The sequence below is a fragment of the Opisthocomus hoazin genome, chromosome 2 (genome assembly GCF_030867145.1).
Source record: "Opisthocomus hoazin isolate bOpiHoa1 chromosome 2, bOpiHoa1.hap1, whole genome shotgun sequence".
NCBI classification, from domain to species: Eukaryota; Metazoa; Chordata; class Aves; order Opisthocomiformes; family Opisthocomidae; genus Opisthocomus; species Opisthocomus hoazin.
The window spans coordinates 23,194,393-23,438,806 of NC_134415.1; the positions used below are offsets into that span (position 1 = coordinate 23,194,393).

At 38.8% G+C, this 244,414-nt stretch overlaps 5 protein-coding genes across 12 annotated transcripts; 2 read left to right on the forward strand and 3 right to left on the reverse strand.

Moving 5' to 3' along the window:
- Positions 1 to 13,876: 13,876 nt before the first annotated feature.
- LRPPRC (leucine rich pentatricopeptide repeat containing) lies at positions 13,877 to 115,566 on the forward strand. Its single transcript, XM_075412879.1, has 38 exons — positions 13,877 to 13,998; positions 25,114 to 25,316; positions 27,870 to 27,992; positions 28,679 to 28,800; positions 28,888 to 28,946; positions 29,661 to 29,747; positions 30,237 to 30,363; positions 31,372 to 31,516; positions 32,256 to 32,398; positions 32,680 to 32,785; positions 32,867 to 32,974; positions 38,886 to 39,004; positions 39,635 to 39,728; positions 42,734 to 42,803; positions 45,907 to 45,934; positions 48,219 to 48,276; positions 49,433 to 49,539; positions 49,754 to 49,831; positions 50,176 to 50,229; positions 50,941 to 51,054; positions 52,255 to 52,385; positions 53,806 to 53,891; positions 55,507 to 55,711; positions 63,790 to 63,914; positions 64,557 to 64,663; positions 76,455 to 76,523; positions 76,791 to 76,881; positions 80,268 to 80,410; positions 80,523 to 80,610; positions 95,359 to 95,482; positions 99,154 to 99,242; positions 102,623 to 102,827; positions 104,964 to 105,103; positions 105,266 to 105,381; positions 108,284 to 108,358; positions 109,867 to 109,951; positions 113,613 to 113,755; positions 115,051 to 115,566. Exons 1-38 carry the CDS (start codon positions 13,883 to 13,885, stop codon positions 115,105 to 115,107), a joined length of 4,140 nt encoding a protein of 1,379 aa, XP_075268994.1. The 5' UTR covers positions 13,877 to 13,882; the 3' UTR covers positions 115,108 to 115,566.
- An 11,595-nt stretch (positions 115,567 to 127,161) lies between these two features.
- On the reverse strand, positions 127,162 to 140,845 carry ABCG8 (ATP binding cassette subfamily G member 8). Its single transcript, XM_075412887.1, has 13 exons — positions 140,652 to 140,845; positions 139,257 to 139,361; positions 138,335 to 138,491; positions 136,161 to 136,399; positions 135,605 to 135,737; positions 133,576 to 133,845; positions 131,492 to 131,657; positions 131,311 to 131,403; positions 130,321 to 130,520; positions 130,118 to 130,194; positions 128,468 to 128,735; positions 127,792 to 127,919; positions 127,162 to 127,306 (listed from the first exon to the last, which is right to left on the reverse strand). The coding sequence occupies exons 1-13, from the start codon at positions 140,721 to 140,723 to the stop codon at positions 127,169 to 127,171; spliced, it is 2,046 nt and encodes a 681-aa protein (XP_075269002.1). The 5' UTR covers positions 140,724 to 140,845; the 3' UTR covers positions 127,162 to 127,168.
- A 105-nt stretch (positions 140,846 to 140,950) lies between these two features.
- ABCG5 (ATP binding cassette subfamily G member 5) lies at positions 140,951 to 157,697 on the forward strand. The gene is made up of 13 exons (XM_075412888.1): positions 140,951 to 141,271; positions 141,938 to 142,059; positions 142,512 to 142,648; positions 142,869 to 142,967; positions 143,947 to 144,079; positions 145,628 to 145,767; positions 146,918 to 147,047; positions 149,737 to 149,950; positions 150,200 to 150,405; positions 151,309 to 151,447; positions 154,254 to 154,439; positions 155,840 to 155,952; positions 157,068 to 157,697. Exons 1-13 carry the CDS (start codon positions 141,162 to 141,164, stop codon positions 157,262 to 157,264), a joined length of 1,926 nt encoding a protein of 641 aa, XP_075269003.1. The 5' UTR covers positions 140,951 to 141,161; the 3' UTR covers positions 157,265 to 157,697.
- A 41-nt stretch (positions 157,698 to 157,738) lies between these two features.
- DYNC2LI1 (dynein cytoplasmic 2 light intermediate chain 1) lies at positions 157,739 to 182,164 on the reverse strand. 3 transcript variants are annotated; one of them, XM_075412889.1, is made up of 13 exons: positions 181,814 to 182,160; positions 180,995 to 181,112; positions 179,714 to 179,748; positions 179,251 to 179,320; positions 178,162 to 178,250; positions 175,910 to 176,096; positions 173,384 to 173,452; positions 171,943 to 172,020; positions 170,273 to 170,349; positions 169,839 to 169,909; positions 169,292 to 169,389; positions 167,288 to 167,380; positions 157,739 to 159,542 (listed from the first exon to the last, which is right to left on the reverse strand). In XM_075412889.1, the coding sequence occupies exons 1-13, from the start codon at positions 181,825 to 181,827 to the stop codon at positions 159,477 to 159,479; spliced, it is 1,065 nt and encodes a 354-aa protein (XP_075269004.1). In that variant the 5' UTR covers positions 181,828 to 182,160; the 3' UTR covers positions 157,739 to 159,476. The 3 variants fall into 3 exon arrangements, with proteins under 3 accessions (XP_075269004.1, XP_075269006.1, XP_075269005.1); XM_075412891.1 differs by lacking the exon at positions 181,814 to 182,160 and adding an exon at positions 181,239 to 181,777; XM_075412890.1 differs by lacking the exon at positions 171,943 to 172,020 and having other exon boundaries at positions 181,814 to 182,164.
- A 3,097-nt stretch (positions 182,165 to 185,261) lies between these two features.
- On the reverse strand, positions 185,262 to 241,502 carry PLEKHH2 (pleckstrin homology, MyTH4 and FERM domain containing H2). Of its 6 annotated transcripts, XM_075412882.1 has the most exons (33): positions 241,421 to 241,502; positions 236,867 to 236,996; positions 223,396 to 223,458; positions 222,256 to 222,405; positions 221,722 to 221,805; positions 220,123 to 220,204; positions 218,127 to 218,309; positions 215,380 to 216,368; positions 212,884 to 212,959; positions 212,307 to 212,401; positions 211,517 to 211,661; positions 209,180 to 209,316; positions 208,332 to 208,367; positions 207,993 to 208,103; positions 207,644 to 207,730; positions 206,962 to 207,120; positions 206,224 to 206,304; positions 202,915 to 203,094; positions 202,002 to 202,110; positions 201,786 to 201,898; positions 199,910 to 200,089; positions 199,558 to 199,581; positions 197,985 to 198,082; positions 197,334 to 197,511; positions 195,344 to 195,499; positions 193,854 to 193,951; positions 193,302 to 193,443; positions 192,367 to 192,512; positions 190,670 to 190,799; positions 189,683 to 189,769; positions 187,850 to 187,987; positions 186,576 to 186,775; positions 185,262 to 185,822 (listed from the first exon to the last, which is right to left on the reverse strand). In XM_075412882.1, the coding sequence occupies exons 1-32, from the start codon at positions 241,492 to 241,494 to the stop codon at positions 186,593 to 186,595; spliced, it is 4,644 nt and encodes a 1,547-aa protein (XP_075268997.1). In that variant the 5' UTR covers positions 241,495 to 241,502; the 3' UTR covers positions 185,262 to 185,822; positions 186,576 to 186,592. The 6 variants fall into 6 exon arrangements, with proteins under 6 accessions (XP_075268997.1, XP_075268996.1, XP_075269001.1 ...); XM_075412881.1 differs by having other exon boundaries at positions 185,262 to 186,775; XM_075412886.1 differs by lacking the exon at positions 221,722 to 221,805 and having other exon boundaries at positions 185,262 to 186,775.
- Positions 241,503 to 244,414: the final 2,912 nt, after the last annotated feature.

A 244,414-nucleotide genomic window follows, 5' to 3' on the forward strand; every position in this document is an offset into this window, starting at 1 on the left:
CATTGCCTGGAGTTGCTGTAGGCAGTGTAGTCAGTACAGCTAAATAAAACAGCAGCTGAAAACCTTGAGAGGTTAAACTAGTAATGAAGCATCCTATAATGCAATGTAATCAAACTTAAACAGTTTGAAGACATATCGTGCTGACGCATGTCTTTCTCACTGAAATGTACTTAAGGAAACCATCACCAAACACAAGGATTTCTACAGAGCTTTACAACTTAAATTGACACATGATTAGAAAAATATTTTAATCTTTTGACGAAGTAACAATGTCCTACTTGGACGTTTCTAGATAAGGAATCCTTTTAAGAGCTTACCAGTAATGGCAGATTGGAAACTTTCTGAAACTGTAGATGTTTAAAGAGCTCCACTCGAAGAAACGGAGAGGGAACAGGAAAGGATGAAAAACAGATGCTGGCAATAAAGAGAAGGCTAGGAAAAGGCTTAGAAGCAAATGTTTGGAATAAAAAGTAAAAAAGCACTGGTTTGAGTGGGAAAATAAGTGTAGGACAGGAAAAATACATAGGCCAAATTCATCCTCAGTATAAATCCAATGAGGAACCAAACCCAAGAAACTTTGAGTGGACTGGGAAAAAAGTATATTTTTTTATTTTTTTATTCTTTTTAATATGTAAAAGAAATGTCTAGTTTTATTTGCTTACATTAGAAATGTGAGCCATATGTACTTTTCTTCACAGATTTCATGGATGACTAAACAACGAGCAGGGTAAGATTTGTGTGCTGTATGGATCAGGTTAAACCTAAGTAAACGAGAAAGTAATTTATACCTTGCGTAACTGAAAATATTTTTTCTTCTTCTTGAGGACAAAAACTACTGACTAACTAACATTTCTGAGTTTTCTTAGGGTTCTACGCCTACCTCCAAAAATTAAACAAAACATCCTCTTCTATAACTTTTATGATAAAGCAAAAGAACTAAAGCAAAAGGGCTTTCTTTCATTGCCAAATTACTTTTAAAGTAACAGTAATTCTGATAATAGAACAAGCCTGAAAAAAGAATGCTTTGTCAAAGTCAAGTGAGAAAGTATTGTAAAAGAGGCAAAAATGTAAAAAGATACAGAAGAAAAACTTTCTATGGTCATCCCTGTATCAAATATTCATAACAGAATTTGGTATTGGTAAGGGAAAAATGATTAATGAATTTCTGGGTCTGCGCCCCACAAATGTTTAGGCACGTCTCTATCCTGACATATACCTTAGTAAAGATAGGTACATTTAAACCAGTGCCTGGAGTTGGCAAGTGAGTAGTTAAAAAGGTGAAAGTAAAAGGTGAAATTATGAAGTTTATAGGCAGAAATGAAAACAAAACCAAAACCCAGACAGAAACAATTAACTTCCTCCCAAAAATGAGGAAACAAAAGCGTAGTTCAGGGATAAAAAAAGTAACACGTACACAAGACTAAAAACCAGAAGAAAATTCTGAGGGCTAATATTGGGGGGGGGGGGGAAAGGTAAGAGGTGAACTTGACAAGATCCTCAATACAAGGGACCAGCTCTATTCCTCTTTTGACCTATCTTGCCAACAGGCAAAAACCTTCATACTGGAGTCCTAATGCATTCCAGCTAAGGGACTGTGCACCTTCCACATTCAGATTTAGATTTAAAAGTGTTGAAATTGGTCTTCTAGGTAAAAAGATTACATTTTTTTCTAGTAAAAATCTTCTAGATGATTGAGCTTGTATTTTGTCATGTACAGACAACCTTTACTAAAAACTCGGGGAAGATGGAGAGTCTTGACCAAATAATAAGAGTTCACGGTAAGTGAACTTGCAGGAAAGCGGGCATGCTTAACATGGCTGTAATTCTAGTCTGTCTTTAAGCTAGAAATGAACAAATTATCCAAGATTCAAACACAACCTGGCCATAAAAATGTACAGTAGTACTGAACTGGAGCAAGTGAAATAATTTAAACATATAAATGTTATTGAGCTGATCTTTGCACACCTCAAAGTGCTGTTGATGAAGTCCTTACATTGAAGTTCTACCAGGACCAGAAACACAACTTCAGGCCATGACTGTACAGATTTCTCTCTATGTTTTAACTCTGTTTCCGAACAAAGAATGTAAATTTAAAGCACTGTATGTATTACCAACTAGATCTCTATGGACTCCCCATTAATCTGTATTAAGTACGCTTTTACTCTCAGTTCAAGATTTATATATATTCCTTTATTTCAAGGAATTCTTACTCCAAAATAAAAGTTTTAAAATGTTGTCAAATTATATCAAGCTTATCTCCAAAATTGCATCAGATGCTGAAAGGAGCAAAGTAAGAACTATTAATAAAGATCATGCTCTGCAGCCAGGGTATATCTAACAGAGGAACCCAGGGTATGGACAGCTAACAGTCAGCAGTGAGATCCTTCTCTTCAGCTCTCCTTCCGCTCCCTAGCGAAGAGTCAGGAAAACACTCTACTTGGCCTGAGCATTATAAAGTATTGGAACCTGTCAGTATTAGCATCAATTTTATTATTGTTCTACTAAAATTTGCTCTTCAACAAGGACTAGTATCTCACTAGATCACATTTCAAATACTGAATTTAATATCTAACTTAAGTTTTGTGGGCACTTCAAGACAGGCTAAAATAGCATAACTGCTATAACAAGACATCTAGCCCCCACCAGTCTCTCAGCTTCCCATTTCTGCACAGGCCCAGTCCTTGGTGTCACCTTGTGTTGGCACAAACCTTTGTGTGGCTGGGCAGTGTAAAGGACTGGGGAGACGACCTGGCTTAAAACTAACCCAGACTGATACATCCATCTGGTTCACCAAGCAGCTATGTAAACACTTGTGCCAGCATAAAAGGATCAGGGTCAGGACTCAGAAGCAAAATACAGCTTGAGGGAAATATTTTTAATATATCCTTCTTGCCACCTATCTCAGAAGGTTTCTCAGCTCTTAGTGCAGACTGATTCCCCCACAGATACCAGACTCTGTTCACACAACAGCCGCACACTTTGGTACATAGTCTATTGCCTCAAACAGAACAACCACTTTTCAATGTATAAAGATCAGGCTAAGCTTATTTATTTGATTAATCAAAATTCTTTAAAACTTTTATGATTTCCCTGACTCCTGCTCTGCTCTTTTCTTTCCTCCACAAATGTTTGGGGCTACACAGTAAAATTGGATGCTAGTGTTCATTAAATAAGAAGCATGAGGAAGAAGGATTTAAATGGAGAACTGGCAATGGACATGGCATGGCATTGTCATTACACACTCTCTAAGCAAAGATACAGGAGCTAATATATGCACACATCGAGCTGATCATAGCACATGACGGTGTTCTCAGCACCAGCAACATCTCCCTCCCCATCACCTAGTGCTGCCCTGACCCACACAGAGGACATTCAGAGGCAGGTCCCACAGAGGTAACTCTGCACCTCCAGGGAGGTTCCCTTTCCAAGAAAGTCCTTCTGAGCAGTGACCACTCATTCCAACACACCTGAATTTACATGTGCTGAAATAACTCAGTTATTGTTCATCTGTACCAGCAGACACGGTCCAAATCATCTTAAGCGAACCATTTCCATCACGTACTGCTCCATGATTTTCCTCACTAACTCAGACAGCGACTTTTCCTTTAGGTTTTAAGTGAAGTGCTAAGCCGAGAATGACCTCTATATAACCTCACTAGACTATGATTTATTTTCCTAGCGATTCCTAGCAAATACATTTTGAGTGCTACCAGCTAACCCATTCTGAATTTACTGCTGCTGAAGAGCAACCATTTTTTAATTAGTGTCACTAAGTCAAATGCCTTACAAAAGTGTGCCGACACAGCTGTCACCTTTATTAACCAGCCTGGTAGTCCTTCAGAACAATATCAAATTCATTTGACAAGACCTAATTTCTGTAGAATCATGCTGGTTAACAACTGTATTCTCAGCATTTAATTCTCTGTTGAAGTCCATTATCAGTTGACCTGTTACTTTCTTGAGGCTCTGTGCCTAAACAGCTATCTTATAATTTCCCAAATCACCTGTCTTCTATTTAATTTCCCGAGTCACTTGTCTTATCACTTAAAACAGTGTCAGATCATTCTCCTGCTTCTCTGAAGATTCTCCGATTTTCATTTAAAATCAACATCATTGGTCCAGACCGGTTTGTTAAGAATCTCTTGGGATGACTTGTTTCAATCTGCTTACATAAAAATATTTAATGCTAAAAACTAGTCCTTATATCCTCTTCACTATGGGGCAAAAAAACTTTTATTGTTCATATATATGGAAGCATCCAGGTTTGTTGTAAATTACAACCATGACATCATCAAGCACGTCTGCATTTTCTGCGTTGCAGAAAATTCTGCCTTTTATGCTGAGAAACTGACCTTTTACTAACAGAATTCCTCTTTTTTATGTCACGAAAAAATTCCTTTTACCTACTTTTATGCTTAAGCAGAACAGTGTCTGGAATGAGAGTTTAAATATAACAACTGGGTCCCAGCCATTATGTTGTATAAGCAACCTGAAACCTTTAGGCTAGATAAACCAGGGAAATGTCTTCATTCTGAAGCACAGGTAGATGAACATTTTTTCTGTATTTAAACCTGACAGCTTTGTTGCTAACATTAGATAGCAGTAAACATACTTCTCCACCTTGCTTTTTGTTTGCAAATGTTGACTATAGAGTACCTGCATAACAATAAGGCATTACATCAGGTATTGGGCCACTGAGAAATTCTGAGTAACTGAACATTATAGTGTCTAACCTTCAAACAGGATTCCAGGCAACATCACACGATTTTTACCAAAGCTGCAAACCTAGCACAGTGTGTGTTGGAGACACATCTGGTCTCTTGGACGGAAGAGAAATTTACCAGGGATCAGACGTAGCCAGAAGCTCCTTTGTATGAAGTAGAAGAATGGGAAGAATCCTTTGGTCTCTGTTTTTTCTGTAAGTTAATAAACCTGGCCGTACCATTTAAGAACTGGTTATTTTCTTGTTGGGTTTTTTCCCCCCCCCCTTGCTAACATTTATTCAGCTCAAATGTTACAAATATGTGGGAAGACATTCTCACTGTGAAAGATGCAATAAGCTCTTCCCTCTGAAAAGAAGCAACTTTTACTGGTACTTTCCAAAGAACAGCAACAATCAAGAAAAAAAACAGATGAGGACAAATACATTTTTAAAAAATTTTATGTAAGACCAATATTCAATGAACAAAATCAGATTTAGTGGAGCATGAAATTCTTATCCGTGTCATTGATTTAGTAAAATAAACAAAAAGTGTTTCATGGCTTCATCAGAACATATATTTGCCAATAATAAGCAGAGGATTTTGCAGAATGAATCCATGTTTGTAATATTTCTTTCCACACTGCTAAAAATACCATCTCTCTTGTGTATTTTTGACTAATGCCTTTAAAACATGGGTTTACAGAAATACACAAATACTTTTATGCCACAAAGTCATGTATTTAAAGCAATTTATTAGACAAGTCAGGGAAAACTAAAAGGGATTTTTTCATAGGACATACATTTAAAATGTTAACAATTTTTACTTCCCTTGCAAGGATCACTTGTGCTGCACCTTGGATAGCCCAATACAATCAAGTGGTATTTCATCTTGATTCATCCAGACAGTATCTGCCCTATGAGAAACAGGTGAACTTTCCAGCCTTCACCCATTGCAGTGATGGGAAAGTATCAGCAACACAATCCACGTTGCTGAAACGGGTTACTGTCTCCAGTTAAATGATACCCATTCCAGTCACCTTAATTGAAGTTTATGAAAAAAAATCTGACGGATAGAGTCTGCAGCATTTAATGATAAACATTCATTTTGAGTAGTATAAAAGCTAATAGTTAGGCAAATACAAAGTACTGAGAAACCACAAAGAGAATTCAAGCTGTTTGTTAAGCAAATTTGGAATTCACACTTGGATTTGACTTTAACTGAAAATCTTGTTTCAGTTGAGTTGACATTTTGTCCCTAACTCACTGTGTGCATGCACAGGTCTAGCTAGAAAGATGTTTTACTATAAATGTGCACTTCTTGAGAAAAAACTGATTTTTTTCATGACAACTCAAAAATACAAAACTCATTCACGGGCCTAAAGCAACATGGAAAAGGCTACCACTGAACACTGCTCATGGTAAGTATATCTATTTCTCTTTTAAACTCAGCAGGAAACACTTTCAGAAAATAATTAAAGGCAGAGAAATAATTTCTCCCTAATTTAATCTGCCCAATTTCCTCCTCTTCGAAGAGAATGGCTAGCAAGTTGTTCACTTCGTAGAAATTTTCTACATGACTAATTGACACTTGAGTTCACAACCAGTACTTGTGCTTAAAAAAGAAGTAAAAACCCAATTGTTTCTGCCCTGCCTTCACAACTGGAATTACTACCCCTCAGTTAGAGGACAGCCATACCAACACTTGATTTGGCATTTGACTTAACCAGTGGGGCAGAAACATCCAGCAGGGATGACGGAAAAACAATAAAGAGGAGAAAAATCTCTCAAAGCAGATAGGCTGCCAAAAGAACTAAAAACTTTTTCCATCAGTAGCTGATCTGCTTTAAGAGATTCTTGCTCTCTGCCCTTCCAAATGCTTGTTTACACCTCTCTGGATATTTCCATCTTCTCAGTCACTTAGGTTTGTGGCCTTACTCTGAGGGAAGAGAAATAAACAGAAAAATGGGATTTCTTAATACAATAAAAGCTAATTTGATTATTGTTCATAAAAATAACAATCTAGCTATCATTTTTGACACATACGTGAATAACCTGAACTAAACTAAATTAAGCGCTGTTCAGACAAGTGACCTGCACAAATGTATAGTAGCATGCTGTATGTGCCCCTGGCATGTACACCAATGAGGTAGATGTGTGTCAGGTACACATACACTGTATGTGTACACCAAGGGATTTAACGTTTGTTTTAATGTTAGTGGATTAGGTTTTGCAGACGCTAAGTGGCCTTCGGATTAACCCTTCTAGATCACATATGACTAATTGCCCAACTGCTAAAAAATAATCGGTAACCATTAAGATAAATCACAACATCTGTAAGAAAATCTCAAATATTATGAACCAAAGCAGAAGCCTAGACTTCAGATGCTCTCACTCGATCTGTCTTTATCCAGAATTATAAAATTTTTTCATTGTTTGGGATAAGAGGAGATTTGACAGAAAGAATCAGCCAGCATGCCCACCGATATAAAAACAGCATAAGGACTCTTATCTAAAGTAAATCTTGTAAGCTTATGAATCATGTTTTATTATAATTTCCCAGTCCAGCTAGCAATCTGGACTCTGAATCATTCCATTCTTGTTTCCAACCAAAAGTTAAAGCATGCATCAAAATCTTAAAACGGTTTAGTATGTACTGGAGCTACAGGCAGCTGAAGTACTGTTCCTGAAACTTGTCTTACTATTTTCTCCCACTCATAATAGCCAAACCCTGGGACATGATATTCTTTGCAGTACAGCATGCCCACAATTAAACATGTAAAACAAAGGCAATGACAGAAGAAACACAAGATGTGATGCATAGGCATATATATCCTAATGCTTACTTTGTTATTATTTAAAAACAGTTTTAAGAGACTGAAGATTACAGATTACAGTTTTGCAGTTTTCAGTAACAGTACAATATGCAAATCTCTCAACGATGTGATTCACTACAGCTCTAAGAATATACCTTCTGACAAAAGCAGCTACCTCAACTTCTCATTTTATGCAGCTTATAGAAAAATTTCAGATGTGACCTAGTTATGTCACAATCATTTTCAAATTGTGATCCTCTGAAAAGTAACTATATAAAAAAGCACCTTCTTACTTATCAGATCTACTCCCCACAGATAGCCAGGATAAGATCTGCTGACTTGGTTACAAAAATAAAGGCTCTACTACTTATTAAAATTTCTACTAACCTTGCAAAACTAACATAGCTGAGGAGAACAGGGAGCTAAATTCTTTTGCATCTTCAGTGGAAATAACTATTTAACACTGCAATATAGCTCTAAAAGAGCTCATCAAAGATTTTGAGTGGGATCAAACAATAGCAAAGGCATACTTTTGCCTGCAGAAAAATTTTAACTAACATACAATAAGGAATTAATTTAGCACTTTGTTAGAGATTAAGTCACCACTGGCCTTTGGAAAGGAATTGTTTACATGAAAACCGAGCATGATATATGGAAATCAACAAGACTCGCAAGCAGCAATTTTCTATTCAAATTGTTTATTATCCATCTTTCTCCAGTTCTTGGGTTTCCCTTCTTATTTGTTATTTTAACAAGGCACTTCAATACTATCCTACAAATCCTAAGCCTTGGCTCTTTGATTTTTTCCTTGCTACCACTTGTTCCTGTTCCAGTACCTCAGTTTGATCTTATCACCCTGCCAGACCCAGAACACAGCAAAACCATACACTATACCATCAAAGCTATGCAGTCAGGCTTCCATGAATTCTGAGATTGGCTTAAACTTAAGCAAAGTTACAGCATGGGTAAGTGGAGCATCTTTGGGGGAAAGAGGGGAAACAGTTGACACTTGAGAGACAAACAGCCCCCAAAGGCATCTGCAACAAAATATAACCTTAAAATACCACGAAGAAAAACCCTGGATCTTCCCACTATCTTCCTGAAATGGAGCTGTGCTTTTTTTCATCTCGTTTCTGGAAGATGAACAGCAATCCCTTTTCCGTCTCCATCCACAGTCAGCAGCCTTACCAGTTACTCAGTTACTGCCATCTCACAGATGTATCCTTCCTTTCGGTCAAACTATTCTGTTGTCACCCTTCTCAACACGGTCATTTGTACCACCTCCATCTCACTTCTGTAGCTCTTGAACTTCTGGCTTCATTTTCACCCTCTCAAAATAAAACCTGGTTAGTCCAGAAAACTTGTTGAATTTTATATGCAACTAGAGATTTTTTCGTGGAGAATGTGCTTATGTTAGGCAACACTGGCCAAATTACAAGACCTGAAAGACATTTAAGTATTAAAAGCTGGAGACAATTTGAGATCCTGGAAAATATTCCAGAGAAGGAAATCACATTATTGCCAGCATTAAGCAAGTCATGCTCTAAAAATCACAAATTTGTTCTAAAAAACACCCTTTTAAAGTATTTTTCCTTTAAATTCTTCAGATGTTCTCAGGTTTGGTTTTTTGCAAATGAAGCTGAAATATGCATTTTCACAAGATATGAGAAATATTAAGAGATTCAACAGAAAAATGTGAAGGTTTGCAATAACAATCTTCTGAGTATTTTAAGCTGATCCAAATTTCTCCTCTCAGAACAAAATGGAAATGAGATACTAAGTGTACAAAAGCCTCAGCAAGTGTGAATTCAGACTTAGATTTTCTTTGCTGTCACAGAAGAGTATCTGCATACAGATATATCTAGATATACACGTAAATATACAGAGAACCACATCCATCATTATCCTTCTGTCTTTCACTGCCTGGAGAGTCATCTCTTTCAGAGGCTCTACTGCTTCAGCCTGAATTGCATGCCTCAGGCAAGAGGCTTAAGCCAACACTTTGTCAGGTTTGGAGAACAAGCCACAGGCAGGAAAGGTCACTTCTTGGTTTCTTTGTCATGTTCCCCCAAGATATATTAAGAATGCATATTCTTCATACCAGAATCTCTTAAGTCTGAAATCTAAGGTTATCCTTACTCAGAGAAGAGAAATAAAACCAGTATTGATATTAACAATATAGATACATATGTATCTCACCATCTTCTCGGTTCCAAGGCTGACCTTCCCCCAAAGTCTCAGGTAAATGTCCCAAATCATTCTCTCCATGACAAACCTTCCCAACAGTCCATTTCCCAGGATGAACGCAGCCCCTAAAGGAATGCCAGGAATGATGTTGCCTCTCCCCACTGCATGACACAGACCATGCAGCATACTGGCTTGCGACCTTGGTGGAAGGATGGACAGTCCTGTTCCACTGCACTGGTGCCACCCGCAGAGCTGCCTCTAGATGAGGCCATGGTAATTTAGAGAATGGGAAAGAACATGCAAAACTACCAGGAGGTTGAGAGCAAGGGGTCCCCCCTACACTCACCTTGAAACCTCCAGCAATGAGCCCCAGCTCTCCAACAGGGACCTGATGGCTCCGTCAGACAGCATCCCTGAGACCCCCATGGATCCACGGCATTCACCCAGACCCTGCCGCACAGCCCGTGAGCACAGCCCGCGCTTGGTTTTCCCAAAAGTTAACCTCTCATAAACCTCTTACACGAAGTAAAGGCAAACAGCCACCATCCCTGTTATCATCGTACCCTTGGACGCACAGCAGCCACATTCAAATTGCCTGAAGGCAACAGTCCTAGGCCAACGCTGATTCTCTTCTGCATGCCCTCTTCTGTCTCCTCCACTGTTGCAAAGGCATTTTGACACAACTTGAATCATTCACTCCAAAAGTTTTTACTGCTTAGACTCTGGGGATGCATTTATAGTGTAATTTTAACTTCAGATCTTAAGATCTTCCAAAGCCAAGTGTGGAGTAAGCTACTTTTTTAGCTATTTTGTACATTAGAGTTTTTATTTGAAAGACAGGAGAGTGAGCAACAAGAGCTCTAATTACTTACTGCATGTTATTCTAACTCTTGCTTTGGAAATTTCCATGTCACACTTCAATTAAATTTGAAAAATTGTTGAGAAGTGCTTATGATAAACTCTCTACGAAATCAGCGGAACCCTTATAAGTTCCAGTAGAGGTCCTGTGCATGCAGGCAAAGCCCATCTACAACCTTAAATAACCAGAACCATTCTGTGACCTCCAAGCCAACTGGAAGAGTTTGGCCAGAGTCCCTACTTTTAAATCCTCCCACCCTCCAGCACAGCGTGGCCATCGCCAGACTGCCTACTGGCCACAGCCCCAAGCTGTTTGATGCTCATTCCTCAAACTATACCAGGCAATTGTCTGGCATAGGCTGAGATTGCTGTAGAGAATAGGAATTCAGTAGTAGAGACACAGCTCCAAAGCCCAGGAACATAACCTGGCACTGCTTAATTATTATCCCTAGGCATAGGCTCCTGGGAATTATTAAGAATGGCAATAAATTGCCTGGGTAGAACAAATCCAGCCAAGAATCTTGGAGGATGCGGCCTGTTTAGAGAGAGGAAAAACGAGGAAGTCAGCAGAGGATTTCTTTTGCTTGTCTAGAGCTTACTGTTAATTCTTTCTTTTGGTGGCAAGACCAGCAAACAGTGTTTTCTTTGGCTGCTTCCTTTTCCTGGTCCCTTGTCTGCTGTACGTCTTTCCTTCCCATCTCTCCTAGCCCAGACTCATTCACATCTGATTTTTCACTTGTCCCTTATGCAGCTGACCACAGCTTTTCCTGCTGTGGTGCCCTGGGTTTGGCCAGGACAGGGTTAATTTTCACCAGAATCCAGGAAGGGGCACAGCCGGGTGGGCTGACCCAACCCCAACCTGGCCAAACAGAGCCGGGTATTCCATACCATGTGCCGTCATGCTGGGTTCCGGGGGGGGGCGGCGCGGCGGGAACTCTCTTGCGGCTCGGGAGCGCGTGGCGCCGGTCCTGTCCGGGAGAGCGGCTCTGTGGCTCGTGCGGTTCGTGTTGTGTTTTCTCCTTATCTGTATCGTTATTGTTCCTGTTTCCCTCTGTTTGCTGTTCTGTTAAACTGCCCTTATCCCGACCCACCCGTTTTCTGCCTGTTTCTTTCTATTCTCTTCCGCACCATGGTGGGGGGCGGGGCGGCCGCGTGGCGCTTTTGTTGCCAGCGGCAGCCGAAACCAAAACATGTGGCTTCTATGATTCCTTCCTTTCCCTAGCATGTCTTTTGCAATCCTCCTGCTTTGATGAGTATCTGCACCCACCTCTTCGGGTAAGTTTGTGCCTTTGGCCTTTTCCATATCTCTGGATCTGTACTTTCATCTCTGGATCTCTTCTCTATAAATATAGCACAGTTACTGTGCTGAGGACCCACAGATCTATCTCCAGCTTTTTGTCCATACTGAAATCCTGGTGCCTCATTCACACCTTGTGTATGATTCATCAACCAAGCCTGGCATGGCTAAAATGAAACTTTCACTCTTCACCTAGTAACTCCTCCTGTTCCTCATCTACTACTGGTGACACTACCATACAGTGCTTTCTCTAGGTTTTCACATACAAGTGGTAATGATTTTTCTCCATGAATAATATATCTAATACACTTGTTTTCTTCATCCAGAGAACTAGAACTCTCACCTAGACTCTAAACATTATGTCTCAGTTTACCAATTTAAAATTTTCTTTTTCAGATCTCAGTAAACATGATCTAGACCCCCACATCCACTCAGAGAACTTCAGTAAATACAATGTCCTAAGTCTACTGCTTCAGGTATATCACATTTTGAATTAATTCCTTGGGAACTCCTTTCCTTTTCACATCAAAATATCTGTCTTTACAGAATTGTATCTACGACACCTCACTCAGTAGCAAGAAGACAACTCTTCTCTGAGCAGGCCATCGTTTCAGATGCCGTTAACTCCTTACTAGATTTTCAAACACCTTTGCATTTTCTTCGTCCTTTGGAGGAATTCCTGGTCAGCATCTATCCCATTGTTCTTCTTCAAAACACTTCTCAAAACTGTTCTTTACTGATTCAGTAGCATTGAAGTCCTAGCAACAAGAACTTACTATGATGCCAACCCATGTCATCTCATTATTTTCCTTCACTCTTCCAGTCATATGTTTTATCACCAGTGGTCCTCACTGTAAGCATTGTAGACATTTTCGTATTGTGTTTTTAGGGCGGGCTCCCAGGGACTCTACTTCATAACGCAGTTTGGTAAGCATATACCTAAGCCAGCCTAATAATAAGCATGAACACTACTAGGTTTGGACTTGGGTTAAAAAATTTATCTTGGTCTTCCTTATTAAGACTGAACTCTGTATTCTGCGCAATAACGTAACACTGAGATACAGCAGAAGCCGTGATAAACAGCAACATCACAAATACTATCTTACTGGCTGCAGCTCATGCCTTAAGGCTTGACGATGAGAAGTGTTGAGTATCCAGGTCTTTCTCATAAATAACAAAGATGGGTGTTCCTAACACAGTAAAGTGTAATAGGAAACAACTGATTGTACTTAAATCGACAAAAATCATCTCTTTTGACTAACAGTCCGCCCCCCGGAGCAACCATCTGTAATCCACGGCAAATATTACCCCACGGGTTTTGCAAGGAAACACACTGAACCCGGCAGCACCTATCTAATCCCGTATTTCATCTCATGGGACCCAGCTTTCGCTTGCACGCCGAAACGACACACCACGGCAGGCAGCACCCCGGCAACCACAGCCAAGCTCGGGCAGGGATTCAATGTCAGAAAGTGTTTCGATCACGGCTCTCCCCTCCGCCCCTCGCTCCCACCCTGGGCCCAGGGGGGAGGGAGGCGGGGGACGAGGCCGCGGCCTGAGTCCCCGCGGCGGCCCTCGCCGCCCCAACAGCGCGCACAGACGGCCCGCGGGCAGGCCGAGGCGGACTCTCCCTCACCGCCGACCAGGCCCAGCCGCCCTTCCCGCTGCTCCCTTCCGCCTCCCCCCCCCACCCAGCTAACGGCACCCTGCCCACCACCTTCCGCTCCGGCGACTCCGGGTTGGCTGCCGCTCCGCCCAGCCCGGGGTTGGCGCTGCGCCGCCGACCTTGCGCGGAACGCCGCATCAGCGCCGCGGGGTGGGAATTAGAAGGGCGCCGGTGCCTGAGCGGGCCCATTCCGAGAGCGGCGCCGGCGGCCCCCCCCTGCGGGGAATGGTTCCTCCCGTCACGCAGGCCGGCGGAGGCGGTGACCACCGCAACCCTCGCCCCCTTCTCTCCCGGCGCGCGTGCGCAGTAGCGCGGCGCCTGGCTCACGTGCTCCTCCGCGTCCGGCGCGCGCCGCGGTCATGGCCGCGCTCCTGAGCTCCGCCAGGCGCCTGCGGGCGCTCTGCCCGCGCCTCCTGCCCCTCCTCCGCCCGCGCGCCGCCGCCGCCCCCCCCTCCCGCGCGCCGGCCCCCGCCAGGTGAGAGCCCGCGCCGAGGGGCTGCCCGGCGCGTGCCGGCGGGGGCGGCTGAGGCGGCGGTCCTCGTGGCCAAGGACGCCGCCGGCCGGGCCGCCCGCTGCGGCCCCGCCGCCGTTGGACCCCGCTCCGCCGCCCCCCCATACCCCCCCGGGGCTGCCGGCGGGAGCCCCCCGGCCCGGCGTGTGGGCCGCTGGGGTAGCGCGGGGTCGAAGGCCGCGGGGGAGCCCCGCTTCCCGCCGGCTGAGACGGCGAGGGCGGCCCGCGCCTGCCGCCGCGGCGTCTGGCTGGGCCCAAGCGCTCGCCGTGAGGAGCGGGGGGCCCTCCACTGCGGAGGGAGCTGCGGTGGCCGGGGGGAAGAGGAGGAGGGGAGCGACCGGGCGGAGACGAGCAGTGTCTGGCTGCGGAGAACCGCGCGGTCGGGGCCTGGGCTGCTGCGCCGTGCCCGTTACCGGGAGGAGCATGGCGGTTCCCTCTCTTCCGTGGCGGGGGCACGGTGGGGAACCGTGTGGGTGCCTGCCGCGGGTCCGGCCGCACGAATGCGCGGTCGGTGCCCCACAGGAACCGTCGGTGCAGCTGCAGCCCTTCCTGAACACCAGTGTGTTTTTCGTTGTTTTTTTCTGCTTCTAATAAAGAAAGCGCTAGTGTTGGGGGAGCTAAGCATTCTCTCCGGTGCTGGTGCACCGCAGCTCCGCAGCTGGGATGGTTTTGTGTCCTGAGCACGTTTCTCTTGGATGTAGGCGTGCAGAAGGCTCAGCCCTCAATACACGAACAAGCACGCCAGAGCCCGTGTTGGTAGGAAACACAGGCATTTCAGCTTTGTTTTTTTCATAAACCACAAGGGTGAAGTTAGCATTCTGTTTTATAGCCAAGCTAGTTGCTTCCATGTTTTTTCCCTTCGTTACTTGTCCGAAGAAGGAAGCACCTCGCGCAGGTGATAGCTATGCCCAAGAGCTTGCTATTTTATTTCCATATTTCATATAGCGAGTATGCTGTTAACGGTTACATGAAGGCTTGTGCAAACTTCTTTACCGTTAGGGTTTACTTCATAGTCAACAAGTTCTTAGGCTGCCTGCGAATGAGAGAAAGGTTTGTTTATGACTTCTGAGCCTTGATGGGGTTAGATTTTTGGTTTCCACCATGTCCAGTTTCTAAGTCTTAGAGGGCTGGGAATGAGTTGAGGTGCTTAGCTTTCATTTATGTCAAATGACTTGTTGTGATTATAATCACAGTTAACTAAAAACATGTATAAAATGAAACAATTAAGATAATTGCAAATAATTGTAAATATCCATGCCTGGCTAAGTAGCAGTTTATATCCGTTTCCTCCAAGGCTATGAATGATGGCTGTGTTTCTTCCAGTGTTCACAAAACCTAGTGAGGCTCCAGTGTGGGTGGGTGGGAAGGGGGTATGACGCTTCTGGTGGGTGCAAGTGTCACCTTACAGACTGTTCCATCAGCAGCTAATGTTGCCGTTAGCTCTGAGTATGGGAACACACCATTATTATCTGAAAAAAAGTATCAGCATGTAGCTTTAATTAGTATTAGTGACTGAGCTTGAAAGTAATCTCTTATTAAATGCTCAAATGATGCTATAGACAAATTTTTGCATAAAATTTGAGACTTCAAAAGTATTAAACATGCACACTGAGTTTTATGAGCTGAAATAACAGCTTGGTGCCGCCAAAGGGAGAAAGTTCTTGTGTCCTGTCTTACTTGTGCCTCGTTGTAGCTCTGGTGGTCCCTCTAAGTCAGTGTAACTTGGTTCCTGGTAGAAAACCAGAATGGATTTCTGCCATGCTAGGTAGATATATTTGTTCAGTGGGAGACTTGGTGAGTTCCAGAGCTGCCTCAGGAGAAGGGACAGGAACAGAGAGTCAGCAATAGAGAACTCCTGGAAGGAAATGTCACCACTGAAATAAGGAAGTTGTTACCTGCAGTAGCTTTAGTGCTTATCAAACCTATGGTGGGCTGATTTTATTCGGTAGCCTGACTGAAATCTTGCCTCAAAAAGAATATAGTATTCTGCCGATTTTAGTAGTTGAAGTGTAACATTGTTAAATGCTAAAATTGATGTGAAGGTTGGAGGAAACCTGTGCAGGAAGGACCAGGAACTGGGAAGACATCTGCTGTATGGTTGGCAACAGAACCACATGCTGAGTTAGCTGCAAATCATGAATAAACTTTTCTACTTTGTGGTAATTCAGCTGATTTTTATTTTCCTCAACTGGAAGCTTAATTTCCTAGATTAGTTTGTTGCAAGAAGTAATATTGACTGAAATTCATGTATTACGTGATGAAGGACTAAGCGCTTTTTTTCTAGAACTGCGTTTCTGGAAAGAACTTGGAAAGTACTTTATGCAATGATAATTTGGCTCTAACAGCTGAGTTTTGGTTTTTTGGTTGTCATTCCTCCCTTCCCCTCTCCCCCCCTTCTGCCCCCCAATACTTTTTTCTTGCACCAAATTATACTCTTCTATATTTTCAAGTATAAATGGGGTCATGTGTGGGATACTTTCGTGATCATGCTGAAAAGTCTTTTGTTCTTGGGCTAGATTTTGTTAACTACATGAGAAAGGTGCTTGGTAGATAGAGAACATGTTTACAGGAAACAGCAGTGGTATTTACTTCATAGCTTTCAGGTTTCAGTCTAAAGTGAGTTATATTGGAGTGAGACTGAGCAGCACACCTAAATTTGTGCATTCTTTCTGTCCAGTAATTTAATTCCCAAGACAATTTTTCATCTAAAATCTTTGCCTTACTGTCACTTTACTATGTGTTTAGGTATCCTAGTGCATGAGTGCTGGACAAGTGATGCTCTAGGACCAAAGTGTAGAGCAAAGGTAACATTTATGAACTGAAATTGCACATACAGGCATATAATCTTATTTCATTTTTTTACCTTCAGTAACTATCCATTGTTGTTTTTTTTTCCTACTTAAGCCTTAATTTCTGGAAATGAACCACTTTTGAAGAACTGGAATGGCATTTGGACAACATTTAGACTTGCTTCTACTCGCTGTTCTGGTTTTGAGATGGTATTTCAAGAGTAAGATGCAGAGAATATTGATGAAGTTGTAATTGGAATGGGGGGAAAACCCCCCACAATTTAAAGAGTAAATAAGTAAAGAGGAGTAATCCAGCATTTCGCAAGACAACTGGGTAAATGACTATATGTTTATATGTGTTTGATACAGTTGCTTTAGCATTGAACACTCAGTTCAGAGGCAGGTTTGAGACTTTCACTACAATGGTTACAGAGAAGTTACAAATATTTTCATTTTTTTGGAGATACGAAACAGTAACCATTCACATTCCACCAGAGATTTTATCAAAGCATCATATTGCTTTGATTTTTCTGGGAAAGTCCTACCTACCGTTGCCAAACTGTACAACACACAAATGGTGGTTGAACTATTTGTTATTCCTGTGTAATTTTAGAGACTCTCAGGGTCCCTTCCAACCCCTACCATTCTGTGATATGTTGCTTTTCTGCTCAGAACCAGTATGATATGCACTGGACAGCGAAGCAGCTCTTCATGCAAATAAGGCTTTAAATTGTGTGTCAGTACTCTGACGTGCATCTGCATCTGTGGTGGAGTGATGACTTTGACCACAGTTGGACAGAGTGGGTATTCTAGATTAAGGTGGTCTCCCTGCAATGACCGATGGTTCCTGTTTCTCCGCTGCATGTTGTCACACCATAGTTGAGCCAATGGAATATACAGTGGGAGTGGTTCTCACTAAACTTTCTGAAAATGGTTTAGCACAGTAGATGGAGGTCTGATTGCTTTGGGTGGTTGAGGAACGTTTCATAGCAAAAGCCTCAGATCAGATCTAAGGCAAATTTACTATTTCACTTTTCTACCTTTAGTATGAAATGTGACATATACTGAGCTATATGTCATCACTTTCATGCCGTGCAACTATAACAAGATAAGCCAGCTATGACAGACCAGTACAACCAATTTCAGATCTACAAAGCAAACTTTAGCACTGTGTTGATTTATGTGGTGCAAATTATTTACTGGAGCTTTGTTCATAGAAACTTCGCTAATGGAAGAGATGCTTAAATTTCCTGCTAGTAGCTGACTGTCAAGAATACTGTAACAAAACTCTCAAATGACAAGTGTTCAGAGTAGATTTTGAAGTAGCGTCAGAATATCATTTGGACACCTTATTCTACATACTCTGGGTGATTATATTATGGTTTGATGTTACAGTTTGCTTCTGTGGGAAGGTTAGTGTTGGGAGGAAGGGTATTGGCTCTATTCTTCCCACATGGACCACCCTCCCATTGTGGGCCAGCTTGTCCTGCTCTAAATCAAGGTGCTCCTTGGACCTATTACTTGTTTCATTTCATTTGGTAGACGGCAAGGAAGAAGTTTTCTGACAGATCAACAGGTTTTATTGGATCAGTTAAGGATCTGATGAACTCTGGAAGGGTGGCATCCCTGGCAAAAGGAGAAGAGGGAACTACGCGAGATGCCTGTGTGGTATTAGATCAATGCAGATATGTTGCTGAACTGCACTTGTAGATGTGCAAGTGCTACGATACTCATGTGGAAGTCGATGATCTGTCCTCAGAGAAAAGGAGAACAATTAGGCTCCTAAGACATAGATCATAGAAGTATAGCTGAGGAGGAAAATCAAGTGGAATCTCTACATGCAAGTCTCCCGAGGCATCTTTGGCCTTGCTATCGCTTCTTCAGTTTGAGATTCTCGTCTGTGCATTTAAGTGCTGGTTTTTGGGGCTGCGGAGCAAAGAGCATCTCCCCAGACAGCAAACTGTGCTGTAGTGAAACCTCCTGCTTTTTGCAAGATCTGTGTTCTGTTCAGAGGAGTGATTGCTGGTGAAGTTGGTAAGAGGGTACCACATGCAATGCTTTTCAAGTTGTCTTTGTGAAGACTGTCAACTTTTGGTACGTTGTGCGTTTGTACAAGATTGAATCATGTTGATGAGATGGGAGGGAGAAGACCCTTTTAAAGAATCTTGTTTCAGGTCTGGGTAGATTTTATTTGGGCTTTGGGTAAGCCATAAGTTAAAAACCAAAATGGTTCATGATTTGATGTGTGGTACAGGTTCTGGTTGTGTGTTTTGTTTTTTTTTTTTTTAAATTAGCTGCAAACAAGTTGCTTTTGGCTATTCACTGTCATACTCAGCAATCCATTACCAGTGGACAAAAATATAGAATTCAGTGCTTAATTACTTTACCTTAGCAAAATGATAGAATTAGTGGGCTTTAAATGCAGAGGAGGCATTCAGTAGACTTGCTTTTGGTAGTACTGAAGCAACACTGTGCCGTAGTAAACTTCTACAAGCTGCACTGTTGTAGTTGATATATGTGTTTTATTGATGGACATAAAATGTCTAGAGACTTTCTAAGAAATAGCACAAAGCAAAGTCTTTCTGCTTTGCTTCTTGTGAATCACTTAGGCAAAGTTCTTAGATATTCTCCGTGAAACTTGAGACTTCTGAGTCTACGTGAAAAAACATAAAATTTTGTCTCTTGTAGGATCCTACCATACCTCATTGAAAAAAGAATACAATGGCCTGAACATTATGGTCTTTTTTAGTAGGTGACCGTAGCTAAGTCAGGGGAAATACTTTTTGGCAGTCATGCAAATCATGCTGGGATCTCAGGTGGTATATTTAGTCTTATATTTAGTAATTTTAACTAATGTTACATCTGTAGTGCTTTTGTGTACAGTAATGAATTTTAACTCTTACAAGTTTACCATTATTCTACTTTGAGCATGGCTTGTCTTTTGAAAACTATTTCATCACCTTTCGCTTATTTAATTTAGAAAGAAATAATATTCCGTACTTTCCTTAGAAAAAGCATAATGACTACCTTATTGTGGCTCTGATAAAGGGAGGCAAATATCTGAATGGTGGCTTTGTAATTCGTTTTTTGGATGTTTGGATTTGGTCAGGTTTTATAGAAAGTAAGCTTTTTGCTGCTGCCAGGGAAAGCACTGGAAGCACCTACTTTTTGAGTTTTGGGAAAGGTAGGACTGTTTTTTACTCAGGCTGGTGTATAAGATGTATTCCCTTAGGAAATTGAAGGTGCTGCCTTTAGTCTCCTCTAGAAATATGGAAAATGTGTAAGTACGTTAGGACGGTACTGGTAGTCTCACTAAACCTTTGCAAACATAGAAGAATTTTACTAATTGACTTGGTATATATTTCCCCAAGCACACTTCATCTCTGCGCAAGTGTTTTACAAATTTATCTTCAACTACTTTACAAATGTTGTAAGCTAAATTGGAGGTGAAAAGTTACTGTGAAATAGTGGGTGATTGTGTGTTGGGAGTACGAATGTATACTTGGTTAACCTTTCCTGTGTACTCAGGGTCTACAGTTTTAATCCTCACAGTTGTAGAGACAAAGCTGAAAATGGGGTAAAGGTACAATTATGTCAAGGCTCAAATATTGGAGGTCTGCTTCAAATCTTGTCATTGTGGGAGTAGGAGAGAGTTTGCTTTTTAGGGCTTAGTATATCCTTTTGAGCTTCACTGGGTAGGAACAAAGAAACACAGTTCTGAAGCATAGTAAAGAGAAATTGCATATGTTGGGGAAGAATCAAATTGTTACTTCGAACAGATCTGAAGTTTACTGTGCAGCTTCACGTGCTTGTAAATATAGTGTTTCACTTGGAGAAAATCTTAAAATGCCATTTAAAGGTAATTGATGAAAGTAAATACGTGGCACTGTTTGCAGCCATTGGAGAAGAATCATGCATTTTGCTGTGTAGCATAGCATTTAATTCTGAAAAGAGTTAATTAAAATAATTGAAAAAATATGGTTATATCGTAAGACTATATAACCTAACATGTAGCACTGAGGCAGGATCAGCATTGCCCAGGTCATGTGTGGTAAATATTTCTTTTCCCTTTCCTAATCTTATTTTATAAGCTTCCAAATGAAAAAGTTTAACTATCAAAGTATCCTGTTCTAGTATTTCATTACAATTAATATTACAACAATTAATATTACTAGTGTTATGCCTGATGGATTAGGTACAGTTTCTTCTCTGCTTGGAGAGTGGGATGGGATAGATAAGTCTTTTGAGTCTTTTAAACTCGTTTATTGTAAGTAAACACACTATGACAAGCAGAATAATTCTCTCTGTGTTTTATCTATGTTGCTTTTGTTAGGAGTTGAAGAATTGAAGTTTTCTTTTTTGCTGTGTGATGTTTCATGTTTAGCCGTGGCTCGTTTTCAGTACTTTATTGGTTGTACTGTTGCCTGGCCAGTTGTACACCATCTTACATTTCTGCGTTTGGTTTTTGTCCAAAATGTGCAACTTCCTTTGGTCCATACTGAATTTCCTTTTTGTTGACTTCAGACCAGTACATCAAGTAATCAAGATGACTCTGAAGTCTGAGGTTCTCCTAAGAGTTTTCCACCATTATGGTGTCACCTACAAATTGTATAAGTTTATTAACTCTTCTGTCATCAAAATTGTTAATGACATTGTTGAATAGAGGTGGGTCATTTGGGTCAGGAGATAGCTTAATTTAGAATCCCACAAAATATATTTCCAATTTTGCAACAAACCCTGATCAGCACATTTTAATTTTATATATGTATACATTTACTGCAGTCATATTTTTATAACTAAAACACATTGTATCTCCTTGCTTATGAGATTGTCAGATAACATGGTGCCAAAAGCCTGTACATCAGTCCGTATATTTTATTGATTACGCTTTTGTGTTTCCCAAAACTTTAATGAATTTTTGAAGGTAATTCCAAAGGACTGGAGATTCAGTAAGGTCCATTAATGTGTCTTAAATGTGACATATCTTAATGTTTCTAGAAATTAGTTAGCTCCTTCTTCCCTAGCCTCATCTACACCCCTATCTCCTTGTTAAAGTTTAGTCATGGTAAAATGGTTAAAATTTACCTAGTATGTTTGCAATTAACAGTCTTTGAAAGCTAAACAGTGCATGAGCTGTAATTTTTTTCCTTTTTAAGAGGTATGTGTATTTTGTAAAATCATCTTTCTTATATTTAGAAGCCTGCCTTACTGCCTTTTTATGTGACTTCCTGACTGAAAGGATTAACATGGCTTTCCTGATTTTTTTTATCCTTTTTTTTTTTTATTCCCCTTAATTGTGTGTTCTTTCTCAACTTCTAAAAATTAAAGAAGAATCACATGAGGTTGTTGAAGATTCCTGGTGCATGGATAGCTGCTTCATTTTGTTAGCTTCTTTTTCTGTTTCATGGAGGAATTGTGCCAGTAGTATCAATTTTCAGTATGTCATCTGCATTCTTCTGCCCTTCACTTGATTGCCTGAAATCATACCTGGTACTGTGTCACTTAATTTGTTAAAATTTGCATTTTTTTGGAAACACTCTTTGTGGTCTGCTCAGTCTTTCATCTTTTAAAGTAAAGCTTAGCTTTTTTTTTTTTATTTTCTCCTAAGTTTTGTGATCTTAGTTGATTCGTAGTGCTAAGAGCCACATTCAAGACAGTAGATGCCTGCAGCTTCATCCAGCTTTTGAAGCCACACCGTGGGATTGGTTTAACATTACATAGTGCCTTAAATAATGCTAAAAGTGTAATTTATTCAAATATTGAAAGCCTACAGACGATAAGATGATAAGGTATACTTCAGTCTTATGCTAGATGTTATATTTCAGATTGATAATGGTAATTTAGGTGGATGCCAGTGCAAGCTTAAGAGTTCCTCAGGTTGTACTCTCATACTGTTTTCCCCTGTCTGTCTAAAACTAAAACTCAGACTCCCATGTTGCCATTCTTTAAAATGTCTTTAATCAGTATAAATTAGCAGAACCACCAGTACCATTTTTCGTAATATCGGGGGGGGGGTGGTGGTGGTGGTGGTGGTGTTGGGATGAGTAAATAGAAATGCCCACTTCTGCTGATCTTTCAGAAAGTTAAGTTGGTGCATAATAATACTTCGTATCAGAGTATAATACTTTGCGGTGTGCACATGTAGCAGCTGGTGTAGTGTAATATTCTAAACAGCATCATGCTGAATGCTAAGCAGGGAGAGCTCAGTTACAGGTGAAACTTTAGAGTTGTTTTGTGCTGTTAACCTGTGTATTTTGAACATGCGTATGCTGGTTTTGTCTTCATACTTAGTCTGATGGAGCTGTGCAAGTGCTTTAAAATGTCTGTGACTTTAGACACATGGAGAATCTTACAAAGATGGCGTTCTTAAAACAGTGCAGGACTGAATTACAGATATCAGTTTATGGTTACTAGTGTGCTTTGTGGCATAGGATACAATTCAGTAATTTGCAAAATACTATTAAACAATTGCAGATTTTTATAGAAAAATTAGTTTGTCTAAGTTGTAGACATCTCATTTAGTTGTTACATCCAAGAGGACTTAAGAATTTAGTATTTTCCTGTTATTCTTACCTTGTACTACTAGATTACTCTAAGGGAAGTACCTTGGCTCTGGTTATATGAAGTAGAAGGAGGATAGGAAAAGGAAGGAAGGAAAGAATCAGGGAAAGTGACACCCTTGGAAATACTTCTAGTGAGAGTCGGTATTACTAGGAGCAAAAAAACCCTTTGATAGTGTTAATCGGGCAAGCTGCTTGCCCCCAAAAGTGGTGTTTTTCTTCTTTTTCATCCTAGTTCTTCTGATTTTAACCACCTATTTCTACTCCTTTTTTTTTTTTTTCTGGTTCATTCTGGTGGTTTTTGGACATTGTGAACTGTTTCCACTCTAACCTGATGGAACAGTAATTGGTTTTCTGTAGAAGTAGCTGAATTGGTATTGTGCCAGGTGAGTGAGTTAAATAAGCTCACAGGGGGATCTGAATAAAATGAGAGCTAGCCCAAAGGATTCAGTGGGAACTTCCATCTAGAGGGAGATAGAAGTGAGGCTGAAAGAGGGGATCTTTCCTTTTTGGCAGTCTTTTTTCCCTTCTCCAGTTCTTTCTTCCTTGTCCTTTCCATAGCCAGATAAATTGCAGATAATTTGCTGGCTGATGGAAAGTTCTTCAGTAGGAAACTCAAGGAGATAGGGCGGTGTGAAATTTGCTTGCTTGAAAAAGTGCCAAATGGTAGTGATGTTCCTCATTACTGAAGGATTTTTTTTTTTAGTGCCTTAAAAATCAAACAGATCTTCTACTAAACTGTTTTCACAGCTTCAGAAGAGCTGGCTAGAGAGCCAGAGACAAGGGAGGGCAATTTCAGGGCTGAATCTTATTTTTGCCATCCAGCATGTGTTACTTCCTTTGTGTAGGATTCTGGAGCGGGATGGTCTGGTTTATTTTACGCAGTTGTAAGGACAGTTGAGAACAGACTTCCAAAAGAACTCATGTGTAATGATAATTTGTCCTGCACAGGCTATTCACAGTTCCACTATGGTACAAATACCGTGTTCATATTCTTACGTACATCAGTGTGCTCATTTTTTTAAGTAAATGGGCAAGCTCTTATTGTTTTGCTAGAAATAAGAACACTTTCTCATTTTGTTTATTGTCCTACTTTGAGAAAATTAAATATTTAAATAAATCCAGTGTTGATGTTTGATTTACAGCACAGGATAACCGCTTTGTGTTTATTAATGTAAATTCTGAAGAATGGGGAATGATCCCGTTGTTCTTTAAGCTGTTTGATACACTTGTCTGAAACACTGGCATCTGCATTAGTTTCTGTATTTTAATTGAAAAGAAAGGTGTGATTTGCTGCCTTGATTTGCGGTCTTCTGGAAGAGATGTCTGTGACTGTTCTTGGAATGATTTTTGAAAAGCATGTGAGAGCTTTTCTGAGAATCTATAATGGAACAATAGACTTTTATAGCACTTCGATGACTTCACAATTTTGGGGGGGGGCAGGAACAATATTGAACCATTTAACTCATGAGGTGAATCTAACTGAAAATCCCAGAGAAAAAGTTGTCACTGTGAGAAAATATACATGACTATGTCTTTTTAAGTACAAGGTCACTGAAATGAATTGCCTAGATTTGTTTATATCAATATGGAATGTTTTGAGAAACTGTTCATTAGCAAGAAATAAAATGCATTACCTTTCTGACACTTGTGTGACTAGCGTAGTTGCAAAATGACTCACAGAAGTGTAATCTTTAGGTTTTTTTGTTTGTTTGTTTTTCTTTGAGCAGAAATGTTATGTACCAGATAAGATTCCTTACAGTTGCACCTCAACAGGAGGGAAGTGTTAAAGAAGAACCAGTTTCAGAAATTCAAAACAGACGGACCTGGCAGTTTGACTGGGCATTAAATAAACTGGATAACTCTGTCAGAAAAACTGGCCGCATCCCTAAAAGCCTTCTACTGAAAATCTTCCATGCAATGTGCAAAACAGGTAAGTTGCTTCCAATTAAAACAAAATAAAAGCTGTATTTAAAGCTGCAATATAACAATTCATCAAACCAAGGAAATTAATTGAAAGAGTTCTGATTTATATTTTGTGTTTGGATGTTGTTTCATCTCCTGCATATATTGATGAACAGACTTTAAATGCTTTAGAGTTGTTATTTTGCCTTAAATGTGCATGTTTACTTTTCCAGGTTTTTATGTCTTTGGAAATTTATAAGTCTTGTGAAAATTCAGTGTGCTTCTAAGAAGTCTTACCATATTGTGTTGTGGTTTTTTGTCTGGTAATGTTACACCTTCCTCACGTAACTGTACTGTGAACTCTGAACAGGGATCACGTCTGTGTTTTACACAGTATGTTTTAAATATCTGCAATAAACCATGCTGTCCTTAAGAGCCCATTTGTTTTAAAATGGAACTATACAGGGAAGTGTGGAGGTGATCCCCAGGTTTCACCATTCCCCAGTAGCTGCAGCTCTTCAGGACAAGAAAGCTTTATTTTTTTTGAATAAAACAAAAATCAACAGCTGAGACATTGTTCATTCTGATAGATTCAGTACCCCAGTGGCTAAAAATAGCCAGACTATATTAAATTTTTGCAAACCACAGCTGATGAGGTTTGGTACCAGTTAGGATGAGTTACACAGTTTTTAGGAAGTCACCTTAACAAAAAGATTAATTGCTTATAGTGGTTTCCTTTGGGTGTTAAGTATATTTTGAAAACGAACTTTACAAGGGACTTAACTAGAATGCTATTAAAATAAATGACAAATATTTCCGTATGAAAAATTCAGTCCTTTTTTTAAAGATGATGTTGAAAACTAATTGAGCAAAAGTGGGGGGGGAGGTTAGTTACTCGATTTCTTAAAAAGATTTGCTTATGTTTGTATTGTTTTTCCTTTTCTAATAACACAAAACATGCCTAAAGGTGCTTGCTGTAGATCTCTTGTCCTGCATCTTTCCATACTCATACTGCCAAACATTTTCCTGTTTCTTTTGATTTTCAAGGTACTCAGTCACTAGTATAGCACTGCCACTGTGAAAGTGGAGATGTTTTTTTATTGCATGAACTAATTGTGTGCAGGGATTTAAAGTTAGTCAGGTACGACTTGCCTCACCACTCCATTATGTCTTCAGAAGTTCAAATCCCCATCTGCAATTTGTACCTGCCCCCTCTCAATATTTTAACTTTTTTCTCATTATTCCTTAGTTTTTTCCCACTACTGCCTGTGTTTCTTCCTAGATGAATTTACTTGGTATGAATAACTTTTCTGCTGTAGATTGCACTCTTGAAATGTAGTTTACAATAGTTACGTGGTATCCTAGATTTGCTGGTCCTTGTTGGTACCTGAAGATCTAATTCTAGACGGCATATAGCTTTCTGCTGTTGAGGGTGTTTTGCTTTATTTTGCTGTTATTCTATAGCTATGTAGCTGTTTCTACAGCTCTGTATAATTAAAAATGACACTTAGAGCTATCAGCAGCAGCTGGAGATATCTTTACTGGCAACAGCGCCTGCCTCTATGCTGGGCTGTACACAACTTTGCAGTGTTGGCGTGATGATTTGAAAGTAACTTACAAAGCATTAGTGATGCTTTAGACTTCAAGTCATTTTGGAAGTCTGAGTCTTTCAAGTCTGCATGTATGTCTCTGTTGGAGATAGAAAACCTGACAGGTTTTTTTAATCATTTATGTTCTACGTGAACATTTATCTTGCTCCCTGTTAGATGAAATTACTTCGGAAGTATACCTTTCTCCGTGATAGGAAAGGGATAGACAACGTGGGTTTTTTTTTTTGTTACACTGTGCTGCTTTCTGAAGGAACTCTCCATCTTATTAGAAATTGCTGGGTTTGCATGTAAAGATGTGATTGAAAAAAATATGCTGTCTCCATCTTATTGGGTAATCTGTGATAGATTTTGCAGCTCTGTGTTACTTTGCCTCAGGAGTAGTAGTGAAGTCCAGCAAAGACAGATGAGTTAATAGTTATTTTTTAACATCCTGGGGCTAGCGCAGAAGTCAGAGAAGGTAGACATTCTTACAGTTTCCTTCACTATGCTCTAGATGTAAATCATCTCATTTATATTGAGCATGGGCAGAAGTGGAAATGGAAATTTAGTTACGGAATATCTCTGAATACCAATTTTGGAATAGTGTGAAATTTGTGTGAAGTATTTTGCCATTTTAGAAATCTGCCAGAAAGTTATGTCCTTGTTAGGATGAAATAATTTATGGATCTTGGACTGGGAAATTTGAAGTACTAAATCATCTGAATTTAATATTTTGTGTTGTACTTTTTAAAGTTTCTGCTCGACTGAGCTCATAGTTGTACTAAACAGCAAGTTTTATCATGAATCTTTTTCATGATACTGCATAATAGTGTCATTGTTTAATCATTTGGGTATCCTGTTCAGTAAAAATTGGAGAAGATTCTATTCTATACAAAATCCTTAAATATTTCAGTGTGTCAGTCTCAAAATTTTTTTTTCCCAATATTAAATGCATAGTTATAAAACAAATCGTGGTTGTGTTCCGCTTGCAGGGTGTCCAGGAAGTAACCAGACCTTGCTTTTGTTGCGAAGTTGCGGTAGTCTTTTACCAGAGGTATTGTCACCTGAAAGAACAGAACTAGCCCATATGATATGGGACAAGATGAAAGAACTGGGTAGGTTGGTTTTGTTAGCCCCTTTTGCAAGAAGTGCTTTAGTTACTTTGTAATAGAAGATTGAATGTATTTTAATAGTATTTGAATGTTATAACAGCAAATACTCATAGCAGAATAAACGCTAGGTTTTATTATTCAGGTGAGAGACCTATTTCCCATTCTGGGAGTTATACTGACATCTAGGGGTGTTAATAATATATCTGGAGATTTTTTTTTTTGTAAGATGCTTAAATTGGGCTTTTGCTTGATTTTGATTATTGTAAGAATGTATTTTACTTTTCTCTTAGATGTTACATTGGGGTCTGAGCTGGGTATTCCTGATGCTAGCAGCTATTTTATCAGATGATTTTTTTATTTGAAGTTAGTCATTTTTCTATGGATGTTGCATAGGTGAACTGCTGCTTGATAGTAATATTGCTGAATCTGTAAAATAGATACAGCTGTAGAGACTGTGGAATAGCATGCACACGAGCATTGATGTTACTGTGCTCATGTTATAGCCTGTTATAAACACGTGCTGTTAAAGATCTGATATTTCAAATGTGGATAAAAGGAAGCAGTCTGTTTATACATAAAGTTCATATGGAAGAAAATTGATATGAAATTAATTAACCTGAGAAAGCTATAAAATCATGTTGAATTTAGAGAATCTACATTCACTGACTGTGGTTGAAATATTTCCTTAGGTGCTGTGTATGATACAAGCCATTATAATGCTTTACTTAAAGTCTACCTTCAGAACGAGCACAAATTTTCTCCGATGGAATTCTTGGCCAGAATGGAGGAAGCTAATGTGCAGCCCAATCGAGTAGGTACCCTTTTAGGATATCTTAATTCTTAATAGTATCCATTTATTGGGTGGAAATCATTAACTTCGCCTTTCTGTTTACTGTAGGTTACATACCAAAGGTTGATTGCTGCTTATTGCAACGAGGGTGACATTGAAGGCGCGAGGTATTCTTTTTCATTTATGTTTAAAGGGATTTCCACAAAATCTGGTTCTCATATTCCCTACCATTAATGTTAAAACTCATTACAGTGTAATTCTTACAAACTGAGCAAAGCAAAACCAAGCACTGAAGAGCAGTTTCTTAGAGACAGCTTTTTGGACAAGCAAAATAAAAATAAGTGATAGGCCAGCATGTTCAAAATGCATTCAAGTTGCTCAGAAAATAACTTGTTTTGTCATTTCTACAGGCAGCATGAAAAAGTGTGAGGCTGTGAAAGCTTACTGCCTATGTAAGAAAATGACTAGTGAGAAAGGCATCTGAGAACAAAGTGGGCTAAGGAGCAAATAGTAGTAATTCTGGTTTTTGTTGTTGTCATTATTACGCAGGGCTTGCTGGATATCTGTCAGTTTAATTTTAGGAAGGTAAAGTTGCAACAGTGGGATTCCTGGGCATGAGAAATAACTAAAAGGGACATAAAAAACCTCAGCCCCACTCTCGTCTCTGCATATTTTGGTGACAAATACAATTCATCTGAAAAAATGAAAATGACCAAATTATGAGGATATTATGCAGCATCTCCAAATGTAATTGCTCAGTGACATCAGGATTTGGTTTTGTTTGATGGTACAGTACTTGTCCAGCAGAGCAGCAATAACTTGGAAGTTTATCTTTAAAAAGGAAAAAAATATGTGATCATTCACTGTCTTCTATTTTGCAGTAAGATTCTTGGATTTATGAAGAACAAAGATCTTCCAATCACTGAGGCAGTATTCAGTAGCCTTGTGAAAGGTCATGCAAGATCAGGGTAATGTTTAATACCTTTTTTCTTTTGTTTTCTTTTAGTTTTACTAAAATATAATGTCATACTGTACGGAAGAATTACGTACTGCAGAATAGTGTGATGGTTTTGAATAATAATATATAGAAGATTGTCTTTTTATTAATTTTTGAAGCAAACAAGGGCTATTTAACAAAGGAAGTAGATTTTTCTTGTGTCTGAAAATCTTGAATTTCAAGATAAATTACTGTACTTCTGTGCTGTTTGAAAAAGAAATTTGCTGCACTTAATTTTGAACTTTTTCAACTGTTAAAGTTGAAAGAGTATATTAGGTAATATAATAACTTAAAAATTTGCACTTTCACCTTTCAGGAATTACTTAGTTAAAATGAATTTCTCTATGCTTTTTGCAGCCTTGTTTTCCGATTTTAAGTAATTTAATGAGTAAATATGGAAGTCACAATAAATATTATTATGATTAGATCTACTGAAGGTCTTTCTTTTGCATTCTTTTAGAGATATAAAGAGTGCAGAAAATATCCTTCCAGTGATGAGGATGGCCGGTGTTGAACCAGGTCCAGACACCTATTTATCACTGCTGAATGTTTATGCTGAAAAGGGTGATGCTGATAGCATCAAAAAGGTATTGCAAGTTTGAGTTTAAAAATAACTTGTTTGATCTTTCGTTCAATTTAACTTTGGAATGCTTTCTGTCCATGCAGGAGGAATAATACTGAGTTTTATAATTTGTTTCCTCCTACTCTACAGCAATTAAATTTTTTTTTTTTTTTTTGCATCTGAATAGCTGGTTAACTGAAAGCAGTCTCATACTTTATGAAAAATATTTGTCTTTTGATAGTTGCCTCTCACTCTAAGAAGATACGTTTGCCAGTGAGTGATTTAATAATTCAGGGGCTTTTTTTAGAGGCAAATATATATCTTCATAAAAATAAATAAAGTAATCCTTTATTATCCTGCTCCCATTGAGCCATTCTTTGGCTCCCATTGAATCTCTCCAGTAAAACTATTTGGGGTTTTTTTTGAGAGTTCATAGGAACAATTTAGGTATTCATGAAGTGTGGATAAGATAATGCTGCCTTACAGCCCTTTGTGTAGCTGATTTTTTTGTTCTAAGTATTCCTTCTTACTTGTATTTGGAAATATTCGGAAAGAATTGAGAAAAGAAAATTGGTTTGAATTTAAAAAGTAGTATCAGATGGACAGGACCAAATCAAGGAAGAGGATGTGGGAAACATAATATTGTTCTGTGAATTAGAAATTAAACAGACCTTCATCAACCAACCTTCTTCTAAACACTAACAACAAGTTTGATTAATTATTCTCTCTTCTTCAAAGTAATTTCTTTTGCAAGTCATCTCACCATGGGAATACCTCTGGTGTTTTCATATATGATTAGATATTAGAAAGTATGCATTACCTGTCCCTTTCTTTTTAACAGTCTAAAGGTGTTTGAGTCCCTCTTTTAGATCTTGGGTATTCTGTCTACCACATTCCATGTATCTAAACCCATGGTTTTAGAAAAGTAAAAAAAATCCAGCCTTTTTGTACTTTTTTTTTCTTAATTATTTTAATGTATCTTGTTTTGAGTCACTTTAGAGTTTATTAAAGTTAAATTTATTCTGATTTACAGACTCTAGAAGAGGTTGAGAAGACTGAAGGGTACCATATGGATAGGATTTTGATGCAGGTGATTTTTAGCCTTGCCAAGGCTGGATATCCTCAGTACATTGAAGATATTAAAGAACGCATAAGATTTGAAAAGGAATTAATTCCAGGTATGTCCTTGGTTACTGTAGCAGTGCTTTGCTGATCAGGGTGGCGAGGGAAAGCATTACCCCAAATAGGTAATTTTGTACTTCTCTCTTGAATACTTATGGAGAATAATATTTTTGCCATTAGTTTGTGGATTAATTTGTGCTGCTTTAGATCACATTTTACGAATTTTAAATATAAACCATTTTTAATAATTTACATACAAAAAATAATCAATTTTTTTAACGTCTGAAATTCATTAAGTTTTTATACGAAAGCAGTAAATATGGAGACCCTTCTTCAGACAACACTCTTGTAGTTCCTGTTGTGACAGCTCTTTGTGAATATCATAAAGAGAGACTAAACACTGAGTTTAGTTTTCTTTGTCTACAGTTAAAGTCACTTTTGGATCCCAGTATGCATAATCTGATTGATAACTGTTAGTTATGCTTCATCCATGTTTTCTTTTTTGACATGTCTAGAAATAGTTTCTCTTATTTAGTATCCTTCTGTCATGTGCCAGTGGTCGTGCTTCTGTAGTTTTTGGCATGGTCTTCTAATGGGAAGGGTGAATTCCATTGATAAATATAAATAATTCTGAAAAAGGTAGTTTCAGATTTGATTGGTTAATCATGTTTAAAAGTATGCTAATGACACTTGTAAGCATTTACTTCCTTAGCTCTTACTACTTTTAGTAGTTTAATGTGGAAACAGTTATATGCACTTGTTAAATTTTGTTGTTCTCTGTTTTTCAATTGCTAGATGTGATGAACCTGTGTTTGACTCTGATAACTCATGGCTTCGAAGATACAAGTTTCCATATTTTGAAGTCTTTGAATCATTTATCACGTGATAATATGGACCAGGGTAGCTTCTTCTTGCAGCATTGTGTAAATAGAGATATGGTATGCAGAATAGTGATACTTTTTTCTTAATATATTAATAACAGTGTATTTATTTAGTTTAACGCAACTGTGAAGATGGAAAATGGTAGATTTTTTTGCATGGTCCTTAAAGAATAAAAGAAGGATTTTAATATTTCATGTCAATTTGCACAGTAAAGTGAAATTCACAAAGGAATCATGGTTGGCATGTGTAATATCCATTTCCTAAGCATTAGAAGAATATGACATTCTTAACAGTTTGAGAAATTGAGAAATAGATTATTTTTTTAAATTCTTTGCAGCCTGTTAACAAGCTGAAGCAATTCTGTAGTGAGTTAAAAGAAGCAAAAATGCACTCGGCACCATTACCATTTATTTTGCGTTGTGCTTTGGAGGCAAATAGACCAGGTACTCTGCTTATTTAATTATTTTACATATGCTTTTTTGAAGTATTTGATCACTGTTTAATTATCTTGTGAATGTTTTCAGCTTTGGCCATTGATGTGATGAAGATAATGAAAGAGGAAGGCTTGCCACTCAGACCTCACTATTCCTGGCCGCTGCTAGTTGGGTTCCAGAAAGAGAACAATCTTAAAGGTTAGTTATCTCTTAAATGCTCCTCTACCTTTATTGCAAACCTACTACACAAATCCTTATTAAAACGTCGCTATGAGATTCAGCAGACCCTTGAAAGTAAATAAAGAGCTTTCTGCATGTCTTGCTTTGTTGCAAACAATTTTTCCTTCAGAAAGACTTTTTAAAACCTCCTTTGAAGACCTCCTTTCTTACTTAATCGTGGTACAGTTCTACAAAGGTAGTCAACCTTTGCACAGACAGGCGTGAGAGTGTGTTTCATTATCTTTTGAACTCTTCACATTCTTTCTGCCTTCTGCTGGTTCTTTTTGCTGCTGATTACCTTTTACAGAGTTTACTCTTGAAACTGAAATCTGAGAAGAATTTAAAAGTAAGGTTATGTTGTGATAGCTCTCTGGGACTGCAGACCCAAGCCTTTTTGAAGCCAGCTTCATATTATCTACCTGGTATGCCAAACATGAGTTTTGTTACAATAATAAAAACTGCAGGAGAACTTACATTGCTGAATGTGCAAGCCTGACCTGACAGCATACTGATTGAAGGACAGAAATGCTCAATCTTTGGGATTCTTAAGTAGGTTTAAGCATTTAGCATACTTTCCCCTGTTACACATGGGGATGTCTACAGGATATGAATAAGAATTGAACAAATATTAAATTTTAGAGTACAGTATCTAATTCTTTGGTTAGCGTTATCGGTAATTCAAAAAGAATGGTATTGTAAAAAGATGCTTTTAACAGAAGTACTTCCCCCTTGGGGAAACAAAAAACTGTCTTTTTCATCTTATCTCACAGTATAATGTGCTTTAGAATGAGATGCAGAGTTGTTAGTGTGACACTGGGTGACAAACAAAATGCACAAACAAAAAAAAAGTGCTTTTAGCAGACTCTTCATATCGCAATTTTATCTTAAATATACAGTCACATTCCAGTTTGGAAGAAATGCTGAAACAAGTATTCCCTAATTGTTTCTGGCTATGAAAATGTCTCAAGTCTTTTTCAAAAAGCCTTTGTGAAAACAATATTCAGTTTTTATTAACTCCTTAGGCTCTGTTCCTGCTAGACTACTTCCCAAGTTTATCTTCTCCCAGGTTTTCAAATATTTGAAAGTTCTATGATATTTTAAAAGTCTGGCAATGTTCTTTTAGTTGGGTTTTTTGTGACTTGAAGTACAATGTTGCCAAAAAGAAGTAAATTGAAATCCGTATCATACTTCTCTGTGTGGATGCTGCCTAGTGAAAAAACATGCTTTCTGTTACTACGTGGAAAATTTCACCTCACACAATTACAAGAGACATTGGAAGTATTTTTAGATTTAGATTTAACTCCCAAAACTGAAGCAATATCTGACTGTGAAGAGAAACTTAAGTTTTTATATCTCTTTTGGTCTTTGGCAAGATCGGAGGTTGCCTTAATTTGGGCTCCTAATGTAGAAATCAAGTATACTTTGGCTAGTAGTTCCTGCTGGAAGTCATGTAAGCAAATTGAGAAGAAAACTGATGAAAGAACATTGAATTCTGGCTTGCTTTGCCATTTTCTAGAGAGCCTTTCTTTTTTGATCTGCAAAGGCATTGAATGCATAAACTTTTGTATGGCTGCATGATAATACTGTGGATTTGCAGACATGTTTTTGTAACCTGGTACTTAGTCTGTGACTCTGAGTTGTCAAGTTGGGAGTGTTACTGCTCTGTGTGTACCTACAAAAGTCAGTGATTTTGCAATTCTTAAAATATATAAGAAGATATCGAAGCAATTTCTTCTGCGGTAAGGAATTATTCTTGCTGCAGTGGTACAAGTTGTCTTATTCTTTCCAATATGTAACCTCACATTCATTTTTTTGAAATCTAATAATAAAAAAAATGAATAAATGAGATCCACTATCTAAAAATACAACCAATACACTTGAAGGAAAGCAAATAGGGGGGAAAAAACCCACCCACCCTGAAACTGTTTCATAGAAATAATAGAGCAAATAATAATGCTGCAATGAGAACCTAAAGGTGACAGCAGATAGTAAATAAACAGAATGGTGCTTTCTAGCAGCAAAAAATAATAGAGCTGCATGAACAAAAGTACAGATAGACACAGTATCACCTCTCATACCAAAAAAGAGGTAATAATTCCTTTCCCTAGAAAATAGTAATGCCTGGCCTAATGTGTGTAATTTTGTGTCTCAGTATAGGTAAGGCTGAAAATGGAAAAGAACTTTGAGGGAAAACTTTTGAAAACCTGATAGGATGTAGACAGTGGACTAAATCATTAAAGAACACAGAATAGAAGCAACAACCTGTCTACATCTGCAGGGTACAAATGTCTGAATCAGTCTGTATAATGTGACCCAAACAATTATATAACTAGTAGCAACGTTTAATTAGACATTTATCTGAGGTTTATTATAACGAAGGCTGACACTGAATATCAAAGGAAGTTCCCAAACTTCTTTATTATGGAATTGAGTTTGAAAGAAAAGTAGCAGTGAAGTGGTGGCTAAGAGGAATGAAATTAAGCAAGGTCATTTTAAAATATACCGTAGAGAACTTAACCACTCTGAAACAGCGAACAGCTATTTTCAGTCATTTTACACAGGCAATAATTTCAGGTGGGGCATTCTTGCTTTTATGTGCATCTGTTGTAGAAGTTGATAATTACTTATTTCCATAGTATTTATCTAAGTAGATGCTGTTAGGCTTTGAAGAATGGAAAGTGCTTTCAGGGTTTAAAAGATCGATGTGTGGTGGGTCTGAAACTGTTATTGGCACCGAGATTCATTCTGTGTCAGATTATACACTAAAACCAGGAAGGCCTAGTATAAATAAGTAGAAATGTTTGACTTACACTTCTTACTGAATATTTTATGGCTCATCTTTATATAATCATGTTGTTTTTAAAGACAGTTTTTAGAAGTCAGTTGTGTATTTCACTTCTGTTTTCTAGTAAACTGTTGTATATGCACAAAGCATGGTTAGTGAATGGTAATTCAGTTTTTACTTAGGGAAACAGGAGTCTGAGTCCAGAGAGGAATAAGAGTGGTGACTTCACAAAGTGACTGCTTGAAGTACTGTTTTGTAGACAGACTTTTTTGGCAAAGAACTTTCTGAGTGCATCTGAAATTAACAGCACAGCAAAAATATGTTAAATATTATGTTGTTTTCCTGAATGCGACCTCACTTTCCAAGTATTATTGTTTTGTTTCTCTAGAAAACTGCTTAAAGTCCAATTTTACTGCCCTTGCACGTGTAGAACTGTATGTAACTGCCTTAGAAATCCCTCCTGTTCTGATGGGACTGGTTTAGGAAGAAGGCACATCTTACTGTGAGAAACTCAAGAAATGAAAGGTGGACTGAAATGCAAGTGTAGCTTTTCAATTCTTGAAAAGCAGGAAGTTGCTCTGCTCTACCATAGAAATATTGTGACCATATTGTAATTCACTTCTTTTGTATTTGTTCTTGGATATAGTGATTTGAGACTGGAATCTCTTCTGTTGGAGTGTTCCAGTGCAGTTTCCAGTATTGACAAAAAGGAGAACAGAATTTTGGCTGTGTTTTGTTCCCTATTTCTGTCCACTTTCCACTCATCTATTTGATTTTAGATACTCATCTCATGCAGTCCTTATATATCTCAGCCCAAGATCTCAAAAATCTGTTCTTGATCAAGCAGGGAGGTGACGGAAGACTTTACTGTGGGTTTCAGTCACACCCAGTCTTCTGGATCAGTGATCTCCAGTGGGATGTGCAAGGCAGTCCACTAGAGTGTGAGTGGGCTGTTAATAAATAAGAGAAATAATTTTCATCCTTTTTTATTTTCTATTTTTGTGTATGTTTTATAATGTGCATAATACAGCAGTACAGCAGTACATTTATATAATTTCTAAATAAATGTATATGTATTGGGGGTGTGTTCTCTAAAAAGTTTGGGAAACCAGTGTTCTGGATAAACGTGACTGCACTTTTGTCTCTCTTTAAGTCTGTTCTTTGGTTTAGGGAGAGATGTTAGTGTATTTTCCAATATGAGGAGCAGAGAATTTCTATAAGTCCACACACATAATGCTCAAATCCTATTTCATACATGTATATGACAATTATATAGTATTTTGACTGAAGTATGAATGTTTCATCACTTTGTATTGTGGGAGATATTTATGTAGTAATAAAGTAGTTCTGCTCTTGGTGAGGTAGAAAATGTCTGCAAAATGGTAGGATTCTGTGTTGGTTTTCGTTAATCTTCTGTTCCCCCCCAAAATTGTACATAAGCCATCTTATTATTGAAGGAATGTGTGACAGTGTTTTTTAAGTTTGTGATTAATTTGGCTGTGTGCAGTATTATTACTGGTATTCCTCCTTAATCTGCGTCTCACTGTTGTGCTGGTGTTCGAATCTTCATAGATGCACTTTCCTGCTCAGGAACTGTGCGAGGTCATGTAATATTTTTGTGACAAATGTTTGCTAGGGAATGGGGGTGCTTAACAAGCCTGTCTTCTACTATGTTCTAGATGCAAATATGAACTCAAATCTCCTGAGTTTACCACGCCTTATTCACTGTGATATCTAGTTCTTGATCTTCAAACTACTTTTTGTTGATACAGATACAGTGATTTTTGAAACGGTTTCATCATAAGAGGTCTTAATATATTTTCTGGGAAGTTGAAAACGTGAAATAGAAACTAGCTGTCAAAATTTGAAAGGTACCAAGAAAGACTTACTGTAATTAATTCTTTATTCATATTTTTGCAGGTTCTGGGCCAAAATCAGAGTTTTGTTTAAGGCAAACTCGAACAGATGATGCGACTTTAATCTAGTGTGACTTGCCTGCATGTATTTTCAAGTGCTCAAAGGGAATTCACATTTGATTATTTGCACCATAGTGCACTGCATAAAATATTCATGGAAGTGTCACTTTTCCATAGGTGGCACTCCAGGGCAAAGACAGGGACTTTGGGAAACTTCACATTTTTAAAGTAATAAGTATGAAATACAAGTTGAAAAAAACATATGCTGTTTGGTACTGGTGTCCTGCAGCAACTGACAAATCATTTCTAGACCAGCAAAAAATGGCAATACCTGCATTTGTTTTGACAGGGGTTCAGAGTTTGCTAGCTAGGGTTACTATAAGAAGTTTCTGTGAATCAGAAAAGTGTGAGCAATTAAAAAGCGTGACATACACTCCAAAACTGTACACTAATTGCTGAACAGTTAAGATTTGGTATATGTTGTCTTCAGATGCGTATCTACAGTACTAATATACAATCTAGTTGGGTGAATTAATCTGAATCCTGTAAAAGTCATCATGTAGCTTCAGTGGGGCTTGGAAGACTCCAGGCTTTCTCTGTATTTCCAGTTTGAAGCTGAGCGTTGGTGGAGTAATCAACCTGTTTGCTTACAAAAATGTTGTATGTTTTAAACAAATCTAGAGACAAATTTTGAAAGCTTGCCTTGCTAATCAGGGTCGGATACTGGGAACAAAGCTGAGAGTGTATTACGTTTTGAAGAATGCGTCTGTATCTTGAATTTGGTTACATACTTTACAGCAAATTTCAGATTTGTTTTATATGCCTAATAATCCGGACATTTTGACATCTAGCTCTAAAAGATGTTTTGCAAACATGACTAAGAATAGCTGTCATATATTCACTGGGTTAGAAAAAAACTTTGTAGACTAGCAATTTCCAAACTGGACTATAGTTTCATGTTTTTGATAGTACAGCGCAGAACAGGAAGTTTAGTAAATGTATTTTAAGTCTTACAGTTAAGAACTTTATTAGCACTTAGAATAAAAATGCAGGATTTTGCATGGGAATTTCAAGGAGGGAAATTGAGGAGACAAGTCCTTTTTTTTAAAAGCAATATTTATTTTTAAATGGTGAATCTCAAGTTTTAATTTTTCTGAAATGCTTAGCCTTACCAATTTTGCCTTGATAGGTATCTTTGAGGTCCTCAAAGTGATGCATGACTTGGGGGTGGAACTTGATACAGACACATACACAGACTATGTTTTTAAAAATTTTGCTGATAGTGAAACTGCCCGTGCCCAGCTGAAGGTGAGTTTACATTTAGAATTCATAAAAATGATTATTGCATGGCTTGTTTTTCTGTGGACTCTCTGAAGGCTTTAGATCTCAGTAGCGCTCTAAACATGAACTTGATATGATGAAGTCTGTTCAGAATATTAAGATTAGTTTAGAAACAGTTGTCGCACTGATGGTTTATTTGTGGTGTCTTTCTCCTGCTTTTCCTTCTCCTTTTCAGAGCTAACCGAAATATTTTGCTGAAGACTTACTAGCTTTCTGTTTCCTAAAGTGGAGAACTAAATAAATGAATTATGTCCTTTTTTTTTTTAATTGAGGATTTAGAAGTATTACAATTGTTTCTGGTTATTTTTTTTTCCACTTGCTGAGGAATTCAGAATAGAAGACTAAGTTTAACTGTCCACTCTTTCTGCCTTTGGTATCTTTGTCTCTTGCAATTGATTTCAGTACAAAAGCTGGATAATTTTTGATCAGTAGCAACTTACCTGGTTAGCCATGTAGACTTCTGTAGAGCACTTTCTGTGTTCTTAACAGCTATCAATACAAGAATGCCAATGTTGTTTGGGAAGGAAGCATTTAAAAATACAAAGTATCAGAAGGTCTTTTCTGTGTATTTCCAATGGTTGATTGCTTTATCTGTAGAAAAATGGCTGCCTGTTTGAAACCGTTGGACTCTCTGTAGCAGAAATAAGATATGAAGCAGCACATGGAAGACTGAACAACGTTCTTTCTCTGTGTAAGTATTTTTCATGTTGTAAGTTACTGTGTACTTGGTGGTAGTGTTGATTGGTTGTAGGCTAAGAAATTAAGTGCATTAGTATTTGAGGTTTAAGGATATGTGGGAAACTTGAGCAAAGCTTTTATTATGTGAGGTCCTCCATGGTGAGATGTCACACTGTTTGAAACTACCAATTCTGGACAACGTCATGGTTAAATTCTTTTTTAGTATTGAACTTAGCCGTAAGATTTACATACAAGATACTTATAAATCACAGTTTTGCGGTGATTGTGATAGGATTATGATCATCTCGTACTTAGAGGGCTTAAGGAAACAATTTGCCTTGCACAATGACTGTTAAGTCTTTGGTGCAGGGTTTTTTTTTTGTTTGCAGCACCAGTTACAGCGGGATGCTAGTCGAACAGTATGGCACTGAAGTACTACAGAATTATTAATGAAAGAACCAACTTTAAAGAACTGATTGGCACTGGCATTAACCTGAGGGTGCTCTACTGATCTGTTGGTCATGGAAGTTATGTGTATAAATTTGATGGGTTAATTAGGTGATGAAGTTGTAACAGCATGAATTTATCACTTTTTAAGAGTTTTCTCCAAAGACTGTTCTGATGCTCAGTGCTTGCAAAAGTTAATACACATGCTTAAGCAGTCTTTTGCTGCAGTTGTCGTTAACTGTTTTATTTAACGAGCGTAGAAATATGTAGTCCATACGCCATGACCCTGGGAAGCTGTTGTGTTGAAAATAAGAAAATGAAATGAGTAGTTACTAGTAAGTGATCTAATTTTTGTATTTGAGATTTATCAAGTAGTGAATGTTTAAGATTCACCTTACGTTCTGCCATTTTTTGTTTGTTCTTATTACAGTGAAACACATTAACAATCAGAAATGAAGTACTTTGACTTTTTTTTTTTTTTAGATAATAACTATTTGTTAGGAGCAATGAAATTTCTTCTGGAAAGTGAAGTAGAGTTTTTTTGCTTACATGAAAAAGTAGATCCACCCCTTCGCACTCATTTTGATTAACTGAAATAGGTTTTAATGTGTTATAAGGCACAAATACACGTGTGCCTGGTATATGGTGAATGTGTATGATATTCAAAAGTACGATACAGGCACATATAGTAGGCTGCGTTCTGTCTTACTGACATGAAATTAGTCTCACATAGTGTATTATTTAGCTGTTGTCTGTGTGTTGAATTCAAATCTTGTAGTGGTATTTCTGTTTACAAAGACTAGGGTTAATAATTCCTGGAGACATACAAAATTTCTTTTGAACTTGAGCTTTAAAGGAAGGTACTCCTGTAAATAGTTTACCAAGCTGGAATGAATGCTAGTAAATCTAATTAGCACCTATGTAATAAGGCACAGATACTAAACAGCTGGGTTTTTTGTTTTGTTTGTTTTTGACTTGGCTTCTTTTGCAGCATTACAAAGAGGGAAAAATAAATGCAGTATAGAAAATAGTTCAAAATTGTCTCATCAGTGTAGTCAGGGGAGGCGAAGGTTGGTTATTAATGCTGGTTGCTATCTAGGTATATTGATTCAGCTTCTCATACGTTATAATGTATAGATTTCTGCTGCTGACAAGATGAAAACTACGAAGCATCAGCTGAGGAATCTGGGCACATAAGGCAGCATACATGAGCCGCTTTTTCCCTTTATCATGCCGTTCCATTCCACTTCATTGTCAGCCTCTTGATTTTCTCAGACTTGTTTGTTGCTAAGGAAACCAGGTTGCCGATTGTCAGCAGCAGCTGAGCATACTAAGATGCTTTTCTGCTCAGTTTTTTGTGAGAAAAAAGTTTAATGTACCATGGGAGGAGGATTTGGAATGAGGTTTCTTGAAACCAACTTTACCTGAGATTTTCAAACTAAAATGAACGTTCCAACATTTAAAACTTTTCATTTTCTATAATGCCTAGACTTAGACAAAGGAGTGGTTTTAGCATGTTGTTCCTGCCTTTCATTTCCCAAATTCCTAAAGAGTTGGTGTTTTTATTTCAGTTCTCTACTACCATATACCACATTGCAGCCCTTGCTGAAAGGGCCCAGTGCATTCAGGTTTTCACAGGGGTTAATTCTATAGTGGTAGTGAAGTCAGATGATAATAACTTCATATAGGACTTAAATTCATCTACTGCTCTATTTTTTTCTTTGCTGGACTGTGGTGTTGAAATGAGAGACAGCAATTCTAGAGGAACAATGTAGAAAGACTTGGAACATTTAGCCAAGAAATTATGTAAAGATGAGGACGTAGGGCATAACTGTAAATGACCTCTCAGGGACATCTAATTTTAAGTAATTTTACAGTTTCCTTTGTGTTCAACCAATATTGTAAATATCAACATCTAGCACTGTGTGTCTTTCTCTTTCCCTTATATCTAACTCAATTCAGTGGATAGCACTTTAGATGGAACTTCTTTTTCTTTCTTTTTAGACAGTTTTCGCCAGCAGAAGAGAATGCCTAAGGAAGTGTCATTTTTTTTTTTCTTTTTTTTAAAAAAAAGGCAAAATTGTAAAGCCTATTTTAAAACAGGTGTTCAGTTTGAAACAGTTAACAAACCATTTGCTTCTGGTGGATCTTTTTTTGTTCCAGCACTAATATCTCAAGTTTTCTTGATTAGGATTGTTTGGTGTTTGTTTTGTTATTTGGAACATAATATTTTCTTTGGTCTTGTACTTATTTTAAAGATGCCTACTCCTATTACTAATTTGCATAAAAGACTAATATATTAACTATTGGCATGAAAGGCAATGAAGAGGGGAAAAAGGTCTCTTTTAGAAGATTTGATCACTTTTGAAATGCAGCAGATTTAGAGCTGGTAAAGCGAGGACCGTTTCAAATACCTGGTATTTGAAATTTTGATCTACAAAAGTTTGTCAGCATTTACTAAACTAATGAAATAGTTCTTCTAATGACACCCTATTTACATGATTGACTGAGTTGTTGCAGTTCTGGGATTTTTTTGCAATGATTGTTTAGAAATATTTCTTTCATTTACAGTGTCTTCACCAAGCACACCTCCAATTGATATTCATCAGTTTAGAAACAGCCTCGTTTTGGGTTTTAAAAGGTAAGGTTGCTATATGAATAGCGCTTTTTTTTTTTTTTTCCTTCCTGTAGCAAAGTTCCCTTTCTTTTTTGCCTTGTTGAAATGAAGTGTCTGCAATCATTCCCCCCCACTTCATGTTTGAAAATTTAAAAGTAGGGTTCCAGCTGTAGCAGATCTGAGGAATATCTTTGTTCCTCTCTGCTCTCCCTGGTTTCCTTGCTTCTGCTATATATGAGCATCCCCTTGAAGTATTGTATGTAGTGGATTAGAAAGAACTTTATTTTTCTTGTTTGTTATGTGGTATTTGACAGTATATAAACTTCTCAGGGTAGTAAACATTTGGGGTTTTATCTTTATTCATTTTGGCTGAGAAACTGGTATGCTAATATAAGATTTCCCTAAATAGTGTCCCTATTAACCATTAAAGTAAACGATGCTTAATGAAGACAAAATACCAGTAGGAGCCAGGCGTATTCTACTGTGCCTGGTAGTTTTCTGTGCCCTCTGGGTTAATACAACTCCTGAATGCTCACATTTAACACTTAGTGTTGTTCTAGATTGTCATGACTTTGTATTCACAGCCATATGGTCGCGTTTTGTAAGGAGGGTTCCTTGCTAACTTGCAGGGTTGTCTTAAGCTTATGCAAGTGTATGTGAATTAACAAACATTTCATTCACTGTTTGCTCCAGTAAGACATTTAGGATGGTGAATGAGGTTCTTTTGCAGCATACCTACACCACTGGGAACCAGAGAGGTCACTTCATACTACTCAGAATCAGAGTCTGAAGGCTGGTTTTGTTAACTAAGTTATTTCCTAAAATTTTGTAATGGTTATGAGATGTAACTATGTTTAGGTTGGATATTAGTAGAACATATGAGGTGAATATGACCAAAATAATTTCTTAGTAAATTGCAAGTTCTATCTAGCTGATCTTGCTCTGCCATGGGAAAAGGAGGAGAAAAAGCAAACCAGCGTTCAGATTGGGTTTGTTAGCTAGGCCCTAGCTGACCTTGACTTCCAAGAGATAAGCAAAGTAATGTTTTAGATCCAATAGGGGTGTTTTACTATTCCTTTTAGTAGTCAGCCCCAGAATCATCCGTTTCAGGTGTATTAATTAAAGTAACAGATTTTTGAAACGCATTTTCTCTCTGTGAAGTAGGACTTGCACTAGAAAGGAAGCCATACCAATGTTTACCACACACAACCAATGCTAGCATGAAATATCCTTAGCACTGGAGAGTTAGGCAAATGTTCAGAATGTGATTTAAAGTATCTTTGAAACATTATCAGCTTGTATTGTGAAAATCAGCTGCTGAGGAATCATACTGTCCGCAAGTGAAATAGTTACTCTCCTCAGTGGTGGAACAGTTACTACTGTTGTGAATTCAATAGTTATCAGACATTTGGGCTAAAAACTCAGAATTCTGAGAGAAATTAAGATTGGGGATTAGTGTGGTTTTTATTTGATTTTTTTTCCCCTTTTTCTTCAGCTTATTGTTTCCCTTTGTTCTTGCCACTTCTAAGTTTTATTTATTTATTTAATATTAATCTCTCTTGTTTGCCTTTATTGCTACCTGGCTTCAGAAGCTATGTGTGAGGTTGGCAGTGCCCAAATTTCACCCTTTTATTGCTTCTGGAAGCATGCTAATTCATATTTCCTTCTCTATTTTAAACTTAATGTCTAGAACAGCCTGAAAGTGAAGCTTGAGGGTATACTAGGATAGAAGAAAAGCTTATTTGTACTTTCGTGAAGACTGCAGCAAAATTTTATGACTAAATGCTGGTCTTGAATGTTCAAATGAGCAGAGCTGAGGACTGGCGTACAAAAGTACAGGGTATAGACACCAGGGACACATGAACAATGTCTGTGGCAGACTAGTTTATGGATTTCTGTTGAAAGTGCTCTTCTCTGCTAACTGCTTCGAAGTATTCCCATTCTATCTGCCTGATGTACCATTACTATTTCAGAGTCAAGTACTTTAGGAAATTGATGCATTTGATATCTGCAGTTCATTGTCATGCTGTCAGTGCTGGAGCAAGTTCACCCAGGAAAGCTTAACTAACCTCACAGACAGCATTATTTTTTTCTCCCCTCTATATGGACCTGCATTTGACTCGTTTTCAAATATAAGTGGCAGTAGCACAAAAAGAACGTTTCGTAGGCTTGAACCTCCTAAATAAAATCTTAAACTTCTACGAATGCTTTCAAGTTTCTTTGCAGCTGTTCAGACTGACATCTTATTTCCCCCTTACGAGAATTATAGGACGATAGAATAAGGCCATAAGTTTTTGTTCTCTTAGCCTTGTCTAGGTTAATGCTGTTTTATAGTTGTTGAAAAGTTATAGCTTCTAGTGAAAAATTTGATGTTCTACAAATTATAGGAATATGTCAGCTATATTATGCTTTAGTGAACTGGTTAACATGTTCTCTTTGGTTGTAACCTGATGATGTACAGAGAGGTGCTCTCCATCAAGTTCTGTCCTGTTCTATGAGGGGAGAAATTGGAGTTTTATATTTTGTTTTCTGTTTTTTAAGATACTATCTGTTTATCTCACTATAATAAACATTATACCTGAAGTAAGAGATATGATTACTTTCTTTTTTGCATGGTATAAATGCATTTGTAGCTGCCTGCTGTTGTCTGTCTGTGCTAAAAAACTAATTTTAATGCACAGGAGTCTAGATTTTTGCTCTAGCAAATTCCCCATATCCATTGTTTTCTATGTAAAGTACAACTTGTTTGAGTGAAGCATATTTTCTTGAAATGCTAAATAGAATGAAGTATAAAATAAAAAAGTACAATTAGGACCCATTAAAATATTGAACTAAAGATAAAACTGAAATATATTCTTTGTAGTCTTAGCTATCGGTTTGAATTGCTGCGTTATTTTAAGTTACTTAGCAGAAACTATGAGTATATGCAGTATATTAAAAAGTCCAATATGGACTCCATACAAAGTTGGTTTAAACAGTATGTGGCAATTATTGTATTTTTATTTCATTTGAATAATTTAAGATGATCCTCAGTGTTAATGATTTATGGTTTCTTTTAAAAAAAAATGATACAAGAGTAAAATCATTTCGTTGCCTTTAATTTGTTATCCTTTGCTGCCCTCTTCAGCTCAAATGATGTACATCTTTGGAGCAAGGTAAGTGGAGATGATAATGTTGTTAATGAAAATAAAGTTCTTTACACACTGCATGTTTATGATGCATTACTGTAAATCTTAATTCAGAGCCTGATAATTTTGGACCTTGATTCATTTGAGCAAGACTTTTGTCAGTGGCAGCTTGTACAACTGTATGAAATTGAATTTTCAAATTGGACAGTTAAGTGTCATTATGAAATACCAACTGTGGTATTCCCATGTAGCGTGGCTTATGCTACTCTGATATGTAGATCAGTGTTGTTATAGCTGAAGGTATATAGTTGTAGCTTCTGTAACAAAACCTGCCATGGCTGTGTGATCTGACATTGTTTAATTCCCTTTCCTGCCTTCGCTAAACCTTCTTTCTATCCCCACACATGTACTAATAAAATAATAAGGCACAATGAGAATGTTGAAGTCTCTGTCATATAACTTAAAACACTGAAGGCAAGCCAGGTAAAAGTCAAGGAGAAACGACTGATCATCTTGTCCTCCTCTGCCCCCCCCCACATGGACTACATTAGAAAAGACACTGTGATATAACTTGGTCAGTAAATTTTGTGGAGCACTAGAATAGAGGAGATGTTGGCAGATACTGCCTAGGATGTGGTTACGGAATTTGGGAAGGGATGCACTGTGATTTTTGTCTCTTTTCTTTGGTACTGTACCTACTGACTAATAAACTAGTACATAGCTTGCAGTATATGTTACATTTTGCAAAGAAATTTTGGAATGAAAGGGAAACTGCATTTTGGAAAGTCACTGATTAATGATTTACATGAATCAAGCACAACTTGTGAGGCACAGGTGTTTTTGTATTTTACTGCCATTTTCTGTTGTGTAAAGATCATGGTGAGAGGACGTTTTTGTCCTCTGCCTCCATCCTTCCTTTTTTTGCATTTAAAAAATAAAAAGGGAGGGCGGGAAGACAAAAAAAGGGGATCTCTTGTTACTCACATTATGAAAGTAATTTTGAAGGACAGTCAGAGGACTTAAGTGTAATGGTGGTCTGTACATAAAGTAATATCTAGAGTTACTTCTGCTGTTCTCTGTAATGGAAGAAAGATACATTTTGTTGTCATCGCTAAATTTATGAGTGAATACATTTATGAACCTTCTAAAATAAGAAATGCTAACTTGGGAAATAAATAGATACTTAGAAATAATATCACACATTCATTTCTTTTTTCTGTAATCCATCCTTTTAGATTCAGAAGAACAACTATGTTATCATGGCTTTCTTGCATTTTATTGTAGTTGTAGGTTCTTCTGTGTGTTGATTTGTCATACGAGGATGAGGGCAAAAGGGCAGAAGACAGCTGTAGTTTAACTGTCCACAGTGTCCGTGGTGTTGGTAGAATGAGAAGTGGTAGATACAGTATTCCATTGCACATCTGGTATTTTCTGGCTTTGTTTATCCATTTTCATTAAGAATTGAAGGTGAGGGTTCGTTTTCTTTTGTCGTTAGTTAAAACGCAGCACTTTGACAGTGGGAATACATCTCTCTAACTTGTTTCAGATTGCATTCTACAATCATGGCAGATAAAGCAAAATTCTTTAAATACTTAAAATCTGACTTTTTAGCTAAAGATGATGTAATTTCCTTAAGAACAGTCAAATGTATTTTTAAAGTGATGTAGTTTAGGTTGAAGTATTTGAGGGTAGGATGTGTGGGCTTCCTTTCCTCTGATGAAGTAAAATCTACATATTACTTCAGTTTTTATGACTGATGGAACATGTGCTATATTTAGTCAAATGCAATTAATTTTTATGGATGCATATTTTGTCATTCAAAATTGCACTTATTTACAACAGCTGTACTACTTATCTTAAATTTAGCAGAGCGTGATAAATCATGTTCCTCTTTTTTCTTTAGGTATTCGCTTCTTTCAAAATTAAAAAAAAAAAGCTTTATGGGTCAATTTCAGCTTTTCGGTAAATTGGAACATAATTGTAGCATCTCCAGGAGTGACACTGGTTAATATTTGCTTTAAGTAATGTCTTAAAATAGCTAACTTTCTGTCGAATGATACGTAAACAGAATGCTAGAGTGTCTGTCTTACTGCCATACCTCAGAAAGCATTTCTGTTTGCAATATTATTTAAAGAAAAACCTATTATTTCCAAAAAATACTTCCGTGTATTTCTTAAGGAATTACTATGATGTGGTAAAGAATAATACTTTAACAGAGAAATGCTTTATTATTTTGAGAATTCAATTTCAGATACTATTTGTCCTTGCTTGCTGCTTTTGGCTGCAATGTACGATTATTCTGTCTTACCAGATAACAGAACTGTTGTACAAGGATGAACGTTATTGCCTGACGCCTCCAGGACCAACTGGTAGAGTTTCAATTTCTATGATTGTAACTTATCCACAAATCCGTTCTTCTGTGTAATGATGGGTTTGAGGGATTACAACAGTAAACACTGATTGCTTCTTTTTGAAAGTGAAATTTGAAAACATGTTGGGTAAAATCCTGATTCAAATAATCAGGGTATATTTTGTGAGATCCATGAGATTTTTTTTTTTTTTTACAGCTATAAATAAATCTTGCTGATAATGATTTATTTTTCTAAATGTATTGACCAAAATAGAGATTTAGAATGAACACAGCATCAGTGCTTAAATACTTTAAAAAAAAAAAGGGGGCAAGCAGTCTTTCAACCTAGTTTTACCTTTAGTAGCCCTTCTGATTTTGTGAAGCAAAAAGGTACTTAACATCCCAAGTCTTTAACTTTGAAATACATATACTTTTTTTTTTTTTTTTTTTTTGAAATACGTATACTTTTTTGTGTAATCTTTTTTTTAAAAAAGCCCTGTGGGGGCTGGAGGGACAAGGGGGTGTGGGAACAGCTAACCTTTGAGAAGACAAGAAGCGAGGTTCTTCCTATTCTCATCTATGGGACCCCATATATTTTTACACTTGCATAGATAAGAAACTTAGCACTATTTGCTAAGATCTGTTAATCTTGATTTTCATTGGCTAATAGGCAACTTCTTCGGTATCAGTTGATCTACTGGTTAAAATATTTTTTCTGTTTGTATATTAATATTACAATACCTAATGAAGCTTGGTAATGGAATATAATGAATAAAATGTACAGAATAAATATGCAAAGTGTTATAAATCTGTTTTTTCTTTTGAGCAATGACAAAATATTTGTGGCAACTATTTGGGGTAGTGGTCAGGAAAGGGGGTGAAGGCCTTGGGCAGTACCACTTCTGTCACACAGTGGTGGAAAAAATAGATTGAAGTAAGATTCTGTACTGAAAAGCTGTCACTAGGTCTGAAAATAATTAATATTCCTTTCACTCACCAGTTAGATATGTGCTCCCAAACCACATAATCTCTATGCCTCAGTGATCATTGTTGCCATTTCAGAGCCTCTCATCAGGGTGACATCTCACACCAAAATGATTTCTTATAAATTAATCTTGATAACATGACAGTCTCGGTAATTTTAGTGGAATGCTTTCTCTTGTTTTTTTCTACAGAAGCTGTTGGCTATTTTCTTTATCACTTGATTGACAGCATGAGTGACTCAGAGGTACAGGCCAAGGAGGAGCGTTTGAGACAATACTTCCATCAGCTGAAGAAGATGGTACCATTTCATTTTTTGCTACATAATGCCTGTCCTGCCTGACATGTATCTATTAGATTTGAAATTGCTGCTTTTAAGTACAACCAGACCACTTCTCAATGACATGCAAGAGCTGGAGACTTGAATTACATCTGAGATAATTTCTGTTAGACAAATTTCAGTTTGGTTGTGTTTCAAAACTCTCATAATTTTTTTTCCCCACCTCTTGGTACAGAATATAGTTATCCCTACAGCCTACTACAGTGGCATTTGCAGACTGCTGGACTCCTCACAAGTTCCTGAATTAATTAAGGTCTGTGGTTCTACAGCAATTATTTTGAAGCTAAAAAATGGAGTATGTGTACTCTGTGAATATATTTTCCTTTGCAAAATAAGTATCTTTATGCAGTGATTATATGTAAGCCTTTTAACCTTTCCATGATTTTTCACTGCTGAATCTGTTTTCATGTGTGCAAGTTTTTGAGGGATACATTTAATAAGTGCTTCTTCAAATCGTTGTAATAATGCTGCAGAATACTGCTTTTTTTAAACATGGCAATTATATAATTAACCTGAACATTTTTATCATTATATGCTTATTTAGAGATTTAACTTTTTGGGAGTGATTATTGATATCTTTGTCTTACTGTGTTTTAGGGTGCAAGGTTACTGTCTCATAAGAAATCCCTGCCTACAGACAACATTCCAGAAGTAAGTAAATTCACAGATAGCAATGATTGTTCTTACTGTAATAATAATGTTTGGGTATGGGTTTTATATGAAGTGTAATCACTAGCTTCCATATTATGGAAGTATATTAACATTATTTGAATCTACCATTTGAAGTTCAGGGGTTACTTCCAGAGTAGGAGTAAAGGCTATCCAGATTTTCACAAAGACCTGATACTTGACCTTGGAGTTGGCTGAGGTTTTGTGCCTCAGTTTCCCTGTCTGGTAAATATTTTTTTAAAAGTTCTAGTTAGTTAACAGTGGTGGTGTGAGGCTTAATTCATGCTTGTAAATTACAGTGATCCACTTGAGTGGCAGGAACCGTATAAATCTATACTGCTTCTAATGGTGGAGTGTCAAGTCTTTACATCTCTGATCTCAGCAGCGTGGAGATGGAAGACGAAACAGGCTTCTATTCCCCACTTCCCTGAACACAAAGAACTGAGTACAAGAGAAATAGTAATGTTGACCTGTGTAGATATGCTACTTTATGCTTTTTTTTACTGTATTCTGACTCAAATCTTCAATTAGTACATACTGTTTAAACAGATAAAAGCATCTTAAATGATTAAAAAATTTCTTATGGTGTGAAAGAAGAGGACTGTTTTGTCTGTCTTTAATAAAAGTGATCCGACAAGTTGTTCGGGGAAGGGTGTTTTTGCAACTGACATTCTTTCTGTTACCTCCATTTAGAGTGCAAAATCTGACGTGTCTGCTTTGGAGAAGAAACTAGAAAAGCGAAAAGCTGAAAACCAGCCTATTACAGATGTCTTGAAACAACTCATACATGCTCTTTGTGAAGAAGAGGTATCTTAAGCAATGCAGAGATAATTGGAAACACATAGCTATATTTTTAAAGGGACATAAATGACTGTATTATGGAAAGACATAGTTAAGCAAAGACAAGTGCAGTGCTTGAGGTTTCATGGTTTGATGCTTATAAATCAAACATAAGTGCAAAAAGCAATTAAATCAAAAGGTTAACTAATTTCAGCAACACCTTGAATGGCATGTTTTGGGGTTGCTGAAGTTTGTTTACAATAATCTGCAAAGTGAATGATAGTAACAGCTGTGATAGGTTTATCATACATGCCAAATGTCCTTTCAAGCCATGGCTCCGGTCTCTTATATCTAGATTGTCAAGCAACTGATACATGCACTAGTCATTTGCAATTCAAATATTACTAGGTTGTTAATGCAGGGATTGAAATTCCATTTTCCTGCAGGAGGAAAGCTCTTCTGAGATAAAGGGTCTCTTGCCTTCATTCGGCAGGCGTCCAGCTGTAGTTTATATTCATTTAGTGTGTGTCTGTAATTTGTGGGGTATCACCACACTTTTATTCAGTTTCTTGTTCAGTATGATCCTGCCTATAAAGCTGTATATATAGGAACAGTAACAGTTGTGCAGATGATAGCACAATATTCTCTGTTGCTAAGAATACAATTTATAAAGAATGATTCTCAGCTGTCTGTCTCTCAGTTTTGCATATGAAATAAGACTAGAAGCAAACACCATTGTAAGTTCAAAGTGGTCAAATTTATGAATAGGAATGTATAAAAAAATAAGCTTTCTGTGGGATCGTTAAGTAGTTTCTTATTCTTTAGAAAGTAGTTTTGTTATGTGTTTGGCAGTCTACCAGGTGAAAATTGTTATTAATTCCAAATAAATAAGAACTGTTTTAGAATTTGAGTTAATCATGTTTATGGTGTCTGTCTGGATTTAAAAAAAGTCTTACATTAAAACATACTAGAAATGTAAGCGTAAAGCAAGAAAATTTATTTAGAAATCTACTCTCAAGTTATTCTAAAAGGTGTGTTAGAAAATACTGATTTCTGCAAAATAAATTTCTTGAAATTTGCTAAAGCATTACATCACTGTTTTCAAATGTGATTTTACACTACTAAAAGCCCTACAGCAGTCATGTAACTGTACACTGAACATACAAAAATCATAATGTCATACTGACTTTTCCTCTAGTTCACATCTTTGCTTTGTTCCTTTTTTAGAATATGCAAAAAGCCCTTGAAGTGAAAGCCAAATACGAACCGGACATGGTTGTCGGTGGCTATGCAGCCTTAATAAATTTGTGCTGTCGACATGATAATGTAGAAGAGGCAATGAACCTGAAAGAAAAAGTGTAAGTACACCGGCACTGAAACATGTCACAGAGATTTATGCTGATACACAGACCTTGTTGAATTAAGTAGGTTGAGTATTAACCCCCTCATCCATTTTTAATTAGTTTTCCCCACCAATGTATGTGCATTTAAAACAGTCAAGGGTGTGGTTTTTTGAAACAAAAAAATTGCTTTGTATAATTGAACATTAGAAGCAGCTACTTTGTATGGTCAGTAATTATCTTAAAAGGCAAATTGCTGCGTAGGATCTTTTTGTTTTTATTTTTAAACACACATAGTGTCGAAATGGAAGTTTGGCTTAATTAAAGGGAAAAAAAAGTACCTGTATTGTGTGTTAGAAAGCACCTAGAAAGTGTTTAGAATATGCTACACCTTTATTGTCTTTGGAATAGCACTCTTTGAGTGGCATTATTTTAAGACTGTCAATAAGCATTCTACTTTAAATTTTTATTTTCAGAGCTTTATATCTTGGCTGTGAAAATTAGCTCGTAGCTAAAACATGCTATGCATGAGTTATCCTGGAGCACATTCTTACAGATCATCTTTCTGTTTGCCCCTTCCCTTTCTCCCTTGAAAGTCTCCTTTGAGTCTGATGCTACAGTGAATATAGAACAAGTTATGTGTTACTTTCAGGTTCTCTATCATATGCACTCACAAAGTATTTGCTTTGGTCTTACAGTAGGTTGTCAGGCAGGTGCTCATTACACCTTGCTAGTGTTTGAAATTATGTGAAATGATTGAGCTAGGAGTATCAAGAAATTTGCCACTCCACAAATAATGGTAGTGTATTGGTTTTGTCTGTACTACCACTCTCACACAATCCCCATAGTGAGCTCACATGAAATAAAATTGAGTCTTGTAGTGGAGCTTCACTGCAGTAGCACATTTTTACTCATCTGTCTCAAGTGTAGCATAATATTTCTGTGACTCTTCTCGTCTTGTTGAATTATTGCAAAAAGAAACTAGAAGGAATTAATTTTAAAACTTACAGAAAAAAGAAAACCAATACATAGCAGAAACTTCAAAATAGTAGCTATTAACTTGTTACTATAGGTGAGTAGTTTCATAATCTTTTATCAAAAAGAATTATAGCCCTGCTCCAGCTGTTTGGACTGAGTTTTCTTCCCAGGCCTCTGGGAAATACCCTGTTTTGTGCAATAACTGCCAAATAATTAATTAAACTATTTGGCTCTTTAAAATATAACTTTTGGGTTTTGGGAATGGGAAAGTGTGTGGATAATATTTTTAAATCACATTTTAATGATGCATCTTTTAAAGTCTATCAGATTTTTCTTTTAACACTTACAGCTTTCAGTTCTCAGTGCTGTTGTTTTATGTAATTTTAAAAAATAAATCTTTTAGCTGAATCCATAAAATACGAATTTCTGTTGATACAATCCTTAATGTTTTAATTTCTAGCTTCCCTAAGAATTCACCTGTTGCTCTTGACACTGGAAAGTACGTAGCACTGGTAGAGGTCTTAGGAAAGCATGGCAGAGTCGAAGGTAATCCATTTGCTTTCATTGTGTGTTTCTGCCATATAATAAAGGTATCTTGCCTCAAGAATAAAAATGTGAGTTGATATTAATGGTATATCATGTGCTGAAAAGTGCTTGAACATTTTGCATACAAATTTGCATGTGAATTCAACCAGAGATGCTTGGACAGTGCAGGCCATTAGTTTTAATGGATTGGCAAGCTTGTCATTTACATTTGCACAGCTCAGTGCTTTTTGCATTTCTGCAGCTAGTTTTTATTAGCATTGCTGTTTGGATTGAGTTTGAAGATCATGACTTATGGCACAAATTGCGTATGTGCCTAGACTAATGGCTTTGTTTTTGCTTAAGAAGGTCTGAAGGCTGAACATAAAACCTATAAACATAACCTTCTTATAAGAGCCAAGTACTGCAAAAAATCATTTAACTTTTTATACAGTATATATTTTTCTGTTAGTATTCTTTTATGTGTTTGTTATTGAATTTTGGAGTCAATCTGTCAAACTGCCTGGAGATTTTGGCTTTTAATGAGTGTTCTGCAAACTGTCTATTTTGTATTTCTAGATGTTTGCATTAAGCTGTTAGCTCTTTAATTTCTGTAATTTAGTCTAATATAATTCTGTAATTTACATGATTTGCTTGATCTTTAAAAGAACTCTAGACTGTCATCAACTTTAAAAGGTGATTCTGGATATTGAGTTCTATGATTTTGTAGAAGACTTAACACTGTAAAAGCGTGGTCCAAGCCTAGACACAAAACATTATGGTTTTATATAAAACACTATAGAATAAAATAAAAAGCTAATGTAATTTTTTTGTTGTAAGATCTTTTTTTTAAATTTCTCTTGGCCTCTTATTAAGCTTACTGTTAGAAAAATAATAAACAAAGCTGATGTTTTCCAAATCAGATCATGACCACCTCTACATTAAAGCAGTTTGAAAAGATTAGTTTGCTTTTAAGAGCATAAATGTCCCTCAAAATAAAACAATTCATAAATGTAGCCAAATGTAAAGTGGTCAAAACATTCTGTCTATGCAATAATTAAGAACATAATAAAAATGCATTTTTTCCATATACCAAAATGTTTTTCTGCTTTACTAATGAAGCTTAATGAACCTAATGTTTTAACATGCAGTCTGTTAGAAAGCTTTCATTGGCTCTCCTTGGCTAATTAGTATCGACACAGCAAACAGGCCCTATCGGTATCAGACCATTAGTCTGGCTGTATATACAGTGTAAACATATCTTTATTATCTGGCCTCGTGACAAGCCATCTGCTGAAGAAACAATGGAGTGATTTAGCAGATGTTAGCACTGAACGATAAAAGCATCCATTTAGTAGAATCTTGCAGCTATAGGGCAGACTATACAGGGTTATGTGGTGCAGAGTGGGCACACAGTTCCTATCTATAATTTGTAGTCAAAGTTGCAGCAAAATGATAAAACCATGCTATTGTGGATTTATAATTGTAGTCTCGTTTAGAAATGCAAGTAGTAATTAACTTGAAATCAGCATTATACGCCAGAATTTACATTCCTGCTGGGTTTGAAATGCTGTTTTAATAGCAGTTTGTTTTCCCTACGTGAAATTACCTAAGGGTCTTTTGTGTTGTTTCATTGTAGATGCTATTAACATTCTAACGGAGATGAAAGAGAAGGATGTTCCTATCTCAGACAGAACAGTTGCATCTTTTTTCCGCATTCTTAATGCCGCTGCCATGCGAGGTGAAGTTGAAACAGTGCATCGGTTACACGAGACCATTGTGAACCTGGGGTTGGCGGATACTGCTGTCCTTCATTCCCCTCTGATTACAGTTCACCTTGAAAAGTAAGCTATGTTTGGGCTTCAGGTGAAACAAGTTGTGATATGATATTTCCTTCTGTTGGGTGATGTGTATGCTATACACAGCTGCACGTTCATGTTCAAAAGTGCTCGTGCACGTAAACGTGCATGCAAATGATACTTAAGTGATCTAGGAATAGTAATGAACGAATATGTTTTCTTAAGTTAAATAACTGTTTTCATCACTTACACATCAAGTCATGGTCTCTGGGAAGAACAGCTGTGTTTTATGGACACATCAGAGATGAAGTGCCTGTATATTGGAATATGCTTATGAATTAGTTGATTCTAAAGCTTGTTTGACAAGATAGCTATTCAGAGCATGATAGGTATATTCTCAGCTTTTGTGGTTAAGTAGTATGTGTTTTCCCATCAAAATAGCATTATTTTGCTGTGCCATCCAACGCATCTCAGGTGAGTTGAAGGGCGGTTGTTGAACACTGAAATATTTTTAATTCGCATAATTCAAATAATTTGATGTTATTGCCAATAAACCGCTAAGTTGCTGAATGTGAAATTCAAAGAAAGTACTGCCTGGTTTGTCTATTGTGATTTTTTTTTTTTTTTTTCTGCATTTATACTTTTAATACCGTTTAATAGAGAAAAGGAAGTTCAAACATTCATTCTTGCGGGAGGTATCTGTAATTCCGCGTGTCATCTTCCTTTGCATAAATTTTCATTATGAGGTGTAGGATATTTGAGTTAATGTACATATGAACTATATCACAATTTCTTACTAGAACTGAGTCTCTTCACTTCATTTACCATATGCAGAATCCTTTTATTTTTTAGTTACGTCATTTGTGTAGTTGCTGGATTTTAGTCTCTTGTAGCTAGTGACTGGTCAGTTTCTTGCAGTTTGTTTCATGTATATGAAATGTTCTTGGCTGAAATGTAATACCTATGACATAAGTTAATTTTTTATAGTATCATGTAAGTCAGCCTCAAAGATGCATATTAATGTTTCTGTTAACATGTAGGATTTTAGTTCTTGTAAGTATTATGGCTACACGAGGTCTGAATAACGTTTCCTGTATTCAAAATTCTTGTCAAAAAGATGTAACTCTTGGTAGATGCACGTACATTCTCTTCTAAAAATAGTGTTTTGGTGTAGTGATTAAGAACATAGTGCAGATCTTTTCAGTCAGCAACACTGCCTTGGTTACATCACAAGGCAAGGCAGATGTTTATGAAAGTAATTTAGCTGCAATCATATGTAACTAATGTGTCGGAAAAATATCTGATATGCTTTGCAGTGTGCAGTAAGAGCAGCTGCATTTTACGTAATTGCTTTATGCACGTTGACATGCAGGCTGTACATTGTGCTACTTGGGTTCTTTTCACTTCAGAAGTACTATATGATGGTGCAAATAAAGATGTGTGGATGCAAAGGGGGACAGTAGAGAGTTATTTCAGTTTGATTCCACATTTGTTTCGATTATAAATGTTTAGTAAAATTTTCTAAAAAGTTTGTTTTAATAAGGAGACTCTTGATGAGCCTAGAATTTTGAAGGAGAAAGTAATTCTATACTGTGAAACTGTATAACTACAAGCTATTGGTACTCACCTGTATAACTCTTAATACATTTCATATATATAAATATGATACAAAGTAAGCTCATTTCCTATGTTATTTTTGCTGCCTTATGGGTGGGGAGACTTGCTTCCTCTCCAGTGTTAAACGGAAAGAAGGGGGAAGCTTTTTCCGCATAATGTGCTTGGGAGGAATAACTGAATTTCACTGACTCTGATTTTTTTTTTTTTTTTTTTTTTTTCTTTTTTGTCTTGGAGATAAAGTTTTTGAAAGTTACAGGTGACTGAAATAAGTGTTAGTCATTTCTTGCAGCAGTAGTGCTTACTATTTGCCATCCTGCAGCTCCAGTATCACGCTGAAATGCTGTCATTTAGCTGCAGGTCGTCAGCACGTTTCTGAAATTAGCTCTGGGATGTTTTTTAATGTTCCACAGCAGTGGTTGTGCTAGTATTTTGTATTCTTAATATATTTTGAACTTTTTAATTGTTTGTAAAGGAGTCTATCATTTGCTTTTGAAGATTTCGGCAATTGTAGGCGTAAAATGTTTTCATCTACCCCTTTTCTCTGTACGCAGTCCTGCGTATTCTGAAATTCTTGTTAAGTCCTAGTGCGTGTTAAAAGTGACAATTTGCAGCAGAGCATGGAAAAGAAAAAAAACGTTGATGAACAGTATGACTTGACAAAAGCTAACAAAATCTAATATTCTAATAGAATGGACATTTTGCTTTTAATATTTTGAGAAATATTTAACTGAAGTAACTAGAGAGAGAACTCATACTCTCGTGGGGTTTTTTTGCCTTGAGAAAATATAGGAGGGTCCACCACTCTGCTTTTAATTGTATGATTGTTGTTTATGACTCTGATCGGTTCCTCAAGATGGTAATAATCACGTTGAAAATCAAGACTGTCCACATGTGAAATCTTGGTCTGTCATCTAAGGTGATAAACCTGCCTTGGACAGCATGACAAAAATTCTTTGTTCCTAAAAGCTGCAAGGATTTGAAGAGCTTGTACTTTTTTCTTAAAACATCTTTGAACTGGTTCTTCCAAGTGATAGTAATTGGAAAAAGTTGTGTTACCTACACCATGTAAAATTTCTTACAGTTTTTAAGGACTGTAGTTTTGGCTTTTAGCTTCTCTACCAACTGTCAGGGGAAACCAATTTGAACATGAGCCATTTTATGAAACTGAAGAGATTTGTGAAGCTAACCTGCTCCTGTGCTATCTGATACCTTACTCATACCTATTTACAGGATGGTAAATTAACAGATACAGTTACTATTGATGAGGTTTTTTCTTCTACCAAGAAAGCTGCACAAGCCAACTTTCGTGCATCCAAAAATAGGAATACACATCTTAAAAACTTGACGGGGTTCCTCTCTTTTCACTAAGTTTGTTTCTACTCTGCTTGTTTAATACCACCTCTGAGAAACAAACCAAAACATGTTCAGGTTTGAAATTTACTAATTCTCTGTATCAGAAGTGCTCTTAAGCAGAAGCAAGAAAATTTGCAGGTAAACTATGAAAACTTTGTTACAGACTGTAGGAACAAAATATTTTGTAAATTTAAGTCAGTGAACACAAGCAGTTAATATCTGTATTTTAAATAATCTAAAGGCGATAACTGGATTGTGTCTTTTTAGAAATAGTGTATTTTGATACAGCTTTGTCTAGTAAAGCATTGAGTGCTAGTTTGTGGTTAATCTTATATAAACCCGTTTTGTTTAGTTTCTTATGTAGTAGATACAGCGTGAATCCAGTGCCTTGACGGTTTTTCTTTTGTTTTCACAGAGTTAAATTCACATGTGATTTTGTTTGAGATCATTCTGTAGCACATAGAAGTTAATTGACTTTTAAATTTACTTTTAAAAATAGTCATCTTTTTAAATTAGGTGATATTTTTAGTGGGGGGGGGGAAATATCTAGTAGGGAGAGGTTTTTCTAATTTGTAGTGGCTTTATTTTGAATATTTATATTGGAACTCTTTACATGTTGCAGTGAAATTAGGGATGTTTGGCTCTCTTACTCCATTATTGCAATTAGGAATTCAGCATCATCAGTGCCAAAGGACAAAAGTGTCTCATTTGCCCTATGGGGACAGGACAGTGATAACATGATTTTTCGTCAAGGATCATTGGGTCGTAATTAAGTTACATTCATGGCTATTGCTTTTTGAAGGATGATTGGTAAATGACAGGCTTCATGTGCTTAGTACGGACAGTGTTCACTAGGGTTTTTTCCTCCCTCTGTCAGAAAATCCTGTTGAGTCTGATAATGTAAATGTGGCATTTTATTCTGAACAAAAGAGCAGGGAAATGAGCTATCTTGTCTAATCATTCAGTTGTTTAACACCGACTTCCAGTTTAGACTCAATTGGCTGGAAAGCACTTGACATGTGAAGTTAGTGCTGTTCGGAACGCATGTTTGAGTAAATTTTAAAGTAAGTGACAGCTAAATTGTACCTAGGGAAATTACAAAGCCTTCAACACAGTTAATTTTTTGGGGAGGATTAGTTGTAATTGCAACACCAGTCTCCTTGAAGATTCCTTAGTATAGCAAATGAGCAGAAAAACATTTAGCTCTTTCAAGAGCCCGTTAACAGAATAATTTTTGTAAAGCTGATTGTACCTCACTGAATTGGCTTCCCTATACACTAACATCTGCTTTAGATTTGTAGAGAGGGATTTGTTTTACCAGTCTACCCTCCACCCCCACCCCAGAGAGTCCCTTTTTTCTTTCTACCTCTCTAGTGATTTCAGGTTTGAGAGCTTTTCAATCAGTAAACCCCTTAGGTAAATTGCCACTTCACTAAAGCTTTATGCATAATGTTGCAGCACTTCATTCCAATTAAAATCAATATTTGGAGTCTTATTTTTATCAGGCAGACTCTCTGGTTGGGAAAGTTGTTTATTACAAGTAAAAGGGTTAGATTTAGTGCTACATTCTTGGAGCAAGAGGGGAGTGGCTTGTTGAAATTGAAGGGGGGTGTTATATTCATGCACGCTGCACCGTGTGTTCTGCAGACACTAAGACATCTGAGTAATTTTGTCTCTTCAAGTAGCTTTGTGTGAGTAAAATTGCCCATGCAGATAGTTGGAAGATTGTGCCCATAGTATCTTGGACTTCGTAGGCATCCTAAACAGAAACCAAAGGAATCAAAAAAACCTTATGACATCTTAACTCTGGCATCAATTTAGTTGAAAAATAACGCCGAAGTAGGACTCATCTGGGATTACGTAAGGGCCAAGCATAATACAGTGGTGACTGAGGCTCCTTCTGTCATTCAAAAATAATAGCGTATCTTCTTTTTTAAAAGAACAAGTTTCAATAAGAAGGAAAAATACACCTAATCTTTAAGTGGAACAGGTATTAGCCCTGAACAGATAATATTTGTGAGTGTCTTAGAGCTGCAGTATCTGTCCAACTCAAAATGAAGCATGGATCATCTGTGTTCACATTTTAAATATTTTTTTGTCCAGACTGACACTGGAAATCAGATTTTTTGAACATGGCTGTGAGTATATGGGCTTGCTTACTTTTTTTGACTTGATCCATATTAACTAAATAGTAATTTTGGACCCAGCTTTAATGTAGTAGTAGTATAGTAAGTATCCTTTGGGAAGATGAGAGCGTGTTCAACATGCAAAAGTTCGTACAGAAAAATTGCCAAATAGTTTCAAATATACAGCTGTTCTTTAGCTTAAAATGCTAATATCTAAATAGCATTTTCTTAAAATGTGGAAAATCTTTTTATTGTGCAGTTCTTTTTTTAAGATAGTGAGTTGAAACAACAAACACATTAAAATGTTACCTATACTTAAAATTTGAAGCCTACATTAAGTTCCCGATTTGCATTGGTTTTTTTCTAACAGGATTGTAAAAACCGCTTACAAAAGTAGTTGCTGGTTCTTTGAATTAACTGCAGCTTGTGACGATTAAGAAATACTGCAGGTTGTTGAATAAATCGTGTTAACTTGAGTACAAGCATAAATTTGATGTTTTTTTCTTTGCAGTAGTAGTACAAACAATTTCTTTGTAGAAGCTGAACTTCTGTACTTTTTATTATTTTATGGCTGATGGTTACCAGTTTTATCGTTTATCTGTTTTATTAAACACCATTCTCTAGTAAACTATGGATGACTGGTTGGTTGCTTGAATGCAAGAGAACAAATATATCAGATTTCGATATATTTTAAACAAATGTCTAGTAAATTAGTGTGTAAGATACTAACCTCCTTAAATGCAGACTTGTTCAGGCACCTTTGAGAGGTAAGTACCAGTAACAAGTACAGTATTTTCATTTTCCTTATCTCAGTTCTTTGTTGAGTTTTTTCTCTGTGTATATAGTATTAATGCCTTCAGAGGTATACATTTAGAGACTACAAAACTCTTAATGTTCCGGTTTGAATGACATTCCAATTGTTCATTCATTTGTTGATAGCTTTGACCTAAAAACAGTCACTTTAATCCTTTAGGAATATAGCCCAGACCATACTATGGCTGTTTGAGCATCAATCTGAAAAGCTAGATTTATCACGGAAAACTTTCATTTGGATGTATGAATGTTGTTGTGCCTTCTTAGAAATTGAGTAGTTTTCTGTAAAACTGTTCTTTTAGATGTTAACTGAACTTGCATCTAAAGCAAGAGAAAAATACTGATTAGATAAAGCTTTATATCTGTCTATGGTAACTACCATAGTATTTCTCTTTTATGACAGTAATCTAGCCTGCAACATCTACTTGCAGTTTTGAAATTAACCTGTAATTTAGTCTTCACCCCAAATGACAAAAATTCAAATGACTCCATGGGGTGCCAGAAGATGCACTGTAAACAGGGCTCTGTAAGGGGGATAAGGTGGAAATCTATCATCTTGGGTTGATTATCAGAATGCCAGTATTACTGAACAAAATTAATTCTTCTTCTGTGTGTGACTATTTTTTTTTATTTTTTAAAAACTAGCCTAGATGAAGATAGTATATAGTAGTCTAGATAGTTCATTCTTTGAAAAAGCAGAATTTGTGCTGCACAAGAAATGCAGTGTGAGAAGAGGACATCTGAATTTGGCTTATTTTAACAGTAATATATTCATTTCTTAAGGTTCAGTTGATCAATAATAAAGTTGCTTCAGGAATGGAAAATCATTACTTCAAGTCAGTTTTGTTATGGCCTTCAGCAGCTGCTGTTATGTGATATTTTTATTTTTATTTTTTAATTTATTTTTTCCCCTTTCCTACTTCCACCACCCTTTATTTGATAAGCCTGCTGAAATCTGAAATGCAATTATATTGACGGTTTGGCTACTTACTACATTTTGTGTGTGTCATCTTGGTTTGTTTCAGTTTCAGTTTAAATCTTCCACTTCAAAGAATAACTTCACATACTGTTTTACCAATGTTTCCGTGGTTGTCCTCTGTTGGTTTTGGTTTGCTATTTTTAGACTGGGTTGTAATCCTTTGGAAAGGGGTTTGCAGGAGGTGATTTAGTTCTGTTAGTTGCACAGTGTAGAATGTTAATTTATATTTGTTATTTTAAGTTCCAGATCTGATTGTTTTTATGGCTTTTCAGTTTTGCATTTTAACTATGTGTAACTTCTGAAGATGTTAATACTGTATATGCAGGGAAAAAAAATCAGCAAAGGACTGAGATAACAACAATGGAAATATTGTACTTGTTATTGGTACTTACTGCTTAAAGGCTCCCGAGTAAGTACATGTAAGGAAGTCAGCATCTTACGCACTCATTTACTAGTATCATGGATATATACTAGTGCTGGAGCTCTATGTGACATGGATAGGCCAGCAGAAAATACATTTTGGTACTTTAATATATTGTTGAATGAATTGCAAAAACCCGCATTTTTAACACTAGCCCTGCACTTGTGACAAAATGGAAATCAACAGATGATTTATAGCTAGTTTGTTAAGGTGTAAAATAAATATAAAGCTATCTAAAGAGCTGTGGTTAACTTAGTTAACTCTGGAGATCCATACTGAAATAAAAATGCTGTGGAAAAATTTTGAAGAGCTTAAAAATTTAAAATATCTAATCAGAGACATTCAGAGGTAATACAATGTGCACAATATTACTTATTAACAAGAAAAATAGAACTCTCAAATACAAACTGGAATTTTGGTTAAATTGGGGTTTTGCCACAAACAGTGCATAGCAGAACTTAAGAATTTTTACTTCAAAAATTAATTGCATCTAATGATGAAGAGTATTCATGCCCCTGGTTAATTTGTAGTGAACAGTGTCACACAATCAAAATTTACACAGCCAAGAGGTTTAAGCATAAATCTGTACTTTTTTCATTTATGTGGCTGTCAAGCATACATAACGTTTGTAGGAAAACTTTACCTGTTACTTAAAAATAACTGTAGCGTATTGCGGGGGAAAAAAATACACTCTTAGATTATAGACTGCTGATGAATTATCCTTTAAATTTTCAAGACTAAAGTGGGTTTAGCATGCACTGCTCCTGCTTGGAAGGTTTGATGTTTTTATTCTTGTTTTATTTCATTCCACAAGGGATGACATGCCTGCAGCTCTGGAAGCTTTAATCAACTGTTATAAGAAGTATGGTAAAATTCTTCAGCTTCATAACATCTACTGTAGACTGATAGAAAAAGGAGACGCTGATCTTCTGCAAAAGGGTTAGTTGCGTGTAGTCGAATGCTGTCTGGTTACGTGGAGTGTTTTCTGAAGGCTTGTCTTCCATGACTTGTGTATCATTTCTTTCAGCTGAAAGAAAAAAAATTGTTTGTGTTTAGAAGTGTAACTATAAAGCACTACAATTATGCCTACATTCTTCAAATTGAAAATTAGTATTAATTTTAAATGTAGAAGATTTTTCATGTTTGGATAATACAGCATCAAGCTCTCAAAGTTTAGTGCTAATGCTTGTTCTAGCTACGTATATTCCTATTAAGACATAACTTAATAGTTGCACAACTCAGTAGTAAAACAATACGCCTGTTTTATAAATAGTTGTGCAGTTGAGAAATTCTATATTCTCACTCTCTACAAGTAGAGAATGCCAATGTATAGGATTGTTTTGAATGTAACTCAAAATACAGTGTAGATAAACAAAAAAACATTTTAAATATGCTCAACTGTAAAGCTACAACAGATTGTGTAGTATGTTGTAATCATTCCATATGTTTCAAAATTTATTTCCCTATAGCTTGTTCTTGGAGTTCTGTGGTGCCTGGAAAATACTAGTATTAAGAATAGCTGACATGCATATTAAAATGATTCAATATATTTAGTAAATTAATGAGTTTTATTCTCTTTAGTTTCAGATTTTATAAGCAGAGAATATGGTGACATGATGGCTCTTTATGATCTCTTCTTCGCCTTCTTGCAAACAGGAAAATACAAAGAGGCCAGGAAGGTCATTGAGGTGGGATTTTAGCTATAGTACTCTAATCATGCAGCTATTTAGACTCTTAATTAGAAACATTTAAAGTTTTTAACCTTTAATTAGACTTGTTCTGATCCATGTTAATAGAATTCAATCCCAAGAATAAAAAAAACCTCCACCAGCGTTTTTTTTTTGTATAATTACAGTTCAGAAGAGAGACAGTCTTGTTGTATATTGAAATTGTTTCCTCACTTTTTCAAATTCACTGTTATATATCAAAATGATATTTGCATATTAAATATCGGATTGTGGAACAATTAAATTAAACTGGCGTTCCTGGGTGTAAAGTTGCTAATCCTCTTTCTGAAGGAATTCTTTGTTCTTAAAAGCACTGGAATTTAATTTGCTGCAGACCATGCACAGATTTATTTGTAATGCTTGTCTACAAGTTAATCAGCCAAACAAGCGCTGTCTGCTACTGTTTGGCATTTAATTTAGCATTTCTTCTTTCTCTCTTTTTCAGGATAGTAAGCAGCTTATAGGAAGTGGTAGGTGACAAACTTGGTGTATTTAGGATTAGTATATTTTATCTAGACTTGATTGAAATTGTGCTTACTGAAATTGAGAAGTCAAAGGGGCAACTGCAGAGTCTGCCCAGATTGTGATTATTTTGCTGCTTAACATGGTGGTATGTTTTTAAAATGCTGCATAAGTTTTCCAGTTAATGTGCGGGAGGAGGCGTCTTGCAGAAAAAGTAATACTTTGTCCTCATCATTTTTGTTATGTACATGCACCACTCTAACCTAATTTTGGGATTTTTTTTTCTTTGTAAGACAAAGTGTGTTTTTTTCCTAATTCCCTCTGGGATATTTGAAATACCAGTTATCCCTGCTTGAATTATCTAATAGAATTATTGCATTTAAAAAATCTTAACTGAAGATCTGCTTGTTTGTCTGTGGTGGAACAATACTGTCCTGCTGTGGGGTGTGTGGAAATTGCTAAGCGCAATGTTGAAGCATTGATATTTTTGTTCTCAGAGGGCTTTTTGGAGCTCAGAGTCTTATAATACACAAGAATAGAAATATCACTATCTGACAGAAGACAACACTGAGGAGTTGAGTTCTTTACAGTGATTAAAGCATTTAGGAGGTAAAAAGATGAGATCTGAGAACTGGAAGTAAAAATAAAGCTAAATGAATAAAACTGGTACTTGGTGTGGTTTAGCAGCTGTGTCTTTGATACTGGCATTTAATTTCTCAAAACTTATATTGGTGGCTACACTTCAGCAATCATGAATAGGATGGTAAGCAAATTATTAAATTGGTGGAGCTTTGAAACTTTTATAATTTTCTTCATAGGTGCCATACTATCTGCAAATATTCAGTATTTGGTGGTTGATCATAAATTATTAGTAACCACAGCCAGACACTGAAGCAGACATAAATCTGAACACCTAATATCTGGAGATTAAACGAAAGTTTTCCTGGCGTTTTGTGCGATTTAGAGTAGGTTTTCTTGCTCTTACCTAACTTCCATGAAGTATGAATTACAGTTTTGTCTATGCTGTTGAGAAAGAAATTTTAAATTCCGGAACTTTTAGGAGTATAGGAGTTTAGCTAGGAATGGTATGCATGTATTTTACGAGTGGATCAAGTGGCACAAAATCAATTACTATATGGTGTGTTATAATTTGACTATGGTTTTATAATGTAACAATATGTTAGGTATTTTAGAAGAAATTTTAAAATTGGTATTTTGCTGAGGACAGCAATAGCTTTTATTGTTTTAAACCATGAACAAGTTGTTATTTGCTTTTTTGTTTGTTGGGAAGTTGGAGCCTTAATGAGTACAATGTGAACAATAGAGTACAAGGTGTGTGTGTATGTATACTTTCTCTAGTCCAATGTTTTTTGTGACTAAATTACTTGTTGGTCATTTCAGATTGTTTTTCTATTTTCCTTGCTTGTGAAATAATATTCAGTAAAGGTGTTTAATTGGTACCACTTTCTCTTCTTAGAAGTTGTTGCATATTAGACGTAGAGTATCTTTCAGCACATACTGGTATCATGTATTGCTGATTGTGGTCGTCAATTGATTTCAGTGATATCATTTGTTTTAAAAGTATCTGTGGAGTTAATAAAGAGTATCTAAAAGGGTAGTAATAAATCTGGAAAAAAATTTCCTTAGGAGCTAAGGAAATGAAGGCCATGGAAGATATGGTTGTTTAAATGGACTGTTACTCATTGGAGACCCCTGCCTCTTCTTGCTCTTGCTATATTTGGAAATCAGAGGTACTCTAGATGCTTATGTGAAACTTGGTGCTGCTTTGAAAAGCTTGCAACTCAAAGCCCCAGGAATAAGAAAGTAACTCTTAAATCTCGATCTTTGGTAAAATACAACCGGGCAACAGTAGTGGGAAAGGAAGAAGGGTAAGAATATAGAAAATAGGTCAGAATTGTGTATGTACTTTATCTGGTCACAAATGTGTTGTGCATGCATACTTAGCTTGTGTTGTGGCATATCATAGCAAGAAGGCTGAAAGCTCTGGGGCTCATCTGCTTGCTGGAGGGAGAGCAAGGCTAAGCGGAGAATGATAGTATGGAAGACAACAAAAGGTGAATAGAAAGGAGATGAGACAAAGAATGCCCCTGATGGATACCAGAACAAGTAAACTGAAGCATGTGGTAGTTTGGTGATGTAAGTCTCTTGAAATGATGCTAAGTGGAAGAGAAGCTGTGACTGAGAAGACTAGGGGGGGAAATTCAGCTAAGTTCTGAGGCTTCACAGAGTCTGGTTGATACGGTAACAGCTCGCAGTGTTACTAGACTGCCTTGGTAAGCTTTTGAAAGTCTGTTCTCATTTGTTCTGTGGCAGGTGGCTAGAGAAGAAAGCCTCTCTCGGAGACAGTACCTCCAAATGAGGTAGCCTGGCTGCACTGTAAAGTATAAGTCTATTTTATTCTAGCTGTGCCTGGAGTTACGAGTTAGTTCCTGAGCCCTTGGTAGGTGGATGTGCTGTAGATGCTCTTTTGCTTTCCACGGGGAACAAGTTCCACTATTGGGTGCTGTTAGTACATCAAAGCATGATTTAGTCTTCAGTTCTTAATTGCACCTGAACTGATAAATTAGCTTTTGTCTTGAGTCCTTCAGAGGTAATGAAGTCAAAACAAAGTTGGCACATCTCTCTTCTTCCCACTTACCATAAAGTCACATATTAGCTTGCTTTCCCTTGTAGTGGCACAGCATGGCTTCTGTGTCATCAAACCTAGCTCTAGTTACTTAGGAGATTTAGGAGTTTTTCCCTTACTTGGAAAGGCAGTGTAATTGCCTTTTTTCCTTCAAGAAGAAAGAAATAAAATTAAGTCAATACATTTTTACTTTAACTAAATTAAACTACATTAAAACTAATCTAGGCTAAAAGAAAGGGATATGAATTTTCGATAAATAGGATTAGAAACATTTATTTTTACCTGTGTTCTAAAATGTTGTCTTATTTTGAAAATATCTAATCACATTTTCTCCTGGAGAGAGACCTTATGTAATTCCTCATGTGTGTTGCTCCGGTGCTCCAGGTAGTAGATCAGAGTCTTGACGAGTTGCTTGGCCTAGTATTCTTCTAAGTCTGGTAGATAAATGGTAAGAGAATTCTCTAAAGCCTAGTCCCCCAAATGCCTCCAATCCATAGCTGCTTTCCTGTTGTCAGAACTGGACAATTGGTGTTCCCTTATGTCTACTCAAGTTGTTGAGTACCACTTTATTAACCTGATAGAGCTGATGGTTGAGAGCTGGATGGATATGAAGGTCATCCAGGAGAGTGGGAATGAAAAAGAGAATGTTACACCACCTTAGAAGAATCTACTTCCTTCCCCTTCACCTGTAACTCTGTCATTGTGTTTGCATGCTGCATGGAGGTTTCAAGATTTCACTACCTAAAGTAGATAGAATATAGTTGTTGTCTGTCGTTTTGGTCCAACTTGTATTATTTGGTTGTCTCTGAATTTTGCACTGAGATCTCATACTTGGATCTGTTTTACCTGCATGTCGACTCACCCTTTTTCCTTCATTTATTATGCTGAATGCAATTATCAAAATACTCTCTGAATCTGTGTGTAATTAAGCCCATGTCCACACTTGGCTCTTTCTGGTAGAGTTGCAAGACTTATACATTGTTAAGTACTGTAACAGTCCTGCAGCAGAGGTTCAGACAAGCCCTTCTGTAAATCTGCTTACCAAAAGTCTAAACTGTGTTTTTATGGGGTGAAAATGAACACCACACCTATAGCTAAAGAGTGCAAGATTTTAAACTGGTGTTAAATCCATTTCTGCACTGTATTGATAAAATCATTACATCTTAAGCTGCATGTCATTGGTCAGCAAAATACTTCTGTAAAAAAAAAACCAAAGCAAGCACCACATTAAAAAAGGGTATCAGGTCACTGGCATTTTTAATTAGGCACTTATGATATGAACTAGGAGTTGGTAGAGGTGTTCAACTGGTTTTTAGTTTTGACAGATACTTTTGAAATCTTTCTAGATCAAATCACATCAGCTATTAAAATTGTTACTTCAATGAAAGAGCAGAATCTCTTGTTTCTGTTCTGTTATGTAGTTTTACTGGAAATGAAGGCTAAGACAGAACTGCTGTATTTGGGATATAGGGAAAGACCTCAGAACTGTATGGCAACATTTTTTAGTGGAAGACCAACCTGTACAAGTTTGCTACCACAAGGAACCTCCCTTGAAAATGGGAATGCATAGTGCATGGCTTCAGAATGCATTTAACAAGATTTTAATTGTGATACTTTCCTCATCTTCTGCTTACATACTAAATATATAATTTATATTTAATAGTTAAATATATCATAGTATTTCCTGCGTGTCTCAGGACATTTATGTGAAGAATTGAGGGACAAATGGTTGTAAGATATTTTAATGAAATGTGTTCCAATGTGAATTAATGCAAGAAAAAGCATTTGCTGCTGCAATTCAAGACCTGACAAAAGAACTGTTTTGAGTGAGTTTAGCGTAAAGGAATATATCTATCAACAGATGTCAAGTTAATTCAGGAGGTAAACAGATTTAAGCAAGGCATTGTGACATCCACTGTCAGCAGACCTCAAGATACCAGTTGCCATTGGTTTTAATCTACCATAAAAACAATGAGAAAATTTCTACTTGATATTGAGAGATTACAACCTTCTTTCATCCAGATTGCTTTCTTAAGAGTCTACATCATAAAACTGAGTCTTGCTGATTTTATGCTGGAGATAAACTACTGGGAGAAGATGCTTTCTTCATATGTGACAGCAGGATTTAGGGGTTTTTTTTAATATCTAGTTTAACGATGGTTGTATCTAGTGTCTGAATTTACCTACAAAGACTTATTTTTGGTCCTGTTAAGAAAAGAGTGGAGATGTTTAGAAAAAAAGTTGAAATGTTTGAATGTTGAATGCAAGTTGTATTAGATAATGGTGGTCTGAGATTGAGGAGTAGTTTGTAGGGGGTGTAATAGCTTTTATTAGAGTAACTGTATACAACTGAGAGGGAGAGGAAAGGATGAAGAGCTTTTAGGCACACAAGCCCTGTAATTACAAGAAAAAGATTATTTTTTTCTTACTATTGAGTCCTGTTAGTCTAATAAAAGCATTACTTCTTATGAAACTGGACTCTGATACAGCTATTAGTGAAGCTGGATTTTGTGTCCATGCATATGTGAATGTGTTGTATGTGGGTTAATAAATAAATGGGTGCTAACGAGTTCAGTGACATTATTTAGAAGTTCTTAAATATGCTTTCTTAAAGGAAAGCACATTAATATGTTTCAAATAAGTCAATTTGGTAAAGGAGATAGCTACTGAACAAATTCCTTCTAGAAAGGGAGAGGGTAATGTGTTTGTACTGTGGGATCATGGTAAGAGCTGTGCATCCTTTCTTAGCTCCAGGGACTTTGTGCTAGAGGGAAGATGCTACTGAGTTTTGTAATGCTTTTTTTCATTCATCATACAACATAAAAACACATTCCAATGCAAAGAGCAAATTTTTGCTCTGCTTTGAATCTAGAAAATCCTTGAGGATTTTGTTTTGTGCAGGGTTTTTGCATATTTTTAATGTCACCTTTTCTTCCAGTGTGATAGTTGTTGTGAACTTCTCTTATTGTCTAATGATTTTTTTTGTCGTAATACTTTAATGCATAGTTTCTCTTTGAAATCTTACTGGTAAATGTAGGCTATTCCAATAGTACTTAAACATACATCAGTCTCAGTTGTCATGAGTGATGCTCAAGTTGTAAAGCTCTTTCCTGTTTTTATTTTCGTATTTTTGGAAAATAATCAAGTTTCCTTAAGTTTTTCTCAGTGTCTGCCTAACATAAAGTGATGTATGTTCCCGTTTCAAGTGAAATAAATAAAATCATGAGTATTTACTCAACAGATACTAATCATGTTGGTGAATTCAGTGAACTTAACCGACAGGAGCTTTGAGGCAAATACATACTGCAGGAAAAAAAACCCAAACCCAACAGTAAAAACTTTCCCAGTGGACACTATAAGCTTTGCATTTTCTTGTTATGAGCTGCTGCTTTTTGTGTAAAAATTAACCTAGCAGAAGTAGGCTAGTTGCTACCTTGAATGTAGGATAGGCAGAAAGGAGAGCATGAGCTTGAATTGTAATCAGTCCCAAGAGGAGGGCTAGGCATGATAAATACGTAGGTGTGTGTCCATTTATGTCTTTCATTAAATATCAGATACTGCAAATAAAATATAAAATATACTATAATTGAGTAGGTTTTGAAGGCATAACTTCCAGTGGAGCACCTCATAATTTTCAAAACTTTGCTGCTGCATTGGAGTCCTTGCCTTCATTATCAAACATGAAAAGTTGTTACACTGAAGGTACGGATTTAACTGCATTGCAGCTTTCATACAGTTATTCCTTGCCCAAAACGTTGTGCAAGTGTCTGGGTGTTTCAGATGGTCTTCGCATTAAGGAAGTCAGTAGTTGGGGTGTGTTTATTCATATTTATTTGTGGCCAAAATTGCTTACAAAGAACAAAAGCAATTATTCATCTTTTTTAGAGAAATCCCATCTTAGTTCTGAGCAGTTCGCAAGGTTTTCTTTTGTTTATAAAGAATAAAGTGAATGAAGATGTCTTTCTGTGCCATCACTAAAACGATGTTCACCGTTTTTGAAATGCACAAGAGGTGAACTTCTCTCAGGGTAGAAAATGAACTTGTAGAGAAAGTATTACTTCTGTTGCCAGCCATATACAGATGTAGCTCTAGTGGTATCCTGGTAGTACAATGACTTTAAAAAAGCTGAGCTAGGGAAATAATGTGTTTTATTAGATAGCTGATATGATTGCAACAGAAAAGATACTTTTCGATGCACGGATTATTTTTAGATCCCTGTCTTTAAATTTAAAGCTGCATCTTTTACAAACATGTGGACTATTGTGAAAAAGTTGGTACATTCAGAGCCAGTAATCAAAGGAGTCTTCTGTATTTTCTGTATATCCCACTACGGTACTTCATTTACATTATGCTATAAAGATTACAATGTAAGAAATACAGCAAAGTGATATACTTGTTTCATACATATGAACACAGATTTAAGATTATTTTTAAAATAATGTAAATGTTTTAATCAGTGGGTTTTTTTTAAAAACTAATGCCTTGCTATTTGAAAGTGAAGGACTATTTAATAAGAGGCAACAATATAACAGAAGTGTAAGATAATTTTAACCATCTCATCTGTCAACTAGACTTAGATGGCTACATAAGGTACAAAAACTTCGTATCTGCATATTCTTTTAACTTACTGATTAAGCAGTACACCTACTGCTTAGTAGAAATGAAGACTTCTGCCAAGAGTTTTAACATAGGTGAAGGTTCAAGCATAGCATACAGTGTTTATGTTGTAAAAAACTTTGTTCACGTAAGCTGCCATGCAAAAATATCCTGGGCTTCATTGAAGCTGCATTAAATTTGTGAGATTTTCATAGACATTTTTGTGGAATCAGGGAAAAATCTGCCTTTAAATTAAGAACTTCCCATCAAATGTTCTGTTTTCCCTGATGTTTGTGTTAGAGAGCTGTTAGAAATGACATGCATCAGTTCTTATAGCTGTCTGTTCAAGGTTGTCTGTTTGGAGAAGTAATGCATTTTTTTTGCAAGTCATTGTTTTGGCATCTAAATCTCAGTAACTGGTTCTGGTACTGGTAACATAAGTCTGTTATGGCTGTTGATGTAACTCATCATGAAACCTTCTTCTTCCTTTAGCAACATTAGCTATCTCTCATTATTACTGGCTTTTTCAACTGCAGAGAGGGGAATGAATGGATCTAGCTGTCCAAAAAATACCATCAAAGTGCAGCATGGATGGCGTTTATAAAATTTGGCTGTTTCTTTTCAATATGACTGCATCAGTGATTTATAGTAGAACTGTTTCCCTAAGAAAAGGATGAACTTTGGGAAGAATAAGTAAGGATTTAGAAGAAAACATAAAACTTAAGGAGGGCAGAGTTAAACTTGAGTGGTTAGAACTGGTGTGTTATTCATGGTGAAGTTATACTGTGGAAGGCTAGAATAAGTTGTGCAGAGTATGTAACAGTTATTTGTCAACCAGTGCACAGTATTAGTTTGTGGAAGTGCACTGTTGGAATGTTAAAACAAAAGAGTAATCCACCTCGTGTCACATAATGCCAAATGAAAAATACTTCTGCTGGCTTTTAAATAATTACGCATCCTAAGGCAGCTATAGCAAAAGTGGTACTGTTTTGGGACATTCTCTACTTTTAGTTTTCTGAAAGTCATCTTTTCAAACAATACCACAGGGTTTCTGGTCTGTATGTTTGGTTTTATAGTTTTTCTCTGTAACTTATTTTTGTGTTTAAAGAGAAAAAGGTTGCTTTAGGCAAGTAGAGAGAAGTAAATAAATATTTTCCGTAGGTCTTCTGTAAATTGCTTAAGTTTTTTTAAAAAGGTTTTTTAAAAGGAAAAACCTATTATTAGTCTATTAGCTGTAACAGGTACAGAACACTAATGTAAACAAAACTTAAATATTTCTATCATTATATAAAAATCTGGAAAAACATCAAATAGATTTCTCTCTGACAGGTCAGTATTTTCCCAGACAATCTGTTTTCTTTCAGCTATAATAGGTAGAAATTAGTTCAAATAAAAATGTTAGTGCAGAAAAGATCTTTCTGGTGATTGGACCCCTTCAATCACCTGTCTGAAGTGACTGGTTCTAGGAAGGAGAAGATACCATGTGTCTTAAAAAAATTTTTTTAAAAACCCAACAAAACATTAAGACTCAATAATAGATCTGGTTTTTTTGAAGTCCAGTGAAACAAGCAATATCAAAATAGTAAACAGGAATTTGGAAGACTAATTAGAGTAACAGGTTTTTGCTTCATTTTTTTCATTCATTACACTTTTTTATTTTGTATTTTCATCTGCTGTACTGTAGAAAGTCTGCTTCCTGCTAAATGCAATGTTTAAAATTCCCTAAGATGGTAAGGGATAAGCTACAAATATGGACTATCGGGCAAGCTCTGGAGATTTAGTTAATCTGACCTAGATGTTCTTTTGATGATTGAGACCTGCAGTATGTGAAAACACTTCTCAATTTCAAAATGAAACACAAGGATATCTGTTGTATAACTCAGCTGTCCTTGTAGTGACAGACGCATCAATCATTTCTGAACAGGAAAGGATTTACTATAAAAAGTTTGGAGCTGTTGAGTTCATTGGCATTCGGATCAGCAATGATATTGGAAGTTGTAAGTGAATTCAGCATTTGAATTTTACCATGTCCTAAAGAGGATTAGCTACAAATGCAGGCAACATACTTTTTTCTTTTTCATTTTCAAGAGCCTGTTGTGTAAGATGTTAATTCTTGACTTAGTTTGCAGCATATTTTATGTGGAACTGTTTGGTGGCTCTTAAAAAAGCACTGAACAGGTACCTATAAACATAAATAGCTGTGGGGATAAAACCTAATCGGAAAAAAGCAAATAACTGGAAAGCAAAACTGTGTCTAATATATACTATTTTTTGATACTTGAGAAGCCACTATTTTTCTGTAACCTCTTGGATTGAGACTATTCTTATAGTACGGTTACATACGTAGAGAAGATGGTCCATGTTGTAGAACTGGGGAGTTAGCATCTTGTCTTTTTAAAAACCTTACAATGGTTGCTTAAAATGGTTTCGGTGGTTGGCAGGATTATATGGCCTAACATTTACTCTGCGGAACGCTGTTTCCTGTAACTTCAGCAAATTTTAACATTTTTGATTGAAGTTTTGCATGCTGGTTTTCTGGTGTATGCTGAATTATTTCAGAATGATGTAGTGGTAATAATTCTGCTCTTGGAGAATATGGGAAAAGGGAATTATTTGGATTCAAAGCAGAAGGTAAATTGACTTTTTCAGTGGTAATTGTTTCCACTGCTTTGCAACTGAGACTCAATATTTCTCACAGCTTTTTGTTCAAACTGCGTCTTACCTTTCATATGCAGTGGTGTTCAAATTTTGGAAGTCGCGCTTCATATTTAAACAGTAGAGACTTATAATTTTAACAGCTAAAAGCCTCCAAGAGTCAAAACACGTTTCTCTGTAGGGATGAACAGGCATTTCCTCGGAATCACAGTGAGCTATATTACTGTGAATCTGGACACCTGAAATGAAAGCAGAGTCCTCTTTGTAAATGATCCTTGTGCTAAAACAAAGGACTATAAAGAAACTAAATTCAAATACTCTGTGGGAGGGAAGGGTAAGAGGTGAAAATGATGGATGCTTTGCACACAGGGGTTTTTTGTATCCTTTTTTTAGATACATCAGGCATAAATACTGGCATGCCTCTAACATGTTTCTTCAAGAACTTTGAATCTTCCTGTGTTTATTTAAGAATTTATTTAAGTAGAGGAACCAATATTTTGGTTATAGTTTGTGGTGCTGAGAAGGCACAATGTGATGGTGTATACCAGATGGAATTTCCAAGGATTGAAACCTTTTTGAGAATGCGTATTCTGTAGCTGTAGTCCACTCAAAACAGCAAAGAAATGAATAAGCAAAGGCTCATCAGACTGGGAAAATTAATAACAGAAAGATCTATGGCATATTAACTATTATGCATCAGTTTCTCTATGTACGCATACTTAGGAGTAAGCCTTTGCTCTGTTCTCAGGCAGGAATTGCCTTACAGTTAGTATACCTGGCATCTGCATTGGCAGCGTGTTAGAGTTGTAACAGTTCTCTGTAAATTCCTGTTTTTCTTACTGAGCAAGGTAAGTCAATATCTAAAACAACGATTGTCTTTAGATATTAATAGTTGTAAGAAAATGGCTAATGTTAGCAGGGAAGGGGTACCAAATGTTGATGTTGCAGTTGGGAGGCATGGTTTTCTAGTTGATAAAACCATGCAGTAGTGTTAAATACAAATGTTAATTGTTAAGACAGTTTGGAAGCATTTGGTGTAATTCTTTACCATAAGTAATACAAATGTTTTACCATGGGTAATAGCAGTAATACTCTATTACTGTGGTGACAGAAATAATTTATCATTTCAGTTTATATGAAGTGTATTTTAAATCAGCTCTCTCGCCAGCGTTCAACCAAAAAGGAAAATGTCTTGAATAAAATGACTGCAGTTTTTAAGTTTCTCATAAATACAACCTAACTTGATTATTAGTGAGCTTGTGGTCTCATTCAGGTTTCAAAAAGACAAACAAAAACGATGAGCTTGTATTATGAGCCCATGTATTATGTTTACTTTTCCTTAGAATGTTCTATGTGAAGTGATGTGTTTCTTCTTGTGGAAATATTTTACAGACTCCTGGCTTGAGAGCACACTCTGGAAGGCTGCAATGGTTTGCAAAAAAGTGTATATCAAATAATCAGGTATGTGGCTTGTATGATGTCTTCTATGTAACTGCCATTATATTCCAAGAAAAATTGTTTTGAAATATTTCATTGATTGGTTTTTATGTTTGTGAAAGGATGTGTGACAGGCTGATGAGGTGAACTTAATGCTTTGTGTAAATGCTGGTGTATACTTAAACAGAAATATTATTTTAGCTGAGTGCACACAGCATGTAAGCGCACATATATAGAAAAATAATTGTTTGGCTGAGGTATAACTAGGTTCTACCTGCTTTCTTTTTAAAGATGGAAACTTTGGAACACTTGGTAGAATTAACTCAAAATTTATTTGAATGTGATAGAGATGAGATGTACTACTGCCTGCTTCAGCTGTGTGGTAAGTGAGCTTGTGATCTTTTTTGTGTTGTAATCTGTTTTCTTTTGTGGTTGGAGATAGGAAATAACCCTGAATTGGAGAAGAGTTTTATCCTCATAGGCAATTAGCCTGGATACCATTTCTGAGGCATCTTGTGGGGGAGAGTACAGGTTTTTTTAACCTGCAGACCTCAACACTTATTTAGTACTTCTATTGTACAAGTCTTCCAATTCATGCTATTGTCTTGTGTCCTAATTTGAAAGTTTACTCTGTTTTGGTTTTTAATATGCTTGAAGAAGAAAAACTGCTCATTTGTTATATCTTTGTAATTGATAAAGATCTGGAGTCTCCTGTAATTGGATTGATTCAGAAAGGTGCATTTTTTAAAAATCTACCAATTCCTCACCAGCCACAACCTACCTTTTGCATCATTTATAGGAATGAAACAGTTTTTAAAATGGGAAGTTCGTTTCTGTGCTACAGACTTAGTGTAGGATGTATGTATAGTGATTTTCATTTCCTCTTCTCTGTATTTTTCAGTCTGTGCTGGTTTTGTTATTCAGTGGATCATACTGTATTATACATAATAAAAATTTTGGAAACTTTAGTTCTAGTTATTTTAATGTCTTAAAAGCCATTTTGTGTTAAGATTTGATATGGAGCAATGAATAGTAAATTGGGACATAAAAAAGCATTATAGGGATTGCTATGTACTTCGGTAATGTGTGTGTATATGTTAATAAGCCAGTACAGCAATTTGATATATTTGGTCATGGGAAAACTTGCATTTGAATTTGAAGTAATTTTAGGCTATTCACCATGGTGGTTTGTTTTTTTTTTTTTTTTTGTTAACTGGAACTAGCAATGTTTTAATGCTAAATAAAATAGTATTTGAACCATCTTTTTCGTATGGTAATGAAAGAGGCTTCTTCCTCCTTGCCCTTAAAACAAGCAGAAGAAATGAGTACTTCCACAAAAAAATGACCAGAGACCCCTTGAGAACTTTGTTGCTTTCATTTCCTGAACAGCCTCAGAAAGCTTCGAAACCAAACTGTAGCGTTACCTAATTCTGGCTTTGCATATACTGGTTCACCGTCGAAAATCAAGTAGGCCTGGAAAGCAATCTTCTCCAACAGGGAGGGAGCCTTCCTGTTTTTCCACTCATCCTGTTCACCTCTGGCAGTGACAAAGTCTGACAGTGTGCCTGCTAGGAAGAGAATCTAAGAAGATACAATCTATCAAATTGTCATGAAAAATCTTCAGTCGTCTTCCAAAAGACAAAACCAATTCCGTCTGTTCAAAGAAGTGGAAAACATTTGTGGGTTTCTGTCACCACAGAAGACAAAACCCATGCACATTCCTGCTTTCAACCATTTTAGATTATCTATCAAAGCTGCCCTGTGCACCAATGCAGTAGAGAGTTGTCATTGTGCACCTAAGGCATAACTTCAGGTCTATTTTAAGCACGTGAAAAAAGAACCTACCAAGCTGTGATCAAAAAATGTTGAAAACAATGCATTTGGTTTTGTAGAATCAGAGAGTAGTTTATGCTGGAGAGAGCCTTAGGAGTTTCAAGGCTTAGTCTTTTCCTAGAGCTAGGACAGCTTCAAAGTTAGATTAGATCATGGCCTTGTCTAATAAAATTCTGAGTGCCTCCAAGGGTGGAAATCAAACAGCCTCACTGGGCAACCTGTTCCAGGGTTTGGTCATCCTCAGATACTCCATTGCTGCAACTTTTAACCATCACCTTTCATCCTGTGCTGTGCACTTCCAAGGCGAGACTGACTCTTCTCTGTGGCTGTCAGTTAAGTAATTGAAGACAGCAGTTAGATCACCTGTTAGCCTGCTTTTCTCCAGGCTGCCCAAAACTCAGAATCTTCCACTTTCTTTTTTACTCCATCTGCTCTCGCCCCACGTGCATCTTGATGGCTGAATTTGCTCCAGTTGCCAGCATCTCTCTTACAGTTGTGGAGCCCAAAACTGGACACAGTCCTCTACATGTGGCACCATGAGTGTCAAATTTAGTCCTCAAAACCAACCATGTTATTTGACTCAGGGTGGTCACTGAGTTCGCTGCTGCCTCTTCTAAAAAGCTGAAGTGGTGCCAGAACGTTGTCGAAAGTGGGCTTGGATCTTGAACCAGCCCAGTTACATATCCACGTGTTTTCCATAACCCATCCTGCTCCTGGAAAGAAGAGAGCACTGCACTGTGACATTTCAGTATTGCACTGTGATATTGTTTGCAAAGCAAACTGCTTTGAAACAGCAGTTTCATAACAATTCTATAGAATATCCAAGTGTGTCCTGCTGCTCCAGTTTTTGCATGTGTTATGACTTAGTCCAGTGGAAAAGCTGGAGATGCTGCCTTGTGAATGATTCATTCCGTCATCTGTCTTCTGATTCTGCCTTCTTTCCTTGCATCTCTTCATTTCTGGGATTCTGAATTAAACCGTGGAACAAACAGATTACAACTAGCTGGTGTTGGGCTCAGGTACCTGTGAATAGGACCGACAACCAGAAATCAATGCAGTTCTGGTAACTTATGATGGGACACACAGGAAGCTGCCTGCTGTATGTACTTAAATAGAAATCAACTGTTTTCTCTCATGAAGTCCAGCTTTCTGTACATATATAAATTGTTATTCTTGTTGAAAGCAGTGGAACAGGCTGCCCAGCAGGGTTGTGGAGTCTCCTTCTCTGGAGATACTCAAAACTCGCCTGGATGTGGTCCTGTGCAGCCTGCTCTAGGTGACCCTGCTTTGGCAGGGGGGTTGGACTGGGTGATCCCCAGAGGTCCCTTCCAGCCCCTACCATTCTGTGATTCTGTGGTTATTCTGTTAATTTGGTAGCAATTTATTAAGTTTTTCTCTTTGAGAAAACTTACCTTTTACAGTCTTCAGATGTGCAGTTTTTTTCGTAGCAAAATGAGAGCCTGAAGGCCTAGAACACTTCTTTGACTTGAAAGTGATAAACTTGTGGGATGTAGATGCTCTAACTCAGTAGCAGCCTAACCAGAGGATTTCATTTCAAGAATTTCAGAATAGAAGTGGTATCTTAGAATGTTAATGTTTTGTAATAATTGAGAAATATTTGTAATTGTTTTTACAATTAACGATCAAGAGTATTAGAACTGATGAGCTAGCAGGAACACTTCTGCAATATTTTTGAGTTGATTTCTCCTTCATTTGAAAACTCATATGATCATTTTGGTTTTTTTTTTCCTATTTGCATCTTCTGGTGTCCTCTGTATTAAAAATAGTTTAGAACTTTTCAAGTTGATGGTCATATGAAGCAGAAGCACATGATTAATTGATGAGTTATTTTCCAAAGATACCTTTTTTGCATCACTTTAGATACGTAGATAAACTCTAAATGTGCTTTACTTCAAGATTTGAATCTTGTTTCAGAAAACAACGATGACTGGAGAAAGGCTGAAGCTGTTTGGACTAAAATTCAAGAGGAAAATGTTGTTCCACGTGAGAAAACACTAACCTTACTGGCTTATATACTTGAGAAAAATGGTCAGGTTGTTCCATTTGAGGTACCTAAGGTAATTGGAGTTCAGTTTTCCTAGCTAACGATACTTTTGAATATATTTCTTTCCATTGAAAAGTGTTGACAGATAGCATTACTGTAACTTAAATAGTTTGTTTGTTTTAAAGGATAGACGTGAAGATACCAGAATTGTAAGTGCTTCTGATGTGGAAGAAAGAAAAATAAGGATGCTTTGCAAGAAAAACAATGCAAAAGGTAAACTGAAAACAACTGTTTTTTTCCTCCTTCAGCATTAATTTTAAGATTTTGATTAACTACAGAGCAACAGATGCTTGCTGGTGCTTTTTGTTGGTTTGCTAATATGTTAGGAAGGGTACATGATAATATTACCTGCCAATATACTGCTTCAGAAACTGATGTGAGATGGATATGCTAAAATATTAAAAATGTAATTGGAAACGCTGACTTTTAAACTCATGTTTGAAAGCCAGTTGTTTTGGTTTCGGCTGCAGCCGGCAACAAAAGTGCCACGCGGCCGTCCCTCCCCCTGCCGGGGTGCGGAGGAGAATGGAAAGAAACAGGCAGAAACTGGTGGGTCGGGATAAGGGCAGTTTAACAGAACAGCAAGCAAAGGGAAACAGCAACAACAACGATACAGATAAGGAGAAAATACAAAACAAACCCGCAGAACGGACCCGCTCTCTCGGACCGCACCGCCACTGAGCCCTCCCGAGCTGCAAGAGAGTTCCTGCCGCGCCGTCCCCCCCCACCGGAACCCAGCATGACGGCACATGGTACGGAATACCCGGCTCTGTTTGGCCAGGTTGGGGTTGGGCCAGCCCACCCAGCTGTGCCCCTTCCTGGATTCTGGTGAAAATTAACCCTGTCCTGGCCAAACCCAGGACATTATCCACCCCTTATTCCATACCATCTACGTCATGCTGAGGTCCCCCATTGTCCAGTTGATCACCACCACTTCTCCTGTCTCCAGATATCATTCCCTTAGTCTATGGATCATCACTCTAAAGTGTCCGTTGAGTTCATTTAATCCATGGCTTCGGGCTCCATCTGTCATAATGGTCTTCCGTGGCAGGAGAGGTGACTTGTGGTGATTGGCGGTCACTTGCTGCATCCGGAGCTCACGGCTGACATATCTGGTGCGGCCCGTGCCCACAGTCTGCAGGTTGGAGACGTCGATCTCGATGAAGTTGCTGGGTGCCAGTTGTTGATAAACCAGGTCCAGTTCCATCATCGCTGTGCTCTGCTAGTGTCCATCAAAAAAGTCCATCCTTCTTTAATCTGGACGATTCGTACTATGCTACTACTGGTATAACATATAACAATTATAACAGTGATAACAGACAATGACAGGGTTATTTAACAATTAACTTTATACAATTTATTTATTTATGGACTATTTTACCCCAAAATCAAATCCCCATGAGGTTACACATCGGACTTCCCCATCCTTCCGCATTACCCACCAGGTACACCCAGGTCCTTGAGCAAAAGCAGTCCCGCGGACGGGCTTGCCTTTGCCCGAGGCAGGACTGACCCAAACCGTCTTCCCTAACGTGTTCCGCATGTGCACTACAGGGACTTTATCCCCTTCTACTGGGCGCTGAGGTTTTGACTGGGCAGGACCAGCCCGGTTGGTGGACCCTCTGGTGTTAACCAACCAGGTGGCCTTTGCTAAATGGGTATCCCAATTTTTGAAAGTCCCACCCCCCATTGCCCTCAAAGTGGTTTTTAGCAGCCCATTGTACCGCTCGATCTTTCCAGAGGCTGGTGCATGCTAGGGGATGTGATACACCCACTCGATACCATGTTCTTTGGTCCAGGTGTCTATGAGGCTGTTACGAAAATGAGTCCCGTTGTCTGACTCAATTCTTTCGGGGGTGCCATGTCGCCACAGGACTTGTTTTTCAAGGCCCAGGATGGTATTCCGGGCGGTGGCATGGGGCACAGGGTAGGTTTCCAGCCATCCGGTGGTGGCCTCCACCATTGTGAGCACATAGCACTTGCCTTGGCGGGTTTGTGGCAGTGTGATGTAGTCAGTCTGCCAAGCCTCCCCATATTTATATTTTAGCCATCGTGCTCCATACCACTGAGGCTTTACCCGCTTGACTTGCTTGATTGCAGCGCATGTCTCTCATTCATGGATAACCTGTGCGATGGTGTCCATGGTCAAGTCCACCCCTCAGTCACGAGCCCATCTGTATGTCGCGTCTCTTCCTTGGTGGCCTGAGGTGTCATGGGCCCACCGAGCTATAAAGAGTTCACCCTTATGTTGCCAGTCCAGATCCACCTGAGCCACTTCAATCTTAGCAGCCTGATCTACCTGGTGGTTGTTTTGATGTTCCTCAGTGGCCCAACTCTTAGGGACGTGGGCGTCCACGTGACGGACTTTTACAGCCAACTGCTCCAGACGGGCAGCAATATCTTGCCACAATGGGGCAGCCCAGTAGGTTTGCCTCTGCGCTGCCGGTTGTTCTTCTTCCATTGTTGCAGCCACCCCCACAAGGCATTGGCCACCATCCAAGAGTCGGTGTAAAGATAGAGCACTGGCCACTTCTCTCGACTGGCAATGTCTAAAGCCAGCTGGATGGCTTTCACCTCTGCAAACTGGCTGGACTCACCTTCTCCCTCGGCAGTTTCCACGACTTGTCGTGTAGGGCTCCATACAGCAGCCTTCCACCTCCGCTGCTTCCCCACAATGCGACAGGACCCATCCATGAACAGGGGATACTGTTTCTTATCTTCTGGCAGCTGGTTATACAGTGGGGCCTCTTCAGCACGTGTCACCTCCTCCTCTGGCGATGCTCCAAAATCTTTGCCTTCTGGCCAGTCCATGATGACCTCCAGAATTCCTGGGCAACTGGGGTTTCCCATTCGGGTGCGCTGGGTGATCAGCGCGACCCACTTACTCCACGTAGCATCGGTGGCATGATGCGTAGAGGGGACCCTCTCTTTGAACATCCAGCCCAGGACCGGCAATCGTGGTGCTAGGAGGAGCTGTGCTTCAGTGCCCACCACTTCTGAAGCAGCTCGAACGCCTTCATATGCTGCCAGAATCTCTTTTTCTCAGTGGGAGTATAGTGGGCCTCGGATCCTTTGTATCCCCGGCTCCAGAACCCCAGGGGTCGACCTCGAGTCTCCCCTGGTGCTTTCTGCCAGAGACTCCAGGTTGGGCCATTCTCCCCGGCTGCGGTGTAGAGCACGTTTTTAACATCTTGCCCTGACCGGACTGGACCAAGGTCTACGGCATGAACTATCTCCCGTTTAATCTGTTCAAATGCCTGTCGTTGCTCAGGGCCCCATTCAAAATCATTCTTCTTCCGGGTCACGTGGTACAGAGGACTTACAATCTGGCTGTAATTTGGGATGTGCATCCTCCAAAAACCCACAACACCCAGGAAGGCCTGTGCTTCCTTTTTGCTGGTTGGTGGAGACATAGCTGCTATTTTGTTGATGACATCCATTGGGATTTGACGGCGCCCATCCTGCCATTTTATTCCCAAAAACTGGATCTCTTGCGCAGGTCCCTTGACTTTACTTCGCTTAATGGCGAAACCGGCTTTCAGAAGGATCTGAACTATTTTCTGCCCTTTCTCAAAAACCTCCTCCGCTGTGTTGCCCCATACAATGATGTCGTCGATGTACTGCAGATGTTCTGGAGCTTCACCCTTTTCCAGTGCAGTCTGGATTAGTCCATGGCAAATGGTGGGACTGTGTTTCCACCCCTGGGGCAGTCGATTCCAGGTGTACTGGATGCCCCTCCAGGTGAAAGCAAACTGTGGCCTGCACTCTGCTGCCAAAGGGATGGAGAAGAATGCATTAGCGATGTCAATTGTAGCGTACCACTTGGCTGCCTTTGACTCCAGCTGGTATTGAAGTTCTAACATGTCTGGCATGGCAGCACTCAGCGGTGGTGTGACTTCATTCAGGCCACGGTAGTCTATTGTCAGTCTCCACTCTCCAGTAGATTTTCTTACTGGCCATATGGGACTATTAAAGGGTGAGCGAGTTTTGCTGATCACTCCTTGACTCTCCAGCTGGCGGATCAGCTGATGAATGGGGAGAAGGGAGTCTTGGTTGGTACGATACTGTCGCCGGTGTACCGTTGTGGTCGCAATTGGCACCTGTTGTTCTTCCACCCTCAGCAACCCCACAACGGAAGGATCCTCCGAGAGACCAGGCAAAATGGACAGCTGTTTAATTTCTTCCGTCTCCACAGCAGCTATGCCAAAAGCCCACCGATACCCCTTTGGGTCCTTGAAATACCCTCTCCTAAGATAGTCTATGCCAAGGATGCATGGAGCCTCGGGGCCAGTTACAGTGGGGTGCTTCTGCCACTCCTGCCCAGTGAGGCTCACTTCAGCCTCCAGTAGACTCAGCTCTTGGGACCCCCCTGTCACTCCAGAAATGCAAATGGACTCGGACTCTTTGAAATCTGATGGAATTAAAGTACACTGTGCACCAGTGTCCACTAGAGCTTTATACTCTTGTGGATCTGACGTGCCAGGCCACCGAATCCACACCGTCCAATAGACACGGTTGTCCCTTTCCTCCACCTGGCTGGAGGCAGGGCCCCTCTAATCCTCGTCAGAGAATTTGCTGCTGACCTGCTGTAAGAATGACTTGGAGGTCCCTTCCAGAGGATCGGAATCAAGATCAAACTGTCTACCTGGTCTGGAGAGCTGGCTGCTGGAAACTGGAGCGGCACTTTTCCTAACAGAATCCCCTTTTGTGATTGTTTTACCTCGCAACCTATGCACTCGTGCCTCTAGGGTTGAGGTGGGTTTTCCATCCCACTTCCTCATGTCCTCTCCGTGGTCACGCAGGTAGAACCACAGGGTGCCCCGGGGTGTATAGCCTCTGTATTCCCTCTCCTGAGCAGAGAAACGCTTGCCCCTAATAGCTGAGACACTGGCCCTTATAGGAGGGGAGTAGGACCTACTCTCTTTCATCTGCCGGACCTCCCGGGCCAGTTTCTCCACCGCTGAGACAAGGGAGGAAAAGAGACTTTCCTCATATTGCCGGAGTCTGACAGCCACCTCATCCACTGTTGGTGCCTCTTTACCTTTCCAGTTTACAACTGCCAGTGCGTTGGCATATGAGGAGGGTGCGCTCCGCACAAACTTCCTCCACATAGATGCTGTGCACTGGACTTCATCTGGGTCTGTGGGTAACTGGTCATTGTCTGGTTCATAGTAAACCAGCTCCCGCACAGCTAATTCCCTCAGGTACTGAATACCCCTTTCCATATTTGTCCACTTGCCAGGGTAGCATACAAAATCGTCACTGAAGGGGTACCTCTCCCTCACCCCTGAGAGAAGTCTTCTCCAGAGGCTGAGGACTTGGTCCTTCTTCCCAATGGCCTTGTCAATGCCCCCATCCCTGGCCAGGGATCCCAGCTGCTTGGCTTCCTTGCCCTCTAATTCCAAGCTGCTGGCCCCGTTATCCCAGCACTGCAGCAGCCAGGTGACAATGTGCTCGCCTGGGTGGCGGCTGAAATCTTTCCACATGTCTCGCAGCTCTCCCAGGGACAAGGACCGGGTGATGATCTCTGTCTCTATCTTCTGCGATGACTCTGGCTCATCGTCATCCCTCCCGGAGCGATCTGCTGTCTTTGCGTCTTTCTTTGGTTTTACAGGGGTGACTGCTACTGGCACAGGTTGGTCTTTGGGCTCAGTCACTGTGCCTGTGGCTGGAGCTGGGGCTGCAGCAGCTGCCGTGCCTGCCGGAGGAGCCGGGACCACGCCAGTGGCTGCAGCAGCCGTGGTGCCAGTCGGGGGGGCTGTGACTGCCTGCTGGGCTGGAGGGGCTGCAGGGCCGGCCGGGGGGGCAGCGCCAGTCGCAGCGCCTGCCGCTTCGTTTCACCCCCCCTTCCCCTTTAGAGCACTGAATCAGGTTGAACAGGGCTCGGTAGGCGTGGGCCAGACCCCAGCACATTGCAGTGATTTGTGTCTCTCTGGAGTCCCCAGGGTGGCAGCACACTTTTTGCAGATATTTTACCAGATTGTCCAGATTCTGTACTTGTTCAGGGGTGAGTTTAAAACACACCGGTGGTGCCCACTGCTCTAGACACCTGCCCATGCTGTCCCACACACCCAGCCACTCACAGCTATCTGGCCCCGGGGCAGGTCTCTGCACGATGTTCTTAATGACTTGTTTAACCCTAAACAAGACCCAAAACCCATTCAGGAAGCATAACAATAGAAACCCGCTGGCCTGAGCATCCCACGGGTACTCGAAATTCTCAGAAGCCGTTAGGACTGGCCTGAAGGAGAGAGGAGGGGTGAAAGAGTGGGGGGAGGTGTCCCCTCCGGTTTTCCCCGCAGATTGGGTTTGATTATTAACAAATTCTAAGACATAGGATCCGAGATACGGAAATGACCGCAGTGCCGCATGCAAATACAAGCCTAATTTCATGCACAGTGATGTTGTCATAAGTCGATATCGTCAGTACAGCAAAATTATCATCCCGATCTTTTTCCCAGCGATGATGAACAGCACGGCATTGAATACATACTGCAAATAAGGATTCAAAAACCACAGCCATCTGATCAAAGTCAGCAACATTTTTACCGGCGACTATTTAACTAACACAGAAAAATGCCTATAACAAAATTTAACAAAATCTAAGAAAGCAGTTTTAACACCCGCTGCTCAGCCCTGCCCTTATCCCCGCCCCATGCTTGGGCGCCAAAATAAATGTTTTGGTTTCGGCTGCCGCCGGCAACAAAAGCGCCTCGCGGCCGCCCCTCCCCCCACCGGGGTGCGGAGGAGAATGGAAAGAAACAGGCAGAAACTGGTGGGTCGGGATAAGGGCAGTTTAACAGAACAGCAAACAAAGGGAACAGGAACAATAACGATACAGATAAGGAGAAAATACAAAACAAACCCGCAGAACAGACCCGCTCTCTTGGACCGCACCGCCGCTGAGCCCTCCTGAGCTGCAAGAGGGTTCCCGCCGGGCTGCCTCCCCCCCCCCCCCCCCCCCCCCCCCCCGGAACCCAGCATGACGGCACATGGTATGGAATACCCGGCTCTGTTTGGCCAGGTTGGGGTTGGGTCAGCCCACCCGGCTGTGCCCCTTCCTGGATTCTGGTGAAAATTAACCCTGTCCTGGCCAAACCCAGGACACCAGTCTATGGTGAAATTGCCAATTTTAAAATTACCAAAGTGTTGCTGGTCTGTAGTTATACTGTTGGGTTAACATCGTGTTCTAGACTTTCAAATGTATCCATTAAACACCAGAAATGAAATTTATGTACAGGATTGATGCTAAAAATACTGGTTTTATGGTTCCCAGAAAATCTAGCTGTTTGGTCACGAGTTTTATGGTTTGAGACCTGAGAATTGTAATGAGAAGAAAGATTAATATCATGTGAAATAGCTGGAACATCTTTATGGGAAGGCAATTACCTATTAAAAGAAGTTGTTCAGAGATTTTTCTATTTGCCCCTGCTGTTGAAGTCTCAACAATAAGACCAGATATGGTTCCAAAGTATACCTCAGCTACCTTACTTAAGCTATAGATTTGGCAAAGAAATTAGTTAGATGAGATTAAATGAGATGGGACTATGTTATGGAGGTAATAATTGCTCTCTTCCTATCTGGCTTTTATCTGTTAGTCTATTTTCCATTTGTTGATGTTGCAAGGGTATTTATTTCTGTTTGAAGGAAGGATTCAGTGTGTTGTGTAGTGTCTTTAGCTTCTTTATAACTAAAGTTGTCCGTGTTTCTCTGTAGAATTTGCAGACTTTTCCTGCTGTTGTTCCTCCCCCAAAGAAATACACAAATTCTAAACAAAAGGTCAAAATACATGTCCTCAAGGCTAACTGTTTCCAAACCCCTGTGCCTGTGGGTGCCACCCCACAAATGAAATGGCCCTATTGAGAGAACGCTTCAGATGAATTCTGCTATGAAAAATTATTAACTCTTCTGGCAAACTTCACTGCCTCAGATGAAAACAGAATTAACTTATGCATGGGATTTTGCCTTTATATACAGAAAGGAGGAGTGTACTTCAGTGCAGTTCCTTTGGCTTAGTCTGTGTTTAAATGTTTGGAAATCCATTCCTATCCATCTCATCTCAAAGCAGGTTCACAGGGTCAGGACTAACATTACTGGGCTTTTGAAGCTGGGGAGGCAATCAGTCCATTTCTAGCATTTGTCAAGGTGCGGAGTATATGAATATTCTGGAAACCCTTATTTTCTTCATCTGTACTATGACAAGTAAATAGGTATTCTCACTTGAAAGCAGATTAGAAAGAATTAAATAGGTTTAAAAAACTTAATTTTGCTGAATGAGGAAGATTTCTGAATACCAGATACCTAGGGTTTTTTTTCTCTGAGTGTTATCAGTGTATTTTACAGGTTGGACACACAGATTTTTAAGCTCTGAATTTTTAAAAGAAAGATCTGTCAGTCATTCACACAGTTAACTTCTGTTGTTAGAGAAATGACCCTATGGAGTTCATCAGTCGCATAAGCACTGATTAGAAGTCTAAAGTGGAGTCTGGATATTTTGTAGGTAGAGAGTGCAATCTCGTGTTATGTATATGAATTTAAGAATCGTGTATTATGGCAGACATTAATGTTTTCAGGAAATTCTTCTTGCTGGTAAATCTGGGGAATCGAAAGAAAATGTTCTTTCAGCAGTGAAGTGGCAAATAGAAGTCTGAGGGCCATCAAGAGACACTTGAGGGCCATAGGGCAGTTGGTTAAGGGATCAGGAGCACAGGTAGTATTCTCCTCTAGCCCTCCAGTTGCAGGAAGCGATGAGGGAAGAAACAGGAAGAGCCAGCAGATCAACACCTGCCTTGGAGCCTGGTGTCACTGATGGGATTTTGGGTTCTTTGATAGTGGATTGGTTTACACGACACCAGGCCTGCTGGCAACAGACAGGGTACACCTGTCTCAAAGGGGGAAAAGGGTCCTTGCGCAGGAGTTAGCAGGGCTGATTGAAAGAGCTTTAAACCAGATTTGAAGGGGGAAAGGGTCAATAACAGGCATGCTAGAGATAAGCCTGGGAGTGGCACACCAGTGTGCGAGGGACAGTGTGCTCGAGAGCTCTTTTGGTCTGCCATCCCAGCAGAGGTAGGGGATGGAGAGCCATGCAGCAGCAAAGGTGTGAGGTTTATTGTGGTGTTAGAAACCACGGAAGTGCCCGAGAATGGTCGCATAGGAATTGAGGCTTTTCCCCTCAGGTGGCCAGATCGGTAGTCCAGCTGAAGTGCATCTACACCAGTGCCTGCAGCATGGGCAACAAACAGGAGGAGCTGGAAGCTATTGTGCAGCAGGAAAACTGATACAGTAGCCATCGTGGAAACACGGTGGGATGACTTGCACTAGCTGGAGTGGTGCAACTATAGACTCTTCAGGTGGGATAGGCAAGGAAGGAGAGGCAGTGGGGTAGCCCTGTATGTTAGGAAGTGTTTTGATTGTCTAGAGCTTGATGATGGCAACAAATAGAGTTGAGTGTTTATGGGTAAGAATCAGGGGGAACGCCAACAAGGCAGATATCATGGTGGGAGTGTGTTATAGGCCACCCAACCGGGATGAAGAGGTAGATGAAATATTCTGTAAGCAGCTGGGGGAAGCCTTACAATTGCTGGCCTTTGTTCTCGTGGGGGACTTCAACTTAGCAGATTTCTGCTGGAAATACAATACAGCGGATAGGAAACAGTCCAGGAGGTTCCTGGAGTGTGTGGAAGATAAATTCCTGACCCAGCTGGTGAGGGAGCCAACTAGGGAAGGCACCCTGCTGGACCTGTTGTTTGCAAACAGGGAAGGACTTGTCAGTGACGTGATGGTTGGAGGCAATCTTGGGCACAGCAATCACGAAATGATAAGAGTTTTCAATTCTCGGGGAAGTAAGGAACCACCACCTTGGACTTCCGGAGGGCAGACTTTGGCCTTTTTGGGAGCCTGGTTGACAGAGTCCGTTGGGAGACAGTCCTGAAGGGCAAAGGAGTCCAGGAAGGCTGGACATTTTCAAGGAGGAAGTCTTAGAGGCACAGGAACAGGCTGTCCCCATGTGCCAAAAGATGAGCCAGCAGGGAAGAAGACCACCGTGGCTGAACAGAGAGCTTTGGCTGGAACTCAGGAAAAAAAAATGAGTTTATGTCCTTTGGAAGAAGGGGCAGGATACTTGGGGGGACTAGAGGGATATAGTGAGGTTATACAGGGAGAAAAAGCCCAACTAGAACTTATCCTGGCTACTGCTGTAAACAACAATAAAAAAAGTTAAATATAAATATATTAGCAACAAAAGGAGGGTGAAAGAGAATCTCCATCCTCTGTTAGATGCAGGGGGAAAACTTAGGGACAAAGGATGGAGCAAAAACTGAGGTACTTAATGCCTTCTTTGCCTCAGTCTATAACAGTAAGGGAAGTTGTTCTCCAGACACCCAGCCCCCTGAGCAGGAAGACAGGGATGGGTAACAAAAGGAAACTCCCAAAATCCAAGGGGAAATGGTCAGTGACCTGCTACACCACTTAGACACACACAAGTCTATGGGGCCAGATGGGATCCACCCAAGGGTACTGAAGGAGCTGGTGGATGTGCTCGCCAAGCCAATTTCCATCATCTATCAGCAGTTCTGGCTCACTGGGGAGGTCCAAGTTGCCTGGAAGTTAGCTAATGTGACGCCCATCTACAAGAAGGTCTGGAAGGAGAATCCTGGGAACTACAGGCCTGTCAGATGCTGAGGAAGGTTATGGAGCAGATCATCTTGAGTGCCATCATGTGGCACATATGGGACAACCAGGTGATCAGGGCTAGTCAGCATGGGTTTATAAAAGGCAGGTCCTGCTTGCCTAACCTGATCTCCTTCTATGACAAGGTGACATGCTTAGTGGATGAGGGAAAGGCTGTGGATGTTATCTACCTGGACTTCAGCAAAGCCTTTGACACTGTTTCCCACAGCATCCTCCTGGAGAAACTGGCTGCTCGTGGTTTGGATGGGTGTACACTTTGCTGGATAAAGAACTGGCTGAGTTGCTGGGCCCAGAGCGTCGTGGTGAATGGAGATAAATCCAGCTGTCGGCTGGTCACAAATGGTCTTCCCCAGGGCTCAATATTCGGGCCAGTTCTGTTTAACATCTTTATCAATGATCTGGACGAGGGAATTGAGAGCACCCTCAGTAAGTTTGCAGATGACACCAAATTGGGCGGGAGTGTCGATCTGCTTGAGGGTAGGAAGGCTCTGCAGAGGGATCTGGGCAGGCTGGGTCAATGGGCCAGGGTCAGTTGTATGAGGTTCAAGAAGGCCAAGTGCAGAGTCCTGCACTTAGGTCACAACAACCCCGTGCAATGCTACAGGCTTGGGGAGAAGTGGCTGGAAAGCTGCCTGATGGAAAAAGATCTTGGGGTGTTGGTTGACAGCTGGCTGAACATGAGCCAGCAGTGTGCCCAGGTGGCCAAGGAGGCCAATGGTGTCCTGGCTTGTATCAGGAATAGCGTGGCCAGCAGGAGCAAGGAGGTGATCGTGCCCCTGTACTCGGCACTGGTAAGGCCGCACCTGCAGTACTGTGTTCAGTTTTGGGCCCCTCCCTCACTACAAGAAGGACATTGAGGTGCTGGAGCGTGTCCAGAGAAGGGCAATGAGGCTGGTGAAGGGGCCAGAACACAAGTGTTATGAGGAGTGGCTGAGGGAGCTGGGGCTGTTCAGTCTGGAGAAGAGGAGGCTGAGGGAGGACCTTATCGCTCTCCACAACTACCTGAGAGGAGGTTGTAGTGAGGTGGGTGTCAGTCTCTTCTCCCAAGTAACAGGCAATAGGACAAGGGGAGATGGCCTCAAGCTGTGTCAGGGGAGGTTTAGACTGGATATTAGGAAAAATTTCTTCACTGTAAGGGTTATGAAGCATTGGAACAGGCTGCCCAGGGAAGTGGTTGGGGCACCATCCCTGGAGGTATTTAAAAGACATATTAGATGCGGAGCTTAGGGACATGGTTTAGTGGTGGAATTGACAGTGTTAGGTTGATGGTTGGACTCCATGATCTTGAAGGTCTCCTCCAACCTAAATGATTGTATGATTCTATAAAAATGTGAAAACACAGAAATATTTTTCACTGAAAACCAGGCAAAATTAACGGAATGCATTGTATGACATTATTCCTAGACAAGTGTCCTGTGCCTTTGATACCGTAACTCATCAAGTGGAGAGCAGGAGGAAACTAAATATGCCTTGGACCTTGCAGGAAGACTGGTTTAAAACAAAAATATAAAATGTAACTGCTAATAGTCTATGATGACATTTGATACTGAATTTATCAGTAAAATATTCCTGCATATTCTATTATTTAAAGGTGCAGTATTTGAGAGGAGGTGGTCTAGAGGTACTGGGAATTAAGGGGAAAAAAGACAAATGTTGGGAAACAGTTCTCTGTCTTAAAAAAACTATAAAAACTACTTTGTCACTTTTATGTGTATATGTAATGTAATTTTGATGTGAATGTAATAGGGCAGAAATAACTTTTTATCAACAGCAGCTTTTCGATAGGAAAAAGATTAACTTAATCTAGTTATGTAACTAATTTCATGAACTTATCAACTCTGACATGGAGGTGTTTAGAAAATCTATTCTCTGAAGTGCTTGATTTATGCAAGTCATATTTTCATTTTTATCTTGATTCCTCAGTGTGAGAACTTGACTCTAGGGGATCATGTTACACATATCCCAAACAGTTGCAATTGCTGAAACAAATTTGACTGTCTTGAGAACTGAGACTTTCTTGGCAAGTTGTCACTTTTCTAACAAATCTTTCTACTTGAAATAGCTAGTATAACACAGTACGATTTTGAAACCAAGAGCGTTCTTTTCTGAATGCTAATATATTTTAGTAATTTTAGATGCCATCTGAAGAAGTAATAAGCTGATAATACCTGATCAGGCATATGTCTCAATTCGATACTCATTTAGGTATACTTCAAACATGCTACTTGCACTGATACAAAATAAAGTTAAGAAAATTATCTGAATAGGATAATCATTCCGAGGTGGGGACTGACATACACAACAAAACATCCTAGAACAGGGAAACAAAACTGATGCAAAGATTTTTAGTTCATTGAACTAGTCATTGCAAAAAAGATTTAAATATATTTCCTTCTAGAAATAGATCTTATTTTATGGACTGTCATAATCGATGGTGACATATTCCTGACATCATGTCCACTGGTGGCAAGGTCCATTTCTGTACCCAGCCGATGGAAAAAAAAATATTCAAACACCGGATGAAGTTCTAGTTCAATCTGAAGACTGCAGAGCTTTTGTAGGAGTCTCCAAACATAAGGAGTTTTTTGCTTTAAAAAACAGAATTGAAACAGGCTTTCATGAGCAGAAAACACAAACCAATCACCAGTCAGCTACATTTTTGTTAATTAATTAATTACACTTGTAATAGATTATACTAGTGAAAGGATTTTTTTGTTATTGTTGAATAAGATTGCTAGTCTACTGGTCAAATTTCAGAAAAGTGGAAGAAAAAAGGTCTTTCTCACTGAATTTAAGTGTGAACACTCTTATGAATGCTGGTGTTCAACATCTGAGCCGGCCAGAGAGTTCAGCACATTGCAACAGGCCAAGCTTTAACCTCAGACCTATAAGTAAATGTGGAGGATTTCAAGACCTTTCCTGTGTCATCCTGTTGTTGTTTTATTGGTCTTTTGGTTAACAATGCAATCACTACTGTAATATCAGACATCAGTCATATTCTCTCTTCATCTCTCTCATATACATGAAACTAACATACATGAAAGTGGATTTAATTTCTACTGTGATACTCTTATCCTTTATCCCTGTTCATATATATATTTAATGCCGCTCCAAGCATCGAAAGTAGATTATGGGTGGCAATGTTAATTCTAATTATTAACTCAGCGTAAGAGTTTGTGTGTTGTAAATAATAAATTTTATGCAGTTAGTTCTGTGCCTGCATTTGAGGAGGTTGTTATGTATACTCTTTGGTTGAAGGAGTTTGATTCAAACCAAAAAGCACATCAACAGTTTTTGGTTTGGGGAATGCCAGCTTAAAATTCTGCAGCACACTGTAGTAAATGCTATTAGTGTGATGCTCCTTGTGACAGTAAGAATCAAACAAGTTGTCTTCATCTTTGCTTTCAAAATAGAAGAAAAAAACTTAAACGCTTAAGAAAAAACTTAAATGCTTAGCTGTGAAATTTGTAGTGATGGCCCACGTATTTCTGAAAAGTTTTAAAGGTTATTGTGGCTATGATTTGAATTAGGAAAGGGATTATTTTTCGAGTTTCATTAAATGAAACATGCAATCACAGTTTAGATGTAAAAGATAATTTATGGTTCTTAACACAGCTTTCTAGCCTATGTTGCAGCCTAGATAGCAGTTTTAGCTGCATGTTTATAGCTGCATAATCTTGTTTCAAAAAAATAAATGACTGAAAAGTGTGCTTATCATTTTTTTCCCCTTTTTGGTAACATCTTTTCATACACTGACAGTTATTGTGAATGCATGAAATAAAACTGTTAATCAGTCAAACAAATGCTGCGTAGTTTACTTGTTAAATATCTGTATATTTGTAAATTGTATGTTTTGTGTAAATCTTGTCGTAGCCAAATAATTTGATCTCCCCATATTGGAATCACCTCCTATATTATCTGTTAATGCTGTTGTGATCGCGTACCAGACATTGTAACCATATACCCCAGCATTAGGCGTTACTTTAAAAATCCTGAGTCTTCCCCTTCTAACCAGCTGTGCTGGTATTCAAGCAACAGCCACATATAGGAAAAACAGCAGTAGCAAACTTTTTGTTCTGTGGAGATATGTGTCAGTTGATTGTTGTATACAAGCAGTTTTGAAGAAGCTGTGACCGACAGCTTTGGGCTCAAAGATGTAAGCAGAGGATAAAATAGATTTAAGACAGATCTTTTGAATGAATAGGTGACTTCTTTCTATCATCAACATCATTGCAATATGGTGTTTCATTTTGGCTTTTTTTTCTTTTTTAGAGGCCTACAATGTTTTCCTGAAAATGCAAGGGAAGAATGAGTTTCATTATCATTCTTATGACATCCTTATAAAAGCGTTGTTAACACAGAATTGTCCTGAAGAAGCCATTGAAGTGAAACACATGTAAGGCTTTTCTGTGTTTGGGGGATTTTAATATTTTAGTGGGGATGGTTTTTAAATGATTTCTGGATCATTGTCAGGTAAGTCCTTATGGGAGAAAACATGTCATGACTGGTAATTAGGGGTTATGGTAGGAAATGCACCAGTGTTCATAGAGTGGTATGCCGTATATTAAAAAGGTACTGGAATGACAGTACGTATTGCTAATAACTCATTTCAACTAACAGTATCAATAAATGTACTTGGCATCAGAACTGAAAGTCTGCCCTTCTGGCAGTCTGCCTTTTCCTCTTTAGAGCAGCATCCAAACAGACAAGATTCTCTTACTTAACTGCCCGTGAGCCTTCCCCTCACTGCCCATCCCTTCTGCTGTCCTACCCTGCCCACGCTCCCTGGCAGCTGGCTGCATGCCAAATGCAAAATGGTACATTTGACTGTGATGCCAGTGGCTAGGAGATGACCATAAACCTCAGATCCAACTCTTACACTTCTGAAATAAATCCAGCCTGCTGTCATGCATTATTAGAATCACCAGAATCAAAATAACCATAAGTTGTGTGGTACACCGCTTGCTTGAATTATTGCCTCTAATGTGTTTTCTGGTGAAATTATAGGCTTCAAAATAAAAGTATTACTACTCATGAACGAAGAGTTAAGAAGAACAAAAATTTCAGTTGAAGTAATATTAAGTCTTTCTTCAGCTAAAACAAGAATAGTGGTTGTCATCAAATGTGTTCTCTGACTGAATACAGTGAATTTGAAAGTGCGTGTGAGTAACTTAAAAGATGCATGGGGCACTATAAAAGTCTAATAATTTTTAGAGTCAACTTAGTTTTTGATGTCTGGGAACAGTATAGTGTAAGATGATGTTTATTATTTTCATATTTTCTTTAAAAGTGTTTAGATTGAAGAAATGTCTTTGAAAGAGTATTTGAGTTCTGCATTCAGAAGAACAAATACTGTTTTTTCACATAGGTCTCAGTAACTGGGCTTTATGATAAGGAATGTTTGGGCTTGATGGATATATGGCTTATATCAAGGAAAAACTAAAACAGTTTATGAAATTAAGCTTCCTGAATTGGAAGCAATTGATAAATAGAAGATGGAAAGGACATGTTTTGGAAGTACAAAGAATGTTGATAAAATTTAGGTAGTTTGTTAAACATTCGCAGAAAATATTGATGTGTTGAAAGATTCTTCAGGGAAGAAGTTTGAAACTTTCTACTGAAGATTTGTACATGCATTGACTGCTTCTCTGCTCTGCAGCTCAAACACACTCGTAAGGAAGATGCACAAAGTATTGCATGCTATCAGCAGTAACTTGCAGATTGGAAGAGCAGAAAGAAGATAGTGGCTTATTCCTAGTGTTACAATGATAGGGAATTCCCACTTTAGATAAATGTTTTAGTATACAAATCCAAACTGCGGGAGGAAAAAAATGAACAAAAAATTTTAAAGACTGAAAGAGCTGGAGATGTGTTTTAAGGGACTAAACCTCTGAACCTTGAGATAGTTAGTCAAAAAAGAAAATAGGTTTAATAAGAGGTTCTGTTCTTGGTCACTGGTCAAAGCCAACCATCATAATAACCTCTGTGCTTTTCAGAATTCTCATACTAAATCTTGTAGCATAGAAATGCCAAATAATGGTATTTTAAGAAGTCTGTAATAGCTCACTGTTGCATCAGGACAGAAAATGCTTTATATTGGCAGTGTTCATAGTGTTCATATGTGTATCTTTTTTCTAGTAACAAAATCATGATTACATTAAGCATTTTCAAAAGTCTGCAAGTTTTAAATTATTCACTGAAGTGATTGTGTGTGTACACATGGTTGAGGAATAGTGAAGCTGTGTGTTTCGCACACATTTCTGCATGCTTTGACAATTTTTCTGACCTTGCATTACAAAGAGATTACTCCTACAAAGCCTAGATGTGTGCAGTGGCCTGAAACTTTTGCAACTCCTAGTATTTTCATAAAATACAGGAAAGCTACCTTAATTTATATAAGCTAACATCTTTATCTTTTTACTCTGCTTGAAGCCAAATTTGAAATTTAAATAATATATAGAAAGCCTTAGTAGGAGTATTAGCATAGGCAACAAAATAAGTCATTTTTTTATTTGAAAAGGTCAGATGTTTTTAAAACTTCCCTCCTGTTATCAGAACTGAGAAACGTCCATGAGAAAGTGATGTGGTAGAAGGAAATTGCACTTCTGCTCTGCATTTGGAAAAAAAAAAAAAGCCCACCACCAAAAAAGCACAAACAACCCAGGTTACTGATCTGCTGGTCAGCCTGAGTCTAGTTGCTTTGGCATTCTAGCCTGTTTTAAGGAATATTTCCTGCATTTAGTCCAAGAAGTTTTAAATAGAAATTTAGGAGTATTGGAATGATGGATTAGTTCTGTAATAGTAGCTAACATCTATTTAATCACACTAAAGATTGGAAGATTGGAGAAAGTAAATCCTTTGTTATATGTAATTTACGGTCTCATGCATGAATTGTTGACTTAAGGGCTTTGACAGATGGGACAAAGGGGGGGGGGGGAAGACAGAACTGAGCAGTGGGTGCTTAGGCAGGGATTAAGAGGATTGGTTGGGAGAGTAAGAAAATCCCGAGTCCAGTGACTGCATTTGTGAGCCTGGGAGGCTGAAAGTGACTGAGAGGATAGTCATATTGTGTGCGATGTGAAGGATTTTCTTGGGATTGAGGAGAATAATTTAGCAATGACCCTGCTTACCTCCCAATCCGCTCAGCCTCTAAGTTCAAGTAGGTAGGCTGCTCAGTTGTTTGCCACAAGATGATCAGTGAGGTTTATCTTGATTGCTGATATGGTAAATGGCAATGCCCCCCTTTTCTATGTGGAGATTTTGTAATCTAGAAATGAACATTTGTAAAGTTATGCTTATATATTAAAAATGTGGCTATATGTCATTTAGGAACGGGAACATTTTGTAGTGTAAGATCAATGCGATTTCTGTTTAGTGTCTCTTGACTAATTTCCAGAGTATTAGAAAAGCTTTAGTAGTGTTATTAAAGATTCTCTTTGCCATAGATATGTGAAGTTTTATGCTACAGGAGATAAAGAATTGATAAGCGAAATACAATTCTAATGTGGCTAAGGCAGCGAATGTAGTATGTTCACTTTAAAACCTGTATACATCTAGATGACAGAAATTTGAAAATTAATCAACCAAATGATATGGTGTTAGTTCATAATATGCTTTAGTTTATGTTTAAAATATACAGTGCTGAAAATAAATGTTTCATTTTTATTGCTGAAAGAATAGTTTTACATTTAATAATTATGGTGACTATTGAAAAAAGAAGAAAAAGTATCCAGCTTAGGATACAACAGAACAATGCAGGGCATGCAGTTATTTTAGTCATCTAATATGTCAGCATTCAAGAATCTGAACCGATTGTTTAAAAAAAATCTTGTACTTTGTTTCTTTTGTTGCTCACTTCCAACTTTGTCATCTGTCAGAATGCAAAAAAAAATTATCCTTCTATAACCATTGACAGGATAACACAAAAGCTGTCTCCAGGTCGATATTTTGCAGCAATATTTTTAACATACGAACAGTAGTTTTTATAATTTCACCTTGGTGCTCAACCATTTATTATCGTATCAGAAGCATGTCAGTAATTCCTTTCTAAATGTCTGCTTCTTTTAGTGCTGAGACCCACATCAAGGGCTTCACACTGAACAGTGCTGCCAGCAGCCTCCTCATCATATCGCAAGTTAGGCGGGATTATTTGAAAGGTATGTCACAATGCTTGACCTTTACGTCACATTAATGCCTCTGCAGATTTTTCTTGTAACGCCCTTCGAATACTTGGATAAAGGAGTCCATTTAGCAAATTACCTGCTTATCAAGAGCCTTTTGTGGTAGCTGAGAGACGTAAATTACTGTACATGCATTTATAATACAGCTTGAATATGAATGTACTTGTCATTTGACCACTTAGTCCAGTTTCCATTCCATTTAACACAAGATGGGTTTTCTTAAGATGAATCACAGCTCTTCAGACATGCAAAATTTGTGCTCCAGAACCAGAGAAAGTACAGGCTTTCAAGTGCGTTAAAATTCACAGCACAAGTCATTTTGCTTTGGAAATTAACATACTTTAGAGCATCTGAAACAATTCCCAGCAGTTGTTTCTTGCATATTGTGTTGGTCGTGTGAGGTACCAGATGAGTTAAATTGGCTGTTAAATGTGCATGATTGTGCACTAAATGATTATAATATTGATTTAAAAACTTAATCAAATACTTTTTAATAGTTCTCAATACCAACAGTAACAAAATATTCAGTTTGGTTTTCTTTTTAATGGAACAATGTTGATAGAAAAGAAAATGGTGGGTGAAGAGTATGTAAGGGTACCCAACAAGATGGTGGATAAAGTTTGTGTTATTTTAGTTCTCAGCATTAGTTGTTTTGCAGCCTAGAGTTCAGGTCCACAGCGTTATATTTTACTTAGTTGTTCCGTAGAACTCTTGTGAGAGTGGAAAACTCTGCAAGCACATAGTTTTACATGCAGTGCTGTGTCTTTTTATCCTTGTACAAGTGTAAGTACAGTGTTGATACGTATTTGCATCAGTACCGTTAGGTGTTAAAGCAGCTGCATATGAAGAAAATGTATTGCACTGTATGGGGTTTTCACTTTCATGCCATTCATTTTTGATTCTGCCATCAGTTAGTTTTGTTTTGTTCTGTTATGCATAGCTGCAGTAGCTCATACCCATATAACATCAGCTACATTAAAATACTCTAAGGTGAGCATTCAGAAGCATCTTCTCACTTGTACTCTTTCCTGCAGCTGATAAACTTGTCTTCTTTCAAATTCCTTTCTTGGTCAGTCTCCAGTCTGACATCATTGCCAGGTGTCATCGAGTGAAGTATTTGTGATGAATGCAATTGCTTCTCTTGCTCTTGGGAAGTCTTAAGTTTTTGCAGCTTTGAAGTCCTTCACCTGACATTCCTGTCTGATTTTATTCTAATAAATTTTCTGCTTTTTCTTGATCGGTGTGCCACAAAGTTTTACCAGTTCTTCCTAAATATTACACACTAAAAGTCTTCCTTTCAAAACATCACTGATGTTTCTGTATTCTGCCAGTCTCTTGCACTAACTACAATATTTATTTTTGGCTAGCGTACTAAATTCTCTGCCGTGCCAGCCCTCTCCCTTGCTATACTTCAAAAATGTTTCTTTTTGCACAATACAAAGTTTCTCAAGAAGTCTGTGGAATTACATTGGTTTGCAAAATTAGGTTTTCCTTTATTTTGCGCATTGTACAAGCTTTACTTTGGTAATTTAAATGTATAGTCAGACTTGATCCTTGTTTCTATTTTAATTTGAAAGATACTGCTTCTGTTTTTGTAAGTGAAGCCTTGAAAATGCAAGCTACTGAATATTTCAACCATACTGGCCATTTTCTGAGGCTTATAGATTTCCCCAAAATTTTTGCTCACAGTCTTTTTGTAGTCTTTTTGGGGGTGAGCTCCATTAGACCTACATCCTGTGATGGCTTTTACTTATGTAAAACTTGCTTGTTTTATCACTTCCTCGTATAGTTCACCATCAGTCTTTGCTGTGTAATGGGGTGTCACTGAAAGTTTTTGTGGAGGTTCCCAAGTATACTTGTAAGAGCTGTAGTATCTTCTAGCAAGAACTTGGTAAAACCCAGGTTTACTCTGAGTCAGAACTTGAGTTTCACAGTATGGAATTTGCAGAGTTTATAGAATAGCCTATTAAAAGATAAATGGTCAGTTTTCACAAGCACATAGTTACCTGCTTTTAAGTACTGAAAACTCAAGGGATTAAATTATAAATTCAGATTATAGTAATGAGTGTTTTTACATAGGAAAAAAAAGATACTAGCAGAATTATCTAGTGTGCTACTCGTACATAATTTCTTGTAGTAGTGCTGCACGCATGCAACTTTCAAATCTTTCTCTGTCCTTGTTCTTGAGAAGGCTGATCATGGTCCATGCAAAAGGGAGGTCCACGCTTACAGCCAGGAGAGAATTTGAACTTGGAATGTGTTTTAAGTTTGCTTATAAATTTTGGAAATCTTGCTGCTGGTGTATTGCTCTTTTTTTTCCCCTAAAATGAAGGGGCAGGGGGGGCAGAAGGAAGGAGGGCGATGTGCAGAAAGAAAATTTACTGTGAAGGAAGGTTAGGCATGCAGGATGTTTTTTCTTCCTCTCTTGTAAAAGGTAATATTTGGTTTCTGCAGTACCTGCATATTGAATTGGAATGTTAATGCTGTGGAGTTCAAGTGGGTGTATATTATGTTAGAAGTGTTATCCTTTGGTATTATAATTATTATCTGTGATTTATCCTGCCTGTGCTGGGAAAGAGTAAGAGATTTTTACCAGAGGGGCATGTCTTTCTGTGTGTGTTTGCTCATGTATAATGTAAATTGACAAGAATTCTGGTTAGAGAAATGAAGGTGACTGCATCTGCTGTGGGTTTGGGGAATTTCTGGCAGACAGGCAAGAGATTGATTTTGTGTGTTTTTAACATAGGTAATTGCTATAATTTTAGGAGTTCTTGAGGTAACTGTCCAGTTTTGAGTTTATTTTTCTTTTCGTATGGAGACTTGTGTCCCATACTTTTATTTAAGAATTAAATGTTGGTAAACAAGGCTTTGGTGCACCCTTGAAAAGACAAATCTGAATACTAGACTTTAGTCATTTCAATCATAAATTACACTTTTAAACTATATTTGTTCTTAAGTATGCAACATTTTTGATTTTGAGTAACACAAATTGATTATAGTTTGGATAAAAAACAAGCTGAGAAGGTCATGACTTTAAGGTCATAAGAACATTTATGACACAGCTGCTTTCATTGAGCTGGATACTAAAATAAATTAATTAAATGTTGAAAGTATCTTAATACTTTTTATTGAGCAAATATTAAAGCCTTTTAATCTGAATTACTATTGAAAATTTTTATTTGTGTGTGTGTGTACATTCCAGTTATAATTCACTATGGCAATTTTGGGACTTAAGTTCAGCAAGAGAATTTTTTTCCGCAGATGTTTTTAAAAGGGTAGGATTAATGATACCAGCAGCATAGTTGCCTTCTGAACTAAAATCTGATTTTTTTCCCTTATTTCTTTACCATCATTAGATGCCATGTCTGTTTTAAAAGGAATGCTTGACAGTGGCTTGTTGCCTACTAGACAAGCAGTTACTGCGCTCATTCACACTCTGGCAGAAAAAGGAGATCTAAAGAAACTACAAGCACTTAAAAACATGCTGGAAGACGTCAGGACATCAATTGGTATATCTCCCTCACTAATTGCTAATGCTATTGCATTGGCTTATACTAAAAAGTAAGTATTTTTGGGACTATTATATGTAATTGTTTTATGCAGAGTGGTGGGAAATCACCTGCATTTTCCATTTCATTCTGTTTCTATTCTTACAGTGTCCTAGATGTTAAAATTCTGGTCAAGTTGAGCAGTGTGCTGTGCAGTTCTGTTCTGGTATTGTTTCCCAAACACACTTGCGGTTGAAAATCATTAAATGAAATACAAGGATAGCTATGAAGCATTTGGAAGAGGAAAAGGTCTTCTCTGGTGGTCTAATTTAGCTTTGATACCTTCGTTCTAACATATGACACCTCATGTAAAGTGTTCTCTTTGGTGTTAGATCAAAAGCCCTATGAAATCTGAATGTAAATTTGAATTACTTCAGTAATCTAAATGTAAAAAACTTGGAACTTAGATTATGCGTGTAATATTTGTTTGGAAGCAAAAATCTGCTACCTGTTCCAGTAGTTGAAATGACAAAATATTGTCGTGTTTACCCTCAAAATGTGAAAGTCAGACATATATCTGTGGAGTGGTTTTACATATTTTTGTCAGAATTATAAAAAAATGGCTGCTATGCTGATTTAGGCCACCGTTTCAATCATGACAATTATCCCCAAACTTTGAGCATCCTTTGATTCAGCTGTTTAATTCAGTATCACATTCTGCCTAGCATTTTTGGTTTAGTTGATACATTGGCACTGTGCTAGTTTATCCTTTGTATAAAACTGTATAGGGGAAGCACGTGTGGGAGAAGGGGCATAGTATAAACTTATCAAATATGCTTTGCAGCAGCCAGTCTTCAGGTATCCTACGTATTCTGTTGTTTTGTTTCAAACCAGTTTCATGAGGTGGAGCTTCTGTATCTAAGATGGCAGGAAAGTTGTAGAACTGTGTAGTACATAACAGATACCTGATCACCTCAGGTATGCCAGACCAGAGAGAATAGTGACTGAAGTGTTTGGAACAGCAAGAGGACTTGAATTGAAGCAGGGCCATGCAGGCCAGTTCCAGTAGTGAGCTCACTGTATTTTTCACTGAAAAGCAATCTGTCTATAAAGGACTGATCCTGAGTGGTCCTTGGCCTGCAGTTCTAGTGCATTGACTTTTGCCTAAATTAAACACCCCAAATAGGAGAGATATTTCAGGATTTGTCTCATAAGCTGCATATTTTCCTATATTTCCATGTCATAAGTGTTGCAAAGTCATGCTGTGTTCTTAAGATGTAGATTGGTGACAGGAATAAATAAATCGATAAATTGCTGTGTGCAGGCACAGGTTATTCAAGCAGCATCAACTTTTCTTTTCCTATATGGAAACTAGCTTGGATGTAGGAAAAGACTCAGCAGCAGCATAAGTAATATCCACCTTGTATAGTCCTAAGTATGTTGCAACTGTGCCTTGACAACTATGAAAAACAGATTCTTACAGATATTTTTAATACCTTTTCATTTATTGGTAGATTCATGTTTCTGATACAGTTTTGAAAGCATTTTTCACTTCACCTAAAAGCATTCATAGCGCTTCGATTTCTTTTTCAATTAAATTAGTTTTTAGAGTGGACTGATAAGAGATGTTGTCACTTGAACTTTTTAGAATGCTAGCAGTAGAGTTTACACTTTGGTGAATACTTCCTGCCTTATTTTGTTAGCATTTACTATACTTAGGCCATAAGATTAAAAGCATTTAGACAGAGGTACTGACCAAATGACATTTAGTATTGTCTTTTGCATCCAAAAAGGCAGGCATGGGAAAAATTAGGTAAATAATTAATTGAATAGGATTAAAAAAAATACTTGAATTGCATGCATTAATTATTCAGATACCTTCCGTTAATGTTTTGATTTTGCCTTCAAGATTTGCAGAACACATTTTCCTAAAGCAGCTAGCTGAACTCTTCTTTCTTAATGAGGGAAAAAATGTCAAAATTACTTGGGGTTTGTACAGGTCAAAGATCATGAAAAAATTTTACCTATTGGTTAATTTATTCAGTCATAAATGCTTTCACTTTGACAATGTCTGAATTAAGTCATAGGTACTCAACCATTCCTGGGAAATACAACTTTAATGTAGAAAACAAAAACTTTAATATAATTGCTTCTTTAGGTTTAGAAATCTTGATTTCGGAAACCAAGCCAGTTCAATCTCTTTTCCTAGCAATGACCTTGATGCTGCCATGGAATACCTTGAGCCTCTGCTTATCTCTGGTGCACAGAATCCTGATCAAGCTGTCAGAAATATTTCCTATTTGTTAAGAAAGGTGTCTGAGGAAGGATTAGAACCAGCTTTGGAAAAATGTAAGTTAATTGCAATGATATTTAAATATTCTGACGAGACAGAGGTGTTATGAAAGAGCTATTACATGTAAAACCTGCTCAGTCAGCATAAATCATGCCAGTGAAGTTTGATTGAAAAGCCACTTTTGTAAAGATTTTCCATATGTACCCATCATTTTGCAGTTGGCGTGATGGCAGAACGACTGGCCAGTCAGTTTGGAATTTACAGACCTGTCACAGATCTTTTCCTTCAATATGTCAGTGAAGACAGAGTGGATGATGCCAGATCGCTGATACAGGTAATGACATAACAAGAGAGGTACTGAAATGCTTAGAGCTCTTCAAAGGTTAACTGAGAAATTGTCAAAAAGAGGTATTGAATAGCATATGCTGGTAGTCGTATGCTTTTGAATTACAGTGCGAGTAGCACAGTTTAGACCGTTCCAAACCATGAACTAGTACTCTAGTACTACTAGTAGTAGTGGGTGGCAGTCAGAACGTGTTTTGTCTTCTAACAACCTGAAGGAAATAGAGGATGACTTGTATATTGGTTGCAATTGCGTCCAAAGCAAATACTCTTTTTAAGTTTTCTGTTAGACAGCAGTTACTTCCTGCAAGCCATCTCCTTGCAAATTCTCAACTTAATAATATCTTACAGCTGTACAGTTTGCAAACCAGAAGCAGTCAACGTTTGCTTTTCATGGACCTTATTTCACTTGGTTGCTACAATTCTGTATATGCTGTATTTGAGGTTTATTAAGAGCTGAATTTGCTTTCCACTCACTTGAGTGTCACAGATGCATTAAAAGACATGCTGGTCTCTGCAAGACAGTCTCAGCTGAGTTAGTGATCTTCAGGGAATGAAACAGCTGCATTCATTCCATTTGTACAGAGCTAAAGACAAAGCTGGACCAGATTTGGGCTGAGCTGTGGGTGGTGGGAGCCGCCGGTGGCAGCCAGCACAAGCAGGCTCCATCAGGAGGCTGATGCCAGCAGGTGGCCATCCAGCAACCACGCCGGTTCTGCAGATGGTTCTGTGTGTGGAGGATCGTGCCTCACATTGAGGCCTCTTGCCATCTCCTGGTAGCGCGTACTACTCACTTAGCAGTTCCTAAGTATTTTGAGCTGTTAAAGAAAAAGCTCTGCTTCATCCATCAGAAGTTTTATGATGTTCCATGACCATTTATTGAGAAGAATGCGTACCAACAGATGTATTCAGTTACTTCTGCTACAGTGTGAGGTGTACTATTTGTATGTTCGCTGCTCTGAAACATTATTTTGTTTATTGCTTTGCCTAATGGGTCGTCTGAGTATTAAATTAAAAGGAGACTAAAATTTTAATGTAAAACGCTCTTGCTATGTAGCATCAAACATCAAAATGCAAAAAAATCTAAAATTATTTTACTCTTCCTGATTTTTTGGTTGTGCTTTGATGGAAGTGAAAGAAATTGAATGAGTGAATGAAAATTGGTTACAATTACTTGCTTTTCTGAGGATAGGGTTTTTTGCATTTTCTTAAAATTTTTCAAACATGAAATATTTTCCATTCATATATTCCTAAAGCTTCTTATTACAACACCATCCAACTCTAGGAATTAAATTCATGGATCTATAGTATACTTGAAATAACATTGTCTATGGTATATCTTGGGGGAGAATTTTAAAATACTGCGTGTTAAGTGCACATTCACAGATAAGCTTGAGTTGAAACTTCTGTGTATATGAGAAGTTTTTTTATATGGTGCAAGCAAAACTTTCAGTTGTGTTAAACATTCTTGACTGCTATTGTGGATCAAATATTCTATTAATAGGTAACTAGAAGATAGTAATAATCACTGTCCATTGTTTGTTATTTTCTTGAAAAGTAAACCACATTCTAAATGAATTATTTTCCTTGTAGTGATCTGAAATATTAGTATACAGATGGAGAATTCTTGCTTTCAAAAATGCTTCTAAGAGCTGATATATAAAAGTTCAAGAAACAGCAACAGCATCTTTTGTACTGTCTGGAGGGAGAATGCTTTTAATGACAAAAGTCAAAAGTGGTTTGATATTTCAGCATGAAAGGGGGCTGTGGAAAACATTTCTGCAGCTAGACTGTCTCTTTCCTCTCAGAGCATCCTTATTTCTTATGCTGACAGTAGGTGAGTGGCTAGAATCAGTAAATAAATTGTTGCAAGTTTCTCCAATGGATATTTTGCCGCTGTTTATCACTGTAAAGCAATTTTTTGTCAGAACACTACGGGCACACTTTTGTCTCGGGTTGCCTGATGGAATGAGGCTTCACACCTTTTCACCTGGACCTTGAAGAGCTTGTCGAACCGTATTAACACATACAGTACATTCATAATGGCATAAACCAAAATTTCTTGTTTGCATTTGTCTAAAATATGAATTGAATGTAGTAAATTCATGGTATGTGTATTTTTATATGCACAGTATTCTTCCTGTGCATTTTGGTACTGATAAAATATCTTACAGCTGGTAAAAAGCACTGTGCATTGTAAGAATCGTAAGACTGACACCTTTGAGGAACATACACTAAAATATTGTCATGTATATTTTATTTTGCCCTTGTTTCTAAAGTAAGATAGATTTTTGATTTATCTGGTCTGTCTCAAACTTTTTTAAGTTTAACTTTCTCTCTCTCAAACACTGTCTGTTGCAGTGAAAGCCTTTTATAAAATAGAGAGATTGAAATCAGTCCTTTGTATGCATAAGTGTAGGTAATTATACTTTAAAGAGAACTTGCTTTGTACATTTTAATTTTTATAAAGAAACGAGCAGTTATCTCCCTGACACCTTATTAAATGTATAATTAACCTTATGATCCCTAGCTCACTTGTGAATGCTTGGCAGTATAATTGGAGAGGAATAGTGTTTCTCTTTTTCATTCTTTTGCAGTCCTAAACCTCGTTTTTGTGGTATGTTGAAGTAAGAGTTTAATTTTTTCCCCTTTTGTTTTAAACAAACTTTATACCTACCATTTTAAAAACAATGCATGAAATTAAGTTGTTTCCTATGTTGAGTGGTTGGTTTGTTTTTTTTTTTTCCCAAACTAATGGTCAATTATATACCTTGTGAATAGGTAATGTTTTACTGTATTATTTTGAACATCTGTGATTGGAAATATTCACCTTAGTCATTTGTTTATCACTAACCTACTCATGACTGCTACATTAATTATTTCTTTTTCTTTAGAGGTATGGTGCCTTAGTTGAGGAGAAGAGAACTTTAGTGAGGTTTATGGCTAGATCAGCAAGTAAACCTGGACAGGTATAATATTGTTTCATATATACCATTGTATTTGTAGCAAATTATTACTATTTCATCAACTTTTGTTAAAGTGTTTTGGATCTGGAACTTCACAGATGACAGCTTTATGAGGTTTCTGGGGGAGCGGGGAGGTTAATTTGCAGAGATGGTTACATTTAAAGGAACAGTTTATGGAGCGTGATGGAAAGGAGGGTGTAGTTACTATTGTTTCAGTAATTTCCTGCATTGTTGATGTTATAGTTTATATCCTACAGACATTGTGTTTTAAATGTTTTACTGCACCTATCCAGTTCAGTATCGCAACCTGAAAGTACTTACTTTGTTGGCTACATTATATGAGTACAAATACAAGTTAAAACCTCAGCCTCTCTCTAATGATAAAATGCCTGTATGTTTATATTAAAAGACACATTTCATATTAGTTGTTACGGTGGTTTGGGCATGTATCTAGTTTGAGCATCTGTTTAGATTCCTGACTTTGTGCTCATTCCCTATAATTTGAAATGCTCTCATTTATGTGGCTGCTATAGTCCTGTCCCTCCCTCCTCATATGCCCCTCTCAAAAGCAAAAAAAAAACCAGAAAAAATAACCAAACAAAAAACCCACACACTAAAGAAAACCACCCAAAACAAACCCCCCAAAAACCCAACACTGAACAACAACAAAAAAAAGCCCCAAACACACACACACATGCACGCATGCAAAACTACATTGGTCTCTCTTTAGAGGAGCAGCATCAGGAGACAGTGCACAAACTAGAATAAATACTTCTGAAATGAGGGAAAATGCACACTTGTGTTTTGTGGAAATTGCCATTAAATACTCATAGATTAAAAGTTCTTCTGTTGAAGTGATAATAATAAATACGATGATGAGAAACATCTTTTGGTGTCCGTAGAAGGAATTAAAAAACCTGACATTTTCTAGCTTTTCAAGCTGAAATTTTAATAACACATAGAAGTTAGTAGTATGTGATAAAAGATGTTATTAATTTCTATAAACTTTTTTTAATTCAAGGCCTGAGAGATTTTGAAACTGGAATTGGAGGTTGAGGGAGGGAGGTTCCAAATTGAAGCACGTTAGTTAGTGATCTGACTTCTTTTTAAGCACTGATCCTATCTGTCACTGACCTCTAGGTCGGTGAAGGCTGCTGGGTCGTTTGCATTTTTAAAAAATTGGTTGAAATCCTGACATTCTCATTAATACATTAATTGCTTCCTTCAAAAAAAATTGAGAAACTAATGTTCAGGCTTCTTGAGTGTGGGTTTTAGTACCGTATTTTGTTTGTTTCATTTTGTGCCTGAGTTCTTTGACTATTTCTTACCAATATGAAATTTTGGGAAGGAAGTTATCATGTCTACTTTCAGTTGCACAGTCCGTTCCTTGTTATCATTACAGTTCATATCACTTAAAAGATCTGAAATCATTATTCTAACTGTGACAATTTTATTTTTTTCTTTAAGATTTGAAGGTAATGCTCTTTTTGTCCGTGCATTAAATTTCATAGGCAAAGAAGATCGAGACGCTTCTAGAACTGATTCCTGAACATCTAGATATGGAAACTGCATACCGTTACCTCATGAGATGTTATGGTAATCTGTTCTCCTTGGAGTAGTTTTTCAGTAAGAACTCTTGAGACATTCAGAAAGACCATGGAAACCCTTAGAAAGGGGAGCAGGATCTACACTGTGTAACTCGCTTTACAGTTTGAGCCACAAAGAGGTGGGGGGGCTTGTCTGGAGTTTTTGTTGTTTGAGTCTCTTGGGTCTCCATACTATGCTAGCTATTAGGTTGGAAAAACAACCAGCTGACCCAAGCCTTGAATCCTTTAGCAAATGAGCTGTATTAGATTAAAGGATACTGTTACAACAGAGGCTGAGTAGGGGCTTCATGGAATAAAAAAAGAATCCATCCTAACCCATGGAGAGGAATACTGTAGAAATTAATGGCTTTTAGAATGAATCTAGCTTTTTTCCCCAAAACATATAATAAGTATATTGGTTCCTTTTGTGTGTGTATTTCAGAATCAGAAGTGATTAGTTCTATCAGTAATGTGCAAGGACCTTATTGTTATTAGTGTAGATTCTTTATATCTGTTTCAATTAAGCCAAAGATAATCTTCCAGATGCCTTCATTTGGATTTACCTAAGTAGTTGATTTGAAGTGCTAATCAGTTCTCTTTATAGTTGAAGTCAGAGAGGAACAGCTCTAAAACATCAAGTTGCTTATTTAAATATGTTTGTTTGCAACGCTCACTCTTGAAAAAACAGGATGTATGGCCCCTATGGCAACACTCAGCTGGAAGCTTGCATCTCTGCTGTAGTGTCCTTTGCCTTGTGTACTCTGATACGGTCCTCCAGTTTTATTACAGGGAGTAAATACTCTTCACATGTGTATCACAAGCAAAAAGGTATAATGACAGAAGCCCTTGTGCTCCAGTCTATCACAGAGGAGATAAATAGGAGTAATTAAGTAAAACGCTTAAAACCCAAATCCAAGGTATGGTGTTAAAGGAACACAAACTTCACTGTATTTGAATCAACTTGTAGAAGTTGTCATGATGTAGTATCTAACTTACAAAATTCACTTGCTTAGTAATGTTCAAAACAGCAATCACTGCCAAAATAGTTTAGGCCTATAGTTTCATTCACAGCAGGGTGAGTTTTCTAACATGTTTTTATAAAACAAAAACCCGCCCTTTTGTCACCAGCACTGTACTTGCTACTTTACACTATCATTAGCCCTTTACTGCTTTTACCTCAGTAAAAATTCTGTAAGTGAACTAATTAATTTTTTCAGTATCCTTTCCAACTACATCATAGTACAACAATTTCATAAAGAGATTGCGGAGAATCAATCACTGACTTTATTCTACCGAAAACGGTGGTTAGAGCGTATTCATCGTGGGAAGTCACACTGTATGTGAAGAAAAGGTGCTGTAGTTTCTTCAGGCAGAGACGTAGCTGGCTCATAGCAAGTTCTAAAGGAGACAGTACCAGCATGAAGGGTTTTAAAAGGTGTTCCCAGGTTATTCTGTACAAGCATCTCACCTGTATGAGACATCGATTCCACTCCTGCATCAGGTAGAAGAGTACACAGCGGTTACTTGACCCACTTTACCAGGGCTGGGCTGGATGAGTTGTACTAGGGTATCTTTGCATTTTCTATTGCATCTTTCTGTTTTAAGGAAGTAAGGTGTTTTTGTAGTCTTAGGATATTCAGGGGCATTTACTATATTCTGTCCCCACCATGTATAATATATGTAGACCCGTACACATGAACAACTGTTTAGCTACCTCTTCCCCTCATCCCTTTTCTTCCATTTTTGATACTTTGTGCAGCAGTGAGTATGTTAGTTTCATTTGGCTGTTGAAATTATGATCAGCAAAATATTTAGCACAACTGAAGTTAAGAAGGCTATGCTTAGGTTGTGTTCCAGCCATGAGGGCTAGAAATAAGATCTATTTGAAAGATTTTATTTTTATTTTTTTTGTTTTACAGTTAGTAAGCTTTAGAACATGATTCCTCATTTTGGGCCAAGTCCAACCATGTAGTATCTTCAGAGAACAAATGATTCTCCTGTCAGGCCTATTGTTATTTTTAACTCGTTAGAAAGGGGAATGAAAGATAAGAGTACTATTACTGCAATTGGTTACTGTTACTAGTTATCAAAATAAATGGACAAATGATAAATTTTTATGTGTCTAGCAAAGATATAGTGGAATATAGATGACGTAGTCTGATCATATATCAGACATCCATGACTGAAGAAATAAAGGGACATTTATTCCTTTCCTTGTCCTGAGATACATTCCACTGCTAGGATTAGGTTTGATTCATCTGGTGAGATGCATAATGCTTTGCTGTATACCTTCTAGAAAAAGGAAATATGCAAAATCGCATTTGCTTGGTCCATTAAGTGCAATCTAAGTATTAGCTTTTTTTTTTTTTTCTGTTTTCCATACAGTAAATACATCTATTTTAAAGAAAGAGAAAGTTAACAATTTCTGTTAGGCTTTCATTAAACCATCACTTTATGCAGTTTCTGCAGTAGCCTCCCACATTCAGAAAGGAGCTCAGCCATTTGCCAGATGCGAGTGGGAAGCTTTTTCTCACGAGAAAGGGACACAAGCTATCCGTTTCTGCATAATTAAAGCTTTTTTTTTTTTCTTTAAGAACCACTGTTTTTGTAGCCGCTATGGTTGTGAAGATGGTGTTTCCAAATATGAACAAGTGAGAACCCAAGACAGCTCCCATACTGGAGGCATTTGCGTTTTCCCAAGCAACAAAATTAATTTAGCTGGACATGATGGGTTCCTTGTTGTTCACAAGGTGCTGGCAATTGCTGTACTGCTTCTAGGACCCTGAGGACAACAGTGACACTGTCAGGGGTCACTTCAGTTTCATCCTGATGCTTCTCAAGCATATGTCTGAGCAGCAGAGGAGTCTGTGGTTAAGCATGGGTCAGTGTAGGAGGAGGAGTTTCTCCTCTCTTCCATTTCTGAGGAAGGAGGAATTCTTCACAATTCTACAGCTGGAAGTGAATAGTGCTTTAAATAAATCAAGAATGGATCAGTTAGAACCTGTTGCAGGGACTGGTGCCTTCTGTGGAATATCCAGCAAAATGGTTACTTAAGCAGTTAAACTTTGTAATAGTGGTAGTGAGTCAGCAAAATTTTTCTCCCACTCAATAGGATGAAATGGGTTTTTCTTTGTGTTCTAAAATGAATGTCTGATCTTTGTTTTCTTTGTTCCTTTAGGTTATAGTTCTGATGTAGCTAGCACCTGTAACCATAACAATATTCTGCCCTTACTTAAGGGAATTAAGTTACTGTTCTAGAGTTCTCACATGCTGAACTTGGGTGGCTTTTGTTTTTTGTTTTAGCTTTCGTTCTAATTTTTTTTATAATTTGCTTCAGAAAGAGGCATGTGGCTCTGTATCTCACATCCTGGAGCGGTGTGTTCTCACAGTGCGGATCCTAGTCCTTTGTGGTTCCAGTACATTCTTGAAGTAATTGATCATCCCGCCTCAAATAAAAAGGAAAGTTAGAGTGGCTGTATGTTCTGTTCTCTTATGCAAATTGTCAGTAGGATATGAAAAATATCCAGAATATTTGGAATATTGTATATTAAAATATTTAGAATCTATTTTGGCAAGTAGTAGGAATGCATGACATCATAGAAACAGGTGAAAAGAGGAACACTTAAGCACTGGTGGGTTTTTTGTGGGTTTTTTTTTTTTTTTTCCCTTAGAACTGGATGGGGATGTTGCTGCTGTAAAGGCTGTGTACGAGAAAACCCAAGCGAAGAATATACAGCTGCCCGAGCTGTCTCTGAAATCTTTAGCAGCTTTTTTGAAGGAAGTAGGAGAGCCAGTCCCTTTCACTGAACCCCCTGTGAGTATTTCCTAATTAAGAAATAGATCTGCAGAATTGTGTATGTTCAATTTTAATAAAACAAATTGCATGAATAATTACATAGGGGTTAGATCTCTGCAGAGACTCCTCAAAGGAGGTAATGTATGAAGTACTGAATGTTGTAGGAGCTGTAGTAATCTTGCATTGGATTTGACTTGAGGAAATAAAACCTCTTGGGGCTTACGATATTTAAACTACCTGACCCTTATCAGGCACTCACCTACAGACCTTTATCAAATGTCCTTGGGGCATTTATCTAAGCAATTGAACTTTAAAAGGCTTACAGAATGTGTATTTCATTAACAATTAATGGGTTTTAGTTTTCATTAATTGCCTGTTTTGTATGTAGTACAAGTTGTTGCTTCAGTAGGATGGGTTTTTAGAACTGTAGGAATTTATTTTTCTGTTGCAGCTTTGATTCTAGCTGCCTTGCCAACAGATATAAGCAACTGTGCAAATGTATCCTATTTGAGGGTGACAAGTGGCATTACACGAAATGTGTCAAGACTGTAAATATTTCTTTCACATCATTCCTTTGACTAATAGTCTACTAGTACCATTCTAGCAAAGCAGACTTTAAATACTTACTATATTTTTCCTCTCTAAGCAAACTTTTAATTGCCATTTTCTACTCACTTTTTATATTCTAAAATAAGTGTTTTTCTGTAGTTCTGTAATGACCTGATTATATGCTGTTTCTCCATATTGCTTCATTATAAATGTGATTTTCTTTTCTCATTTTGCAAAGAATTTGATAAAAATTTGGGATAAAATATTTCTTTTAGCCTTTGAACAGCTGTGGAGTTTTTTTCTGCAACCTTGACATAATTTGGACTGTGTAAATTTAAAACCTACAATGTCTGTTTCTTACATGTAGCTAGTGAAAATGAAAGTGTTTTTTCAAAGTCACTGAAATGATTCATTTTCTGATTTCCCTGTTCAATTTTTCTCTAATGCAGCTTGGTCTTTGAATTTTTTTTTTTTACACAATTGCAGATTGCAGTTAAAAAGTCTTTTCGTTTTTAAAGTGAAATGGATTATATTATTGCATTTTGTAATAGAAGCTTCATTATGCATTTTTGGCAAGGTTTTCCTTTTCCTTTTATTCTGTCTCTCTGGTATTTCTCTTAATTATACAGACTTCTTCAATACAGATCTAGTTTTGCATGACAGAATAGTAGATTTTGCTTTTGTCGGGACATAAGACTTTGTTCAGAATTAGTAACTTTTCAGTTGAACCAATGTTGAGCTTGTTTATTCCACTCTATTTATAGGAGACATTCAAGTTCTATGTGGAAAAATTGAGGAAAAGAAGATTGGAAGCATCATAAACAGGCAGTCTTTTATGCTGTAGGTGTTTATGAAATTGTTTAAATATTACATTCAATAAAAATTTTAAAAAGCATGTTGTTCTGTGTAATTTTTAATATAAATACTGTGTTTAAACAGCACTTTCTGTAGCTGTAATTGATAGAAACATTCATCAATAGAGATGCTGTTAAAATTGCTAATGAAATATAAAGGTGCAGCTTTCAAGGCTATTTCTGTTTTGATGTATGACCTGCTGTAACCTGAACTGTATTTTGACTCCTGTTGATTCACCAAATACATGTATATCAAGTTGCTAGAGGGATATGTAACTATAAGCAAACTGTCTTATCCATTGTCATTCTTTGCCTGGTCAACATGCTTTGGGGTGGAAGTGGAAGGGTAAAGAACATCATCTTCGGGATTCATCTGTATCTGCACAGGAAATAAACAAATCTTTTTTTAGATTTCTCCTAAATGTACTTCTTGTGTTAAGTATCTTGTTAGGGCACTCGATATTACAGGTAAAGACAAAATACTTCTACCTATACTATACTCTAGTTTTATGGCATCTTTAATTCTCATAACTGTTAGTCCAATTAATTTTATGGCTACAAGAACGGCATAGCCATGAAAACACGCCTTTTAAACAAAGCAGCGCCCTTTATTTGCAGGGGTAGTAGTTGTTTACTTGCTGGGAGACTGGCAGGCATGATTTATTTGTGTGAATGTGGGAGTAAACCTACTCTGATGTGAAGTTTTACACTCCAGAGTTGTGGGATCATGAAAATAAGACACTTACAAATTACAGAGATGAAAGAATACATAGAAAATGCATCCATTATCTCTGTGAATAATGACGGAAACACACAACTGCACATATTGGTATAACAATTGGAATAGGGAGCCTATGCCGTACTTCAGATGGGTTGTAATGAAATGAAAGCTTGTTTAGTAACTTTGTTTATTGATCTTTACATTTTCAGTTAGCTTTATCTTTCTTGGGTTTTCGCACTTCGGCAACACTGTGGTAATTAAGACTTGTACAGTAATCTGAATGTGTCGAAGTTAGGAAGAAATTGGGACCAAATTTCTTAGAGTAAAATTCCAATTCGTTAACTAGTATGTTTACAAATACACAGAAAATTTCTGCTGTACTTAAAAAATGAGGCGTGACGAATCAGGGACTGAGGAGAGTGGTAAATTTGGTTTTCCGAACAAACTGAGTGAATCCTGGCTGTGTCTGCTCCCTGGTGGTGTGGTTTTACAGTGACCTTCATCACGGCGTGAGCACAGACTGGGCAGCGTGCTGCACCGACATGGCTCTAACCGCCTGGCACCCTTTGTTCCTGCCTTGTCAAGACCAGGCATTAACGCCTGAGGTTTCATTCATCACCTAACGGTTGTGTGCCCTGTCTGAGAGCAAGCCTGGGCAGTGCTGGGCTTATTCTGTTGTCACAAATTGAGGTGTTTCTCTTTTCCCAAAGCTACAGCTACGTTACATGTGTTCCAGTGTAACAGCAGCATAGTGGAAGACTGTGTCAGCTAGTTGGCAAGCCCTTCTCTGATGCCACAGCTCTTGTTTTTAGAGGTCATCTCGAAGATCTCTTACTATCACAGCGGTGGCCGTGTTCCAGTAAGGGGAGCCGCCTCTGAGCACGACTGGAGGCAATGCGCCGGTACGCTTTCTGAGCTAAGCTAGCACATAAAATAAGGGAGAGAGTATCACGTGAAGCGAACACCAGGCCATCTTGGAGGAAGTTAACAGCAGATCTGTGGGTCTGAACTACCTGTCTGACAAGGAGAAGGAATCTCGTGTGGTCGCGGGCTGGGTGCAGTTGATTGTCAGGTGCTGTGTCCTTCGTTGCCGTGTGCTGTGATGCTGGCGGGCTGCGTTTGCCGGCTGCTGCCTCTGGGGCAGAAGAGCAGCATGCAGTGCCGCTGGCTGCACGTTGGTAGTGCCCACGCACGGGGTCTGACCGTGCAGGGTTAGTGCTAGTTCGCATCTGCATGCTTTTCGTCGAACTTGTGTGACTTGAACTCTAAGAGAGTAGTGCCCTGTGATTTATATAGTTGCAGCTGTGGAAATGGAAAATAAATTTGATAGCCTGTAACTGAAGAATAGAAATTAAAGCGTTTTCAGCTCTGAAGTTGCATTTTGAGTGACCTTGCGGAAAGCTGTGGGCTGAAAGCTCCGGCTGCGGGGCCGATCAGACAGGAGTGAGGCACTGCAGGAGCGTGGGACCAAGCAGTACCGGGGTTTCGTGGCAGCAGTGACAGGGTCAGTGGGCGAAGGTGCGCGCCGACCGCGTGGGATCACATCGCAACAGCCCTGGCCCATGGAGCCTTGTGGCAGGGGTGGGAAGGCAGAGATTATTCAAAGAATACGGAAGGGCTGCTGTTTTGGGGTAATATTTCTGATTTTCTGTTCCAGTTAATGTTTCATATACAATTAATGATTGCGCAGAGGAGTGCAGTCTCTCCTCTCTTTAAAATGTAGGATAGTGAGGGATTTGTGCCACTCCGGGACACAATCATCTCAGTCTGAAACAAGGTTATGCTGGGAAGGTTTTGCAGAATTGGCTTTTGTGCCAACTCTTCTAGAATGCACTTAAAATGATAATATTTCTTGTGCATTGGTGTGCTGAGACTCGGCCATTTCAAGCATGAAGAAAAACACGCTGGAGAAGGCTAACGTTTCTTCACCAAAGAAGTAGGCAGTTTCATTATTTCTTTCTTTACATCCAAAGAAAGAAACCTGCAAGATGACAAAATGCAGCATGGCAGTCTTGCAAGCTTGTCATGGTGATTTACGAGCCCAGATACCAAACGTGCTCTGTCATACTGACCGCAGCGCTTCCCCCTTTAAAGCAGAGAAGAATTATTTGCCACCGGCTAGTGGATAACTGGGATTGTGGAAGATCCAGAGCAGGTGTGGTGTCTGTGAGGTAGGAGTGTGCTTTTCCAGAGGCCTCCGTGGGAAGCTGAGAGTGTGCTGACATTAAATGACCTGACATGTTACTGTAAAAAGCAAATTGTGGGAGTGTATATGTGTTTGCATAATAGTGTGTCTTGATTGGGGTTGAGAGGACCGGAAAAAGCTTGCCGCTTGAATTGAGATGATTTAATCTCACTTCTGTGCCCTGCGCCACATTGTGGGCTCGCCTCTTTCCCCCAGTCCCCTTGAGGTAGGGAGAGGAGGAGGGTGCTTTTTGGGTTTTGAGCTCAATATGGGGAAAGTCTCCTTGTTAACTACCGATGTAGTCATTTTGCAGCATGATAATTACACGCTGTAGCTCTGTCCTTACCTACTAAAACAGTTCGTTCAACTCATTGTCTCCCAAGACCCTTTTCTGTAGCAAGAAATGTAGCTTGGTAGGTGAGTAGCTGTCTTCAGACTTTCTTAATATGTACTCGCTGTTGAAAATGGAGTAGCTGAACAGGTCGTGTCTTTGGCAGTGGCAGCTCAGAAGGTTTTTATAGATTGAATGCCTGAGTCAGCAGGATTCCAGCTGCAGTTTGCAGTAACAAGGGAGGATCATGACGGTGAAGGTAGGATCACGAGTGCACATATTGACAGAGAAATAGACTGGAAATGTGTTCCCAGGGTGCTACTGTATTTGTTGCTTTTCTCAAAGGTGGGATGCTCCCGCACTCTCCAGGAACACAGCAGAGGAGGAAGTGACAGAGGTGATGGATGTGACCAGGAGGTTTTGCTGTTCAGTATGAGAAATCTGGCAGCATCTAGAAGGAACATCTGATTTCCTGCACCCGTGTATTTTTGCTGCGAAGGTGAAAAAAGTGAGCATGTAAGAAAAAGCTGAGACTGTCATTGAATTTAGCCTTTTTTAGCAAAGATTTCTCTGCATTTCTCAACATTATTCTCATGATTTCTGTGTAAAGTCAACTGCAAAAAGATACATCCTTTCCAGAATGGCTGCAGGCTCCGGTGGTTTGCCGGTACTTCTGTGAATCAATCATCGGAGGAAACCCAGTATCCTTTTAAGTCAGTGACTTCAGCTGAGACTGTAATGTAATCCAAGGCGTCTTCCTGAGTATGAGTGTGCAGATCCTCAGCTACAGGAGCAAAGTTCTGGGTTTCCCATTAGGTATGGAAATAAGAGCAGATATGGAAGTTTGAGGTTTGCGTTTTCTCTACTGTTTCCTGTAATTAAGAAAATGAGATAATAGAAACTGTCTTATGCAGTGCCTGCTATAGACGGGGGTTCCACGTTGATCTGCTTTTAGATAAAACTATTAATGCAAGGTTTCTCTCTGATACTCTTAAACCTGTATATTAGAATTGGCTAATGCTTCACGACTTCTCATGTGATTACCCTTGTAACCCCGTGATGAAGCAGTGGTGTCTGTGGAATTGCTATTGTCTGCAGCAATGGCTCCAAACCTCTTGGCAGTTCTGTGTTTCTCGTCATCATTTCACTCAGCTGTAACTGCCAGTGAGCTCAAGGTTCAGAAAGCAACGAACCTCAGTGTCTCACGGTGAAAGTGATGAGTCTTGAAAACTGGCAGGAAATTTAATTCTTGATTTTGCAAGTCATTTGCATCTGCTGTTCTTCACATGGTGCCTGAGACCAGGGCAGATCTGAGAAGTGGAGCTATGGGAAGAGTTTTAGACAGCGGAGATGAATTTCAGGGGAGGAGAGGAGGGTGGACTTTGAGATAGACAACATTTTGGGCTGGAGGGAAAGCAGGGGGATATGGACAGGACAAGGTTGGCCTGGCTGACCTCCTTTGAGGTTGTCGAAGAAGGCTCTGAAAGGCCGTTTCGCTGGGTGCTGGATTTTTATTTATGGGAGAGGGGCCATGAAGAGTGGTTGTCAAAATACAGGATCACCGCAGAAGAACTGTGAAGGGATTGGCAGTACTGGAAAGATACCTGGGTGGGTTGGTTGATATTGTGGGTGGCAATAAGAAGACAAAGGTAGCAGCTTCAGCATGGTGCTGCAGGCATGGGTGGATTGGGAGTGAATGATCCCGAGGGGAAGGAGCAGCCCTCAGCTCGCTGGCAGTCAGGGTCAATGGCACACCAGCGTGGATCTTTGCCTTTCTCATGGCTCCCGCTGTCTCCTCTGCAACCGCTTCTCCTTGAGGTTCCCTGGAGGAGAAAGCAGTGGCAGCAGCAAGGGCTGCTAAGGGCGAGTCGGCTGCTAAGGGCGAGTCGGCTGCTGAGCCCGGCCCAGTGAAGGAAGAGGCCGTGAAGGACTGATCAGAGCTGCTGAGCCAGGCCTGGCCCTCTCACGCCTTTCCACCATGGCCAGTTACGGCAGTGCTGGTCCTGTAATCACAGCTGGGTAACTGAGTAAACAGGAGCAGCGTCACGTGCCAAAAATCCCCAGGGAAGTTTGTTCCAGCAGCAGTCTCTTAAACCTCACGCTTCTCGACTTCGAAAGCGGCTGTGGGAACAAGTGTGTCATTGGTGTAATTTAGGGTGGTTCCAAAGATGAGTCTGAACACGGGACGGTGCTTAGCGTTGGGGCTGTTACCATTTCTCTGCGTGTTCTGGGAGCGACGTTGCAGCCTGAGGTGAGGCTGTAACTGAAGCAGCTGTGTTCGGTTGCTGAGTCCACTGCTGCCCTACCCATACTCTGAAAAATTCTCTGCCCAAACCAAAAATAAATCAAGCAATATCGCCCTCGTTATTTGCAGAGTTCCCTGGGATCTCCCTCTGGTTAGTTTAGCTAGTAGCTTGAACAGTTCATGTGTGAAGGTTAGCTCAACTGTAAATCTTGAGCATCTCCAGCAAGTGTCCGTTTTTAGGGCCCTTGGAACCCTTTGTAAATAAAATTACTCTCTAAAAATTTGAAATATGATAGCAAGTGTATGCTTATTGGAAAATCCATTAGGGGCCATAGTTCTGTAGACTTTGCTTAAAGAAGGGTTTTGCTTTCCCTCGTCATTTTGTTGACTCAGTCTGTATTTCAGACATTAATGTTCAAAGTGAGAGAGCCAGTAATATCACATCACAGCTGGTTAACTGTTCAGCATTGCAGGGAGGAGAAAAAAAACCTGATCAAGTGCAACAGCTGAAAATAAATATATATATATATATATAAAATTTAAATTATTTTTTTAAAAAAACTTTAGTTTTCCATCTTTTTGTGATAGTTTTAATGACAGCCATATTTTTCATCATCTATAGTACGTATAAAATATTGTGCTCCCAATTGTTTTTATGCCCAGGAATACAATTTCTGCATTTCAGTGTCTTTCTCACTGACATCAATAACATTATAAATTTGTCTAAATTCAGCAAGTAAAAACAAGGTTGAAAACTATGTTTTATACCACTAGCTGCAGGGGGCATAAAATTACGGTAATTTGTGGCTTTGCTGTTGTCAGTCATGTACAAGAGTTTTTTTTCCAGTAGAAATTTATCATGCACCTGGAACTGAACGTACTGCAAAGCTGCGAGGCTTTTTTCTGATACAAAAGCCCTGAGAAATTCCCTGTGAGGTATATAAAGCTAGATATTCATTCGCCTTTCTTTTGTCTTGCTTTTAGAAGGGACAAACTTGAAACAAGTGTGTCCAAAGCATCCGACGGTGTTGAGCTCCGCTGTAATCGGGCAGCTCATGCCCGTACTGCTAGGAATTACAAGCCAAAAGGTTCGTTAAATGATTGTATTAAGGGGATGCTAGAAGAGCAAAAGCAGTTGTTGGTGCTCTGCCTTTCTTGGCTGAGATGAGAGTCTCTTGGGGTGGTGGCTGCCACAGGTTTGCCCTCCGACTCCCCAGCTGGAAATGCAGCGGCTGCCCTGAGCCATGTCACGTCCTGCAGCTGGTGGCAGCTCGTCGGGGCGGCCCATGTCCTGTTTTCTGAAGATTTTGGTTTGGGCAGCACGTTTTGCTGTTGGAACTCCAATTTTTTGGCTTTGTGCCTTTCTACAGCTAGTTGAAGCAGTGCCACAAGGTGATTAGTAGAGTAGCAGAGTAGTACTTAGAGAGTAAGAGTAGCAGAAGATTTGGGTATTTGGTGAAAAGCAATCATTAAGATAAGACTCGGTTCTTTAAGGGGAATCTTCTCAGCATCGTGACTTGCACCATGAGAAGGAAGGTGCTTGCTTGTGTCGGGGAGGAGCTGCTGGTGAAGGCTAGACTGGCGCTGCAGTGGGGCTACATTTTGGTTTCTCTTCTGACTTTCTCGGTGAAACATCAAGTCTTTTTTATTTTAAAAAAGTTTCTGTTGTTGTTTTCCAAACTCTTCTCCCAGCCCCCAGGGAATGGAAGTGAGCAGAGTTACCATCTTGAAGAATGTTGGTGTTAGCTGCTGACTGCTACAGTTGCATGTCATCGCCAGGCTCTGTATGTTCTGTTTTTGACTCTATGTGAATGTTCATAGATTTCCAATTGCTATGCATTTCCTTGAAAATTCAGTGCTGAAGTAGTAGATGACTGTCTTGTGGGCTAATTTGTTTGTGTACGAAACACAAATTATTTTTGACACAAGTGGCATCGTTTGTTTACTCACCATATGGTTTCTGGCCAGTACTCGAATATTTCTGCCTCTAAACCCACTTGTTAACCATGAAAAAATAAGACGAGGCAGAAATAGTACTGAGATATGTCAGGAATCTTAGCAATCTATGACTGATTAGGTGCTTAAACAGGAGCAAAAGACGCGAATGTGGTGTTGATGGGAGACACTGGCTCTGGAGCCGCGGTGTGAAGGTTGAGGGTGTCTGCTGAGCTGTGGGTTCTTTGCAGTGGGAGCATGAGAAGTATCAAGTTGTGACCGTGAAAGCAAAATAATTCCAACAAAATTTGCAATTCAAAATAACCCTAAGTTTGATTTAATGACAAAACAAACATCAACAAATAGTTTTATGATTAATTTTATAAACTGACAACAGCACTTCTATAAATTATGGATCTGAATTGCTTTCTAAATATTCCCTGAAAAAAAATTTGTGAGCTATCATAGGCACTACAGGTGTGTGTATATATATCCATATATATGTAATCTATTCAGGCAGATACCTCTACATACAGGTATTAATATGAACACACGCACATATGTACATGCTTTTTAAACCTCGTCAGTTCTTAAAAGGGTTAAGCGGTTTTAAAATTACCTCAACCCACTGCTTAAACATTGTTGCCTTAATTAATAGCTGCTAACATATGAAGGGCTTGTCTTGGCTCTCAGAGTGTGAAAAAAAGAAGCAGCATGTCAAGAGAGCTCCATGTACACTGTTTCTTGTCTACTGCCATTAAAATTAATAATTGTGGCTAAAACCTGAAAGGTTTGTTATTTCTGGTGCAAGTGGACATACCAACACCTGTGATTTCTTACCTGTGGAGTCTCCTTGCATAGCCTATTGCCTGTTTCGGTTTTTTTTTTTAAAAGGAATTTCATGGGATTTTATGTTTTTTATAAAAAGGGATGGCTATTGATACTTGTTACTTATTTAGCATTTCTGAATGCATTTTGCAATGAACAAATGTGGGCTGAAACTTTCAACAGTTACTTATTAATTTAGCTTAGCCAGAGCGAAAGCCAGTCCTTCCCAAACGACGAGTTAAAAGTATTTTGGAGGACTGCCACTACCCACGAGCCGATGTGCGAAGCAGTCTTTCTAATAATCCATTTTCCAGTGCTAAAAAAGTTTTGGTCCTTTTTGCCAAGTGGAGAGACTGCGTAAACTTGGAGTGGAGGTTGGGGAAGAACTTCCTACCTCTCTCTGTCTGAAGTATTTTAAGTAATAAAGACAAATTTTTCATATCTGTTTCTTTACAGACAGACAACACCTCTAGTTCATAGAGGTGTAGTAACAACACACGGTTCCGTTGTCCACGCACTGCTTTGTTTTTGCAGTATCGATGTGACCGACAGATTTTTTTATTATTATTATTCTGCATTTGGTGAATTTTCCTTACAAATGCCGTTGGTGCTGGCACTTGATGTTCCCATTCCCAAACGTGGTGTGTGTGCAGGCTGAAGCCCCGTAGCCTGCTGCGGCTGGGTCGGGCAGCGGTTGGGCGATCGGCTGGTGGGCTCTGCAGCCGGCGACACACGGCGCCGTTTCAAAACCAGCTTTGCACCGCCTCGGTTGCCTGCAGCAGCAGGGGCCGTGACGTACAGCTGGGAAGATCTTTTCCCAGCCGCCCAGGGAGGACGCAGGAGCTCAGAGGGTGAATCCTCGGGACGCGGCGTGGCCGGGCTGGCGGGCAGGCTCCGGTCGGGTCGCAGGTCGGCCGTACTGCAGTGCTCAGGGCTGCGGCGAACTGGACATTGTCCTGCGCGGAACAGGCCGTGCGAAGCGTTTCACGCAGCGTCTCACCTGTGGTCTTTGCTGGCTGTGTTGCGATTGTTGCGGGCTGCGGTAACTTTGGTTGTAGCGATACAGGGAGCGCCGAGCTGCTGCCAGCACAGGGGGGTCTAAGGGAAAGGAACGGCTGCTCTGAAACTTGGGAAGCGAAGCTGTGCTGGAATCAGGTTGTGACATTTCGCCCCGGTTAGAACTCCCAGGAAGATTTCTCTTCCCTCAGTAACCACGCATTTCTGCAGCAGCAGCAGCTCTGCTGCGGAGGTGTGAAACCTTTCCCACGCACAACTGACATGAAGCAGGATGCAAACATAGAGGCCACAGCATGCGGCGTGACCTTCGCTGGCCGAGAGGTGCGTAATTCCCCCTAAACTTGCACTGCGTTTCAGCTGCGGGTAGCGCGAGCGGGGCAGGTTGCGTGTCATCCGCCCACTCTTCCCTGTGCTCTGCTCTGTACACAGCCCCACGGCAATGCTATTGTTAGGCACGAACGCTAATTGCTGGTATTTCAAGGCTCCTATCTTCGTATTGCTAAAGCCTGTAACAATAATCACAGCCTATATTCCCCATCTCTAGGCATCAAGGAAACAAGATATGATCACAGGCAGCGTGCTAATGTAATTGTAGTATATAGAATATGAGCTTTTTCTGTGTAAACACAGGCCTGGCCACCTCGTGTGATAGCTCTTCCTACACGCCGCACGAGGGCTGTTCCTGGGCTCACCGCTCAAGTCCCCATTATGTATACATCCACCCTTGTCATAACACCACCTCTGAAACACTCACACCGTTTGGTCCTGCCGCAGAACGTTAGGAGGGTGGAATTTTAAATTGAAAAAGGCTGTTTAAGTAATGTCAGCCGCCTGACTAATTTCACAAAAGGAAGGAAATTCAAAGTTAAGGCTATGGTATATTCTTATCTAGATGCCTGAAGATTTCCGTGCATGACAATATGCCCCTAAAATTCAGAGCTGTCCCTTACGTCTTTAATTTCTCCCATTGTGTCTCTCCTTTTTTTTATTAAACATCAAAGTGAATTCACAACAGAGAGTCAGCCTAGAATTTAATCCTCTAAATACCTTGAAAATAGAGGTTTAGACTAGAAGTACCAATGTATACCCTTAAAACTTCAGTGTAATATAAAAGAGATTCTAATCACAACAGATCATTACAAAGAAGAGTAAACCACTTTAAAAAAATTAAGTGTCTTAAATATAATAAAAAGGAATAATTAAGAATCAAACAGGAAGCTGCTATTCTGACAATTTAATGATGCTGAATTGGACTGAAAGAATTGGCTTTGCCATTAAAAAGGCAATGAAAATCTGGTAATTTCAAAATGGCACTAGGATCAGATCAAGCAGGTTTTTTTCAAAATGAAATGCATCAGAACCAGTGAGAAAAGGTAGAGTTCACCTCAGAAAAACCCTGGGGGGTTCTGGATTCCTACTGCTGCCTGGGGCTGACGCTGTGCTTTTATCAGACCTGCTTAACATCTTTAGAGTGGGGCCTTCCCAGGAATTTACTACCACGTGGAACCTGTGGAAAGTAACGTGGCAGCCCTAATTGCCAAATTGAACAATAAAATATTGATGTTCTTCCATTCTTATTTCTTTTTTTTCTTTTTTTAAAAAAGGTATTTACGTAACAGTATCTGGGCCATTATAGCCAATTACCCTAGGAGATTTCCACTGTGTGCAACACGTAAACGGGAGTAGAGTAGATGATGTGCTTTGGGGGTCTGTATGTAAGCAGAGACATGCGTCCAAACATTTAAAATCAAGCAAGCTGATCTTATAAAATGCTCACAACAAGCATACACCTAATTTGCACGTGCATTTACCATGACTGTGTGTGAATTACAAGCCACCGATTCACTGTTACTCGTTTTCTGAGCATGTGTGTCCTACGGCTGAGCGTAACTGGGTGCCTGATTACAAGCACTTCACAGTGCCAAATCACCTTTAGATTTTTAGTTACTGGAGGGGCAGGTTTGGTATTTTCTACCTGATAGGCATAGCAACCCAATGCTATGATTCGTATTGCCAGGGAGAAAGATGTGATTAACAACAATCTGTTGGTGCCTATTTATGCTGTAGAGATGAACCCAAGAAGGTGAGACAAAATTATCTGTTACAAGAAATAATGTGTACAGTGAGAAAATACCCATTTTGTGCATCAACAGCGTCTAACTGGAACACGAAGGCCCAGCCTCAAAGCGGATGAGCGCTGGCAAACAACGCCGGATGGCGAACAGTTGCGTTTTCCACCCCTGCGCGTCCTCCCGAGGCACCCGCGCCATCGCCCGCGCCGCTTCCCTCGGCGCTGTTCTCACGGGCGCCGGCCGGTTCCGGCGCTGCAGGCGGCAGCGCTCGGTGCGCGCCGACCCTCTGCCGGCAGAGCCCTCCCCGCCGAGCGCGCCGTCACCGCGCCTTCCGCCGCCTCCGACCGAAACCTCGGCCGGCACGAGGCGCGGTGCGGCGCTCCTCACCGGTGGGGTTTCGGGGTGTGGAGAACGCGTCCGCGTCCGGCCCGCTCTCAGAGCCCTGCGTCGGGCGGAGGAGCGACCCCCCCGCCCCGAGGCCCCGCGGCGGGGGGCTCCGGGGCGGGCGCGGGCCGTTGGCGGGGTCCGGGGCGGCGGGGGCGGGCGAGGCCCCGCTGGCGGCGGCCGGGCGCACCGCCGGGGCTCTGCTGCCATCCTGTGGCCGCTCGGCCGGGTCCCGCCCGCAGCCCCGCGGCGGCCGGGAGCGAGCTGCGGGGCGGGCCCGGGCCCCGCGGCCGCGGTGCGGGGGTCGCCGCTACCAGTCCTGGGTGGATTTCTGCCTGATGAGCCGCAGCGACAGGTAGTAGAGGAGCAGGAAGCTGCCGACCACGGCGGCGAGGACGAGGTAGCTGACGAAGAGCGGCTGGGCGTCCAGGCCCAGGGCCTGCGTCACCTGCAACCACCGGCAACCAGGAGTTAGGGACGGACGGACACACGCGGAATTTTGACGCTGGATGTACAAAACGTGATTTGTGCGCCAGCTCCCCGGGCCCCTGCCGCCCTCACGCTTGGTTTCCAGCTGGATGTGGCGTTCGGAGGGGCTCGGCAGCAGTCGCAGTCGTGCTGCGCCATTTCGGAGGAGCACGGGCCAGCGCCCGAACGGCTCCAACCCCAGCAAGCGTCTGGCTGGGCCTGGTGTAGAAAATAGCTGTCCCTTTATTCCTTTTTTCTCCACCCCCCCCCTTTCCACTAAAAAGAGAGGGATGCAAGGAGCGACTGCTGCAGGGACGTCTGCGGGGACAAATGTGAAATGCGCCAAGTGTAACGCGACTTCACGAACTGCTTTTAGCCCACAATATCTACTGAACTATGACGGGTATATAAATGGCGTTCTAGTTAGCTGTCAAACGTTTGTAACAGTTTCTATTAGCGACTTACAAGTTTCCCTGGTATTTGGACGGTGGTGTTTCCAACAGCCATTTCGTATGTGATGTCAGTGAACTGAATCTGCATCATGCCTTGAAAACTCCATCTGGGAAAGGAGATTTTAGAAATCCAAAATGGAACTGGGAAAATAAAAAAGACAGAAAGAAACTTACTTACATACACAAAACTTACTCGAGATCTCAAAAATTGCTGTGTTGCCACCAAATATAGCAGTTTTGTCTAATTTCCTGACAACTAGAGACTGTAAACATATAACAGTTTGTAACTGAACAGAATAGCACGTATACTTTATGTTATTGTGTGGAGACGGGAAATTACGAGCGCTAATATCGACAGCCATCAAACTCCCACTGTGAACTAAGTCTTGCTGGAGCTCAGTCTTCATCTACTGAAGATAATTCTTTTTACTGAAAAATTTAGTGACCGCATAACAAGCCGTCCTTTCACTAGTGCTTTTTTGACCAGACTTATTGTTACCTCATTTTCAGATGGAGAAACTGATGTGAAATGAAGGGTCTGACACGACCGTCACCACCCAAGACGACAGTTGCAAAGGTAGGAATAAAGAAGTTCTCCTGCCCAGGACTCGCCCAGCCTCATAACAACCAGTCGCTAATGAAAACCATCGATGTTCCAGTTCGGAGGGATGGTGGGAGCTTTGTCTTACCTGTCCAGAGGTTTTCCAGGCTTATCACAAAACCACCGCTCAGGTAGAACGATGTGAAGAGGACGTTGCCCACGAAGGCTGAGAGCTGTAACGTCGGCAGCAGCGCTGCCATCCAGAGTGCCATCGCGCGGGCGCTGTACACAGCCAGCCACACCACAAGGAAGTTCAGCAGGAAATGTTCTGGTTCAGGAACCAGGTTTGCCAGCCAGTAGATGGGAAGCTCATAAATTATAATAAAAACACAGTGCTCTGGGAGCTCCCCTAAAAGCTGTTCAGGAAGAGGGGAAAAAAAACAAAAAAAAAAACCAACAAAAAAAAAAGCACAGAAAAATAAGTTTAATGATAGTCACAAAACCTTCTGAGATGCAGCTCAACGTGCTTATGGACTGTCTGTGAAAACTACAGGAAATACTCCCTTAGAACGCAGTCACCTCCCGATAGGGGTTGTCAGCGACACGCGAAAACAATCCACGACAGCAACTGAAATCCTCACCAGTTTTTTCTCCATTTGTGACAATTCCTATAACTAATTGTTAAATTGAGAGGATTCTTGTTACAGATTAGATGTCTTGTTTCGTTGCCGTTTTGGTGGCTTCTAAGAATTTAAGACACTCTCCCTGAGAACTGGTGCGCTTGTCAACAGGAATACTGTTCCTGACTCATCACAACTGTACGTTTTGTTCAAATTTGGTTAAACCTAGCGTGAGATCAAATTCGAGACAAATTTGGCTGTTGGTCACTTCCCCAGTTTGTCCCAAATGCAGTCCAGTTAGTAACTACTTAAATCATTGTAGAACAAAACCGTGCTTAGGATTTTCTCAAATATCTAAAGATATGTATAGAGAGTGTTATGATTATTTCTTCCAAAGAGGGTTGCTGCTATCCTCTAATACTAAGGTTGTAACAAATTACATCGATTTCTCTACGAATAATGTGCAATCTTTGTGACACAATGCAAAGAATATTTCTCTCTGGCAACCACTAATAAGCATTTAAAATCTTGTGCAGAAATGGAAACCTAAATTACAGATGCCATGGCAGGCAGAACTCATCTAACAGTGGCAACATCACAAAGAAGGGATTATTCTAAACCCTTGTGAGAAAGAGAATGTAATTTTCTTGAAGTTCAAAATTTATTTCCCAAAATTCTGGCTCTTTATACACTTAATACAATTGTTTGTCTCTGACCAGTACAGACCCAAACAACTACTGGAAATGCCACGGTTAGCATTTTGTCATTTCTGTTTTACTTTTGCTTTAGCATTTAATATGAATATTTTATTCTACAGATCAAGACATAAAATCAGACTTTCAAGGATGATTCAGCGAAGGAAATATGCAGGTATGTAAAAATGTCTAAACTCTTAAATTTGAGTTTGAGCTTTCTCAAATTTTGGCTAAACAACCCAGTGGAAGATTCTTCTTTGGCTTTTCTGGGGTGGGATCTCAGCTGTGACTTATGGCCACAGATCTAGGAGTGTGAGGTGTAAGCCATTAATGCCTAGGAAGCGAGAACGAGCCTTAGCTGACAGGCACAAAAGAACAAATTCTGATAGGAACGTGATCATTTATACAACAAGGCTTTGGTTTGTTTGTGTTCTTTAATGTTAAAGCTAGCTGTCTGTATTTCCTGGCGACAAAACCAGTTACCTTAGCAAAGAAGTACGGAGTAACAGAGTACATTCCATCTTCCAAATCGTGATAAAGCATAGCTCTTTCTGAATGACCTGCAGGGTAGGAACAAACCGGTTGGTTTCTTCCTAGGGTTGCCTTAATAAGTTTAATTTTTTCATCAATTTGGGAATTTTCTGAGTTTGATTGCTTATAACATTTACAAGAAAACTGACACTTACATTTGGCAACAACATCCAAAATCACTGTGAATGGGATCAGTGCACCTATCATGTACAACAGTGCTGTTGTGTCACGAATAGAGAGTCTCGTTTTCTCATGGCCGTAGTACAAAAATCCAATTAATAATGACATGAGAAGGGCCTCGGATCCATGGATTAATAACGTTGACAGATCTCTGAAGTCGTTGGAGACTTGACGACTAGGAAAACAGCAACGTTGACCATAAGGTGTAGTACTTACTAATGCCAGTTATATTCAGATACATTGCCCCAAAGGCTCTGATAAAATCAGTTCATGGAACTCGCTTACTTTGAGTAGGACGGGAGTTGGGCTGTCCATTTCTGTAAAGGATTTTACCTAATCAAACCTACTGAGTGCCTGTAGCTCCCTTGTGTTTCAGGTATGAAACGCTGAATGCTTGAAGGAAAGCAGTGGGGGTGGGACAGTCTGATTTTAGAGATGCAGAAGAAATTACTTTAGTTACAGAAGTCTCTCTGTTAAGGACCTGTAGCATACAGCTGATACTGGTAGTGATGTTCTGCATGTATTAAACCAGCTGATTGCGTTTCTTTTGAGTACAGAAGCATGAGACCCAACTACAATACTCATCCATGCTGGCTATAATCAGTGAAGCTGCCTGGCTTCAAAACTGAGGCAGAGATGTGAGGATGGCAGCGCCTGAGCCTTCCACGTGGCTGCCTGGGCTTGCCGAGGGTTGAGCCACCGTGCTTCGGCATGGGTATCGGGATGGCAGCACCCAAAACTGGGACGCCCGTTCCTGAGCCTGGAGGCTCCTGCTGCTGCTTAAAGCCACAGGGTCCCAGCGACGTGAGCTGGAGCTGGCTGCGTCTGGACGGAGCCTTGGGGCGGAAAGGTGGGGCCGTACCTCTGCACTTTCAGCATGCACTCAGTTCTCATTTTGTACTTTCTTATGCTTTAAAATACAAAGGGACATAATACATAGCAGTTTATGCTGGAGATAACGTTACCTTAATAATACAGTGAACTGCTTTAAGACTCCTGGTAACTGATGACTTGAATGGTGAGGCATGTTGATAGCCTCTTCTGAACTTAAATGGGACCTGCCCAAAAGAAAAAAGAAAAAAAATTGACATTAGCACAGGCTGTAGCTGCTGTTCCACACCTGCTGTATGACGTGCTTTTCTTTACCTTTGCTTGCTGGATGTGGTTGCAACGTTGTCTCTTTCAGTAACTTTCCATAAGAAATCATCGAAATCTTTGACTTTTTCTAGGAACAAGTTGGCAAGAGTATTTGCTCTTTTTCGGCTCTCCATCTCCTTTTCTGCGGTCTGTTTGTCGATACTGGTCAAATCAACTGCAAGACATTACTTGACATGAGTCCGTATGCTACAGATGCAGCAACCTTATGATGTGTTTAGAATCAGAGATTTCACTGTGAACAGACAGTAGGACCTGTGTGCATACATTAAGCTACAGTGGTTAAAACTGTATCCGTTACTTTGGGTAATTAGAGAAGAACAGATTGTTAATGTGTGTTTTGTCTTGGGAGGTGTTTCCTACCTAGTCGTTCAATGGTTCACTGAGAGATTTCTCATAATTGCTTATGATACTGTTATAAACTACTATTTTAGGTTTTTCTAAATTTAGTAGTGGCTTGAGAGGTGTGCTGAGAATAAACAGTTTGAATTTCCTTCCTGCCATGTAGCCATTTATAATCTGATGTGTGACTTTGACTTAAATCACATATTTTTTCTCCATCTGTGACATGACAGTTATCATCTTTTTTTGTATCTTACAGAGGTGCCATAAACTTTACCTGGTACTCAGAAAGCCCAAGAAGAGTATTATCTAAGGGCAACACAGTAGCAGCAACAATAGTTGACTTAGCATTATTTTTTCACTTAATAAAACCATTTTTTTAAGATCTAAACTTTTAACAGTATTTTCCCATCCTGACCTTCAGTGTAGAGTGACACTTCACATTTTGCAGATGCTTTCTGAGAACTGTCATTGCATGTTTTGCGGCTCCTTACATTGGGCTGATCAGCCACTGTTCAGCAGGAGTCTGTCAGAAATGAGTTGCAATCTGCCCTACCTCTTCCCTTCTGCCGTGAGCTCCTGTTTCTCTATCATCAGACACACAGCCAGCATTTGTGCATTTCCATCAGGCGCCTCTTCTGGCTGTGGCATCCTCTACCATCCTGTTGTCCCATTTGCACCTCCCTGCTGCCCGTATTTCTCTTCTCTTCCTATAGGTACTGACTGTGTATGCCGCTGAATGATCTTCCACCTCCCTTTCTCATCCCTCCCTGCTGCCATCTCATAGGGGTTTGTCTCTGTAACCACAGGCTGTAGCTACAAGTTTCCCCAGGACTGCTTCACGTTCTCCATTCCCATACGGGGGTGCTGCAAGCCTTCCTCAAGGCTGCGCCTGGCTGAGAACTGCTCTGAACCATGGCGGTGACAAAAGTCTTCTTGCAGGGCTTGACACTGAGGTTAACTTCTGTTTATCTCTGCACAGCTGATAGGAGCTGATGCCGCCTGCCACATCGGCACAGCCGAAGAGATTACTCCATGGCATTGTCTGTACAAGGTTCCCCAGCCAACTTGAGTGCAACATCCTACAGGCTGGAACTGAAGCAACCTCCGTGGTAGGAGACTCCTGCCATTAGATTAACAGACCCAGATTCCCTTTGCACGTGGCAAAAACCAGAAGAGGAACGGAACTGGAACCATGCAGTTAACTTTCTTTGAGCGGAGGAATAAAAGGATTGCTGTTCTGGGCTTGGGCTCTCTCCTTTCCAATACACTCTGTTGGGCAGCACTCTCCTTTCCCATTTATTGTACCAGGTGTGCATTATTCCTCACTGTGGGAAACTTGCTTCCTGCATTTCTTGGTTTAGAAGTCAGAGGACTGGCTACAGAAAGCAATTGATCTGTTCGTCCATGTCTTTATCTGTGAAGGTAAAAGTTTCCACCAGCTAAAACATGGGAATGTGTGTGCTAAACATGTGGAAGAGTTGCTACACCTGGCAGGGTAAGAAGGAGGATTATTTAAAATTGATTTTGTCCATACCCCTTGTTTTTGTTACATTTCCTGCACTGCCAGATAAGAATCTTATTAAAAACTGAACTTGCTACAGTATTGATCTGAGTCAGTTATATGGCATTTCTAAGACAGTTACGGTTAATAAAAATCAATGTTAGCTGATATGCTGACGAAAGCGAATGACTCCCAGTAACCTTTTTTTATGGCAGTGCTTGATACTAACCATAGAAGTCTGCGGGATTGCTGTACCTTGGGCAGGGATAGCCTAGTTCAGTGAAATACTGGACCATGTCTCTAGCTGTTCCAGAATAGACAGTGAGTCCAGACGTCATCAGAAGAACTAAATCAAACAGTTGGAAGATATCTGACCGGGGCTGATGAAGTGAAAGGAGAACTAGTCTGTTTCCTCTGGCCAGTCTGGATAACGTTATCACGAGGTTGTGTGCCGTAAAACTGTCCAGTCCAGATGTGGGTTCATCAAGGATGAGTATTCCTGCCAAAGACAATAAAATTAGCTGTGGAAAGCAGCATGTTTGATTTGGAAAATATGTTCTAAGTGAAAAGGTGCTAGTGCATGAAATCTCACTGATATTTTCCTTTTTTTTAAAAAAAAATTAAAAGTCCAAAGTATACTTCATGCCAACATCACATAATATTCAACAATGGCAACTCCTTCCCCTATCTTACTGCACACAATGACCAAGAGTAATTATTTTAAATCTTATCCTGCTCCCACTGGAAACAAGCATTTTTTTAATTTCTTTTTTTTCATTGGGATGCAGATTTAGGTTCCTTATTAAATTTACATTCTTCTCTGCAGTTTTTGCACTTTACCTGTACAAATATCAGGTACATGAATATTAATTAATACAATAGTATTAGTTTTGTACCCTGTCTACTGAAATATTTTAACCTGAATGCTCAATATTTAAACCTGTTGCATTGCTCATGTGTAAATACTCACACAGCATTATTTTAGATAGCTTCTTCCCCCAACCTGTGCCCTGTTTTACACCTGTTCGCACATATATATGAGGAGATATGCATAGGTTGGGAATTTTTTTTCGTTTGCTTGGTTTTGTGATTGGTTGTTACAAACTTGAAAAGGTTTTTTTATTTTGCATTGTTTGTGTTGTCATAGAACTTAATGGCCTCAATCAGTACAAGGCAATCTCTGTACACAGACACATAGTTTCTGTGCTGGGGGGTATAACACATGTTTGAAATGTAAAGAAAGCTTTAGTTATTTTTTCCTAGAATTAGTTATTCTTTCACTTCAGTACCAGCACATCTACTCCCGAGCAGCACTTTTTACAAAAAAAGACTTCTGCTTTCCCCACAATTACAAAAATGTAACTTTATACAAGCAAAAAATTCACAGATCCATTTCCTGGTGGAAGACCTGATGGGAAATCTTGCTCAACAAGAGGCTCAGCCAAGATTATTAGTGCTTTTGATACATATCTATATGTGTATCTGTATATACAAGAGCAGATAGGGGATTCAATCCTGCAATATCAGCTGCAGATTTAGGCTCGTGTTTTGCTTCTACTGAAGATGATGGAAATTTCTAGTTTACTTGCGGCATGAGCCAGCCACGTCAGTGACTTGCACAAGACCCCAATGACTGACTGTGCAGCCAAGGAAATGACCTTCCCTGTTAACGTTGCGCATGTAAATGGGCTGGGTTGGAGGAAAGGAAAACAATCTTGATGTTCTAACAGGCCAGCAAGTAACTGGCCAAAGTAACTTCCAAAGTAACTTGTGGCCTGCGGTCAGATAAAAACCAAACCTCATACTGACACGCACAAAGCAGAGCGCTGCTGTGAGGGTGACTTCAGGCAGCTGTCAGTAGTTCGTGTGGTGGTGGTTTTAGAGAGCAGTGGGTGGAGGCTCCCAGGGGTCTTTGCCTGGCTCTGTCCCTGCTGCTCCGCTGGCAAAGGTGACAGAAGCAAAAGCGGGCTGGCTCCTGAACCACTCCATTTGCAGAATTATTACTGTCATCCTTACGTTATTATCTGTGATCAGCACTGATTTCAATTTAAGCAAATGGACCAGCCCCCACTCACTGTGCCTAACTTTGCTATAGAGAGGTAACCTCTGGCAGAGGGTGGTGCAAGACCTGTTAAGTGACCTGAGCATGAACTCCTCAAGCTGTCCGTGACTCTTCCCTAAAAGCTCATATCTTCATTTACTGCCCCATTTCCCTTGGTCTGTGGTGGGCACAAGGAAGGTGTCAGGATTTTGCTCACCCGGGTTCCAGAGCAGCTGCACACCGATGCTCACTCTCCGCCTCTCGCCTCCCGAAACGCCGCGGAGGTACTCGTTCCCTACCCTGGTGTTTGCACACTGACGCAAGCGTAGCTCTGCTATCACGTCTTCTACCTGGGGGGGATCCGAAGGGTTAACAGTCATAGATAAAGCAAGAGTACATTTACGCGTTCGTGGATAGATGAGGTTGAAAATATAATTAACGTGCTTAAAATTCATCTGGATATTACATTGCTATCTGATCAAGAGACACTTGAAAACAAATCTTGATTTTGGAGAGAATATTAAAAAAGGCTCAGCGATCAGCAATTTAGTTCTTCTTTCAGCCTCTGTAATGCTTTCTGTAGATTGTCATTTTTTATGAGCTTTGGAACAATTGCTGGTTTCTATTTTGAAAGAAGAAAAAGGTTTATAATTCATAATCTACATGAAAAAATGCCAGATTAGCTGTTCTGACTCCAAACACACAGGATCTCTTGGATAATTTCTGTCAGACACATTTTTGACAACTTTATTTTTTTCCAACAGCTTAATTACCCTTTTTTTCCTTTGTGAGTCTGAAAAAAACTTTGGAAGGCGCAGTTTGGCAACGAACAATAGCGTTTCTCTGACAGTCAGGTGGGGGAGCAGTCGGTCATCCTGCCGCACGTGTGCGATGCATTTCTTAACAAGCTGGGGAGTGCTGGGTTTGTTATTGATCATGATTTGACCAGACTTGATTTTGCCTCCATGATCCCGACATGTTATCACATCAAGCAAAGATGTCTTTCCACCATCTAGAAAAACCAAAATTGAAAATTAAATTAATTTCCAAGGGATTATTTTGAAAAGTTGATGTAGTCACAGATAGAGGACAGAAGTTCTTGTTCCCTAGCATCTTTTCTCCAGCCCTCCCTGAAGCTTTTCCAAAGCTGCAGAGACAGGATGATTTTGAAAGAAAATACTGACACCTGGCTACAAGCTCATGTTCAGGCAATCTCTCTCCTCTGGAATGGAGTACGTGGCTTTAACCTTTGTCATTTCTCAGCAGAACTGGGTAGTTGGGCGTGGAGCGTAGCTCCGTGAACTCAAGAAGCACCATCTCTTTGTCCTCTTGTTACCTCTCTCACTTTTGAAAAGTAAGTGAAAGGTGGTATCTTGCGCTGGCTGCAGGGCTGGCAACTAAACGTTCGGCAAGAGCTCGCTTTGTGCAGGGAATTGCGAATTCAGAAACGGCAGCTAGAAGAGCTGAATGACTAAGGGGCTGAATGATTATACAGACAATAAGAATCTTAATCATGATTGAAATAAAAATTATTATGACTTAAATAAGACAAAAAGTCATTTAAATAATTAAGAAAAGCTGGCTCATACTCAGAGCTAAGGTAAGTAAAACAATGAAAACAAAACCTGATCTGGAATTAAATAGCAAATGAATTTTTCGTTTTTGCTCTATAATACTGTATGTAAACACACAGAGCTGTCTTATTATGATTAGGTGTCATTTATTTCTAGTCTCCCTGTTGAAAGATTAACTCCACACTTGTTTCTTAAGATATACATTTTAAAAAAGAAACCCATCCATCTGTAAACCATGTATTGCTCTATTTAAGAGTGACATATTGATTGCCATTGACAATGTGAAACCCATCAGCAGTTTAATCCATTTTACTAAGGCATTTGATGAAATAGATGATAAACAGCTTTTAAAAATAGTTTGACTAGTTTGCTGAAAAGGGTTTGTGCTCAGTGTATGTTGCCTTACACAGGTGCTATATCTATAACTCAACACGTTATTTCATCACAAGCTTTTATTATCAGGAAAGTCTCTAAGCTACAACTTCAATTATATTAAGGATATGTGCTAAGAAAAAATTCCCGTGGCAAGGGGGAAGAAAAACCTCTTTTGTAGAAATAAAGTTAAAAATTCTTTGGCAAATATGCCTGGCCTTTGAGAGAGAGCATCTTCACTGAATCACTGTGCTAACCTGAGGTAAGAGTCTAGTGGAGACACAGCATGGGGGTTTTTAGCTCCAAAGTATGGGTACTTTTTACTTCTGTTTAACAGGTCACGTGTCTACTTCTTATCGCCCTAGATGAGCTTAGACTCAACAAACCACACGGGGTAAAGGACATCTCATCTATCCATTAGTCAGCCTCGCCCTGGAGATTAAACCAGTTCCACCAGGAAAAACAAAAAAGTAAGAAAGCAGAGACCCACTTTAAAGCCGAACAGAAGAGGAACTGTCTTTTCTTCTCCATCAGTTTTTCTTCATTAATCCAAACGTGCTATTTTATGCTGTTAGAATTAAAGGGAATTCCTGCTTATGGCTGTGCAGGTCACCACTGATCTTTCTTATGGGATCTGGCCTCATTTGGCTGCTGTGTTACTGGGTAAGGTCTGCAGTTGGCCTGTTTTGAATCTGAGCCATGAAGCTGATTCATGTCCAGCAGAGCTGGGACTGCAGGCCACAGTTACAATACCCCACTACACCTCAGGGAACAAACAGCAAATGTGTACAAGTCATAACAACAAAATTGATTTTGAAAGTTTTTTCTCCCAGTATCATTCTTTGTTTCCTCATACATTTTAAAGAGTGTATTTAAGTGACACATTTGCCATAGTTGTTTCTCAACCAGATTTTGCCATTCAAAAGACTGCAGAGTGTTGCTCTTGGCTGTGTACGTTCTCTCTGAGAGTTGGTGAAATAATGAAATTTGGTTGCTCTTACCAGTGCTTCCTATAATAGCTAGCATCTGACCACTCTGAACTTTTAAATTCAGATTCTGGATTATTGGCACACAAGAACGGGGATCTGATTTCCAGGTCCATGGCATCTGCATCTGTGCGAGCTTTTCATACCAGGGAATCTGGGATGCCATGTTAACCTAACAGAAAGAAACAAGTCTCTTCAATTCAGACAATAAAATACTCAGCAATAAATATCTTCAAAGTTGTGATGTTACAAGTAGAGAATATGTTAAAACAATATTGTTAATCTTCAGAAAAACATAGAAGAAAGTTCTTTTACAGCCAGATATGGTTTTTGTGCATTGTTTCTTATTCTGTTAATCACTGAATCTGTCTCTGTCCTCTGTTACTTTGGTACTTAATATTGTTATTGTAAATTTTAAATGTTTAAAATTTTTAATATAATTTGAAATTATGCAAAATTGAAAATTGTGAAATCTTCAGATACCATGGTGGCACAAAGGGAGATCAGAAATTTCACTGGTTCCCTGAAATCCTGCTTGTTAGTCATCCTCTCTTTGTTTCCCTCTGCATACTCATTCTTGCCAGCAAGGACTCCCGCTATCCCTAGCTAGACAGAAGGTCCCTCTGCCCCAGCCCTCAGAGGAATATTTTGGCTCAAGACTGAGAAAAAACACAGCCTAGGAGCAGATCTCTCTTCTTGTCTTACCCCCTGGCTTTACTAGATATATTTACAATTGAGAATTTTGCCTGCTGTCAATATTGCAGCCAAGAGCACAGTTCTGCTCACAAAATGTCCGTGCATTTGACTGTGCAGTAGTCATGTGAACTTTGTTGTGAACTCTAGCGTTCTTTGGCTTTTCAAATGGCTTGCATTATAGAAATAGGCATTGCTGGATATGCTCCCTGCTGAAGGGAGGTATGTAAATTACAACTTTTACCTGGTAGTTGAGTTCTTTGACCTCGAGAATGTTTGATTTTCCGCTGTATGTGAAATACAGACTGTTATCTTCTTCAGAGCAAAAAATAGTGTCCTGGGCCTTGGTCTGCAAAAGTTATTAGGTTAATTACAATAGTTAATTACAATACCTAAAGTGCTGTTAAAATCTGAGTTCAAAAAAGGCAAAGCACAAAGGGAGATGTATTTTATGGGATAGAATGGTATTTCTGATGAATTAATGTAATGCAAAAGTCTGAAGGGTTGAAATGAGTTATCTGTTAATCAGTGTGAAAGGTACTTTGTTCTAGCGGCAGGTATGAGGGCCAAACATGCTGTGCTATGCTCTTCTATTTGCTTTCAGTTTGAATGGGATCACTTTCAAAACGGAGACAAATGTCATGCCACTATAAAGAGATAGGACTCTATTTCTGGTTTTGAGGAAAAAATGTACTGCTTCAGCAATGTTAGTCTACTGAACCGCAATGGTGCATATTGAAATTCCCAAGTTACAGCAGCTAAAAATTGAGGTTCACTGGAAGTATGTTCATTATGGTATTCCACATGGACTCGTTAACTTGGAGGCTTTGCGAACAAGTAGGTGTGCAACCATGAGTACAGTCTCTTTTTCTCCTCCTCTGTTTTTTAAATTCAGTTTGTCAACTGGAACATAGTGTTCTGAGATACCAGTTAAAATAACAGAGTCTCTGCTTGCCTTGGTTAACTTTTTGCATATAGCTGCAATTAAGAAGTCTTTGCTGAGGCAGCTTTCTGGCTTTGGGTTTAATTCTATGTGCATGCCTGTAGTTTTTACTCCAGCCAGCCGTATCTCTCGCACAGCCTCGTGCCTTTCCTACGAGTCAGACTGGTACCGTAGCCAAGGCAAACGTATCTGTTCCCAGCGCAACGGACCCTACCCGTGCCTGTGGTATCTTTGGCAGATGGTGACCACAGTCTTTGTGTGCACCTCCCACCCTCACAGCAAGCGAGGCTGATCTACCTCTTCCGCCTAGATACACAGCGGAAAGCAACGTGACACCAAGCAGCCTGAAAAGCCCCGTTAGAGCCCTCCAAGCTCCCTCTGCTGCCAAAGCACTCCGCCCGCTTGCTTACGTTGAACTTATTATTTTAAAAAAAATCAGCAAATGTAGGGAGCCGGTTTCACAGCGTGAAGGCATGTTCTGGGAAAGCCAGTCCAGGCCATGCTCGGGGACTTTCTGCTCCATCCTCGTGTTTGCAGACCCCCTCCGCCAGCCCCGCCGCCGTGGCAGGCACCTGAGCGCGGCTCGCGTGGCGCCGGCCCCGTCGCCCGTGCGCTCGTGCTTTCTGCTCCCTGTTTCAGCGCTGCAGCTGTGGGGTGGCCGAGCCCATCGCGTTCCTCCCCGCAGCTCTCACTCACCGGCGAGCCCTTGCATGGCGCCTGGCTCCAGCCAGCACTGTCCAGAGAGAATATCTCAGTGGCTTCCTTCATGCTGGTATCGGGAGGTCTTGCTCCCTGCCGTGGTTTGGCTGTGGGCTCTGTGGAAGGCGTGGAAATCCTTCTCCTCTTGGGATTGAGCTCAGCCCTTTCCAGGCGCCCTCAGCGCAGCACCATTTCTGCTGGCGCGCTGCGTCTCTGTGGCTGGCGTGACCTCGTGGACAGGGAAATACTCCCCTGTTACAGGGACAGTAACAGCTCGGGCTAAAGGTACATCAGATAGCGGCTTCAGCTCATCGCCTCTCAGCTGTTCTCAGCAAAGAGGAAGAACTGAGAGCCCCGGGTGGCGAGTGCCGAGGGCAGCGACCTGCTCCGACCCGGGGACTGCGGGGAGCTACCCCTGCCCAGTGCCGGGGCAGGCATGGTGGTGGCCACGTCGGGCGCCCGGCCAGCAGCGTGAGGGAGGGCGGCCGAGGGGCCCAGCACCGCACCATGCCTGGCAGAGGGGCTCCCGGCCCGGAGAGGAGCAGCCGCGGCGGGCGGACAGCCGCCGCGCAGCCCTCCAACAGCATCAGCGTCCAGGGCGTCTGCTACACTGTCAGGTAGGGCCGGGAAGGCGGCACGGTGAGCCCCTGCCCGCCGGGAGCTGCTCCCACCCCGGGGGCCGAGAGGAGAGGGGCTGGCACCGGTGGGGGTTCGCCTTCAGCCTGGTGAAGTAGGTGGGATGTTGCCAGGCCGCCCGCCTCATGGCGCTGGGCCGCCCAGCGCAGGGCAGAGTACATGGCTTGGGGGAGGCAGAGCCGCTCTGTCCTCCGGGGGGTTCTGCAGTTCTTCTTCACGTATCTCTGGAGGAGATGCTTTAGAGAAGATTTCCAAAACTTTTGCCCTTTCCCACTGCCTTTCTTGTTGCTGCCAGGAGGATAATGAGGCCCTAAGGAAATGGTCAGGGGGGCCAACGGCCGGCAAACATCGTCAGGAAATAAAGCCTCAGCTAGAGTTTCCCCTTTTGCTTCTAGTCCGAAAGCCTCTTAGCAGTCATTCTGAAAAATCTGCTCAGACTTCGTTTTGTCTTCCAGACAATGCTGAAGTTAAAAAGTTAAAGCCAGGGGAAGGGGGGAAGGTTGCTATTGTTTGGGGTTTTTCCCCCCGACATTTAGAAATCCTTGCAGGCTCCCATCCCACATGCAAGTAGCTATAAACCATTCACTTGTTTTTGCAAAATTTTTAAATCTTCTCTATTTCGTCTTTCTTTATGTTTGTTTTCCAAGAGAACGTGTTGGCCTGTGGTGGAACGTTTCTTTATATCATAAAAAATGGACCCGGCAAATACTTAAGGATGTTTCATTTCACATAGAGAGTGGCCAGATTATGGGGATTTTAGGAAATTCTGGTAAGTTGTTCCAGTACTTTGAATGCAGTAAGACCATAGTTAATACTGGTGACTTCCACAGTGGTATGAATGTGACTGAGGTCTGTGTTTTAAACAGTGAAATTGCAGCTGGTTTTAACCCCTGTTTTGTAAAAATGTGGTGCTTGGTTTTCGGAGTTCAATCTTCCATCATATAACTAACAATTATAACTTCAGTAAAAGATAAGGTTACTTCTAAACCCAAACATTTCCCTGTGAAGTGTGAATTTGTATGAATTAAATGCTAATTTACACACATTCTGGGTTTCCTGTTTACCTCCCCTTAACTAACTGTGTTTTCAGGACCTATTATTTTCATGTTACTGAGAAAAAAAAAACTTTATGCTTTTCATATGTCGCCATCCAAGCGAGGCTACCACTCTGGAAATCATAAAATTCATCTCATCACATGATTAATTTATTTTGTTTGAAAGGATCTGGGAAAACAACGCTTCTGGATGCAATATCAGGAAGACTGGGACATGAAGACAACTTCTTTGGTGAAGTGTATGTGAATGGGCAACAGCTGAAGAAGGAACAGTTTAGAGATTGCTTCTCATATGTGCCACAGGTTGATTTCTACATTTATTTTTGTGCAGTCATCTTCCTCTCATGTAAAGAAAGTGAAGTTGGTAGTGTAATGGAGTTATGTAATCTGACTATGATTTTACTAGTAAATTTGGTACAAAGAGGTTAATAAATTATGTGAATGACTGAAAGTTGTTCAGGCAGGGGCAAGCTCTTAAGTACTACAGGACTAACTGCTTCTTCCTCTTCACCCTTTTTTCTAGAGTGACACTTTGCTAAGCTTCCTCACTGTACAAGAGTCTCTGACCTACACTGCTTTACTGACTCTTCAGAAAAGCTCCAATGACTTAATCAAAAAGAAGGTCTGTATTTATTTTATCATCTTCCACCAGAAAGGCAGACATGATGTCATGTAATGCTTTCACCAGCAGCATTTTCTGTCCGTGGCTATGTTTTGCATTTAGAAGGTTTTGTGATCCTGATTCTGCAAATGGGGAGAAATCCTCCTGCTGAGGAGTAGGTCACAAGCCCTCTGGCACTCCCCGCCTCTGCAAGGGGCTTGTGCTGACGCCCCAGGAAATCGGCATTGTGCTGGGACAAAACTCTCCGGCCCGAAGCCGCAGCAGTTACTGCTGCAGGAGATGCTGCTGTTGGTATTGAGGTCTGTTCCCCTTCCCCAGCTGGCAAACCCAGTTCTCTGGGGTGTTTAGGGCCATGTGTGCTGGCCATTCCTACGGACAGCAGAGGTGACTTTGGGCACTGCTCTGGCTCCTGTAGGACATCTCTCACTAACCACAACAGCTCTGAAAAGCACTGGTCCAATAAGCCCTCTTCAAGTTACTTTTTTTGTAAAATAGGTGTGTTTCAGATCTCTTAAAGGACTCTTTTTGGCCTCAGTTGAGAGTAAAGATTGGGTATTCCTGACCAAAGGCTTTTGCTCTCTGTCTTCCCTCTTCACCTGTCTTCCACGGAGTATATTATACTTCCCCGGAATTGATGTGCCTTTCTGCTTCCTTATTTTGGAAGCCAGACCAGCACATTATGCTTCATACCTTAACTTCTAGTACCACCTCTGACCTCTGCATCTCTTAATGTCAACTGAAGCTAAAATTCTACTCATTTCAGAATAAAATAAAATCTAAAAAATAATAATTGAAATAATGTATTAAAAATAATCAAATAGAAATGAGGCCATATACCTTCCAACTGGAATGGATGCAAGAAGCATATTGGGAAAGCCATAGCTTAAAGCTATGTCTTTTTTCTTTCATTTTTTCATTTTGCATACAGGTATTTGAGTTGGACGGTGTTTAGTCTTTCTAAATTGTAATTATTTTACAGGTAGATGCAGTTATGGCGGAGCTGAGTCTCAGCCACATTGCTGACAAAATAATTGGAAGCCGTACTTTTGTCGGAATTTCTGGGGGTGAGAGGCGGCGTGTTTCAATTGCAGCCCAGCTATTACAAGATCCCAGTAAGTACCACTGCACGGATTTTCAAAATAAAACAACGCAGTGTCACTTTGCGCTCCCACCATGGACCTCCATAAACCACTTCAAAATACAAAATCATTTGTATTCTGTAATTCAGTAAAAGCTACTCTAGTAATGACAGAAAAGGATGAGCAGTAACTCAGGTCTGCCATTAATCTATTGATTTGATCTTGGAAGGCAGACAATTTTAAAATCTTAGGGACTGAACATAGGTTTAGACTTCCATTTGTCTGTTTTAAGTCTTTCTGGGCTCGCCCTTCCTGTGTATGAAATGTTGGTTGTAGCACATTAATTTATAGTTTTCTGAGCGCATTAGAGCCATATATCTGCAAGCATTGAGCCTTGTAGTGGAGTAGCTGCCATTGAGCCGTGTGTGTGTGAGACGTTCCAGAGGCAAAAATGTAGTCAGCACGTGAGATGTGCTCATTTGGAAAAGATATAAACAAAACAGGGTAAATGCTCAGAAGTGTAATAGCCCTCATGTTGCATTGGCCATGATAAGAAACCAGATATTGATGAATACCACACTTCTATATGTGGTTGCACATTTACTGTACAGAAGAAAAAATCCGATTAATGAAAATCAAAGCAGAGTAACTAGAAGGATTAGCCATGGGAAACAGCACTGTAAATTTTGCCAGTTTTGAGATAGTTTCTTAAAGGTGCCAGAATCTTGTGGATTGAATGTATAGCACACATTTACTGGATTCTGGAGTCCTCGTAGCGGTACAGATATGCTGGGACTGCATACCAGGCAGGAAGGAGCATTTAAATAGCAAAAAATGAGGTGTATCACATGTACTGTAGGCTACTGGTGACTCCTGGAGAGTTCACTGGGTGTAGTTATTGCTCAATAAGTTCACTAAATTCTATAGTAAACACTATAGTAACTCTGCGTAGATAAACCTATAGAGAAAGCTCTCCTCCCCCCTTATCGTGATCAAGGTTGAACTGCCCTCTTTTGTGCTATGTGTCATCTCTGTAAAAATAATGGATTTGACTGTAACTTTTACCCTTCCATGTGCAATAAAATCATGAAGAAAATGCAGTAAAAAATCCTACCTCTCTCATCTGTGGAATTATATATGCTGTATTTTAACAACTCTTAATTTGCTCATAACAAATTCTGTGTGTGTATGTATAGATTTAATTCAGATTACAACTTACAGCTCATTATGTCAGTTGTATTTACATTTGTGTACCTGCGGAAAATTTAGCATTGTTATTCTTAGAAGCTGAAGTGTATATCAAATCTATTTTGGTAATTTTCATGTTTCACCTGGACTTAGAAAAAAATGATTATGCTCTGATCCTGCTGTAGTTTTTTATGTCCTTATTCCAAGTCACTGAAGCTAGCTAAAAATGAAAGACCACATCATGGCAATATCTATGCATACTCTGCTTTACATGTGGAACTTCACATGTAAAGTAATTTCTATATTATTTGCCAAATTGGCTTCAAAGGCAGAAGCTATAATGTTTGCTCCCCATTTATTTGAGTTTCAGTGCTATTTCTTGTCATTTCACAGAGGTCATGCTACTTGATGAGCCTACGACAGGGCTGGACTGCCTGACCGCAAACCAGATTGTCTCGCTGCTCTCGGAGCTTGCACACGGAGACAGGATTGTGATTATAACAATTCATCAGCCTCGCTCGGAACTCTTCAGGGTAAATGATATCTCCTCACTATTTGCTTTTTTCACCAGGCTTTTTAGTACCTAGGTTCTTTTCAGGATAGAAGTGCAAGGTCCAGTATAGTTGCCTTCACAGGCTCTTTTCCTTCGCCCCTGCATAAATACAGGCTTGTCTTGACAGCTCTGTCCTGCTGCCAGTCACGGGGCGCTCTGGGACACGTACTGCCCTGTGAAAACAGTGTGCGCACTGACTGTGTGCCTAACCTTTGTGTTAGGCAGGTACCCTCATCAAAAACACTGGGAGAAGCCATGTAAATCCCCCATGCATGCAGGCACTGTAAAAACTGGCGCTTTATTTATCTTTAGATTTTCTTATTGCAGTAACGCTTGCAACTTGAGACAGATAAAGCCGTGATTTGGAATGGAAAGGAAAAAAAAAAAGTGTTCTTTTTTCCTCTTTGTGTCAAGTGATGTGGGTACACCTTGGCCATGTGGTGGGGCAGGCCTGCGCTGCAGGGCTTGTGCCGGGGAGAGCCCTTCTCCCTTCCCATTAATGTTTCGCACTTTGCTCTTCCGCCACATCCACCACCCGCCGTGTGAACGCGAGGCACCTCTTCCCTGGCTGGCTGAACGGACCGTAAGCGGTCACAGGCCAGAGGGCAGTGATGGTGGTTGTCCGGACTGAGAGCAGTCCTGGTGCCTCGGGAATATGGCTCGATTGTAGCTGGTGGGACCCCTGCCCTGGCAAATGCTCACCTGAAGAGCAGCGCTGTTAAAGTTCTTAAACGCTTCAGGATAATCTTCCCAACAACGTGGGGATTTTACAGGCTGGGGCTATTAAGCACCAAAGGAGGTCAGTCAGTAAGTAAAGGTGCATTAGAAGTGAAGTCGGGAGTCCACTGCTCCCAATTCTGTTTGTGGATTACCTCTGTACGCTGCTGTTGCTGCCAGTTTTGAGAACCACTGGTTTTAAGAGCTTAACAAATGTGTCATCTTGTGTTACCACCAAGAGGAGCGATAGAAAGGACAAACTTCCTTCGTCAAAAATATACTAAGGAAGTTCGAATGTGTAAAAACTGGTTTTCCTGTCAAAGCATTTTTATTACCAAGACAGTAGCTGTCCTCAATAATTAATGTGCTGCTTCTTGCTATGTATTGCTGCTATATTAATTTATTCCCCACAGTTATTTGACAAAATAGCTGTCATGAGCTTTGGAGAAATGGTTTTCTGTGGGAACCCTGTGGAAATGATTACATTTTTTAGCAACTGTGGCTATTCTTGTCCTGAGCAATCAAATCCTTTTGACTTCTATGGTAAGTTTGTCTAAGTTGTTTTGGTAAAAATGTGGGTTTCCTTTACACAAACAAGTTTTCTTCCCCATTTAAAGTTCTTCCAGAGATAGAAATATGTTTGAATTCTTTCCAAACTTTGTAAATATGCTCAGCTCAGAGATGAGAAAGAGCTGGGCCCATGTAAACTTCACTGACTCCATAAAGCAGAAAAGTTTGCAGTAGGACTGAAACACAGCAGAAAGGTATAAACTACCAATAAAGAAGGAATCTAGGCTTTATGAAACCTGTGAATTCCTGATGGCCTTTCCCTGTGGCTGTCCACTGGACACTGGAAAATCAATTTGATCCCAAAACTGTGGGAAGTCTCGTGCTTTTACGGGCTTTTGTGATGGCAAGCAACTGAAGGGAAGAATGTAGAATAAATAGAGGGTGACTGAGGCATTGATTTCCACAGATTCACACTTAGAGGTTTCAGAGAATTTGGGGAGTTGCTAGCACCAGGGTGAGCTCGTGGAGCAGAACATACGGATGCTTCAGGAGATGATGATAGCAAGCTGTTGGCAAAAGCTGAAGATTCCTGTTTTACCAATTCAGGATGAAAAAAAGTGTCAGCATGAGATTTTGGCAATGAAGCTTGGTTTTGCTGCAGGGCATCTGTGTACCTGGTCCATGCAGATACATGTTTGAAGAACACATGTGTATGTGTTTGTGTATATATATAGGCACATACGTGTGTGTATATCTATCTATCTATCTTTTTTAATCTAGTATGTGGGTTGATTTTGATGCTGACAGTACTAGCTGAGTGTTAATCAGGGAATTTGACCAATCCAAACAGCTGTATTCAGAAACATGGCACATTCAGAAGAGGCAGTGTTTTTCTATTGTCTAGATGGCATCCTAAACTCTGAGAGAAGAGAGGATGGTTGTTGGGATGAAGCTGAAAATACTGGTGTGACAGTGAGGATAATTTTGCCTTCATGAATTTGAATAGTCTTGAAAAGCATAGATGATTTGAGATTTAGACCCACTTTTTAAAAAGCTTGGTAAAGAGAGTACTGCATTCTTCAAATGTCAACCTTTGAATGTGACAAGAAAAGGAAAAAATACAGTTTAGAGCAAAGAATCATCAGAATATTTAGTCTTTGGAAAATTGGTAGTTTACATTTTTTGTGTGATTTAATGATGTGAATGAAAGGACAGATTCTGATATCATTTACACCAACAGCAGAGGAAAATCGATCCTATGTATAGAGTGTGGGTTGTATTATTGAAATGTCATATGTTGTGTTTTTATATAAAAAGTACAAATGCATAGTAGGCATTAGCTATTTGGTCTAGTGACTGGTTGGTGTTGTTATTTTTTAAAACACACTTGCTTGCCATGTATTTTGTGTGTGACTTCCAGCAAGTCACACTGTCCAAGTCTTAAAAAGCGTGTCTGCATTTCGTATGTTCATATTTACAAAAGTGATGATTTCATTTTGGATATGTTTAACATTAAAGACAATTCTGCTGAATTCCAGCTTTCAGAACAGCAGGCAAGTATTCATAAGCTTAATTCAGGTTTTGAGGACAAATTAAGAATCTTGGACAAGGGCTTCTTTTCCTTTGTTCAATTTGTATTTTGAAGTTAATGAAGTATTATGTATTATAAGTATTATTATAAGTATTATGCTTATTTTGAAGCATAATACTGGAAAACTGAAATCTAAGGATGACAGAAGGCTTAAAAATAAATAACTGATAAAGACATCTTAGCAGATGTAGAAGAGTCATATAAAAACCTGTAAGAACAGCTATTCCTGAGAACAACAATCTAGTTTTCAAAACCGTAGATAATTCATTGCTATTGGGCAAAAGAGAAATTTCTAATGCATTTTAGCACTATTGTTGGATCCATATGACTTGTACACACAGCACATACAAAGTTCCCATCTGCCAGTGAAAGAATTGCTTGTGCCAGGAATAGGTATACCTCGACTTACTGGAAAGGAACATTAACTCTGTGAAGTATTTACCTTTCATAAGTTCCACCGCAGTAAGTAATATTTCTGTCTGCTTGGGCTGAGCCTGCTAGGGGCATTTGGCCTGCTCAGCATCCTCTGACTTCACATTAAAACAGAAGAATGAGATGGGTGAAATCCAGGGCAACAATTCAGTAGCAGCTCAAGCAGAGAAGAGCAATGTCTCTGCAGCATGAGCTCAGACTGAAAAATAAAGCTCCACGGTTATGGAGGAGCTGGCGGAGGACAAGGGGGAATCATGGGGCTGTGTCTGAGCATTTACCTGAAAACCAGAGAAATACATGACCAGAAAGTCATCTCTTCATCCTCCTCAGTGTTCTTTCTCAGCTGGTGCTCTGTCTCGCGCTTGGCAAGAGTAGCGCTTCACCGGTGGCTCAGCTCTGTGCTGTGCGGGAGGGACACTGCAGGTCTGACCAGCACACCACTGAGTCCTTGCATTTCCAGATCAAGGACTCGAACTTCAGGGGCCACAAAACGCAGAGATTTATTGTGGCTGCACAGTTATTCATTCATGTTGCTTCTGATGGGAAGGAAGAGTAAAAGACACCTTGAAAATGCTTTCAGGGGACCTTTTCTTCTTTGCAGATTTTAGGACAGAGACAAGGAAAGTTTAGTTGCAAGGGGGGAAGAGGTATGAATGGAAAGTGATGTGTATATATAGTAAACACTTTGTAAATTTACAGTGGATCTGACATCTGTGGACACCCGAAGCAAGGAACGTGAACTTGAAACCTACAGTAGGGTTCAGGTAATAGTATCAGCCTACAAAAACTCGGAGATCTTTAGCAAAGTACTGGCAGCCATTGAAAGAACAAAGCGTATGAAAGAGCTGCCACCAATACCATTCAAAAACAAGGAATCGCCCAGTGCCTTTTACAAATCATGGATTCTTTTACGGTAAGACTTCATTCCCCCCCCCCCCCCTTTTTTTTTGTAAGAAAAATATTTTCTCTTATCCACTAGTTTTTGGGGTTTCCCCCCCATATATAAATGCACTTTCTTGGTTGTTTTGGTCTACCACTGTACTTGTCTCTGTCTTTTTTAACATATATTACCTTTTTGTGGACTCTCCGCATGTAAGATTTGTTCAAAGCTGAGTACCCTACCAACATGTGGTCAGTTATTACTGTTTTGTTTCATTATCAGGAGGACAACAAGAAACTTCTCCAGAGATAAGATTGGCCTCATCATGCGTCTCCTCCAGAACCTGTTATTTGGCTTGTTTGTAACGTTTTTCCTGCTGAGACTAAGGAATGACCTGCTAAAAGGAGCTGTGCAGGACCGTGTGGGGCTTATCTACCAGTGCGTGAGTGCCCCCCCCTACACAGGGGTGCTCAATGCTGTTGCCCTTTGTGAGTTTCTGTACTGCATTCTGTGCAGCAGCAGGAATTGCTACCACTGTTTTGTAAATAGGAAAAAGTCTTTTTTGAAGGTAGCCGTTTAAAGGATCTTAACAGTTTTAGATAGTGTCGGAGCTGATACAGAAGCTTTCACCTTCAGAGGTGAAACAACAGAAGCTTTGCACCACAGAAGGAGATTGGCCCATCGGAGGGACTCCAGGTTCGCTGCGCTTAATGAAGGAATGCCCTCATCCCTGCCTCTCCCTTTTTGTAGCTGGCCTGTGTATGGAGGCTTTGTTCTGAACTGTGCCAGAGTCCTTAACTTGCCTGTGTGTAACATTATAAAGACAGGACAAAGTCCAGGTCTGTAGTCAACATCTGAAGCGAGATCAAAACTAAAGACGTGGAAAGGACAGAAGTACAAGACCTGCTTTGACATCAGTTAAGGATAATTGAATTTAAGACTATTATGTGATGATTACATTTTTCTTAGAGGGTGTTTATCTTACATCTGCCACACCAAGACCAACAGCAGTTCCTGTTTACAGCCCTAAAAACTGTTCTGCTCGTGTAGGGAGCATACACTGCTGTCAACACCTGGGGATCAGAGAACCTCAAGAAATCATCCAGTGACGGCAGCTTTTTCTGCATCTTTAATTAGTATCTGCAGAAACAGAAGGCTGCCCTGCATGCTGCCTAGTTGGGCCTTTCTCATTAAGCTTAGTGACTTTTGCGGTCTGCAGGGAGCAGGTTTTGCATTTATGGTAGGGGAAAAAGTGGACAGACTGGTTTAGACAGAATGTTTCTGATACAGTCTCAAAGATGTCTGTGTGCTTCAGGTCATTTTTGCTAGCAACAAGGCTTGGTGTCTTTATTTGATGGTGATTTTATTTATTTCTTATGTATTTAATCCAGTCCCACCTTTACGTGCTATCAGTGACCAAGAAAGTAAAGATGGCTTGTATAAGAAGTGGCAAATGCTTTTAGCTTATATAGTACATTTCCTGCCCTTCAGTGTCATCAGCGTGGCCATTTTCAGCACCTTTATATACTGGTAAGCACTTGGACCATCTCTTGGACTGTGGGGTTTGTTGTTATCAGTTTCAATTCCCATATCAGCAAACGGCCTCCTGGCATGGCTTCTGGCTGTTGTCTCTCAGAATGATTACAGAGACAGGTTAAGGCAAGTCACAACAATTTTAACCCTGCTCTTTCAGGCAGTGTTAAAACACTTACTGAGTAAGCGAGCAAGTTACCAGTTCTTTAGGTAACTTGGGAAGTTTCAATGGGCCTGGGACATTTATCATTCTTGTGTCATACCAAAGGCAGGAAGTGTCATTTTACATTATATTTAGAAAGATAGGAAATAAGAGGGGAAAAAAGTGAGGAAGACACCAATAGGTATGTGATAGTAACAAAGCTTCATATTTCTTGGGACGTTTGGGGCTTAGCTACACTGTAGGGAAGTGATGAGATCTGGATCCCTCTCTTTCACTCTCCAGAGAAAAGCACTAAAGTAGATTTCTGATAGTGGGAGAGAGTGTAAAGCTTGCTTTTTTCCCCCCAGGACGTTAATTTCCTCGCATCATTGTAAAGTAGTACCTCAGAATGGGATGATGAAGTACTGCATCTGTTCATTGCCTTATCTATCACATAGGTCTGCTCTTCTCCATTTCTGTTCCGTTGATTTCCCACCTTCCACTTGCTTACTCTGAACTTAATGTAGTCCATGGCTGCTGGCATAAGCTAATAGCAAAGTAATGAGGACCAATTTCTGCTCTTCAAACTTCTGGGTGTTTTGTTTTCCTAATTATGAAAGGAGTGGTCAGTAGCACACTAAAGCTTTGTTTAAGGAAGGCCATCTATCTTTGTCCCCTTAGCTACCTGGGTTTTTATTTCTGCAAGCTGTCAGTGCCGCCTGCTTCAGGCAGTGCTCCCTGAGAAGTCCTTCTTCACAGACAAACAGGAATTACTCCTCCTCCCGCTGCGCGTTTAGAGCATGCACCGTCCTCACCAGAACCCTTCCATTGCTGCCTGCTAGTGGGCTGGTGGCTGAGAAGGAAGCCGTTTGGAAGGTACCTTTTCAGGCTCAGTAAGGGAAGGTTTGTGGAGCTTCTGAAGATTATGAGCCACTGTTTGTCATGCTCACCCCTTAACGAACAGGAAATTCATAAGGGCAGAGACTTTGCCCTTGTGCTTTAGTAGCTTCAAACACAATCAACACTAAAGATGTGGTTCCGGTTAACAGATACTATTTACAGGTATCAGCCTCCGCGTATCTTTGCTATCTTGTGGTTGTTTGGAAGCCATCAGTGATGTGTCAGAGTGATTTCAGAGCACCCTTAGACCTCTTAGGGCAAGCAGTTTCTTTGTGAAATTTTGAAGATTGTATTTGTTCAGGACTAAACTTCCCTGGGTGGACTAACTTGTGGAGGGGCTTTGATAGCCTCCGGTATGTGTTCTTACAAGCCTTTTCTCTGAGAGTTTGTGTTTGTAGGGTCAGACAGACCCAGACGCTGACCTGATCAGACACGAGGCAGCTCTGGCCAACAGCCGTTTTTGCAATCAAGTAAATGTACTCTGTTTATGCAGATTTTCCTAGCTAAAGATACCTCTGGGAAGTGTTGTAACAGTTTATATTATCCTACCATTCTATTGCTGTAATATTCTCTCGTCAGAGTGGATTTTTTTTTTTCTTCTGTTTTAGGCTGTCTTCTTTCTATTCCTACCCCAGATTTACTATTCTGTACCTACATACCTCTGTGTAAAGTATTAGAGCACTTCAGAGAAGGTAATACTTTTATGCTAGGACTTTGGAAAGCTGTTTCTTCTGCACCAATCTGTGATTAAAGGTTGTTAAGTACCTGCTAGTTTGTTGAATGTTTAATACTTGAAGTCAATGTTCAGACATCTATTTATAATAGACATTATTTTGGTATTACATGCAAAACTGCTACAGGAAACCTGTAAGAAAATTAGTACTTCTATTTTAAGACCATGTTCAAACATGGTGGATTAAACAAAAGACACAGGGCCTTGCATTGAGCAGTGAAAAAGAAAATAAACTGTTGAATAGCTGCTTGTTAGCTAAGCAAAGCATGCAGTTTGTACCTAGTGTGAGGCAATTTTGGTATCAGGTATTTCGGAAAAAGAGTGATATGTCACCATGTAATAAAAGGTTTTGTCATCTTTCATATACACTATAAGGCTGAATTAAGTTTGCCAAGCAATTATTGGCCTCTCTTAACTTTTTAATCTTTAGTATAGGTTGTTGGGGGGGGGACGACTTTTTTCCTTAAGTGAACTTGGGAATAGCTGGGAACAGTGTGCTGTAGAAAAGAGTGCAGGAGTATGGAGGAAATTGCATTTGGATGAATTATATGGGCGGTGAGTGCAATTAGCCTTCCATTTAATTGAATATATCCATTTTTACATTTGCATGCACAGTATCAGAAGTGCAAAATTCGATCTGTTAATTATCTGCATAAAGATGTTCTTTAAATATGTGACTTACATAAATAACTCCCACTGCATAGGATCTGAAAGGAGGAGGATATTTGTTTAAAGGATGTTAAAAGCCACTGTGGTTATCTTGAAACAACACGGATTACTGCTACAATTACATGTTTACATAACCCTGTTTAATCTAGATGGAGAAAACCTAATGTATCTGCACTTATGTCACGATATTAAGTGGATGTCCTTTACATTAAGGCTCCAAATAACATCCTAAGGGTTAAGGCATAAACTGTTCACTTAATGAGCTGTAATTGCAAAAAAACAAGTAAAAACAAAAATAAAAGCCAAGTTTAGTACCCCAACACTGTTTTTTAAATGTTCTTTTGCTCATTTTTGTACAGGACTGCAGGGTTGAATCCTGATGCTTCCAGATTTGGAATTTTCTTTGCTGTTGTCTTAGCAACTCATATAATTGGTGAACTACTAACAGTTGTTCTACTTGGCATGGTTCAAGACCCAAATATAGTCCAAAGTGGAGTGGTGCTACTTAATTCAGCAGGTGTGATAGTGGGAACGGGACTAGTAAGGTAGGAAAAAGTTTTATTTCATGTTAATGTTAAAATAATCTACCTATAGAAGAGTTTCATGAACAGCCTGCACTGCTGAAGCACATAATGCACAGGTAGCAATGGAGAGAGTGCAGCTGGCATCCTTCAGAGGCAGAACTGCCTCATCACGTTAGACCTTGTACTAAACACACACAAAGACACTGAATAACTTTAGGTATCAACAAAGATACTAACTTTTTTCCGCACTTTTTGCAAATAAATTGAATATAAAACTGAGCAATTAATATCTGTCAGCTCAGCTGAATTCTTTTACTTGTGCTGATATTATCAGATGAAATGCTGTCCTCGTTAGATGATTCTACCAAAAAAAAAATCTTACAACTTTTAGTAACTGCTGGAACTTATCAAGTATTAAACACTAGGAATGATGGTTTTTAAAAAAAGTTGTTCTCAACTATCTTATTAGTGTTATTCTTAGTCATTACACACTTTTTCTGTCCGTGCAGACTTATCTACATAAAAATAATAAAGTAGTTTAGTAAATATGCAAGAAAATTCTGACCCACTTGCTCTATTAGTGTGCAAATTAATATTTTTGCATTGTAACTACATGAACTTGGAACAGTTTTCCTCTTGTATTTGTCAATACTGAAATTACTGTTTTTTGAGAAACAAATTATAATAAATTGTCAAAAAAAAAGTTTTCTTGAGACCATAGCCTAATGCCGCAATGATAACTTTAAAAGTGTTAGCGTGGTTTCTAATCTTGTTTTACAGTAAAGACATTGCTAATTAATGTTGTGAATCTCTTTGATAATTAAACTTCCTAGGCAACGAAGGATATTAAAAATAGCATTGTGACTTGGGTTGTGGGCTTTTTCTGTTTGTTTGTTTAACTATAAATTCTTGCAGTATTTTAGGTGCAGAAATTGCCCGGTCTTGTTGAATAATGTTATTTCAAAATACTCATACTCATTCTCTTTATTCTTTGCTTCACTTTTGTATTGTTATTACTGTTCTGGTGAATTCATATTCAGTCTTTTTTGAAGATGGAGTGAGGGGGTGGTGGTTTCTTGCTTTGGAAGCAACACGTTCTTGTAGCTGAGGTTTATATTGGGTCGTCATTTTTAGTTTATCACTGCAATGTGAATATCAAAAAACTTCATAGAATTATTTGTGACTGTCCATAAACAAGTCAGGGCTGAGTGTTGTGACACTGTACCAAAGTCAGAGACAGCCTTCATGGTCCTCTCCTCATTTAGCACTGAAATGGACTTTATGCTTGAAAACCCTACATGCACAGCCAAGAACTGTTTCTGCAACAGGCTATCACCAAAGATGAGAGCTCGTTTTAATTCGGGGTAGAACTGGTTCTTGGAATGTAGCAAAAGCCAATTTAACTTCTCTGTTTCTTTAAGGACCATCGAAGAAATGCCGACACCTTTTAAAATACTCAGTTATCTTACCTTTCAAAAATACAGCAGTGAGGTTCTTGTAGTCAATGAATTTTATGGCTTAAACTTCACATGTGGTAAGTGTTCAAAAAAACCCCCAAAAGGCCTTTAAATCCATTGTAAATCATTTCGATGAGATGTCGATGCTTATTTTCCTTCTAGATATAATAAAAGTATCTTGATAAGTTAAAGACAACTTCTTAAAAGGAGTGTCTTAATTAGGAAAGATGTATTATAACACCGGATCAGCAAGCGAGACAAAAGTTTGACTCCCCTTTTTCAACTATTTCTCATTCTTTCAGTTTTTCATCTTTCTCTTCTTCACCTGCTCTTTTATCGCTGCTTTGGGGGCATTTTGGAAATTCAGCTCTGCAGCCTGGTCTGTGCTCATCAGCGCAGTGTTACACAAATAGGAGAGCGATAGAACTGCGCGGGGTAACGTCAGCCCAGGGAGCACTGACAGGTAGCACTGCACCGGACGTTCCTTCTCATAGCAGTGAGGTTTCGGTTCAGACAGGTCACCATGGCACACCTCGAGCAGCTTGGACCTGCCAGGCTGTCAGCGTTAGAATCCGTCAGGTTGGCAGGGGTAGGAGGTAACATCCACCAATGGGGGTGAAACTTACAGCTTTGGACCTACCCTAAGGTATTCTGGGCTCTGTAGCCAGGGTCTGTGCTCCTCTCCAAGGGTATACATTCCTCATCCATTAATCTCTCCTGTCCTTCGCTATGACACGAGCATAGATGGCAGATGTTAGAAGAAGAATCCATGACTTTGGTAGTAACACTAAACAGCTGATTTTTAATGTGCCCCTCAGACAGTCTCCATTTCTTGTATTTTGGAAGCACTCAACAAGTATGAACACTGTAAGGCTACCACATGGGGCAACTCGCTTCTTGAGGCCCCTCCACTGTGTCTGAAAAGCCATAGCTCTTCTTTCGTTTGGCATGAAAAAAACCCAGGAAGCTCCTAGTGACCCTTTATTCTTCCCTTCAAAAAATGTGGCATAGATTAACTGCAGAAACATATGGCTTGTCTGTTCTTCTTCCAGAATGATGGGAACTATTGCTGTGGGTATTGTTCATCATCAAAATAGCGTTAGGGATAGGTATATTACATGCTAGATACTGAAGCCTCAGTTTTAGTTTTACTGATTCATCTACTGAAGAAACAAATTTTTTCTTTTGACAGGTGGAGCCAACAGTTCCACAGCAACTGACGCTGCATGTACTTTCTCTCGTGGCACTCAGTTCATTGAAAAAAACTTCCCTGGTGCATTGTCCCGGTTCACAATCGATTTCTTAATACTCTATGCTTTTCTCCCAGGACTTGCCATTATAGCAATTCTGAGCTTCAAAATAAGAGAGAGAACTAGCAGCAGGCAATAAAAAAGTAGCAGTGCTAACAATGTCTAATAATATGCTTTTAACCTGATCATGGATGAAGGCTTAAGTTGATGGATTTCAGATAGAATTTAAGTGATTATACATAGAGAAACACATTCATCTTCTCATGGTGGTTTTTCACTGGACGTTTTCCATTTGAAAAACAATGTTCTCTTAAGAGTATGAATGGCTTCCTGCTGCCGGCATTCCCACCCTGCTCCCAAATCAGCCCTAATCAACAGCATTGCATGTTTTAAAGGACTTCTTGAATTCCATTTAGTCAGCTGTTGCTGTCAATTTTTAACAACGTATCAATGGCGCTCTAATTTTTTCCACCCTATTTTGTTTTTTAACCATTATCAATAAGCACAGAGGTATAATTACTAGTAAATCTTGTATTTTAATTCCTATGCTTTTTTTTTTGATACTGTTTTGGGGATTTGTAGAAACGCAACAAACATGTAAGTAAAGACAGAATGAAGAAATCACTCCACTTTAATCTTCTGCATACTCTACAATCAATGAGTACAGGATCTTTAAGCAATACAAAAGTTACCCAACATGTTTTTGTCTTGCAAATGATGGTAAATCAGAGAAGACAATTGTTATTTGTATCTGTTCCTTCTTTTCATTATCAAGTTCTAAATCTTGTCTTGGAAGTGGTTTGTGAATTACTAGAACAAATTTTTGTTTGTTAATAAAATGTCAATTTGGCTAGGGAAAAAAAAATATAAAAGTTTTTTGCCAGTTCTTGGAAGCAATGTAATTTGCATCTTTGGAAATTATTCTCATGGGTTCACTAACATGCCAAAGAGTCTAATTTATCCACTTACTCAATTGAAGTACCTCTCAAAATTGAAAGCCTAACACACACAGAATTCCTAAATTTTGTAACTTTGCATGTTCAGTGGAGAAATTATTTATTACAGAGGGATAGCTAGAAATGTCTTTGAGGAGGTAAGTATATTAAAATTCCATAACAATATAACTAGTTTAATGTGATAGTTTTGAGATGATACACTTTGTAATAAAGAATTTGAAATCCTCAGGTTAATGCAAGTTCTCCACTAAGTGTGAGGCCAGGATTTTTTTTCTAATATCTTTATGTATAATATTCTAAGATACAAGTGGTATATCAGAAAAACATTTGATTAACATCTATGTTACAGATAACAAATAACTTTAAAGAGCTGGGAAGATACCAGTTTAGTTTGTCTTTCCCATTTTTACGCACGTGTAGGGTTGTTCATCAGGGAACATTCTTACAGTCTCGCCCGCCAAGTGACTGTTCAGAGATTTATTCTCTAACAACAAGTCTTAGCTCTCAAGAGACGCCTCTGGCTTTAGTTGAGATCTTGTCTTGCGTATTCTCAAAACACTCAGGCCGTCTCTCAATAGTGAGGATGGCCACAGACAAAAAGCCGTATCTAGTTTCGCCTAGCGTTTCACCAGCTTAGGCTGCATGTGAATCAATTATACTTCCACCATCAACCAAGCAGCTGTCAAACGGATTAGACTGACTTCCTAGCATCTGAATATTTGACAGAAATGTCATCTTCTGAATTCTGTGCAAAGTTATTGCAACATTATACACTGCAAGAAATAATTCCTGTATTCAACTGGGTGATACTGAAACAGAGATAAAGCAAACTTCTGAATTTTAGATCAGGTCAAACCTGGTTTTAATTCCACTTCATTCTGCCAGTTCTTGTGGAACTATCCCATTCAAATACATTAAACAATGACGCAAATATTTTCGTAAGCTTTGCTTTTGAATGATATATGCAAGGAACTAGGAAAGGAATGCCTAGCATTTTTCACTATGCAGTTGCTTATTTTGGGTGTGAAAACTTGTTTATATTTAAAGACATGATTAGGGCAGAAGCATTAAAAAATAAACCAAATGTCGCGTTATGAATTATAAAATAGGTAGAACTGACTAATGCCAGTCCTCATATTCAAACCTCTTTCTGAACAGTCTAAAAGGTCTTTCTCCACATTTTTTAAAATTCTGTGTTCAGTACCAAGATATACTTAAATGTGGACTGAACGAATAAGCATCTATTTTTATTAAAAATAATAACAGGAATCCTTAATAAATATTAGGTTTGTAGTTTGATATGGTATATTTTCAACTGCATCAGATTAGGTTGCTATTGTAATGTTGAAGTGATTAAAGTAATTTTGTGAAACTGAAGACACCTATAGCAGTTCATCAGTCGGGGTCAAAATCCATTTCTTTCCAGGATTTAGAGGCATTTCTTCTGTATTGTTCAAGTTCCTAAAACAGAAACATACATACATATTAATCTCATCTCCTCATTATTAAAAGCAGTAAGACACATACATTAGCCACCTAAACGTTTAAAGCACGTACAAATACTTTTCACTGTAGAAAAAATGTATGTTTTTTTATTTTTAACAAAATTATATGAAAGGTGCTATAGCTTTTGCCACATTTGCTTTCACATAGGGAACTAGATTTTATTTATTTATTTAGGCCTAGATACTTCCTTTCTAGGGTAGAAGAAATTTTGGTTGGGGTTTTAGACACTCAAGTTTGAGAAACCAGGCTCCCTACGAACATACAGAATTGTAATACTACCCACGTTTTAAAAGCAGAGATCAGAATTACCCAGCAGAAACTGCTGTTTCACGCACATGAAGTCAGAAGCCAAACGGATTGGTAATTCCTTAAGATTGCGCAAAGGAAACTAGAAAAACAAAGCCTACTTTCTTTCTTTCATTTTTTTAAGCTCAAGACTGAAATGAACGTCTGTAAACTTATACATCACCAGTGGTGATGATTTAGAGAGCTACCAGTGGATCCTGGAAACCCCTGCAGAACACAGGCTTGTCCAGAAAGCAGTAAGCAGAAACCTCTTCTAGAGGAATGCAATGGGTGTTCAGGAAATCGACGTACTGCCTCTATTCACTCTATGGTACTGCATATTTGTGGAAATGTTATCCATCAATGCTTGAGGTTTTTCAGGAAGCGTATTACTCACGAAGACCATGGTGCCATGGTTTTAGTTTTGTTCTGTTTTGCTTTTCAGTTAGTAGCCAAATATTCTTTCAGGTGCTAGTGTTCAGCAGATTTAAAAGTCAGCATCAGTGAGTAAAAACAAAATGCAAACCCAATGTGGTAATTAAAATTATACATCTTCTAGACAGCAATTAGATTATTAAAAGCAAAGAGAGGCTCAAATTGTGGAGGTGTAAGTAAAGCGAATTAAGTATGAAAGATGAGCCAATCTACATTATGCTGTACTTGACATCAGGTAGCGTACCAGCATGGCAGACAAACGACCTCATTGCAGTCAAAAGTGCTAGTGGGAATTCTGAAGACAATAATAAAAGGTTCTAGCGACACTACCACACAACAGCTTCATCTTCTGAATTTTATGTAGTGGTGCACACCATCAGGAATTATTTCTGAAAATTCTTTTCAGCAAACATTAATTTTGAAAGCACTATGCCTGCTTTTCATTCATTTAAGAATAAGAAGGCTTCCAGTGTATTTGCAGGAAGATGATTCTCTAATGAGGTCCTCTTAAACCTAACCACGTACTGCTTGCAATACAAAAGAAGTCATCGCATCTTACTTAGACCAGGAAAAGAGATGGATGTAAACAAGGGATTAGCATAAAGGCAGCAAAGACTCTCAAAAGTGGGCTTGTGTTTTATAAGACTGCTATTCTGATTTTAATAGAATGGATTTACAGAGTAAGGGAGGCTTCACTGCAGGTACAGATACGAGAACGGACAAAAATAACAAAATTGACACTTAGTGAATTTAACAGAAGTATTAATTCTCAATCCAGAGCACAGAGGGAGGAAGAATAAAGGGCACGGCAACAAAGAAATCCTCATCTAAAAATTGTATCGAAACAATAAATAGAATTTTCTCTCTCAGGAAATCACTTCAGCAGCTTTGCCAGCAGTGCAAAATTTTCAGAAAGCACTACAGGTTTATGAGCAATAAGAGGATCTGTAGTTAGTGCATATTTTTCATGACGCTTGCAGGAGTCTAGTTTTGCAGTTAAGTAACTCACAGATGACTGACAGAATATGTTGTTTCTAGTCTAAATCTAGGAAGCTGCATGATTAAATACAACTCTAGTACTATTGAACTGTTTTGTCTCTAAGCCAGTCTTTCCTCAGTATTTTCACTCCCTCATTATTAATATAAAGTAATTATATCTTGGAACATACTGAACTGTTGGAAACTTGTGAACAGTTAGGAACAGAAAGAATATTGTGATATTTTAAGGAGCACACGTAACCTGATTTATGCAAAATAAATAAATTCAATTCTAACAACTTTCTCAAAGGCTACAGGAAGGGGTAAAATTAAACAACGAAGTTTTACATATAATGGCAATGCTGTCTGGGGGCCATGTCTACAGGTGTTGCCTAAATAATTAGCCATACAGATTTATCATCTGACTGAACTGTTTCAAGAAAAAGGCAGATAATTTAGCAGAATTTATTTTGCTGTAATTTCAGCTAGCTAGAAGGCAATTCAGTGGAAAGGCAATTCAAAACAATATGGAAATGCAAAGTATCAAAACCACAGCATATATTAGAAGTTACAGCTATTCCACTACATATAGAATTACAGAACAAAATTATAAATATTTATTTTGGAGACATATCTGGGTAAGACTAACATTTAAACAATGGGAAATGAAAGAAAAAAAATGAGATTAAATGGGAGGATATTTACAAAAATTACAAATTCAGTGATTCAGGAGGAAAAATGCTGTCAGGAAAGTACACTTCCTTATTTTTCATGTAAAACAGAAAGTCAAATAAATCCCTGCAATTCAGAAACGTAATGGAAAAATCTTTCAAACACAGCTCAAAGATCACTCCAGAGACCCTTCTGAAAAAGGGCAACTTCCTGCTCATAAAGTCCTGTACTACAAACATAAGCAGAATTCTGTAACTATTCAATCAGCTAAGAGGTCCTCTCTCCAAACTGAAAGAAGATCCTACGACAGAATATATCTCAAAGTACACCCAAAAGTTCATGCTAGCATTATGCTTCCTTTGTTTTCTGGGTACCACGTGTAGGGGGCACAGATCAGACTGACAAAGAATTAACAACTGCAATTTAAATATGCTTTCAATGTACTCCGAGTGTTTTAAACGTTACTAGTGCTAGCAACTTATCCTAGATGTCTCAACACTGACATAAAGTGGATTTTTAATTTTTTTTTTTTTTAACCTTAATGCTTCTGTACTTCCGTGTTTCTATAAATTCTTCATCTGTCAAATGGGGAAGATCACATCCAATCTCATAAAGGGACTGGGAAGAAAGACTTAACTGATGTTTGTGAGGCGCTCAGATAAGATAACATTACCACACATTCTCAGAGAAAAAAATTAATACTTTTGTGTTCATTGAAGTGTCTGAATGGCAGGTTGAGAAATAAGGTACACAAAGAATAAGGATGATGAAAAGAAATACTGAACAATTGAACTGAAACATCAGCAAAATAGTATATGATCATGTAATTAAAGACAATACTATAACATCTACAAACAAGGAAGAAAAATTAAGATTGTAAGAAAAGCCTTAATTGTTGCATTTCCTCAGTTCTGAGGGACTGACATCACTTTAACTTTCTTTTTCATGTAGTTTCTTACTGAAAGTGCCCTCAATGTGGCACACGATGAAAATAACCCAGTACTGAAACAAGGATTAAAAATCTTAAGTACCTGAACTTCAGTAGGAAATTTAATAACAGTGCTCTAATAATGCTCTTTTAAATTGGTTAAAAAAAAACAAAACCACAAAAGTCTTTTGTACTCATTTGGGCATGCTTTCATGTGAAAATGAGAAGGCTTATTCTTGGCAACTGAGGAAACATCCTAAATAACTTTTTCTCCACCATATGAAGACTAGCACTTCTCCTCTGATGAAAACGGAAGATGCCGCTGCTCTGTTACCCATGTTAAGGTGGGTGCCTGTGACACTTCTCTCCCCTGTAACACTGGCCTGACCACAGAGGTTCACCACAAAATATGTGATCTTCTGTCCTGCTGAACGAGACTGAAATCATCTCCTGAAGTTCTGCAATATGGTCATGTCAGCGAAGCACGCTGAAAAAACATGGTGCCCGTTCTGTTGGCCAACACAGTCCCAATCTCAATCAGACAGCTGCAGATCTGGCACCGAGATGACTTTTAGTTGTGAATGACATGGTTAATTAGGTCAGTCCTATTTTAGGGGAAATAGGACTACACTTCCTTGCGAGATGTTATAGAACCTCCCCTCCTTCTGTTTATGACTTGCTAAAGGCTTAACATTTACAGCCCTGTTCGTTGAGATCTGCTTACAATGCTGCTCATTACCTGATGCCAAATGGCACCAGGCATCTACTTTTTTTTTTTGGGGGGGTCTTTTTTATTTAGTATACTTTATGGAATTAGGCTTCAGCTAAAACTGGCACCAATCCCTAAAGTAATACCTTTGTGTAACAAGGACCAGGCAGTGTGAACTTTGGCATTGCATGACGCTGACTTCTTAAGCACCTGGCTGGGAGGCTATCCAACTGTCGGAGCCCAAGGTCAGCTTTATCATTTGCTTCAATGATTGAAGCCGCAGTCAAATGTCCAGATGAAAAAGGTCCAAGCACCTGAGTATTAGCAGTACAAGGCATAACAGGATAGCTAAGACCTGAAGCAAACAAAAACCTTCGAAAAGACATCGCCCTTACCTCTGTGGCAGAGAGCATTTCTAAAGGGAACGGAGAAGACATCCCCGTGTGCAAGCTCACTGCCACAAACATTTCGAAGGAACTAAGGAACAAGACCTTGACACACTCCTAGGTGCTCACAGATGCAGGTGGTATTCGTGCAGCTCTAATCGACACTACTATTTTAAAAGATCTCACTCTTATTCAAGTTACATGTGTACCTCAAATGAAATTAAGGTGACCTTAAAGCATCAAAAGCCAAAAAGCTAGCAGAGAATGGAGAGAAATGGATGACAGATTTGCCATACTGTTTATGTTTTATGTGGGCTGTATGAAGAATTACCAGCAAGCTACATGTTTAAGGCCTGATAAATATGCAAAATGAATCTTTTTCTTGAATCTTGAAAGCCCTGCAAAGAGCACAAAATTCCAGTCATTGCTGGAGGGAATCTGCTAGTTAAGAAAGACATCAAAAATGTAAATTCCAAGAAGGTCCCTGGTGCTCTATTCTCTCTCTCGGAGCTTAACTCCAGAGAATGAAAAGGCAGTAAACAATTGCAACAGCACTATTTGATACAAACCTGCACGTGGTACGTCTGTGGGGTAAGAACTAGGAAAAGAATTCTGAAAGGACACGGTTGAGAAAGAGGGATGTGCTCTATCTTGTTGAACACAGGCACAGTGAGGAACAGATAGCCTCCGAGAGTTTTCCAGAGCAAAAAGGCCTAGGAATGGAGTGGTAGGTCTTGTCTAAAAGAAAACACCCTTGTGACAGAGTGCTGAAGCACTGGACTCTTAACTTCCACAGGCAAAAAGCATTATCAGATAAATACTAGCTGACAGCTAGTACGTGGGAGCAAGCCAGGTACTTTCTTGTTTCTGTACTTTTTTTTTAAACTGTTTTCTAATTTTATACTGAAGAATTTAACCTTTTACTCTGCTAGAGTGTACAAAGCCTAGCTGCAGACAAACCCTTCAACCAAGCTTTCGAAGTTGGAATTGATTTAATTAAACTTTGCATTGCCACAGTTATCATCTATAAATCTATTACAGTATCATTGAGCAGTCTGGGGCTATACATTGTTACTGTTGCTATGTTTTTGTGTTTCCTTTTCCTTTAAAGCTTATCTTTGAGATAAACAAGCAAACTGATTATCACCTAGAGTCCAAAGTGGCATATTAATTAACCGAGAGTAACCCACAAAAATGCTAACATGCACTTAAATGATTTTAAAATACACACTGTCATATGAAACTTTCATTTTGCATTATGTCCCATAATTTCATTAGCAACATGTTGCATATTAAACATCTTAATATACTGTTCCTCCTGCACAACAGATATCATGAGACTCTATAAAGAATGTCAGACTTATGATGCATTTAAAATGTTGCTTTAAAAATAGGATTTTTGTGCTGCTTTTCCTATAACTGGGAAATCCGAAGACACTTCAAGAATCACTGTAACTACAGAGTTCTTTTCTTTTAGATGTATATTGCTATCTTGGTGCATTTCAAATTGAATGAAATTCTTGGAGTATAAAACATTTTAATAATGTGCAAATAATCTTGTAATAATTGAACTTCACGATAGAGAAGTTTAGGAAATAGCTGCAGATAACAGAAGTAATTTTCTCTTTAATGCTCAAATTACTTGTAGTAGTCCAACTAAAAGAAGCTACACTGGTTTGCAATGCTCTTGAACAGATTAAGATTCTAAAAGCCTGTCTCTTGTTTAAAAACAGAAAATTAATAATTTCCTATATGATTTAATCAATGCATACCAGTATCATCTTTTGCAAGACATATTATCTAAAAATAACAAACCTAGTACACCATACAGTTATTTTGAGATATCTATATATACTGACTATGAGATTGCTTTTGGAATTTATAATGTAACGTGCTTTACAAATTTCAATGATTTCTAAGACTGCTCTTGATGTAACAAATTCAGAACTGATGCCTACATTAACAGGATATTACAGGTAATGTGCAAGTTCAAAGACTGCACGGGATTCTTGAAATTGCTTTATTCTTTTACATTATTAATGTATTTCTTTGGATCAGGTAACTACAGGTTTACTGCCTTATGCAATCTAACTAAACTCTACAAAAGTGTGATAGCAGTAATAACCTTATCTTTTGGCTTTCTTTTACAAGCATGCAAAAAAGATGAAATTTGCCACGGTATTTTAGGGTTAGCCAAGATTAACTGCAGTGCAATTCAGTAAAACTGGCTTTCATCTTGAAAGCAGGGGTCTGTCAAAGCACGTGAGATCTAGATTGCTACAATCCACCATCTCAAAGCACTGTTAGAAAAAACCCTTTAACTGCAGTAACTTGGTCCACAAAGAAGTTAACTGGTGTACACACAGCCCACATAGAAGCTGTGAGAAGAGAGTGGAATGTTTTGCAGTCATTCTAGTGCAGAATTTTTTGTGTGTGAAAGAAATGAATCTATATGAAATAGAGAGTTTCCAGAATAAGTATGTGATACTTGTTCCAAACAAAGAAAAATACACAAATCTTGGATCGATTTTAACAGACCAATACCTATGGTATTGATGAAGACTCTATACAGTATTTCTACCCACATGATGTTATATGCTGGTATCTAGAAGGCTATGTTCCAACCTTTGTCTAGTTTGTCACTGAATTTTTCCATAAAATTAATTCACCACAGATGTAGGGAAATGCAGAAACACTTCAAAATTAAGAAGAAAAAATAAAAGACTTAAGGTCTTTCCTGGAATTCATGGGTTAAGCCAAATATCACTATGTGGAATAATTCTGTTCACTCTACGATACAATGTATATAGCCTGCAAACTTGAGTCAGAAATGTTATCTCAGTACCTTTCCAGTTTAAGTAAAAAGTTTTCAAGGAGGAAGACAAAAATAAGAAAAAGTAAACAGCCCCCATCCCAAACCTCAATACTGCTTCCTAGACTTCCTGCTAGTCAACACGCAAATGAGAGCATGGGGTGCAGAAATGAAGAAATTACTGCCAAGAAAGCTTCACAGCTTTACTTCAGTATTATTTTAGTGAAATAATTCTGGAAGAGAGCTAGAAGGAAAATTTGAGCTTTTCATTTCTAAAGAAACTACAGAGCCAAAACTTTACGATCGAACAATGCTCTACCTGCTCAATGTCTACCAATTGAAAAAAACTGAAACCCAAACTACTAAGTTGAAAACTAAAGTTGAAGTTATTTAAAGGTAAATAGGGGACTCCAAGTATATTCCACAATTACTTCAGCAGTGCCGGTGGTTCTGGAACACCTGACTGTGAACAGCAACCGGAGAACAACCACACACCTGGTTTTTCTGAGCTCTCATGACATCAACTTCATACTCGGCATATCGTAAATCCTGTGCAGGGTCCTTGGTATCTTGTAAATCGCAGAAGCTCTAACAGAAGAAATAATAAAACACAAATTATAAAATTCATCTCCTGTTCGTTTAACAAGAAAATGCCACTCTGTAGATCTAATGGGAGTATTTTGCTTTTAATACAAATGTATGAAAATCCTGCATTTAGGGAAGAATTTTGCACTATAGGACACAGATTAGATAAAATATACTATATATTATCTTAGATCGGTAAAATGATGAGAAAGTAATAGTGCAGTCAGATCTTAAAGGAAAGAAAATATTTTTATTTCATAGTTGTTTACTAGTCTCTCCTCAAAATGAAAATATCCTTTCTGCCCTATGACATTTGGGTTAAGGTTGCTCTTGCTAGAGCACTTAATACTCAAGACTAGAATTCAGTTCTTGTTACTGGAAGCATTAGTGTCTGAGAAATTGTTTACTATCTTTTTGCCACACACCTGAAGTTTAATTTACTAACCTTGAGGGAACTGTAAGTGAAGTTTAATTCCAAAGAAGCAAATACACTAAAAGAAACACTATGAAATAAGATTTTTTTTTTTTAAATGTTGTCCTGCATATTTCCCCTTACTTATAACAAATGGAAAGTAGCAAGAAGTCAATCATACAGATGACGGAATAAAATAAAGCAGAATTATTATTAGATGAGGTGATGGAAAAAGAAATTCGCAATGCATAAAAACAGCTTTAAAGTTTAAGGCATATTTTGGAAGTAAACCAGAAGACCGGGAATCTACTTGGAAAATCTTTAATTAGACTGATACCTAAGAAGACTGACGGAGCTTGCAAGATGAGAAATGCATTCATTTCTCCAGCTGTTTCAGGGGGAGTTCGGGCGTTATGGCACAGGGGGTTGGGGAAGCCTTGTTCATTGTGTTTTAAAAGTCTATGAGCAAAAGTTACACAAAAAATAACAGTCCTATATAGTTTCTGAAAAGTAAAGTTTAGTCTTTATCATGTTGAGCTGTACTGAGAATGGCATCTTAGTGATAATTTATTCTGGTAAAAAAACCACCTAAAATAATTTGTAGGCTTTGATATGTAGCCATCAAGTGAGTGGGAAAGGGTGAATTCAGACTCCTCCTCACCAGGAATGGAGATCGCAGAATGAAAATTAGAAAAAGCCCAGTTTGTGCACCATAATTTGAGGCACATTATCATAGCCCTGACTGACTTCCTTGCCTTCCCACATAAGCTGTAGGGCAGGAAACGGACAGGGATAAAGAACTGTAATACAGTCCAATACCCGAGGAGAAAGCAGCAGCCTGTATTTGCTCAGGTCAAATAGAAAAGAATCTTGATTTCCTAACAACAAATCGTTCTGTTGAAAAGAAGTATTTGGGGGTTTGCCTCTTGGGACTAGAAATGTCTGAAATATGTACAAGACTTATCACTACAAGAGATTCCAACTACCTTGCAAACCCAAACACTTCTCGTGGCAGAATGACAGATTTTGGCAAGGAACTCTAACACACTCGCCTCATGCAAAGCCTCAAGCCCTAGGAGAAGAAGAATCAGCAGCTTGCTCCAGCCATAAAGAGCTCTCCTCTTGGAACATCCTTGTCATTTGGTTTAGGCGTTAGGGGATACGTCATTTTAAAAAATTCCAGAAAAGCTGAGTACACCTTGTCTTTCAATATAACAAAAGGCAATGGTATCACTTTGGAAAAAAACAGAGGGTTGCATCAGTACTTTTGTTACTAATAAATGTAGGAAGGTGACTGAAGATGTCGAAGCTAATAATCAAAGCGCCACTCACTACATACAAATCTGTATCTTTAAAAAAATGTATGAATTAAAGAGGTTGGAAAAAACAGGATTGCTAAGTCAGACAGAAATTCCAGTCACTGGACTTGAAAGACAAAAATTAGTAGTGACATTACTACTATTATATGAGAAAAGCTGTGCAGCAGACACGTAAATACCTACCTTGGGAGGAAATGTTTTCTCAAATACTTTCTTCCACAGTTCCAACGGTGTGTTTGCACGCATCTTTCCAAAATCACTATCAGAGGCGGGTGGTGGTCCTAAGGATTACAGCACAGCACAAAGTAACACCAGTATGTTGTCATAGCAACATAAATTATCAAATCATTTTGGATAATGATCCATCTAATTTAGTATTTTTTCTTCTACAGTGACAAGCTGCAACAAGTTTGAAAAGACATTGATCTCCTACCATGAAACAGGCTGAGTGGTATAGTATATTGCATTTTCTTTTAGATCTAAGCTTGTTGGTACTTCACTATGTGAAGAAGTCCTGATACTTTATTAAAGTACCTAACAAAACTGCACAAGTAATTCTCAATAATATAAATACTGAATTGTAATTTTAAACTTTCTAAGCCATTTCCTTAAATAATCTGTTAAAACTGATAAGCTATAATTTAACTTAATTTTTTTATTTGCTTAAAATCTTGTTCTCATTTTCAAAAACAATTAAGCAACAAACACGATGAACGGGAAATGTGCTAACCTATTTGGCTCAGCGAGTCCAGGCCTGCTGGTATAAACAGAGGTTTGCTGTGATCCACTGATACAGACTTGCTAAACAGAAAAAAAAAAAAATTACAAGTGAGCATTTAGCAATCAACAAAAAAATGACATTATTCCACCCAAAACTAGACTCTTACTGGGCTTTGGATACAAATTCATGTAAATAAAAAAATCTATGCAATTCTAGTGGTGACCATGTTTCTAATCCATCAGTTTTGGGGTCAAAACCAAGGAGTTATTGCTGTGCAGAGATAGGCAGCTGAGACACAGGAGTAGAAGTCCACAAACAAGAGTCTTTCAGACATCATATTTAAGAAAAAAAAAATGGCTTGGTGATTAAAATATTTCTATTAAGTACTTTTAGACTGTGGGCAAGACATTTAATTGTTTTATTACTGACAATAATTATGTTACCTTTTATCGCAGCCAAATGCCAAGTGATTAATAAGAACACGGGCTTTCAGCAGGAGAGCCTCAGATTTACTGGTAAACTACATGAATCAGAAAACAAATATACATTATGACCTTCCATCATAGAAATATTACATTATGTCATCTGCATAGAGGATTTCAGACAGAGCCTGGCTAATTCCTGTCCTCAATAAATTTAATATATGTTCACTGAGTTTACTACAATCAAAATCTCACCCTCCCTTTCCTGAATGTATTTGTCACTGAATCTATAGATCAAGAAAGATTAAATGAAAAATAGCATAAATAAAGGTTAAAGTATAAATTTTAAAATATTGATTTTAAACTTTTTAAAACTTTGATTTACTTTTCAAAATATTGATTTACAACTTTTGAAGCATGCACATTGAGACACAATTTCTTTGCCCACGACTAACGATATACTAAGATTTTAAACTGCATTAACAATTATCCAGAATACCATAAACATTTAGAAATGTAATGAATAACAAAAATTGTTCATGCATCATAAAGTAACTTAATAGTGGCAGAACTGGTACAGATTTATCAGCAAGCAGCTCCCAGAATGTCTTCTCAAACAGCATGCTTATTCCTGTCTAAGCGCTGTTGTACCCTGACAGATTCATGACTTTGAGAAAGAAGTCAGATCCTTACTGTGCGAAATTAAGTTTCTCCCACTCATTTCAATGGAAATCAGGATTTAGCAGCCAAAGAGTTTTAGGCTCCTAGTTCTTAATTTTTAATTACAATAACATTTAAATACTTTTTAAAAAAAAATTTAAATCAAGACAGTTGTATTCTCAGTTAATGAAAGATGAATTCACATGTCAAAGTACAAAAGCTGTACAATTTTACATGGATGCAAAAGGACATGCTGTGATTATAACAATTTAAAGGAAACATAAGTGGTTTGGTAATCAAAATAAGCCACTATTAAATATTATTTATTACATAAATGATGGCTGATACAATTAGAACTATCTTCTGATGCAGAGAGAGCCCAAGAGGCAGTTTTTTTGGATTGTGAACCTGAGCGTACATGTTTTTGCCTTTACTCAGGAGATGATCTGCCAAACTCAAAATCAATTTATATACCCACATAAATACCGCATTGTGCTCATGGTTGGCAGTTCTTAATCATTACTGTAAAAAATATCCCTGCCTTTATTATTCAACATTGTGTGGTAATCTGCTATGCTTAAACTGCTGTGAAGACAAGCCCTTGGATCTAAGTTCTTAAATCTACCGAAGCCAGGTCACTAGACGGAAGTTCATGCTTCTCCCTAAAAGGCCAGTTCTCTAATTCTACCTAGGGCAATCACTTTTTCCCCATCCTCCTTTCTTGTACCAAAAAAAATTTTGCCAGATGTGCAGTAATCTCAATACAGGAAATGAGCTGGCTAACAGATAACTGTTTTTATTTAGTGTTTGCTGATACTGGGTATTACGTAGTTTTCTGTTCACAAGGTATATCCATCCATCCCCTGCCAATACCTATAACCTGTTTGACAGATTAGGTCACGAAGAAAACTACTGTAAAACAATTAAATCCAATTTTGTCTACTTTTACATTTCCATATTTTAAAATATTGTTTTGTAACACAAACATTGTTCATCTTCTCTATCCTTCTTAAGAAAGTGAATATACACACCACTAATGATGCTCCATAATAATGTGAAACAAATCGAAGTGTCTTGCTTATTATTTTCCTCATTTCAGAGTCAAACTCCTGAAAAAGTTGATATTGGAACATATACATAAGAAACAAAAACCAAAATACTACAGCAAGAACTTTTCATTTTTTGTATAAACTGCAATGCACTTGTGCTGCAATATATGAGGCTTTCAGCTGTCAGTATAATTATATCTTAAGACAGAATCAGTAACAGCCTGCTCTGAAAAGAAATGTCACAATTTCCCTTTGTTTCTTTTTTACAGAGGGAGCCCAATTGAGGCAATATATTAGTCCAGGAAAAGTTTCTTAATTGGGAATCAGTATTTAATTTTCAATTAATTTGTTTCATTTTGGTTTAAATTTTAGAAGTAGAAATACACCGTACTAAAAGAATAAGGATTTTTTTATTTTTGTGAAAATACTTAATTTTCAGTAAACCTTTGGGTATATGCTCTGTAAATTCTAATACCTGAAAGATTTGAAAGGTCCATAGAAATACTTTTTCATCAATGTTTCTTTAATGTAAGATCATACAGCTGGCCTTTCCTGGATAAAGTGGGCAAAACCCTGGCCCCAGTGAAGCCTACAGGAGTCTGTCCATAGGACCCAATGGAATTAGGCTGTTGTTCTGTGCTTATTACGTAAGAGTCACTAATTTTTAAAGAGCTCATGGCTCAGCATAAAGCCTCAGTATGAAAGAAGGCGCAGTACCTTATTCACAAACAATTAAGTACCTCAGCGTCAGCCAAGTATCAATGCACTATGTAGTCACCCAGAGCAGGACAGGCTGCCAGCACAGCAGTTAAAAATCAAACCTACTGTTCTAGTTTCTCATGATAAGTGCTGCTTGAAAACTGAGTATGCATTTGTTTGGATTTTTAATGTCCTGGGACAGAATCCAGCAGTACTATGACATTTCCTTCCTCTCCCCCCTAAAAGATGCAATTATTCACTTGCCTCTAAAAACTTTAGTAGTACTTAAAAGTTCAAGACTGAAATGATAGTTTACTGTTTGTGCTGCCACAACTACCAAAAAATCTGACCAGCTGACTTAAAAGACGCCCCTCTTTCACTGCCATAAATTTACAGCTGCTGTTGGAAGGGACACATGGAACTGGATTTCTCTCATTATAAAAGGAAATCACCAACATGATGTTTTCTTACTTCCCTCTCTGGTCTGCAGCAACTTACAGTTCAACATTTTCCAAGTACATTTCAAAAATCATCAGTTTGGGAGTATTTTGCAAAGGAATGGCAGTATGACTTCCATAATGCTGTTGGATGGAAAGATTTTTTTGTGGTAGAAGGCTGACTGGCCATACTTTTGTTGAGATGATTACTATTATATTACCAAGATTTTACTATACAGAATCTATACCAAGAATCTTTTAATAAAAAATAAAAAATTATTACTTACATGAAAAATATCGTATTTGCTTCCAATTATCACCAAGGGTACTGGAAAAGGGTCAACTAACTCATAATCCTATTAAACAGATATGTGACAGTTAAGCAGTGTAAACAAACTGTAGAAGATTGCAACCATTAAAACAACTGAAAGGGGTTAAAATTAATTCGCAGAAGATAAGGTCTATTTTTTCAAAATCTTAAGTTAGACGAATAAACCTTAATGCAATATCCATACCATATTCTACAATTCTTTTGTTTTCTTCATAAAAGGTCAGGAAATAATCCCTGTGAGCAGTGAGAACGCTTACTGGCATAAAAGGCCTCTTACACTGTATACTCCAGCTCCAACATGAAGGGAAGAGAGGAAAAACCCCGTATATTGACAGAACAACTGCCAGACGGGATTAGTAGAACTGGCTCTTTGACACATTCCCCCTCCTTGCATCATATCCAAAGTAATATGGATGAAAGCTGAAGAAAATTAAGCTTTTAAGTTTGTCCTCCCCACATCACATTTTCCAAAGTCTTAAAAAACAGTTAACGGGATTTTCAAATGTTTGATATCAGCAGAAAGAGGAAATGTCACCTAACAACCATGAAAATGCAAATCAATACCAATGGACAAAAACAGCTCTGGGAATGTAGATTTAACCGTTAAATAGTTAATTTCCAATAAAAGTTTTAGTAAGTAGATTACAATAATTCTTAAGTTACCTAGAAGGCTTTCCCTGTAGGCCATATGAAATAAGACAATCCCCTTGTGTTCACACAATTATTTAGTCAAGCTGCTTTGGTTGCAGCAGAGTGGAAGAGAGACGTGTTGTAGCAGAGGGTGACCCAACTGTTCCCTTCTAAAACTGGTTACTTCACACACGGTTTAAATGGCAGTCAGTATATTCGCAAGAAGCTGCAACCTACTGAAAATCCTCTAGTTTGAGACGAAAAATAACGGCTCCACCATACATTGTCAAGGCAAAAGCTTTGCGCAAAATTACCACAACTTAAAACTGGATGCACAGAATACAGAAGTGAAAAAAAAAAAGTTTTAGTTTCTTAACTGAAAAAAAATAATTTGAGATAACATCAGAAACATTAAAACCGGCATATTGATCCCTATTCATCTTTTGACTATGGAATGAATTTTTGATTATGGACTACTGTAGGTGCATCCAGCCTTTTTATACAAGGTCTGCAACTGGTATGCTTTATCATCTCAGACAATAACCCTAAATCCAGGCCAATGGAATATATCTAATCCTTAAAAAAACCTCTAAGAACTTCACCAATTCCTGTTTATCATAAAAATATGTTTAGATATAAAAAGGCAAATTAAAGATCTGCATAAACTGTCATTTACTTTTGACTATAAAAGATAGTATTTCCTCCCACAAAACTGACATAATTTTTTAATGAAAAATGATGAAACTTTAGAGAATCGAGGAGTAACATAACATTTTGTTTGCATCCTTGTTTTGATACTGAAGGCTGAATAGAAATTGTAGTTTAGAAGGTATAATTGTGTTCCCTACAGGACAAGTCTTCTCTTCTTAACAATTAATGGCATTACTCTTTTTACTTATTGAAAGAAAGGTTGCAGTTTTCTGATATGTAAGCCCCTACATATAAACTTGACACTGTGGTCATGACTTATTGGCAAGTGTGCTTGCAGGTGTTTTCTTTTTGTGGATTACCTTCTCTAAAAGTGAAAACTGAAATCAAAATCCAGCAGATCTCAAACTCTACACTCTAAACCTACTGAGTGTTGCATATGTTGCTTTCTCAAAAATTTTAAAAGTTACTTTTCAATTTTTGAGTTACATGAGCATTTACTGTATTGCAGCATTTTAGAGAAGTTACAGTAACTAGATTTATGTGCCAAGTCTTTGAATTGTTGAATACTTATTTATGCATTATATACACACAACATTTGCAGAGGTTTAATGCACAATGACTTTTCATTTCTATTGCGCATAATCTAGTTTAGCTTTTCCAGAGATTTAGTTAGCAATTATGTTTAAAGGACTGATGTTAACATTTCTGAAACTTTATAATTTAATTAGTTGTCAGATTATCAAAAGGCATTGAGTTTGTGATAGACATTTAAATAAATGCAAAGTATATAGTCATGTTGATGGCTGTTATAACTATATTCTTTGCTTAAATTTGTACCTTCAGCTAGTCTCTTGCTAGATGACTTTTGTACATTCTAGTTTTCATCTTCATTTTAAAAAGATGAGGGGGGAAAAAAAAGCAAACTGCTACTCTAAAACTATTTCTTTTGATTGGTGTAACATGCCATAACAATCACATTAGATATCTAACAAAAAGGTATAAGAAACCTTCTTTCCTTGTTTCTGCTCTTATTGAATTTTTATTAAATTGCTATAATTTTCCAGTGAACAGGTTCATCTACATCAAATGGATTTTCAGTCATGCATAAAAATCTAAAAGAGTTGTTTATGATTTTCAAAAGCATTATCTTTAACTGTATAAAGGCCTGTGACATCTGGAGAAAATATTAGAAGTAACTTACTGGATGATCCCTCTGCAGATTGTTCCGCATCCTCTGTTTAATTTCAGTAGCTACTTCAGGATTTGTCTTTTGTAGTTTTGTTAAAATTTTGTTCACGTGGTTCCTGGTGACCTGCAGAAGTTTCTCCATAGTAGTCCAGAGTTCGTTAGGTTTGGACAAATCCAATACAAGAACTACAGCAAGTGACCTATTAGAAAGGCAGTGTCTGGTCAAATACTTCGTGCATGAGACAATTAACGTTTTCATGTACAACCATATCTGTAGTACAAATGGTGAAAGCAACAAATGTAAAAATACAAATGCGAAGATAGAATTAAACGTGACAACAAAGGGGGGTGGCTCTTGTAATGATACTCTGAGCTCTGAAGAAACCTTTCCATTGTCTCTTGTTCAGAACTATTACTTTGGCAACTTTCCATCAGAGGTTTTGGGGTATTGTACACATCAAACTGGAGACCTTGTTTCAAAGCAGTAAAATACACAAACATCCTGAGCCCATTTAGCTCCTTCTTCCCGTATGACTAGGCACTTCTGCTATCATCTGTGCCTGACATCTCTTAACTTCACAGTCCCAGGTGAAGCAATGTCAGCACATGGTTAAGATCTTCCTAACCATTAGTGTATTAGAAAGTTCTATACTTTCATTATTCTTTTGTAATATGAAATGGAAAAAAAAGGCTAAATTCAATATTCTGTGCCATGGAGTGTGCTAATTGGCTGGAACCTCAAATGAGCGTATGAGAAAGTCTCTTGAAAGATGAACAGAAGTCAGAGTACTCAAGACATACTTCGCAACTACCATGTCAATTATGATGAGAAATGTTTACAATATAAGCTCCTCTCCTCCCAAAACGCTAACTGCATTAAAGTGTAACTGTAAAGAAGAACATCACAAATGTGGCCATTTGAATGGAGGCACTCACTCTTTCACATTCCATCCTGACTTGAAAAAGAGGATTCCAGACCCGAGTGGTATTAAAAAGATTACAAAGCACAGTAAATGTCAAATTTCACTTTAAAATGCTGTGGGGGAAAAAAAAAAATCTGGTGAAATGTCTCTTGGTGAAACTAGATGTAGTTCATGGAACTTTTAAATAAGCAAACTGCTTCACTACAGACAGATGAGAAAAACAATGAAAAGCACTCATATTTAAGGTGAAATGGTAGAATTTTTGAGTAGTATGTTAAAAATATTGCCTTATGAACACATGTGGTCTTAGAGAATAATGCTGCTATACCACCAAAGAATCTTAAGATCATCCACATAAATTTCCTTATCAGTAAAAAAGGAAGAAAAGACTGATGGAGGTGGAGCTCAGTTAAGCTCATTTAGGCAATAGTTGAAAAATGATAGTTGATATTTTTCCCCCACACTTCTAGAAACGAAAAGCTTCACATGCCAGAAGTGTAGTTTTTTTCCCCTTCTGTCTTAGTCTCTCACTAAATAACAGCATTATCTCAATAGCCAAAACAGCAGCAAATGTACATGATAAAAATTTTATCCTTCCTTTGTTGTTGTTTTTTTTCCACAGAAGTTAAAACCTCACTGCCAAAGAAATAAAGAAATGCATCGTAATACCAAACATATCTTTGGATCCTATTCTCCCCTTCCACTTTCAACTCCATCTTCCTTAATCAGAAAAAAACATAAAATGCACCTCCCATCATCTTCTCATTTCTTTCCTGCAACTCTTCTTCATGCATTTCTTCTTCCTATGCTATTCTATCACTTTTATGGATTTTTCTCTCTACATTCTCTTAATTCTTTCTAAATTCCTGTTTCCTTTTGTCTTCAAATCACTTCAATAGTTTTAGTCTCTCTCAGAAACATCGTCTCTCTTGTATGGTTGTCTTCTCATCAGATGCCCCTCACAGAGACAGCATCTATGTTTGCATATAGTAGTAGGAAGCCACATTTTATTTTTCATATGCCCCCAAGCTGTTTTTTCTGCTCTTTCACTGAGCGTAAAGATACTATGTCTCTTTTTCTGTATTTCTTGCTCTACCTACTCTACCCAACCCATTTCCTTCATGTTGTTTCTTTCTCTTGTTGTAGATTGCTAAGAACTTGGCTTACTAGGAGAGAACTGTGAAAAGGAAGGTCAAAGCAGAGTATCAGTAGTTTTTAGGAAAATTCATAAATGTTCTAACTTGTATACTGAAAGAGTTTTCCACAATAAAAGGTCTAGGCATTTACTCATGTGTGAAGGAAAGCTGAAATTAACTTTGGAATTGTAATATTAATCACTTACCTTATGTTGTTGCTAGTGATTGGTATTCGAATCAGTTCCAGTAATGAGGTTCCACCACCTAGTTCCCAAAAATGAGCTATATCTTTAGGCTGTAAAAGAGTTTCTTTATGTTAGAAACGTGTACTTCCTTGCAATACCAAAAGAAGGTCTTTAGCTGATAAACTGGCTTTTCATGAAAGTGACTCAGAACAAGAGCATATATTACTTCATTAGTATTTTTCAAAAACAAAACCAAGCAAAAAAAACCCCATGTTCAAGAAATGCCATGCAACACTTATGAAAGACTGTATGACCTATGACTGTCTTAATAAATGACTACAGTAAAGTAAAAAAGTCAGGAAGCAGCATGATTAATCACAAAACAAAAAAAAATCAGGTTCTCTTCCCTTTCTTTTTGTTTATTGCTGCTCAAGACTAATACTTTTTGAGAAGTCTGCAACTGGTAAAGTAATGAATCTCTATCTTTGCATTTAGCTTCTGGGAAAAGTTTCAAGTGTTTTTTGTCTTTCAGACAGAGTCAGATTTTCCACTCCTGCTTCAGTAATAGAAGCAGCAATTATCTGCAGCAATAGTCATTGCTGCTGGGCAGTGTTGTGCTGTGATGGGAATGGGTTCAATATTTCTGTTAACATAATCTGCAGTGCAAAATTTAGTGATATGGACACTTAAGCCAAAAATTTAATTATGACTGAACATCCTCTAAGATGACTGCTTCTCTCACAAAAAATGGCTGTAAACTATCTTCATTTGTTTGTCCTCATTTTCAATTTAAAGACAAAGTTAAATGCCTGCATCCTATGTTATTCAAACACAACAAACAAGGTAGTTTTCACAAATGAATCTGATTGCTTTGTGTTACACTTTGGTCTCTTATCTACTGCATTTTAGTGAGACGGAAAAACATATTAGAAATTAAAACACAGAATTATGCTAATTTTAATGAAATTATATTAAAAAACCCCTTTATCTTTCACAAACAATAACCTAAAAACCCTAAGGTTCTTATACATAAAAATAAAACACATTTTTTCTGTGTGTGCGTATATGTATACATAAAGATACAGTAAACTATACTTGCTGGATACTCACTGTATTGTGTCTCCTTGCTCTTCTTCCAAAAGTATATTCCAAGGCTAATGTTGGCTTCGGAATCTCTTCTCTATACAAGGAAAAATAACTTCATTTTGCCAACATCCTCTAAATAAAGAAAGCTAGTGCTACTGTTACTAAATTATATTTAACAGTCAGTTCAGAATTCGGCTTAGAAACAGCAATACAGAGAGGACACTTTAAGACAAGAGGCCTTAGTTGCTAAAGACGGGAGAAACAGCAGCACAAACCTGAACAGATGGCCATTTAAGCTCTCTAATTCTAGGACTGAAGGGGTCAGATGACAGGTAGTAATGAAGGGAAACAAGTTTATCCTTAAATGATCAACCAGTCACAGAAGACAACATCTGTATACGTGTATTATGAATTATCACACAATATAACTATTTATGTAAAATTCTAATCCACAGTTGAAAACTACTTTTAAAAATTTAACACATACCTCTCAAGACACCTCAGTATAATGGTGGTCTTTCCCTGGAAATTAAAAACAAAGAAGAACCCTACTGCACTATCACTAAAGAACAAAAGCTGTATTGCTAAATGAAACCCATTCATTTAACGTTCCAGTTGTAAAGTACTGGAAAAGTGCAAACTCACATAATTGTTTGTAGCCTTGTAGTGGAAACTTAACTGCCAACTTTCTGTCAGAATCGAGTTACACTGCCAGTATTATAAACTAATAAAGATGACAGATACAGTCATAAGAATAGTTTGCTTAAAACTAGACATTAGTGATCAATCTGGCCAACTCTGTTAAACTGTGTAAACAGTTTTTAATGATTAATAATACATTTATTTAATGTTTGGTTTCCACTGGAATTAAATTATTACTGATGAGAGAGAAATAAAAAGAATGCTTAAATACAAATAAACATACAGAAAAATGTCTTTACAATGTTGGAATTCAGACACTGAATAACATGCCACATTGAAGAGGCTAGCGCTTCTACAGTTTACTCCTGTGCCCTTACCTATATCAAAAAATCAGTGAATTTCATGTAAATCTGAAATCGGGTAGAGTCACTGTATTTTCTTTGAAAAAAGTATTTTAAAAATTGCTGATCAGAGGTTGCACATATACCAATCCTTCTAAAATAAACATTGTATCCTTAAATATATGACTCACTTGGTCAAAAAGGCAAATATTTCCTTATTTACTTTTGAAATAAACGCCAACAGAAGAAAAATACGAAATTACTAATGACCCACGTTATGGGACAATGAGGTAAAACAACCTTGGGCATGTAGAATCATGAGCTTGCAATCACTGATAATGCATGTTCAAATCTGTCTGGCATTGATACCATCACAATTCATAGCAGGATGCCAAGGCCTCTATTTACAGCAACACTGGTATCAATGCTCTTAAATTGGACTGTTACCAGTTAAACATTTACAAGGGGAAATTTGACATGTCAAAGAATCAAAGAGGGCAGCATTATTTCTGGCAGTTTAATTTTTGCAAAAACTAATGAAGCCAAACCTCAATATCATTGATAACCACAGCTTAAGTTTTGACTCTCCAAACCATAAACCTGAACTTCTGAATTGTAATAATGTCTCTAACTGGTCCACACTCTGTGGAACGCTCACTCTCTGCAGAATCAGAACACGACATATTTTGTCTTTAGAAGAATTAAGTGAGCCACGTGCTTATCAAGTATTTTTCCTGACATGAGCTACGTTCAAAAGCACAGAATCATTCAGTATTTAGTGTTACCCCGTTTTTGCTTCCCATAAATAATACTGATTTTTCCCAAACTTCCACATGCTTGCCATTGTCGTCAGGGTTTTCTCTCTTCTCCACTTCAGCTATAGCAAGGTCCCACAAAGTATCACTAGTTGGATAAAACAGAGTCCATTAGAGAAAGACAATGGGCCCTAGACCGTAATTCCAGAAAATATTTAAATGGATAAATGAAGGGTATTGTGGTTTATTATTATTATTATTTCACATCACTTGCCCTCTGCTTGTCGAAGCACTTCTTTTAACAAACCCAGGTGAAGTTCCTCAGGTGACCCCTCCAGGCACTGGCGGCACAGGCTGAGTCGACACCAGCTGCGTGGCGGGAGGCTTTGCTCCGAGCACGTTTCAGCAACCTTTAAAGGGTTTTGTAACAACCGCGGCCTCCCACGGTCCCCTGTAGCTCGGGCCGGCAGCGCCTGGCCCCGGGGACCGCCGCACACCAGCCCCGGTGGACCCGGGGACGGGTCAAGGGGCTCGGCGGGGCTGCGGGCCCGCCCCCGGGGAAGTCACGGCTCGGGGCAGCCAGGGCTTCCCCGCTTCAGGCTGCCCCAGGGCCACCCGAGGGACGGCGGGGTGGGTTAGGCCTCCCCCTTTTCTGTGGGGCTCCCTAACAGGAGCAACCGGCTCCTCGGCCCAGCCGCCGCTCGCTTTCGGAGGCAGAGGCCGAAGCGGCCCCTATTACACCTCTCCGCCCCCCGCCCGGCCGCCGGCTCCTTCCCCGCACGGCAGCGGAGGCGAGCCCCCGGGAGGAGCCGGGGGAGGCCGCCGAGCCCGCGCGGGACTCCCCGTTACCTGGCCTTGGGCATCGCTCCTCGGGACCTGGGCCTGAGCCTGGCTCCCCATCGCCATGGGAACCGCGCAGGGCACGCTGGGAGTTGTAGTTCATACGGGGGGCGGCGGAAAGGCAGGGAGGCCGTTTCCCGCGTCTCGCCTCCCGCCCGGGCGCTGGTGGCGTTGTTCCCGCCTCAGCACTCCCCAGTGTCGCGGCGGCCCCCGGAGCTGGCAGCGGTGCGGCGGTGGGGAGCGTCTTTGCCGGCTGTCCGCGCTGGGCGGGCCCGGCCGCCTCGGGGGCCGCGCCCCTGAGGTGAGTGAAGGCCCGCGGCTGTTCCCCTCGCCGGGGCCCTGGAGTTGTTTGTGGGAGCCGCAGCTACCTCTGTTTTTCGGGTGCCGAAAACGACTCCCCGCTGTACTGTCAGAGCGAGTGGAGCTGGTGTGGGGGTCACTGGGTCCTTGGAGGGCCTCGACTGTACCCCTTCCTGTGAAGTGACAAAACACTGCAGCTGCGGAGGAAGCCAGCGATGAAGAAACAAGTGATAAATGGCAGGAGTCTTGATTTTACCTCAGCCTTAAGCGTTGGCTCTTGATAAACTCCTGGTTTCTGAGATAGCTTTGTTAACAGTGGAGGGAACAAAAACGAGACCGGAGATGGTTCCCCTAATAAGTGAACTGCTGTATACGAAAATCAGTGTAATTATTTTGTCATTATTGGGGCATACAAATCAACGAACGTAACTAAAAGTAAGATGCTGTAACAAGCAGGAGACAGGGGCTAGATTATTTCAAATAAGATCTATCAGTCAAAGATCATGTGAGGGTTAGATTAGAAAGTAGGACTTACAGGGTGCAGTAAATCTGCAGGATGACCCAGCATATGAAGGGGATATAGCATGTAGGTGAACCCGACAAGTCAGAAGTGTTCCACCTAGGGGAGGTGACCCAAAATCCAGAACGGCAATTACAGCTCACATTCTGTAGCTGAGTAGCTGCTTTGCATCTTGAGAGACTAGAGACAGAAAAACCTGAGTAAAATCCTCTTGTCTGTTTGACCAAAACCAGGAAAGCAGACTCACTCATAATGATTAACTCAGAATGAATTTTAACTTCCTTTTTCCTTCCCCAAAGCAGGCTTATGTAGACTTCTACAGACCCTAAGTAGCACTTGTTCTGTAAATAAGACGTTTCTCAAAGTTTAACTTGCATAAGCACTCAGTTCCAATTCCAGAAGCCTTCATACGGTTGTTTTCCCCTGTCTTTATTTACTTCCAGGTTTTTACAGGGATCTAATAAAGCATTTGTTAACCCCCTGTGGAAACCATGGTGTTTCTAATTAAAATCCAGAAAGAAACTTCATTGTTTAGTGTTGTACTGTGGCAGGTTGTGCTGATGCCTCTCTCCTCAATTTCATTTCAACAGAACGTTCCTGGTGTCTCGGCATATGAAGCCAGTGCTGATCTGTAATCGGCAGTTAGATGTGGTGAAAACCCCAGACAAAGCTGCTATTGCTCTGCCAAAGAAAGCAGAACTAAGGTAGGAATTGCTCCTGGCACTATGATCTAGGCGTATATTACTGCAACAGCAAGAGTGTAACACTAAAAAGCAAAGTATTTTTTCAGTTATTTACTCACTGCCAGTGAGGTGGCAAATCTGGAAGATGCTGCAGTACAAATCTGAGCTGGGAAGCACTGCGTGAGGCTGTACAATTAATAAGCTGTACTGAAGTCCAATCTGGGAATGAAATTGAAGTTTTCAATATTTTAAGTTTCACCTTACTCAGTTTCCTTTCCCCTAAGAAACTATAAAAAAAATACTTTCTTCTTCCCATTTCATTATTACTGAGTCACTAATCACCTAAGTTACAATTAACTCAAACTAATGGATTGCACTGAGCTGTATGGACTATTAAAGCTCTACCTAAAGCTTTAAGTAGTGCATTCCTTCATGCCAGGATTAATTTTTTCCTTCAGGACCTAACCTATAAAAACTGTGTTAGTCTTATGAGGAACTCCAACACCAAATATCTACCAGCCTTGTTTTATAGGGAATACATGCCTCTATTTAAAACTTAAATATAAATCAAAGTTAAATCTAAAAAACCAGAAAAACACTAATTTTCTGGATTGTATGAACTCAAAGCTTTATCATTTGCCTGCTATACTACAGGAGTAAATAGGTCTTGTGTGTTTTAGAAGTGAGCATTTTGCTCACTAATACTGCTGCACAAAAACTGACAAAGTGAAGTAATATATTAATTTACATTTCATTCCAAATATTATTGTCATATCAATGTGATTGTTTATGCAGAGAGTTACCAGTCATCTTTCAGTCACTCTCAAGCTCAGATTCATTGACCATTTATATGATTGTTGTTACTGACCGCTAGCTCAAAGCAAGCACAACAGATGTTCTGAAGGTCGGGATAGAAGGTGAAGTCTCCTTGCATGTGCTAACACATTAATCTCATCCTGAGAATATTTTTATAACCTAGGTTCTGCAAGCCTTGAGCATGGGAGCTTCTGCAGCACCAGTCCTAGAGGTCGCTGCTTGTTTGACAGATCCCACCACATCATCGTTGCTGAAGATTAGAAGGTGAGAAAGGTCTGGTTCCTACCTGGCCGTTAGTCATGGATTAGATAGCACAGCATGAGTTGTTTTGGAGGATGGCTCAAGGTTGGGACTGGCATGTGGATCACTCATAAGGCTCGGGCTGGATGGGGAAGGCAGAACATATTATCTGCCTGGACTCTTGAATCAGCTTTGATGTCAGCTTTGATTGCAAAGGGATGTTAATTTATAGCCCAATTACACCACACTGTCTGCATCACTTCATGTGGGGATGCTGCACAAAAAGATGCTGCAGTTTGTCCCAGGGCCTCTTGTAGTTTCCAATTTGCTTTCCTTGATGATGGCAGGAGACTGGCCTGTAAACCCCCTGCTGCTGACCCTGCCTCGTTGAAAGAGAAGGCTGTAGCACCACAACCACCAGCAAAGGGTAAAAGTTACCAGGCAGCTCTTCCCGCATTGCAAATGTGAAAGCATCTAGATACAGCGTGCTTGTTATTTGCATGTCATTTTCCGGACAAAGCACTGGCCCATAGTACCATTCATAAAATGGTGCTTGAGTCCTGCAGACTGAAGTAGCTGTGACTACTGACTTTGAGAGCTTTCAGAAGAAACGTATTTATCAAGTCAGCTTGCCAATTTCTCTTTCTACTTTTTAAGAGCATGTTATTTTCACAACCTGTATTTCCCTTCTAATCTATTTTAATTCTTCAGGAGGATACTCCCTACCCTTTCATCAAACAGCTGAAAATTCCTTTTCTCTCAATAGGAGTATGCATATATCTGAAATGTTTAAATGTCATAAAACGAAGGAGATTTTCAGCCTTCAAATATTAAAATTAATCATTATGAAATTACTTCAGTTTTAAGTAATTAAAAAAAAAACAAACGATGAGTGCTAGCAGCAAGGGTTTAATGATCCATGATAATCAGCATAAGCAGAAGTGGAAATTTGGAAATTGTGAAATGTATACACAACAGTGATTTATGTCTGACTACCTTCTCTATTGTTGGACCTAAATTATCTGTTAGAGTATGCTGCTGATCCATTTCAGAGCCCGCAGAAGTGGTTTCATTGCACAGAAATGAAAATGTGAGGATTGAAAGAAAAAATGGGTGTAATTTCTGCATACTTGACCCTACGTAGCACTGAGGCTTGCAGCTGAAAAAGGCAACTGGAGAGTACTCTTAAGTCCAGTCGTGTAGATGGAGCATTATGTCTTCAGTGTGCAACAACATTATATTAGCATTATAATATGAATTGTAGATACAAATGAAGAACAAGAAGTACAACTTTTACAAAATATTATTCTGAATCAATGTATATACATTATACACATTATACATGGATTTTACGTCACCTGTTTCCAAGTTTACTCACAACAGTTCAAGCAATGGCCTTCTGTGTTATTCTTGTGTTCTGAATTGTGAGTCATTCTTGCATCTGCATTATATTATTATTCTGTATTAAGGAAGAAAATAGGTATGGGATCTGTTTAACAAAACTACACTAAATACAGTGCCTGTCCAATTTAGATTTTTCCAAAACACTGGGGCAGAGAGGGATTATTTAGAAATTTACCAGACCAAGGCTGAAGATTTGCCAAGTAAAATAGCTGTATAACAAAGGCTAGAGTGTATCATGAGAATACTCTTTAAACTTATAATAGTTACATGATGTGCTTATGGTTTTTTTTTAAAGGAGAAACAATTATACAAATCAAACAATTCTTTCTTTTTAGTCACATGGTGCTTGTATTGCAAATAAGGAGGGGTGCTGGAGGTGGAAAATATTCTGTGTTTGACTTTTCTTTTTAAACAAAAATGCCTTTTCAAAATGAAGGTTATACAACTTGTATATCTTTGGTAGAGGTGAAGACTTAGAGTTGAAGACAGTTTGGTCCCTGAGTAAGTATCTGGAAAACCAGTAAAATCTATACAATTTTTCCCAAGGCCACCTTTCCCCATCACTATCACCAGACACATTTATTTTTGAGCTATAGGCACAAGCCACCCCCAGGAAAGCTTTAAATTGGCTCATCATCATTCCAGTTCAGGCCAGGGCTTTAATTAAAGGGCTCCTCTTGTAATATACCATTGAAATGAATGTAAACTTGTACACCTTCCTTTTGGTTATGGATCTGCTTATGCTGTATGTCTTGTATATCAAAAAGTTTTCAAACACTGTAGAAACCCTGTAACAAAGATGCATTACCATGATACATAATTCTTTCATAACAAAGTGGGACATTTAGTTGGTCTGTTGTTTGCAAGAAGTGGCTGGCTCCCCATTTCCTTGAGTTTCTGTCCACTTTGAGGTGTTAGTAATGCTGGAGCAGAGAGGTGATGAGCAGCTCCTTTCAGCTGATGAAAGTTGTTAATATAGCTGGCAATCAGTAGAGTGATCTCAAGAATCTATAACAGGAACACACAAAACTCTTTGAAAAATACAGTGATGTGTTTTGACTGCTGAAAAAATAGCTAACTTTTTAGCAAGTGACAGTCACCATCAACTGGAAAAGTACTTTATCAAACAAATTAATGATGGGGAGAGAGAAGATGCCTAATAGAGCTTTTTTCTATTGCTCCTTGCCAGTAATGTTATGTTATTCCCATCAGTACACTGGATACTTTGTCTTCCACAGCCTTAAATGATTCAAACAGATGGCTTCCTTCACTTAGCAATTTTCAAGTCCAAAAGATGACTTTCTTAGAAAAAGCTTCCATGACGTGTTCCCTCAATTTTACTAGAAAATATCTAGTGCTTAGAGAACTAAAGACTCAGGGTAGATAAAAGGAATAAAGACTTCTGTGAGATTTTTACCATATTACCATTAGCTTGCCTGTAAGGGCACAATCCAAGGGAAACTTGAACTGATGCATTTTACTATGCGTACTTGTATGAAGAGTCATGTTTGTACCCAAAATTATATGTGGAATTTTGTATTCTGTTTCATAAATTGTTCTGACTATCAGCAAAAGACTTTGAAATCTTTGCTTTTTAAAAAAATATAGTCAATCTTACCAGTGAAGGAAAGAGTCTAAAGTACGAACAGTTTCTTTACCAAAGGCAAAAATATCCTAGCATTTTAAGAAGTGACTGATCTTTCAGATCTTGTGTTCTAGAATTCCACTGTAGAACACAAATGTACCTTCTTAAAAATAATGTCTGGTGCTGATCAAGCAAACAGACTAGTTTTTAGGCACTGAATGTACTTCCTGTCCTTAATAGCCTTCTTTGTCCATCTATGAAAAATTTGAAATCTTATAGACAGGGACATGAAAAGAAAAGGAATACATCAGTATTGTCACTGTTAGCTCTTACATTATTAATTGTTTCACTCTCTAAAACCATCTGGAAAAAGTCAGTAATCTGAGAATGCTAAGAATAAAGAAGGTGTTTCATCTTTCACATCTGTTAAGGATTACCCGCTAGAAAAAGTAGAAAAGTAGCAGATGGTGGGAAACTGTTTCAGGTAATATACCAACCTTTGGTTTTGTCATGGCAAAAAGGTGTTTTTCAGTTGTTTTGTCCTTTGTCTGAGCATTGTTAACAACCAACATAAAATCATCTTGATAGCCTCCGAAAGTCATCAGACACTTATATGTATATGTAACTGTTAATCGCTTAAAAAAGAAAACCAAAAAAACAAAATGCAAAGCTATAAGCAGGACAATGCAGGAAAAAACAGATCATGATAAATACTTCCTTTAAAAATATAAACACACACGTATTTTTCAAAATGTTGTTGTTACTCCCTTAGGAATCTTGAAATTAATTGTAGATTTTGGGATAGCTTCATTCAGATCTTTACTGTGAGGAATTTCCATTGCACATGATAACTCTTGTAAGTTTGACCTCTGTTTCTATTCCAGATTAATTAGATTAAAGATCTTATAAGCAGGTTTCAACTCAAGTGTGTAATTCAATTTACATAAGTCTTGACTGACTTTGAGAGAAGTTAATCTTAGGAATTCCATTTGAAATTGAAGCAGTGTCTAAATAAATTAAATGGCAGAGTATGAGACATCTAAAGGAATTTAACTCCAGGACTTATTTTTGTGCAGTGATGTAGTTTACACACACACAAATGAAATTAAATTCTGTTCTCCTTTTTTCACATCTTTGATGAAACATAAATGCTCTGCTTTCCATGCCTCGACTCTTACTGTTCAATGTTCAACACCACACTAGTGGCCTTTGAGTCTATGATTAGCATTTCATTTATCATTACGACTCATATCAACGTGCTGTAGATGTCCACATTTAAATTCACTGGGAGACAGTATCTGTACAATAACTGACTTAAGGTTCTTCGGTTACTAAAGCTCTTTTCGCCCTTATTTTGAAATAATGTTTTCTCTAACTACCCCTTGCAACAGCATTTCCGATACCCTTGATCCTTCCTACAGAAAATCACAATATTCCCTGAAAACTGAGCACTTCTTGCGTGGCAAGTAAGGCCTGCCGATATTGTAAACTGGCAGTGCTCTGCAGAAATGCCACCGCTAGCTCTGAGTAGATGGTGTTTATAGAGCTTTCTGCAGTCTGATGCAAGCTCCTTGCTTGCATCAGAGCTGCTGTTTGCTCTCCTCTTGTTCTTTGTTTTATTATTTAACTGCAAAGAAATGTAATGAAAAGGCCCATATCAGTACAATTATAAAGTTGAGATTTTAATTTTCTGATATTCAATATTAGCACTTGCTAATAGCGCCATGCCATTCTGTTTCTTTGCAGGATATAAATTAAAGCAGGGATCTTCTCAGGCACTGCTTTTTACACTGATTACCACGAGTCATTTTCTGTGAAAACTTTTATTGCAAATCAAAGAAAAATCAGAGCCTAAAATGACATAATTAAATAACACTGGGTTATGTTACCTACTATTAAACAAAAATAATACAATGAAAATAACAATCTTTTAAAGTAACTACTCTTTGCAGAGTGTATGTATTATGAATAATAATGGAAAATGAAGTCTCCACGAAAAGAAAATTAATGTTATTGTAAGAACTGTAACTATGGATCTCCTGACATCTGAATGATTAAAACATTAACATTTCATTAAAAGATATAAAAACTGTATCTGATAAACAAAAATAAATTCTGTGCAAATAATTCATTACTTATTTCTATTATTAGTGCTACTATAATGATGATGACATTAAAGCATTTTGAAAGGAATGAATTTTTGCTTTAAGAGAAAGACTAGATAACTAAGCATCGAAGGCTAATGCCATTTTTTACGTAGTGGTGAATCTCTCCATATACTCAATATTAAAATCTACTTTGACCATAATTAAAAAAGAAATTCCACTTACCATTGAGCTGTAATCTAGGATGCTTATGCCGTCTTCATGTACAGCAAACCATATGAAGGACTTCTCAACTGAGGACATTGCCAGAGGCTACAAAGAGAAATGTTCTTTAGTTACTACTTCAAAATGAGGCATTATGTAAATAATCATTAACTATCAGCTATTACAGAGCTCTCTCCATCCACAGATCTTACTGAGATTTACACTGGGAGGGAACTGATGTAAAGGAATCGAAGTAGCTGCCCAAGGCCTTGTAGGCGGCCAGTGGTGGAACTATGAACTCAACCTAATACTCTCGAAGCCTCCCCCAGCAGTTAGTCCAATAAAACATGTAGTCTCATTAATAAACTAAAAAAAAGTCAGGTGTTTTAAAGTTTGCTCACTAGCACACATGTCTACATATGCAAAGAGCAGACTGCTGATAAGCAATTATGTATATATATATACACACTATGATTATGTAATAAAATATAAGGGGTGAGGTGACAGTTCTGTTTGACACAGCTGTTATTTGAATCCAGAGAACTGAGATACTAGTGGTTTAAGAAAATTGAGAGAGGGCAGCACAGAAGGGAGCGCTCTAAATACCATTGACAACATTTAGTGTTTCTTCAAGGTTCAGCTTCCATAGCCAGGTACTTATACCTTTTCAATAATCTAATAGTTATCAGGTTAAAAAAAGTCTGAAACAAAAAGGCTACCTCGAACTAAGATATATGAAAATGAAAAGATGCCACCTAGATTACTAATGTAAAACAGGCAATAAGTTTATTGGAAAGTTACTATTATGGTGTACTTAGTACTGTGACTGTTACATTTCACCAGTATATGTCTTAAACCAATCAGTAATTTGACAAGAGATTCAATCAGCACATGTATAACACACTCATTTTCAACAAAACGGTATTACTATTTGTAAATTATATTTATATATAATTTAAATTTATATTAAAAAAACACCCACCACTCAAACTCAGTAAAGTTTCTTACTTTTGCCGCAAACAATTTAGCACCAAAGAAAGACCATTTTCTGGCTACAGTGAGATAAATGCGCACACAGTCTGCAGCACTGTGCCCCCGGAGAGCCATCCATCTTGTAGACAATCGCTGACAAAGCTGTCTGTTGAAATGAAATATGTAATTTAGTTATTGAAAGGAATTTAAATGCTTACCCATAGTGAGTTTAATGAGAAAAAAAAATCCATTTGTTAAAATTATAATTTAATACAACAACTATCACTTATATAGTATTGAATAAATCCAAAACTTCATTTAATATTTTTATGCACAAGAAAATTACAAAGTATCTTCTAATTTCTGCAACATTATGATTAAATACTGATGTAGCAATTGCAGCATAAAGGGAAAAAGTCTAGTCCAGCTTTTAATGTGTCTCTACAGATGATCAATCTACCTTTATCAGTGCTCAACAGCTATGCCAGTTGTCATTCCAAAAATGCATCCATCTTAGCACGTGTCTTTACCTGTGGCTAGTAGCAGATGTGGAAGATACAGTTTAACACTACTCTTTTAGTGCATCTGGGTGTTGCTACCAAAACGGGTGCTTCTGATGCGTTCGCACTGGCTCTTTTCTTTTGTGGCCGCATGGTGAGTTGGTTCAATAAAATGATCCTATGGAAAACTAATCCTCAAAAAAAAAAGCAACCCCAGAATACCTTTCTAGCACACTGACTTGCAGGAATGGCTCACTGAGCAGCCACAAGATTAGCAGATGCAGCCCAAGAAAAGGGAGGGGGAACGTGTAGTAAAGGGAGCTCTTTCACTTGCAGTTTACTCTTACTGGAAGTTTATGGAGTCAGACTGCACACTTAGCAAGAGAATACAAGAAACAGGGCAGGTATACAGTGATTCTTTCCCTGCCACAGACTTCCAGCTCTGGCAATTGGTAGTTTAGGGACTACTTGGAACAGTTCAACAGACGTTTGACTTACTGTTTTTGAGTTAGTCTAATCTAGGACGTCTTACACTTTGTTCCTTGAAATTAATTGCATAACTTTCTATTTGTTGTGTGTATACTTTTTAATGTCCCTATTATCTACTCAGTATGCAATAATGTTACTATATGCAAATGGTAATAGCTCTAAAGTTTCTCACCCTTGTAGTGAAGAATGTGGAAAACATTTCTGTAATGTTTATTGGACTTCAAAATTGCTGTATCATTGACTTTGGATAATTTATTACCCTGTTCTGCTCTTCTTTATGTTAATAGGTGTTGACTGAAATGACTTGCAGATTATTCATTTTAAATTAAGTGATACCTTACTAGGAAGTCCACTAAGTTAACGTATTGCCAATTTGACTGGCTGCCAGAGATTTCACATTTGAATAGCAAACAGTGAGATCAGATCCTTGTGTTCTTTACATCCAGTAGACTGTCCACAGACTTAATTTACATTTGCTGAATAAGAAAAATAAGAATTTCAAAATCTCCGAGTTTTGTAACAAGTTGTAGTAACTTGTATAGCTTTTGCTGGAATGCGTGCTTAATGATGGTCCTCTGCTTAGATTAGAAATACATAGAGGAAATGGGCTCTTCAGTTTAGTACAAAAATGAGTTTCAAACGCAGGTCTAGGCAAATATGGCAAGTTGTACCTAATGACGATTTAAAACCCCCTCATTTCACTCCTAGATTTTTAGAGAGTGTGAATTGCAAAATGCATCTCACCTTAATTGTTCCTCTGAACAGCCGTGCCTGTATCTCTTAGGGTAGAATCTCTCCAAAACTTGTTTTAATGTTTGATTGGACTTGGACTGGGAAGTGACTTGCCCTGCTGGAGTTGAGAAAGGCCGTTCGAAATCTCCAATCTCTACCTAAGGGAAAGACCATGAAGAAGAATATTTATTGTTACTGTAGAGTAATTTTCTAGATGGGTATTATGAGCTATCTTTTCCTCTGTCTTACCAAGTATAAAATGAAAAACAGTTTGTCAATTAATGTGTATTTTCTACTGATATAAAAGTCTTGCAAGTAATTTTATTTTTCTTATGTTATATTTACCGTGGAAAAAAGAGAAATATCAAGTTTAAATTGTACAAATATAACATGTACTAGTTCTGCTCTGAGATTGCTAGATCTCCAGCTGACATAAACCAGTTGAGATTTATTGAGTAACAGCATCAAGTAACTTCCTCAGTAACCTTCCTTTGAGCCTTTTAATTTTTAAAAAATAAAACAGATCTTATCAGGACAATGTCTAGTAAAGGAGTCTTAGGTTTCTTATCAAGACAATATCTAGTAAAGGAGTCTTAGGTTTTCATTAAACAGCTGTTACTGTGGTGTATTAACTTGCAGAAATCATGTAAGGAATATTGAATGAAGAAATGGTACATGATTACATGTTATTTAATCAAAGAGTGCCTGACTGTAGGAGGTAAAGCATGTTTTATCCATACTGGTGCCAGCTGCAGCATATGCTGTAAAGCATTTCAACTGAAGTACAGAGTTAGCCTTACACAAAGATTCCAGCCCAGTCTATTGCCTGCACTATCACATGTAAAAGGTGGAGGTCACTTGACTGTCAAGAAATCCTGGACCAGTTTCTTTATTTAAGTTTTTCATCTGTAAAACTGCTGTGTGAGTCATTAATGCACAAGGATTACCTGAGCTAAAAGAGCTGTCAATTCCATCGCTAGTTCTTTGTTTACGGGGAAGAGTCCATTGACTATTTGATCATTTGTCTGATATACTAGCAGCAGCTTCTCTCTGTCTGTCTCCCCGTGGACCTGAACCGAAAAATAAAGCCTACAGAGAAGACAGAAAGTTATTAAATAAAGAAGATAGGGAAACGCATTAGCCCTGAGGATTAGCAGTATCTGCTCCCAATGTGACATGTTTACATCAGCATCAAAACACGTCAGCAGAGCAACACTTGAACCAGGGGTAAATATTTAATTTCAGTCTTCTAAGTTCAGTGCTGCCTGTTTTTGAAATTTTTTAAAAATTTTTATTTTGGCAGCCCTGCTCACCTCTTAAGAACTAGAAAACATTAACTACAGGTTTTGTTAAAAACATTCTCCAGTTACACCCATTTACTATTTTTATTGCAAGCTTTGAGTCAGCCAGTATTTTTCGGCTGAAGAAACTCTGCAGAGTTTTTTAAATTAAAAACAAATCTTGGGACAAGGCAGAGATGTTATGCTTGATATACAAACCTATTTTTGTAAGTAAGGCGGACAGTCCTTGTGCCTTCGCATTTCCCAGGGTGTTGTTCTTTGGAGGCTTGCTCCCATTTTGAAATAATGTCACAGATCTACAAGGAAAGCAATACAAAACTAACTTTGCCACGTATTCCTCTTTGAAAACACCTTTGCAAGGAAATTATCTACATATTTTGATAACTTTTACCTATTACATATCAGAAACATACATAGCTTGCATCTTTAAACTTACTGAAAGATAATTTTACTTGCATTTCATAGTTGGAGCATTTAATAATTAACATTTTTGTTGTTTGTTCATCCTGCAATACACACATTACCTTTGGAAATCAGCCATAACACGCTTCTATAGAAAGGCCAGGTTCTTGATTTAGCAGCAGCCAATGAATGTGTAATTAGACCAAGCAATTATATAAATTAATCAAATGCCTTTGATCTCTGCCTTCTCCTTCTGCTGCATGCTGGAGCTTTTCAGGTCCTTTCTAGTAACTGGTATAAAGTTTGTGTCAAGTTTGTTATAACGTGCAGTAAGAGGGGTGTAGGCGTGTGGAAGGGGAAGAGGTGGAACGGAGGTTCAGGGAGCGCTGCTGGGCTTCATGTCACTGTTCAAAACGAGCCCTCCTGGAAGCAGTAATGTGACCAGCCTCTGAAGCTGCATTTACCAAGAAAATAAGCACGTATTTTTATACATTTTGCTTTCCATATGGTACTTATTGTAGCAGGGGAAGAGAGCTGATCATGATGACTCTGCTTTTGTTTGTCACTAAGGCCTGGCTGTATCGCACCTTGTAACTCAAAGTGCAGCTGTGAACATTGACCAAAGGGTGCAGAAGAACTACTTGACAAAAGCACAGAAAAGTCATTATTCACTAGTTGCTAAAAAAGCTTGAAAAATATCTAAAATTTTATTAAAGCATAGATGTATTGCATTTCGCCAGTCTTTACTGTAAAGAATTTAACTCTAGCAATAGAGGGAACTAAAATTCAGAATTTAGAAAAATGATACGCCAAACATATTGGCAGTTTCCTGAATTGAACCCTAATTATTCTGTCCTTAGACAAGGAACCCTTTCTTTTTTTTTTCTTCCCCAGTATGAATGACGTTTTGGACCTCAAATGATCATCTTTTGGAGCTATACAAGAAATGTTATCTGAAATCTCTAAATGTATGTTGGACTCTAATTGCTTTTTAGTTTTAAAGAACTGTGATTAGTAACAGCTTTTTCTTTTTTAACCCAGCTGTTACTTCACTGAATAATACAAGTCACATAGACAAAGCTTTCAAATATAGTTCACTGAATTAATTTCAGCAATTGAAAAAGTGATGTTTTTTTAAAAATCTTTCCTACATTATGAAGAAATAAAACCCTAAAAACAGCTTTCAACCTGAAAAATGTTTTCCTTTAGGTTGTTTGAAGAGAGCTCTGTAAAATGAAAATATTTTGTTGTTTTATATGCAGAGCTCATTAAAGGCTTTTGTTTACCTTGATGTTTCCTTGAAGACAGTGCTCTATATCCTTGCCAGAGGGATCATCAGAAAACAGTGCAAATCCTGACTGAGCTGGTTTCCTCATTCCTGTATCCTGGTTCAGGGTGTTCAGAAATTCCTCCACTGTGGTAGAGGCATCAAACCCAACAACCTAAAAAATCAGCCAAAATAGATTATTAAATGTATTCAAAAAACCCAGCCCCTCGCCCTCCCCCCCAAAATCGAAGATATTGAAGGATAATACCTCTAGAATAACAGTGGCAATATAAGACCCATTCCATCCCCTGTGAATAACTTACTGTCATTGGAAATAAAAAAGTTCTATAAAGGGTTTGGAAAAGAATAAAGATCTCATTGGAAGTCAATTTAGTGGAGATTTTCCTCCATTCAAAAATTGACGAACTTCCCAGCAGATTATACCTTACTGCATTTTGTTTATGCAAGCGAAGGCACTATCAAAAAGCTTCCAAATGTAATATTTTTTGTTTTCTTTTCTTTGCTTATGTTAGTTTCTCTGCACTTGCTACACTTAAATTTCTGTTAGAGAATATATATAACAGAAAGCAGTCTAGTATCTGAGTTTTATGTGACAAATACCACTTGAAAAATGAAGAAAACTACAATTTCCTACATTTTTCAATATGGTGGTGAAACAAATGAGATCAATTAATCATTTTTCATCATGTGCAACTACAGAGGGATATTTACTGGCGGATCTACATTGGCAGATCCCACATATTTTACAAATGTTGCTCTGTCAGTACTACATAGGTCAGTAATATAGACAGTCTTTGAAGTTTTATTTTCCCAAATCTGAATTTCTGTCTGGTTTTAATTGTATTAAAGCATTTTAACCAGAGGTGGCAAATGGCTTTTATATAGATACTAGTTGCTGATGTTCATTTATATCTACTTTGAGGATGTTTCCTGTATTTGATATGTTGAAGGCGGCCCCTTACCTCTTTTTTTGTAAAGAAATATCTTGAAAAAGTATCTTGGACTTCTATTTTGGGCTTCTCAGTGGTTGGAATTAAAAAAAAAATCTGTTGAATCTAGCTTTAGAGATGAATACAAGAGTTTTCAATACCACTCTAATTGGCTATTCACTGATCCCACTGAAGTAATTTATTTATTTAATTACAATGTTCATAACCCTTAACTATACATTTTTGAGCAATAAATAACTAATGAGCAGTTATTCCTTTTCTTCTTCAAACTTCAATTTTGAAACCTTTTAGAATGATTTTAATACTTTTTTTTTTTCTGTTTTACTGGGCAAGCAGTAAGCAATTAAGAAACTCAGAGGGGAAAAAAAGCAGAGATAGTTTGTGACATGAAATCAAAAGTTTATTCGATATAGTTTTGATTTCATATAAAAACTTGCTTTCTGTCTAGGAATACTGTGAATTGTTAAAAAACTCTTTTCAGCCAGCTCTCACGGTTAGAAACGCAAACCAGGATGTGAAGCAGTACGCATGGAAGCCCATGGAAAGTTTCCTACAGGCTTTGACTGATGAATTCCCGAAAAAGTTAAGAATGAAGCTGTGTTTGTTCTGTAGCAAATATGGTTATCCTTCATGACTGATAATGGGAGTTTCAGCTGTGCTTCCAGGCCTTCACGGAGATATTTAACTTTCAAGATGTCTGATGAAAGGAAGTGGAATTTAATACCTTTCCCTGTTCTTCAGTCTAATTCTTTCATCTGGTGGTCAGGTTAAATAAGGAAGAGAACTTTAGTATTTCTCACTCTTAAGATGTTCTAATATTTTTTTTCTTTCTTTTAAAGACTTTTCCCCAAAACTTTACGCTTCGTTGATCAAATCTGACTCAATTACCTAGTGCCTGCCACTGCTAGCGCTGGCACAGGGTGAAACTTGAACCATGTTTACCTTAACACTTACAATTCTGTTTCTCACATGCTACTTCACGTATATGCTAATAGCAAGGGGTTGGGAGGTTAGATTTCGTGGTCTACCTGACATTACCTGATATATGCCGTTCATGAAATGAACTGGAATACTGAAGGGCAGTGAATGGTGGTAGGGGTTTCTTAGAAGAGTGGAAAGGATTTCCATTCTGGAAGGTCTGGCTTCTCGGTCTCCATTCTGCTGGGTACGCTCTACACATCGCTGACAATATATTGCATATTTCCCAAATTCAGTCCTGTGACAGAAAGAGAAATAAGGTAATTCTTGGGGACTGACTGAAAGGATATAAACTGAGTAAATCTCTCTGGGGGTACCAAATGGGAGAAACACTCAGATTTCACTCTGTGAGATTTGCAACACAATTTTCCATGTGAAATTATAACAAGAATTAATCCACTGAGACCAACAGAATTGTGCCAAAGATGAACACGGCACAGAGTGTTTTGTGTAACTGCCACATTTTGGTTTTCATGGTTCTGCAACATACAGTCAGAGTTCCACTGCAGAGTATTTTTCAAAACAAAGGATAGCTTTCCTAAGTGATGCATAGAAGTAACATATACTACACTTCAGTAGCACTGGAGCACAATTCTGCTTGAATTTATTTTAAAATGTATGTGAAAAGACCTGAAATATTAAATGAAAGATTGAAAATAAGGTACTTCAGAAAGACTAGTCGACTCGCTGGGTAATAATATTCAGGCACACCTGGAATCTGCGTTCTTCTTTAAATGAAGTTTAAGAAGCCAAAGGAATGGGTGCTGGGGAAGAAAGAGTCCAACGCAGAGAGCCAAGAGCTGCAAGCCCTGGACAAAAGGAAGACATTCACTGTTTTAAACATCTTACAAAGTAAAACTTCCTGCTGTGGCTGCTGGCCAGCAGAGCAGCTTGCTGTGCCAAGTCAGGTAACAGACAACTGTAAATAGGAATAAAAAACCCCAAAACACAGAGGAAAGGCTGGGTAAATAAGTACGTCACCTCACTGGGAGGCCAGCTCTCTTTCTATTTACTTGTGTACAGCAAGTTTCTTTCAGGGCTGGAAATGGGAAAGCAGATCAGTTTGTATAAAAAGCAGTTAATACACAGGAAATAAACACTAAGGCTGCAAGGCCAAGCAATAAGAAATGAGGAGAAGTCTGTGCAATTTTAATTCAGCTCTCCTGTTACATATATTACGAAGCAACCCGTAAGACATTTTCCTCCTACCAAGTAGATAGTAACTATTGAAAAAACAATTATTCAATATTTTCATATATTTTCATTGCTCGATATGTATCCATAAGCTTCATTTCATATGGACTTCTCTCATGTACTCTGTACATAAATGTACTAACATTGCAACTACTTTTCTCACAATTGTATCAATGCATCATACTGAAATTTAGAAAATGAGGTTTCTTTGTCTTGGTTTATCTGACTTCCCTGGTATTAAATAGAAATTTGACAGCACAGGCACAGATATTCCCTTTCATGAAATAACTGTACTTTGATGGAGGATAGCATTGTCTCTGTTTCACGAAGACACTGCAGTAGAAGCAAGAGTGGGAGACTACACCATGAATTTAGGATTTAAAAAAAACAATGTGAAGCTGCAAACATTTTACTGAATATATTAACTCTTAAAAATCATGCCAGTGGATTATGATGGCAACAATTTATTTATCTGTATCACAGGGAAGGCCTTGCCAGTGGTAAGAAAAGCACACAAGGATTATGGTTAGTTTAAATTCCATCAGCCATATGGAACTTCAGGGTGTGCTAATTGACATGAACATGCAATGTCTGTTATAAAAACTTTGTGTATGTTTTAGTGATGCACACACGCTGGCCATATCCCAGATATGGCCTGTTTCTAGATAATGGATACGTCTGCTGGCCATGTTCTACTTTCTGTGGCAAGAGAAAAGCCTGTCTATTACAAAAGCCTTAATACGGCAATTTTCTTTCTCATTTTCTGGTCCATCTCCTAGTTCTGTAGGTATTGCTCCATCATAAGCACTATTGTTCCAGTTCTGTTCATTCTATGCAAACTGAAAGTACTGGCTTTTCTTTCAATTTCCGTTAATTAATTGTTATGTATTTGGCATCAGTGAATAGCTGGCAGTGGACAAAGTGAAGAATTTTACACATGTATTTATAATCTAGCATGCAGGGTGCATGCAGAACAGCATGACATGCAAGAGGTGACATCTATCAGAAACACTGAGCGTTTCACAACATGGCACTACAGCATTTCTTCACACTCATGCTACAGAGACATCTGCCATGTTGTTTAGCTCACCAAGCTTCCTGATGGAGCCCATCTCTTAGGAAAGATGCAGTAAAAGAGAATTAGATTTCACACATGATGTCTTACTCCACACTTAACTTGAAGATAGCTCATTGTACGTCCAGCCTTTAGAAACAGCACAGGCACAGATACACTCTGTCACCAGGTACACATACTTTGATGGAGGATAGCATCAGCTTCATTTCAGGAAGACACAGCAGTAGTAAGATGCTTGTTCAGGTTTTTATCTGATTTAACTAAGCAGATGCTACAGAAGAGCAGAGCCCCTTTACCATTCTAAACACTCTGTGTAGTTCCTTCACTCCTGTTGAAATAGACACCATTAAAACAAATGCAGGGTTACCTGTATTGGTCCTGCCTGGTTTTGTGGATGTCGACGTCTAGTCTGTTTAATAAGCTGACAACAGATCTCATTTTGAAGTTCAGGATGTGTGAGGCAGATCTGCAAAGCACTTTGGGCCAAAGATACATGGTAATCAATGGCAGGAGAGTCAACTGCAGCATTTATAAACAACTGGCAGGTCTAGATATAAAATAATAAGCAAGTGAGTTTACGTACAAAAAGCTCCAACAAATCTTCTAGACATTCTGTACAACAAAAGTGTGCTACAATTGAAGTCACAATTAGTCTGTTTACCAGTAGATTAAGGAAATCTTACTGGTTTCATATCTGAAAATATGTGGATGCCCAGGACTAATTTTTATCAGCAGTGGAATAACTGAAACATGACTTGATCTGTTTCTAAATCTGTTCCCTACCTGACTTTTAAACTGATATATACAAAGTTTCAGTAAAGGTCATACAAGTCATAACTTATTTATTTTAGTCAAGCATCTGTGATTTGATTTTGGTCTGAAATATATTTCAGGAAGTGATTGCCAAATAGATGTAAATTGATTTTTATTAGAGAAGTACATTCCCTTTTAAATTTTCATGCTGCATATTTCAGAAAATGAGGTGGATGTACTTTAAAGTGCTTCAGACATTTCAGAGAAACAAGCTGGGAAGTTTGCCTACAAGTGGCTGTGACTGAACATCTGGTGCTTGTCTTGAATTCCTTTCTAGATCCGAAACATTACATCAAAATTCTCCAGAAGCTGATGCTTCAAGGAATTGCGTCTTTAGAGTTGCATAAGTTCTGTGGAGAAAGCTCACTTATCCAAGCTCCCTTCTTTCCAACCTGTAATTTATTTCACAACATACAGAAAAAGGAACAGCAAGATTTTATTTTGTCTCTAAAATAGACTTTATAGCCTGGCTATTAGTTAATGTTCAGGAGTAGTTTTACCTGGGTGAGAACAGTAGAAAGGAGAAAGGTGGTTAATGGCATTGCAGCATACTCCCTCTCATAGATATCAACCACCTATCTGGCCTTTCACCGGGAAAGATGCAAGTCTTACTGGCATATAAAAATTGTCAAGAAACTAGCTGTGGCACAGCAGTTATGAACCATTACGTGTAATTATGTAAGTGTATTTTTAAAGGTGTATGAAAATCTTCTAAAGTGAATTCAAAAAACTGTTGTGAAATACTTTCAATACTTTTACTCTGTATTATTTTCTCTATTTATACTACTAGATTACTTAATCAGCCTTCTAAAAATAGCTACTTCATATGAAGAAAGGATTTTTTTTATTAAAAAGAGCAGTAGAACCTCTGCCTCCTATCTCAATTTCAAATAATCCATGACTTTCTTAAACTTTGCTTTGTTTTTCTTCTGATTTTTAAAATGTCTTCTAGCTGATTTAAATATATCTACAACAAAACTTTTGCCTACCATTTGTTCTTCCTGAAATTTAATTGAAAAAATAGTATTTCAGATACAGTTCTCTGAATACAGAGACCCATCCGTGCTGTTATGTTCCCTGAGGCTTATGAACTTCATGATCAAATTGTTATCATCCATGATGACCGTGGATTTTTCTACTAACTTGCACTTTATCAGTAAACTCAGTAGAAGGGCCAAAAGCTGAAGCCTAAACTGCTCCCTCGCAACTGCAAGTGATCTCTTTACATTGGAAGTGATAGTCTTTGGTGACATAATATGGGGACATTCTGCTACTGTCCATTAGTTACCTCTACTACAGACAAGAGTAAACTTCTCTTTTCTTTTTTCTTATCTGTTGAACACGTCTAGTAAAACAACTAATAGCCATTCTTTTGCTAAGAGCTAAAATAGTAAGTCAGTTAATAAAAAAGGCATCTGTTACGGTTTTACCTTAAATAATTTAATTGCTTCAGTTTGCAAGGCTTCTGATGGCAGTGTTGTAAGAGGGGAAGCAATTCCTTCTTTGCTGTGGCAAAGGGTAGGATGTCTCCAAATCTGAGAATCTAAATGGATAAAATATATAGGTTTTGCAATTAATTCAGTTTGTAAGTACATTCAGTAAATAAGTATTAGAAGATTAGTATGTTGAAACAAACCCAAACTTACTGGTATCACCTTCCACATTTAGCAATTTGCAAATAAGTTGTTCAAACTCAGATCCAACATTTCCACTGGTACTTCCAGCCGCAACTGTCAGATGATAAAGCCATGTGTCCTAGAGTAGAAAAACACAGCAGGTCACTCATTCCATGCTGGAAGGAGCTACTTCTTCAGGATTTTCCTCTCAACTTGAAACACTACCATGCACTCCTGTTGAAGCCCAAAGCAGTTTGCTTTTGTTTGAATATACCTGTATTCATGGTCTCTATGTTACAAATATTAAGCAAGGAAGACTGGACAGGTCTCTCTTCAGAAGTCTTTTACCCTCAGTAATCATGGCTAATTATCAGGGCATTCTTCCTTTCCTCTTCAGAAAGCTAAAGTAAGTGCCATTTTATCACTGCCAGATCCTTCTCACCTGGGGATAAGGCCAGAAAGCAAAACCAGGTCTACAGGATTACCTGAGAACAACGAAGGAATAATAATAAAAATGGTTTTAACCATACCTCTCATTTCTCCTTCACTTCAGTAGGGAAATCTTCCCTAGTATTAGTCTTATCAGTGAAAATGGGTAACAGTATTCCAAAACCTCTCAGGAAGGTCTGCGACAGGTCTGTCTACAAGTTAGTGTAACGTAAGCAAAATTCTCCAGTTATAACATATTTCATATTCTGCACCATCTCCTTATGTAGGCAAGCCTGCTTATTTTTGTCTATTTTAAAAAGGATTACCTACGATATCATTGCTTTGCAGACAAACTCTGATTGATGTTAATGAAGCAGGACCTTCTCCTTGCTTATTAGATCAAACTACAAGCCAGATGACTTGTAGGTCCTCCTCCTCCTTAAGAAGTACTCATATCACAGCACCATACTCATAGATGTGTTACTGAAACTCAATAAAGAAGTCCTTTAATTACCTTCTCGTGTTTGGATCCTATAAGAAGATAAGTGGGTCCTTGATCTTTGGGGTGGATAACAACAGTGTAATGTGTTGATAATAAACTGCGACCACTAGCCTCATAATCTTCATCAGAATCACATGATCTATCAACTTCTTCAACCTTCGCCTCAAAAAGCTTGATTTGACCAAGAGGAAACTAAAAATAAATATCAGAAGTGGTGAGAGAGCAAATATTTTCTTCAGTGCACACTAATTTTGTATTTCCTATTATACAAATAGAAAGAAAAACATGAACTACTATGAATGCCCACTTATATTTATTCATTTTCAGTCCTGCCAAGGAATATCAGATAAGGCACCTGTTGCAGACAGCAGAAGTAGAATGCTATGTCCCAAAGTCTGAAAGTGAGATTTTAAAAAATTAATTTCCGATCTGCTTCTGTATCTAGTTAACACAATAAATGTCTGTTAGGGTGAGAGAAGTAATTCTTCAGAGTTTCCAGACCTGGTTCCAGGCAAGAAATCCCTGGGCCAAGCCTGGAACTTGAATTATAATAATGTTATTTCAGAGAACAGCAGTGCAGTGTTGATGTATCTATTTTGTCCGTCCTATAAATTCAAAAATTAAAATTTTTTGTGTGGTAGACCACTTCAGTTGTTTTCATTCTCCAGTCTGACAGATCACAGTACTTGAGTCTGAAGTTGTATATGTAGATATGATTATTTACCTGGAAATATTTTATATGAAAAGCATTCAAAAGGAAATTTTCACAGAAGTAATTATTTCATGGTCAGTATCAACACGAAGCCACAGCAAATGCAAATACAGCATGCCATCTTCAGAACTGGGTGGCAGGACTGACAGAGGATGACAGTCCTTACTGGCAATTTTATGCAAAGCTCCCTCCCTTCCCACAGCACCGCTCTTTCCTAGCCGTTCAGACATCAGCGTGTTCAAGAGTGTTATTTAATGGTGTAGTGAAGAAGCCTTGGCTACTGTTTCTGTTTGTGATGTCTCGCAATGCTTAATGATTCAGCAGAAAGACAGGGATGTTTTTTTCCGCTTGGTAAAAGGATAGCTGGGCACTACAGTAACAAGCATCTGATTTGTGCCACATTCATATGTAAGCTTGAAGTGAGTTGTCTTGAAATATCAACACCCGTGAAAAGCAAATGAGGCTTCTCAATGGTACTGTTTAAAAATTGATAATGTGATACTGGAGAGTAGCTGGCAAGTTTGACTTGATCTAGGGTGGGTTTCCTGAATAGTGATTTGATAAACTGAGCAGTTAATACAATCATTTTGAAGAAAACATCACATAGTGGTGGCTCTTTATTCTAGTGTTCTCACTAGTAAGGATTAAAGATTTATTTATATTGTATATTCTGTGGTGCTTCTGAAGCATTCAACTTTTTGAACAAGGTAAGATTCACAGAATCAAGAGATGCCATTTCACATACAAATAGTCAAGACTGATTTATTCACTAAGTTTAACTAAAACACAGTTGGCTGATTTTTTAATTTGAATTCCATTTTGAAAGGAGGCCATTTCAATGGACTCCATTACTGTATTAACCACTGCAGATTGTGTAATTTGTTTCCACACAGACATATTCAGCTACAGCAGACATGTTTTTAATTAGCAATTTGTTGAACATTAGAAATGAACTAGCTTTGGAAAACTTTTCTTACATATTCCGGTTACAAAAGTTAAATTCTTATGCTATTACAAGCTAGCAAATTAGTTTCAATTTTGCTTTACAAGGGCAGCAAAACTTGTTCCAAATATGAGGGAAATAGTCTTAAGAATCCACCAAACTTCTCAGATGATGCTAAATGGCATGCTAAACCCCCCAAATCATCAGTGGTAAAAAATGTGTAAATCGAGATACTTTAAACATGGAGATTTCTTCATAAGAGAAAATGCAAGCTAATTTTAATGTCTCTGTAAGATGAGCAAGAGATTAATACTCTAGTCATTTGACTCCCCAGCCCTTTATTACACATTTTTAAAGAGTAACTAAAATAAAACATTTTGATGGATGGTTACTGCTATCTTAGTCATATAGTTCTAGAAATAAGGGTTAGCTGAATGTTTAAAAATGGCTAAAGAAGAAAGGACAAGAAAGGAAATAACTAGCTTTATACAAAGACTATGAATTGCTGTGTCCAGTATGTAGTTAGATTAGAAGTAACAAGATTTTCTGTATTTTGTTGAACTGTTGGTTATAATGGCTCAGTGGACTGCTACCATTTTGTTAAGTGTCAGCAGGTTTTTTGGTAGAGCTAGGTAATAAGGGTATGAATCAAAGATTCGTAACATCACGGGTATTAACAAGAATTCTTGTAGAAGCTTCCTAAATCTTGTTGCTGACCCACCCCATTAAAAAGATGTTTCTTGAAGACAAAATACAATGCCTTGGGAGCAAAAGGACAGGTCAAAAGTATGACTAGGAAGTGTCCTTTGTCCTGTCTCTGTAGGTAAATATGACTGGACCAACAATATTCACAAGTGTGGGTAGACAACTAAAGGTCAGGCCAGGTCTTGCTCTTCCTTAGCTCCTTGTGCCCTACAGGATATGGGATGTTGTGAGGTTAACTTAAAGCTCATTGGATCCCATTTCTTCCTTTTCTTCCTCAAACAGTGTCTTCCCTAGGTTTTAGAAATAATTTTCTCATCCCTTTCTTTTGCCATCCTCCCTCTCTGTTTCTGTCCATCTGATCAGTTGTAGACAGTGAGTTCCTTTTCCGTCATCCTGATGGGGAATGGGAAAAGATCCCCTCCGCAGACACTCATCTGCAAAGCAGCAAACTCCGCATCCTGCTAGGCTTTACTTTTTTCCTTTCTTGCAGCATTGTGAAGGTACAGTGACATACTAAAGAACAGGATTTGGAAGCCAGTTGAGGGATAAAAAGAACATTTAATTTCTTGAAAAAAAAATTTGCCCACTGCAAGCATACTTTAGAAAGGGTCAGCTTCCATAAGTAAATGACAGCCAGGTCTTTTCTGATGAGTCTCATGCCTGTCAGAAGGGGAGACCTGAACTGTCAGCAAATCAGTATCCCCCTTCGGCTAGAGATAAGAAGATGCAGAATAGATATCACATGCCGTAGGAGAAGGAGACCAACGTGCTCTGGATTACTGTCTACTAGACAGGAAACTTTCATGTTGTCAGTCTGTGAAGTCTAAATGTTTGGTAATCAAGATAAAATGGGCATATACTGCCCGGACCAATTGTACCTTAATAAAACTGTAGCTTACTGTTTAAAGTCTACTTCAGTATGTTATCTTCCATCCACTAAGGAAACAAGTAAGGGACATACCTTGTCTTCTTGATTACGGAAATAATACAGAATTTTTCCAACTAGGGTACACCAAACTCTTTTGGAATATCCATGTTTCACCTGAAATTACAGAACATTAGCAACAAGCACAGCCAGAGAAATACAGACTACATTTCACCATCTCTGTACTTTGGTGATATTGAGAATAAATGCCTTGGCTCAAATTTCTTTCCACATTACTAGACAAATAATTAAAACCGCATAAGAATTCAAAGCATTAGATGCTAAAGCCTAGTAACACCGGTGTGAATTTTTCATTTGGCTTTGGATCAGGCCTTCCTCAGGAAGCTAAGGAAATAGAACAATTAAAAGAGAAAAATCCCTTTTATACAGTATTCTTATTATCTTGAAATAATCTGTCCCAGTAAGTAATATAGAAAAAGAGAGCACTCTGCTGAAATAGGGCAGGTCAGTTAGCTACTGAAACATGTGCTGAACTAGGATACCATTGAAGTGCAAATGGAGAACTCAACACAGGAACTAATGAATTAAAAAGACAAAAAGAAAAACCAAATCAAATCAAACAACCAGAAGAAAAATACTGCCCAAAGTGGGTAGGTCGGTAGTCCTTCTGGATTGTTCACATTGTAAAGTACTGGGAAAGCAAATACATGTCTGTTTTGCTTGTATTTATTTTATTTTAGGGCCATTTTAATCTAGATAGTATTCTTAAGAAATATGGAATAAAGCAGATGGGGGGAAGAAAAGTGTTCCTACCTTTGTAAGTAATCCTTTCATGGTTGGCTTGATTTCAGGCTGTATGAAAAGTGGGCTGGCAGCCTGTATTTTAAGAACATTCTGTAGTACTTTGATCCATTCTTCTAAGATGTTGGGAGAATCTGCAGTCAGGTAGTATGTTCGTTTTTCTGTAGTGAGCTATGTAGTAACAGAAGAGTGTTGAGCTTTAAGAAAATTATACATTCCACGCATAAACATATACTACCCAATGTAGTTTCACAATTTTGGGGGGTTTATTTTCCCTGAAATATTTTTCACTAACAAAACATTGCGTGGGCAGGCAGTGCAAACAGACTCTTTCTGAGGCTTCATCTGAAAAGTTCCAGGACAGCAGAGTTGAGAAAACTCAATTTATCGCCCTTCAGACAAACAGCTTCTCTCAACCCTAATGGCTGGCCCCAAGACTGCTCTCTTTATTTGTATCTCGTATGTGACAATCTGACCTTTGTACTAATACAAACAAGACTACATGTAGGCCTTTATTTTATAGTTTCTGTAACTGAAATGATTCTTTGGTTTCAAATAATGGGCACTGATTAATTCCAAATCCACACTTTGACTTCCAGTGCAATAGGGAGTGGAACAAGGATCAGTTTTGGGGTCGGTTTTGGGGATGGAGGGAATAAATACCCGCTGAAACACAGGTGAGAAAAGCAGACACCTGAATTGTTTGTTTTCCATCACCCCTTTCAATGTGGCTAGATGCATTGAGCTCAATTTGACCTTGAGGTTTTCGAATGACATCACTCTGTATGGAAAGAGTGGAAAAAGAGTATTTTAAATCTACCAATAAATAGCAATAAATAATTACAGAACTCATTTAACATTAATCTTGACAAATACTTCCTGGTTAGACATTGAGTACCTTGTATGCCTTTTGAGGAACTGAGTCCTGAATCACTGTCTTAACAGCTCAGACACCAGGAATGCATTTATCTTCCTTCTAGAAGCCCTACATTCTCAGTAAAAACAATCTAATATTAAATAGCAGGTAAGTTAACTGTACTTACTGGAGATTTGTAGTATAGTAATTCGCCTCCTTTAAGCACAAACCACCGTCGTTTCCAGGTCTTTACTTTACCACCCATTTTTAACAGATATCCAGATTTTTCCAAAGGTTCCTGATTATTTAGAAGTTAGATAAAAAGTAGTTAGGTACACATATATACCTATACCCCTCAGAGATATGTATAAATACACACACACACACACATTTTAATGACTTAAAAGCATGCTAAATAATAATTACAGTATTTGATAAGACTTTTAGTCCAATGACAAAGTTCTTACAAGCATCAAGTAAGACAAATGCCATGCACGTGAGATAACTGATTAATATCCCTACTTACAGTTATAGTACATGAAGGAGAGTGATTTGCCCAGAACTATACAAAAAAATGAAGAATATGATGATTCCTGATTTTACTTTCTAATTATTTATATTAAACAAGGAACAAAACGAATACAATGTAGATATTTTTTCCCAACTTCAGGGCCTAACCTACAGACCAGATATAGAGCACTGTAATTCAGAGCTCCACACAGACACGCTTTTAGTGTGTACACCTGTAGAACAGAGTTCACTGTTTTGCTCTGTGAAGAATGCCTAAAATAAGTTATCACCAGGCAGTCAATCCACTCGTATGTTAAGACGCTGACTACTAACACAGGCCATTAAAAAAGTCCCAGAGATAGACCAATACCCCATAAGGGTTCGGTTTGCTTGACCTGTCCTTGCATGTTGCTCTATTTATATTTTCTCTGATGCAGAAAGTTTTCCCTCTATAAGGAAACTATAGAAACGTATTACTGCACATAGATTTCTACTGATGCTTCCAACTCCTTCAGTGGAATGCCCTTCTATTTCCCTGAATATTAAGCTGATTTTAGTATTTCATAGGCAATCTGATACCAGATCTGGTTCCAAGAAAGGAAAATCTTAAGTGCTTTGAATTGTCTTCTGGAGTTGTCTTAACTGTTTCCATTCATTATATAGAAAGCTGAGAATTATCCTCCACTTTCCTTCCATCATTATAGTCTTATATGGCTAACTTATTGTTGGTATGTTTTGCGATTTGTACTCATAAGGCAGTCTGTGAGTCAGCAAGAGTGAATACAGAGATTTGGCAGCAGTCTTTGAACACAAATATACGCACAGCACCACAGATACACTTCTTCACAGAACTTCAGTACTCACATTTTTACCATTATCACTAGATGAGGAAGAGGTCTTAGGAAGTTTCTGCTCTGGCTCTGAATAGTCTGTATCTACTGAATATGCATCTGGAGGAATCGCATAGTCACTTTCTGAGGTCACAGAAGACAGAGACACACCTGTGTTAAAAGAAGAAAGAGGTTTCTTTGTATTTTTTTATTACATTAGAAACAAATGAGATCAGAATATCCATGCAGAAAGAATACCTGAGCAGGACTGGCAGGCAAACACAAGTATCAGCATAAATCAATCAGGAACCAAGCATTTTTTAAAATATCAGCACATTGAACTGCTAGCACAGTGCTAATACCTGAATCCCATTTTCTTCATGATTAAACAGAGTTTAAGTCATTTGTGAATGAAACAACAAATAAATGTCTTCTGTGTATTATCACTTTCTGTTGTATTACTACGGCTTTTTTAAGGAGGTAGTTAGTGCCATGCATCATACTCTTTCTCTGGAAAACAAATACAGGATCTTTAATTAAACGAAGCAACTTTCCCCTTCCTCTTTCTATCATTTGCTTTAGTATCTGGATTTCTCATGCAACTGCTTGTGTACTAAGAAGCTATGCTCAAGATCTGCTATGTGCTGAAGCTGTAGGTGACTGTATTTTGCAATTAGTATGAATTTTTATACTGAGGTTTTCTAAAAATCTGAATTCTAGATTTCAGGGTTTTTTTTAGAGTTTATTAGCTTTAATCCTGAAAAAAAAAATGCACTGTTTTCAATTCCAGTGAATCAGCAATGAAAATTCAAACTCCTCCCTTCTTCATCATAGAAATTATTCTTTTCAAACACGTGAACATGTCTTTTGGTAAGGACTAGTGTTCTACTCTGAAAGGTTACTCTCAAAGATTGAAATGAAGATGCCTTGTTTCCTTTGTTCCATTAATTTCCAAACTCGTTTGCCAATTTTATTAAAAAAACCAAAGCTTTTCTCATTTATTGCTTTGGTAAACCACTTGGGCTTTCACAGTGGATTCTTCTCATGTAGGACATTGAATAACAAATATGCAGCAAGCTAATTATGCGCCTAGTGAAATTTGTGACTGCCTAGATTTTTACATAATGTGATCTCAACAAAGATACATACATATGTGTTTTGTGGTTAAGAAAGGTTTCCATGCATGAAACAATGCAAGGACTATTTTATGAGAAGAAAGCAGAAACAAAAGGAATGGTTCCATTTTACAGACACGGATATAAATTGTAGGTGAAACCAGCTATTAAATTAGCTAATTTATCTTTCCTGTTGTGCAAGCACGTAATATCAGATGCATCTGCAGCCCAGGGACTGGTTTTTGCTCAGCAAGATGGAGTTGCTGGGAAGGAGGAACTGTGGGTCCTTTTCACACTAATGTAGCAAAGCTGTATCTGCACTGCTGGAAGCAGGACCCGATGCCACGTGTGGGTGGCCCTGGAGAACTCCTTGTGGCCCAATGGCTCTATCTACCTGCTCAAGTGTGACTGAGTGGGGCTCCTGCCAACAGGGACTTTAACATGTGTAACAGAGACTAGTGAATGATGTTATTTTGCATTCCTAAAGCCACATGTAATGAAGGATCTTAACACTTGGCCTCACTGGGATCTTAGATTTTAGTCTCCCTTGGTTTACCCAGTGAAGAAACAGTCGCAGGGCTGTAACACTGATACTGTCACCTAATGAGGAAGCATTATGTCTTTCAGTGTTATGAAGCATACTATTTTCATTCTGCAGATGGAAGACACGCAATTACCTACAGCCATGAGATTTGTCTTCCACAAAACAGAACATTACTGGATTCAAGTGTTTTAACTAAATCTTTGCATAGGACCTTGGGACAACCACTGTAAAAATGAGAGAAGTCCTTTATTGCATGAGATGACAGAACTTTTTCACCTGCTTTCTGATCACATGTAACTTTGTTTTCTAAACTTGAATATATGTGGTGGGTTTTGCTGACAGCAATTACTTTTTTCTAGGTTTTTACCTACCTACAGTTAAAGGTCATAGGAAGTCCTTGGCATGACACAGTATAGATAAAATAGAGCTTCTTGATTTAAATGTAGAAGTCACTTTTCCCTCATGACAACAACTAGGCACTAGATTCAGGCCTTAAAAAGACATCTATAATTACAGCAATAAAAAGAAAGCCATGTATAACAGTCCTTTCTCTTGCTTGAATAAAAGACCTAGGCTTTGATAGTTGAGATAAAAGCCTAGATTTAAGATGTCCATACTGTTTAAGGAAGAAAACAGTTTCTAAGAAGATCATGTAAACTGCCTAGCTTTCCAAAATTCCAAGAAGTTACTTGTTCTTATGGCTTTTGCCTACCTCGTTTCATAGCCCGAGGACTACCTGGACCACTTCTGCTTCGAGAATCAGACTCAGAAGTCCTTGAGCTGGACGGAGAGCTGTCTTCTTCCTCAGATCCTGACGACTCATCTGTAAACGGGCTGTTGCTTATTTGAGTTGCTTTCTGCAGAAATTGACACAATATTCTTTGATACCTTGCATAAAGGGTATCAGTCATTTCCTTCATACTGTGGCAGAGCTCTGCTGGCTTCTTAATATTCAAAGCTGTCCTTACTTGGGTTGTGAGTTTTGGCACACAAATATCAACATAAAACTGAATTCCTTCTGCCGTCTCTATCCTCAACCAGCCCCTCACTTTAAAACAGAAAAACCTGAGGTAGCTCAAGGCATGGGTCTTTCCAAATCATAAAAGGCTGACAGAAAACAAACGATGCTGTGATTAGCTGCTGCTAGCTATCTGACTATAAACAGCTTTGGCACTGACACAAAAACATTACTACACACACACATGCGCACACTTTTATTTATTGTATTGAACACCATGTGGCTCTGTTTAATAATTAACAAGCCTCTGGAAAAAAATCAGCAAGGAACCTAAGAAGAACTGACCTGGGCTAGTAACATTTTATAAGCAGCAATAATTTTTTTCCCCAGCTATTTGACATTTCCATTATTTCTGGGGTCCTGTGATCTCTAAACATCATCTTATGACATACTTGGCATGGTAGCATCAAATATGAAACAGCAAGTTCCTGGATGTGAAGTGTAATGGTATTTAAAAATTTCCGTTAAACAGTAATACAGTTACCCCTTTCAAAGTGGTGTAGACAGGAGTAGTCATGCTCTTATATATCAGAGATGTATATAATCCAGATATGGAGTATGAAGTTAATGAAACAGCACCTAAAAAGCAACACATTGTATAAATGACCTTCCCAATTTACCCCTCAATTAACCAAATTCTAATGTAATTTTTTACATTGTATAACTGCTATAAAATACAAACTAACTCCTGAACTGTTTTGGATGTGAGATTTATAGCTATTTGAAATTTACAATGGTTTTAAGGAGTATAAATAAATTGTAGGCATGACCACTAACCTTTTTTAAATGCAAAATATAATCTCTTACCTTGGTACCTGGTATAGAATCTTCAAAGTGAATTGCAAAGAAAACTGGAGTGAACAAAGTACAAATTCAGCACAAAGTCACAAGGCAAGGTAACAGAAGACAATGGAAAGATAAACAATGATCGTCTATGTTTTAAATAGCAGATAACTAAATCTCCATAAAAGTATCTTAGAGGAACATGGGACATTTGATCCTTGTTTATGAATAAGAAGAGAATTTTTGTTCATGAGACAACAAACAGCTAAACTACTTACTTTTGTTAAGAGATTCCATGGTGAAAGCCTCAGACATCCTTAAACCAGATTTGGCTACAGCATAAATTCTACTTTCCTATATACACAGAATGGATTTGATGGTAAGTAACTAAGACAAAACAATTACTTTTCTTCTCCCCATAGCCTCCCAGTCCCATCACAGCCATGAAATGTTTGATAAAATGGTGTCATCAGTAGCAGCTGGGAAATGCACCCTTGTTTTATATGCCATACCCACCACACCCATAGAATCACAGAATCACAGAATGGTAGGGGTTGGAAGGGACCTCTGTAGGTCATCTAGTCCAACCCTACTGCCGAAGCAGGGTCACCTACAGTAGGCTGTAGAGGACCTTGTCCAGGCGGGTCTTGAATATCTCCAGAGAAGGAGACTCCACAACCTCCCTGGGCAGCCTGTTCCAGTGCTCCGTCACCCTCAGAGGGAAGAAATTCTTCCTCATGTTCAGACGGAACTTCCTGTGCTTCCGTTTGTGCCCATTGCCCCTTGTCCTGTCACTGGGCACCACTGAAAAGAGCTTGGCCCTATCCTCCTGACACCCACCCTTCAGATATTTGTAAGTATATATTAAGTCCCCTCGCAGCCTCCTCTTCTTCAGGCTGAACAAGCCCAGCTCCCTCAGCCTCTCCTCGTAGGAGAGATGTTCCAGTCCCCTCACCATCCTTGTAGCCCTCCGCTGGACTCTCTCCAGTAGCTCTTCATCTTTCTTGAACTGGGGAGCCCAGAACTGGACACAGTACTCCAGTTGGGGCCTCACTGGGGCAGTGTAGAGGGGAAGGAGAACCTCCCTCGACCTGCCAGCCACACTCTTCTTAATGCACCCCAGGATCCCATTGGCTTTCTTGGCAGCCAGGGCACACTGCTGGCTCATGGTTAACCTGTCGTCCACCAGGACACCCAGGTCCCTCTCCTCAGAGCTGCTCTCCAGCAGGTCCACCCCAAGCATGTACTGATGCATGGGGTTGTTCCTCCCCAGGTGCAGGACTCTGCATTTGCCTTTGTTGAACCTCATCAGGTTCCTCTCTGCCCAACTTTCCAGCCTGTCCAGGTCACGCTGAATGGCAGCACAGCTTCTGGTGGATCTACCACTCCTCCCAGTTTGGTGTCATCAGCAAACTTGCTGAGGGTACATTCTAACCTTTCATCCAGGTCGTTGATGAGAAGTTAAACAAGGCTGGGCCCAGTACTGACCCCTGAGGGACACCACTAGTTACCGGCCTCCAACTAGACTCAGCGCCACTGACGACAACCCTCCGAGTTCTGCCATTCAGCCAGTTCTCAATCCACTTCACCGACCACTCATCCAGCCCACACTTCCTGAGCTTCCCTAGGAGGATGTTATGGGACACTGTGTTGAAAGCCTTGCTGAAGTCGAGGTAGACAACATCCACGGCTCTCCCTTCGTCTACCCAGCCAGTCATGTCATCATAGAAAGCTATCAGATTGGTCAGGCATGACTTCCCCTTGGTGAATCCATGCTGACTACTCCTGATAACCTTCTTTTCCTCCACTTGCTTCATGATGGCCTCCAGGATAAGCTGCTCCATCACCTTTCCCGCGATGGAGGTGAGGCTGACCGGCCTGTAGTTCCCTGGGTCCTCCTTCTTGCCCTTTTTGAAGATTGGAGTGATGTTGGCCTTTCTCCAGTCCTCGGGCATAATCTGTTTAAACCTTTTGCACGCAATGCTTGCCCTTATAGATAACTTCCTTTTAAAAATACTATTACTGGGGGGGCAAAGAAGCTATAGCGAGATATTTTTAAATGGAAGATTGTATGTTAAGAACAGAGAAATGCCATTATGGAGGCAACTTTTCAACAGTTCTGTGTTCCACAATAAGAAAGTCTATAATGAAAAAAATATGCACTAAAATATATACATAGAACAGCTGTTACATTAATGCACTATTGATCTCTGAATCACTAATAAATCTCTGACTGTGGAACTACAGAATCAGTGAGTCTAGACACAGATAATTTTGTATTTTGGGTAAGAAATATTAATGTCTACTTTAATTACCCGATTAATGGCTTTGAAATTTTACTTGGAAATGTGATCAGTAACTTCCATAGTCTGTAGCTGTCTTCTGTTGACTTAATTGTCTAGACTGTGAGTGGTACAATAGTTACAGCGAAGGCATTGACACCAGCACTCTGAGGTTTTGTTGGTGTTAAGATAAGTAAACAAATGCATTCGCAAGCATTACCTCATTGAATATAGTCTACAGGACATATGTACCTTAGATGTGACATGAAAAAAAAAGTCTTATCTAGAAAAATAGTGACTATGTTTTTCAATGGCAGAAATGCTGTGCTTCAAAGCAAACTTGCTTCTGAGTTTGTCCTCCTAGCTGCAGTTAAGGTACTGTCTTGTCATCAAACATAGAATGAGAAAGGTAGAAGCAACAAAGATCATACAAGAGAAGCATGAAAATGAGTTAGTTTCACCAACAGGAAAAACATCTATCATTACACTTACCCAGGAAGGAAATCGATGTAACGGGGGGGTTGGAGGTTTGTTGCTAGCACCCTTTTTTGTTGTACCACAAAGTTCCTGGGCTTCAGCATTTTGTGCTTCAGTACAGTCATAGGTAAACACTCCTTCATCACATCCAATCTCCATTTTCTCTAAAATATCAGTATCTTCTCCATCCACCAGATCAATGTCTGTTTCCTGAGGTCTCCACGGACGTATCATGCTTATGGCATTTCTATTTCTACCAAACATTCTGTCAGAACTCAGCTGGGGCTGGCTTAGATGTTTCTTTGCTAATGCTGAATTTATACTAAACACATTAGGAGTCCGTAACTTTGGAGGTGGCAAATTTGAGGGAGAATCTGATGGCACTGTGCATTGAGAACCTGCAGAAGCTGCGAGAATTGGGTGTTTGGGTGTCAGAGCAGGGGTTAAAATTGGACTTGGGGTATTTGCCTCACTGGATGAGGATGAATAATCTAACCTTTGAGATTCAAATTTCTTATTCAGTTCATCTGAAGAACTATCTTGGTCTTTCTTTCTACTTGTGAAATCAGAGTTGCACTTTCCACTTGGATTGTTCTGGCCTTTTCTTTGGGAACCTTGCTGCCAAGAGTACAACTTCTTGTGCTGAGTCCTCTGAACACCAAAACTCTCTTCTTCAAATAGAGAACTACTGTCATCAGATGCTGTCAAATACATTTCACTCCCAATTCTGCTGTACCTTGCGTTCTCTTCAGATGTGTGGCTTGAGAGAGTGGATGCACACCTAGATTTCAGTCCTTTGTTCTCTCCTCCATCCTCGTCTGAGCTCCAGTCACTCCCAGTAGTGCAGGAGTTCTTTGACAGGTCGCTGTCTATGTCTTTGGATGAACAGCTCATTCTCACATTTTTGTTCTGCTCTGATCCGGAGGACCTTTGTTGCAATGACTTCTGGCCTGTATTGCCCTCATGTGCAGGACCGTCAAAGGTAGTTTCCAGGATATCCTTCTCTAGAGGAGAAATACAACGGACATGAGAAAACTACTTTAGCAAACTTGACTGCTACAGGATTTTGTCATCACGTCTGTAAATACTAAGTAGGTAGTAATTTCAAATGTGCAAGCACATTTAAGTTTTCTTAATATTGTAAATAATAAAACTTAAGAAAAGTATTATAGATTTTTGATGCAACTGAAGTTGCAATGATGTTTGCCAAAAAAAAACTGTAACAGACATTACTCAAAGTTCTAGCCAAACTAAAAATGGCAACAAATGTAAAGGTGAGCAGAGTGGAGCCCTATTTTAAAGTAAACTAGATATGTATGAAAACAAAAAAAAAAATCCCCAAAATAGAAACCAAAAAAAAGGCTTAAGAGGGCATATAAATTTTTCTGCTTTATTAAATCTAAGGACAATTAAAGTTTAGTAAAAGCTTGTCAGAAAAAATTTACATTAACAGATCAGGTATTCTAAGCATTTCTGCAGTCTTTATATACAGAAATTTCTTCTGCAAGCTATTATTGTATTCCTAGTGGTGAATGCTTAAGATACACAAGAGAGGCTTATGAAAAATGGTTAGGGGAAGACACTATATTAAAAATAGCTTTGCTTATGCTGTTGACTTTTACCTGGTTTTGCAAGAGAGAGCTATAGCATGCAGCGTGTCAGTGAGGCCTACGTGTTCCCCCTGAGTTAAAACAGATGCAAGAACTAGGGCATTTCTATACAGACACTTGGGAAAGTTAATATTAAATAGCTGTATGAAGTTAAAATGGATTGGAAAAGCCAAAGATTTTAATTTAGTCCACATTGAAGTAATGAAGATACAAAAGTTGATCTATTTCCATCTAGGTTCTATTTCTTATCCTTTCCCTTGAAAAAAAATTCTTATGTCAATTTTCTCATCTATAAAAATGGAAATAATACATACCCACTTTTATAATGAACTTGGCATCATATAAATGTACAAAATATTAATAGGATCTATTTCAGTTTCTGATTTTCTACAGACCTCAGCTTGCAATTTTGGGTAATACGATTAACTGTGGAGAAAATGCTGAGGTCATAAATAGTACTGTGGGACTCAAATGAAGGACCAGTCTCCTTCCTGAGCTTTTTATCGCTTAAGGGAAGCAGCCAGCCGCAATGGACTTGCTTGTGCTTGTAACAGCATAACAGCACATCAATTTGCTGGCATTACAAGACTTCAGGGCTTGTTGGGGAAACTGTATGAACTGAGCTTTCTCCTTCTTTGGATAGGAGACAATGGTGCGAAAAAATGCCTTAGACTCTCTTCTGCTTTTCTGACCTTGATCAAACCAATGAAAGATTACTGAGTTGATCTTGTCGAGTTAGGACACAAAACTAACACTGGTACACCACTGATAGCATAGATAAAAAATATACAGAAACTGGACTTAGGTGAGACTCTACACAAAAACGCAACAAAAACGCAACAGCCCTCCCTGGGGCAATGGCAGCCTTAAACTCCTTATGCTGCTGTGAAGCAAACCTGGGCCACAACAAATTCTTTCCTCTGCAGCCAGAGCACCCGTCAACCACTGCATGCTGCCAAACAATGTACTTAAGTGGTATTAGGGAGACTCTAGCGCTCAACAGAATTTCTTCCTAGTAATAAAGACTGGCATTAAAGAGTGAGTGTATTGCTATGTACTTTGAGAACAGCTGATTTGGATACACTGACATAGCTGTCCATTTTAGTTTTCCACCTGTGTCAGAATAAAATGGCAGTATTGGTGACTAAGTACCTAGCACGTTTTTGCCTTCAGTGTAGTCTGACTCTTTAGATGAAGACTTGCTTATTTCTTCAAACTTAGGAGATGGTTGAGGACTTCTTGCTCTATTTGAAAAGCATCCAAAAGTCAAACTGCTTAGCCGCTGACACTCTCCAGGTTTTTGTGGTGAAGTAACAGATTTCTTGCCTGTAGCTTCTGAAAAACAGTAATTCAGAACTCTTGTGTTAATGGGATCCCGCAGCTATGCTACTGGTCTCTTTACTCTGCTGTGTAAAGTCATTGTTTTCTTATGATAACTAAAATTTAGCAAAAAGACAATAAAAAATTTATTGTAGGAATAAAAATCTACCTGATACCTCCCCATATCAAAAGAAACCCAGAGCTACATTTCTAGTTCTTAAAGATTGACTTTTTAGTACAGAAAGAAAAAAAAATCTTTTAACAATTTCACAGCAATAAGATATAAAATGTGCACTTAATACAGAATGAAAACCTAGTGGAATGATCTGATTTTATTCTGCTGTGACTGAAATTAAACCTATGGATTGGTCTAGCATATATAACACAGGGAACACTGCAGAACAATAGTGTTAAAATATGTGGTGGCCTTCCCTTCAGAAAAATATTAAGAGAAGCTGTAATAGGTGCTACAGCAAATATAAAGGAGTAAGTTACCAGACTTAGAAAGTATATATGGAGGACTTCAAGAGAAGGTGACAGCATGCAATGACTAACTGCCTCAAGAATATGAAATCTGTCCTTAGAGACAGCTATTCTGCCAAACACTGGTATGAAACAATGCTGTCCAGCCCTGTTTATAAGAAGTTCTATGGCAGATTCAGGAACAAAGGCCCTTATTCATACTAGCAAACTGTTTAAAACACTACCACTTGATCAGAATTTATAGCCTGTTACCAGCATGGACACTGCAAATGGTAGTAAATTTCTTAATATTTTTGAGCATATCAGTAAATGTGTATTGAAAATCAGCTGAGAAATTCTTAGTGTCTCAAAAAGCCTTTGAATAGGTCTCTCAGAAGAGGATGACTGAAGCTGTTAAATGCTAAAGTATATAGAATTACTACTGATAAAAAAATAGCAAAGAAACAAACCAATCCACTTTCCTCATTAACAAAGGTGCATCTTAGTTTAAAAGCTTCATATTGTGTATGTGCATAATTTTTAAATATTTGTGTTTTTACATATTATGCATATTACATGTGTACACACACATATATACACATTTCTAAATGTCTGTGTATGTACGTATGTACATGCGATATATTATGAAGAAATCAGTGCTAGGTAGCAAACAAAGAAGATTTTCAGATGACAGTAAGTTGTCGTGCCAACCAAGTATAAGAGGACTGTGGGAATCTTCAGAGAGACTTAAGAAAGTTGGTGAACAGGCAACATGGTGGCAAATAAAATTCAACTTTGATTAGTGCAAAATAATGCTCTTTGGAGGGCATATTCCTCTTTCCCATATTTACATTTTACGATTTTTAGATTAACTATATCCACTTGGAGAGGAACCTGGTGATGCTGTGGCTGAATTAAGGTTTTGTATCACTGTTGTCAAATGTAGTAATTAAAAAAATCTGACCAGAAATCTGATTCCCAGCTGATAATTTGCTAGAAAAAGCAGATGCAAACAGACATTCATCTATTCCTTAACAGTGCTAGGACCACCTATGCTATGAAGAAGTGAAAGCAAAGATCTGACATAAATCCAGTCAAATCTTACGACTTGCAGAATCTCTTAAATAACAGAGATACCTGATCACCCAAATAAAACCAGTTGTGGTTTGTCTGCATGTCTTTTTAATAAAAAATAAATTATTGCATGCCTAACACCTTCATGTACAGTCACTCTGATGTCAATTCATACTAACTGAAATCTTTGTGATTTCACAGAATATTTCAATTACATGGATGCACAAATTAATACGGAATAGAAAGAAGTATGCCATATATAGAGAAGTTTTTAGAGGATTTGTACATTTACCTTGCAGTTTAGATTGTACTGTTTTCATCTCTTTGGTTTGCTTTTGGTTGATCAAGCGAAGGTTTTGATTTTCCACCTCTAACTAAAAGCATATAAAAGTAATCTTATCCATCAGTGAAACAATTTTAAAAGTCATTACATCATTTAGATTTTCTCTGAATTTCTGCCTATCTAAGGATAAAGTCAGTTCAAATGATGAACTCCTCTCACTACTTCTCTTAATGACAGTCAAGGCATTTGTTTATTCTGAACAATGAAATTCCCTGCAATGATTATTTGCTCAACTTCTGTCAAAATCATTCCCCCAACCAAGCAAACTCAAGACTGCTTTAAAAAGCCTTAATAATTAAGAAGAAAGAAATCTGCATTGGCATTTTTAATACAAGCAGGAGGCTAGAAGTACAAACTTTAGTGCCACTTGGAAAACCCAAGAGCACGCAGAGGAATTAGAGGGATTGATGGTACTAATGCCTCCTACCATCCCATAGCAGAGGTTAAAAAAAAATACAGAGATTAAAAAAAAAGATACTGGAAAACGTTATACAGCTCAGACGACCTTCCACAGGAAGAAAAAAACCAACAACTCATTGCTATATCCTACTACCAGGAGGCAAAACTGTTGGTTCAAAATCCTGCACCGAATTAAGCAAAGAGAAGATGTGAATCTGAGTATCCCATATCACATAGAGGGGAGCCAGCAATTCCACTTCCCATCGGGTGACACCTACCCACCTCTCTGAAACTAACCTGAGATTCTCCATGTTTCAAACTAAGTAAATAGTTTGAGTCATATTTGATTTTGTCCAAACTTCAAGATAATTTTAGCTAAACTTAATTGCATTTTAATTAAATGATTTCAAAAACTCTCTTCGCAGACTAACAGTAAATGTTACTTTCAGTTTCCTACTTTAAAAATAATAATTTAATTGTTTTTCATCTGGAGTGAGAGTAATTTCCAGTTAACCACAACAGAGTAGGATTTTAATTTTTATGGGCAACTTTAAATTCTATATACGTAAGAGGAGAAAGCACAGCTGCACACCAGAACTGGAAGCCTTAGGCAGGGCAAAGACACGGTTATCCAACAACAGCAGAGCAACAAGGGAGATAACTAGTTTCTGTTGAGAACAGAGCTGGTGCCCCTGAAACTAGTCATGACTAAGAGTACTGTGGGCATGGGAAAATAAGAAATTATCAAGTCCTTTTTTCTGCCAGGCCCCAGCAGACTTGGGTCAGCTTTCTGGGGATTATTCACAGTTTAGGCATCTGCCTGAGCAAGCTCAGTTTGCTAGCTAATCTCTCTCAATTAGTGGAGGTAAGCAGACTTTCCAGAGAGCAGTTCTGGGCCCTTTCTCCATAAAGAGGACCAGATACACTAGCTGACCAAATTAGACATCAGAATTTAAGTGACATGGATACTCTGCCCTCTGTGCTGTTGTTTTCATTTTTCCTCTTCCAATTAAATAACTATATAGATCAAGGAAACTGGGAAGCATTTTTTTTCACTATGGCATGAAGCCCTTTAACAGTGAAAAAGCCTAAGGGATATTCAGTCACACCATTATATTTTCTGTGGAAGTATTGTAGCAAGAGTTATACCTCATGGAGCTTGACTGTCACCCATTCTTTTATTTTAGCTGCTTTTTCCTCTATGATTTTTGCTTCTTGCAGTCTTAGTTGCTTCTGGAAAAAAATTGACATAAGCATATATTTCACTGAGTATTATAGTCTGCCCGAGTAGTATCTTCAGACACAAATCCCAAGATTGCTTGAAGTAATTCAGTCTCCTGGGCGACATGTGGCGATTTTTAAAAAAATGATGAATAGGCCCTCCACAGAGGCTGCCATTCCCCTTTACTCTACAAAAACTGAAAGCTCTTCAGAGGAGACAGTGAAGACGAAGAACATCTTTCCCCTCTTAAAAGTTAGATGTTCTTTCAAAGGAAGCCAGAGCATAATTTGCAAGTGAATAAACCTTATTCCAATGATATACTTCTAATGGGAACCTCTTTAATCAAACCACAGAACTAATGCTAAACTTTCCTGTCCTCCATCGATTTTATTTTTTATTTTCCTTTTGTATAATTAAGAATGGAATTGATGCTCATCTTTTGTAACAGCGTTATTTCTAACCTGTTCTTCAAGTTGTTGCTCCAATTTTTGTATTACATCATTTTTATCTTGTATCAGGATCTCCAGATCTTGACATCTCTTATATAACCTGGTTTCCGATTCACTTGTTTGAACATTCGCTGCTTTTAATTTTTCTTCCATGACCTGCACCTATTTTGAAGATCAAACATAAGACTTTAAGAAACATAATACTCCAAGTTAAAGGTAGTAATTTAATCACAAAAATCAACTGTTAAAATTGCCCTCACACTTCAGATTCAAGATAACCCTGAGAAGAAATTCCACATTTTTTTGTGTCCCTATGCATCTAATACCAACAGGACTGGCGAAGCACTGACAGACCTCATACAGATTTTGTTAGCATCAGTGAGAGGCTTCTAGGTTTGTAACACACAAGCTGTTAGAAACGCCAATATGGGCAGAATGCAATTTATGTATGGGGAACTTTTGTTAGGCTTAATAAACACTGTTTTAGTAAGTAAACAATTGCATAGTGTAAAACATCCCAACAAATTATCAGACGCACTGTAAAAAATGGCTAAAAAGTACTTGGCTTGCAGCCAGGAATGTTTTCTAACTCCAAATTAGTACATTACAATTTTCAGTTTCTGGCTCACAGTAAGACACAAAGGATTTTTAAGGAATACCAGAGATATATTCATAAAATGTCTGCAGTAGCTATATCTGCCATTTGGAATCAAAAGGCAACTTTGGTTAAATATTTAGCCATGATCTCATTCTTTAGATGACTTAACAAGAAGAACAAACAACACAGAATAATCCTAGACTGTGCTGGATAGCCTTGTTTTATTTTCTCACAGATTTTCTAAAATAGGTCACTGTTTCCTCTCCCTTCTGTTTCCATGTGCACCATATATCAAAGGCTCATAAAGCATCAGTGAAGAAGCTCATTACGTGTATCTATTTTGGATCCATGCTGTTACCTTTGACTTTATTGAACTGAACTGGATAGTGAGCAGAGAAAGGTGTTAGAACATGTCTGGTAAGACAAATCAACAGACGTAAAAAGAAATTGTCTTCTCCTTTTTGAACAATACTTAAGAAAAATTTTCTGAATTTCCCTTTATTGCAGTAACATGCACATAGCTAGTGGAGATATTTTCCAATTTATATATCTACCTGCTGGAAAGCTCTCTCTGCTTGACGATCAGCATCTATAACTTGTTTCTCAAGCTGCTGCATCTGTAGATACATAAAAACATATAGTAAAATGGCCATGCCTTCTGCCCATCACCAGAAATACCACAGTGAAACATATTTTCATGGTCTGTTTAGAACAAGGAAAAGATGGGTTGTGGGCAGGAGCATAAAGATAAATAAAACAATAAACAGTGTGTCAGACTCAGAAGATAATTCATCCTTATGACTGTATTAAAACATTGTTAAGATTCCTCTACAGAAAAAAAAAATTAATACAACTTTTTTCATATTATAAATTTGTGACTGCTTTATGACATACTGCTTTTTCCCCCTGCTACCAAGAGTAGAAATTCCTTTGACAACAGCCCTGAAACTTTCCTCATGCAGGCTCATAGTTTTAGAAAGTGCTGAGCTCCTTCATGTCCTTCCAAAACTAGCAAGAGTAAAGGGTACGTGGCACATTATACAATTTGGCCATTAATTCTTCTGAAGTCGACAAATTTAGCTTTTGGGAGGAATTGTGCTACGAGGCCTGTCCTAGAATCCTCCACCCTCTGCGTGAAAGGAGGAGGTATGTGGCAGGAGAGACACAGTGGACTCAGCTGCTCCACAGAAAAAAGTGTGAAAAGCCACAGTAGAAATGGGTGAGACAGAGACCAGCACAACGTGGAGGAATGCAGGTCCCTTTTCAGCGGTGAGAGACCCTGATCCGTTACTTTATAATGATGCCTAATAAATCATAGGCTCAACCTTTGCCCCATGCCTCGGAAAACCCCAGCACTTCCCATGATTTATTTTGAAGGCTTTTCCAACGACATGGAACAGAAGAGGCCAGAAAGAAATACTTTGTATGCATTTCATTGCATTTTCTTAAAAGCTCTCTAGTCTGATTTTGGTGAACAGTACAATTATGACTTCTTTAAAAAGTAAGCTGTGGTTTGAAAGAACACTAGGAAGTACATAAGGTATTCCATGACTTAAGGGCTTACTGGTTCTCAGGAAATAGACCTAATATTTGTTTTTTGAATAGCTAAGACCTCAGTTCATCTGAAGAGGATGAAACATAAAATAATTAACATTGGGATACTCGGTATTCAGCTTCAAAATTGTTCACAGAAAAGCATACGATACAAATAACGCAAATGAAAACCATTTATTCCCTCTCCAGTTTACTGCTTGGTTTTAAAATAATCAGTTTTAATCTGTCCTGTTTGTACTTGATTTCTGGCATCTTTCTGTTTCTTTTTCACTCTCCATCTCTTCTTTTCCTTTTCCCAATTACGTCGTCAATCACATGAAACAGTTTTGTGTACTTCTAGCACCTCATCCAGACAAGGACACAGTCTCATCATTTTCTATCAGTCAAAAACTGAAAATAGAGAAAATGAGTTTTCACTAACTTAGAAAAAGCCATGACTGACCACCTAGTACTTTCTCATACAATACAAAACCCCAAAGTCTACATCATATACCACAACACACCACTGATGCAAGAGCAACAAACATTCCACAATACGCATGGTTATGGTCGGGTGCCCAGTGGGTTGTTTTGCAAGAACACTTCTACGGAAATGATTGTCCCAGTCGTTCATGTACTAACAGTCTGGACAGATGGACAGGGAGATGAGCCTTCTTTGGTCCTCCCTGGTCACATGTATTTAATTTCATATGACTTCATGTTGAGATTTTAACTTTGAGTTTAATTTTTAGAATTTTGAATTATAAGTCTACTTTCCATCTGTCTTTTTGGTTTTATGTTCAAACAGAAGTTTGGTTTACAAGACTCACATTAAGATTGTTTTTAAGTCATTTCTTTTTTAGCGAGTTGAGGATTCAGAAATCGAGGTTATTTCTGAATATATGGCCAGCTAACATTCCACTGTAGTAAAAGCACTACACTAAACCAAGTAGAAATGCAGCTATTATATCAATAATGAACATTAATACTCTGTAATATTATGACAGAAAACTCCTTCAGAGATTTATAATGCAAAATTCATTGTTAATGAGTAGCAAGTTGTTCATCAGTTTTCACAGTCCAACAATTTGTAAATGCATGTGATTGCCATGGCAATGATTGGCAATTTATTTATGTCCCATAAGTAAAATTCATTTCAGCTGTCAGGTTGTATCAGAAACCTGGCAGATTTAATAAATGTAAATAAAACCTGAAAATGTTGCTTGCCAAGTCCACTCAGCTGCCACTGCAACTCAGCTAGCTCCAACTCAGCTTACACCTGAAAACAACTAGTCTTTCTAGCAGTACCTAATAATCACTGAGCCACTGTACAAGCATTAAGCAGTAGCGCTTCTCTTCTGCACAATTTGAGTTCTGGGTAATGCAGTGCACTGAAGACCTCAGTTCCTTCCACGTTTCTGCACTGAAACTGCACAATGCACCTCTTGCTAGGAATATCTACTGTTGCACAGGACCAGGAACATAATGTTCCATACATTCATGTAGACTACTGGCACAAAGAGTATGATTTGAATAAATCTGTTGCTAAGATGAATGTAAAGCTAGGAGCCAAAGAAGCTGAGAGAATAATTACAAAGAAAAATAGCATTCAGAGATTAAAAATGGAAGAATAAGGTTTATTTTTGCTTCTTCAAGAGTTAACTATTTCAAGAAGGTATGCTAAGCAGCTTTGTGTGATCTCACAATATGAATACGTCAGTCAGCTTCCTGGCAACAACTAAATGTGAGATTTTATTTGGAAAATTTATAAAGGGTCTTCCGTTTATTTTAGGAGGATCCTGTTAAAAAAAAAAAGGCTATCTATATTATTCCCGAAGAATGGAATACCATAGTTACCAAACATGAGCACTTCTATTACAGTTAAATTGGCCAGCATTTCAATAACTTGCTACTACATAACAATTACTAAGTCCTGATTTTTCCTTTATTTAGAGTTCATGTAGGTTTGTTTTACAGTGTCTATTGTAACAACAATGAAACTTAAAAATACGTAATTTTTTCCCATTTGCATAAATAATCTCTGATGAATCCACAAAATGGTTTTGCTTGAAAAATGACATTTACATCTATACTCTGACTGCTTTGCTACTCTATGGGCCTGTGAAGTTAAAGAGAAAAAGTGATTACTTTAGGATACTCTGAAGGTTATCAAACTTGTTGGGCAAAAGATTGGAACTAGTTCCAAGGGAAGGATTTCTCTTCAGAAAGAAAACGTAACCTTAAACCTTCCTCTTAAGTGAATAAGAAGTTTCATAATATGATCACAGCATTACTGAGTGAGAGAGAGGAGAGAAGGTGAAAATATGTGATTGGACTAACAGCTGATTGTTTAAATCAAAAGTGATGCTTTGAACTCGTGAAGAACAAAATGCAGTAGTAAATTCTCTTTACCTAGTGACTGTGAAGGCAATTTCAGACCATGGATAGATAGCTGAAGATACTCAAATAGAACAAAAAAAGGTAAATGCTACCTAAGCTTAACCTCATAATGGAAGTGGCAGGTAACTGTGGCCATGGCCACATTTGAAGGCAAAGCTCAGTGTGCTTCAAAGACGCAGAAGAGAGAACTCTTACCTATGGCTGCAACTTAAATATTGACAACCAACTCTGACTTTATACAGAAAGTGATTTGAAAAACACAAGTCTCTTAATTAGACCTCTGTCTCACCAGCTTCTTTCTATATGCATCTATGCAAATCATCAGTATCACTGGAATTAAATGGTATATATCACTGTTAGGCTAGACATTTCTTGAATGAACTACAGTCTGTCATGTATCAACACACATGAAGTTGGCTTCTCAGAAGAAATGTGGAGGGCCAGTATGTCATTGATTACATTTGGCACGTGAAGCATATTTAAGCTTAATTTTCTATCATGTCCGAGATGATATAACTTGAAGTAATGCCCCAGGTTCAACAAACATCTTCTAAGGAATATTCTTGTCATGCACATCTATGATTGGTGCAGGCTCTTTCCAAAATTCATTAAGGATTCAGAGGTGTCCTGTCATAATCTACACTGGTTTTGGTTTCACAGTCTTAAATGTAAAGATCAAATGTTTTAGGCCCATGAACATAATATACATGCATACTGACTAAAGAACAGTATCAACACAGGTACAGAGTAACAGCCTGCTACTTCAACCTGTCCTTTCTCCTTCTCTTTTGAAGTGTAAAAATCCTCTTATAATTTTCAGAAAATGTGTTAGTGCACGCTGCATCAATTATCTGAATGATGGAAAACAGTATCCATTCTTAGAAACAGACTTGTTTTTAAACTTCGTAAGGAAATAACCACTCTACATCTGACACTCATCAAATTTAGCTATTTTTGTTCAAACAATGAACAGAGAAATGCCGCATGCGAGTAAATACTGAATGCTCTGAAGAAATATGGCAGCAATACTGCCTTGGAGGTCTGGACACTGAAGCACAACACACAGTCACTGGGAACTTTTTACAATACAAAAGCAAATCATATAGCAATCCTTTTTCAGAGGTCACCTGGAAGTTTCTTGACTGTATTCAGAAATGTTCAACATATATTTTTGTGCAAGTAAAGAAATTTTCGTTTTATTAAAACATGTATTGCAGGAAATCACCAAAGGGTATAAACTCAACATAAATTTCAAAAATAGTCTTTTTGTATGCATATATGTGTATATATACTTTCATTTATATACATATATATAGATCATTGTTCTTGTAATGTGCATTAGGGAGAAAGTACAGCACTAAATCGATAATTTTCCTGATATTTGAAGTAGTTATTTAATAATTTTAAAGGAAATCTTTGATTTTAAAAATGAAAGTTGGAATGCTTTCATTTTTCAGATCTTAAAATGTATGTTATTTATAGGAGCAAACCATAATTTTTTATCCAAGTCAATTTTCAACATAATAACTTGTCCCATCTGCATTTAAAATTTACATTATAATCAGCACATAATACAGTTCTTACTTTTATTATAAACAACACAATTGAATCATGTAGACTTTTTGGAAATCTTTTTGAAATAAATACAGGAAAAAATATGACCGTTAATGAACGAAAAGCATAACTTTTCTGTCAGCCTTTCAAAGCGTGCTGATAATAGGTAAGTGTTTTCAAAAACGAAAAAAGAGTTAAAAGCTAATGTTTCTGAAGCAGAAATACAGCCTGGCTATTAAGTGCAGAACTTCCAGTGACTTGAGAATGGTATGTATAGAGTCTGTTTTTTCCCTTACATTTCAATTTTTTAATTCTTCCTCATATAATGTTCCACATAAAAAAGTAGTAAATCTGTCTATTTTTAGACTTCGTGAACTATCAGTCCTCACACCACATAGGACTTACCAAAACTGAAGGAACCTGGGTATAGGGTTGATTCTACAAATACACACACAGGAGAAGCAAGTGAGGGATAAACACACCTACAACTGTCTTTCAAAGGTGCAAGCAGATATAAACAGATGATGAATAAACATAGGCTGGAAATTAGAAGACCCTCATTTTTTACACTGACTAAAAAAAGATTTTGGAACTGCCTTCTAACAGAAGCTATAAATGCAAAAGATCTGACTTTTTATGTGATGCTTGGTAAGTTTATAAATGGTTTGAAGAATATGCCGGCCAGCTATTCCAGAGCTATGCATGTGACCAAGATTTCCCCTTTTGGTTCTGTGTTCCTATTTTAACCCCAAGTATTCCAACAAATCTCTGCATTTCCTTAAGAAAAGAGACGGTACTGCTTAAAAGCAAGTCATCTGTTTATCAGTGGCTTTGAAGACCATCAGTTTTCATGTTTTGAAACATGCTTTGCCCAATCTATACACATATAAAGCCTCGCATACATTTATTAGTTAAAAGCAATAGTGTAACTGTTTTAGAAGCATGACTTACTCTTTTTGAAAAAAAAAATCTGTCTTCTGGTGGTTTAGCTTAGGAGAACACAGTAATGATTCTCCTATTTCTGTAACCCATTTATTAAAAAGCTGACTGGGTATGTTACATCTATATTTTCAAAGATTATTCCTTCTGCTTGACACTGATTTCTCTTGTACACATTATGTATCGCCTGTAAAGACAGCACTACATCTTTATAAACTACACCAAACTCCAAAATATGAACTGACCAGTTACGCCACATAGACAAAACAGATAAAGAATAAAAATGTAAAATCAAGATAGTAATATTTCACAGGAAAAATAAACAAGAAGATAATTGGTAAAGAAGGAATTAGCACGTGCCTTGGGTTAGATACCTTATTCTTTACTGGATGATTTTTTATCCCAAAGGCAACACAATAATTGGAACAACTTATCTTTTATATGACAGCTTTGCATTTTAACTAATTAATAGAAAACCATCTTGTTTCATAAATCCAGGAAGTGATACTTCAGATCTACCTATATTTATATAATTAAATATGCCTCAGTAAAAAATGAAATGAATACTTTGGCACAAAAGCTTTCCCTAGAATCAAGATGAAACCTATAAAAATATTTCTCAAAGGTGTGGATTTAGTCATGACAATGAAGAACTGCTTTCTGATCCCAATCTTCTTCTTGTCATAGATCCCCCCAAAAAGGCTAATGCGCTGTCTTAACAGGGCTTAAATGTTCCTTAGGCTACTCACAGATCAAGCACGGTGAATTTTCTTTACTATTTTACTGGTTCATAATATATGGAATGTTACAGTTTGTCATTGTTTCCTACATGAAAAAATCTTTAGTTGAAAGTATTATTTGGCTTAAATCCCAATGACTACAGCCTTATTTTTCCTTCAAATCCCACCTGAATGCTCACCTAGGCTATGATTACTGCAAAGCTCAGCATAGTGCTCACAACCTGGCAGCTTGCAAGCTGCCGCTTTTCAGTGCACTCGAATTTTTTCCTTCTCCTGTCTTCTCCATCTGTAATACCAATTAACAGGTAAATGGCTGCAATTCTTCTCATGAACAAAGCAGTGTCAACTATTCCTCTGCAAGTTCGCCATCTAACCAGCTACTCCTTTTCGTCTTCTCTCTTGCTCTATTCAGACTGTTCACCACAGGGATTATCTCTTTTCTCCGCCTTGACTGTGGTCAGAAATATGGGGTGTAAAAGCAGTTCAGGACTTTGCTGTCAACATATACACATATGTATGTATACACATGCACACATATAGACACTCCTGCTTCTTCCGAAGATGGTTAGTTCTACAGTCCACTTCTAACTACAGCAATTTCTGGCACCGCTGTCCTAGTTAGGCAAAAGGCACTTCTTAATTGCAAGTCTCTATTAACTCTCCTTTTTAGCTCTTCAGCTCATTTGATGAACTCTGTTTAGGACAAAAGCCTTTCCTTGGAACAAAACGAAACCTACAAAAATTGTCAGTCTCACACAGAATCACACAGACTGTTCGGGGTTGGAAGGGACCTCTGTGGGTCATATAGTCCAACCCCCCTGCCGAAGCAGGGTCACCTACAGCAGGCTGCACAGGACCTTGTCCAGGCGGGTCTTGAATTACAGAAGGAGAGTCTACAATCTCCCTGGGCAGCCTGATCCAGGGCTCCGTCACCCTCAGAGGGAAGAAGTTCTTCCTCATGTTCAGACGGAACTTCCTGTGCTTCAGTTTGTTTTGTCTCCATCTGCTCAGTTTCCAGAATGATCAGGCTCAAAATTTTTATCAGTCTCCGTGACATGAGACCAGTTTTACCACTGAGTTATATTTTACTTCTTTCAAGTTCTTTTCAACATTTAAACATGATTTTAAGAATAATTATTTAGCTCAAAATGTTTTCCTAGTGCTGATTAAATGTGTGAAAACTACATATGAAAAAGAAATCTTTCACATTTCAGCTGAGTTCATTATAGTAAAATTAGTGATTTCTTCTGGAAACTATATGAATTAAAAATATGGAACAAAAAAGCCCAGGGAGGGAACTCTTCCAGAATTAGTAGTCTAGGACAGCTGCCAGTACATATACAGACTTTAAAAAGTTAAATTCAGCAGTAGGATTTGGGGAGGCAGTGTAGCGAAGGTCAGATAAGCGGCATGTAATGCTGGCTGAATAATTCTGCTTTTCCCAGCATCAGTCCTAGGACTTTCCTAAGCCTGGTAAAATACTAGGAATATTCACCCTGACTGTATTCTTTTCCAGCTCAGATCTTGTCTCAATAGTTAAGTTACAGAGACACATCATGTAGACTGCTACTCGAGCACAAATAGGTATTACCATAACATTCAAAATCTTGAAAGAAGTGAAAATACTGCTTAGCAAGATGGAAGAATGCACCAAAGCACGTTGGCAGGCAAGGAAAAAACAAGTCTCAGTGCTTAAAATGAAAGGAGAAATGTATCAACAATTGGTTGTTCATCTGTATTAAAAGGCAGCTGCCTGCTTTGTTTTGTTTTGATCATTGTACAGCAATTGTGGAAATTCTGATACTTCAGTCTCGCTGAACTGAGCTCTAGTTAGAGCCACAGCATGAACATCTGAAATAGGAGGGCTTTTTTCCTTGCCACTGCCTGAGAGGCCATGGCTTAAGAATCAAAGGAACCACTGACTGCCGAAGTTTAAAAAATTGAGAACTTGACTGAAACTGAATTTATTCATGAAATTAAAATGTATAGGACACCTAGGAAACATAGATGGTAAAGGGGCAAGAGATTCCAGAAATATATGTAAGGCAGCATTCATGAATTTTGAAGACATGACAACAGACATTTAAAGCCTGAAAATACTCTCCATGGGAATGAAAACTAAATGCATAATTTCTAAGTGTAAAAGTAGTTCCCTCCATGAAAAATGGAGAAAAAACATCTTGTAGCTCCTACAAGTGCTATTTGCTAAACAAATATTAGATCAGCTAAGGATCTGCACAGGTGCCTGCCCACTATCACAGCTTCTACAACTTCCATCAACTTCCCTGTGCGGGTGGGCTGGAACAGTACGATGGCCTCGTCTCTGTATCACCGGATGCAAGATGTTCATTCTCTGGCCTCGCAGCAAGGGCTGCTCTTCATGCCGTTACCCAGACTGGCCTCTACAAGTACAGCTAATTTATTGCTTCCTGAGTGCTCTTTTTTTCTTTTGTTTTTTTTCCATCTTCACCCTCCCTAGAAAGAATGTAGGTTTAAGATGTACAAAACCAGTGAAACAAAAATAAAATGCCACCGTTATAAAAAGGCATGTCATAAACTTTTAGACAAGGGATGAAAATAGTTATGGGAAAAAAAAGTATAGGTATTAAAAAGCTGTAAACAAGCCTAAGACTCTAACCATATAAACTTTTAAACTTTTATTCTCTTTAGCTCTCCTTGCTTTCTCCTGTTTGTATCTCTGTGATTGCATCTGAATTATTTTCCATGACAAGAGGATTTTTTAAGAGCAACTGAAATACTGAAAAATAACCTTCATTTTAATAATTTTGGTACTATGGTACTTTGATCCTTTTTACTTCACTCTTCACAATCCTTTGAATGAAAATGGAAATACTCATTGTGCTTTTTTACAATTTTCATATTGGCAATCACTGTATAAGTCAAATGCATTATGGTCTTTTCCTCTGAAAACATTAATCTTGAAATGTCAGGCCATAGATAACAAAACACACTGCATCTGCTTCATTTTGAAATGTCAAATGACATACCATAAACATGCCTGCGGCACATGGATTTAGCTGTTGGTTTCTAAGACAAAGTCAGGAATGTGTTATGCTTTGGAATATATTTGAAATAGTATTTGGCCTAAAAACTGGTTACCATTCAATTTTCATAATCAGTGCAGAAAGTATAAATATTACTGCATTTGTCATGTACACACTTGGTTGCCAGCTGAGCATGTATAGAGAATATCCAAATGGAAGGTTAAAAGCAAACAAATCCATATGTATATGAAAATAATCCTCTCTCTTAATCATTTATATTTGTTGAAAATCATTTAAAGCATAAAGTAATGACCCTCAGCACTGAAGGAAACAAACTTGGAGACATTCATGTGAATGCTGAGTATTACTGGAGAGCCTCTAATGCAACATTTGGGATAGTGCCATGTTCAGTCCTTATGGGGTCTGATGAAAAAGAAATTCAGTGGAGGCTGCCCAAGAGGAAATTTAACACAGCTATGTAGTTCTTCTACTAAAATGATTTTTTTAGTGATAGGAAAAACATTAGCTTTATATCCGATCTTGCACACATAGGTGAAAAATGTACTTACTATGAAAAGAATGAGGGTCGCCAACTTTTCCTATGACATGAAATGCTAGTTAGGAGCTAAAATTGCAGCAGAATGCTGTCATCTTTTATTTAATGAAGGTTTTTTAGTAAACTCTTCACATGCATAAGACTCAAGCTGCATTAAAATAAATTCTTTTACTTAAAATTAATTTCCACAGCCATCCTAAATTTGGCATACTAAGGATACTTTCTACATCATTCCTTAAATTCCTGTAAAGACCTCTCCCACTTACAGCAGCAGCTTCTGCTTAAAACTCCAACAAGGTCTCTTTCTTTGCATGCTACATTTATAAATACAGGCTCTTTACTTGGCAAAATGAAAATAAATAAAAAACCAAACAAATAAACAACAGTGAATGGATTAGTTTTCTGAAAACATTGTATATTCTTTTGCTCCTCTCAATTCTCCCCAAGTTCCCTACAAAACTGAAGTTCTGGTAGCCATACTGCTGAAACGCACTTACAATGCAAATTTCTCAAACTCCTCAAACACTGAGGTTCAAGGATGAGTATTTGCTGGACTTCCAAAACTCAGTAAATAGTTTGGGGTTTTTTTTAAATTAGAACACATATATTAGAAGAATATACTGAAGACTTCCCATGTTGATCATTCATGTATTTGCAGGGGCACTATTAAATAAAACAACTGTGCAAAGATATTTGATTTCCAGTGTATAAGAAAAATATCTCAATTAATCCACTGCTCAGATGTATTTACAGAAGTGCATAGGTCACAGACATAAATATTGAAAAAGGATAGATTCAAGCAAAGCTTTTTTAGAATCTGGTTTTGGGCTAAGTTATAGAACAAAGGAAAGGGGAAAAAACCCAGTGGCAGTTTCTGACAAGTCATACACACAGTGTAATAGGATGTAAACTGCTTTTCCTGATTCACTGTCTTGAAGAGATGCCTCTCAAATACACGCAGAAGAGGAAGACTGGAGAATTACCACCAATTCATTTCTCTTACCTTCCTGCAGAGACCACCTGCTTTGTCACAATATCACTCTCACTCTCTCTCTCTCTCTGTTTTCTACAACAATTACATAGTTTCACACCCATGAAGGTTTTATGTCTGTCACGCCATAGTACTGTGATTTCTGTTGCTGTGTTGAAACAGAATGCTGTCTGGTGCTATTGTTCAATGTTTTAGTACACACTTCATAGCATAGAGATGACTGTAAACAAAACCACAAATAAAGGCCTGTGCTAATCAAAGTAAGAGTGAGAATTATTTGTGTGCTTTGCAAATTTGCTTCATTCTATAACAGGTAACAAATTGAGAAAGTACCTATAAAGGCTGACATCAGCTGTACTCTCCTCTCGTCATTAGTATCACGATGCCCATCAAGTACTGGCCAATCAGGTCTTCATTATTCACTTTGCTACTTCCCAAAGATATTTTTGGGTAACAATTTCATGCAGTTTAATTTCAAACTAGTGTGAGTGTATCTTTCCTTTTACAAATACTGAGAATCATTTATGTAATTTAAAAAATAAAAATATGTGAAACATAACCCTTGCATTGTTACTAATGAAACCATCACACAAATAAATACAGCTAAGATTTAGTGCTCATTTTGAAAATTGTTGGGTTTGAATTGTGCAAGACTGACAAATTCGCAGATGAATATGGTCTAATTTTGTTGAGCTCCAACCACTCTTTGATGCATGTCCCAACTGAATTCCAGTTTATGAAAGATTCATACCAAAAGTCAAAGTGACAAAGTGAGGAGAAGGATCACTTTTCACGAAGTCTGCTAATGCCCTGCTCTGGAGAGTGATATATCAAATTATCCCACCTGAATACTTGTTGGACCCGCGTAGTCTTCAGTAGAAAATATTTCTCCCATTTGTATCTCCTGTAAACACTTTGCTTTTTCTAAAATTTCTGAGAAAGCTCTGGCAAACTAAAAGAAGAGGGCAGTAGCATGACAAGTTCTTAAGATTTTTTGATCCATTTTTGAGTCATGTTTCTCACAGATGAGAGAGAATAAGTAATTTTCCTTTGAATGCTTTGTTGCAGGCACAGTGCTGAAGATTTGTGATTTTATTCCTCTTATCCTGTTTTTTTTTAAAAGCCGACTTCTGCAATTATAAGATTATGCATACATTTCTATTAATTTAAGAGGATATTTCTAGCAGTTAAGAGCCTGTAAATGCAAACTGTAAAGGAACAAAGTGAAAAGTCAAATAGAAAGCATTCAAACTTCTAAAATCTTTTTTTTTAAGACTCTTACAGTTTTGTGAAGTGCTGTTTGTGAATCATAACTTTTTGGTTGCAAAAACATCAGCAGCAGCTGCATAAAACATGGCAGTTGCAGCGGCTGGCAAGTCCCTAGAAAAGTCATGTCCAGGGTTCAGCCACTTGACTTCCATCCCAAACGGTAGTGATCCAGCGGGGTAAAGAGACATCTAACAGCCCCGACTGTGCAAGCATCCCACGATCTGTTAAGTGTTACATCAGACAGTATTGTACTCTTCGATGGATGTTCTCCTCTAAGACTGATGATGATGCTTTATTAACTAATCTGTGGGCCTTGCTAACTGGAATGAAGGACACAAGTAGTTTTCCTTTTTTTTTATTTTAAAATGAACTCTTTTAATGGCCTTGTTCTGACACAATGTTACCAGCTAAGTACAACAGTGGGGTTTTTATGTTTCAAATATGGGCTCTATTACGGTTAACTGTTGGGATACACATATTTGAACATGCAAAGTGAAATGTTTCTGTATTGCAAAATAAAGTATATATTTAACCAATATTCTTCAAATTAAATAATACTTTTCAACTTCCTGGGTCCCTAGACTCAGATGACGAGGCATAGTTGGAGATGTCTTATTGCAGGAAAAGCAAGTCTGGTAAATTATATGATTTGGTAAGGAACACTGGGGAAAAAAATACTTCTGGGTTTTCTCCCCAGTGATTTCTGTGTCTTAAATCAGATCTTAAATACTTCAGAAAATGTGTTAAATATTAACTTCAACGTTGTAAAAGTGATTACTGGATATGTATTCTTCTCTGCAGGAGAGCTGCCAGTGTTTTCTTATTTGAAAATGAACATTTCTTGCTGGCAAATCTGATGTGTGAAATTCTTTCACAGCATTAAAACATACCTGTTTTCCATATATTTTGTTTTAAAATGCTTTTTTTCCCTCCTGAAAAAATCTTAGTACTTGTAATCTCAAACCATGACACGTGATCAGCCCCCATCATCAAATAAAATCATTTATACAGCATTAAAATTCATACCATGAGACCTACCTTTTCTGCTAACAATTCTCTGATCTTGCTTGCCTGGAGACGAAACTTCATTAACTGTGACTCCAGAGTTAAACATCTTTCCTTCCAGTTTACAGTACCTTCTGGCTCTGAAAGTTCAGCCATATTTATGCTGGAAAAAGAAAGGGAAAAAATCCCTACGTCAAATTGAGTTGGTATTTAATGTCTGACTTTTTTTTAATATACATACTAACTTAGTTTACATGAATCTCAAGAATGCCCCCACATTTTGTACATATACAGCTTCATAAAACGCAGTAAAAGTACCTAAGTCTACAAAGGCCCTTACCATAACTGGGAGATTTCCGAAATCTGTGTTGATAGTATTTAGGTTGATCATAATTTAATTTCTTCAATTATTTTGGGGCTGCAATATGTTTTCCTTGATAAGCAGAGACACATGACACATTTTAATCTTCAGTTACTGTATATACCCTTTCTTACATAGAAAAGGCTTGTAGAGAACTGAGCTTTTGCTAAGAAAATGCCTTACATAGGTGTAACTACCTGTGAGCTGGGAGCACATTTGGCTTTATGCAAGTTTAATGTTTGGCAGATGACTCTTTAAATCTGTTTTAAAATTCTTACGCTTAGTCAAATTGCCTCTAAAATGTAATATCCTTAATGAGATGCAAGGGGGAGTTTATGGTTCCAAATGTAAAGGCCGGTGAGCAAACGGTCCCTAACAGGTCCCCCACATGACAAACAATCCCTTTGCATTAGCTGTTGCAGATCTCAGGACATCCCGATTCACGCATGTTTCGGGTTCACATCTGTGCTTTTATCTACATTTAACTGCTCATGTCCTCTGGAAATCAAGCTCAGTGCCCTTTTGGACAAGTACTGCTGGAAAAATGATGCAGGATGAGCTGGCTCATCATGGTTTGAGTCTGAGAAGCCAAGAAAATCATCTGTGTGTAAGCAGAAGTACTGGGCTCTGTTGTATTCCAGCTATTTGTAGACAGCTTAATAGAGAGTAAGTGGATGGATGAATGTAACCATTCAGTCCAAGAAGTTCCCTTGCGAGCAAAGGCCCTGGCCTTTGCAGGGCTCTGAACACGTAGGTTTGGCTTTGAAAATAAAGCTTGCATTCCCCTTAAGCATTAATTTATCTCTGAAATAACAAACAGACATAAAAACACCATTGAGTGGAAAGCAGCTGGAAGATCACAACAAACAAAGAATTACCAGTCATAAGCTTATGCTGCATGTTCATCCCCTTTGTCACGGACAGTGAGAGACAGACAAGGGGAGGCAAGCAGCAGCCGTTTTCAGCGTGATGAAAAAGGCTGGCACAGGAACACCACGCATAACACAGATCTCTATACTGCAGCTCCTGACCCATTTAGCATGGATTGATAAGCGACATCTGTGAGAGCCCCCCTCCCCATGACTACTCCAGTCCTTCAGAAGCTGGGTTCAAGCACTCCCCCTCCTCACACCCCAGTTCCCCTCCTTCCCCAGGCTCTCATCAGCTAGATAGGAAGGACCTATGGATTTATCTTTTCCACTGTTCCTGACAGCAGGAAGAACAAAGGAAAAAGAAAGTGCAAGACAGATCAAAGTCATGAGTAGGATTCCAAAAAGTCCTTAACTGTTCTTTGATACATTAATATTTTCTAGTTCTAATTTTCAATGTCTCAAATTGCTCTCAAATTCATCATAGCTAAAGAGGTGAAAAGCTGTGTCTCAAAACCTTCTTTCCTTTCACATCCCCTAATTTTCTTGTTTCTTTCTTTCCACATCTTAAGTTAGAAGAAAAAGAAGGAAAGACAAACTGGCTAAGGTTTGTCAGTTTTTCACCACAATCACTTGTGTGAAGGTAGATGCTCCATTCCTGACTCTCTCTTCCTCTTGGTCCTGCAGGCTACGATTCAAGCTGCTAAGCCTGAGGTTGTAACCATCCCTGTTCAGGAATCCCCGACTCAGGAATCCCCATGGAATCGCTGGGATTTAAGCACTTTATTAGTTTCCTGAGCCGATCCTACAGCACATGGATTCTGAACTTTAAGCACACAGTCATTTCAACTGCAAGCCTTCTGGGTGATCGGCTTCTTCTACTATTTCCCCTTCTTAAGTTTGGCAGAAGACTCCCAGGACTGTCAGGGAACCAGGTTGCTCACTGTTGTCCCTTCTCTAACCCTTGCCCCTCTCTCCTTGTGCAAAGTCCCCATGTTCAAGGGGGGAAGGTGGCACTTCCAAGCTTCTCCTGCTTTACAAAGGAAGCAGAAGTTTCAGCTGCAGGTTGATTTGGACAAACAGCCTGGATTTTGCTCTCTGAAGTACAAGGAATGACAATTTCCTGTTAGACTGTCTATTCAGGATTTTTTATCGTGTTTTTCCTTTTTGACTAACTACGGCTACATGAGACAGAGATGGACTCAGCCAGCATCTGGATAACAGTAGGACCTTCCAGTGTTCGTGGTAGCGAAAACACAAATGGATCAATTAGGGAAAGAATTTTTGCTTTTTAGTAGGGCACAATATTACAGGGTGGAGTTAAAAATGTTTGTCTTTTAACAGACAAAAACATTTGAGTAGATGGATTTCTGGCAGCGAACAACGCGTTCAGCCAAGTAGTTTCTCAATGTCCAAGCTAATTAATATTCCACTGTATAAACAGTACAGATAAAAAGTTTGAAAATAACTCTTTTTGTTGTGGGATGTTTGTTAGAGATTATGATAATTGACTTCATATTTTCCAACAAGCCGATGGGTTCTGGAAATATTTACAGGCACATAATACACTGTTTACAATTGCAGAGTGAATGATCTTAACTTTGAATCAATGACTTCCTGTTTCTTGGTTGATTCCCCAAGGGAGGAAAAAAATGAGTTCATCCCTCTTGGCTTCACGGAGTGCTCTGAATCAGCAGCCGAACCTACACAGAGTCCTCCCCTTCCTCCTGCTCCAGTTCCCACCGCAAAGCCTCCCGTTTTCCCTGAGTCTTTAAAATCTTTTGAAAAGTAAACTAAAAAAGTGCACATTAAAGCAGTAAGACCTAATTATGTCATCAAAAATTAATTGAGACAAGTTTGACAAGTCTGGAAAGATTAAATTCGTCTTTTTCATTTTTTCAGTCTATAAACCTCTTCGTAGGCTTCAAGAAGTCAGAATGTCACATTCTCCCCAAAGGGATTGATATAATTTCCTTTTCTTTCCCGTCTGCCGGGACATTATCAAAATATATTTCAGGGGGAAGGAGGGAACAATGTTCTAGCTTTTTGAAGCACGGTAAGAATTTGCATATTCCTTATCGCACTGTCAGTGCTCTCCCCTGTTTTTAACAAAATGCAGTGTTTAACTAAACACTTTGTACTCTGTCCGTATGTTCTGTACAGCCTTTCTCTGCTGGAGGAAGCCCGAGAAGTCCTTCTGCTTCACCAGCAGCGGGCTCACGCAGTACCCGGCGGGTTCCCTACTCCATCCCAAGCCGTTCACCAGCCCAAACGCGTTTGGACCAGACCTCTCGAATTTCGGGCCCCTTTCTTCCACCCTTTGCACCCGCACTCGGCACTTTCAAACGTTTTCGGAGCTGTAAAAGTTGGACTGGTGAAAGGAAACGATGAAACACAAAGTGGACCTGTTTGGGAATCAAGGAAGTCATTCTCAGGTCTGTTGCTGGCCGGGGCCCTCACTCGTGTTGAAACACTGGTAAATTTATTTTCCATTTGACTCATTTGGCATAATTCTGGGCTCAGGCAAACTGTAGCCTAAGCTATTTAAAACTCCCCTCGAAATCTGATTCACAAACGGTTTTTCTGCTGTTTCCTAGGTATCGATGAGGCCGTTCCCGTGAAGCAAGGCGTCAGCCAGGGCTCCCCGACGCCAGCGCCAGGCACAGCCCCCCGAGTTCGGGGCCAGGCTGCCCCCTCCTAGCTCGCCCCTGAGCCCCGGCCCGCCGCGGGTCCCCGGGCAGCGGCACAGCCGACGGCTGGCCCGCAGAGCCCTGCCAGGCCCCGGCAGCGGACGGCCTTAAGGCAATGAAGGTGGTTCTACGTCCTCTTCGCGATGACAGCAGGTTTGGAGGCCGCCATGCGACACCACGCTCGGGACGAATGTTTCATTTCTACGTCAGAATTCTGAAAGCTGGCGGCGCAGATGCTTTTTAAGAGAGGTCAATTTTGCACGGCTGCCTGGAAGCCGTGTTCTCCTCGCTCTCCTCCCCGGGGGGGCGACAGGGGTACGGCAGGGGTACGGCACTGCCAGCCGGGCGACAGGGCCGCCGCGGACCCAGAGCCACCGCCCGCTCGCCGGCCTCCCGCCGCGGGGACCCCACCTGACGCACCCCGGGGTGCTGCAGCCAGTGACGCCGCCGTGACCTCACACCACGTCACCCTGCCCCGCGACGGCGCGGCGTGACGCCATCCCACGCCCGACGGAGAGCCGCCCGGGGTGGGGAGGGGGGGGACACCGCGCCGGCCGTCCCGCCGCCGCTGGGGGGGAGAGCCGGGGGCCGGCTCGGGCGCTGCCGCCCGCCCGGCGCGGCCCCGCTCGCAAGGGGAGGGAAGGGGGAAAGCAAGGAGAGGTCAAACCTGGCCGGCCGTGGCTCGCCGCGCCGGGCGCCGTCCGGGCTGTGGGCACTGCGGGGCCGCGGCTGCCCCACCATCCCCGCGGCGAGCGGCGCGGGTCCTGAGCGACGGCCGCCACGGCCACTGAGGAGCGGGGGGCCGCCCCCGGCGGGGCTCCCGGGCGGGGCCTCCGCGGCTCGGCGGCGGCGGGAGCCGGCGGGGGGGGGGGCGCGCGGCGCCGGGGGGGTCCTTCCCGCGACACGGGCGGGCCCGGTCTCGGCGACCCGCCGGCGGGGGGGGTTCGGGGGCCTCTGCCCCGCCGCTTCTTCCTCGGCGGCTGGCCGCCTCGCCCGCTGCTCTGGCCCCGACGGGGCGGGGAGGGCCGAGTCGGAGGGCGGCGGGGGGCTGCCTGGGGGCGCCGGGCCGAGCGGCGGCACGGCCTGGTCTGCGCGGGGAAGGGTGCAGGGCCTGGCGGCTCTCCGGGCCGAGGGGCTCCGGGGGCGCGCAGCACGGGGTGGGCCGCACGCCGAGCGCTGCTTCCCTCTGCTCCCGTCGTCGGAAGGAGGGCCCGCTCTCGCCCCCTGCCCCATCCCACTCTCGGGTTCCTTTCTGGTGCGGGGATTCTTCCTCTGACTTTGTATTTCTGCAGGGGAGACTGCGCTGGGAAGGTGCACGCGCTTGTCCTGCAGTGCGTCAGCTCCTACGCTGGAGCCCACAGCGATGTAATCTCCCTTTGGTGGAAGGTCATTCCTCAAGTGTAAACCCGAGGGCTGGAGCCGTGCAGTCCCCGGGGCAACCCTGGGGATATTAATGGGGTGAATGGGTCTTGCAGAGCTGCCGTGGCCAATAGGTAACGACAGACTTCGCGTTTCAGCGTTAAGCGGGGTGAAGCAGCAGGTGCAGGTGCTGGTGAGTCATGTTGGCAGCAGGCTTTTCGTCCCCTCCGGCCAAAAAGAGTTGTGAGGGCATCTCGGGTAACCAGCCATCGCGGCCTCTTCTAGAAGACCGCCTGAAGCTTTAAGAAGTATTTGGAAAAAGTAATTACTATGTTGTTTGGCTGACACGTACAGGGATCTTCCTCATACACACATTGATTTGGACTGAGGCTTGGTGATTGTGTTTTGTTTGGATTATGATTCAGAGAGGCAAAATGTTTTACAGATTCTTCTGGTGCATAAACACACTGCACTTCACCCTTCTGGGGTTTATTTCTAACGTAGGTGTGCAGAGTAGTCTCGTGTAAACTGCTCTTTCACAATCATCCGTGAGTCAGTGAAAGTGCTTTTTTGTTTGTTTGTTTGTTTGCAAAAAGAAAGGTCTCAAAAGCTCAAATATTCCCCATCTGGTTATACACACAATTTCATTTTTTCCTATTCAGTTCAGTACAGCCTCCAATTTTCCACTCACTTGCAGTGACCTTAAAGTATCCAAACAACTTCACTGAAACTGCTTCATTTGCTGGTACTTTCCTAAGTGCCTCAAATATTTTTTAAACAGTCATCGCTGAAAAATGTACTAAAAACATGATAGCTGGTATAGCAAGAAGTGAATTGTCTTCTACCTGATACCTCCTGTCTAGAGTGTTCAAGCTACATTAAAAACAAATTAGCTGAAAAAAAAATTGTTTTAGATAAAAAGATTCAGCCAGAAGAAAAAAAATCATTCAGTTCGTAACAGATGCTATACAAAATGATTTAGCATTGATGTCTAATGAAAACGTTGGCCATATCGTTTCCTTGAGTAGCCACACATTCTCTCTAAATGCACGCAAGATTGTGGAGAGCATTTGGATTCAGAGTGCACCGAGCTAAGGAATAGCGAAGGCTACGTGAAGAACATGCTTAGACCGCAAGAGGGAGAGCAAAGCCTGCTCACTGAATGAGTGTCTCTGTTTTGTGGATTGACATTTTTGTTGGCCTCAGATAATAAAAATGCTCTGCAGTTACGCAGCTCTCGGTACTGAAAATACTGTGGAAGAATGAAGAGGGATAGGCAGGATTTTCTCTAACGTGCCCTTACCCGTAAATATAGAGGTGGCTAGAATCTGTCTTTAGTTACTGAAGGGAATAAAATTGCCAGTAGAACAACTAGGACACATAGAACAAAATACAACTTTGTTTTGTAATTAGCATGCAAGGGGGAAAGCCATAAATCTTCCAGGCAAAGACATGGAAAACTATTGTCCACATAAGCGCAGAGTTGTTTCTCCTTGCTGTTGTCACTGTAGGAAGTTACATACAAGCAGTAACAAATCTGAGGTGGAGTGTTGTGAATACGTGCAGCAAATGCAAAAAACAGGTACACAGTACTCTGTGGAAGCAAACTGCAAGACCAGGTATTTGCACCTTGGAGCGATCACCTGTTAGCTGGGTCACCGCAGAAGTAAACCAAAGTCAAAATGCCGTGAAATTATTTGCCTCTCTAGTGTGGACTCTAAACATCACCCTCTAGGTGCGGACTGGAGATGTGTGTGTTGCAAGGTTTTCACTGTCCATAATTGACTTTAATGCAAGAAAGTAAGTTGTAAGTTTCTAGTTGTCTTACTAAACAATAACCTCATTTGTTTTGAAGTGTTGCAAACACTGTATCGCAAAACATCTGCTCTAGAGTGTGGAAGCTAATCCAAAAAATGCCAGTAGCTCCATTTCAGAGGTGCTAAAGTCCTTATCAAACCTGCAACTAGAATGTAAAATTTGGGGGTTTATGAGACTTTCCTGAGTATGTAGAACGTTCATTCTGACATGCTGGATCAGAACCTCACCCCCATCGTGACAAACGGAGCTTGTTTGCGTCCTCTCTCACGTTGCAACCATTTAAGTGTAGGTATTTTAGACTGGCAAGTGTGTCTACAACTGGAAAAGATAATCCAGAAAACATCTTGTGATCCCAAAATCTTAGATTATACAATGTCTTCTGTAAATTCACTTCTGCTTGGATTCTTTGAAAGTGATGTATGTATTGGAGACTTGCAACAAAGTTCCCATGATATTGTTTATACTAGTTGCAATTACAAAACTG

What these genes read in the sequence shown, in the direction of transcription:
- LRPPRC (XM_075412879.1), top strand. Translation starts at nt 13,883, where the DNA reads ATGGCCGCGCTCCTGAGCTCCGCCAGGCGCCTGCGGGCGCTCTGCCCG. An exon ending in CCATGCAATGTGCAAAACAG is followed by an intron (nt 25,317 to 27,869) that starts GTAAGTTGCTTC and finishes TTCCGCTTGCAG; the next exon opens with GGTGTCCAGGAAGTAACCAG. An exon ending in CTGCCCGTGCCCAGCTGAAG is followed by an intron (nt 39,005 to 39,634) that starts GTGAGTTTACAT and finishes CTTTATCTGTAG; the next exon opens with AAAAATGGCTGCCTGTTTGA.
- DYNC2LI1 (XM_075412889.1), bottom strand. An exon ending in ATCTGCAGAGGGATCATCCA is followed by an intron (nt 173,453 to 175,909) that starts GTAAGTTACTTC and finishes TCTGTTTAATAG; the next exon opens with GATTATGAGTTAGTTGACCC. An exon ending in ATTATGGAGCATCATTAGTG is followed by an intron (nt 170,350 to 171,942) that starts GTGTGTATATTC and finishes TGATTCATGTAG; the next exon opens with TTTACCAGTAAATCTGAGGC.
- ABCG5 (XM_075412888.1), top strand. Translation starts at nt 141,162, where the DNA reads ATGCCTGGCAGAGGGGCTCCCGGCCCGGAGAGGAGCAGCCGCGGCGGG. An exon ending in CTCGCTCGGAACTCTTCAGG is followed by an intron (nt 145,768 to 146,917) that starts GTAAATGATATC and finishes TATTCCCCACAG; the next exon opens with TTATTTGACAAAATAGCTGT. An exon ending in AAATCCTTTTGACTTCTATG is followed by an intron (nt 147,048 to 149,736) that starts GTAAGTTTGTCT and finishes GTAAATTTACAG; the next exon opens with TGGATCTGACATCTGTGGAC.
- PLEKHH2 (XM_075412882.1), bottom strand. Translation starts at nt 241,494, where the DNA reads ATGGTGGGGCAGCCGCGGCCCCGCAGTGCCCACAGCCCGGACGGCGCC. An exon ending in TCCTCGGGCTATGAAACGAG is followed by an intron (nt 209,317 to 211,516) that starts GTAGGCAAAAGC and finishes CTTTTAACACAG; the next exon opens with GTGTGTCTCTGTCTTCTGTG. An exon ending in GTCTTCAAGGAAACATCAAG is followed by an intron (nt 193,952 to 195,343) that starts GTAAACAAAAGC and finishes CTTTCCTTGTAG; the next exon opens with ATCTGTGACATTATTTCAAA.
- ABCG8 (XM_075412887.1), bottom strand. Translation starts at nt 140,723, where the DNA reads ATGAAGGAAGCCACTGAGATATTCTCTCTGGACAGTGCTGGCTGGAGC. An exon ending in ACTCACAAAGGAAAAAAAGG is followed by an intron (nt 135,738 to 136,160) that starts GTAATTAAGCTG and finishes GATCCCCCCCAG; the next exon opens with GTAGAAGACGTGATAGCAGA. An exon ending in TCCAAATACCAGGGAAACTT is followed by an intron (nt 127,307 to 127,791) that starts GTAAGTCGCTAA and finishes CGGTGGTTGCAG; the next exon opens with GTGACGCAGGCCCTGGGCCT.